Source organism: Euprymna scolopes, chromosome 10 (genome assembly GCF_053919585.1).
Source record: "Euprymna scolopes isolate OS-2025 chromosome 10, ASM5391958v1, whole genome shotgun sequence".
In the NCBI taxonomy this organism is placed as follows: domain Eukaryota; kingdom Metazoa; phylum Mollusca; class Cephalopoda; order Sepiida; family Sepiolidae; genus Euprymna; species Euprymna scolopes.
This window is the reverse complement of record NC_136491.1, coordinates 100,781,527-101,069,884: the sequence shown is the minus strand read 5'-3', so window position 1 is coordinate 101,069,884 and position 288,358 is coordinate 100,781,527. Positions and strand designations below refer to the sequence as shown.

General features: G+C 34.3%; 6 protein-coding genes and 1 pseudogene across 18 annotated transcripts in view; 5 read left to right on the top strand and 2 right to left on the bottom strand.

Moving 5' to 3' along the window:
- LOC145286177 (acireductone dioxygenase-like) overlaps nt 1-40,537 on the top strand; it is a 52,209-nt gene extending 11,672 nt beyond the window's left edge. Inside the window, exons 2-4 of the mRNA XM_080134967.1 lie at nt 30,710-30,829; nt 33,349-33,528; nt 40,296-40,537. Of these exons, the coding sequence (XP_079991093.1) occupies nt 30,710-30,829; nt 33,349-33,528; nt 40,296-40,430 (435 nt within the window). The 3' untranslated portion in view covers nt 40,431-40,537. The remainder of the gene's footprint in view (nt 1-30,709; nt 30,830-33,348; nt 33,529-40,295) is intronic.
- A 6,315-nt stretch (nt 40,538-46,852) lies between these two features.
- Nucleotides 46,853-86,294, bottom strand: LOC145286176 (transcription elongation factor, mitochondrial-like). Of its 4 annotated transcripts, XM_080134965.1 has the most exons (6): nt 86,114-86,293; nt 83,793-83,943; nt 73,704-73,802; nt 64,265-64,621; nt 51,015-51,164; nt 46,853-47,284 (listed from the first exon to the last, which is right to left on the bottom strand). In XM_080134965.1, the coding sequence occupies exons 3-6, from the start codon at nt 73,749-73,751 to the stop codon at nt 46,859-46,861; spliced, it is 981 nt and encodes a 326-aa protein (XP_079991091.1). In that variant the 5' UTR covers nt 73,752-73,802; nt 83,793-83,943; nt 86,114-86,293; the 3' UTR covers nt 46,853-46,858. The 4 variants fall into 4 exon arrangements, with proteins under 4 accessions (XP_079991091.1, XP_079991089.1, XP_079991090.1 ...); XM_080134963.1 differs by lacking the exon at nt 83,793-83,943 and having other exon boundaries at nt 86,114-86,294; XM_080134964.1 differs by lacking the exons at nt 83,793-83,943; nt 86,114-86,293 and adding an exon at nt 85,165-86,059.
- A 27-nt stretch (nt 86,295-86,321) lies between these two features.
- LOC145286173 (UTP--glucose-1-phosphate uridylyltransferase pseudogene) lies at nt 86,322-92,357 on the top strand (annotated as a pseudogene). The gene has a single exon (XR_013869116.1). The product of XR_013869116.1 is annotated as a UTP--glucose-1-phosphate uridylyltransferase pseudogene (transcript).
- Nucleotides 92,358-109,837: 17,480 nt separating this feature from the next.
- LOC145286174 (uncharacterized) lies at nt 109,838-199,297 on the top strand. Of its 6 annotated transcripts, XM_080134962.1 has the most exons (10): nt 109,838-110,024; nt 112,707-112,761; nt 136,903-136,976; nt 156,317-156,528; nt 168,723-168,863; nt 176,344-176,510; nt 180,134-180,479; nt 187,110-187,192; nt 192,807-192,862; nt 199,038-199,297. In XM_080134962.1, coding segments are annotated over exons 4-10 (861 nt in total). In that variant the 5' UTR covers nt 109,838-110,024; nt 112,707-112,761; nt 136,903-136,976; nt 156,317-156,461; the 3' UTR covers nt 199,039-199,297. The 6 variants fall into 6 exon arrangements, 5 of the variants coding, with proteins under 5 accessions (XP_079991088.1, XP_079991085.1, XP_079991087.1 ...); XM_080134961.1 differs by lacking the exons at nt 109,838-110,024; nt 112,707-112,761 and adding an exon at nt 118,639-118,911; XR_013869117.1 differs by lacking the exons at nt 109,838-110,024; nt 112,707-112,761; nt 136,903-136,976 and adding exons at nt 148,361-148,605; nt 197,766-197,910.
- On the bottom strand, nt 199,141-217,486 carry LOC145286178 (protein transport protein Sec61 subunit beta-like). The gene is made up of 4 exons (XM_080134968.1): nt 217,344-217,486; nt 208,582-208,676; nt 205,826-205,927; nt 199,141-199,456 (listed from the first exon to the last, which is right to left on the bottom strand). Exons 1-4 carry the CDS (start codon nt 217,344-217,346, stop codon nt 199,369-199,371), a joined length of 288 nt encoding a protein of 95 aa, XP_079991094.1. The 5' UTR covers nt 217,347-217,486; the 3' UTR covers nt 199,141-199,368.
- A 13,600-nt stretch (nt 217,487-231,086) lies between these two features.
- Nucleotides 231,087-259,175, top strand: LOC145286417 (rho GTPase-activating protein 11A-like). Its single transcript, XM_080135339.1, has 4 exons — nt 231,087-231,361; nt 245,206-245,288; nt 253,647-253,737; nt 258,487-259,175. The coding sequence occupies exons 1-4, from the start codon at nt 231,242-231,244 to the stop codon at nt 259,015-259,017; spliced, it is 825 nt and encodes a 274-aa protein (XP_079991465.1). The 5' UTR covers nt 231,087-231,241; the 3' UTR covers nt 259,018-259,175.
- Nucleotides 259,176-278,806: 19,631 nt separating this feature from the next.
- LOC145286169 (rab GTPase-activating protein 1-like) overlaps nt 278,807-288,358 on the top strand; it is a 261,723-nt gene continuing 252,171 nt past the window's right edge. For 2 of the 4 annotated variants that reach the window (XM_080134953.1, XM_080134951.1), the window contains exon 1: nt 278,807-279,191. The gene's annotated coding sequence lies outside the window, so the exon portion shown is untranslated. The remainder of the gene's footprint in view (nt 279,192-288,358) is intronic. The other 2 variants (XM_080134949.1, XM_080134947.1) reach the window with 1 other exon arrangement.

The window sequence follows — 288,358 nt, the reverse complement described above, 5'->3', positions numbered from 1 at the left end:
TATGCCCCTTCAGGGGCCCTTTAGTTGGAGTGATGGGCCTTGCAAGATACTCGGCGTCTGGTTTGGTCCTGACCTCCAGCTGGAGAAAAATTGGTCGGAGGTTCTGAAAGCGGTACGGTCTGCAGCTTCACGGTGGATCAGTAGAAACCTTTCATTAAAGGGGCGAGCGGAGGTGTGTAATACTCACATCTATCCAATCGCTATTTATCGTCTATCAGTGCTTCCAATCCCGTCAGATACACTGCTATATTTGCAGAGGGCTCTTTTCAACTTCTTATGGCTTGGAAGGGCCCCTAAGGTCTGTCGCGATGTCTGCTACCTACATCCTTCTGAAGGCGGTCTAGGTATGCCAAACGTGGAGATTCGGCTATACACGCTACGGCTCTACTACCTAGATCGAATGTGCACACAAGATAGGGAAAACAGTGGCCTCTGGATGGAGGACACTAAGAAAGCCTTCCCGGCTTTGAGAGGGGTGCACTACTCCGAGGGGGAGGCACACAGGTTGCCCCGAGGTGAATGTCCCTTCTATCGCGAGTGCCGGCGCGCACTGAAGTCCCTCTTAAGAGTGAAGGAAAGCCTCTCTAACACTCTGCTGTTGTCCCGAAAGGCATTATATCGGGTTTTAGTGAGGGGATCCGTAACGGATGTCATCGGTGGGAGGCTCCCTTTGACGAAGGAGCAGCTCCGCTCAATCTGGCCTTGGGCGCCTGGGTCAGGATGCCTCACTAACGACGAGGCTTCCCTGACCTGGCTGGTAATTCGGGATGCTCTCTGGGTCGGTAAGAGACTCCACTCAGCTGGCTTGGTGGATTCGCCTATTTGTAAACGGTGCGGCGATGAGGACGAGACTTTATGTCACGCCTTCGTTTATTGTCGCATCGTGACGCCGCTGATTGAGTTTGTTACAGGTCTCATGGTTCGCATACTAAACACATCCTCATTAACTTTGGTTCCTATTAATGTCTGTAGCAATTGGGCTCCGACAACGGATAGGCTCAGAAAAGATTTGTGTTTGACCTTGCTAGCTGTGATGAGAGGTGTTATCTGGAACACACGTATGAAAGTGGTCTATGGATCTGAGGACTTTGCTCCCCTCGACCTTATACGACTCTTCCGTCATTATTTGAAGGATCGTATCAAGGCCGAGAGAGTTAGACTCTCTCCGTCAGACTTTGTTGAAAGGTGGGTGTCAGTTGCGCGTGTGTGTCGGGTGAGAGAAGCAAGTCTTGACTGGTTCTTGGATGTTCCTTAGGAAAAAGAATTTTGGGTGACAGGAACGAACGTCAGCCCTGACTCGTTTTTAGTCCAGAGTAGGTCACGATATAGGCAAGAGTAGGACCATTATTTAGGCTTCTTTGTTCATAACCTAGCTAGTGTGTGATAGCGATCATTAGGTCCCTTTTAAGTTTGCCCCCCTTTTTTTTTTTTTTTTTTTTTTTTTTTTTTTTTTTTTTTTTAACCCCACTCCCCTCCCCAATTAGGTGACAGGTCACTTGATTCGCCAGAGATGCGGGTTCCCTTTCGAAGTTTTCGTAAGAGGTGTTTTAAATAAAGCGTTCGGACCCGCATCACCCTTTCGACTGGCGAATCGGTGTATCTGCCATAGTTTAACAACAGGGGGGTCTTTTGTTACTAACATTGTAAATATTTCATTTGTATTTTGCATATAAAATTTTTATCTTCCCAAATCCCCCTTTCTTATGGGTTTTAATTAGGTTATCATGGTATGATGTTCTTATGGTGATTGATGAAGGATGTATACGCTGATGGATGTATAGTATGAATGTGGTATTATGGTGTAAGTAGAGTGAAAGTAGGAACTAGTTAGGTTAGATTAGTTAGAACTAGTCAGAGAAGACCGTCCTTTCCCCTCCCCCATCTTCGGCCTTGTGCCAAATTTTTCTGATTTTTTACTTGTAAATTTTCTGGAAATAAATACCTTCTGTTAACGACTTACTGGTGAACGGTTGGCACAAATTAGTTACTCGCTGCTCGCCGTACTACAAAACTTGTTACTCGACCCAGTAGGGGGGGTCGCTTAGGGCATCCTTTGCAACCCCTCGGAGCTTACGCTATCACCGGGTAATCTACTTTACCCTCTAAATAGTTTTTTTTTCCACAATCAACAACAAAAATTGGTGCTAATGCACTTACTGATCCGCGCTATTTTTAAAATCGTATTTCCAAGTTTAATTAAAGTTTTATATATTTCTTTTTTTTATTCAATTGTAAGGTTAAAGTACAGAATAGGTACAAAACATCATCCCCTCCCCATGTTAAGAATGGCTTTTTAAATAATAACGTTATTTCCAGCACGGATCAATAAGTGCACTGCACTGCATGATTACCCAAAAATTAGATAAACTTGTTAATTAACGAAAAAAAATAAATAAATAAAATAAAAATAAGAAATTTGTTTTTCTTTATTTTAGTAAATTAGTCAGCGTCAGGCTTTTTAAAAGAGATTTCGAAGTATTTAAACTGTCAATTTCTGGTTATGATTAAATCTTTTGGTAACACGCTACAACAGAACAACGACCACTTTTTTTTTTTGTTTTTTTTTTTTTGATATAGGGGTATTCGAGATCGTTGACAAAAAATCTGATAATCAAACCTGTCGCAAATTTACCGTTTGCATGGTATTAACCCCCTGAACCGAGTGACTATTTTCCGAATTTTACTGCTTCGGTTTATTCTGCGGCGCTGGCGCGCGGTAGCATAAACGACGGCTGTTAAATGTGCCTTCGCGTAGCAAACTGCCTTCTCACCTGGCGTACGAATCTTCCGTGGACAATTTAAAATTATATGAAAAAGAAATAAAACAAGAAAAGAAAAGCTCTCCAAGTGGGGGGGGGATAATGTCGGAAAGACATTTTGGCGACACCACCCGTCCCCTCACCGCCCTACCCCCCAATGTAAACAGAATTTTTTGTGAAAAATTAAACAGTCTGCTCGGTGTATGTCGGCGCGTTACTTACGGTAAAACGGTAAATTAAACTGTAGAAGCACCTCTTAAATGTTGTACAAGTTCTAAAATTGAACCCCCTGCAAAAATTTTTTTTTTTAAAAAACGAAGGTGAAAGTGCACTGGGGGACCACCCGAAGATTTACCTTTAAAAAGTTGATTACGAGGAGGTTGAAAATGAGAAAATGCCTTTCGGAATAAACACCCCCCAACCTCCCCATGTTAAGAACGGCTTTCGGAATAAACACCCTTTGCAGATTGAACAACCAGTGCGGCAACCGTGCATTGATCGTCTTCGGGTGGTCCCCCAGTGCACTTCTTTCACCAAAACGAAAAATACAAATGTTTTTGTAAATCGCTCATGAAAACTTAATTTGTTTTTAGATCAATTAAAAAGCATCCAAAACTTCGTAACACAAAAATGAACCACATTTTTTTTTGAAAACTTGTTTGTTCAAATGTCTGCTTAAAAATTCTTCCGCGATGTGACAAGTCACCTTACTACGCGCGTCCATGCGCGAACGCATCATGTAAGAATAGCATAAACGATGGCGGTGGGTGAGTTGGCACAAGATAGTGCGAGGGTTCTAGGGTTAATACCATGCAAACAGTAAATTTGCGACGGGTTTGAATATCAGATTCGTTGTCAGCGACCCCGAAAACTTAAATAAAACAAATTCTATTGGTCGGTGTTCTGTTGTAGTTAAAGTAAACATTTACCAAATTAAAGTTTTATGTTTTTTTATTCAATTGTAAGGTAAGGTACAGAATAGGTACAAAACACCCTCCCCATGTTAAGAATGGCTTTTTAAATAATAACGTTATTTCAGCACGGATCAATCAATAAGTGCATGACTCCTGCATGAGTACCAAATAAACAACTGACATTATTTTTTAAATTGTAAATTTTCATTTCTATTATTGGCGCACTAAAAATATTATTTTAAACAATAACTTTCTAAATAAACAAAAACAAACTCGCTTAAGAACTTTGATATATAACAAGTTTGGATGTGCGGCTCGTAGTGCTGACTTCAAATCTCGATGTGTAGATACTCACTTTTATTAGTGGCGCTCCTTGATTTATGAGCGTAGTAATATGACACCAACAGATTATTAAAGAGGAGATATTTCTCTACAAAACTCTGCCATTTTCGGAATCTTTTCAATTGAATTTCTTTCATATTTCATTCACTGAAGTTTTAAAGTTGGATTTTTTTAATTTTTTTTTTTTTTTGTGAAAAACAACTTAAACCCCTTTTTTAAGCTCACCATATTGATAAGTGACCTTTATTTCTTTAAAATGATACTATTTGTTTTTATACGTAGAGACTCACAATATCACGCGCACCAAATTTGAAAAACACCAACATTTTTATTTATTTATTTATTTTTTTTTTTGTAAAATAAATAAATAATAATAATAATGATAATAATAATAAAGCGGCGTTCACCAAAATTAGTTACATAACTTGAAGTAGCCTGGGAAAAACAAAAAAAACTATTAAAGACACAAGAAAAAGAATTATATATCTATAAAGGAAAAAGATTAAATTTTATTTAAATCAAAACTTTATCAAAATAACCCTCCAAAAATAAACGAAATATCGCAAGTTGAAGTTAAGGGAAATTTAACTTTTTTTTTTTTTTCATCCTAAACTAGGCTAGTTTGGGATACCTAATCATACAGATTTCTCTTTTTGTTTTTTGATATAAGGGGGATTTCTAGAGAAAAACAGTTTCGCTTTTCCTAACTTTCTCTATTTTGGTTTCTACTTTAATCATCTTTTCGTTTCATTGCAAATTCATTTGTTGTTTTTACACAAATTCAATATTGCACATGTCTGCATGAATGAGTGTATTTTTAAAAATTACAGAAAATTAAACAAAACAAGATTTTGTTTCTAAATTTTATAGGAAGATTGATTGTTGTGGTTCACAGCGTTCCAACAGATGGAAACCCGATTTCTTCAGGTATCTGTATCGAAATTAGGAGCCTTCGGATTTGTGAACTGAAGGGTAGATTGAGCATTTATGCATTTTAACATCCCAAAGAAAATTATGGGAATTTTTATTTTATTTATTTTTTGACAAAGGAGTCATCACTCATCAAGGCCCACAGGCCACTCGAGGATAAGCGTTAATGAGTGTACGATAGTTAAAGGGGAAATATCATAGAAATCGTTAGTAATGGAAATTTGGTAAATTGGATTACTTAAAGGGATGACTCATAAAAAACTTGTTCGCATTGGACTTGAAAGCAACCATGTTGTAGTCAGTTGTGAAGCAGGAAAATGGAACAGAGTTCCACAAGCGTGCAGTTCTAAGAAAGAAGCTTTGTTCATGGAATCTATGCTTAGGTTTAGGCACAGATAAAGAGTGGGGAAAATTATTGATAGTGGTTTCAGGTGGACTGTTTTTCGTGAAAGTCAGGCAAGGGAGGACCGTAGTGGAGGTCAGATGAGCACTTGCTATGAAAATAACGGTAAAGCAGAAACAGGCATGCAGCATGTCTTTTGTGGGAAAGAGGATGCAGAGAAGAGATAAGGGCATCTCCCACTAGGCTACAGTCTCTTTTGAACTCTGTCAAGGCAGGATAGTTCCTGTCCAGATGTGGCAACAGTCCTCCATCCTTGGATGTAGTTGACTCTTATATAGGTAGAGAATTGTATCAGCAGTGAGATATCATTTTTCCATCAGCCTTGGCAACGAATTTGATGTACGTGTTCTATCTGATCTCAGATCAGACCCAGAAGCTTGTCAAAACATAGCTTTCTCAAGATGAGAGCTATTCATTTCAGTTGATGACAGCTGGGGATCAGAGCATTGATGATGTAGAGATAGAAGCTTGGTTTTAGATGCACTAAATGTAACCAGCCACCTTTTTCCTCATTACACCACATGCTCAAGATAACAGGAGAGAGAACCAGAGAGAACTTTGTCCTTTACGGTCTTTGAAGTGTTGCCATAGATTGTAGTGTTGTCAGCAAAAATGTCTATGAATGATCATAGGATGTGATTTGGGAGAGCATTGATGTAGATCAAGAAGACAGTTGGGCCCACGATGAACCCTTGAGACAATCCAGCAGTAATACTGTGAGCTTCTGATTTCTGCCCATCAACCACTACTCTTATGAACCTATCAGAGAAAAATGATTTAATAATTGAAAAAACCTTTCCAGCTATATCATAGCTGGAGATTTTGTGGAGTAGACCTTTATGCCATACCCTATCAAAGGCCTTTGATATGTCAAGAGTAATTGCCCTAGAAAGGAAGCCTCCATCAAGAGATTCGCTAATCCTATAAAATATAACTGTTAGCACATCTGTAGATTTAGCAGAACGGAAACCATATTGCATGTCACTGAGGAGGTTATTTTTGCTGAGGTGGTTGACTACTTCTCTGTTTAACACAGATACCAACAACTTATTATTGGCGAATAGGAGACTGATTGGTCTATATTGAGAAGATGACCGATCACCTAAATTTTTAAATACGAGACATACTGATGAGGTTTCCCAGGGTGTTGGAAAGCAATTCTCTTTAAGACAATGCTTAAACAGTTTTATAAGTATAGGGAGCTAGTTCTGGTTGAAGTTTTTTCAGCACTATAATTAGAATGCTGCCAGGGCCAGTTGCTTTACTGGAATTGAGGTTTTTGATTAGTTTGGCAACATCACACAGTATGTTGCATAGTGTTTTTAGACAGGAGGAAAGACCATCGCAAAATCTACCTTAAAAAACTTGTTTTCTAGGAGTTTTCGGGTGTGCTGAAAACAAATATGGCATTTAAAATTGGGGTGACAACTAGTTTTCATGGTACTGTAAAGATTCTTTTCCACATGATCCATATAGTAATGTAACGCATCAGCCATATTTTAATGAATTTTCAAGATAATGAAGAGTTAATCCTTTTTTTTTTTTTTTTTCATATAAAAAAATATATGCGTGCGCTTGCGCATACAACAATGGCCACCACTTATAACATATCACATTTAAATTTTCTGCAAATAAGTAGTTTGTGTTGTGCACATGGCAAAAATATGTGTGTGTTTGCACGTACAACAATGGCCACTTATAAAATAACACATAACACGTACAAATATGGCCACTTATCATAAAGAATTGCATTGCTTAATATCTGGAAAACTACTTATTTGCAGAAAATTTAAATGCTAACTTGTAAAATCGTAATTTTAAAGGAAAATTTTAAGGTGGAAACCAAGTAAAATTTTACAAATATGGCCAGTGCATCAGATTACTAGATGAAATATGCGGAAAAGTATCTTTTTAGTAACCTGAAAACTATTTGCCAGCCCCGATTTTAAATGAGGTGTTCGTTTTCAGTACACCCAAAAACCTCTAGACAACAAGTTTTAGTAAGGTAGGTTTTGTGTTGGTCTACTAGGCCACAATTACCAAAATTATTTTTATTTTAAGAGTTCCGTCTGTAGCAAGGACAGAGTTAACAAAGCTCGTCTCATCTCCCTATGTTAAGAATACCTTTCTAAATATTTGGGGATGTTAAAATGCACAAGTGTTGTAGATTGTTCTCATTCTGTCGACCATATCCGAATAGATCTGGATCTATGGCTTAATGGTTAAAAGCATTGGTTAACAATCATTTCTCATTGACAATCTGTTTTGGAGTTTGATGGTTCAATCCTTACAACAGACAATAACTAACTTAACACCTTTTTACTCTTAGTGATTATCCCAATTTCCTGTGTAATGCCCATTTTTGTTGTATGTGTATTTATTTTAGTCAATAACAATAAATTTTCAACTTTGTTAAAAGAACAAAAACTTAGACCTCGTCTGGATGTACTTTTATTTAGAAAAAAATCAGATGTATTGTGTTTGGGAACTATTTATAACGTACATCAGTTGAAAAACTGGTTTCAATCTGCATTGAACCAAGTATAAATTATAGGTATGAACAAAAATGAAAAAAAAAGAAAAAAACATGACTGGTGCTTTTTTTTCTTTCTAGTTTGTTTAAATTTTGATTGTTTGAAAGATACGTTAAAATTTATCTCTAAAAGGAAAAAAAAATGTATTTACGTGTTAAAAATTCAGTGAAAAATGTCACAAGGATTAAAAAAAGAAATCATTAGAATTTTAGGTACCTCCAATGCGAAATACAGATTTACCCCCCTCCCCGCCCATATGTTACATGATGTAACTGTAATTTAATTTGGTATTATCATAAGTTTTGTACCATTCTTCAAATAAACTAGTAACTTTTTTTTACAGTGTACAAAAATAATATAAATGCGAGACTAAAATCTTTTACATTATCGACGCCTTAAAACAACGTTCCTAGTGATCATTTTGAAGACGTAAACACACAAATATCTAGCAAAAATCATCTAATGGTTAGATTTTCATGAAATTTTCGATACTTATTCATTTTTAAATTTACATTTTAAATATGTGAGAGAAATATATATGCATGTAAAATTTAAATGAGAAATTTGAAAACTTTGAAGTGTTGGAAATAATGATTTTGTTGTTGTAAGCCTAATATTTTGCTAAAAATAGCTTCATCAGAGTAGGAAGTCCAATCTGATTTTTTTTTTTTTTCTTTTTTTTTTTTCTTTTTGTACTTGTACAGTTTAATGAAGACATTAAAAAATGAAAATATCGAAAAACGATTATATTGTACGTATCCATTATGGAATGAAGTTCTCCGAAAAAAAATTCACTTAATTTCATCAAGTAGTTTTTTTTTTTTTTTTTTTTTTTACAGCGAAAAAACAATTTGTTATCATACCAAGCAAAAGGTTCGATTTTTAGGAAGAAAAGCTAGAATTAAAGATGGGGAGAGAGTATCGGCACTTTACATGAAGTTATCTCCCCGTGGCGTGTTCAGCAAATTTCACAATGGCTGACTTCAACCCGCTCTCATAAGAACATGTTTTTCCGCTGTAAAAAAAAAAAAAAAAAAAAAAAAAACTACTCGATCAAATGAAATGAAAATTATTTTCTCGGAGATCTTCAGTCCAATACATACAACCTAACCTTTCTTTTTTTTTTTTTTTTTTTTTTATATTTTCATTTTTTAATGTCTTTACTAAACTGTACAAGTACCTTTTTTTTTTTTTTTTTTTTTTTTCCCCTTCATTTTGGTGTTATGGCGGAGGTGATGCCTTGGAGTAGAAGAGAAATATACATGTTGTTCTAGTGGTTTCACATGTGATATACTCCAGTGTCAAGTGCGAGCGGGAAGTTTAAAGTAAAAGATGGTCACACACTTTTAGAAGACACTCATTTTGAATAAAAATTTAAATGAGAAATTTGAAAACTTCGAAGTGTCAGAAATAATAAAATCATTTTTATTTACTTTTTTGTTGTTGTTGTAAGCCCAATTTAATCCAAATTCAATTCAATTCAACACTGGAGCAAAACACATATGGAACCACCGGAACAACACGTATATTTCTCTTCTCTTCTACTCCAAGGCATCACCTCCTCCATAACACTGAAAAGAAGAAAAAAATCATGGACCGGACTTCCTATCCTGATGAAACTATTTTTAGCAAAATATTGAACTTACAACAACACAAAAAAAAGTAAATAAAAATGATTTTATCATTATTTCTGACACTTTTCAAATTTCTCGTTTAAATTTTATTCAAAATAAGTGTCTTGTAAAAGTGTGTGACTATCTTTTACTTTATGTACATATATTGTTGTTATTTCAGATCATTTGAAACCATAACAGCAAGTTTTAGTCTCCCCTTCATCAAGGCCAGAGGCTTTGAAGAAATATCAGATATTTTAGGAAAACAAATGACTATGATTGAAACATTTTATGGCTGTAAAAAAAGTGCCAAAAATAAACTCTGGATGATCCCCTTAATGTGTGGTCTTAAGCCCACTACACAACTCAGGTCATTAGCTTTCCAACGGGCCTTCATTTATTCAATTCTGATCAATAGTTGCTAAGATTTGGAACTTATAAAATTGCCAAAAAAGGTGGTATATCTATCTCTCTCTCTCTCTGTATATATGTATATGTATATATATATATATATATATATATATATATATATATATATATTAGTAATGTGATTGATAATTTAAAAATCAAATTAGAATTAAATTAAAAATCCGTTTCATAAGAAGGAACAACAACAAAATCAATAATTTGTACGATCGTTTCGGAAAACAATGTTTTTATTGTGGTAGACATCAAGCTACGGACAATAATTTTTACATATAGTGTTTTTAACAAACAAAGTTTCCTCATCAGCAAAGTATTGGGAAGGGTTTTTAGTATATGTAAAAGACACCATAAATAAACCTAGCATTAAAAGTAAGGCAGATGTATCTTTTAATTTTTCGCGTTTTGAAATCAGGAACTAAGGTCAAAGCACTCATATGGATGCTTGTTATAGCTTTTCAGCTTATGAAATGATAAATTTTCAAAATTTTGAAAATTTATCATTTCATAAGCTGAAAAGCTATAACAAGCATCCATATGAGTGCTTTGACCTTAGTTTCTGATTTATGATTACTTTTTTCAATGAAAACCTTTAAAAATGAATGTTCTAAAAAATTCTTGACATGTTGAGTTTTATACAAATTCTGGTTGTGAAGTCAAAATAAATTTTTTTATAGAGATCGAACTGTTTTAGAATAACTTTCATACTTATACAACAAAGATTTTGATACAGAGAAACTGATGTAATAAAGAATTCTAAAAGTGTGTTGAGATTTAATTAGGTTATAGTATCAAAAGAATAAACAACATTTGATGCCGATGGTAAACAGTTTCTTTGACATGATGGAGATTCACTATATCCACAAGAAATCAATCTGTGTTCATTGTGATACATTTCAAAATGAAAGATCTGTTTTACTGAAACGTTTTTTATAATCACAAACTTTAAAGTATTGATTTAGATTTTTCTTTCAAAATCTTTCTTTTTAAAATATTTTATGCATTTTTTTCATCTCCATCTATTTTTTTAAGTTTATAAGATTTTCCTATTTCAGTAATCGGATCAACTGAGCTAAGAACATCAGAATATTTCAAAATTGATATATTTGGATGTGATGGATAATAGAAAGATGGAGAGGGTACATTTAGTTGTAAACATGTCAATTTCCCCTCTCCATTATCTGGATATTTTTCAAGTACACATCTTAGCCACCAATTCCTCTCATAAAATGCTGTCAAAAATCCATTAATGTCTTCAAACTCCACATTGTTTAGTTTTGTGATTCGAACTATCCTTCCTTTATTTTTTCTTGACAATGTTTTTACTTGCACTTCTCTCTGAGAGAAAGGAATGAAAGTATGTAATTTCTGTGTTCCTATAATCATGAAGGAATTGCTAATCTGTCTTCTAAGATGTTTACTTCCTTTGCCCATTCTGCAGTTGAGGAATATAAGAAATGTATTCCAGAAATATTATTTCTTGCATAAAAATACAGCTGCCTTGGCGTCATTAATTGTTCATTATATGGTCACTGCAGGCTGACTTTTGCTGCTAACCTTTTACCAATGCCATCTAACCCATCACATGGTCCTTTCCCATGAGAAGTAGCAAAAAAGTGCCACTCTGCATCAATACCAAAATCAGGTTTATGGTTGCATAGATTTATAAAGTTTTAAAAATTTTTATAATGTGAAATAGCTACTGCATCATGCTTAAGACAATCAAATATTATAACAAAATTAATATGCTTAAGGTCAATTCTATTTTTATAGTAGCAGATAAATGGATGCAATGTAGCTTGATCATTATTCCAGTGGAATCCTTGAGCTGCATCTTGCAAAATAAATGAATAATTCTCAGAAAAATCTCCTATTACTAAAACTTCACCAACCTTCAAAGAACCTTTTCTATCAAAACAAAATTTTGATTATGCTTTGGTAATGAAATTCTGCTTCTTCAATATTTGAAGGCCTGCATGGAAAGTTTCAATGGATTCCTCTGTAAATTGTGATATTTTGTAGAATGGTTGTATCAGTTGATAACCACCGTTTGTATATAAAATCATCAACTGAAGTTTTGTGAAAAATTTCCTCCATATACAAAACAAAATCATCTATCAGTTTGTTGCAAGTTGAGCAGTCATCCAAGTAGCAATTTTTCGATGCTTCATTGCATGTAATAGCAAGTATACATTAATGGTAATCTATCAAATGAATTTTCTCCTTCAGTCAGTTTAGCAAGATGAAATCCTGCAATCAACTTCATATTCTGATGGATTGTGCAAATGCAGACAGTATGAGTCCCAGCACCACCTGTTAGCACACATTCTTTTGATCTAAGCTCAGCGAATTTAGAGAAGCCTATTTTCTCTTGGTTCTTTGATTTGAATAATTCAAATGCCTCTTTCAGGTTACAGAGAACCAGATATTTTTGTTCCTGAACCCATTTCCCATCCTTTAAAACAGTCTTGTAATCTTTTTTTTTCAGACATCACTCTGACTTCTTTATTTTTATAAAACTGCTTCACTTTATTAATTGTATCTTGTGGGAATCTAGTTTTTTGTGCATTTGGCAAAGATAAAATTCCTTCCTCGTTCATAAGTTTTTTTGCTTGTCTTGCCATGTGCATTGTAGTGCCAAATCCTGGTTGTATTTTGCTAAGACTTCAGCTTTTTGGAAGTATGGTTAGAATTTTAATTTTTTGTGATCTCTTTTCACTTGCAGCAAACTTCTCTTTCAACTGAGTTATAATTTCTCTTTCAAAGTTTTGTTGTTCTGTACTAGTTGATGCCTCATAAGAAATATTTGAAATTATACCGATTCTATCAGATATGGCTCCTATAATTTTTTCAATTTTTTTTTTCTCATAAATGGTATGTTTTCAAGTTTTGGTCACTTTACTGGCGATTCACCAATAATTGAAAGTGACTTCAGTATCTGTAACTCCGTTTCACTATCCATAAAAATGTCTGAAGATTCGCCTTCAACTGGTTGTGCCTGATCTTCATCTGTTGTTGAAACAACAGCATCAAAAGACTCAGCTGATGTCATTTTTTTTTCTTTTTGGCATTGTGTGCAAATCTTCTAACTAGGGATCAATTTAAAGTGTTCATTTTTATTAGCACATTCCTGTGATTTTCGTTAAACCTTTTTTGACTTCCTTATGAATTTTAAAGGGGTTGCAGCATACATTTTCAAGACTATTCTTACTGACTGAATCCATTTGGATGGAGCACTTGAAAATGTATTCTAAGAAAGGGTAATTATTAAATCTTAGTCCAAGCATATAAGTCTGAAAAAAATATATATATACATATATATAAATAAAATCTGATGAAAATAATTTCATAATATTGACTCTAACATGACAGGGCAGTAATCACTCTTTGAAATAGACATGTCACTCCTGGAATTGTATGTTCTATAAGATTGCAAGAAAATATTTGAAATATCTCTCATTTGAATTTCTGACAGTATTAATAAAATAATGTAGACTGCCACTTTTATTTAGGAGAGAATTTTGGCCAAAGAATTATTTAAAAAATAAATAAAAATAGTAGTTTTCTATAAATATCTACTTGAATTCTACATTTACATGAAAATATAACTTATGGTGCCTAGCAAAATTTCAATCTTTTAGTCTGTACTTGTGTGTCTTATCCATTCCAAAACAAACTCAACTGGTAAAATGGTTTTAATAATATTAATTTATTTTCATCCATTCCCCTGCTATATATTTAGAACTTGTTTTTACAACCAGCAGCCTCCACCGGTAAACAGACTGGCTTCAAAAATCAAAGAAAAGTTGTCCCCAAAGCATGTCTCACTTAGAGGTGAGAAGTTTCTCTCAATCCATTAATTTATTAAAAAACACAAGTATTTTTAATACCTTTTAGCATTTTATTGTCAGATTTGTCAATGCTGAAGGACTGGACAAAAATCAAAAGGTCATGTTTTTTTTTTTTTTTTTTTTTTTTTTTTCATACAGCTAAAATAAATCTACATCATTTTTTTTTTTGTTGTTATTAGGTTTTACTTTTACTGGTAGCATAAAAAGAAATATTCCTTATTTTATCTTTTAGTACCAGCAATGGAAAAGTTTAACATTTTATTTTTTTTTTACCCCAAACAAGGCACATTGCCACTTTGGTGTAGGGGGCTACTATCAGGGGCAACCACTACTGGGGTACTATGTTGGGATTTGGGCAGCAAGATGTCGGTTCACGTTACACTTGAACTTCTGCATGTCAGTACAGTTGGGGAAGCAGGGACCTGGAATGGAATTCAAGAGTCTAGCGGTTCTCAGGAAGAAACTACTGGAGTAGAAAGATCTTTTACATCTAGGGATCTCTACTGTGTGGGTGTGGGATTTAGCTGCCTGTCGGGTTTGTCTTTGACCTTGAAAATAAAATATCCCCGGTTAAAATTGCAGATCTACCTATATTCTTTAGAATGATATATGAATGAACTTTGTAGGCCCATAAACAACAAAGATATTGTCTTTTTAAAGTTGGTCACTTCTTCATAAAAATTTACATTTTTGTAAAAAGGTCAAGATCATATCTCAGGAACCCCCTGATCTTGGGAACAAGTGTTATTCAATTCCTTTCATGGAGATCTATAAGTATAGCAAATTTGAAAAAAGAAAATCCCTGTTGGACATGGTTTTACCTCTTGTTGATTTGACATGGAATGAGTCATTTTTTCAAACCAATAAAATATGCCCAAATTTGCCTGCATTTGTATATATAGTGTCCTGGCAGGCCAGTTTCAGTTTTGCTGCTTCTGTTGTCTCTCCTGTGGCTTTGCCAGGCCATTAATATATGGCAAGTAAGCTCCACAGAAATTTCTGCAATTCATCCTCGTAAGGATTCATCACACTATTGGTATTTATTTGCTTCCCCATGAAAGCAAAATGTGACACAAGGTAGTTTTTAATATGGAGGAGAAACTAGCTCGCCAAAAAGGGACACCCTGGCAGTAAACAAAACTAAAAAGTACCTTAGTATAGAAGGGTCTCCCCTCTATTGACTAAGGACAAATTAACTCGAGTGTAGTATTAGAACAGATACTACACTTGGATCTTAGCCCGAAAGTCAGACTGCAGGTTTTTATATATTACCGTGATGCTGTTTGCTAGTTAGCCAATCAGATTCTTGGTTATTTACACATCCATTTATCACGGCCAATGGTTGCACGTTTATTAGGCAGAGATTTAGTTTATCTGTAATTTACTCCTTTTTTGTTCTTGTTTATAATATATATTTAAAGATTATGACATAATGAGCGTTTGGGAGTCCAAATAAATTTAGTGTTTTAATAGTTGGGGGGGGGGGTAACACTTTTTGGTTATCTTGGGAAATACAAATAAGTAACATGGCGTCATGAACAAAACCAAAAGTTGGAACCTAAAAAATAAATAAGGAAATTAAGTTTTAAAAAAAATAAAAAAAATAAACAAAAAGAACTTAAATATCTCAATTAAAACAAACATTAATGCCTTTTAATCTTACATTTTTATGCTGTTTCAGAAAAAATGTTATATTAACAACTTTTATTTTTTACACTCTGGTATTACTATTGAAATGTATTTTGTTTATTGCAGTAACATTATTATTATTATTATAATACTAGCAGAGAGACTCGACATTGCCCGGGATTGAATGATGATCAACGAATATTTCACACTTTCATATTTTTATTGTCATCGAAATCAGTGAAATTGACCATTTTTCAATTAAATCGACTGATTGCTTGCTCTAGTTGGGGAACGACTGTAGTGCACTGGGAGAAAGCTTCACATGCCTCTCCGCAGTGACTTCGTCCACAATACATTATAGTCTACATTGCACTGTTGAGAACCTACTGTTGATTTTATAAAATTATTTTTTATAAATATAATGACTTTAATTAAAGTTTAAAATGAAAATAAGTATCAGTATGCAATTATGCTTTAAGCAGAAACATGTATTTCGAACACGCCCCTGTCATATCAAAGAACCTACTTTTAATTTTATATGTCCAACCTTTGGGTTTCTGTGGTAATATTGTCAAATTCACTTGTGATATTAGGTTGTGTAAGGTGTTAACTTCAGTCAAAATCGCCTGTTTCTTCTTTCATCGGATTTTTTCAAAAAAATTCTTATGCTGCTCGTCTCCGAAAAACTCACCCCTTTTTTTGCTAGGTAGGAAAGCTGGTCTCTTATTGAATAAATATCGATTAAAAATAAATTTTATGACCGTTCTTAAAGGAGATATTGTTTTTTAAAAGAGACTGTACCCCCACCCCCATAATATTTTTAAAAAACATTTTTACCTGTTTACTGTTGTTTTTAAAAAAGTAAAATAGATTTTCTAAGTATCCGTTTTCTACCTGACTGGCTAAGTTGTTAGTGGTTTCACTTATTTTAAAGTGTTTATTCTGTTCAAAAACGAGACTACAGACCACATATTTTCAGGCTGCAGCATATCAACCAACACCAGAGTGCCTATGAAGTTAGAATTCAACCTCAACATCTGACCTCAAACGGCTAACCAAGAGACCCGTCTGGTAGGATCACAGACCATCTAGCATATTAAAGGAGTTGTCATATGGATTTAAGGTCTTTTTCTTTTCTTTTTTTTTCTTTTTTTCAAAGAAGTCACCACTTATCAAGGCCCAGAGGCCACTGGAGGATAAGGGTTAAAGAGTGTACAGCAGTCAATGGGATAATATCGTAGTAATCGTTAGTAGTGGAAATTTGGATTACTTAAGGGGAACGGCTCATCAAGAACTTGTTTACGTTGGACTTGAAGACGACCATATTCTAGTCAGCAGGAAAACGGAACAGAGTTCCACAAGTGTGCAGTTTTAAGAAAGAAATTTTGTTCATGGAAACTACGTTTAGGTTTAGGCATCAATAAAGAGTGGGAAAAATTATTGATAGTGGTTTCAGCTAGACGAGTGTTTCTCGTGAATGTTTAGCGAGGGGGACCGTAGATTTGAGCTCAGACGAGCACTTACCATGAAAATAATGATAAAGCAGAGACAGGCTCGCAGGTAAAATCCATTGAAAGCGGTCGGTGGTTCTATGAGAAAATAAAGCTGTGTACGCATTATAAATGTTTCTTTTCTGTGCCGTGTGTTATACATTAGTACATTAGGGGTCATTTCGAGTTAAAAGTTTATTTACTGCACTCATCTGGACTGGAGAAAATCATTATTTAAATGTGTATGTCTCGTCTAAATAACTAACGCTAATTCTCTGATATGGCCGACCAGACGGGTGATCAAAAAGTCAGATCGAGCGTACCGGAAAACGAAATGAGATCAAAGTGACAATTGGCCTTTTTTTGGGGGGGGGGGCTTGAACTTTGCGCTTTTCAGATTAATTTGTTATGTTTTATTTTCTTGGTGGATAATTTTTTTTTTGGCCGTGTTTTTTTTTTTTTTTTTTTTTTTTTTGCCCGTTTTTTTAGTCTCATTTCGTTTTCCGGTACACGGTACGCTCGATCTGACTTTTTGATCACCCGTCTGGTCGGCCATATCAGAGAATTATCGTTAGTTATTTAGACGACACATACACATTTAAATCATGATTTTCTCTAGTCCAGATGAGTGCAGTAAATAAACTCGAAATGACCCCTAATGTACTAATGTATAATGTAAGACACAGAAAAGAGAACCACCGACCGCTTTCAATGGATTTTACCGGCTCGCAATGTCTTTGTGCGTTTTGTGCACTTAGGGCATTAGACTTGTAAATTCCAGTGACCAGTGGTTACATTTTGAGGGATCCAGCGCTAGACGAAATTAAGTGTTGCTACCGAGACTTAAATGTTAGTGCATATCTTCTTGCCCGTATGTACAACCGCTTCCATTGGATTAAACGCACGCACACACACACACACACATTGTTTTCAAATAAATATTAACAATTAATTTAATATCTACAGGCACCAATTTCATGTTTATGCCGCAATTAGTGTAGGATGTGATAATTTACTGCAGGTTGGGAGATATGAACTCAGCAAAGAAGATAATAAAGATGTTAGTAGAATTTATCATTAAAATTCTGCAAACCATTCAAAGTTTTTTGAACCACATGACTCGGTTTTGACTACTAAATCTTTCAATATTCAATTAAGTAAAAAAATAAATAAAAAATGACTGAGAGTTTGCATTCATTGCTGAACATGAACTTCTAAATACGTCATGGAAGAGTGCTGACTTTACTGAAATAGGTCATGACCTACTTTTCTTTCTTTTTTTCTAGGGCTTTGGGAGAGAATATTACTAACCAGATAAAATTATTCCTCCTTCAAGCTGGCTTGATTCTTCCCCACCTCCAAACCTTCTGTTACAAGTTCTTGTGTGAAAGGGGTGAATAACTCAAGATAAATACTTTTGTCTTTTTTTTTTTCTTTCTTTTTAAGACATAATAAAAAAAATTCTCATGGTTTAGAGAAAAAAGACGTTTTTCTTTCTTTCAAAATTATCATAAATGTCATGCTGTGTTGTGCATGGATGTGTAAGAATAAGATTGGAGCACGTGTGTTTGGTTGGTTAGAAGGGAACTGAATAATGGCGCCCCGCTTTATTGATTAATTGCTCTGAGCATGCGTGAGTGCATGATCATGAAACCCGGAACGAAAGAGTCTATATAAAAATTACTGAAACAAAAGAGCAGCTCTATCATTACATCTCCCTTTCTCTGAAAACAAAGATGACTTAAGTATGTAAAACAAAACAAAAAAAATGGAAAAGCTGGTTCAGGATAGACTGCCTGAACAGCTACAGTGAAGCAGGGGATTATTCTGCCCCATGAGATGCTTGCTGGGAGGTTATGAGTGTTTGTTCATCATAAGTTCATTTTTTATGGTGGTCATACCACCCTACCATTACGGGTACGTTTTTGAGTGTCATTTGGTATGTTTGGGGATCCACAGATGTCGCACATTTTTGTGGAGCTGTGTTGGGGAGGTCTTGCGACATTTGTGGGGTAGGCATCACTGGAATACTTATGTGTTGTCGGTTTCTTCGCAGCACATGCCCATTGACATTCTCCAGGATATAGGAGTGGTGACCATCTACCTGGGATACTATAGTCGCTGGGTCCCAGCTTCCAGACACAGGATTCTGTACTCTTACCCGTTGACCATAGTATAGGGGTGATAGATCTTCCTTAAGTGCATGTCGGTCAAAATACCTCTTTTGATTCTGCACTGTATATCTGATCATGGTTGTCGTTTCTGATTTTGGTGATCAGTGGAGATTGGATTCGTCTACCTATGAGTAGTTGTGCAGGGCTTGGTATGACACTTGAAATTGGGGTGCAGCGCCAGTGCAGCAGTGCGATCTCAGGAGTTGTTCCTGACTGTTTGGCTTTCTTGAGAATATTCTTGATAGTCCTTATTTGACGTTCTATGAAGCCATTCCCTTGTGGTCTCATGATGGAAGCCCCATTCTTTAGTGAATTCGCGGTAGAGATGACTTGAAAAGTGTGGTCCGTTATCGCTGACTATCTTGGATGGTATGCCAAACTCTGAGAAGATTTGGCGTGTGATGTTCACTATGACATTGCTTGGTGAATGATCAGGTAGGCGTTTGACTATAGGATACTTTGAGTAATAGTCAGCTATGATCAACCATTAACTTCTGTGAAGATCAAACAGGTCTGTGCCAACTACGTCCCATGGCTTTGTTGGGATGTCATGTTGCATTAGCGGCTCTTGCATTTGGGAGGACTGATGCTGTTGACAGATACTGCATGACTTTGTGAACTGTTCAATGTCTTTGTTTATGTTTACCCAATGAACAGTGTACTTGGCAAGGAGTTTTGTTTTCTCTTGTCCTAAATGAGCAGCATGTAGTTGTTCTAATATGTCTTTTAGAAGTGTCTGGGGGATGACGATTTGTTGTCCTTTGAGGATAAGACCATCATCAATTGAGAGCTGATTTCTTAGGTCCCAGAACACCCTAATATCAGTGGGCAGCTGCTTGATTGTTTCTGGCCATCCCGTGATGATGGTCTCTCTCAGCTGGTTAAGCAGAGGATCCACTGTCGTACACTGTCTTAGCTGTTTGATGTAATTAGTGGAAAAACGAACTGTATCAACCCGGATATCAAGTTCGATAGGGTCTGCATTACAAGGTGGTGGTAGGCACGATAATCCATCAGCCATGATGTTGTCAGATCCCTTGTTATATGTGAGCCTGAAGTTGTATCCTTGGAGTTTTATTAGTATTCTTTGCAGATGTGCCGGGGCTGAGGTGAGCGGTTAGTCGATGATCATAGTGAGGGGTTTGTGGTCAGTGACAACTTAGAAATGGTGGCCATAGAGGTATGTGTGAAACCTCTGTGTGCCAAATACGATGGCCAGTAGCTCACGTTCGATACATGCGTATCTTTGTTCTGTCTGTGTGAGGCTCTTGCTAGCATATGTGACAGGCGATAGATTGCCCTCCTCATCTGGTTGTAGTAGAGCTGCACCGATTCCATGTAAACTCGCATCACAGTGCATGTATATCGGTTTTTTAGGGTCAAAATAGTGGAGCAGGGACGTTTCAGATACTTCACTTTTTATCTTTTTGAAAGCTTCCTGATGGTGTGGTTCCCACTGGAAAGCAGAGTCCTTGCGTAATAGGTCACGTAACACTGCTGTCTGGAACTAAAGTCCTTGACAAAACGAGACGGGTATGTCATCATACCCAAGAATTGTTGTAGTTCCGTCTTGTTATGTGGTTCAGGCATTTTCTGTAGGTCACGTACCTTTGCCAGGTCTGGTGTGTGTGTACAGGTTTCCAAAAAGGGATATTTCACGGCATTTGATTTTACACTTCTCCGAGTTCAAGGTAAGGCCTTCTTCGGTAGCGACGTCCATGACACATCTTAGGTTTTCGTCATGTTCCTGCTCTGTCGACTCATATATGGTGATATCGTCAGTATACCACAAGCACCAGTGCATTTCTCGAGTATTCTGTCCATCTCGAGTTGGTAGATGTCCTGACTGACACACAAACCGAACGGCAATCGTTCAAAACAATACCTTCCAAATGGTGTTTGGAAAGTTGTTAGTGGCTGACTTTCAGGGTCGAGCTTTATAGACCAGTACCCAGACTTAGGGTCCAACTTTGGTGACATAAGTGAGAGAGCTTACCCAGTTTGTGGGTTCATTGATGTGACGAATGACTCCTTGCGATTCCATCTTGTTGAGTTCCGATTTGATTTTTCTGCGCATGGCTATAGGTGTCCTTCTCGGTGGGTTTATGTGGCATGGTACATTGGGGTTGACAACAAGCTTGTGAGTGTTCCGAAATTCACCAATACGGTCAAATCTCTCAGGGTATAGATGCATTAGGTCAGCTACACTATTGATGAGTTGGTGCTGGCCTGAGATGGCACAGTTCATTGTCACTACCCTCCTAAGAGCCACTGATGTTGGCATGCCCAATATGGTTGTTCCTGGTACATCAACCACATAGAATTGGATATCCAGCCATGGGGAGTTTTTATACTTGTACCTAAAAGTTGTGGTGCCATAACAGTTTATCCTGGTATTGTTGTAGGTTGTTAACAGACGTTGTGTTGAGGTGAGTGATCCGGGCATTGGGTTTCCAGCTTCATCTATACTGCTAGGGTACATGTTGCAGAATATGTGGATAGGCAATGTATTTGCTTGTGCCCCTGTATTTACTTCCAGGTTGAAGGTATGAGTGCCTGGGTGGTCCTTTATCTTGATGCTTAGATCAACAAATGCCTCATTTCGAGGATCTTTCATGTTTGCTGACTTTCCGCTGTTAGTTGTGATGGAGCTAAAGGTGAGGTTCTCCATTGCCGTGCCTATGTCAGTCATGGCTTGGTCATCGTGTTTGGCGACGCTGTTTATTTTCTTGCCAAAATCCCGTTGTTGGTTATGACTGTTATGCCAGGCCCTTCCTTGTTGTCTCTTGGTTTTGTGCTTCCCTGAGATGAAAACTGTAGCCCAGTGACCTGTTTTGCCACATGTGTGGCATATATCATTTTTGGCAGGGCAGTGTTCTTTGCCAAAACGGTGACTGTGTCCACAATTTTTGCAGGTTTGTCCGCGTTTTCGGTCAATCCCTTGCCACTGGTGTGTACCACGGCTTATTGTGGCTATCTGTGGTGATTCCTGTAACTGGATGATTTACATAAGTCAGAAAGTAGGGTTGAATAGTCAGCACCCTAGAGAAAGGGCATTCTGGCCTGTCAAAAATGCCTGGACAATGGCATTCGCATTCCCACTTGGGGTGACTTTGGCAGTAAGTAATAAACTTGCTCCACTTAAAAGATGGGAGGCAACGGCCTGGGAGGGTGGACTTTCTAGAATTGCATAGGACCAACATCTGTACCTTGGTCAACAGAGAAAAAGCGAATGGGGAGATTAAGCATATATTCTTGCATCCTGTTCCAGGCCTGGCCAATTTTATGTAGACTTTTTACTTTTTCATTGATGGAAAATATTTTGAGTTAACACATTTCTGTGAAAACTAACTTACTTTTGGAAGTAAAAAGGGAAAATCTTAAAAAAACAAAGAGGGTAGCTATTCAAGCCATTTGCTTTTTTTTTTTTTTTTTGCTGTCATCAGAGAACAAGAAAAATATTGATTTCATAATCTATGAATGAAAATTTCATTAAGCTTTTTTTTTCTTTCAATTACAAATGAATATTTACCAATCTGACAAATAATTTTGTTTGTCACTTGTAAATTGACGTGTTTCCTATTATTATTAAATTAAAGCTGGGTTAATAAACGTTTATTGTTCTAAGGCCTTTTTCCTATATGTTTTGATCAAACAAAATGCTTAAAATATTCTTTAGTTTTGGGATTGAGTTATGTTTTAAAATAAAAACTTTTAATTTAATCATTTTAGTTAATTGCAATTAGCAAATAAATTACTCATCCATTACTGCATTTGTCTGCCCCGTCTACTTCTTCTCGCTGTGTTTCACACAAAATTCCTCATTTTAAGATTTGAGTTATATTCTGAAAAATGCTTTCATTTTAATTGAAATTAATTTCCCAAGTGTTTTATTTTGCTGCATTTCTGTCGGTTATTTTAACCTTTCAAATAGAAAGGCAAAATCTCATTCTAAAATTTAAAGCAATTTTATTGAATCATCTTTGTTGACGCGTTAATAAAAAAGGAATAGAAAAGAGAAGTGTGTTAGTATTTGAATTAATGTGCTTTTATTAACAACTAGCCTGGGTGCCTAGCATTGCCTGGATGTTTGGAGGCGTGTGAGCATAAAAAAAAAAAGGGGGTAATAGGCAGATTCAAACACGTACCACGAAGGAGGAAAGAACATGAAAAAAAAAAAAACATGGCGTCTTTGCCGTTGCGTTCATCACCAAACCAGAAGTGGCGAAGATTTAAATTAAGGCTAGTCAATCAAAAAGAGGGGATGACTTTTGAAAATTTCAGCGAAAAAAAGTGATCCCTCCTTGTAGAAAAGTGCCCAGTTGAGGGTGAAGGGATTACTGTTTTTAGCCAATTTGTCGTCCAAAGGGTCAAGCTTCAAAACAATACTGATCTCATGAAAATTCATCGCCTGTCAAGTTTTAGGCAGATATACAAACATACATACATACATTTAAACAGACAGGTGAGATTTGTATGATAGATGTCATGTTTGTAAGAAAAGGAAAAGTGTTCAAATATAAAAAAATGCGTACAATACACCAATGTTGAAGTCTGGGCCATGTAGGTATGTGTGTGCCGCTATAATAGCCATGTTGGGAGTTCAGACTGCTTCTCGGTGAAGTTTCATAGTCCTGTAGGTTTTTGATTGAACCTCAAAAGTGTGAAAAGAGGGTGGGCTCGCTTTGGTCTTCTGTCCTGAAAAGAGAAAGTAAACTATATATTAACTTTTTTATCAATTTCTATCATATACTCGGCTCACTTGGAAGATGACCTCTGATTGCAATGGCAGAAAGGTACCATGTGGATGCCCATGAAGAACTAATGTCCCACCTAAGCCGGGCAATATCCCTTTTGCCCCTACGGAAGAAAACAGACCCTGATTGGAACGATGGATGAAGGAGCATTTTGAGTCCAGTGCATTCAATGTATGCCCACATTAACAGCTGCAGGTAATGAAAGGAAAACCCATGGAAATCACGTTCATCCCGGGGGCCAAACCCTCAGCTGTCCACACCATAATCCCAGTCCCACACCATTGGCAGAAAAGAGTTGAGGAGGACCTCGACCAAGACGTGGCATTGGGCATCATAGAACCTGTACCAGTGGGTACACCTACAACATGGTGCTCCAGAATGGTGGTTGCACCGAAAAAGGACAGGTCACTGAGGCCTATGATATACCTACAAAAGCTCAACGTCGAAACCTGTCATACACCATTTCCTTTCAATCAGGCAGAAAAGAAGTTGAATACTTGCACTAATCAGCACCAAGCTTATAAACCGAATGCAGATTTGAAATCGTAAACTGCAATCTGTTGCTGCTGCTGTTGTTGACTTTGAAACAAATGCATTTTAATTTGCTGGAATATGTTTTTGTTTTCATTTTCGGAACAGTGATACTTGCGAAAAGGAAGAAGACAATCTAAAATTAATGCTTTCTTTTTCTTTTTTTTTTTTTTCTAAATATCCTAAAATCACTCTTAAGACTTTTTATTTTATTTAAAGAAATTTATCTTTTTCAAAAAAAAAAAAAGAAACAAAGTTGTATAAAATATATTCTGTCCAATTAATATTCTAAACAATGTTATATTTGATTTGTGTATTTTGAAAAAAATATTTTTAAAATAATTGTTTTGAAATGTAGAATGTTAAATTTTATTTATAAATTAAAACAATTTTTTTTTAATGATTTTTGCTAATATAAAAAAAAGGAAACTTACCAAAAATATATTAAAAGAAAGAAATGCTAAAAAAAAAAAAAAAATCTATTTTGGTTTGTTTAGGAAAAAAAAAGTATTAATTTTGGATTGTTTTCTCTTTTCACTTCTATAACTCTTCCAAAAATGAAAAAGAATATACTTTTGGTTAGTTAGTCTACTTGTGCCCTGACCTTTTCCTGATTCAAACAATTTAAACAGTTTTCCAGTGTTAATATAAAAACATGTAATAAAAAAAATAAAATTAGTGAGCTGAGTTTCTAAATTTTTCCATTTGACAACACCCAGCTGAGGGGAAAAAATGAAAGGAAAAAATATAATAAATTGTTTTGATATTAGGAACCATTATAAAAGTCATGAGATGACTGACCACATGACTTGGTCTAAACCTTTCAATAAATGAAAAATATTTACAGAAGTTTGATTTCATTGCTTGATATGAGTAGACTGCTGACTTCATTTAAAAAAAAAAAAAAAAATAGGCCATGACCTACTTTTCTATTCTAACTCTTTGTTTTCTGAAGCTTGAAGGGAGGCCTGACATTGTTAGGTTAATATGGCATTGGGTGACCTTTTACAATCTGATCAAATTACTCTGTGTGTGTGAGCACATTAAGATGATTTTTTTAAACTATCATTACTCGGTCAAAAGTCCAATTTTAAAAGTTGTAACACTGCAGTTATATAGAAAAAACAAGAAGCAACAGATTTTAATTTAGACAAACTGGGATGCTGTTTTTTTTTTTTTTCTCCTCCCAAACAAAAAAAAAAGCAATTTTTTTTTTTTTTTTTTTTTTTTTTCAGACTGATGGCTGAAATTTGAGGAATTTATGACTTACGTTTCTTGTATTTATTTATTTTTGTAAATTTTTAATATTAAAAAACCATAAAAGTATTTATGATTAAAAAGGCAAATGTTTTTCTTTTAACTTAAAGGAACTTTTTCTTTCTATATTTGACTAATTTTTTTTTTTTTTAAATATTACCCATCAGTTTGAAAAAAAAAAATATCTTTTTACAAAAATTTTTAGCTGAAAAACATTTGTTGCCTTAGTTTATCATGCCTAAATGTTACAGTAATAGGAAATCAGCAGGAGCAGTTGTACGTTTTTTTTTTGTTTTTTTTTTTTTGTGCCCTTATCCTTAATTTGTCATACATAAATGATAAAACTGTACTGTTGGATGTAAAAACAAGGTGAATACAACAAATGACAATATGGAAGAATTCAATAATTTTCAACAGAATATTTATCAATGTAATGTGTCTAACCAGGGTGATATATATGGTGTTATATTCTTGGAATTTTCAAGGTAAGCCTCTTTTTCAGAAAGGAAATCTTAAGTTGGTGCAAAAACAATACTGTTTTCTCACATATCTTAATTCATAAATCATATATAAAAGTAGCTCATTGATATATATATATAACCATGTTATATATCATTTTGAAGCGTGTTTTTCACTCTATCGAATTATGTTATTCACTACCATTCTCAATCTTTTCATTCGTTTTTTTTTTTTTTTTTTTTTGCTGGCTTTTCGACAGCATGGACAAAATTCAAATCTGCATGATTTTCTTGTTCCAGTTCACACTAGACCGAAAAGCTACATTGCATCTCACAATATCAATAATGCGTTTGGCCCAGGAACCACTAACGAATGTGTGGCACAAAAAAGTTCACAATGGTGACAAGAGCCTGGAAGATGAAGATAGTCGCGGCCGGCCAACTGCAGTTGATGATGAACATTTGAAAACCTTAATTGAAGCTGATCGTCACAAAATCACACAAGATGTTTCTGTTGAACTCAACGTCAACCACTTAACAGTTGTTCGCCATTTAAGGCAAATAGGAAAGTCAAAAAAGTCAGATAAATAGGTGCCGCATGAATTGAACGATAATCAAAAAATCGTCATTTTGAGGTGTCTTCTACACTCCTGCGCAACAAAAATTACCCATTTCTTTAATGGATGTGACGTGTAATGAGAAGTGGATTCTCTACGACAACTGGCAACGTTTGGCACAGTGATTGAATGTCGGAGAAGCTCCACAAACATTTCCTGAAGTCGAAATTGCACCAAAAAAAGGTTACGGTGACTGTTTGGTGGTCTGTGGCTGGTCTCCTCCATCATAGCTTTTGGAATCTGGTCAAAACGATTACGTCAGAAGTACTGCCGACAAATTAACGAAATGCACCAGAAGATTCAATGTATGTGCCTGAGATTGTTGAAAAAATGTGAGAGCACCCTTTTTTTCCTTTTCTTCTAAAATTCCTTTTTTCTTTTTCCCCAAAGAAATTGGTTATCATTGGTTATATTTGTATTTTTACAATTCTCTTCTAGCGTCATTTAAGGGACCAATTCTTCATGACAATGCTCGCCTGCATGTTGCTGAATTGACCCTGCAGAAGCTGAAGAACTGAGCTACAAAACTCTGCCTTATCCACCATATTCACCGGACCTCTCGCCCACCAATTATCACCTTTTTTCAAGCATCTCAACAACTTCCTCCACAAAAAATGCTTCAAAAACCGAGATGATGCCGAATCAGCCTTCAATAACTTCATCGCTTCTAGAACTATGAATTTCTATGCTAATGGGATAAATAAACTTGTTTCTCGTTGGCAAAAATGTGTCGATTCTAATGGTTCTTATTTTGATTAATAAAGTTTATTATGAAAGGAGTTGAAGTTGAACGTCAAAAAAAACATTATTTTTGCACCAACCTAATACTAGCTTCTGAAAGATAGCAACCTCAAAATTAAGAAATTGTAGTTAGTGACAAAGTTTACCATTTGTTATTTAAAATTAAAATGTTTAAAACGGTTTCTGCACATCTATCTCTGTGCATACACCTGCCTGATAAAAAATTAATAAAAACGCTTCAATGCATTTAACCAATAATCAACAAAACATCACGGATCATTTTCTTATCAAAAAATAATTATTTGCATAAAATAATTCAATATATAGTTTGTACAAAGAATTTAAAAAAAAAAAAAGAGTAGATAATTTGGGACTTCTCTGAACTTAAGTAAAACAATTTGTTTTCTGGATGCAGGATTTTAAATGGAATCAATTTTTTCCAAATAACTTTCTCCCACTTAATAATTTTGCGAGTTAGTTTACCTGTATCCTTCAACCAGCCAGAGGGAAAAGACGGGTTTGTATTACTGTACACATAGATTCGAAAAAGTTGTCAAAAAACAAATATAGAACAAATAAATGTTATTAAAGGCAAGATAAGTTACTTTTCTACCTAACTGGATATATTTTTTGTGTTTTTATTCAGTGTAACATGTTTATTCAGCTCGAAAAACATGCAGTGTTTACCGATGTATTGTAAAATTCAAAATGGCAGCCGACTCTCTCTCGGAGAGGGTACGTTTGGGAAAAGGTATTATAAATAATAAACTAGACAAAATACTGTTAGAAAACAACCGAATACATGTCAACTTATGTCACGGTAACATATATTGAGCGAATTTCTAACAGTATTTTGTCTAGTTTATTATTTATAATACCTTTTCCCAAACGTACCCTCTCCGAGAGAGAGTCGGCTGCCATTTTGAATTTTACAATACATCGGTAAACACTGCATGTTTTTCGAGCTGAATAAACATGTTACACTGAATAAAAACACAAAAAATATATCCAGTTAGGTAGAAAAGTAACTTATCTTGCCTTTGATAACATTTATTTGTTTTTTGACAACTTTTTCGAATCTATGTGTACAGTAATACAAACCCGAAAAGACACTATTTTTGCTGGACACCTGGTTTTATTGAAGTTGGCAAATTCTCCCTCCAGCATTATGAGATCACCCTTTTCTTTTTTTCTTTTTTCCTCTTTCTTCTGAAATCCCTTTCTTTTTTTCTTTCCCAAAAAGAAGTTGGTTATCAGCTATTTGTATTTTTACAATCCCCTTCTAGCTTCATTTAAATTATTTCTTATTGTGTCAACTTTCTGGATGGTCTTCCATTGATATGTGTTCACAATGTCCCCATCATTCCAACCTAGTAAAACAAACATGTCATTTTGGCATTTGTCTTTTCTCAAAACCCATTATCAATAACAACAATAAAGTTATTTAATTTTGAATTTTTAAATATAAGACAGATGGTCGGTAGTTGACAGTCTCTGTCAATACCAGCTAGATTTGTCTAATAATTGTCATTTCTATTTATTTTTGAGATATTCATTTTTATGGTATCTTCAAAAAGAAAATGTCTTGTCATTTCTTGGTTCCTCTGGGATTTGGACAGTGTTAACTATTACATGACCATACTTGATTCGTTAAGTTTGCTTAGCAAGGCAATCCAGCACCGCTCAGTACTAGAAATAGCATTACAAAAGCTTACATCTGCCATGTTCCAGCTTCCCTCACCCTGTCAGGCAATGGTTAAGCTAAGTAATACATTTCTTGACTCTTGCATGTGTGCACACACAAGCAGTCATAAGTATACACACTTTCATACTAATGCACACGCACCACATTAACTCTTTTACACTGGCATCTGCTCATCAGAAACAAATGTATAAATTTATTCATTTTAATATTCCTTATATTCTCACCGAGTTTTATACAATGATAACAAACATGGATTCTTGTAATATACTTGTAATTACATGGAGTAGTTTTGATTACGACTTTTTTGGCCTGTGGATAATTCATGGCCTTTAAATTATCAATTCTAGCTTCCTTGATATCTCAACTAATGAATACTCCTGCAAGGACTCTCATGATATGAACAATCAATCTAAATTTTCCTAACCTGGTAAACCTTATCCTCGAGTGGCTTCCGGGCCTTGATAAGTGGTCACATCCATGTAAAAAGAACAAACACAAAGTAAAAATTCCATTTTAAACATATGAAATTTTTATTTTTTTTTTATGAATTCATGCTTTTAAGCTCTTTATTTAGTTTGTGTTTATCATAATATTTCTCTCACTCTCTCGCATTTCAGTATGGCTTAACAGCGATTATCCTTTAAAATATCTCTCTAAAACTGTTTCATTATAAAAATCTCCCCCCCCTCCAAACTAAAATGCAAAAACCGACCCTCCCAAAGAATCGCTATTAATAAGAAAACTGAACCCCAAAATAAATAAGAGCAAAATTCAATTGCCCCTTTGTAATATAATAACTTGCAACAAACACGAATGTACAAGATAAACTGGTTGTCCAGAATTTCCCCTATATTAAAAAACAAAAGTACCAAAAAAAATTTCAACATACCTGTGATGGAACAAAAAGAGCGTATTCCAAAAATCATGTAATTCAAGTTTGTTTTATTTTTCATAAACAAAATCATTTTTAAATGAGGTGAAGCGATTTTGGTTTCAAAAGTTTGAATTATTGTGGAGTTATCTCCCTTTGTTTCCTTAAAATAGTGATGTGGGCAATTCCCTTTCGCTTACTCATAAAATTTGATTTGCTTGATTAAAAATAAAACTACTTCATTAATTTATGTGGTTTTTAGAATCTGTCTCATCATGGGTACATACATCCTACAGGTTTGTTTTTTGTTTTAATATAGAGGGAAATCTGGACAAAAACTGATAAACTAATGAATAGCAATATTTAACATGTGATCTTAGTGGTGTTACCAGATTAGGCTGTCTGAAGATACCAGCTTCCTCATCTAAAATACAATAAACCTTGATTTTTCTTTTTTTCTTTTGCCTTTGCAAAACTTAATCATGTTCTGCAAAGCCAAAAACAAAAAAACAAAAAAATTCTTCTACAAAACAACCAAACCAAAGACCATGAATAAATATTTGAAGATATAAAGAACTTCAAGCATAAAAGCTCTTACTAAAATGACCAGATTCAGTATTAAATAACCCAAAAAGGGTTGATATGCCATAAAAAAACAAAGTACCACTACATGCGATCTTGAAACAAAGAACTTTTTTTATGTTTTGCAGATTGATGCTGACAATATCGAAAAAGAAGGCAAATTAAATGCGATCCGTAACGAACGTGGCTACAATTATGAAGACCAATGTGAATGCCATCCTGATACTCTGCCTGACTACGAAAATAAGGTAAGAAAATTTTGGTAGTATCAGTGCTTTTTCAGTATTCCTTCACCTTACTATCATGAAAAAAAAAACAAACAGACAAAACAAGTCTGTACCACCGTTTTTTGTGGTATACAAAAGTTAATTCGTTTTGGTAATTTTCAAAACCTGCTAGCCTCTCTTGATTGAAAGGTTTTGATAACTTGGCTTTTTATTTCAGAAAAATTTGAAGAAATTTGACCTAATTTAAGTTATTTACTGGAAAATAAAGCCAGCCTCTTCATCGTTTCTTTATCATTTGCTTTCTTTCTACAAAATCAATATTTAACTTTGCTTCTTTTTTTTTTATTGTGGATCATTGCAGCACGTTAAAAGAGAATATCACATTCCAAAAATTGTGCAAATTGATCAAGTAGTTTTATTTTTATAAAGAAAATTTTTAAATGATTGAAGGTATTACAAAATAAATCCAAGTATGAATTATCTCCCTTGTTTCTTTTTTTAAATTTTTTTCAAATCAGTGGGTGAGACAGATACTTATAAAATTTTATTTATGTATCTATACATATAAATTCATATTCCTGTCTGTTTGTTTGTTCACAATTTGATTGATATATGCAAAAGGTCCATTACTTTAATATTTCATTTATTTCAATAAATAGTATAATTCTTCCAAAATATACAATTGAGGTAACCTTATTTGCATATTACATTAAGGAAAATCGATTTTACTAAATAGCTGTATGTTAGTTACTGTTTCTAGCGAAAGAGTTCTTTTAAGTGTTATATATTTAATTTAATTTATTTGGAATTATTATTACCGACATTGATTTTTTTTTTTTTGTTTTTTTCTTTGTTTTTTTTTTTTTGTTTTTTTTTTAGAAGCGAGTCTCGAGTTATTTCCCTGGGAAACTTTGAAACGTAAAAAAAACAAAAACTCTTCACCAAATAACATATGCTCAGAACTTCATGTTGACCTGGGCAATGCTGGGTACTAATGCTAGTTTAAAAATGAAACTACTTAATCAATTTGCATAATTTTTGGTTTATATTTTCTTTTTGTCATAGGTACTTTTTTTTTTGTATTTTGATATAGAATGAATTCTGGATTTAATTCTTTCAGAAAATACTTTTGTCTGGGTCAGAATTATTTTCAAATGGCTGCCTATATTTGTTTTAAGGATCTATCCAAAGTTGCTTCCCTTGTATTGAATAATGTCAGTTCATTGTTTAAAATTCTGTTAAAAATGATGGTGATGAATAAAAGCAAATAAATATCATTTACACCTTATATATGCATGTATTATAGGCATAACACCAGTTCTCATTAGATCACGTAAGTTAAGCAATGTTGAACCTGGCCAGTTCTACATGGGTTACTATTTGAGAATACCAGTTTTTTTATTGTAAGGCAGCTCCTACATCCTACCTGGCCTCCAGAGCGTGCCGCTGAATCAGTCTGGTTGGGATGAGAGAGTGATGCTGGCTCTGCACAAACCAGCTTCATTTTAAACAAACTCCCAGTGCTGCATGTCATTCATCATCCCTAGGATGATCAGATGCTCTCTGTTGTTCTGACAGATGAACTCATGAGTGCAGAATCATAAAGGTGAACAAGTTTTGGTAAGCTCTGTATAATTATCCTGCTCTGAATATACTTTTAGCAAGTAATTGAGCATATTCAGCTAAATCACACGTGATGATACAACACTGTCCACTTCAGTTCTAAAAGACCATGATTGATAGCAGAATTTTGTTCTCAAGTGAGTGGCAAAGGTCTTGCACCTAATATAACATTGACCAAAGCATTGTAAATATAATAAAGATAAGAATATGAGACCACATACTTGCTCACTCAGCAACAACAGATAACTCATATGTTGTGTACCTAGGATTTCTTCTCTTTCTGGCTGTGTTGTTGTCTACATTGGCGGCTGTTGAACAGGGCACACAGTGGTTTACAAGCATATAAAAAGAAAACAAAATACAAATTCTGTAAATATCAATGTGTGTGTGTCTGTCTGTGTGTGTGTGACACCATTGTCGACCCTCTGAACACTAAGGTTCATGTCTCCATCATAGTCTATCGAGGCATCATTGTCAATAGTTGACGGCTCATCTCAATCTACTCTGAGCCATGACCTGCTCTCTTGTTCCAGATAGAAGTTTTAAGTAATTTGCAATTGTATTATTCATATTGCTTGCACCAAGTATTGAACATTCAAAACTGTTTCTAGCTGTCGTAAACTGTCACAAAACTTATTGCAACTCCTAAAACTAATTCTAAAATATATTGACCAATCTTTTTCTTTTTTGATTCCATTAGTGCCACTTGATTAATGATCCTATTTTAGCTTTTTGTATTCCTATATGAACAGTTTCGTATACCTTTGTTTTGCTAATATTTCCTTTTTTTTTTTTTTTTTTTTTTTAATAAATGTTTTTTTCTTTTTAATTCCTAACACTTTGAGGGGGTGGAGGTGGGTCGTCACAAGAAAAGTAAATCGAATAATCTAGATTGGCTCGAAATGTTTTTATTTCAGTTGAAAAGTTTCTTTCGTGAACATCTTCATGAGGATGAAGAGATCCGGTTTATTATGGCTGGTAGTGGATATTTTGATGTCCGGGATAAAGATGACAAGTGGATAAGGATTGAGGTTTTGAAAGGGGACATGATTGTATTGCCTGCAGGAATATACCATAGGTTTACTTTGGATAAAAATGTAAGCAGCCTTTTTTTTTTTTTTTTTTTTCCTTAATTCTTTTTATTTCTCTTTTTTTGTAATTTCTCTTTTTATATTTCTCCTTTTTATTTTTTATTTCTCTTTTTATTTTTCTTTATTTCTCTTTTATTTCTTTATTTCTCTTTTTCTTTCTCTTTTTCTTATTTCTTTCTTAATTTCTCTTTTTCTTATTTCTTTCTTTTTAATTTCTCTTTTTCTTATTTCTTTCTTTTTAATTTCTCTTTTTCTTATTTCTTTCTTTTTAATTTCTCTTTTTCTTATTTCTTTCTTTTTAATTTCTCTTTTTCTTTCTTTTTAATTTCTCTTTTTCTTTCTTTTTAATTTCTCTTTTTCTTTCTTTTTAATTTCTTTTCTTTTTTCTTTCTTTTTAATTTCTTTTTTCTTTCTTTTTAATTTTCTTTTTTCTTTCTTTTTAATTTCTTTTCTTTTTTCTTTCTTTTTAATTTTTCTTTTTTCTTTCTTTTTAATTTCTTTTCTTTTTTCTTTTTTAATTTTTCTTTTTTCTTTCTTTTTAATTTTTCTTTTTAATTTCTTTTCTTTTTTCTTTCTTTTTAATTTCTTTTCTTTTTTCTTTCTTTTTAATTTCTTTTCTTTTTTCTTTTTAATTTCTTTTCTTTTTTCTTTCTTTTTAATTTCTTTTTTCTTTCTTTTTAATTTCTTTTCTTTTTTCTTTCTTTTTAATTTCTTTTCTTTTTTCTTTCTTTTTAATTTCTTTTCTTTTTTCTTTCTTTTTAATTTCTTTTCTTTTTTCTTTCTTTTTTAATTTCTTTTTTCTTTCTTTTTAATTTCTTTTCTTTCTTTCTTTTTAATTTCTTTTCTTTTTTCTTTCTTTTTAATTTCTTTTCTTTTTTCTTTCTTTTTAATTTCTTTTCTTTTTTCTTTCTTTTTAATTTCTTTTCTCTTTTCTTTCTTTTTAATTTCTTTTCTTTTTTCTTTCTTTTTAATTTCTTTTCTTTTTTCTTTTTTAATTTCTTTTCTTTTTTCTTTTTTAATTTCTTTTCTTTTTTCTTTCTTTTTAATTTCTTTTCTTTTTTCTTTCTTTTTAATTTCTTTTCTTTTTTCTTTCTTTTTAATTTCTTTTCTTTTTTCTTTCTTTTTAATTTCTTTTCTTTTTTCTTTTTAATTTCTTTTTTTTCTTTCTTTTTAATTTCTTTTCTTTTTTCTTTCTTTTTAATTTCTTTTCTTTTTTCTTTCTTTTTAATTTCTTTTTTCTTTCTTTTTAATTTCTTTTCTTTTTTCTTTCTTTTTAATTTCTTTTCTTTTTTCTTTCTTTTTAATTTCTTTTCTTTTTTCTTTCTTTTTAATTTCTTTTCTTTTTTCTTTCTTTTTAATTTCTTTTCTTTTTTCTTTCTTTTTAATTTCTTTTCTTTTTTCTTTCTTTTTAATTTCTTTTATTTTTTTTTTCTTATTTCTTTTCTTATTTCTTTTTCTTTATTTCTTTTTTCTCTTTTTATTTGTCTGTTTTTTAAATCTTTGGATTTTTGTATTAAGTGTACCTCTTTTATATAATTCACAAAACTTTTTTCTAATGCTTCAATTGAGAAGAATGGTGTAAAAGGGGAGATCTGCCCAAACAAACAAACAAAAATGTGGCATACAAACGTGAATAGTTTGCAAATCTGTTGGATTATTCCTGTGCTTTATTTTTATGTTCTGACAAGCCACGAATCATATTTTAAAATTGACACGTCTCATTATCACTAATGTTTTTTTTTTTTTTTTTTTTTTTTCTTTAATTTTTGAAATGACCATTATTTGTATTATTTGGACTGTTCTCATCTTAACCTCCAACATTCTTCAGGTGTCTCTTGTCGAAATCTAGGATCTTTCTGTCGAACTAAGGACTCTGCACAATATTTCAAGGGAAACACTTTATTTTATCCACAAGGGCAGCATGCTCTTGTTCCATTAACCATGACCAGGTATAAGTCTTAAGTAATTTGCAATTGTATTCTTAATATTGCTTTTTTTTTTTTTTTTTTTTTTTTTTTTTTTACAAAAGAATCACCACTTATGAAGCCCAGAGGCTACTCAAGGATAAGGGTTAAAGAGTGTACAGTAGTCAAAAGGACAATTGATAGTATTTTCAGCTAAACGAGTGTTTCTTGTGAATGTTTGGCAAGCACTTGCCATGAAAATAACAATAAAGCAGACACTCGCAACATCTCTTCTGTAAGAAAGAGGTTGCAGGGAAGAGAAAAGGGCATTCCCTACAAGGCTTGCATCAAGGATTGAACCTTCAACCTCCAGAAGAATATCACTGACAACTAAATTAACCTAATACTTTATTTGTTATGCCACAGGTCTTTGCAATTGTAGTTGACCCTCTTTTAGAGATTTATGGTTTAATCCTCAGTGTGGTTGAAACAAAGAATACAATTGCGAATTACTTAAGACTTCTACTTGGTCATGACTCACAAAACAAGAGCATGCTGCCCTTGTAGATTAAATAAAGGGTTTCCTTTGAACTTCCATGCAGATTTCAGAGTTTGAAAGATACACTTAAAGAATGTTGGAGGTTATATTGGCTGAAACATTGTGAAAATGACACTCAAGATGACAGTAATCTGAATAATCCAAATAATATGAATTATCAATCCTTATCTAAAAAAATTCAGAAACATCCATAATGTTTGTCAGCATATTTTTCTTAAAAACAGTTTCATCTCATTTTTAAACATTTTTTGAAATCTTGTAAATGCAATTATATTATTTTAAAAGATTAACTTTTAATTTATAAAATAGGATTATTAACTTTTCTTATTAAAACCAATGTTAAAAACAAATAAGGATACAGAAAGTACCCTTATGTATGTAAAGTTTATTTAGTAAACTAGCTGGCAGCCCGATGTTGCCCAGTCGTACAATACGCTTAAACATGATATTTTAATTTATGCAGATTATGTATTAATTATTATAGAATCAGTCCTCTATGGATTATTATATTACAAGGAAGAATTTGCCCGGTGAACTAATCCGGAAAAAAAATAAATAATAATGATAATGTCGTTCATCAAATTCCATCTGTGTTTGTTTACAATATCACGTCAGCTGATATTTGGGCTTGACGATGAATGCCCTGGAAAAGTCACTTCTGATTAATGTTTAGTTTTAAGATATGCAAACGAAGAAATGATTTGCGGCGATTTTAGATGGTACCTCTTCTTCTATCATAAATTGAACTTATTAATAAGAAAAAATGAAAATAAAATGGTGAGGTACACCCAGGCTTGAACAGGGGCTCATTTGATCTGTAACTGAATGCTCTACCACTAAGTTATATCTCCAGATTATAATAAATCTGCTTTTTTTTTTTTTTTTTTTTTAAGAAGTAATGATTTGCTAAGATGTTATTATCTCCCTTGGCTGGTGTAACATAAAATATTTCCTTGTAAAAATTATTCTTTATCTATAAAAAAAACTATTTTTAAGATTGGATTTTTTTTTTTTTTTTTTTTTTTTTTTTTGATTTTTCCATACTTATTAGATGAATTTCTGTACAAAACATTTACGAACACTGCCAGACATAAGTTAGCTTTGTGCGAAATTTGCAAAAGATAGGCTCAGCTGGTTTAGAAACCTATGAGGAAGGAAGGAACACACACACACACAAAGTGACTTTTATATAACAGTATAAAAATAACCAGGTTATTGTAGAGTTTCTTGTCATGTGATCTTAAATAACTTGCAAATCCAACTCTGGATGAGAAAACTTCTCAGATTTTACAATTTCTGGCTTTCAATTAAAACATGCTGTTAATGGAATATCTGACTTTATTTTCATTTTTTTTTTTTTTTTTTTTTTTTTTTAAGATGAGAATTGATATTTGGATTATACAGACTACCATTCTAATCTTGGATGCTGTTATCACATTTTCATTAATCTAATGTCCAACCTTCTTCAGATGTATCTTGTCGAACTCTGCAATATTGAAAATCTGTACAGAATCCCTTATTTAATCCACGGAGGAGGCCGAGATGGATTCAAGTCTTAAAATAATTCATAATTGTATCCATAGTATCGTTTATACTGTGGCTTAAACGTTCAACCTCCATTAAAAAAAACTCTCACTTAGCACTTATATCTGTTACCTACGGCATAACAGATAATCAGTTCTAAATAATAATCAACTCGATTCAAGAGTTTAATAAGATGCAACTGAAGATCAGTTTACATCGGTTGAAATGAAAAAATAACCCCCAAGATGAGAACAGTAATCCTAATAACACCTTTTCTTTTCTTTTTCATTCCCTTTTTCTTCTTCCCAACTTATTTTTAACCCCCCCCCCTCAAGCATTTTTCATCTCAGTCAGTGGCAATGAGTCAACTTTTAATTATATTTATTTCAAAACAAAACAACTCTTTTGTAATGTGATTTAAAATTATTAATTCAAGTTTAATTCCTTTCACTCTGTATCCCAAAATGAGACTGAAGAAAGAAGAAAAAATACAAAAATAAAAATTGAATGAAAAGGTGAAATAAATAATCTTACAGCTGGAAGATTTGAACCCTAGTCAATTAGACTACTACTCTACCAATACAGACTACTAAAAAATGTACTCCCCCCCCTCTCTTAAAATAAGGGTTTAGTGGTCTTCTTTGGCAGTCCTGTTAACAGGCTAACCACTATATCTATTTTTTCACCCTCTTTTCTCTAACATGATTTCTTTAATGTAAAGCCATTCTTGTAATAGAAAAATGTAGTTGTCTGAAGCAAAAAAAATAGCAGCATAAATCCAGTCAGAAAAGTTTTTCAGGTAAAGAATTAACACTGAAGAATTCAAAGACTCACTATAATTTATAAAACGGTTCCTACATCTGTTTACCCCTTTTCATATACTAAAAATATTGCAACAGTTATCAGGATGTTTTTTTTTTAATGTCTGATGTTTTTTAGGCAGCTTGGCCTTGAAATATTGTATTTGACCTTTCAGTTTGATTTTTTTTTTCTTTTTTTTTTTTACATAAAAATCTATTTGATAGCAATTATGAAAGGAAGCATTGCAATTAAATAATTTTGAAATTATCTCTAAATAATTATTTTATGTATTAAATAATTTCAAGTTTTCTTTTGAAACTCTTAAATTTCTAAATAAATGTTTTCCAAGAAATCGTTTAAGTTCTCTTTTTTTTTAATTTTTTTATTCCAATAAATATTCAATAAATAATGTAAAGAAAATTCAATGTACATTTATGAAGGTTATGTCCAACACAGCAGTGTTTAGAACGTTCATGAGAAATTTGATTCATTTTGAGGCCTTTTGAATAGTCAATTCGAAAATTTCTAATTTAGAATCTCATATATTATCTTTATATATTGGTAAGCCATTGAAAATGTACCTGAAGAGCCCCGTCCTATGATGAAATAAGTTATAGTACAAATAGCTTAAAAATGTTGGTTTAAGCTTTCTTTTTGCGTCTTTATTATTGCTCTTCTTTGCATCGAGTTCTCTTAGTCAAGATCGCTTACCAAAAATACTCTATCCTTCAAGGATACACTATACTATAATACACATACACACATTTTTTAAGATGTGACCGAACTCCTATTTAAATTATGCACCAATCATGCAAACAAATCGAATTCAAACTTTGACAACCATCAATAACATTGGATGTATATATTTTGTTCTCTCCACAAGGACCATCCCTTTGAGGTTAATATCACCAGCAAACTAAAGGGAAAAGTCTTTAAAAAAAAGTGTGTAGCATCAAAAGTCTTGGAAAAAAAAACATTTCTTTTAAATTAGCAAGGCTACTGGCATTACCCGGGCAAACGTGTAACATAACTTCTATCCTTCTCTCTTTTACCCCTCCCACTTCATATTTCTTTTTCACTCAGCCCATTTTTCTCTCTCTGGGGGCACACACACACACACACACACACAACTCAAGTCAGTTTATGAGAAACTAGCCTGGGTTCCCGGGTGTTTGGAGGTGTGTGTTAAACAAAAGAAAAAAGTTGTAGTGACATGAAGGCAGAAAAGAAAGTGGAGGTGTGTGTAAGGATGTTGGTTGAGCAAAAAAATAGGGGGGGGGGGGTTGCAGGCGCAAAAAAAACCCCAAAAAAAACAATAAGTGTAGTAAGCAGGCTCAAATCCATAATGTGCCTGCCGTGGTTGTGATGTCACAGGTGGTCGAAAGAACACCTTTTAAGCAACGTCGTGATGGGTTGAATGACTTTCAAAAAATGTCAGCGAAAAAAATCGACACTCCCTGTAGAAAAGTGGCCAGTTGAGGGTGTTTTTGGCCAAATGTTTCGATATTTGTCATCCAAAGGATCGACTTTCAAAATGATACTGATCTCGTGAAAATCCGTCGCCTCTGTCAAAAGTTTTTAAAAGGTATACAAACATACATATACATACATTTAAACAGACAGGTGAGATTTGTATTATAGATAACTCCCTTTATTCTATGGTATTCAAAGATGTGTGTACATCTTTATAACATTAATATAAATAGCCATTTGACCCCCAAATAATGTATCTTTCTTTTGGATATTATACATTGGAAGTTATACTGATATTTTTAAAAAATGAAAAAAATTTTTTAAAGCACTAACTTTGTGGGTGTTTGTGTACTTTTCAAATTTTAGTTGAACAAAGACATTTGCCCTTTATATAATAGTTGATTTTATTCATTTAATAAAAAAAATTATATAACATTTGGTTTTCTAAAACTTTTCAAATTTATATTTTTTGTTAAATTTCTAAATTTTTTAAATGCTTTCTTTTTCGATAGGATTATGTGAAAGCGATGCGTCTCTTCAAAGGGGTGCCTGTTTGGACTCCGCACAATCGTCCTGCTGATGAAAACCCTGCTCGTCAAGAGTATCTTGATCTTTTGAAAAATCTTGATGAGAGAACATCCGGTTGATTCGATCAACAGAATAATCAAATGTTTTATTTTTTTATTTTTAATAGCAAACAATTTTTTGTAGGTGTGATAAATAAATATCGCAATAAACTTGTTTTTTATATTAATTATCTTAAAAGTGTCATTTATTTATCCCCTTTGAAATTAAACGTATTATTTTATTGATCCAGATTTTTACTATATTCTTTGTTACCATTTAGGATACAGTCTTTGAAATAAATGGCTCATGGTTTCCAAGGGTGTTAGTATTTATGAATGTAGTGGATAAACACACGCACACACACAATTTGGCATTTATAAATACTCAATTTCTATAAATTGTTGTGTTAATTTTTGATAGCCTAGAGGTAGAATGCTAGCCTACATAGTCGAGAGTGACTTTGTGACCGAGTTTGAATCTCTGGTCAGCAGTTATTTCCTACACTGATGATTGTATAAGCATGAAACGCTACTGTCTGTAGATATAAAAATAATTGGCAACATTTATTTTTAAAATATTATCGTTCGTGTATATATATATATATATATATATATATTGACAAGATGGCAGCCCATAGTAGATCACAATCAAAAACTCCTACAACTGAATTCTGAAATTACTCCACATAGTTTTTGTTTATTCTGAGATATAATCCCATAGTAAGCATTTCAACACCAATTTCCATATGTGATAAGGCTGACTTCATTGATAATCAACACTTTTAACCATTGCTCCATGAACATGTCAGTTCTAAGTGACAATCTTCCATGGGTGAAGGTTCAATCTTTATGACAGGCAGTAATAACAAAGAATGAGATTAACACTTATATCCAGTCATGGTTGACAGAATGAAAACAATTTTTCCCCATGAGATTAAATAAAAATTGCAGTTTGAAATTTTGTATAGCTTCCATAGTTCAAAAAGATGCACTTTAAGATGATCCAGGGCTACATCAGCCAAAACCTTTTGACAATAACAAAGATGAGAATAGTAGTCCGAATAATACAAAGTATTGATCATCTAAAAATAAATTCTGAGGCAATAAAATTGTTTCTTCAGTTTTTTTTAATTTTTTTACTTTTTTTTTTTAATTATTTTTTTAGGTGACAATTGATAATTTGGATTATTGTTCTCATCTTTATTAATTTCACTTTTCAGTTGATGTAACCTCTGACCTTCTTCAGGTGTATCTTATCAAAGTCAAATCTTTCTCTCAAACTCAATAAGTACAGAATTTGAAATGAAACCCATTATTAAATCCACAGGGCTAGTATGCTCTCATTTAGTCAGCCATGACTGAATAGAAGTCTTAAGTACCTATTTACAATGCCTCCCCACGGGACAGAGTTAGACACCAGGGTCGTTTTTTAACGTGGAGAAAAGGTACAAAAATAAAAATTGTCTCAGTCGTGAAGGATTTCTCCTCCACTGAAAGAGAACGAGAAATGGAAGTGCCGCATCTGAAGAACAGATACTACACTTTGATCTTGGCCAAAAGAAGTCTTAAGTAATTCGCAATTGTATTTTGAGTATCGCAAGCATTGAGGATTGAACAATTACAGATTTTGACTAGGTAATTGTTTATTAAATTTTTTGTGACTTTTTATCTATTATTTATAAATAATGGTTCTAATATTGTGTTAAATTCTATACTAAGTCTGCTTAGTAGGTAATTATCGTCTAGCACATGCACTGCTTTGAGGCATTTTGCTCTATACCAAGTTTGTCAATAACAATGCGAAAATAACATTCACAATGAGAACAGTAGTTCAAATAATCATTTTTTTTTTTTTTGTTCATGATCATCTATGTCTGTTTCGTTCAACAGATTCCCAAGTTGGAAAAGATGCAACAGTTTACATGCACCAAAACGTTATGAAAATAAAAACAAAGATGAGAATAATAAATAGTTCAAATAACACAAATTATCAATCCTCATCTAAAAAAAAATTCTGAAACAATAAAATTTTGTTTAGATATTTTTTATTATCTATCTGACAAATGATCAAATGTAACTATATCGTTTTACTTATGTAACTTTGGATAACTCGGCTCAAGCCCATTGTCTTGTTAAGCAGCTCAAGTACACGTTGAGATAGCGAATTTACATTGCAATGTTGAGATTTAGCTGTTTAATTTACCTTATTGATGAATTTCTGTAACGTATATGTCACCTGCCACAACATTGCCTTCACACTTAGCAACAGAAAGCAACCCCAATAAAATGCATTGTAGTTTCCTCACACCTGTAGACATCTAGTCTTTATCGTCTCATAATCTCATGGGTATTCTTCGGTTAAGCTTTGATTGGTCCCAATGTGATCTTTATTTTATTTTATTTTAAACTTATTCCACTAGAATAGATATTCCCATGTAAAACAATATGGCCGAGGAATGTGCATGTTTGATGTAGGTATTTGTATGGTAATCTAGCGATGTTGTCACAAACAAAATACCTGCTTCCAATTAAGTCAGTACGGAAGTAGTAAGGCTCAGAAAACTGTCATGAATTTTTTTTTTTTTTTTTTAACAAGTCACGACTTGTCCCCGAGTAGCCTTAATTAATGAACATAAGCTAATAGTGCAGCAATTGTTAATGGTGTAAATTGGTTAGAATTTGAGATGGCACAACAAGAACTTGTTTACCTTGGACTTTAAGGCTACCATATTGTAGTCACCTGAGAAGCGTGCCAACAGAAAAGTGCGGACAGTTCTAGGAAAGAAGCTTTGTTCATGCAATTTGCGTTTAGATTTAGGCACAGATAGAGGGTGGGGGAAATTATATAGAGTGGTTGTAGCTAGCTGAGTGTTTTTTTTATTTGTTGTGAAAGTTTGATCCAATCAGAGATAGGAAAACAAAATGTTTCTGTGGAACGAACTGGATTTGAACTTGGAACACCTAGGTTGTCAGTCTGTATTGTTAACCACTTAGTAACCTCCCTGTTGTTGTGATAGCAAGAGTTAGGAGTGGATTGAGTATTTACTCAAACAAGTTTTTTCATTACTAATCAGCAGAGTGTTACCACCGAAAGAGTCTATCAGGCAGGTGTATGCAGTGTGCTGACATATAGAAGTGAAACTTAACACCAGTGAAGGTTGTAAGATACATGTCTTAAAGACTCGCTTACAACAATCACGAGGTTGTCTCCTCAGCAACCGACAAGGCTAACATGCTTGCCAGTCGGTTTGCCTCAAACTCCACACTGGACCCTTCCAACCACCCCCTACCTGACTTTCCTATGCGGACAGACGCCACACTAGACGATCTGAAAACCACCCCTGCTCAGGTGCATGCTATCATAAAAAACCTTGACACCTCAAAAGCATGTGGACCCGATCTTATCCCAGCTGTGCTATTAAAAAAGTGCTCAGCCGAAGTAGCTCCAGTTCTCTCCAAACTCTACAACAAATGTCTTAATGAAGCTTGCTTTCCGGGCTGTTGGAAAACTGCTTCTGTTGTACCAGTATTCAAGAATTCTGGCGAAAGGACAGACCCATCAAATTATCGCCCCATTAGCCTCCTCCTACTTTTTGCCAAAATATTTGAGACCATAATTAACCATGCTGTAGTCCATCATCTTACAGATGCTAAACTACTGACTGACAAACAATATGGATTTAGACAAGCCCGTTCCACAGCAGACATTCTCACTGTGATCTCTGAACGTATATACCATTCACTGGACAAAGCGGGGGAAGGCAGAGCGGTAGCTCTAGATATATCTAAGGCTTTTGACAGGGTATGGCATGAGGGTCTCCTCAGTAAAATCAGATCATACGGTATCACTGGTAGAATACTTAACATAATTAAATCCTTCTTAGATAAGAGAAAAATCCAGGTAGTCCTCGACGGTCGCACATCTAAACAATATCATATAAATGCGGGAGTGCCCCAGGGTTCTATCCTTGGACCTCTATTGTTCCTGATATTCATAAATGACCTCCCCGACAACATTGCCTCTGAGATGGGTATATATGCTGATGACACTACACTCTATGGCAGACACGACAGGAAGACGAATGAACACATTTCTAAAGAAATGGCAGAAACACTAGAGGAAGACCTCCAATCTGTAGTGGAATGGGGACAAAAGTGGTTGGTCGCGTTCAATGCTGCCAAGACTAAACTAGTTTCATTCAATAAAACAATGGCCAACGACTCTTTATCTGAGAGTCCATCTTTCAAACTCCTTGGCCTAACGTTCACAGGAAACATGAGTTGGAACAATTACATTGAAGGCATTGCCAGGGCCGCTGCAAGAAAGGCAGGCTCTCTCTACCGTGCTAGAAAACTACTAACACCCGAAAGTATCCTGTACCTCTATAAGGCCACCATTCGCCCATGTATGGAGTATTGCTGCCACATCTGGGCTGGTGCATCTGCTACTAGTCTCTCGCTCCTTGACAAGGTTCAAAAGAGAGTCGCAAACCTGATAGGCCCTGAACTGGCATCTAAGCTTCAGCCTCTGTCCCATCGACGAAATGTTGCATCCCTCTGCCTTTTCTACAAGTATTTTAGTGGTGAATGCTCTGACGAACTGCAATCACTTGTGCCCCCACGACGTGAGCACCCTCGACAAACCCGACAGGCTACTAGATCCTACCCCCACACTGTAGAGATCCCTAGATGTAAAAGATCTTTTTACTCCAATAGTTTCTTCCCCAGAACCGCAAGACTCTGGAATTCCATTCCAGGTCCCTGCTTCCCCAACAGTACTGACGTGCAGAAGTTCAAGTGTAACGTGAACCGACACCTTGCTGCCCAAATCCCTACATAGTACCCCAGTAGTTGTTTCCCCTGATAGTAGCCCCCTACACCAAAGTGGCAATTTGCCTTGTTTGGGGTGAAAATGTAATAAAAAAAAAAAAAAAAAAAAAAAAATCTGATGACCTCAGAGGAAAATTGAATGTGCAGAACAGGAAATTTTGTTGGCTTAGTTACATTAGAAGAATGGATGAGAGTTGTAGGACAAGTTAGCAGGGTTGGTTTGCAAGGAAAGAATTATTCTTCTATTATTTTTCTCCATGAAACACATATCCTCACTGGTTAGTTTTCACGTCCATATGCCACACTGTGTTCACATACTTGATAGACTTAGTGGTTGCTCTGCTGGTCATTAATGACAGAACTTATTTGAACTTACTCCATCCACTCCTAACTTTTACTTTCACACCATTTTTTTTTTTTTGTAATCGAATGATATCACCATGGTAACTTCTGGATAACCGCAATAGCCTCACCATTCAAATATACTATTTCCGCATCTGAGTTCTCATCTATCTTATGCACAAAGTGGTTGTCTTCTCTCAACTTACCTGCAATTTCGTTGCACTTGTGTGACCTAAAGATTGTGCTACACTAAAACAATGCAAAATGAGTATTTGATGTAAACCAGTTAAGCTCTGCATGTGTGTGATACCGTCATGTAGCATAGAAAAGTGAACCCCAAATGTTGTCCGTCGCTAGCTGTCTGATTGCGTCGAAGTCCGATCTACACTTGCCCAGCTTTGACTGATCTCTCTTGGGGGAACTGAGCAACCAACTGTCCTCAACTGTTGTAAATGGTCTCAAAACTCATTGCCACTTCTAAAACTGCCCATAAACTAACTCCAAATATGTTGGTCTCTATTGTCTTTGTTTTTTAAGTTACTCTTCTACCTAACTGGATATGTTTTTTTTTCTGGTTTAACTTATTTTAAAGCGTTCATTTACTTCAAAACACAAGGAGTGTCAAGTGTTAATTAGAACAAAAAAAAAATGACTGACATGAGATGCTCGTCTGGGAAGTTTCAATAATTGCTCAAAAATCAAAAAAAATTCTTGTAGAAACCCATCCAATACAATCACTGTGATATTTATTGGGTGGGTTTCTACCAGTACTTTAAATTTTTTTTAGTGATTTTTGAGATACCTGTGTAGGACTTATGACAGCCATGATTATTTTCTTTTTTTAACTAAACACATGAATTCATTTGAACCGAAAATCTTTCTAGTAGAGTAAGTTTATTGCTTACTGCTTGAGGTGCCCCTACCAGGGAATGCCAATGGACTGCATAGGCAATTTTTAATAGGTCAGAGTGGTTCTCCTTTAGGAGTGCTGGCTTGACTTTCCCCCACCTTCTGACCTTGTATCACATCTTCCTGCTGTAGGGAAGGAAGTAAATAACACCTTCATGTGGTCCCTCCCATAAGTACTCAACACCTTTCTAGGGAAAATGAATGCCAACAATAATCATTTAATTAATATAAAATGAATGAATAATGCTCAACAACAAACACCAATCACTCGCTTGTCCCTAATTCGCGTAAAGCTCACCAGACATCTCTTGAACCTCTTGTCAAAGGCTTTCTCCAAATTCACAAAAGCAAAATACAGGTTCTTCCTCTTACCAAGATACTTCTCCGACATTTGATTTAAATTAAACAAATTAAGAAATAACAAAAGTTTAATTTTTATTTTCACTTAATATAACCAGTTTGTAAACTGCGAGCGCCTGTAATAGACAGCAAGTAATTTTCTCCTGTTGAATTCCATCGTACTGAAAAAATTGGTTTGAGAGATTGTCGGCCATGGTCACGCCAAGGTCGGGATCAGATCTCTTATTGATGATATCTCGGAATATATGTTGCCCGCTGACACGCTCACCGCCTATTGATAAGTTAAACAGTTTGCTGATTGCCTGCGGTTTGATCGTGTATACACGGTGTGTATGATCTTCCTTAAAGTTTTTGTTCAAGATCGAGACCAACATTGCTTCGATGATGCGGAGATTCAAAACAAACGGAACAACTCGCAGATTTGAGTAACGGTAAAGCATTTTCTCAAGCGTGTAAATGTCAGCAGCCGGAATCTTGTTCACTGCTTCCATGACCTGGAAAGAGAAAAGAAATTTCAAGAAAATGAATAAATTCCATCAATGTAAAAGTTGTAGTCATGTAAGACCACTCGTTATCCCACTCAACAATAACTATCAACCCCAACGTTGTGTGCCGTGGATTTTTTCTCCATCTTCTCTCACGTTGGTGGTTATCAAAGAGGCACGCACAGATTCAGAGTATAAAAATAAAATAAAACAAATTCTGATACATTCTATAAATAATAATTGCACTTTGGGTATGTGTGTGACACCATTATGGGAAACTATCCTCTAAACGCTAACATCCGTACCTTAGGTTTTTTGTTGAAGCCGAGTTTGTCAGTTTTAAGATGTAAGCTCATCTCACTCTCTCAACTAGTCCAAGCCACGATCTAGCTTCCACTGTGTCAGAGTTGCAACTGTCCTTATCTGTCGCAAAACCCATAACTATACCTTAAATTGCCTGAAAATCACTCCCAACTGTCACAAAAACCCATGGCTACACCTCAAATTGCCTGCAAAACGATATGGTTACACCTCAAATTGCCTGCAAACCGTTCCCAAGTGTCTTAAAACTCATTGCCAATCCTAAAATTAAATCTAAAACAAGCCGTGCGTGCATGGTCTCCCTCTTGTGCTGCATGTGAGATGACGCCACAAAAAATAGTGAAGAAATGATAAATGTGAGAAGTGTGAAGGGCCAACGTTACCTTCACACTTTTGCCAAGTTTCAGAAAAATCATAAGTGTCGTAAAACTCATTGTTTTTTATTTGTACATAGGTTGCTATGGTTCAAAATGTAGTGCACATCAGGGAAAAAACTTGTTCAACCCAATTGCTGGCAATGTCGACACAAGTACAAGTACATTTTTTACTTATATTCATCTATATGTCAGGTACGGGACTTACTGAGTGATGTCATATATATATATATTTCAAATATATTTTTTTATAATACAAAGTTTTATCAATTGCTCAATGGTGTAGGACTCAGCTATGAAATTTTTATATCATATTCACTGAACAAAATCAAATATTTTCCATTCAGAGCATAAAATTGTTTCAGTCTACTACCAAATTATTTATAATGTTCACTATGGAGTCTAAGATGGCTTTGTGGCTGAGTTTGAATCTCCCAACCAGCAGAAATTACACTGATGATTGTATAAACATGAAACACTAGCGTCTGTAGATATAAAAGAATTATTATTTAATTGTAATTATACATACATATATATATACACACACACACACACACACACACACACACACACCACTTCAGAAAAAAATACAATTTCAATAATTTATAAGATGAAAATCGAAATTACATTTGAAGGAAGAGGGGGGGGGGCATTGCACATAAGTGTAATAAATACATGTAAACACAAATAATGTTCCTGATGCATATCTCATTTTTTAACAAAAATTAACTCCATCTGCAAGAATTTCTTCTTCACAGAAAGACTCCAAAATTGATGGTTTCAGCGTTTTCCAATAATTCTTCATAAACATTTAATCTTCCTTTTATGGTGGTGGAAATTCTCATTTTTAAGCAAAAAATTTAGATGCTGGCATATCATTAGCTCATTTCATTTATAAATGTTTTTAATATAAATGAGGGTATTGTTTGATTTTTTTTCTTTTCATTTATTTATGGGGGTAAATTATTAATTTACGAGACTAAAATTTAAAATATATATTTTTTTGCCACTGGACTGAAATAATGATCATAAATGATATTAAATGCTTCTAGTTCACATGTACAAAGTGTAATGATAACATTGTTACCGTAGAAAAGACGACATTGTTTCATTTCTGTTTGATAAATATAAGTTTTTTTTTGTTGTTGTTGTTGTTCTAATTAGCCAGATGTGTACAAATCCAAAGAGCAATATCATATCTCAAAGTGACACAATGTTTGAGTTAGATCAAAGATGCGTCACTGTACAACTAATGCTCTCTACCGATCCAAGTTATGACAACAAGACCATTGCCAGCACCCCAAAAATGCAAATCCAAACAGTTCATGGTTATGGTCTTTAGTGTGGTTTCAAGTGAGACCCACATCATGCCACCTCACATCTTCAAAGTCAGCTTAAAAGTCAACACCAAAGTGTACCTGGATGTGCTGAAGAGTGTGGTGATCCTGTGATGCAATCAGGTGGCCACTGGCAGACCCTGGGTGTGGCAGCAGGACTTGGCGCCAGCCCACAAGTCCAAAGTGACCCAGGCTGGGCTTCAGAAGGAGTGCTACAATAACTTTGTACCCTTCTCTCACTAGCCCCCTGCTCCTCCCCGACCTGAACCTGCTGGACTACTTTGTTTGGTCATACATTGAGAACATCACCAACATGACTTCCCACAACACCAAAGCCAGCCTGATCGTCACCATCCAGCAAGTATTTGCCTCGCTCCCGTTGACGCTCGTGGAAAAAGCATGCTTCCAGTTCCAGACCCATATCGAGGTGGTTGCATTTAATAGATGTCAGCTCTACAACATAATCAAGTTACCCGAATTGATTTTTTCAATAAAAGCTTTAAAATATAGCTGTAGTGTTGTTGTTTTTTTAGGGTGACAAATTAATCGTTCCACCCTGTACATGTAAACACAAAACAAAGGTTCTAGATAAATATGCCATATACATGTAAACACAAAAAAATAATTTTTATATAATAAAACCAAACAAGCCTTTGCAATTGCATAGTAATTTTTAATATTGTCTTTTAGCATTTTTTCTCTCACCTCAGTCAATGCCCCAATGCAAAGAAATGGGTCCTGCTAGTTTATTATAAATAACATTTACAATTGAAAAACAATTATTTTGTAATAAAGAAAAACATAACTGTTTTTGTTGAGTGAAACATCCATTACATCTTATTATTGCAATTTCAATGCAAGGGATGTATAAATGTTTTCCAAAATGCTGTTTATCTCACAAGAGATAATAAAGGGTGAAGAGTTACTTTCCTTTTAATTATAAAATGTTTGGTTTTTGTCCAAAAACTCTTCTATATTAACAAAAACTAATAAAGAAAAATCTGTTTGATTTATGTACCAGTGATGAAACAAAAATATCATATTCCAAAAATCATGTAAATTAATCAAGTAATTTTATTTTTAAATACGAAAATCAAAATTTAGGTGAAAATTTGCTACCATCAAACAGGTGGATGTATTGGAAACAAAAGAAAACTACATGAAAAAGATAAAAGATTTTTCAAGAACACAGAATTGCTTTTCTAGATTTTTGAGATAAGGATTGGTTATTCATATTATTTGGATCCTTCGGACGATCGTTCTCATCTTGAGTGTCATTTTCACAACATTTCAGTCGATGTAACTTCCGACCTTCTTCAGATTATCTTGCCAAACTCAGTAATCTGCACATAATTTCAAATGGAACTTATATCATAGGAGTAGTAGGCTCGTGACATTTGAGTACTTGGAAACATTCAATTGTAAAAGTGACTTTCTTCTGGAGTTTGAAGGTTGAATCATCACCGTCGGCGACTGAAAATTCAATTGCAAATTACTTGAGACTTGAGAGCATGCTACTCCTGTGAATTTGATAGTGGGTTCCGTTCAAAATTCTGTGCAGATTCCCAAGTTAGACAGAAAGAGTTCAACAACATACACTTGAAAAAGGTCAGATCACGTCGCCTGAAATGTGAAAATAACACTCAAGATGAGAACAGTAGTCTGAAGGATCAAACACAAACACAGAATTAGCATGAAAGAATTTACCTTTTCAAAGTAGACATTATGTTCATACTTCATGTAAGGTTTGTTGAATATCTTGACTTGTTGCCAATCATCTATGTGAAGATCTCGATTCATCTTCAGCCAGGTGATACGGTCGGCTTGGATATCAATCGACACAAGACTCTCAATTGACTGGTAAAGAAAGAACAAAAAAAAAAAGTGGATTTTACAATTTTTAAAAGATTATATTTTTTTTCTCTTAAATAAGATGAGAATCACAAAAACAAATAAAAACTATTTGTTGGTTCTCGTCTAGAATTCCCTCATATTAAAAAACAAAAATAAAGAAAAAATAGTATGATGTATGTACCTGTGACAAAACTAAAATATCATATTCCAAAAATCATGTATAGCAATCAAGTAGTTTTATTTTTATAAAGAAAATAATTTTTTAACGAATAATGGGAATTCATGGGCATTACAACATAAATCTAGCAAGTTTTTCGTTATTGTTGAGTTATCTCCCTAGGTTTTTCAGATTTATTTTCAAAATGACGGGTGAGATAGTCACTCCTCCAATACTCATAAAATTTGATTTTCTTACCTAAAATTAAAAGTACTTGATTAATTTATGTGATTTTTGGAATATGATATTTTAATTTCGTCATGGCTATGTACATCATACAGATTTTTAAATTTTTTTTCTTTTTAATATAGTGGATATTCTGAACAAAAACCTACTTTTCTTATAGTTTTCAGAATTTCGGAGATTATCTGGATTCTTAGCTTGATTTTTTTGTTAACTAATTATAAGAAATGATTTCTGGGTCAGCAATAAACTTTTTGGGTTACAGTCAGTTAATAGACTTCCTAACTGCCAGTGTAGTGCTACCGGATGTGGTAACAAAGCAAACCAGTTCCTTCTTTTTTTTTGTTCTTTTCTCTGTGCATATACTCTTTTTGTATTACTTTTTTTTTTTTCGGAATTATTAAAATTAGTTTTATTTGTTTTGTTTTTTTAACTATTGAAAACATTTTAAAAATCCTTTTAAAACTATTTTGGGAATATTATGTATTGGATACGTTTTTTTTTTATAACGTTTAAAATTTTGTTATTTTGATTTCAATAATTCTATGTTTATACTTTCATAAACGTATTTATTATATGAATTCAAATAAGTGAAGCAGGCATGATCCCCCATGAGTGCACAGTGAACGAGGCATAAAAAAAATGACTAAGTTCAGTATTTGTGCCCCCCCCCCCTATCTTCAGGAGATGTCAAATCCTGGTGAAAATGAACAAACGGAACAGTTTTAGGCCTTAACATATGTAAATTTGATTTCTGCACTATGCAAAAAAAAGAAATGACTAAGTACATCATTTGCCCCCCCCATTTAGTCACAAAAGTTCCCAAGGCCTTAACATATTTAAATTTGAGTTCAGCACCATGCAAAACTGCTAAATAGATATACACAGAAAATTTTGGACAAATATGATAAAATAGTCCCAAAATTGGAGTGTTTTTATTTATGTAAATGTATATGTATGTGCTTCTTTACTTGTGAACCATTGTGAAAGGTGTGATATGGTTGACACAGCAATATAGCGTCTATGGAGATGAGTTTCTCTGCTCCTCAACTTGTTCTCATTTTCCAATGCTTTTTTCTTTTTTTAACAAAGAGTCACCACTTATCAAGACCCGAGGGCCACTCGAGGATAAGGGTTCATAAGTGTACAGTGGTCAAGGGGAACATGTCAGTCATCGATAGTAGTGGAAATTTGATAAATTGAACTACTTAAGAGGATAGCTCATCAAGAATGTGTTCACGTATGCTGACTGAAAATACACATCCTTCTTAGGTGAGACTTTCTTTGGTAAGGATAAACTGTGTAATGGATAAAGTACTAAATAAAATTCAGTTTTTAGTGACTGTTTTTTTTTCTAGAGGTCAAAAGTTCAATCCTCAGTGTGGGCGATACTAAGAATTACAATTACAAATTAAGACTTCTACATGGTCATGGATGATGAAACAAGAACATACTACCCCCATGAATTAAATAATTTCCATACAGATTTCAGAGTTCAATGAAGTAACTAAAGAAGGTCACAGGTTACATCAGCTGAAACATTGTGAAAATAACGCTTAAGATGAGAACACTAGTCTGACTGTTTCAGATTTTATCAACCCTTATCTAAAAACTCCAGAAACATGATTTTAAAACCTTTTACACAATTTCTGGATTGTTACCAAAATTCGTTCTATTGTGCAACAAATATTTTTAAAAAAAATTAGAAAAAAGCAAAATGTAGAATATTGCAATGGAGCAAATGATCCAAGAACCCAGAAATGTAATTAAGTTCAATTTATTTAAAAGAAAATAAAAGTAGTTGCTTTTGTTTCCAAAGCTCAGAAACTCTAAAAGGTTTCATGATTAACAATCATAAACAATCATATAAAAAAGGAGGCTAAAATAAATCATACAAGAAATATACAGAGGAACAAAATGTACATTCACCACGTTCGTCTAACAAAATGGGAAATTGACAAGCTTATTTTAAAAAGGGGGGGGGGCTGAAAATAATAGAAACATCAAGTAATAAAATCATCTTTTTTTTTTTTTTTTTTAACTCAATTTTCACCCCAATCAAGGCCCAGTGTCACTTTGAAGTAGGGAGCTACTATCGGGGACATTATGAAGGGAGATGAGTAGCAAGACGTTTGTTCACATTAAAATTGAACTTCTGCATATCAGTGCAGTTGGGAAAGAAGAATCCTGGAAAGGACTTTAAAAGACTTGCAGTTCTGGGGAAGAAACTATTGGAGTAAAAGGCTTTCTTACACGTAGGGATCTCTACTGTAAAGGGATGGGACTTAGTTGCTTGTCAGGTTTGTTGGGGGTAGTCACGTCGGAGAGATACAAGTGCTTGTAGTTCATCAGAGCATTCACTATTAAAGTACTTGTAGAACAGGCAGAGGGATGCAACATTTCATTGATGGGACAGAGGCTGAAGCCTAGATGACAGTTCAGGACCTATCAGGTTGGCGACTCTCTATTGAACCCTGTCCACGAGCGAGAGACAAGCAGCAGCAGCAGCATCTTTTTTTGACTTCGTTCACAGTCTGTTTCAGTCCGGTATGAAGATAAATTTTCAAATGTGTAAAAGTCCAAACAGTTAAAAGTTTGCATATATAATATATTTCCAAAGAAAATCTTCTTTTATTCGATTTCTTTAAATAGTATTCACCTTTTTTGGCAGGTTGTCATCGATAAATAAAACACTTTGAGAGGATTCTCTGTCTCTTTCTTCTTTTGGGCTGGATATGTTTTTTAAAGTTTCCTTTACGAGAAAGATTCTTTCTGGAACATTCCTCTAGAAATTAATCTTTTTTCCTTTTCTTTCTCCTTTTAGATCACTTTGCTTTTTACAAAAAAAAGAAATGTGAAATATCGACAAGTCAACAACTACCTCTCTTTTTAAAGATAAGCTTTCAAAGTTGGAGTACAAAAGAACAACTTATGCGTTGTCTCTATTTGCCTCTGAAATTAAAATGTCCGGCAGTAACCCACGAAGAGTCTATAACGATTACTCATTTGGGTGAAGGGGGTCTCTTAGTATAACCTGAATAGCAGCTGACCACAACCCCCCCCCCCCGGCATGAGTAATACAAGACACAGGACTAAAGTTGACTTCCCCATTCCTCCCAGCATTGCTCAATGGTAGAAGAAAATAAAATTTCAAAACCTTTAACCTTTATTTGACGTTACTGTGTTCAGAATTGTACTCAAAGCAGTCAAGGGGGTATAACTCTGCTTCAATAAATTGTGAGAACAACACCTCCGGCGAGCACGAGAATATTTGATATGCTAGGCTATCGTTTGTATGGCGATGCACATGTCACAGACCCTTATTTGAGTAATGGAATGCTCGATACAATACACCTGAAGGAGGTCAAAGGTTACATCAGCAGAAATGTTGTGAGAATAAAACTCAAAATGAGAATAGTAGTTCCAAAAATCTAAATAATACTTGTGTGGCAAAAGATGGATGAAAGTTTCCAAATTACGGAAAATAACTGGAGCTGATTTTTGGACGTTGATTAGGAGTAAAGATTTTAGGTTGACAAAACGAATACAACATTGACTATAGTACACTAGAGTACAATTTTTTTAAATCATTTATTTCCAGCTTTTTGAGTATATAAGGTATCATTAGGTCCCTTCTTATTTTCTCCTCAAGTCTCTCCAGCATTTTTTGTCATCTCTTTTGTCTTATATGTCTCTTCGCTCTTTTTATGTCATGCAGCCTGATTTATCATAGGTACATGGTTTTACTAAATATGTATGACCAAAATTATTCCCGATCATTGTATGACTGACTGCTTCTGCTGTTTATGTAGAAATAACGTGTAAAGTTGCTTGAATCAGCAGGAGCTGAATTCGGCCATTTAATGGTGCCGGATTTTGATTGTACATAAAGGGGTTTACTAAAATTGTACGACTAATTATGTACAATTATTTGCTCCTGCTGCTGTTTTATTATTAAAGCAACTTTTATTTGGACCAGCTACTGGGTTGTCAGCGCAAAATATCGTAAAAATCTGTTGTATTATTAAAATAAACATATACTTTTAGATTCATATAAAAAAAAGTATTTACAAAAAATATTTTGTTTCTTAATATTATTTTTTCCAATTCTGTATGCTGATATTTTTTCCATTAAAAATATTTGTAAAAAAAAAACAAACAAGTTTATGTTTTAGATTAGTCGTGCCTTGGTTTTACTAATTATGCAAAACTAAAAATTAAACACGATTTTATGTACGTCTAATTAAAGCCTGAGACAATTATTTTGCACATTGTATTGAAAAAAATGATTGTCTCAGTCGTTAAGGGTTTAATAAATCAAAGCAACTTTGTCACGGGTAATTTACTCAGTTCATCAGCACAAAAAAATTTTTGTATTTTTAAAATAAACAAAACAAATTTACTTAAGTCTTGATTGAGGTTATTTTTGCCAAATATCTTCTTAGCTTCATACCTAAAGATATTTACAAAAAATAAACTTTTTTTTTTAATATTCCCTCTTAAGCCAGAAAGTAAACAAACTATGTGTTGCGAGATATAAATTTTCATTTTAACATTTTAGAATATGATTTGTGTTAAAAAAATCAAAGTTAAAGAAAAAAGTCACTTCGGTTTCTTTAAGATTTAGTTTAAACCTTTTTACTCCAGTTTAATTAAAAAAACAAAAACAAAAAACTAGCAGCAGTCGAAAAAAAAAAATGCTTGTCCAACCTGCAAAGGGGGTTTATTCCGAAAGCCGTTCTTAACATGGGGGGGGGGGAGTAATAATTCCAAAAGGCATTTTCTTATTTTCAACCTCCCCTCATTAAGAATGACTTTTGGTTAAAAACACCCTTTGCAGGTTGGATAACAGCGCACATTCACCTTGTTTTTTTTTGTTTTTTTAGAGAAATGAACCAGAGTTGCGTTATCATAAAATGGAACTTTGTGCAGTATTATTAAAAAAAAAAAAAGAAAGAAAGAAAAAAAAAACAGAAAATGATTTTAAAAAAAATAATAGTTAATTACTTTCTCCCTACGAGAGCAGTTAGACACTAATGTTTTAAATGTTGGGAAAACTAGTTCTCCTAAAAGAGGCACACAGGATTGGAAACATTGCTTCAGTTTTCAGGGATTTATTCTCCTTTTTAAAAAGATTTTCTAGTGTTACCTTGTTATTCTGTTACAAAATTCAAATTTTAAAAAGGGTCACTTGTAAAATTTAATTTGGAAAAGAACAAAAAAAACTCTCGTCTGAAAGTTGTGACTGACTAAATTCATTTTGTTTTTATTTCAATTATAAATGAACTTATTTATTCATTTTACAAATATTACAAATAAAATAAACTGGCACACTGAGTTGACAAAAGAAGTCTCAGTCTTTAAAAATTTTCCAAAAATAATCGCGACTGTGACTAAAGTTGTTTTATTGTTTATTTTAATATCAACATTTTTGCACTGACGAACTTAGTAGATCGCTTGTGTAAGAGGGAATATTTAATAAAAATTGGGAGTTTTCTTTAGTAAATATCTTTTTAGGTATGAACTTTAAAAGATATTTGCCAAAAATAACCTCTTGAAACTTCTGAGTAAAATTCGTTTTATTGTTTATTACAAGATTGTTTTACAATATTTTATGCTGACGAACCCAGTGGATTGCCTGTATTGAAGTTGCTTCAATCAGCAGCAGTGGCAATTAGTTGTACAATAATCATACATCATTTTTAGTCGTACATATTTAGTAAAAGCCATAGGTACAGGTTTTTATTTGCAATTCTCTTCTTTTCTGCAGCTTTTTTGTTCATTTTTTTTTTTCACTTGATTAGACAAAAAATCGAAAATATCCGTAATACATATGGAATGTATATTACTCTGTTTTTATTTTAACAAAAAAAAAAAAAAAGATAAGATAAAAAAATAAAGAGAGGTAGAATTAAGCATAAGATTTGTTATTTTTAACAATATTTGCTTAACTGAAGAAAAAAAATGCTGCTTATATACACAGAATATTATATTTATACTAGCAAGCCGCCTGGCATTGCCTGGTCATAAAATATGCTTAAATATAATATTTTAATTTATGCAGATTTTGTATTTATTATCATTATAGACCCAATTCTCTATTGATGATTATATTGTAACCAATATATAGTAGTGATTGTAAAAGTTAAAGTTTAAAAAAAAAGGACTTGGGTGCCATCAGCTAAAATCAAAACAAAAACATGTAGCTCTCCAGTGGTATTCACTATCATATGGCTATCAAAGACAAATAGATGGATATCAAAACTTTAAAAATTAACACAGTTTAAAGTATAAATGTATATTTTCACCTAGGTAGAGGAGCACTTTTTAAGTTGACTTAGGCTTGCCAAGTTCCAATTTTTACCCCTTAGCAGCTTTTTTTCCAGCTAAAAATCAAATCTAATTTGTTCCACGGGTTTGAATAGCCTATATATCAAGTTTCAAGTATGTAGACCAAAACTTGACAGAGTAGTTTGGTAGAGACTGTTTCAAACATACAAGGTCACTTTTATATATGTTATTTATGTATCATTCTACTTTTCTTTTGACCTGTTTCTATTTTCTCTCTTCAATTGCTTTTAGTTGAGTCATGTAATGACGTAAATAACATTAAAATCACTTTATTAATGTTAAATGAATTCTGACAAAATGAAAGCAGAGAAACAGGAAGAACAAACTAAAGATAAAGAAAATAAAAAAGAGTAAAAATGAAAGGAATACATGAAAAGAAAGAGATTTGATGAGTTAATATCACTTCCCCTTGTCCCAACAGGCAGAAGTTGTGTATATATGTGTATGTATGTCCTGTTAAAAGTAGAAGACTATAAAACAAACGCCCACAAAGTATTTTCAGGGAGGAGCAGATTTTCAGCCATTTTCTGTATTATCTTTTTGTCTTAAGGTTTTGTTTTCAGGGTTTTGAATTAATCATCTGGCAATGTTTGTTTCAGCCTTTTCCAGCTGCTTACCATAAACTGTCAGGAGAAGTCGACGTGATCTTGGGTCAGGTTTTGGATCAATACCAAAAATAAAAAGTAAAAAATTAGCTTCTTTCCCTCTCTCCAACTATGTGTGAATTAGTATTACTGTTTGGTGATATTCCATTTTGTATCATTATAACGTTTTTATTTTTTCTCTTTCTTTATTATGTTTAACTGTAAAGAGAAAGTATAGATAACATAGAATAAGAGTTGAAGGAAGAGTCATGCAGAAAAGCTGAAAGTGGTGGAAAATTATAAAGAGATGATTCATTCAAAAGTGTGCTGACCTTTTTTCTTATAAAACATTGTTCCGTTATTAATTTAACCTAATTAACAAACTAATATTGTACCAGTAAGATACTTCATTGTGTCACAGATGTGCTGAAACAATTCCGAGCTTTTTCTAAGATTGAATCAATTGATTATTCAAACTGCGAGCATTTTTTTCTCCTTCGTTATTTTTAGTTTGCTTAATCGATCTTTCAGAACAAGATCTATCTTTTTTTGATTTTAGCTATAGTTTATAACAATTTAGTGCAATTAATAATTTAATAACCAAACAAGTTAAGTTAATTAAGTTTCACTTTTGAAATCATTTTAAAAAATAATTGTGTAAAAAAAAAAAAAAGAAAAGAAAACAACAGTATAGTTAAAATAAGATATTTATAAAAGTTACTTATGCCTGAAAGTATCGTGTACCTCTACAAGGCTACCATTCGACCATGTATGGAGTATTGTTGTTACATTTGGGCTGGTGCATCTGCTACTAGTCTCTCATTCCCGGACAGGGTTCAAAAGAGAGTCACCAATCTGATAGATCTTGAATTGTCATCTAAGCTTCAACCTCTGTCCCATCAACGAAACGTTGCATCTCTCTGTCTATTTTACAAGTATATTAATGGTGAATGCTCCAACAAACTACGCCCTCGACATAAATACTCCCAACAATCAGCAAAATCCCAACACAGTAGAGATCCCTAGATGTAAGAAAGCCTTTTACTTTCCCAGAACTGCTAGACTTTGGAATTCCCTTTCGGGTTCCTGCTTCCCCGACATGTAGATGCAGAAGTTCAAGTGTAATGTGAACAGACATCTTGTTGCTCAACTCCCTACATAGTATCCCTGCAACTTATGTCCCTGATAGTAGCCTCCTACATCAAAGTGACACTGCGCCATGTTTGGGGTGAAAATGTAATAAAAAAAAATTTTTTTTTTAAAGATTCAAAAACATCCAATTAAAATAAAATTTCCTTTGTTGAATTATCTTCCAGAAACATTTAAATAATTTTTTTTACACGAAATTAATTAATAGAAAAGACAAAATAAGAGAGTTCGATGTGTGAAACAAAAATGAATGTAAAAAAAAACAATGTCAGGGAGGGTGAGCTAAGTAATAATATAATTATTGAGGTTTAAAGATTTCATACATGATTTTGATGGTAACATTTTGCACACATCCCAATGTTTTTTTTTTAATGTATGTGGGTGTAAAGTCTAACTATTCTATTAAGAAGTATCTCATCTAAAATGGTGACTATAGTTAGCAAGTTTACAGAACTCCAAATCAAGGAAGATATTGAAATATTAAATTTCAAGTGAAACCAATGGTATCTATTGAATTGTCATGTCACAATAATGAAAATATCCAAAAATTATGAAAAACGATAAGGTAGAAAATTAATTAGTAATGAAAACAGTTTTCGAAGACAATTAGTGAAAATTAAGTTTTGCTAAATTGGTCAAAGATTTTCACTTTTCAGAAAAGATTTACCTATCTTTCGTTACAATTGGAACTCTCGGGTTTCTTTTTTGCAAGAACCAATAAATCATCTTGTCTTCCAGGCTCTTTTATCTTTTCGTTTTGTTCAAATTTTCTTATTATTTTGTTATAGCTAGGGGTGGGGTGTCCTACCAGATGCCAGACATTCATCCACTATATCAGACATTCACACCAAGTAGGTATCTGTAGGCATTGTGTAGTCATAGTGGATGGTGTACAACTTATTTCCAACTGTTCTTTCTGATATATATGTTCTCAGGACTTGCTGCTATTTTCAATATTCCACTTTTTACAGATGGTTCAACTTTAAAATATATTGATCAATTTTTTGTTTTCGTTACTGCCCCACCTTGATTAATAATCCTATTTTAGCTTTCTTTTGTGCTTCTTGGTGAACAACTTCTTATAACTTTGTTCTGCTGACAAACTTATTTCCTCTTTTTTTTTTGTTAAATTATATACATATATATATATATACATATATATATATACATATACATATATACATTATACATATATATATATATATATATATATATATATATATATATATATGAATCGTTTAAGATAAACCAGACTATATTAATAAAGGAAATCCAAAACTATATTAGCAATGTATAAAATGTATTTATAATTACATATAATAAATTTATATATAGAAAAAAAAAAAAAAAAAAAAAAAATGTATATATGTAAAAATAAAATATTTTTAACCTTTATATATCTAATTTTAAATAAATAAGAATGTAAATATAAAAACTACTAATTATAGTGGGGGTGATAAGTAGTTAAATGGATTAATCCAAAGCTTATAAATACAAGATTGATAAATTAAAAAATGTATCCATTTTAAATGTGGAAATTGATGAATCGCACAGGTAAGAAATTAATTTTTATACTATGAAAAGGTTAGTAATTGCAATTAAGAATAGGAAATTGGGAAAAAAATTTTTTTTGTAACATGTCTTCTTCATAAGATTAAGGGTGGTGGTGTTTGATCAACACTGCTGGGGAGCCATGAAGTAATATACTGTTTTGTTTTTAAATCCCCGAAACAGTGTTTCATGGTAAACAACTGATGATCCCTTAAAAAATAAAAAAATTGGTATTATAGTAAATTCGAGAGAGTTGATGCAGAGATTGCAGGTGATTAAATGACTTACTGACTAAGTGTTTTTTTTTTTTTTTTTTTTTTTTTTTTTAACGAATGATAAAAAGTAATTTTTTGTGTAGTTTCAAATGTTAAAAAAACTTCAAAGACTATATATATATATATGTGTATATATATATTACTTCCTAAATTGTCTTAACTAATGAAATGACTTCCAAAGAAAATCTGTTACATTCAGGTCACATAGCATACTTTGGATAATGATCTAGCTGATCTATGCAATTATAATACCTCACGGAGGCAGGAGAGGAAAAATTCAACTCAACCTGACTAGAATGAATGTCATTGCAACAACATGATGGTATTAGTTGAGGTCTTTTTTTGTTCTTTTTTTTTTTCTTAAACTATTGTTATTGTTGATCTGGTTGTCTTTTTGTAAGTCTAATGGGTTGAACCAACTCAAAATGAGTTGACCATCAGGTTAGCTGGTCCATCCATATCTATCGGCAGATAAGTTTTTGGCCTACTTTGGCCATTTTGTTGAATCCCTGACAAGACTACAACTACATTAATTTGAACTTATTTAATTTATATATATATATATATATATATATATACACACACACACACACAACTGATGTTATGAATTTCTTTAAAAATAAAAACAAACATTTTAATTCAAACAATTGTTTCTGTTCATTTTGAAACACAAATTCTCTTTATAACAAAATACATTTACATAATTATTATATTTTGAACTCTAATAATGTATATACTCTTAAGCTAGTACCCCAACTTTTGTATAAATTTAAAGGAATTTATATTATATATCTTTATAACTCGTTACCTAGCACCATAGAGTTTATGCAGTTTACAGATTGTAAATGTTTCAAAGCTAGAACACTTAGAAAGGAAGTTCATTTGATTATATAATTACAAGTCTTTCACACAATAAAAATTCACTTAATCACATTGAAAATTTGGCAATTGTCCTCCTATGACCTTGTAACAAGTAGTAATGACTAAAGTGAAGAAAAAAATCAAAACAATGTGGGACAATGCAAGGTCAAAAGTTGATCTGACAAAAACGTCTGAATTAAACTTTGATATGTCTATTGCATAGGGTTTGCCGCAAGTAAAATATATTCTATGAACATTTGTGAAAAGCAAATTTTTATCAGTTATGGATGCACCAAATAACTTATATTTTTTTTCTCCATCTCTCCTCAACACAGGCCCAGTCTAATAATGTTAAACCAGAATTTGGATATAGGCCTATAAATTATTATTTTATCAACTTGGAAGAATAGAGTTGTGTAAAAGAAGCTCAAAACCATTTGAATTATTTAAATACCTGCAAGATACGCTCCCTTCAACAATTTCTCCTTGCCAGACGCCTTCGCTGGTTTGGCCATGCGCTTCGCCGAAATCCAGGTGACCTTATTCGTGAAGCCATCGACTCAGCACTACTACCAGACTGAAAGAAACGTTGTGGTGGCCAACTCAAGACCTGGCTCAGAACGGGGAAATGATCCTTGGTACCCGTCTCTACGGGCTCCGCCGATGGAACCATGAATGGCGTACGCTTGCAGCAGAAACAGCCTCTGACCCCCATGCCTGGTCAGCCACTATACAGGATGCGATGAATTTGTTGGATGAAGATGGCCCAATCGATCCAGTGTGAATGCCGCAACAACCAACCAGCAGTGGTTCAAAAGTTATAAGAATTTAAATGTGCCAAAATTCAAACATCATCATTTCAAGAAATTCAGTAATTTCCCCACCATTTATTTATTTTTTTAACTATTCTTATGAAGTTGATTATGCAGTCAGATTGTATGCATTTCTTTACCCTAATCCAATGAATTATAAATTACTATGTATAAACTTCAGTTTTTAAAATTAGCACATTATATCATACAGATTGTGAAGCTATTCATAACTATATTAATTCATATTATTTTGATTCTTCGGACTAGTGTTCTCATCTTGAGTTACTTGCACAATGTTTTGATCTTCTTCAGGTATAACTTGCAGCAAATTGAGGAGTCAAACGAGCTGAAACAAAAGAAGCAGGGAATAGATCAGACAATTCTGAAGAACACCTGCCATAATAGTATTTATAAATTTACCCCCCCCCCATCTTTCTCCACGCACAAAACACAAAGAAACCTTCCGCTAATTACTTACTTTACACATGTCTTTCGAAAGGTTTGGCTGAACTTTCACATCTTCCGTCGTCATTTTCTCAGCATCCTCCCTAAGCTTTTCGTAGTTGACATTTTTGAGAATGTTGCACAATTTCTGGAGACCAATCATTCCCATTCCTGGAACTTTGGAAATGTCCGTGATGCTAGTGAACTCACCAAACTTCTCACGGTGGACGATGAGCGAAGAACTCTTCTGTTTATTGAGATTTTTGGTGGCCATCAACTCCGTGATGGAAGATTTGTTAAAACAATCAAGAATGTTTTGCTTTTCTTTTGTTTATGTTCTCTTAAAAATAAAAAGCTGTTTTTTTCTGCTTTCGTTTTGAAAGCAGAAAAATCAGTTTCATTTTTTATTCTGAATTTTAAAAAAATTATTTTCAAGGTTTTCAAATTTGATTTCCAAACAATACTACTTTGTTGTTTTTAATGCTCTTAGGTACAACATTAAAAAACAACAAAATGTACTAAGTACATGCGTTTGTTATCATGCTATTTATAACTTCTTACTTGTACTTAAGGTAAAATTGTGTTTTTTAGTGGTCAAAATAGTATTTATAAATTTACCCCCCCCCCATCTTTCTCCACGCACAAAACACATAGAAACCTTCCGCTAATTACTTACTTTACACATGTCTTTCGAAAGGTTCGGCTGAACTTTCACATCTTCCGTCGTCATTTTCTCAGCATCCTCCCTAAGCTTTTCGTAGTTGACATTTTTGAGAATGTTGCACAATTTCTGGAGACCAATCATTCCCATTCCTGGAACTTTGGAAATGTCCGTGATGCTAGTGAACTCACCAAACTTCTCACGGTGGACGATGAGCGAGGAACTCTTCTGTTTATTCAGATTTTTGGTGGCCATCAACTCCGTGATGGAAGATTTGTTAAAACAATCAAGAATGTTTTGCTTTTCTTTGTCCGTAAAAAGCGAGTCCAGCATCATATCTTTATCCTTTGGCATGCTACCGTTATTGCGAGCCTAAAAAAAAACAAAACATAATCACTTTAAAAAAAAAAAAAAATCACTTTCACTCCAAACAAGGCATATTGCTACTTGGAACATAAGGGGCAACTATTTGAGATTGTATCTAACAGGGAATTGTGGGAAGTTGAGCAGGGAGATGTCTATTCGCATTACATTTTAAAATAGAATGATACTATTGATCTGTAATGTGAGTGCTTAAGATGGGCTTAAATCTGGTGACCTCAGAGGACGATTAAATCTAAACAGTATAAGGAGATGTGTGCAAAACAGGAGACTTTGTTGGTATGGTCATGCTGAAAGAATGGATGAGAGTTTTTGAGTTAGTACATGTAGAACAGTTGAGGTAACAAGATCCGTTGGCAGGGGAAAACCAAAAACTAACATGGGAGGAAGTGATAAAGATGGATTTAAGAGAAAGAGAGAAAAATAAACATTTGGCCACAGATAGGTTAGTTATGAAGTCAACGTTTTAAAGCCATCTAACACCTGACAGCATGTTTTCTTTAAACTTTTTCACCCCAAACAAGACATATTGCCACTTGGAATGTAAGGAGCTATTATTTGGGATCATATCTAACATGGGACTACGGGGAACTGAGCAGCAATATGTTTGATTATATTTCATTTTGCTACTTGCCCGGTTAGTCGGGAGTATGTACTAACATTACAAGTGTATGCTGTATTTTCATGAACATCGCCAATATTACATACCTAATGTGTTTCAACAAGTCATATATTTTTTATTTGTGGGTCAATTTTTAAAAGAATTACATTTATGGAAAGAGAATAGAATGATGTTAATTTATTTTGCTTTTATGCGTTCAATGTTTTTATGCTCCAAGTTTAAAATGAAAAAATGATGACAACACAATGGGAAACTGTTTTTTCAATGTTTACATTTTATACGTTACATTTGGATACACATACGCAGGGTCAAATTTGATTGGATATGGCTGAAATCTTACAGGCTAGATAAGCATAGAAGTCCATCTCTACTGGACTTTGATTTATATTTTTATGACAACAGGAAGCAAAGTTACGATCGAGCAAAGTTGATGAAGAATATTTCAAAATTGATGCAATAAATCGGTAAATATCATCCATTCTCATATAGATAATAGTTTCAGAATTATTTTCATGTATAATATGTAAATATTTGATAATTATTAATTATGCAGAAATTTCTTTAAAATGTTATCTTTTATAGAAATTCAAATCCACTTAACGGGGAAAACGGCTCGCTATGCGCTGACCAGCGCTCAGTTGACTAAAGTCAGTGCATTAACGAATTTTGTTTATGTTCTCTTAAAAATAAAAAGCTGTTTTTTTCTTCTTTCAAAACGAAAGCAGAAAAATCAGTTTCATTTTTTATTCTGAATTTAAAAAAAATTATTTTCAAGGTTTTCAAATTTGATTTCCAAACAATACTACTTTGTTGTTTTTAATGCTCTTAGGTACAACGTTAAAAAACAACAAAATGTACTAAGTACATGCGTTTGTTATCATGCTATTTATAACTTCTTACTTGTACTTAAGGTAAAATTGTGTTTTTTAGTGGTCAAAAAAAAATATATATATATAACAAATAAAAGGTACTTGTGCACTTATGCTACCATGCTGAAATAATAACGTTATTATTTAGAAACCCATTCTTAACATGGGGAAGGAAAGCTGTTCTGTACTTTCACCTATCAATTGAATAAAAAAGATATTGTGAAACTTGAATTTATTTTTAACTCATTGTCAAGATCATTTTTTTCAAATCTGTACAACAAACCCGTTTTTTATTAATTGAGGATATCTAGATAATAATAATAATAATAATAATAATAATAATAATAATGATAATAATAATAATAATGATAATGATAATAATAATGATAATAATAATAATAATCATGATGATAATAATAATAATAATGATAATAATAATAATGATAATAATAATAATAATAATAATAATAATAATGCTAAGGTAGAAACAAAGTAAAAAATTACCATTTTATTTCTTTGTTTACATAATTGAATTTTCAGTAAAACAACAGAATAGAAATCACAAAAATTACCATCAACTGGTGAATATATAGTTGTTGCTTATCAGGATTCCTGGTATTCTGGTACTGTGAAAGTTACATCGAGGATTCATGTAAAGTACGATTTATGGTTGCATCTTAGAAAATAAGGGAATATTTTGGGCCAGATAGAGAGGATTTACAAAATTGATAATTAGACTGGTCCTAAAATGCATAAGTTCTGGTTGACTATAGGAATTTCTATCTTTTACAGAAATCCAAAATCTCTATGAAAAATTTTCTTCGATTTATTTCTGAGATTAATTCATTCAATTTTTTTGAAGTAATAAATATTCAATTTTTTGGGGAGTAGTAAATACGGGCCATGAATGCTCTTTAGGTATTCAATGGCTACACCCAAGATTAAGCTCTCCTTTGGTGAGGAGGCAGGAAAATGCCTTTTCTCAATAAAGCTATATTTAAATACGTCTATAATACTTAGTTTTGTTCATAAATAGACATCCACTGTATGATACCATGCGCCAGTTTAAAAAAAATTGAAATGTGTACATTTGAATTTATAATTCATGGCTTATGGTAAAGATACATCAGATTTGATTGCATAATCAGAAAGAGCATACAATTGTACATAAGAGTGCCAAGTTTCATGAGAATAGCTTGAAAAATAAATAAATGGTGGCGAAATTATCGAATTTCTTGAAATGTTGAGGTCCATAATTTAACCCACTTTTTCTAAAGAAAAATGTCCACGAAAAAGCCGAAATTTTGGCACTTAAAATTCTCATAACTTTTGAATTACTGATGGTATTTGCATAATTCAAATGGTTTGAAGCATCTTTTACATAACTCTTTTCATGCAAGTTGTTAAAATAACAATTATCTAAAAAGAAAAAATCAACTTGTAATGCTATATGTATATTAAGGGGGCACATGTGCTAGGAGTTCATCAGAAAGTACTTGTAAAACCGTCACAGGAAGGCAACATTGCAGCGATGGGATAGAGGTTGGAGATTGGCAGATAGTGTGGGATCTATCAGATTTGAGACTCTTTTTTGGACCCTGTCTAATAGTTAGAGACTAGTGGTAGATGCATCAACCGATATGTGGCAACAATATTCCATGCAGGGGCGAATTGTGGTTTTGTAGAGATGTATAGGATAATATAAAGGTACTTCAGTGGGAATACATTAAAATCCTAATACAACTGAGAAAGAACACAAGTTACTGATGTTGGAGATAGACAATAAATGTAAAAAAATGTATGGGTAAATCTGATTTACATTTGTGATGTTTTCGGAGTCAAGGCACCTGCTACCAGAAGAGAATAATGTAAAACATTATCAGGAAGGAGATAGGCTCTGTCTATTGCTGGCTTTCACACTCTTTGTCTATTAGCCAGGTGCGGAGGTACAATACCAGGGATTCACCAGAGCCACCCTATACTTAACCTTGTTCTCTGACTTGGACATTGAACGCCATCTCCCGATCTCCAATTTCCTTCTTCTTCTCACAAACTGAGCAAATTGGGCTTACTTGCATGCCACTTCTGCTCACTCAGTTGGTCTAGAACACGCTTTTTTAAGAGATTGAGAGTACCTGATTGCGTTTGTCTGGCTGTTGTTTCCAACTGACAATACAGGAGCCCTAACTCTTTGGTAGCACTTAGAGCGGCTACTCTATCATCAGTTGTATAATATTAGGATAGTTGTAGCACAACTCTCTTGTCAGGACTCAGCTAATGAACTACTTGTATATGCATACTTGGCATCAAAGCTGCTCCCCCAACCTGAAATTAAATGTAATGTAACCCAACATCTAGTCTATCTTTCCATATAATAACCTACATACATACAAATGGTGATATACCATGTTTGGGGTGAACATGAGTTAAAAAAAAAAGGGAGAAGGAGTCGTAAAAGTGCCAAGAAAGAAGTGTGTTATAGTTATTGACAATTGTGTACATTGTATGCAAGTAATAAAATCAAAAACATGGTTAGTTGATTGATTGGTTGGTTGGTTGGTTGGTTGGTTGGTTGGTTTTATGGCATAACTCTTTTTTGTGTTATTTAATAACGAATCCAGTAATTTTGAAAAAAGATTTTGCCTTTTAAGTTCTTTATATCTTGAAATATTTATTCGTGGTATTTGGTTTCATTGTTTTGTAGAAAAAAATAATCATTGTTATTAACTTTACAGAACATGGAGTTTCGCAAATGGATAGAAAAAAAATCATTAATGTTTGATGCATTTTTTATCAGGAAGGCAATATCTTCAGACAGCCTGAACTGTGGTGATAAAGTTCTGATCACCAACCAAGGAGAAAGATTTTACTTTATTTGGTATGTCTTACTCAAAACTTCTTGAAAATGTCAGCTCTAATTCTAATCTTAAATTCTACGGCAAAATTCATCTTTTTCTAATCTAGTTCCCATAGTGGAATTTTCCTTTCTTACATCATTCTAACACACCCAGGTTCAAATATTGCTACAGCTTTATGCATTGTGTGAATTCAGATGTTTTTAGAAAATTCACTGATAGGTTAAATGTTATTTTATTATTGAAAGCATTAAAAAATAACAATGGCTTCCATTTTTAAAAAATATTTTTTCTTGTTACAGTCAATAAATACTTTTTAAGTAGTTAAAAAGGATAAATAAAAACATTTTTATTTACTATCATATAAAAGACAGTTTTCAGTTTTTGTATTTTTGTACAGCTAAAAGTCACCAGAACCAAAAATGAATTGGGAGAGGAGGGAAGGGGGGGGCAGTGTTATTATTTAAAGAGATTTTTTTCATCAACGTTTGGTGTGAATTAAAACTAAAATACACTTTCTTAGCTTTAGGATTCGAATCAAAAGGTAGTATCTGTTCTTTTATAGGTCAGAGGATGAGAAATCCTGCATGAATATGGATAGAGGCTATAGATGAATAAATGAAAACGTTTTAAAAGAAATATGTTGCACATATTTTTAACTCTTCTGTTTTGCTGTCTACCCCCCACCCCAGCAATGCCGGGTAACCATGCTAATCATTCATTCTTCCTTGTTACTCTCAATAAATATTTTTTCATAAATTCAAAGATTAAAAAGAAAGCAACATTTCATCTGCCTCTCTCTTTCTCTTGTTTTTTTGCTATTGTTGCTAACATTCGTAGCAATTAAGATTCTTTTTCCTGTAACAAATCAGTTGTTATAAGTGTAACCAGTTAACAACGGAGAGCTAGTTTTTACTGTCAACATGCAGTAGTAGTAAGCTCAATCAGTTGTGATGTCCCTCAGTAGTAAGCAGAAATAAGCATGGCAGTGTGTAGATTTGACCTACCTCTCACTTTTTGTTGCAACTGCCTGTACATCCATCGTGTTGGTTTTAGCAACAGTTGTTTTCTTTTTATCAGCACCAGTTGTAAATGTTATTAATAATAAAATTATTAAGAATATTTGGGATTACAGTAGAACCTCGAGATACGGCATTAAAAATTAGTAACAAAATACAGTACAGTATATAATACACATGTATATAATAAATAACATTATAAATAACACCATAAGGTGGGGCAAATACCATAACCAGGAGCCGGATAAAAAATTGTATTCCACATCGTAACCTGAAAAAAATGTATCCTAGGGCCATCGTATCCCGGGGTTCTACTGTACTAAATCAAATAAACACCAAATGGGAGGATGACCTCCAATCTATAGTGGAATGGGGTCAAAAATGGATGGTCACATTCAATGCTGCCAAGACTAACCTGGTTTCCTTCAATAATTACAAGAAACCTTTTCTGCCACCAATAGCAATGGCCAGTGACTCTTTATCTGAGAGTACATCTTTCAAACTGCTTGGCCTAATGTTCACAGAAAACATGAGTTGGAACAATTACATTGAAAGCATTGCCAGGGCCACTGCGAAGAAGGTAGGCTCTCTCTACCGTGCTAGAAAACTACTAACACCCAAAAGTATCCTGTACCTCTTTAAGGCCACCATTCGCCCATGTATGGAGTATTGCTGTCACATTTGGGCTGGTGCATCTGCTACTAGTCTCTGTCTCCTAGACAAGGTTCAAAAGAGAGTCGCCAATCTGATAGGCCCTGAACTGTCATCTAAGCTTCAGCCTCTGTCCCATCGATGAAATGTTGCATTCCTCTGCCTGTTCTAAAAGTATTTTAATGGTGAAAACTCTGGCGAACTGCAGACACTTGTGCCCCCACGACATAGACATCCTCGACAAACTAAATCCCACCCCCACACTGTAGAGATCCCTAGATGTAAAAGACCTTTCTACTCCAGTAGTTTCTTCCCCAGAACCGCTAGACTCTGGAATTTCATTCCAGGTCCCTGCTTCACCAACTGTACTGACATGCAGAAGTTCAAGTGTAACTGGGGTGAAAATGTAAAAAAAAAAAAAAAAAAAACATACAATTTTACAAAAAAAATGCCAAATTCTTTCAAAATTTCTCCCCAACTAAAGAAACATTGAAAAAATTAATGAATTTCTTGTGAATTCGTCCGTGATTTCAAATATTTTTCCCATATAATGATGTCAATTTTAAACCTCAAATTTCTTTATTTAATTTTGAAACACCTGGGATATTTGCATAATTCAAGCATTTTTGAACTTCATCTACTGAGCACTTTATAACTATTGCAATTGGATAACAATAATCTAAAATAAAATATCAACTAGGAAATGCTACCCATAGTTGCTTTCATCTTGTTAGAAGAAAGGCAGTATTTTCTGTCTGCAATTCTGCTTTGTGAAACAGCCTACCAAAGAAGTTAGTGGTGATGCCTACCATATCCAGGTTTAAAGTTGCCTTAGAGAAAATTATCAGATGGTGTATTATCATATACATCTTCTAATTGTCCTTTTACATGGCTTGTTGCTATTTTTTCAAATAAATTTGAAATCTTTTTCAATAATCAACTAAAAATAAAACCCAGCAAGGAAAATAACTCATTTTAAATTGAAGAATATAACAGGAGCTGCCTATCTTCAGTCAAAAAATGTGCAAACAGGTAATAATTAAAACTAAAATGGCTACTTATGCAAAATAAGGACTGTGCTGAAATAATATCATTTAGAAACCCATTTTTAACATAGGGAGGGAAAGGTGTTTTTTTAACTATTCTGTACTTTCATCTAACAATTTAATAAACAAAAGATACCATAAAAATTTCATTTAATTTAAAAATCCTATCTGAAAAACAGCCCAGTCTTTATTCTGTATAAGTGTCCTAAAATGTTTTCACTGTATCCGGGGCAATACCGAATTAAGTACAAGTAGTGATTAAATAAATTCAAGGATCACAAAAGTTTTTCTTTCCCAGGGACATCTCTGTCATCTTTTCAATTGAAAATAGAAACAAATTTATAAATGGTCAATTTTATGTAATTATGGGAAAACTTGATGAATGCGATGGAGAAAGGGGTGAGGTAGGATGCGATGGAGAAAGAGTGGGGTAGGATGATGACTTTATATTTATAGAAAACCACAAACTGGAATTGAGCGGAAATCAGTTCTAACTCACCAACCCATATAAACTGATTTCAGTTCACTCTGACGGTGTTGTTCTATTCAAACATAAAAGGTCAAACTCATTACATGAATAGAAACTAGAATAGAATGTGACCCGTTCGGTCACCCACTGAGCTCAAGTTAACTTGTTTGAATTAGATAAAAAAAAGTAAGTTTGAAAAGTTGGTTAAACATGAAAAAAGTAAAAACACAAAATCCCAACTCACTCTCTCTCTCTCTCTCTCTCCACTATATCTTTCTCTGTACACTTATGGGTTAAATAATATTATTACTGGTGTTGGGACAATTAATCAGAATCTTAATGCCTATGAATTCCAGTTAATCACTTAAAATGCCTATGAATTCCAGTTAATCACTTAAAAATGCCTATGAATTCCAGTTAATCACTTAAAAATGAATTTATTTCAGGGTTCTACTGACAAATTTATCTTTAGTTGACCTTTGACAACTAAATATTTTCGTTTACTAGCCAAAGAGGAAAGTTGTTAGACAAACCCACATGATTTTGGAATATGACATATTCGTTCCGTGACGAGTAGATACATCAAGATTTTTTGTATTTTTTTTATGAATGTAATTCTAAATATTCACTGAATGTTGTGTTTAAACTTGAAGGTATAAATATCTGAATTTCTTCAGATGTTTTTTTTTTAACAGCCTCCATTAAAAAAAGAGTATATTGTTCTATTAAACTTTTATTAAACTTGAAGCACTAGTATCCCCTCAACTTACGTTGACAACAAGACAAGCAGTAAAATCTCACCCCTACACTGTAGAGATCTCAAGTTCACAATACATTGCACTGTAGAGAACCTACTGCTGATTTTATAAAATTATTTTTAAATATAATGGCTTGCATTAAAGTTTAAAATGCAAAAGTCAAGTATCATGCTTTAATTATGTGCTAAACAGAAACATTCATTTCGACTGCATCCCTGTCATATCAAAGAACCTACTGTTGATTTTATGTTAGGCCTTTCGTCCTGTGTGGTAATAAAACTCCTCAAATGCACTTGTAATGTTAGATTGTGCAAGGTGTTAACTTTGGTCGAAATCGCCTGTTCATCAAATTATTTTGATTATCGATACTTATCGAAGACATTCCGATAAACAAAACATATCTAAGGACACTGCCAGATACATAAAGTATCTTAGTGTGAAATTTCATAAAAATCGGTCCAGACATTTTCAAGTCCATAGGGAACAAACTTACACACACACAAAGTCCCATTTATATATATATATATATATAGTAATTTATAAAATATATATGGCGATTAAACTACACTGAATTCAGTGTAGCTTAATCACCATATATATTTTATAAATTACTAACTAGCTCTACCTACGTATTGAGCACTTTTGAAGTAAATACTTAAAGTTTACACATAAATCTATACTTTCGTATATTAATTTTATGTGAGTAAATTAAGTGTATATATATATATTACACAGAAAATTGCTCCAAAATTGAGACGGTGTACCTCAAAGGAATTTTACTTACCAAAAAGAATCTGTAGCAGCAAGTCCTCACATTATTCCAACGATACATTTTGTTTTGGGCTTTTTCCTTTTTTGAAATAAGCAAATTAAAACTGTTAATCTGTAAATATAAATAAATAAAAATAAAAAAGTACATAAGTTTGCTTTCTACGATTTTACATATTCTAATTTTATATTTAAAGTAACAATCAGTAATAATAGTTTCATGACTCATGCAATGTTATTAGAAAGATGATATGCAGTTATTCAAAAATTGTATTTTTTAAAAAAGATTATGACATGCTGAACGTATTCAGAAAGACGATATGCAGTTGCTCAAAAATTGTATTTTGTTTAAAGATTATGACATGCTGAACGTATTGGCATTAAAATTAATTTAGTATCACATTGGAAATAGGAAAACATTTTAATTACTCTACACACAGTTTTTATTGGCAAAATACAAGATGAATTTCCAAGTTAATCTAATATATAAAAGGCTATATGTCTGTCTGTCTGTCTGTTTCTATATTTTCAAACTCTATCTCTTCTGAAACTAAAAGTCACAGAGCGGCGTTAGGGGCCCTCAAATGATTGGATGTTTTTATAGACCGTTCTTTTATGGATCTTTAGCTGGTTAAAATAGTTTTAAGGGGTCAAAATTGAAAAAATCGTTATACATTTTGTACATTCATCCTAGTTTATTTTTAATCAATACATATGCATGTCACGCTGGTACAGTGATAACGTCATCAGCTTTGAATGTTAGTTTTGCTTTCAGTTTCGATTCTAGCTGATGGCACCCAAATACTACTAAACATGGGAATAACACTGAAAGTAAGAGTAATCCAAAGAAACCAAATAATACTCATCAATTCTCATCTAAAAAAAAAAATCCAGAAATACAAGTCTCCAATTAATTAAAAAAATTGGAGTGGAAAATGATTAAGACTAAGTGAAAAAAAGAAAAACCTTTTAGTGATTTATTTAAAACAAATTAAAATATAAAAAACATGGTAAACGTTTGGATTTCTAACTCTTGTAATTTTATCAGAAAGACGATATGGCAAATATTTATGAACAAGAAAATAAGTACAGGGCTCTACATTGAGAGAGAGAAAAAATTGTTTTTTTTTTATTTTTTTAAAGTTATGCCATGCTCGCATTAAAATCCTTTATGAAATAGAAAAATACACTTTTTACATGACTATATTAACCGACACACTGGCACATTTCTTATGTGAATGCCTGGAGAGCTAGTCAATACAAAATTTGGAATGAGGATTACATAGCACGAAAAGAAGTAAAATCTTTTAGTGGGTTATATAAAAAATAAATTATTTCAAACAAAAGAATTTATTCTGTGGAACAAATATTTTTATAAATATTTTAATTGTTTTAAATAAATTATTTTTATAAAATGCCTAACACGATTCGACTTCTTTTTGTGTCATGCATTCTTCCTTTCAAATTTTACAGTGACTAGCTTTCCAGGCATCTATTTTAGAAATATACAAACTTTTCAGCTTATATACTAATTTAAAAAGCGTTTTTTCCCCCCTAATTCATACGTAATACTAAATCGATTTTACTGTCAATATATTTGGCATGTATAATTAAAAAAATATATATATATACAATTTTTGACCAGCTACATATCGTTATTTTGATAAAATAACATATCAGGGGAACTATGTGATAACTCAAAAATGCCCGACAGAAAATGTAAGAAGTGCTGGTAATATAAGTGACCTTGTCTGTTTGAATGCAGAATGGTCTCTACCAAACTACTCTGTCAATTTTTGCTCTACAGACTTAAAACTTGATATACAGGGTCTCCCAGAAGTTACACACCATACACTCACCTCCATGAAGTGGCCACCTTGATCACAAGATCTATCCTCCTTAACTTTTTTCTTTGGGAACATCCCAAATCTATTGTGTATTAGAATCGTCCATTTGTTTATTTAATGAACAAGAAAATAAGTACAGGGCTCTACATTGAGAGTGAAACAGTCACATTTGCGATTGATTTTTGCAAGTGTCGACTAGAAATAATAAAACACTTATCTCTCGACGATTGTTTTTTTCACTGACAATCTTAAAAAAATTTTTCAACTTTTTTTAATAAATCAAGCAAAGTAAAATTATTTAAACAATAAAAGGGTTACTAGAACAATATACAGTCTTTTTTTTTTTTAATGAAGGCTGTTCAAAAAACGTCTGAAGAAATATAAAAAGTTTATACCTTCCAATCTCAACATAAAATTCGGTGCATATTTAGAATTAAACTTAGTAAAAAAATACAGAAAACTCTTTATGATGCATGTACTCGTCATGGAACGAAGATGTCATATTCCAAAATTCACATGGATTTGGCTAGTAACTTTTCTATTTGGCTAGTAAACAAAAATATTTAGTTGTCAAAGGTTAACTTGATATAAATTTATCTATAGAACCTTGAAATATTATCAATTTGATTTTTAGCCATTAAAAATATCTGCTAAGAGGTCAAAATTTAAAAAAAATGAAACTTGGCAGGCGTAAGTTGATTAAATATGTTATTTTTACACATGCACAAACATACATTTATATCTTTAACAAGGTAATTTTTTAAGTTTTTGTATGTGTACGGATTTAGGTCAGACGATAATGAATAAGGCTGGAGAGCTATATGTTTTGGTTCTAACCCAAGTCCTATTTCTTTTTAAACTTTTGAGATCAATATTATATATTGGGTACAATATAATAATCAATAGAGCATTGACTCTATAATAAAACATACAAACTCTGCATGAATTAAAATATCATATTTCAGCATATTTTTACAACCAGGCAACACGGGTGGCCTTTTTTTCTTTTTTTTTTTTTTTTTTACATAGGCATCACCACTTATCAAGGTCTATTCTTTCAAATGATTATTTTATCATCTTACTCAATAAATAAATTGAGTAATTGTTATGTTTGACGTTCATCTTCGTCGCCAACTGTTATGTTTGCAGGTTGAACCAAATAACGTATAAGGCAATACAAATGAAGACTCAACAAACAAAGGTAGATCAATAAGTGTATTAGGAAAAGTATATTTACAGTATATTTACATAATGGTTGTCAAGTAAGAGAGTCTTGGCTGGAGAACATATCTGCTCTCGGCTCGGCCTTCGGTGGCTTCTGGTTAACACACACTCAGACTAACTGAGTCTTGCTATTTATAGGTAATATTATCCACATATGTAAATGAGTGGGTGCCACCACAACACCCTCCTCCCAAGATTTGAAGTCACACAGATTTCAATATCTTTTTCTCTTGGGATTTAACATTAATGGTTCATTAAACTTTCTTTTTCTACCTGATCTTCGAGGCTCAGGAGTATATTGAGGCGGTTCCAAATTAAAGGATTTGTATATGATGTCCATGGTTTCCTCCTCTTCGACTGCTGTTGTATAATCGCCATCTTGAATGTGGCATTTTTTTTATTTGGTTCAGGTGCCTTTTATGTATATTTTGTGGACCTTTAATCATGTATGTACAATCACCAATGCGTTTATCCACTACTCCACATTCCCAGTAAGAGGTGTTATTTCTGCAGCACATTATTATGTTTATCCACTACTCCACATTCCCAGTAAGAGGTGTTATTTCTGCAGGCCATTTTGTATAACTATCTACTACAATTAAGTAGTAATTTTCTCCTACTGGACCAGCGAAGTCCATGTGGATTCTTGACCATGAGTGGTCGGTTTTCGGCCAAGGTTTGTGTACTATAGGTGGGGATTTTGCCGCTAACTGGCATCCTTTACATCTATTTATTGTTGTAGCTATGTCGATGTCCATGTTACGCTAGTATACGTAGATTCTCATTAGAGACTTCATCTGATTTATCCCCGGATGGTCTGTATGGAAGTCTCTTAAAATCCTCTTCTGCAATGTTTTAGGTATTACTAATCTCTCGCTGTATAATAACACATTGTTACATATGGAAAAAATTTCCTGAACCTTTTTGTCATTTATAATTTTTTCTTTTATATCATTTATGTATTCATCTTTATCGGCTTCTCTTCTAATGTCCGAAAATGTTACCGGTAGTTCTTTAATGATGTTTGCTACCATATTTTTCACTTCGACATTTGTTCGAATTGCTGCCATCACTGATTCTTCCAAGTTATGTTTCTGTGGTATCAGTCTTAAAAGTCCATCCGCATGGCAAATCTTTTTCGATGCTAGATGTTGTATCTGGAAATCGTAATTCAGTAGGATCGTACCCCAGCGCAGCAATCTATTTGCGGTGTATACAGGCAATCCTTTTTTTGATCCGTAGATTGTGACTAATGGCTTATGGTCGGTTTCAAGTATGAAATGTCTACCATATAAATATCGGTGGAACTTAGTCACTGCAAAGATTATACTCAATGCTTCTTTTTCAATCTGTGAATATGCCTTCTCTGCTGGAAGCAGCGTTCTCGAAGCGTGAGCTTTCGGCTTTCTAGATCCATTAGGCATGATATGTTGAATGCATGCTCCTATGCTGTAGGAACTAGCGTCACTAGCGACGACTATATTTAATTTTGTGTCATAGTGAGTTAGAAATAATTCAGATGTTAGTGTGCTCTTTATTTTGTCAAAAGCAGTTTGACATTCTTGCGTCCAGTTCCAAGGTGTGTCCTTTTTTAGCAGCTCATTTAAGAGAGCTCGCAAATTATGCATCCCTTCAATAAAAGATTGGTAATAATTTGCGAGTCCTAAGAAACTCTGCAAAGTTGTTACGTTATTAGGTGCTAGCATGTTTTTTATTGCCACAGATCTTTCTGGGTCTGGACGTCGTTCATGTTTATTTATTATATGTCCAAGATACTTAATTTCACTCATACAAGTCGCATTTATTCTCTTTTACTTTAAACCCGAATTCTTATATTCGAGTGAATACTTGTTTTAAATGCTCCTTATGTTCTTCTAGGGATTTGCTCCTGATAACAATGTTGTCCAGGTATGCACATGCGCACTCAATACCACTTAGCATGGTGTCCATCGCTTGCTGAAAGATGGCAGGCGCTACTTTGATGCCAAAGGCAACCGGTTGTATTTGTACAATCCCTTATGCGTGTTGATGCACAGTATTTTTGAGCAATTCTCCTCGACCGGTATTTGTAAATATGCGTCGCTCAAGTCTGTCTTGGAGAAGATATTACCTCCATTCAACTTTGTGAATATTTCCTCTGGGCTTGGTAGAGGATAATGGTAATCTTGTAATATGGAGTTTAGACCTGTCGAAAAGTCTGTGCACACTCTGATTCCATCATTCTTTTTCTTTACATATACGGTGGGGGCTGCCCAGTCGCTGTGTTCTTTTCTCAATCAAATCTATTCCAAACAGATTTTCGCTATTTTTCAATACAAACATTTTTAATTTCTTCGTAATCCGTTTTAATTTTATCGGAAGGATAACTTCTCCTTCAAATTTTATCTCACCATCAGTTACCGTCCGAGCTGATTTACTTGTTTTCATCATGGTTGGTTTACCCAACTTTTTCCATGTATTCAAGTTTATTATAGAAATATCTGATCCTGAATCCAGTTGTAATTTTATTGGCGTTTTAAATATTTCCACTTTTATGTATTTTCGCCGATTTTTGTCTAATTTTTCATTTGATTTTGTTTGCTGTACTCTCTTTCTGGTGAAATCTTTATATCTTCAACAATTGCTTTTATGTCCGACTTTCTTGCAAATGTAGCATTTTTTCTTCTTATAAGGGCAATCTGATTCCCAATGTCTTTCTGCACATCTCTTACAGTTATATCTAGGGAGAGACTTGTTATATTCTTTACTATAATTATAATTATAATATTTGGAATATCTTGTTCCATTTTGACTGCTTTTATTTGTATAGTTCTTGGTTGGTGTGTATGGTTTTCTAAGCTTTCTTACATATGCCACTCCGGATTCTTCTATCTTTTTTTAATCCTTTTTTAGTGTAATGGCCCTTTCACAATCCTCTGCTAATTTCTGAAGTGTTAAATCTTGCTCAGATTCCAGCTTAGACAACACTCGTCTGCGTATTTCTGCATTTTTCATGGAAACTAACCCTTGTGCGAAGATTAGGCATTTGAAATCTTCTACTGTTAGTTCCGCTAGCTTAAAATTATCACAGTTTTTATTGACAACTGATGTGTATGTCAAATAATCTTGGTTGTCCATCTTCCTTAGATTCATACACAACCATCTTTTATGAAAAAGAAATATATTCGGATTAAATAATTCTTTTAGTAATTTTACAGCTTCCATGAAATCTAATTCCATAGTTTTTTTAGGTAATATGTAATCTATGAATTTACTGTGTTCTGCTACATCCAACTTCCTGAGTAAGAGGCTGGCTACTTGGCCAACTTTTGCAGTCCAGTTGAAAGACACCTTTGTATCTTGTATAGTATGCTTCAAAATTCTTTTCTTCCTCCGGCACATAATTAAATGTGTCCATGCTATTAAAAATAGTTGTATAGGAGAAATTAGCACTGTCGACATTTTCTCAATTATTCTTTAGTAGTTCCAGTGTTTTAACAAAACGTTCATTTTGCCTTTCTTCATGTTCAAATTGTAATTTCTTCTGCCTTTCTTCTTGTTCAAATTGTAATTTCTTCTGCCTTTCTTCTTGTTCCAGTTGCCATTTCAATAATTTCTTATCTCTTCGTTCATCTCGCTCAGCTTGTGCCTGTTGTTGCGTCTGCAAAAATTGCATTAACATTCTAGATAAATCTTCCATTTTTTTTTTTTAGTGTATTCTAAAATATAAAATGGCATGTGTTACAACAAAAATTGTTCAGAGTTCCTGTTTTCAATAATAATAATATCGCTGCTTAAATAATACTTTCTCACTTCGCTAGCGAGTCAAGCTCATCCAACCCCAAAATAAAAAAAAACTGAGGCTTTTACTGAAACCAAATATGATTGACTTTTCCGTTTTAGGCACTTCCTAATAAGTAACAGCAGAACTTAAGTACAACTCTTTCCATAAACAAAAATTTGTTCAACTCGAGTCACAATTGAAAAAAAATAAAATGTATCGACTACATTTAATTCTTTCTTTTGTTTTTTTTTTCTTACGTGACGTTTTACTGTCTCATATCAGTTATCCAGTGACAACTTCAGTTTTAAAAAAAATTCTTTCCTTGATTTTAGTTTAACTGTGGTATTTTTTAACACCGAAGAGAAAAAAAAATTTGGTTTACTAAAAAGTATTTAGTTGATGTTTTGCTAATGGAGAACAGCAATTAGGAAATCCACCGGTGAACTTTTTTTTCCGTATGTTACTTTCTTGTACGTTTGCTCTTCGTAATTTAGTAATACGAATCTTTTTGTCATTTTAAACAAAACAAAAATTCACTTTTACAGTTTTTTTTTTTTTTTTTTCAAGATGGATTCCAAGAGAAACTGCGTAAACTGTCGCTTTTGCCACGTTCGAGTTTATTTTTTCTTTGAGACTGCAATTAGCAGTTTTGGTTTGTCTTTTTTTCCCCCGACTAGTATTTTAGGAAATAAAATACTATTAATCGAGGTTACTTTTTTTTTTTTTTTTTTTTTTTTAAACCTGAACGCAGTTTTAGTACTTGGAACTTGGGAAACAACTGTTTCTTTCTTTTAGTGTTGTACTTCTGCAAGGAAAATATTTTACTGCTTTCCAATGTTCGCTGAATTACTAATTTTTTCCGCTCGAGTCGAACTTCTCTTTAGTGTGAAATCCGTTTTTATGACTATTTTGTTCGTCAAAACTTGTATTCCTTAGAAAGGTCAACCATTGCATTGTACTCTTTATTTTTTTCGTGAGTTGTTTCCATTTCTTCGTCAAACTGTTATATTTAACGTTCATCCTCGTCGCCAACTGTTATGTTTGCAGGTTGAACCAAATAACGTATAAGGCAATACAAATGAAGACCCAACAAACAAAGGTAGATCAATAAGAAGTGTATTAGGAAAAGTATATTTACAGTATATTTACATAATGATTGTCAAGTAAGAGAGTCTTGGCTGGAGAACATATCTGCTCTCGGCTCGGCCTTCAGTGGCTTCTGGTTAACACACACTCAGACTGAGTCTTGCTATTTATGGGTAATATTATCCACATATGTAAATGAGTGGGTGCCACCACAACAGTAATCATTATTACTATTCGCGGCATAAATTATTTTAAAGGAAATACAGTCAAAAACATTTTGGTTTGTTACTAGTTTGTGATCTATTTGTGTTAAAAAATAATTAAGCATTTTAAGTTGACGTTAATATGGGTTCTGAACAAAGAAGTCATTTTCTTCAGCCACAGGAACTATTTTATTTATTTATTTTTTTTTCTGATTTTCTTATTGTTTTGTTCAAGCTAGAAAGGGTGGATGCGAGAAATTCACCTGCTATTTCATACATTCTAACAGATCTTTTTAAGATTCTAACTGTCCTTTTTTAATGCAATAATTTGAATCTCTCCTGCACTTGGTTCACTTAATATATTTGCCAGAGAGTTTTTTTTTAAATTCTCTTTCATGAGTTCAGTTGCTCCTCTAATTACAGTCTTGGTCTTACTGGATTCCAGGACAAGAATTTGTCTTGTTTGGTAGAGTATCCAGCTTTATGCTGTTACTTGAAGTAACTTCACTTGGAAAAGGTGCACTAGTTCTTATAAAACTAGTGTTGGTTAGCAATACCAAAGAGATTTTATTTGGGCCATGAATATTATGTGATTTGAAATATTTTGTCAGGGTTTAGGGAAAAATATCCTTATGCCAGGTTGTCCTAACAAACCTCTGTACAGAGACGTTAGATATTCGAGAATAGTGTCTAGTAGGCATTAAGTTCTCTCCAGTGAGCATTCAAGTTCTCTCCAGTAGGCACTCGAACAAAAGTGACTGAAGAAAATGGTGCCTTTATTCAGAACCGATATTTATGATAAAATGTTTATATCTTGTATTAAATTTTTTTACCCTCATGAGTCACAAGGGAGTAGGTAACGCAAAATAAATTGTTTTTGATTAATTTTGTTACTGTATTTCCATTAAATAAATTTATGTTGATAATAGTAATGATAACCTATGTATTCTATATCTTCACCAAAATCTTAAATAAAATAAAAGTGAAAGTGTCTGTCCGTCTGTGTACATTTCCCTACACAATATCTCTGTCAATTTTCAGTCTACAGACTCGAAATTTGATATACAGGGTACTGAGATTTGGGAAAATCTTTGTAATCTGTTTTCGGCCCGAAATTTGACCTTTGAGAACTCTACCAAACTCCTTTGCCAATTTTGGGTATAAACACTTGAAATTTTAGATATAGGTTCCTTGGACATGGATCTAACTTAACTTAATTTGAGCCCAAAACAATAAATGTTAATGGGTCATAATAGGGGTCAAAGTTTTAAAAAATTGACTTCTGCGGTCTACCAAATTACTCAGACAATTTCTGGTCTCAACATTTGACATTTTACATAAAGGGAATTCAGAGATAGGGCAAGCTTTTTAATCGGTTTGGGTAGAAAATTTGAATTACCAATATATAAATGTATGTATGTATGTTTTCATGTCTGCCTAAAACTTTCAACAGAGGCGACGGATTTTCACAAGATCAGTATCGTTTTTAAGCTCGACCTTTCAGACGACAAATATCGAAAAATTGGCTAAAAACATTCATTTCTTCACCTTCAACTGGGCACTTTTCTACAGGGAGGGGGTCGCTTTTTTCACCGATATTTTCGAAAGCCATCCCCTCTTTTCGATTATCTAGCCTTAATTTAAACTTACGTCACTTCTGATTTGGCAGTGATCGTAACAGATAGGTAGAAGAGTAACATCTATTTTTTCTACCCCCCCCTTTTTTTTTTGGGGGGGGGGGTCGGCTATTGTAGAAAAATGACCCATGATTATTGGAGGATTTAGCCGAAAAGCGAAGAAACGAAGGAAAAAAAAAAAAATAAAAGATTTTTTAAAAATTAGATATTACCAAAGGCAAGATAGGTTACTCCTCTACCTACCTGGATAAGTTTTGTGTGTTTTAATGTATTTCAAAGTTTTTATTCGGTTCGAAAAACAAGTAGCGGCAGTAGCGCCGAGTTGGTTTCATGAAAAAAACTGACCTTTGGTTGATTTTTGCTGTACGTTGGTTTTTAAGGCGTCGATAATGTAAATATGATTTTAACCTTGCATTTTTATTACTTTCGTACGCTGAAAATTTTGGTACTTCTACAGTTTATCGCCGAAAATGGTGATGCCATTTTTTTCGGCCACCTGTCATTAGAATCAGAGGGAGAAATCAGTAATTTAAACTATGGCCAAAGTAGGAAATAACAAAAAAAAAACAAAAAAAAACTAATTAATTACTTCGTAAAGAACTATGAAAAAAAGTAAATAAAGAAAGTGAAAGAGAACATATATCCGTAATTGTTTAATTAGAAATGTTTCGATTTAATTAATGAAAACGGGAAAGTTTTTCATGAAACGTATATATACTTTTTAATAAAAAGTTTTTATTATTAAAAACAGAAAATGAAAAAGACATTAAAAACAGGACATGAAAATGACATATTCAGAATTGTTTAAACTGGGCGAGCCTTAAGAACAACGAAAACATTTGCATAAAAATGTATCAAAATATAATTGTAAAGAAATTTATTGAAAAGTCTGTGTATAACAATTTTGTAATTTTTTGTTATCTATTTCTCACTTCGGTCGTAGTTTAAAATATTAGTAGTTTATATTAAGCTCCTTTTATGGTACAAAAGTTGCATCTTGTTACACATAAGGGGGGGGGGTCTGTGGCGCGCATTGGAGTTCCCTAAATCAACATGACTGACAAGAACATGCCGCTTCGCTTCGGAGTGTGAATAATGGGTTAAAAGTTCAAAAATAAACAAAATCTTGATAGAAATCCACCCGATAAGTGTCACGATGACACTTATCGGGTGGATTTCAAACGCGCATTTTCCGATGTTTTTTTTTAATAATATTAAAATAAAAACAAAGGAACAAAAAACGCGCCTCAAATTTTTATGTTTACACTGTCCATCGAACTACTCTTCTTTTTTCGGTCGATGTAACCTCTGACCTTCTTCAGGTGCAGCTTTTAGAACTTGATGACCTTCATGTCGAATTAAAGCATCGTGTTTGAGATGACGGTTCCTAAATTCGACAAAAGTTCTCAAGTTTAAAAAATTGCGCTTAAAAAACGTCAGCGACTACATCGGCCAAACAATTATGAATTATTTATAATCAGATATTCAAGATAACACCCAGGATGAGAATTGTAGTTCGAATAATAAGAGTTTGAGTCAATAACTTATTGACTATGTTTTCGTTCACTTTCAGTTTATGTTCGTTTACTTTAGTGCAAGCTGTAAACATTAATCTGGCTTCTTTTTTTTTTACTGTCACAAACCGAAAAAATGGTCTAGAAACAACTGTATAACAAGTGAATTTTACAAAGGCAAGATAAGTTACTTTCCTTCCTACCTGAATATGGCTTTTGGTGTTTTAACTTATTTTAAAGCGTTTATTAAGTTTAAGACGCAAGCAGTGGCAGATTTGCCGTTTAGTTGTACAAATATCCTCGGAGCCTATTATCACAAAAAAGAGACACCTTGGGTCGACACCGGTATATAACGATTAATGTAAACAAACGTTTGTTTATATTTACGTGATTATTGAAAATGCAATCCTATGATTAAAATTTAATTTAAATTAATTACGTTGTTTAACAAATAAAAAAAAAGGAATAATGAAAGATGAAGTTTTAAACTTCATCTTTCATTATTTCTTTTTTGTTTATTTATTAATCAACGTATTATTTGTATTGTTCAATGTTTTAAATTTTAAATGATAAAATAAAAAAAATTAATTATAAAATAAAACACATTTAATCATTTTAAAACTTTATCTTTCATTATTTCTTTTTTTTTATTTGTTAACCAACGTATTATTTGTATTGTTCAATGTTTTAAATGATAAAATAAAAATTTAAATTATAAAATAAAACACATTTAATTATTTTAAAACTTAAGCTTTCATTATTTCTTCTTCTTCTTTTTTTTTTTTTTTTTTTTATTTGTTAAAGAACGTGGTTCACATTAATCGCTATATACTGGTGTCGGTCCAACGTGTCCCTTTTTGTGATAATTAGCTTCGGGGCTATTTGTACAACTAAACGGCAAATCTGCCCAAGTAGTGCCGAGCGATTAAGTTTAAACGGCAAAATGGCCGACATAAGACAGTCGTCGGGTGGGGGGGGGTCGATAATCGTTCAAAACTCGAAAATAAAACAAAATACTAACAGAACTCCACCCAATAAATGCCACGGTGACATTTATTGGGTAGCTTTCTGTCAGTATCACTTTTTCTGTTTGTTGTCTAATAAATGCCCTTGTTAAATTCATTATAATCAAATATGGCTAGATTTCTTTACCTGGCTCCCTCAAAGCTTAGACACAGGGTCAGTTTATAATGAAAATTCAGCCACACACTGGAGAATTATTATCATTATTAGAAAATTCAGTTTGAAAGTTGCATGGGACTTTCCGTGATTATTATCAAAATAACAGAGTTGTCAACTGTCTACCCTCTGCACGTGTTGAATATCATTCTCCAAAGGGAAGTAATTCTTAAATTGAAACACCCTTCACCTTAAAAAGGACAAAATAACCTTGACATTGACCCTGCTCTTTCTCCTCCTGCTCGTAGCAACGAACGTCGTCGTCGTCGTCGTTCCTTCCTAGCAGTTTTCCTTGGAAGGCTGTTGATAACGTGGATCTTTAGGATTACAAAAAGCAGACAACAAAAAGGCACCAAAAGATAATTTAATCAAGTTCGGATTCCTGAAAAGAAAAGGATTAAAAAGAATCTATACATATAAGTTAAATTAGAAATAATTTAAAAAGAAAGGAAAAACAAGACGACGCCTTCCCATATCTTCGCTCCTGTTTTTCATTTTTTTTTTCTTCGTCAGATTCGCACACATATTGTTCAAACTTAAAATAATACCTTTCAGCGACTGAGACTCCAAGAGTTTGCTATTTTAATAGTGGCAATTGTTGGTCAAATAGAAACAGTCACATATCGAGTTTATTAATTGAAAAAAAATAAATAAATAAATAATAATAATAAACATGGCAAATACAGCATTTGTCAAGGGACATCGACGCACTTCGAGTGACATTGAATTCAAGGAACTAACTCGTCGAGATGCCCAACTGGCTATGCATAAAGAACTAGGAAAACTTGTACAGACGGCCCCGAAGGATTCTCAGGATAAAGTTAAGGATGAACTCGACCGATTCAAATCTTTATTCGAGCGATATCTTCAAGAGACTGGTCCCTCTATCAACTGGGACAAGATTAAGGTTCTACCCGACGATGCTATAAAAAGTTACAACGAAATCCAACGTGTCGAGCTCGGCAATGTCCAATCGATGCTCAACAAACTCGTTGTGCTAAAACTCAACGGAGGCCTGGGCACGAGCATGGGTTGCAAAGGCCCTAAAAGCGCCATCTCCGTCCGAAACGACCTTACCTTTTTGGACATGACCGTGCAGCAGATCGAGTACTTGAACAAATCGTACGATGCCGACGTCCCCCTGGTGTTGATGAACTCCTTCAACACGGATGAAGACACTGAAAAGATCTTAGGAAAATACAACCAGATCAAAGTGCGCATCTACACGTTTAACCAGAGCAGGTTCCCCCGTATCAATCGGGAATCGCTGTTGCCAATGCCGAAGAGCATGTCAACAACCAGTCCCGATGGAACCCACGGGTGGTATCCTCCCGGACACGGTGATATCTACGAGAGTTTTCACGCATCTGGACTCCTCGACGAATTCATCAACGCCGGCCGGGAGTACATGTTTGTGTCCAATATCGATAATTTAGGCGCCACTGTCGATCTGCACATCTTAAACCTCCTTTTAAACCCCACTACGGCGGGGCTTGGATCCCACGAATTTGTCATGGAGGTCACAGACAAGACCCGGGCTGACGTAAAGGGTGGCACACTTGTCGAATACGACAGTAAACTTAGATTGCTGGAGATCGCCCAGGTTCCGAAAGAGCATGTGGACGAATTCAAAAGCGTTAGCAAATTCAAGATCTTCAACACGAATAATCTCTGGCTTAAGTTGCCGGCGCTCCAACGCGTCATCAATGAGAAAACACTACACATGGAAATTATCGTGAACCCTAAAACCTTAGATAATGGTATTAATGTTATTCAGTTAGAAACGGCTTCTGGGGCCGCTATCAAAAGCTTTGAGGGAGCCATTGGTATCAATGTGCCAAGAAAAAGGTTTTTGCCCGTGAAAACGACGTCGGATCTACTGCTAGTCATGAGCAACCTCTACAAAATGAGAACCGGTGCTCTCGAGATGAGCCCTCAACGTTGCTTCCCGGCTGTACCCCTGGTCAAGCTTGGAACGCATTTCCAAAAGGTGAAAGACTTTCTGGCGAGGTTCTCCGACATCCCGGACATGCTGGAACTTGATCATCTTACTGTCTCCGGTGACGTTACACTGGGAAAACATGTCAGTTTGAAAGGGACCGTGATCATCATTGCAAATCACGGCGATCGAATAGATATTCCGACCGGGGCCATTCTAGAAAATAAGATAGTGTCTGGTAATCTTCGAATACTTGACCACTAGTTAAAACCAATTATTTCTTGAGCCAAACAAGGTTTAACGTGTTATATTTGATCCTTTTATTTTGTGATGTGATTTGAAAATATATATATATATATATATATATATATATATATATATATATATATATAGGTACTAGCACAACCCAAAAAGTGTGAGGTGATTATTGCAGTTCAATTTCGATATTTGAATTTAAGAATGTGATATACAGTTAAGCACAAATTTTCTATTTCTAAAATTATTTAGAAATAAATATAGCTGGATACCTCACGGCGAACGTGGACACTGCGTTAACGATTTTTTTTTTTTTTTAATGACTGCTCCTTGAAAGCGCATGCACAAAAGGTTTTCTTTCACTGGTTTATTTAATCACGAAAACTTTTATGAAGATATTAAAAAAACATTATTTGAATATGTATGAAAAAATTAATGTAACAAAAATTAAAAATATTTAGTAGAGAAAATATAAAAATAAAAATGAAATAAAATCAAGCACGAAATAAAAGTATGAATCACAAATAAAAATAAAAAAAATTAATAAAAATAAATACACGCTCGATTAAAAAAAATGTATGAGATACATACACGAAGAACGTGAAATAAAACCTTTTGCGCACTTCAGGGAGCAGTCATTAAAAAAAAAAAAAAACGTTTACGCAGGGTCCACGTTCCCCGAGAAGTACCTCTGTTAGTAACTTTTAAAGAAATAATGTCGATTTGAATTAGTTAATTTTGGATCTTTTATTTTGTTTTGAATTTTTATGTTTGTACTTTAAGAATTCCTTTGTTTAAACGGATTTTTGGTTTTAATTTTATAACAATTTTTTTAGAAGAAAAGTTTAAAATATCAGGCCTTCATTGAATGACAACTAAAAATATAAAGGGATAGAAATTTGACATATCGCAGTTTTTTTGTTTTTTTTCAAGTCAGACTATTATTATGAACCATTTAATTCTAGGAAATTATGGTGAAATCCATCTTTAACGGTCCTATTTTATTTAAGTCGTATATTTATTTCCTATTGTTTGGGTTTTTTTTTTTTTTTTTTTTCGTATTGCCAACCGAACTTGGAGTTAGTTTTAAGGGCATGCACATTAAGACTTTTAGGTTTAAATTAACTTTTCTTTTTGTTTCAACATCAGATTTTAACCCACTTCCACCATGTTAGTGACAAATTCAATGTTTAATGTTCCTGATCAAACTTTAGGTATTTTTTTAGATTAGGTCCACCTCCACCTCCACAATTTTCTTTTAAATGACACCTTAAAAGTTTTCGATTATGCTGAATACGAAAATCGCATTGAAATTTTGCAGGAATAAGTAGTTATCGAGATATAAAAAGTTGTATTATGCATTGGCAGCCATCTTTTTTGCGCGCGTGCAGTGTCAGTCATAGATGAATATATTTGCTTATGGAACGCGCACGCGCGTAAAAAAGATGGCCGCTAAAGAATACAATGCATAATACAACTTGTTCAAAAATCTATAAAAGTCGTCATTTACAAGAAAATTGTGGAATTGGACCTAATATGAAAATTTAACAAACTTTATTATGGCGATATTGAGTTTTAAAAACATGCGCACTTTTAAAAAGTTACCACTAACCCTAAGTTCGGGTGCCAATATGAAAAATAAACGTTTGGCTTTTTTTCTTTTCTTTTAATCGGTCGTGCATTTTGTTTGAGAACCGTTAGATGTTAAGGGATCGTTAAAACCGAATTTCATTATTATAACCAGGTTTTTAAACTAAGTTTAACAATAATAATTTGAATGTACATTGCGCGACTTTTTCGAGACCCTCACACCCACGGAAATGTTTTATCTACTAAAGGAAAGCATGACTTAAAATAATTTGTTGCTTACCAAGCTTAAAGAAAAAGTTTTCACATCCAGCTCAAGAATCGCCGCTGTTTAACTTTATAAAATAATCGAACTGTTTTGAAAACATTTAGATAAAACCATAAATAACTGTTCTTGCGGGTGCCAAAGATTGTTTGGAGTTACTGCGCAACGAATACATATTTAAAAAAGAAAAATGAATGAACACATTTACGCTCTTAGATACGAAAATGCATGCGATTTCAGTGTACAATTTCTGAATATTGTATATATACATCTATATTTTGTATGGTTACAATAACGAAACGTTTATTATTATAATAAATATTATAATTATTGGCATTTTGCAGTATAGACAACAAACTGAAAAGTGTTAAAAAAAAAAAAAATTATATAGCAAACAAACATTACCAAAGGCAAGATAAATTACTTTTCCGTCTGTCTGGATATTTTGTGTGTGCGTGTGTGTGTGTTTTAACTTATTTTAAAGCGTTTATTCTGTTCGAAAAACAAGTAGTGTTTACTGTTGAGTTGTTGGCACGAGCTGGTTATCTGGTGAGTCCCGAAAATCGCTTAAAATCGAAAATTAAACAAAATACTGGTAGAATCCCACCCAATAATGTCACGGACACTTTGTCTATACTACAAAATGTCCATTTTTTTTTTTTTTTTTTTTTTGTTATTTGTACTGCTGCTCTAAAAAGTAAATATATTTTGAAAAAAAAATCATGTATTGTCAACATCTTTGGTTGCTCTGATTAAATATTCTTTACGACTTTTTGTTCTGTAAATACACATTGGTAAAAGTTTATAATCACGGTCTATGGTCTCACGCAGTTTGCTTCAATTTTTATAAACAGGAATTCTTTTCCTTTTCATAACTATTGAAGTCAAAATGTTGCCGTATGATGTTAAAAAAAGAAGTGTTAACATGTCTAAATATTTTTTTAAAAATCTTCTTTAAAATTAAAATAAAACATTCACGCTTCACAAAATAACAAAACAATAACTTTGGTTCTTATTTAGAAAAGTTAAAAAAAAAAAAAAAAAGAAAAGGCTTTTGCGTATTATGGGGTAGGCGGGGTTAATAAGAGATGGTGAGTAAAAGGGTTAAATATTTTTTAAAATCCGAATAAAATTAATGTATAGGAGATATAAATTATGATATTAAGAACGTTTTGGTGTTAAAATCGATTTAGCATTAGGTCCTAAGAGCGTTTTAATTTATTTCTATTTTGAGCGATACAAAAAAAAAAAAAGTTGCATCTCTCAAGATACCATTTTTTGAAAATCACGCTTTGTAGCTTTTTTTTTTTTTTCAGATTATATGCTAGATAGATTTTAAGTTTAAATGGTGGCTAGTTGAATATTATTTGTTAAAAATACATTTTTATTGTCTATATACATTTTTTTTATCGCATTATGGAACAAAAAAATATTTGATGTTTTGTTTTTCTTTTTTAAAAAATAAACGAAAATAAAATAAAATGTAAAATTGGCAAATATTTCACACGTAAGAAGATTTGAAATTACAAGTTAATGAAAAATACGTTAAAATATTCTGACGAGACTTTACGTTCTCCATCTTTAAATAGTTCCTATAAGTTACACGAGAACAAAATCGAATTGTGATTAGTGGTGAGCGTTAAAGTACTACTTTCTCCATTAGTCTGAATGGCAGTTATAGAAAAAAAAAATCAAAGAACATTCTATTTATTTTTTTGTACCTTTGACTTAGGGTTAGTGTTGGGCTGTTGGGGTGTAATGAAGGGCAATTGTTTTTTTTTTATTTATTTTGTGTGTTTTCTTTTAAGCTAAATAAGAAAACTGCGTGCAGATTAGACTCTGACAATAGTGTTATTTTCAATACTTTTTGTCAATTTTTTTTTTTTTTTTTCTGAATAAAGTCAAACGTATAAAACCGTTGCCGGGAGCTGTGGCCTTCATACGCAGGCCACGTACCAAGGCCACGTCATAGAGCTACGTGTGTAGCGTGTTTGTGTATGGGAGGGAGAAAGGTGTGGGGATGCATTGTCATCATTTTTGTTTTGGAAGCTTACATTGTGAAAAGGTTGCCAAGAATCTTAATGTCGGCCTTGAACTAGTATCCCTCCCCCCACTTAAGAAAAGAAGAAAAAAAAGCAATATTTCTTTTGAATAAACCTTTTTTTATATTATTCTTTTAAGCTTGTTTGTTTTCTGGTTGCTTGTTTTTTTTTTTTTTTTTGTTTTTTTTTCTTCAAAAAAAGGGTGAAAAAATGGAACTGCTTGGTAAAATTCGTTTAATAACGAGTTAGAGCTACCTCAGGATTTTTCATTAGGTACGGGCAAAATGAATGCCGATGCTCAAAATGTATAAACATTTTGACCCCTCCCTTTACTTAAAAATTCACCAAAAATCAGGAAATTCACCAATTTTAATGAAATTTTCAGTATTTATCAAATAATGATCACGAAATATAATGAACTAATTATTTTTATTTAAATCTTAATGGAAATGTATTATTTTGTTTAAACAAAAAATACCTTTACTAAAGTTATGGTTTTCAGTAGTAAATAAAAAACGCAAGAATTTAGTTTTGTTTTTTTTATATAAATAAAGCATCGTAATTTGTAATAATAAAAATGAAATGAAATAATTTTTATAGGAACATTACGAAAAAAGCCCCTAAATCCGTATTAATGAATTTCTCGAACTACCGATATCTCTATTGAATTAAGCATTGCTTATTTAATATTTTTACTACCGATATCACGATTGAATTAAGCATTGCTTATTTAATATTTTCACACAAAAAAATTATTATCGCAAAAAAATATTTTTACTTTTTTCTTTTTTTAATTATGGGTTTCGCATAATTTTTATAAGTAAAATTTTAATAATTTCCTTGCTCGCAAGAATGTTAAACTTTCGGCGTAACATATTTTTTATATAATATTGAACAATAATTAAAAAAAAAAAGAATTAATTTAAAAACAGGAACATAGAAAAATAATTAAATTAAAAAGTGCAAAAATTAATACAAATGTTCAGAAAAGAAATGTACGGATGCGCGACTAGGGGGAAAAAAAAGAACTTCCTTTCTTTTAATTACATGACGTCATTTTCACAGTCTTTTGACTGCCTGAAATTTTGGGTCTTCATAATTTTCGTGTTTACAAAATTTTAGTTTGTTGTGTTTTGCGAACGCCAGAATCACTCGTTTTTTTGGGCTAATTAATTTGTTTTGTACAAACAAGGTGGTTTTATTTATTTATTTATTTATTTATTTTTTAATTTAATTCAATATCTTAGGACTTTACTAATTATCTTTGAAATAGACCCAGAAAACTAATATTTATCTTTTAAAGGATTTTTACAATGAATTTATTTAACTTCAAAATTTAGCTGAAATGGTTAGTTCGCCGTGAAAACATTTTTCATAACTTTTTTTTTTTTTTTTTTTTTTCACGTGTACAAATATTTTTTTCCTTTTGGAAAATAAGTTTAGTCCTTAATCTTTCAAATACAATCAAAAAGTAGTTGGAAACTTACAAAAAAATTATGATAAATCGGCTTTCAAAACTAGGTCCCCCCATTTTTGTCTGCCCATTTTTGCCCGTACCTAGTTTTCATTAATTATTAATTTTCTACCTTATCGTTTCTCGTAAGTTTTAGATATGTTCATTGCCGTGACATGACAAATTCAGTAGATTCCATACTTTCACTTGATATTCAATATTTCATTTTTTTTTTTAATTTCTCTACAATAACAAAGAAGAACCAAACACTTTGGGGTTTATTTATATTAAATTTTATTTTGGAGTACTTGTTTAGTTTAATCAAGACATTAAAAAATGAAAATATTGAAAAAAAAAAAAAAAACTTATGTACTCATTATGGAATTAAGTTCTCATAAAAAAATTCACTTAATTTGATCAATAGGCATCTCCAAAACAATGTGAAAAAAAATATGCATGATTCCGTGACGTCAGACTTGTGTTAACTATGGAAAAGCAGAAGCGACTTAATCATTTTTTTTAAACCTTTCTTTATTTTTTTTAAACTGCAATTAATAATTAATCTTTGCTATAATTTTGTTGGGTTTTAAGATTTACACAGTTTAATGATTAATAATATTATAAACATTTGTATATTAAATATGAAATACGGTTTTACTGAATGTTCATGTTCGGCTTCCATACTTTTGTTTGGTAAAAAGAGACAAACAAAATATGAGCGAGGGGGGGCTACAAAATACTTAATATTTGTGCAATAATATTTTCAAATCGGTTTTAATCTGGAGATAAAATAGCTGACAAGAGCCATATGTTTATATAAAAACTTAATATTTAAAAAAGAATTTAAAACAATTAAAAATCTATGTTGTAACGGAACATTTCCAAATAATGGAATTTTAATCGTTTTAATCTTTTTAAAATTAATGTTTACGAAGTTTCTTTTTCTTGGCAATTCCACTGATTATAGTATATATTAATTCGAAAACATGCTATTTAAAAAAAACTATTAAATTTATATCATTTTTTTTTATTGCAACTTCAAGGTAAATTTTTGTTCAATACGTGTATTTAAATTTAAAAAAAATCAATATGTTTTACTTATTTGAACTCTTATGTTTCATAATAAATAGAAATTTCGATAGATTTAAATATATTTTGTTCAAATTTCAAAAAAATAAAACCGGGGGAGGGGGACACTAGGTGTATCAGAATTTTTGTAGGAATTTTTGACACCCCTAACACGAAACTGCGAATAAAATATAAAAATCTTGTAATTTCTCTGTTAAAAGTGGGTTATTTATTTTCTTTATGGATTATACTTCCAAAATAAACTATTAAAGTTGTTTTAGAAGTAATAGAAATATATATATATTTTTTAAAACAGTAATGAATTTTCCGAACTCAATATATTTCAATTTTTAAACTTTAAAAATCTATCAAAATTTTTCTATTGATTCTATTTTTACGATATTTTCAGGGTCAGTGTGAAATTTTATGTTCTTTCCAATAAACCGAATATAATATTTTAGACAAACGTTTTTTTTTTTAATTCACGCCCCCCCCCCCCCCCATTTTCAAGTTTCTATTAAGAAGTAAATAATTAATTTACTCACCGAAAAGTAAATAATTAGTTTACTCACAAATTGGAGAGAAAAGTTCAATAAATAATATATTCAAATTTAAAACAAAAAACAAGTAGTGTTTTTTAGAATTTTACCTGTAAAGTTTGAAGTTTAAAACCTTTTTTTTTTAAACCACGTTATTTTTTTTATTTTTATTTTTTTTGGATGGAACCTTCGTCCTTGCTCCTTTAATTGAAAAAAAAAATTAGGGCTTGAATTACATTTTTCGAGGAGTTATAAGCTTGGAAAGACAGGGGGTCGAATAATTCATGCCTCCCATTTTGAAATGTCTATTAAAAAGTAAATAATTAATTTATGTACCAAAGTCTTATATATCACAAATTGAAGAGAAAAGGTCAATAAATAATATATTCAAATTTAAAACAAAAAAAAAAGAACTGTTTTTTAGAAATTTACCTGTAAAGTCCGAAGTTTAAAACCTTTTTTTAAAAAAAACGCAGTTTTTTGTTTGTTTTTTTGTTTTGTTTTTGTTTTGTTTTAATGAAACCTTGGTCCTTGCTACTTTAATTGAAAAAAAAAATTAGGGCTTGAATTACATTTTTCGAGGAGTTATAAGCTTGGAAAGATGGGGTGGAATTATTCACTATTTTCACGAAATTTCTGACACACCTAGGGGGACACGTACTAAAAAAAAATATTTCCCCTCATATATTTTATGGAAACTGCATTTTATATGTAATTTCATTCAAAAATGGATAAGTATCGAAAATTTCACGAAAATCTGATCATTAGTTGATTTTTGCTAGATTTATTAAACACGGGTATGTTGTTACGTTCGAAATGCTTACTACATGGGAACGTTATTTTAAAGCACCAATTATGTAAATACGATTTTCGTCTCGCAATTTCATTATTTTCATACGATGAAAAAAATTATTACTAGTTTATTTTGCCCTTCTTTTAAATGGTACAAAAGTTATATTGATAATATTAATTTATAATAAAGTTACATCGTTTGACATATGGGGGGGGTAATTCTGTGGTGAATTTTAGAGATGCCTATTGATCAAGTAGTTTGTTTTTTTTACAGAGGAAAATCAAATTTTAATGAGATCGATCGTCTGTTTTTGCTAGTATATTTGCATTTGTTTTTTTTTTTTTGTAAATGTTTTATTGGTGCAAGTGTACGAAAAGGGACCCAAATTTCTAGCCTTGTTTTGATCTAGGAAAAGTTAGGTCATGTGGTACTAGCTGTCTGATGTCACATCAAATAACATATTGAATTAACATGTTCATAACTAGCATGAGTCAGTTTTGTGTTTTTGGTCATATAAGACCTCAGTGAAAAAAAAATCCACAAAAGAAAACATTTTCCACTTTTTCGACTTTTTTTTTTAATTTTTTTTTATTTTTGTAGTTTTGTTCTGTTCGACTTTGAACATAAATAAAAGGTAACGACTTAGAAAAAAAAACTTGTTTTGGTTTTAAAAAGGGGAGAGGCTGATTTTCTTTGTACGTTTTTTTTTTTTTAGTTTATTTCTGTTCGACTTTTAAAAGAATCAAAAAAGAGGAGGCTATGTTATTTTGATGTAACACCGGTCAGCTAATACCACGTGAACTAAATTTTCCGAGATCAAAATAATGCTAGAAATTTGGGTCTCCTCTTTCATACACTTGCATCTCTCTCTCTCTCTGTATATGATGATGATTGCAACGTCTTGTCAGACGATAGCCAGTCACTAAAAGTCCATGTGCCCGAAGATGACTTTTTAGCCCTACCAGTGACTTGCACATCCTTAAGCAGACATGACACTGAAAACGTTCACTGGTTTGGATGAAACTAACAGCAGCGGAACCTGTATTTTTTAATTTTTTTATTTTTCTTCCTTTGAAGATTGTAATGCTGGGTATGGGGCAGCCAAACCAGCTGCCAACATTACCCCGCTTTTTTATTGAAACCAACCGAGAGCTCTTTTTAGTATCCTCGCTGTTCCCTTAAGTGCAATTGTCTGAATCTCTTTTGCACTTGGCGTGCGCTTTCATGTGATTAACAAAACCTGCCTTAGACAACAGCGCCCGATCACACACACACCTTACAGATTCAAAGATCTCTATGATTGGGCGGCAGGGTTTGGCATTTCCTACATGCTCTCTTGAGCTTTGCTCGGTCTATTTTTGTTGCTTCAAAGTGTTCTGCGCCCCTGTATATCAGTATCCTCCACTGCTTGCGATCATACGCTAGGGACTCCCAACTGTCAACAGGAATGTAAAAGCTCACCAGACTCTCCTTGATGCTATCACGAAAACGTTTTTTGGGCTTGTGCTGGAGTCTTTTTCCAAGAAAGAGCTCACCATAAAACAACTGTTTTGGGAGTCGATATATATATGTATGTATATATCGTCATTCTCTTTCTTATATATATATATATATATATATCTCCTGGCTTGAGGTAGTTGCTTGTCTAGCCTAACTGATGAGCAAAACAGTACTGTATGTGTATGAGATATATATATAACTACTTAATTTACTCACATAAAATTAATATACGAAAGTATAGATTTATGCGTAAACTTTAAGTATTTACTTCAAAAGTGCTCAATACGTAGGTAGAGCTAGTTAGTAAGTTATAAAATATATATGGCGATTAAGCTACAGTGTAGCTTAATCGCCATATATATTTTATAACTTACTATATATATGTATGTATCTATATACATACATATATATATATTCATTTATTCAATAAGGGTATACATCAATATGTAGGGTAAATGAGAACTCTTTATACCATATCTTTATTGATTTCCATATAAGCTCCAAAACAATTTGTTGAGCTTTGCATTATTCTGATACGTCTCCTCTTAAAGAATTGACCTTATTCTCTTTCTTTTAACTCTCCCATTTATAAAAAGTTCCTTTCAGGTAGAGCTACATTTGACTTATCTAGATATGTTAAATAAGGAATGCACCCCCTTTCGTCTAAGAGCATCCTCACAAATTCTACATATCTAAACTAATAGCAGCAGTTAATAAATTTATAATTAATGTAAGATAGAAAGCCTACCACCATGATCTTAACCTTAGTCTAAAGCAACCCCAAGTTATTACCCCCTCTACTAAGCCCAACCCACCCCTCAGAAACCCAACACATTCTCCCCTTTCGAAAAAGCAGGAGAGATGGCAACCCAACATAACGATTTAAAATCAACCTATTTTCCTAAAACTAATGAGCACTTAGAGGAATTCAAAAGCAATTCAATCAACTTAAAAAAAAAAATAAAATTCAATAAATCTAACAAGCACCCTAACCCAATAGTTAAAACAAAATAAATGGCTTCACACATAAGGTTAAAACTAAAACAGAACTCTTTGTGCCTGCTGATAAAGCTAAAACCTATTACAAACTGAATTATCAAACATATAAAGACTTAATATACAATGAACTAAAAAAATCCTATAAAGTAGTACACTTTAACTCAGTACACACCATCAATGAACAAGCAAAAAGTCTGCTAATCACCTTGCATTTAAATATAACCACCAACGCAGGGTCGCAGAAATACCTGGATTAGAACCCAGGTGCGGGGCAAACCCTCTCGGTGCTGATGGACCCATAGATCTTCCCAGGTCATCCGTCTAGGAGAAGGAAAACTCTGAAGCTAAACCTAAGGGGAGGAAGGTCTCTCCAGTCTTGGATGACAACCTTCCTAGAGCTGGTGACTCAAACAAATTACCAGTCTGCAAACCTAAACTGCTTAAGGAGTAGATTGGCACTGTCTATCGCCCGGCTTCCATACTCCTTCTTTGCCTATTAGCCAGGCGTAGAGGTCGAATCACGGAGTCGACAGACCTTCAGTGGTCGATCTTGTTTTCTGAATAGGGCAATGAACGCCGTTTTCCCCCAATCCCGACACATCCGATCCCTTAAACTGGGCTTGAATGCCATAATGCCAGTACAAGTAGATTGAGTTGACCATCGTCTGATGGGTTGAGGGTACCAGATAGACAGTTCCTGGCTGCTGTTCCCAACTGGTAGTACAGGAGCCCTAACTCTTTGGTAGCGCTTAGAGCGGCTGCTCCATCAACAGTTGTATAATATCCCGTTGTTTGTAGTGCCATGTCGCGCATGAAAAGGGACCCTGCACTCATTCCCGGTGGGCTATCCCGAGGCCACAATCCTAGTAGATGGAAAGACAACTGATGGTCTGATTTTGTTGCATGTCTCGTATTCTGCATAACCACTTGTTCAGGACCCCTTACCTAAAATGAAACTCTTAAAAAAAATGATAACAGTACAATAAAAAATTACACTAAAACCAGGCCCAAACTCAAACAAAACCAACCTGCCTTCTCTCTTGAGGCTTGCATTTACGAACATCCGTGGGCTTAGAACTAATTTAAATGATGTTGAAGAATTTCTCCTAACAAACACTCCAGATATCTTAGCACTAAGTGAGACTAACCCACACTCCTCCATCCCCTCTAACTACTTTAACATGCCTGGATATCTCCCACTCTGCCATAAGGACTCTGACAGACATATGCATGGGCTTGGAGTATATATTCGGAACACCCTCCCCTTGACTAGAGAAACTAAACTAGAATCGGACGATCAAGCCTTCATGTGCTTTAAACTTAACATGCAACATAACATTAGCTACTTTTATTTTCTCTACCGCTCTCCCTCGACCCAGGACTGCACCCTAATAAAGAAAGTCTCTGACAGCATAGATACAGCGTTTTCCTTCGACACTAGCGCACAAGTGCATGTATTTGGTGACTTCAATGTCCATCACAGCAACTGGCTTGGATTTTCTACTCACACAGACGCAGCTGGTACCACAGCACATAACTTCTCTATATCTCATTCCCTATCACAGATGGTTATAAGGTCCTGGATATGACCTTAAACTATATCCGATGGTGAGGCTCCACCTTGCGGGCCTTGGGGAGTGTGGGGCCACCCTTTAATTGCCATTGCTCCCCAGGTCCACTCTAACCCGGAGTGGTAGTACCTGTTAGGGTTCTAACTATGGGTCTAATAGAATCTGACTTAAAAAAATATATATATACTCCATTAAAAATCGTTCCTCAAAATAACTAGATTCGGCATTAAATAACCTGAAAAAGGTTGATATGCCGTAAAACAAAAATAACCAACCAACAGATGGTTATGTTTCCAACCCGTTTCCTAGACTAGCAAGAACAACACGCATCACTTGTAGATCTGTTTCTGACCACAGCTCCCGATAACTGTGTAACTAATGCCCACAACCCACTTGAGAACGCCAATCATGCAGTGGTAATGGTTGAAATAGCCCTAAACTTTAGAGCCAAAACTGAAAAGCCACTGCTCAAAACAACGGGATATTATAAAAAGGCTAATTGGGAAGCTATCAGGGATCTCATCAGGGACACGCCATGGCAAAATATCTTTTCACTTCCTGCTGAACATTGTGCAAATGAGACCACTGAATGGTTCAAAACGGCAATTGAAGCACATGTTCCCATGCGCAAATTTTATAGCAAGCCCCACTCTCCCCAATGGTTTACTTCTACTTGTGCAGCTGCAATAGCGCAAAGGCAGCATGCATACCACAAATTTAACCAACATAAGTCCAGCTCAAACAGACAGAAGTATATAGAAGCCAGAAGAAACTGTAAGAAAGAAATAGCAACAGTTAAAAGGGAATTTACTGAAATCACCAAAAAACGCATCGAAGCACAGAAATTAGGAACCCGCGACTTCTGGAAAATCTGCAACAGTGTAGTAAATAATGGGCAATCAACAATTCCCCCACTATCCAACAATCATGAGGTTGTTTGCTCTGCAACTGAGAAGGCTAACATGCTTGCCAGTCGGTTTGCCTCCAACTCTACACTGGACCCTGCCAACCACCCCCTCCCTGAATTTCCTTTGCGGACAAACGCCACACTAGATGATTGAAAATCACCTCTTCTCAGGTGCATGCTATCATAAGAAATCTTGACATTGCAAAAGCCTGTGGACCTGATCTCATCCCGGCTGTGCTGTTAAAAAAGTGCTCCGCCAAAGTAGCTTCAGTTCTCTCCAAACTTTACAACAAATGCCTTAATGAATCTTGCTTTCCTGCCTGTTGGAAAACTGCTTCTGTAGTACCAGTTTTCAAGAATTTTGGCAAAAGAACTAACCCAGTAAATTATTGCCCCATTAGCCTCCTCCCACTTTTCTCTAAAATATTTGAGATCATAATTAACCAAGCTCTAGTCCATCACCTTACAGATGCTAAACTGACTGACCAAAAATATGGATTTAGGCAAGCCCGTTCCACAGCAGACATCCTAACTGTAATCTCAGAACATTTATACCATTCACTGGACAAAGCGAGGGGAGGGTAGAGCAGTAGCTCTAGATATATCTAAGGCTTTTGACAGGTATGGCATGAAGGTCTTCTCAGGAAAATCAGATCATATGGTATCACTGGAAGAATACATAATATAATTAAATCCTTCTTAGATAAGAGAAAATCCAGGTTGTCCTCGACGGTCGTACATCTAAACAATATGATATAAATGCAGGAGAGCCTCAGGGGTCTATCCTAGGACCTCTGTTATTCCTAATATTCATAAATGACCTCCCTGACAAAATTGCCTGTGAGATGGGTATATATGCTGACGACCCCACGCTCTATAGCAGACACAACAGGAAAACAAATGAACACATATCTAAAGAAATGACAGGAAAACTAGAGGATGACCTCCAATCTGTAGTGGAATGAGGACAAAAATGGATGGTCACATTCAATGCTGCCAAGACTAAACTCATTTCCTTCAATAATTACAAGAAACCTTCTCTACCACCAATAGCAATGGCCAAGGACTCTTTATCTAAAAGCACATCTTTTAAACTCCTTGGCCTAACGCTCTCAGGAAACATGAGTTGGAACAATTACATTGAGAGTATCGTCAGGACCGCTGCGAAGAAGGTAGGTTCTCTCTACCGTGCTAGAAAGATACTAACGCCCGAAAGTATCATATACCTCTATAAGGCCACTATTCGCCCATGTATGGAGTATTGTTGCCATATTTGGGCTGGTGCATCTGCTACTAGTTTCTCGCTCCTAGACAAGGTACAAAAGAGAGTCGCCAATTTGATAAGTCCTGAACTGTCATCTAAACTTTAGCCTCTGTCCCATCAACCAAATGTTGCATCCCTCTGCCCGTTCTACAAGTACTTTAACGGTGAATGCTCTGACGAACTGCAAGCACCCGTGCCCCCTCAATGTAAATACCCCCGACAAACCCGACAAGCAGCTAAATCCCACCCCTTCACAGTAGAGATCCCTAGATGTAAGAGAGCCTTCTACTCCAGTAGTTTCTTCCCCAGGACACCTAGACTGTGGAATTCCCTTCCGGGTCCATGCTTCCCCAACTGTACTGACATGCAGAAGTTCAAGTGCAATATGAACCAGCATCTTGCTGCCCTACACAGTACCCCTGATGCCTATGTCTCTGATAGTAGCCCCCTACAGCAAAGTGGCAATGTGCCTTGTTTGGGGTGAAAATGTAATAAAAAAAATAAAATAAAAAAAATAACCACACAGAAATTCTAATCCCAGCTACTCCAAGATTTTCTTTAAAAGTTCATAAACCTAACTTTAGAAGTAACCCATCTATCAGACTAATCTGCCCTTCCAAATCAGACTTGGCCAAAATAAGAAAAATATCCTACACAGAATCATCCCCACAATAAAAAAGAAAATAAGCTTCTCTCTCTGGCAGTCTTCAGACAATGTTATAGAATGGTTCCTAAATCTAAAAACAAACCTGAGTTAAACTTCATAACATTTGATATAGATGACTATTACCAATCTATCTCCCCAATCTTATTAAACAAGGCACTCATCCTAGCAAAAAAAAAACAAAAAAAAACAAAACAATTCAGACCTCTCCGAACCAGAAATTAGGCTAATAGTACTAGCTAGATAAACACTAATATAATTTGATAATAAACTTTGGACACGAAAAGAAACCTCAAACTACTTTGACATAGTGATGGGTTCATCAGACGTTCCTTGGTGACTGATCTGGGACTTTTCCTAAGAATAAGCCTAAATGAAGAATCACACTGCCCTTACCATAAGCTCAATCTGTCAGTAAACTATGTCCATAAATTCTCTCACCACTCTAGATCTGTCATTAAAGCAATCCCAGAATCAGTTTCAAACATAATCTCCAACCTATGTACCAACTATAGCATATTCAAAGAAAAGTCTAACTTTTACAACACTACACTAGCTAACTCAGGATAGACTGATAAAATAAAGTACAATACAAATAATAGTAAAAAACATCCCAACACCCTAAGCATAATTACCTATAACATGACCAAATACAAATATAGACAAAAAAATGCAATAATACCAAATCATGATAACCATAAGCAAAATAAACATGTAAACAATAACTTAGAAAAAGAGCAAATTACCCCCTCCCCCCAAAAAAAGAATTAGAAGAAAGAACAATATTTGGTTCAACCCACCCTACAATAATAGAGTAAAAAACCAATATCCTAGAAGAATTCTTCAAAATAATAGAAAACTCAATTTAAACACTCTCACAAATACAGAACTATCCTAAATAAAAATTCCATCAAGATCTCATTCTCCACTATGCCTAACCTAGCACAAACAATTATAAACTCTAATAATAAAAAATAAAATCTGCATCGCAAAATATTAAGAACACCTCAAACCCAACATACCCTAACTGCAATGACCCCAAAAACTGTCCACTGGAGAATGACTGTATGCATTCAGATGCCATATACAGTGACATAATTGCTCCTTACCACAGCAGACAACTCCATGATCAGTCAAACCCAAATACCTAGAACTACCCACACTGATACTCATAACTTAACAAATAATAACACATTTACTGAACAACCAGTCCCGCAGCCAGTAGGCATAGACATAACTAAATCACGCAATAAACAATCTTCAGAGCATCTGGACTCAACTAATCCCCCCATAGAGAGTGGACCCCCGAATATATCACACTCCAAAAAATAAAAAAATTTCTCCTTAAAATGGAAAATATTCAGAAAGTTCAGATCGTACAACCCAGGTTCAAAATACTACCTCCTCTGCAACACAGAGACCACAGCAATTATAACAGCACTAGAAAAATTAAAAATTGTCAATTCTAAATCAGAAATAATATCCATTTGCAGGCACAAAAGAAAATTTAACTATAGAAACACCCTTAACTCTTCTGATAAACCCCCTCTAAACCAGGACTAATATCTGTAACCCCTTAGATTAACCCTCTGACATAAACCCTACCTGTCTCCCTAATTACAATTTTCTTATTGCTATAAACGGTTGACTAATCTCTGTCACATACCCAGTCTAGCACCCAGTATCTGATAATGGAACCCCCACTTTTTGTTTTTAAGGTAATTCTGCCTGATTACTCCTGCACATCTATACAAAATCTACTTTACCTAACATCCGACTAGACCTCACCATAGGCATTCTCTCTCATTCACTCGTTCCATCACAACATTTTTTTAACAGCATAATAGAAATATCACCAGAACATTCTCTTACCACCCCTGAATACACTTGTACCCCCCCTGTTTTGTCCTATTGAACCTATCCAGCAACCAACCTATCCATATTTATGTTGATATGAAATAGTAACGAAAAATCCTTATATATCCTCTTTATATACTCATCATCACTTACCAAATTCTTCCCAATATGCCTCCCAGACAGCTTTGACTCATAACCTCTTTATTCTTCTTTACTTAAAGCTTAAATTTAAATTTATCAGTATTCACTGCCCGCTCCCCCCTCAGTTCAATCCTAATATCTGAAAACATCATTCTGGTCCCTCCCTCCAGAATTTAACCTTCCTCTACAAATAGACCTCTATAATTGCCATCTCTTTATACAAATTCAACATTAATTCTTAATAGATTTGGTCCCTTCTAACCTCAAATATTTTTAATTACAGTAGAGAATCCTCACAGTTACTACTCATGACATATAGCCTCAACATAAGTGGCATCACCAAAATAGAGAAAAACTATAATCTTGACAACTGAACCCCCTTTAAACTTTAAGATCCATCTACTCCTCCCTCCGTCTCTTTGTTCCTATCCTTCAGCTACTGAATTTCTAATTTGTCTTTTAGCATAGATCCTACCACCAAATTTCATTTGCTTCAGGCCCGAATTGTGTTACATTTTGGGTTTGTCTATAATCAAAAACTACTCCTAGAAGTTATTGAAACATTACTTGTATCTTTTTGGGATATGCAAACTGATATCAGGAATATCTACATCATCAATCGAGGACCAACATATTTTCACTCTGGACATGAGAATCTTGGAACAAAAAACGACATTCTGTAATTAATTGCCATTTCAAACTCTTTTCTCCTGAAAAGTGAGGTAATTTCCATTAATTATATTCTTGTCCTAGCTCTAATATCCTAAAAAATTGCAAATTCTCCACCATCAACAGCAACATGTTTCCTTGAATTACCATCTAAATCTGGACGGAGACTATTCATCACAGAGGAACTTCTATTTATTTGTTTTTTATAAGATATTTCGATACTGCTTAGCACTCAACAAAGGCCTAAAAAATTTTGCAAACATCTCCATTCCTTGCCTCCAAGAACTTTCTCCTACTGCATATGTTGTCGCATTTTAATTTTATTTTATTTGTTTTCTTGGTGCCGCTTGGCTACTTAGATCTTTTTATTTTTGTACTTATTTTTTATGTCCATGTTTTTATATCCATTATTTATATCCATTTCATTTCCCTATTTTTATTTATTTTATTCTCCTATATTCAATAACTTTGTATCTCTTATAACTTTTATTATCTATTATTACTCTATAATCCTTATATTTTTATATCTATTCATTCCATACTCCTTTGTCTTTTTATCCCCTTATTCCACCAGTTGTTTATCCTCTATCTTTTCCAATTTAAATCTTTCTACATTGTATCCTTTATAATTTATTCCCTCGCATTTATTATCTTACTATTAGTCCTAATAATTTATATTTCTTTTATGCACTGTTATAAATTCAGATATTCCCTCTAATATATACCAACATAGCATAAACCTTATATTTTATGTAAACCATAGCTATAACCATTTAACACATATAATTAAATAAGCATCTTCCTTTAATTAACGTACCCTATATTCTCCCCGATAGTTTAATCACACATTTTATCCATATATATTAAAACCACTATGACAGATATGCCATATACCTACCTGAATTATATAATAAAAACTATACTCCTCCCTATATCACAGAGATCAATTTAGTTTCTTCAAACAGCCTCAATATTTTATTTTGCTCCTAATGTAACTATTGCTAGACGTTGCATCCCTATTATGTTACCTAGCATCTTTTCTCTTCTGATGATGAGAAGCATTAGGCTTCGAAATATCATGGTATAAAGAGTTCTTACTTACCCTACACCCCGATTGATGTATAAATGAATAAATCTATATATATTTTTATGTCATTTTCTTTCTTTATTGATTTCTATATAAAAACTCCAAAACAATTTGTGGAGTTTTGCATTATCCCGATAAGTCTCCTCTTAAAAAATTGATCTTATTCTCTTCCTTTAACTCCCCCATTTATATATATATATATATATATATATATATATATATATATATATATATATATACTAGATGGATGCCCGGCATTACCCGGTCATACGATATGCTTAAACATGCTATTTTAACTTATCTAGATTGTATATGTATTATTATAAAATCAATCCTTATTGATTATTATATATTACGAGGAATAACTTGCTCGGGTGATTAATTTGCAAAAAAATAAAAGAAATAATAATAATGATATTGTCATTCATCAAATTCCGTCTGTGTATTTTTACAATATCACGTCAGCTGATATTTGGGCTTGACAATTAATGCCTTGGAAAGTCACTTTTGATTAATGTTTAACTTTAAAATATGCAAACGACGAAATGATTTGCAGCGATTTTAAATGATTCCTTTTTTTTTATCATAAATTGAACTCATTAATAAAAAAAAGTATTATGAAATGGTGAGATTGAACAGGGGACCATTCGATCTACTGTCGAATACGCTACCACTGAGTTATATCTCCAGATGACAATAGTTCCGTTTTCTTTTAGGATAAATCATTTACTGAGAATTGAATCCTCCTTGAATTGCTGAGAATTATCACTTTTTACCGGTGTAACTGAAATATTTCCCCTGTAAAAATTCATTTTTATCTATAAGAAAGGAAGACTATTTTTAGTATCAAATGTTTTTGATTTTCGATAATTTATTAGATGAATTTCTGTACAAAACGTATCTAGGAACACTGTCAGACATATAACTTACCTTTGTGTGAAATTCGCAAAAGATAGGCTCAGACGTTTTGAAAGCTATGAGGAATGAATTCACACACACACACACACACACACACACACACACACACACACGTTTATGTACTTGCTGCAAATTACTCTAAGAAGTCAATGCAAACCTCGGAGCAAGTAATGGAGTTATTTGTTGTTTTTTAAACTATATTTTCCATCCATAATGCGAAGGAAGCAGAAGGGTTCAACATCTCTATAACTGCCACATCACCAACTACTTCAAAGAGACAAACAGCTGTTTCTGTCGATGGAGAAGATGACAACAATCCAGCTATCTAATGCTATAACTTCTTTCTTTATTTATTTATTCCTTTTTTAATTTCCTCATTTTATTATTTCCTTCTTCTTTTACTTATTTCGCTCTATTATTCTTTTTTTCTTTCATTCATTCCATCTTCTTTCATTATTCCTTTTTTTTCTTTTCCTTTTTTCCTTCTTATTTTCCCTAATTTTTACATTGTCCTTCCATCTCTTCTACTTTCTTTTTTTTCTCTCTTTTCTTAATCCTACCTTTTGTTCCTCCTTTCTTTCTTAATCGTATACAGTATTAAATAATAAGATAAGTTTGATATTTCGTAAAACAGACAAAAAATAGAAATTAAAAGTTTAAAATTAGGATTATTTGCCGGGATATGACATCATAGGAGGAAGTATGTTTCATAAAAGCTAAAGAGTTTGATGTCAAAATGATCAGACATGAGTTTCAGGCATTCCTCCATCCTACTGGGCTTGGAAAGGAAAATTCATTTCATCCTGCTACAAATTATTGTAAGAAGTTTATAAAACCTCAGAGCAAATAATGGAGTCCTTTGTTGTTCGTTTTAATTGCCTCCATTTTTCCATCTACAAAAAGAAAGAAGATGAATAATTCAATATCTCTATGACAACCACATCATCACTATGACCCTCATCATAACTAGACATCACCAACTATTACAGATAGATGACAAGCTGTTTTTGTTGTGAAAAAAGGCTACAATAAAGCAGAGATTGAAACCTGCCATTTAAAAATTAAAAGCGTAGAATTTGGAAAACGCGGTAGGAAATTACATTATGGAAGGAAGCATGTGTCAGAAAAACTAGAGAGTTCCTGCCTCTAGGAAAGTAATCAAACATGAGTCTCAGATCTTCCTTCACCTTACAGTGGGTGGAAGAGGAAGATACAGTTCATCCTGATATACTTACTTTAAGGAATAAATAACACCTCAGATCAAGTGATGGAGTTGTTTATTGTTCATTTTAATTGCCTCTATTATTTGATCTACAAAATGACAGGTGAAGAAAGGCTCATCTGTCCAGCTATTACATCACTGCTATGATTTACATATGGTATGATCACGTTGGCACACCAGTTTTCATCAGATGAATATGTACTCACTATCGAAAAGTCTCTTGGATGTGTGGAATTGTTTTGATGCTTAAGCAATGATGACCCTGGATGGGTGACATTTTGGAAATTCTAGCCACTGTATGTGCTCTTTGCTTATCTTGGCATTGATTCCATCGCCCTGAACCTCCACTTGCCACTGGTATTTAACAATGCTAACTCAGAAGAGATGTCGTTGGAGATTGTGCAACTCTTTTCACAAAAAATTCCATATGCAGGCACCCTTACAGTCGGTATCCATAGTCTGTCAAGACTGAAGGAAGTTACAATGATTTGATCTTCTTTGCAACTAGATGTCAACAACTATTACAGAGAGACAATGCAATTCATTAATCTTTATCCTCAAGTGACTTTTAGCCTTGATAAGTGGTAGCTCATTAATAAGATATAAAAAAAACCAACAAAAAACACTCATTTGAATTTATTAATTTTTGGCAAAGATCTAATGAGAGCACCAATTGACAACAAAAATAATGTACACCTGCGATTACATTTGAACAGGATTTAAAAGCCAGAATGTCAAAACTGTGTTTCAGTCCTACATAAGCATCGAAGCAATTCCACACATCCAAGAGACTTTTCGATAGTGAGTACATATTTATCTACGATGATGCTGTAAAACAAACATTACAACTTTTCTACCAAGGTCCTTACAAAGTAGCTGAAAGGTCATAAAAATTTTTTTACTATCACAAATAAGTATGTTGTTTCCATTATTGTTCCAGGTGAGCATTGTCTGAAGATAATGGTTTTAATCCTACTCAAAGCAGGTCAGAGAGTTCAATCCTACCCAAAGCAGACCAGAGGATTAATTGGCCAAAACGTGGTGAGACAACAACCATAGAAGGCAGTAATTACTGGGGATACAGTTATGAGACTCCGCATTCCTATCCTTAAAATTTCCTTCTGCATTCATTTCAGATTATAAGGTAAGTATGAGGTAGTTGTCTGCCTTAAAATGATTTCATCTAGAGAACTAGAAAAAACGTGTTTTACTCGCTAACCTTTGCATTGACAAGGTGGAAATAGATATATAAATATACAAACATTTTATTTTATTTATTTATTTTTTTTGAATCATTTGAAGGCGAAGTTTCATAATTTGTACATTCATTCTTTTTGCAGACAGTTATTCTCATCTTTATAGTTGTTCTGAGCCTGTGACCTAGTGGATAGAGGCATTCCAGGTGAGCATTGTCTGAAGACAGCGGTTTTAATTCTACCCAATCAGGTCAGAGGATTAGGTTGGCCAAAACGTGGTGAGACAACAACTATAGAAGGCAGTAATTACTGGGGATACAGTTACGAGACTCTGCATTCCTATCCTGTTGTGGCTAATTACCTGAAGAAGGCCAAAGGATGAGTTGGCCGACATGTGATGAAACAACAACTATGAAGATGAGGATAAGAGTCTGCAAAAAGAATGAATACACATTGGTTTATTTGTTGCATAATGTCTATGTGGATAAAGTGTTGATAAACAATAAGTTCTAAAAGAGTTGCTTGAGAATGGGACAATCAAAAGTTGCTATGGTTAAACGAGGCCACAAAATCGACACAACCATTTGCAAATGTGGAGAGAAGAGGGCCGTATGATGCAACATTGTCCAATCAGTGCAGTTTGAAAGATATTGTAAAATACAATAATAATGCAAATGACTGCATAAAACGTAACAAAGTGTCATATGACCAAATGCTTGAAAGAAATGCTAAGAAGTGAAAGTCTTTTGGAGGTTGAAAGTTCAATCTTTACTAGAAGCAATAACTTTTACTTTTATAACACTTCTACCGGTTGTGGCTGACAAAATGTAAACAATCTGCCTCTGTAAATTAAATGAAGGGTTCATTTGGAAATTCTGTATAGGTTCCTGAGTTCGGCAAAGATTCCCAAGTCTCAGCATTCCTATTTCGTTGCAGTTAACCCAGAGGATGAGTTGGCTAAAATATGGTTAGACAACAACAACTATGGAAGGCAGTAATCACTGAGAATACAGTTACAAGACTCAGCATTCCTATCCCGTCATGCTTAACCACCCTCAGAAGGCAAGAGGATGAGTTGGTTGAAACGTGGCGAAACGAAAACAACATTGACGATAAGGATAAAAAAATGAATACATTCCCACACAACTTTAAAACCCGCATTTATTATTAAATGCATGAAAACATATTTCAAAAATACCCTTTCTCAAGTGAGGACGTACTTGTAGCATTACGTGCCTTTCTAAATGTATTTGTATAAACTAGAGCGTGACAGGCCCAAATTATCTCATCTTTTTGTGATGGTAGATGACACGATGATCTTCTTTATAAAAAAAGAATGCACAGACTTTCTCCCTCTTCTTCATCCATGTTATAAAACAAAGCAGGACATTATCAACAGAAACAACATGCACAAAAGAACTAAAAGTGGATGTTGACGGAACAAACTAGAAATGTCATATGAACATGGATTTCAAGCAAGAGTTCCATTTGAAAAATAAAGATCACACCCAAATTTTCCTCAAGTCATCTTGAGCTGACCAGAAGCCATCTCAGGGTTATAAAAATTCCTGAACAGAGCCCACACCACCTCCATTCACAGAAGCCCATCTACATAGAAACACTGTTAACTAATACACTAAACAACTATCATGACAGACGACCCAACAGCACAGCTAACAGGAAGGGAGTACTAATGTTTTGATACCAAACTGAGAATAAAAGTATATAAATTTAATCCCTTTGTTTGTATTTTTATTTATAACATTCATGGTAGGACTGGCTACGAACAATATCAGTCAGAGCATCTATCTCTTTCTTTGGTTTAGCTGCTATGAAGCTATTTTGCCAACATGTGTGCTTATGTCACCCACAAACTCACTATTCAGTATGTAAGAATTTCCTCTGCTTACACACACACATATAATGTTAATTTTCAGAATCTCTTTGTACACAATTTCATAGAAAACCCAGTCAGTTTCGTGAATAATAAAGGTTTTCTTGTATACGTTTTCTATTTTTTATTTTTACCTTTTTCACCCAAAGAAAGCATACCACCACTTGGATGTAAGGGGCTACTATTTGGATCCATGTATAATAGGGGACAGTGGGGAGTTGAGCAGCGAGATGCCTGTTCACATCACATTTAAACTTCTGCATCTTAGTACAGTTCTAACAGATTGGGGCCCTACGGTAACGAGAATCGAGTAAGTTAACTAGTTAAATATGCAATTTATACAGCAAACTTGAGGGATTTTAGAATAATACAGTTTTGAAATAAATAGATACAAATTAAATATTGGACAGATAACTAATTTACCCACACTATAACAATCAACGACAATAACAATAGCCTCATTTTAAATATCCAAGATGATACAGTTGTAGTTTCAGAAGAGGTTAAAATTTTAAGGATAAAGTAAACAGCTTCTTATGTAGTAACGAGAATCGAGGAGTTAGTCAGTCAGAGTTGGGAAGCAGAGTCGACGGTTTCCAAAAATATAAATGCTAATGTTGCGTCTGTAATCATGATGGCGTTTGAAGAATAAAATAAAGCTACATTTTAAACTATAAAAAAATTTATGCTTGTTTATGATTTGGTTGATTTGATGTGGGAAAAATTTTTATTCCAGCATTTTCAAGTCAAGTGCAAACCGCCAGCGAATTAAGGAACCAGTTGAACATAAGGTATGTCTATTTAATCAGGAACATCTGAAGTTATTACTATTATGATCGTGTTTTTGGACTGGAAACAGTAGTCCATTAAGATTAACATGTTAAACAACTGTCTCAAGTAATGTTTATCCGTCCCATTTATTGAACTATTTATTCTATATGTTTACACCCACACCCATGCATGCAGTGATACAATGTATATATACGGTATGCAATATGTCATTGTTTGGTGCCATCAAAAGAAAATATGTACATTTATACATATACTAGCCCGGGTATATATGGCATAAACATGTTGATACACCGGATCCATCAGATCATCAAAGTTAAGCAACGTTGAGCCTGGTCAGTAATAAAATAGGTAACCATTTATGAATTCCGGGTTCTTTATGCTTTCCGTTTATCCTGGCATGGTTTCCAGTCATCTCGCACTTCTCCTTGTCACTGGACTCAAGCAGTGCCGATTCAGAAGTGTGGTTGGAGATTGCACAACCCTTGTCTCACAAGTATTAGCACAGCTACACTTACAGGGGTTATCCATTATCTCTTGAGACTGAACAGTGACATCGATTGACTAAGACTACTTACGATTGCCACCTAAAATAGGCATTGTTCATTGGAGACGTCTTACTATTTTTTCTTACTCTATCTATAAATTTTACTATTTTATGATTATTATTATTATTATTATTATCATTATTATTATTATTATATAATTATATTTTATACTCTATCTATAAATTTTACTATTTTATGATTATTATTATTATCATTATTATTATTATTATTATTATTATTATTATTATTATTATATAATTATATTTTATACCCTATCTATAAATTTTACTATTTTATAATTATTATACTTTTTATAATTAGTATTATTGTATAATTATAATTATATTTTATACTCTATCTATAAATTTTACTATTTTATAATTATTATACATTTTATAATTATTATTATTATTATTATCATTATTATTATTATTATTATTATTATTATTATTATTATATAATTATAATTATATTTTATACTCTATCTATAAATTTTACTATTTTATGATTATTAGATATTTTATTTTACTATTTTATTATTATTATTATTATTATTATTATTATTATTATTATTGTTATTATTATTATTATTATATAATTATATTTTATACTCTATCTATAAATTTTACTATTTTATAATTATTATACTTTTTATAATTAGTATTATTATATAATTATAATTATATTTTATACTCTATCTATAAATTTTACTATTTTATAATTATTATACTTTTTATAATTAGTATTATTATATAATTATAATTATATTTTATACTCTATCTATAAATTTTACTATTTTATAATTATTATACTTTTTATAATTATTATTATTATATAATTATAATTATATTTTATACTCTATCTATAAATTTTTACTATTTTATAATTATTATACTTTATATAATTATAATTATATTTTATACTCTATCTATAAATTTTTACTATTTTATAATTATTATACTTTTTATAATTATTATAATTATTATTATTATATAATTATAATTATATTTTATACTCTATCTATAAATTTTTACTATTTTATTCTTACTCCATCTATAAATTTATTTCGTCATATAAGATGAGAACAGTAGTGCAATTAAATTTAACCAATACAGATTATGAATCACCATCTTACAAATTACAAAACATTAATTTCTGGTTTTAAATGTAAGTTAACATTTAGAACCGTGGGAACAAGAATCTCTTGGCAATATAAAACCTTTTCTATCAGCTCTTTGCTGGTTGTAAATATTTGGCAAATATTCAGAAACGTCATTTATTTACGAACTTGTATTTACTCATGAAGGAAAATGTAGTAGGCAAAAAAAAACAAAAAAACAAAATCAAGAACACAGATAGGAAATAGTCAGTATCGCCCACCTCTAGAAGAGAGGAAATTTCTTGGCTGTAATAGCCGTTGAGAAAAAAGGAGCAGAAAAAAAGAACAAGCAAAAAAAACTCGCTTCTCGCAGACACGTTGTTCGTCACAAAGAAGAATCCAATCGCCAGAACCACCTACACAAAATCTGCCGGACACACCTCATTGCTTTCCAGCATCCTGCCTTTATAGTAGCCGGGAATTGTCCATTTGCATAATTGCGTGAGAGTAGACTCAATTCTACAAGAATTGCATGAGGTCAACACTAATAAAAACCCATGGACGCCATCTTGGAACTCTCTCTTCCACTCAGCCTGAAACACAACAGACGTATCCGAAGTAAGCTCTCTATTTCCCCTCATTTCGGTTATTGCTAATTCTGCTACACTCCCACCTGATCTCATGATCATAAATAGGGCAGGGTGCAGTCATCTTTGTTGGGTACTTCTTTGAAGAACTGAAGACAGCACTTCCTCCTTGCCATCTTCCTCATTACCACCGTTATTGCCACCAGTCTGTTCCATAGACAGTGTTTCACAATCAGGACAGGGGGGCAGTATCCGTATTTGTCGGGTACTCCTTCGTAAAGGCAAGACAGGTGGTCCCTCTTCTACCTCCTTGGTATGTGCATTATATGGCTCAAAATCCTCTCCGTCGTCCTGCATCATTTCAGAAGACATCATACTGTCTGAGTCTTCCTCTTCCTCCGATGTAACAACATAATGGCGAGAGCATCATCTACCAAAATCGCTGAACCTTGTGGTACATCGATTTTGCGGTCTTTTGACCCACACACAATCTCCAACCTGGTAAGAGCTGTTCTTGGGATCTGGGGACGCAGTTGCGAGATTGGTCTCCTATACTCAAACTTCGTATCGATAAATCCTGCTCGCAGGTGCAGTGAAGGGAGATGTGTCATCTCTTGGTGTGATGTTATACCAGTAAACAGCCTCCTGTATGGGACAGCGCATTCTAGCCGCTATTCATTTCACTGTACAGTGACATCGCTCCGCTATGCCATTCCTGGCTGGAGTGTATGCACAACAGAATCGCAAGTGAACTCCCCATTTATGTGCAAATGCTTGGAACGTGTTGCTGCAGAAAGCCGTGTCATTGTCTAAAAGGATTTCATGTGGCGAGCCACACTTGAGGAATACTGCCTCCAACTGATGAATCACGCTTGCCGAGTCCTGCCTCACCAATTTCCTCCAAATGGAGACACGCGATGGACCACAGTCTGTTAAAGTTAAAAAATGGAAGGTGCCATAATGCGTGATATCCATTCCAATTCTCGTTAACTTCCAGCTTTCCCTTTTTCCACCTGACTGGCGCTGGGTCAATGGACTGACATTTCTCACATTTCTGTATGACCGTTTTTATGGTTGCTTTTGTTGTGGTTGGGCAACTTCTCCTGACAAAGTAGGTAGTTCGTCGCACCCCCGGATGTCCACTACCTTTGTGAATAGCCATGATTTGACTCTCATCCAGATTGTCTGTGTGAACCACGCCGATCACTGGGTCAAGCCCGTTTTTCTTTTTCATTACCTCCTTGCTGTGGTATTCATGTCAATCGGCCAGCAATGTTTTGTGCTGATGGAACCAGTGTCACGTCCACTGTCAGCCCGTACTCTTTCACAAGCTTCTTGAGAGTGCTTAGTCACCTCCTAATAAGCATCTCGCTTGCTGCTTTGGTGTGTACTTGCGCCTTTCCAGTTAGCATGTCCGAGAACCAATGGTATACGCAGACAGAATCTGTCTTTATGTGTAGCACCTTGCTCTGCCACTGAAGAGCCAAATTGATGCCTTTCAATACGGTGTCCAGTTTGGCTAAGTTGATATGTTGAGAGTCAGCTTCAGGTCGCAGCCAACATGCATCTCCAAACACAGTTTCACGCATCTCCAAGACTGCACCAATTGCTAGGAAGCTAGCATCGACCCATACATTCAGCTCTTTGCTGTGCACACACCAATTTCCCCAGGCCGGATCGTTCTGCTGCACAGATTCTAAGGTTTCAAACATCATACGATGCAGTACGGCGTCCCTTGCTTCATCATCCCAGCCCTTCGTTACCGAACTTACTCTCCTTCTGAGTATTCCACAAGCCACACGAAGCCAACCGCACACCAGAAAGATGCCTGACAAGTCGACCACTCAGGGAAAACATTGTTCATCGCGTAACAATGTTGGGAGCCTCTGGAATTGCATTTCCTTGCTTCCACCGCAGTTCACTGCATTCCATCCTGACCGCCAATCCCAGCACCCGTGCACCGTCCTTCAACCGCTCTGGGTTCTTGCACTCCAACCCGAACTGCGCGAGGTGTTCTCTTACACGGGTCGTGGGCACCACGTCTTCATTGACAAAAATATCATCAATGTAAGCAGATGCTGCGTGGCTTACAACTTAGCTGCACAAACATCTGCGTTGGCCGTAAACGCATCTACGTAATGATTTAGTTCCCAGTAGTCCATCATTGGGCACACTTTGGTTTTGTTCTGCTGTATCACAGCCATCAGGGGAATTAGGCCTTTGGGGGGTCCCAATTTATCCTCTGGGTATGGCACGAGCCAACCATTATCTATCCAGGTGCGGAGCTTCTGCGTGTATTCTTCATGGATTTCTGCCGGCACTGAGTATTCTGACACTCGATTGTGTAGCCTTTCAGGGGGGAGGGGGTCCTCAGACCACTTCCACGATGCGGTTCACGTTTGGTTTTGATGGTCAAAGGTGGCGGTGATATCCGGTTCATTAATAGAAATGGCTGCACATTTAATATCTTTCCTGACGCCCAGCTGCACTGGTCCTGTAACAATGACACCTCCCAGAGCTTTTATGGTGTCGATCCCTAGAAGTAAGTCAAACCCCAGCGGTTTGCCACGCACCACCAACACATTGATTCTGGCAGACGCACCTTCATCAGTGGATAGAGAGACCTCTCCAACACCGCAGCATGCATGGGATATTCCACCAATCGTTTTGACACTCATGTTCATTTTTCTCCAAGACCGGCACCGGTCTGCATGTAGAATCGTCCTAGAGCATCCGGTATCAATAAGTGCCAAACATCGCGTCCTGTCAACATGAATGCTTATCACCGGGAGTGTTGTGTTCGCATCTTGGTGGGGAAAGAGACTGGCGCTTATGCGTCATCCCCTTGCTCGTTTCCCGAGCAGTTCCAAGCCCACTCTCACCGCACCGGTAACACCGTGTTCCGCGTTTTCGACAGTCCTTTACAAGGTGGCCTTTAACGTTGCATTTGAAACAGGTCACACTAACAGGAATCTTCTGGGCCCTGTTGTTGGGTGAGCGTGTGGCCGCAACCACGTCCTGATTTTGTTCCCCAATTGTCGTCAAAATTCTCGCTCTAGACATTACCTCCCCCATGGACAGAGCTTCGATGTTCAGCACCTGTTGAAGAGCAACTGAGATGGCGTCAGGGAACCCAGTGACGAAAATCAATTTTGTGAGTCCCTCTAAGCTATCTCCTGTGAATCCAGCCAATCAACCAATTGCCTGATTTTGTTGGCATAAACATCCACACGTTCGCTAGCCCATCTAACCATAGTTATTTTTCTGTATGCTGCAAATGCGTCGTCGGTAAATGCCTCCTTTAATCGCGCCTCAATCTGGTCTATCTTGTTTTGATCGTCCTCCTCCATTTCCATGTAGAGGGCCAGTGCATCACTTTCCAGATATAAAGGTGGCAGACTCGCTACATCATCCACCTGCTGAAGTTGTGCAACAAGTCTCACTTTTTTCAACCACACTACAACGTCTCCCTCGCCAGAGAACGGCTTCATAATATCACTGCTTATCCGCACCTTCACCATAGTCGGGCCGAAATAGAAACAATCAGGAACACAGATAGGAAATAGTCAGTATCGCCCACCTCTAGAAGAGAGGAAATTTCTTGGCTGTAATAGCCGTAGAGAAAAAAAGGAGCAGAAAAAAAGAACAAGCAAAAAAAACTCGCTTCTCGCAGACACGTGGTTCGTCACAAAGAAGAATCCAATCGCCAGAACCACCTACACAAAATCTGCCAGACACACCTCATTGCTTTCCAGCGTCCTGCCTTTATAGCGGCCGGGAATTGTCCATTTGCATAATCGTGTGAGAGTAGACCCGATTCTACGAGAATTGCATGAGGTCAACACTAATAAAAACCCATGGACGCCATCTTGGAACTCTCTCTTCCACTCAGCCTGAAACACAACAGACGTATCCGAGGTAAGCTCTCTATTTCCCCTCATTTCGGTTATTGCTAATTCTGCTACAACTCACTTCTTCAAAACATCGCTATTGTGACCTTTCATAAATTATTATTGGTTCACATGGAGCTTTCACACAAGTCATCATAGATCTGATTGAAAAGCCTGTGGTGTTCCCTGGAAGCTGAGTGACAACAAGTCTCCCCAGACGTCCAGCACTCTCCACCTCCTTCGATAGTATTTGCAAATAAATTTGCATTATTGCAACAGCCTCTCACCACCGATTTCTCGCTGGCAGCGGCCATTAGTCTATACTGGAATTTGAGTGGCACTAAGCCTCCCCAAGGTCCCAGTTCTCTTTGCGCTTGTTCAGCAGAGGTCTGGTCAGCGCTCTGTCCTCTGTCTTTCTATCCTTCTTGAATCTTCTCGGCTATTTGGTATCACTTTTTTTTGGGGGGGGCAGTGATGGTACAATGGGAGGGGATGCGTGATGAGGATGTAGAACTTGTTGATATGCAGCTTCATTGTTCTTCATTCCCTGTAACGCTTCTTCCTGTTCAGCCTCTGCAACAGTTTGTCTTGCTCACGCATGTGGTTCATGTGTATTATTCTCCGCATTCAAGAGTTTTCCTTAATATTTCAGCCGTTTTCATTATCGCTAGTCATTGTATCTTTGCAGCCATTCCTCTGATTCCAATTTCTCCCATTCTTTTTTCAAATTTTTTTTCGGAATTGTTCCTAGTGCTCCTACTATTATAGGTATTATTTTGGTTTTCTTCATCATCCAAATCTCTTTTAGCTCTCTGGCTTGCTCTGTGTATTTGCTTCATTTCTCCTTTTTTTTCATACTCACCCTGTGGTCAGCTGGGACAGAAAAATCTATGATTTAACAGGATTTTTCTTTCTTGTTAATTATTACGATATCTGGTCTTCTTGCTTGGATGGATTTGTCCGTCTGTATGTCCATGTCCCATAGGATTTTGTGGTTCTCATTTTCAAGTATTGTTGCAGACTTATGTTTGTACTATTTGTTTGTACGTTCAAAATGCAGTTGTTTGCATAATTCCCAGTGTACTGCCCCCCCCCCCACTTGGTTGTGTCTGTTTTTGTATTCCTTTTGGGCCAGTTTGCCGCATTCACTTACTATAAGGTTTATCGTTTCGTCTCTTAGTCCACAGAGTCTGCATTTGCTGTTTTCTTGTGTTTTATCGGTCTTTGCTTTGATATGGTTGGTTCTCATCGAGTTATCTTCTGCTGCGGTTATCAGGGATTCAGTTTCTTGGTTTACATGTCCTTTTTGCATCCATGTCCAAGTGTTTTCGTTATTCTCATCTTTTGTCATTCTTATGAATCTTCCGTGCAGTTGTTTCTCTTCCCATTTTTCTTTTCTTGTTTTGTCATTTGTCTCACTATTTTCTGTTTTTTTTTAATTTTTTTAGTGTCTCTCGCTGCTATAATTATCCTTTCAGAATTTTGTATTACATATTTTTCTAGTTCTTATTTTGTGTCATTCACACAGTGTTCTATGCAGACCAGTCCCCTCCCGCCGCCTTTCCTTTTCACATAGAGTCTGTCAATATCACCTTTGGGTGTAGTGCATTGTGCATGGCCATGAGTTTCCTGGTTTTCTGATTGAGCTGTCTCAGTTCTTTTGTCCACCCCACAAACGGCCCAGAGTATCTTACTAGTGATATTGCCCATGTATTTATACCTTTTATTAGGTTTCTGCTATATAATTTCGTTTCCAGGCGTTTTCTTGTTCACCTGAGGTATTTGTTGCGGACCAGGATATAATAATACCCTAACTCGCTACAAGAAAATAATGAAACGAATGGAATTGAAGGAAACAAAAACTCAATTGATGGATAAGATAAACGTCGTTTATTTACTGTTGAAAGAATGAATGTTTTAGATATAACATGTGTTCATGTCCACGCGGGTGTAACCATCGTTTGTTGCGGGATTGGTATTATAGAAGGAAAAAGGAAATGTGTTCGGGTCACTATCGTTTGTTCGCACGTGGGAAGAGAAGTGAGTAATATAGTAGAAATGAGAATGATAGTCGAGCGTGTAGACAAAGACAAAGGATAGAGGGTTGACATCAGTTAAACTGAGCGCCATGTTAGCCGTCAGCTATGCGGTGGTGTTCTCTGGCACAAGTAGTAGATAGAGAGAGAAAGAGTGTACGTACTGTCTGTTGGCCTTTTGTCCCACATAGTAGTAAATGGCATGAGGTACGCGCGCGCACACGCGCCTGCCAAAACAGCGGCGACTGGTGCGCTGACCAACCACCCCGGAAAGGCAAGTCGGAAAAGGAAGAAGCCGCTTGTTGCTCTTTCTTTTATAGGTGTTTCCGGTGGTCTTTTGCGCATGTGTGGATTTCCATTGAAAGGAAGTGACGTCGTCCATCTGTGTGCGTACGTGTGCGCATGTGTGAGTACATGTGCGTACGTTAGCGTGTGTGTATATACACGTGAATGTGAGTGTATGTACGCGAACGTGAATATATGTACGTGTGTGGACGTGGGCGCGTATGTTTGTGTGTGCGTATGTATATGACAAGTAATATAGCTTGAGATGTGAACTCATGTTTTTGTGTGAGACTAGAAAAGGCTCGCGCATATTCCTTTCCAATTCTCTCTTTCATTTCTGTTGCTTTGATGGTGTCTGCTTCCAGAATCCCCAAGTATTTATAGTCGTCTTGTTCCCCTAGAGCCCTCATCTCCGTTTGGTTTGGTAGTTCCATGCCTTCTGTCGTTTCCAGTTTTCCCTTTCTTATAACTAGTAGTATGCACTTTTCCATTCCAAATTCCATTTGGATATCCTAACTGAAGATCCTGGTAGTATTAATTAGTGTCTCTAGCTCCTTTTCGGTCCTTGCAAAAAGTTTCAAATCGTCCATGTACATCAGGTGGTTCAATTTTTCCTCTGTATTAGAAAACTTGTATCCAGCTTGGCACTTTCTCAGAATACTGTTCAGGGGATCGTGGCTATGATGAACAGTAATGGTGATAATGAGTCTCCTTGGAAGATGCCTCTTTGTATGTTAATTTCTGTTATATGTTGTCCATCAGCTGTCAGTTCCAGTCTCCATGTTCTCATTGCATTTTCTATTACGTTGATTATCCCGCTTGGTATTTTATACATTATTATTGTTATAATAATAATAATAATAATAATAATAATAATAATAATAATAATAATAATAATAATAATTATCATTATTATTATCATTATTATTATTATTATTATTAGTTGTTGTTTTAGTGGTTTGTTTTACTCTTCTGGGCTTATTTAATGTCAAAAACGTTTTCATGTTTGAAGTTCGTTTTTATCTTCAAACATTTATTCATGGTGTTTCGTTTGGCTGTTTTGTTTTATGGCATATCAATCCTTTTTGAGTTATTTCATGCCGAATCTGGTAATTCTGAAAAAAGTTTTATGCTTCAAGTTCTTTATATTTTCGCTTGGTTTGGTTGTTTTGTAGAGAAAAATTGCTTTTATTTTTGGCTTTGTAGAACATGATTGAATTTTACAAAGAGAAAGAAAAGAAATAATAACATCAATGTTTGCTGCATTTTAGGTTAGGAAGTCAGTATCTTCATACAGCCTGATCTGGTAGCACTATTATTATTATTATTATTATTATTATTATTATTATTATTAAAGCCTCACCAGGAGTTCTCACACAGGTCATAATCAATGAATGCTCACTAGTAATAACCGGTGGTGTTCCCTGAAATCTGAATGACAAGTTTTTCCAGATTTCCTATACTCTCCACTGCTTTCAATAACCATTGCAAATGTTTTTGCATTATTACAACAGCTGCTCACCATTGATTTCTCACTAGCAACAACCATTGGTCTGCTCTTCGATTTAGGTGGCAACAAGCCCCTCCCCAGCATCAAAGTACTCTTCACGTCCTGAGTATTGTTCTGTTTACGCTTCAACTCAACCAGAAGTTAAAAAATCTAGGGTTATTGAAAAAAGTATCCTTTATGTCATTGCTTATTTTAGGATTTTTGAAATCTTTATGATCCCAAAATTTTACTTCAAGGACTCCATTTTGTTGACCACCAAATCCATGTTGTTAAAAGAAACATACCCCCAGACAGTCCAAAATCACTTTAAGTAGAAAGTACATTTTAAAGTTTTTTTTCCACAAATGCAACATTATAAGTTTTACTCAAAATAATTATTTTTATAAAAAAAGAACAACTGTCAAATTGTTATTTTTCATGTTTGGAAGTGATCTTTGCTCTTCAGCAGTACAGAGTGGAACAATAAAATTGTTGCCCTAGAAAAGACGACATGATTCCATTTCCATTTGATGAAAACCTGTTTTCTTTTTTGTTGCAGACCATCTACTAGTTGGCCAGTTGTGTTCAAATCCCAAGAGTGATAGGAGCCTTCTATCATGTCTGAAAGTGACACAATGTTCAACGAACGAGATCGGAGATGCTCTGTTGTACAACTCATGCTCTCTACCGATCCAAGTTATGACAACAGGACCATTGCCAGCATCCTCAAAATACAAAACAGGGACATGCCCAAGGTGATGAAAACAAAGTTTCCGACTACGTTATGGTCTTTGGTGTGGTTTCAAGTGAGGGCCACATCATGCCACCTCACATCTTCAAAATCGACTTGAAAATCAACACCAAAATGTACCTGTGTCAAAGAGTGTGATGACCCCCTGATGCAATTAGGTGGTCACTGGCAGACCCTGTTGGTGGCAGTAAGACTCGTTCAAAGAGACCTAGGCTTGGCTTTAGAAGGAGTGCTACGACTTTGTACCCTTATCTCACTGACCACCTCCCCTTCTCTCTCGACCTGAACTTGCTGGACTACTTCATTTACTCATATGTCGCGAACATCACCAACATGACCTCTCACAAGACCAACGCCAGCCTGATCGCCACCATCTGCAAAGTATTCGCTGAGCTCCCACCAATGTTGTGGAAAAGATGTGCTCCCAGTTCTGGACCTGTATCGAGGTGGCGATTGCGGCTGAAGGAGGTTACATTGAATAGATGTCAGCTCTATTACATAATTAAGTTACCTGAATTGATGATTTCAATAAAGAATTTTAAATAAAGGTGTAGTGTTGTATTCTTTAGGGCAACAATTTTATCGTTCTACCCTGTACAACTTTAATGATCAACACTAGACGATTGTCCTGTTGATCTTTGACAACATGGGTAGAGTGATTATTCCACATCTACAGTCTTACTCAGAGCAGCAACCTTTCTGCAAACAGAAACCAAGTGACCAACCAGAACTCAGTAATGGACAACTTTGCTGACGTCACCAGGAGTAGGAGTATATCTTTTACAAAGTTTTTTTTTTTTCATACTTCTTGCCATCCACCTGTAATGGTTTGCCAATGTGGAGGAAGCAGACAAAAACCCACCTTAAAATAAAAAAACAGGTAAAAGTCTAACAGCATAGAATAAATGAATTAAAAACAAAATTAAGAACATTTTTTTATATTTTACTTTCAATTTAATTATCAATGATGTTTGTTAGTATTTTTCTTGACAAAAATGTTTACTTAATTTTAAAACCTTTTTTTTAGAAATTTGTAAATCAACTACATTCTTTTAAAGATTACATATATTTTTGAAAACGTAAAAACACACTTATTGTGGAAGGGTGTGATCTATAGATTTTAGTTCTACTGGTAGTTTAAAATCAATAAATATTTATTATTTTATTATTACTACAAGCAGTGGAAGATTTTGACTTAAAGAAAATCAAATAAAAAAGAGAATTTATGCATACATGCGCGATTATTGGTTTTTCATTCTCTTGATTGTTGCTTTTTCATGTATGTGCTGTGATCGTCTTGTGGCTGTTGACAGCCTCGTCTGTTTAGCTAAACAAACAAAACTACTCATGCAGGAAAACACAAAGGTTTCAAAGGTTTTATTTAGAGAGAGAGTTTACCCATTGAGGGAGAGACTACATAGTTAGAATTAATTCCTTCTTACTTATTTTTCTAACTTGGAATTGTAAGACACAAACGGACCGTCATGTATCACTTCCCAAAAGAGACTGACTAGAAACTCTCTGTTCTCTCGCCTAAACATCTGACGCCATTTCAATCGTCATATTGTTCGACACCTGCATTTCCAGCGCGTTTTTGTCTTAGGAGTTGAACTTTGGTTTCACTTCAATCATATCGTCTATCACTTGGTACACTTCCGTTTGCCACCAGGTTATCATGAAATGTACTAATGCGATCCTTGCCAAAATTCATACTAGTTAACGTAATTGCTACCTACTGGCATAGGGTCCCAATATGTAACATAGATAGATAGATAGATAGATAGATAGATAGATAGATAGATAGATAGATAGATAGGGTAGTGATAGATAGATAGATAGAGAGAGAGAGAGAGAGAGAGAAAGAGTGAGAGAGAGAGAAAGAATAAAAAAAATTTTCAACTCTTCAACACCAAGTCGCCGTTCTTGTATAGAATAATAATTTAAAAAAAGAAATGAAGAAATAAACGAAATATATATTATTTTATTTTTATTTTTTGGAATCCTTTGAGATGAGGCTTCATAATTTGTGTATTGATTTTTTGCAGATTGTTATCTTCATCTTCATAGTTGTTTTTGTTTCACCACGTTTCGGCCAACTCATCCTCTGGCCTTTTTCAGGTAGTTTATAGTCTTAAAAATCCAATTTTATGTTCTTATCTGGTCTTCCCTTGTCGGATACACACTGAATGGTATTGTATTTTTTAAAAAATCTTTTAAGATGAGGCTTCATAATTTGTGCACTCATTCTTTTTGCAGACTGTTGTCCTCATCATAGTTGTTATTTCACCACGTTTCGGCCAACTCATCCTCTGGCCTTCTTCAAGTAATTAACTACGACGGGATAGGAATGTTGAGTCTTGTGACTGTATCCCCAGTCATTACTGCCTTCCATAGTTGTTGTTGTCTCACCACGTTTTGGCCAAATAATCCTTTGACCTGCTTTGCGTGAGATTGAAACATTTGGGGGGCCCGAGGCATTGAGTCTTTACGGTTCTAGGTGAGCATTGTCTGAAGATAGTGGTTTCAATCCTACTCAAAGTTGGCCAGAGAATTAGTTGGCTAAAAACATGGTGAGATAACAGCAACTATGGAAGGCAGTAATTACTGGGATAAGTTACAGGATTCAGCATTCCTATCCCGTCACAGTTAACCACCTGAAGAAGGCCAGAGGATGAGTTGGCCGAAATGTGGTCAAACAACAACTATGAAGATGAAGATAACAGTCTTCCAAAAAATAGACACATAACCCAAATATATTTCTTTAACATTTTTATATACAGGTAAAAAAAAAAGAAGGGAGACACCAGTTGACAGTTGCTTTTGATTTTTATGTAGTGCTTCATAAAACTAGCCTTATGCTGAAACTAAATCAGTCAATAAAAACAAAAGAAATGTACAAGGGCGACAGGAGTGGAGAAAAAATGTGTTCACATGTTAAAATTGTATCTAAGTAGCCTCACAAGCTGTTACTAGTAAGTTTCTGCCTTCTGCAGTGTATAATTACTGTGGTTCTACAAATCTCAATGAGCATCCAACAGGTGGCGCCTGATATAGAGAAATTGTTGGCAGGTTAATTGCACAGGACACTTGCGGTGGCGAGTTAATATCTTTTAAGATTTACAAAACAAAAGAAAAAAGAGAAAGAGAGAGAGAAAGAGAGAGAGAGAGGGGGGAGGAGAGAGAGAGTAATAAGCCAGTCTAACGGTGTGCAAATGAATCTCACAGGTCATAGTGACCCTATTCAAAATATAATCACTGTCTATAGCTGTTCTAACTCGAGTCTCACATTTAACAGAGATTACAATAGAGAAAGATTCCAACAGATATAGGGTGACCCATAAAAAATGCCACTCATCATTAATAAACATTATAATCATTTCTGCAATCTTACCACATGCAACACAAATAAACTTCAGCCTATATCTAACTTACTCACCGAGTTTCACTAATGAGTCTCCAACACTCCTTATTTTGTTGCCGTTCAGTGATACGGGGGGGAGCACTTTGGTGATCGTCTCATCAGTATAAAGTGTGATCCTGAATGGGCTACACACTCATCGAACCTTAATCACCAACCCCGATCCAGCTATTTTTATCGGTGGCATGATGCCAAATAATATTTATCAAAACAATCCCAATACTATTTCTGAACTGAAGAGGGCTTATCCAGTACAAATCATAGCAGTATTAGAGTTGTTAACAATACTGCATGCTATATTCAGGTGTGCTTATCCTTGAATATTTCTATTGTTAATTGATGCATTTCTTATTTTACATAATGCCCGCATAGGGAATTATGTGCAACTTTAAATGCACTTCCTCTTGAAGAATTTTTGGTGCTTATACACTTTTGCCACTGTGCTGAAATAATAACGTTATTATTTCGAAAGCCATTCTTAACATGGGGACGGGAGTGTGTTTTGTAACTATTCTATGCTTCCACCTAACAATTATATAAAAAAAAAAAAAGATATCGTGAAGCTTGAATTTAACCTAAAAATAAATGTGTAAAAAAAAAAAAGTACACAAGCACCAAATTTTTTTATGTAAAACTAAATTTTAGATTTTAAATGAGATCATTTTTTTAATTTTTCGTTTTATCCTACACTCCTCACTTTCATTTTACTTCGCCGGTTATGCGAGAATGACAAATTTCTGATGTACAGTTCTTTAAAATATTGTTCATTAGTCAGTAGTTTGTTTTGATAAAAAAAATGTTCGTATGTTTCTGAATTTTTGAGATGAGGATTGATAATTTGTATTATTTGGACTATTCAGACTACTGCTCTCATCGTGGGTGTTGTTCTCACATTTTGGCTAATGTACCTTTTTAACGTTCTTCAGGTCTATATTGTTAAACTCAAGAATCTTTCTGTTGAACTCGGGAATCTGTACAGAATTTTGAATGAAACTCTTTATTTAATCACACTGAGACTTGAACTTTCACCCGCCAAAAGAGTGTCACTTAGAACTGAATTTTACCTAATACTTTATCTGTTATGCTACGTGCCTGCAAACACTTTGATAAGATACACCTGAAGAAGATCGGAGGTTACAGCAGCCAAAACGTAGTGTCAATAACACTCAAGATAAGAACAGTAGTCTGAATAATTCAAATAATACAAGCTATTTCTTGTTTGATTACTATATTCAAATTTCGTAAATTTTACATTTAAAGGAAATCCTTTCTTAGTGAAGTATTGTTAAATATTAGGCAAGCATAATTCTGTTAATTGAGAATAACAGGAAATAGGGGTTATTTGGGGTTATTCAAGGTCAGCTTAGTTTACTCAAAGGTTTATTTTCATGTGCAGCACTTGCATGATTGGGATCTACTTCCTTTTTCTATGCATACGCAATCTTCTGTATAATGATTAGTTTGTGCTTCAGTCAGCTGAAACAGAAATTCCCAAACTTGCGTAGAAATACATCAGATGATAGACCATTCTGTAGCTGTTCGCCTTTCCTCATTTCCACTTAGCTTTGTTCTAAAAAGATGCCGACCTAACAAGACTTGAAATTCCTGGCCTATCCCTCATCATGACTTAGACGGTTATATCTCATAGGATTAGCGAATGTCTCGACAAAGGCTTCATTTCTAGAGCAATTGCTCTCGACATATCAAAGGTCTTCGATAAGGTTTGGCATAAAGGCCTACTACACAAGATTTCCAGCTACGGTATAACTGGAAATGTTTTCTCTATCATTAAGTCATTTCTCTCAGATAGGCTCATAAGAGTAGTGGTTGATGGGCAGAAATCAGAGGCCCACAGTATTAATGCTGGAGTCCCTCAGGGGTCCATACTGGGCCCAACTCTCTTCCTGATCTACATCAATGATCTCCCAAAACACATACTAAAATCTTTCATTGACATCTATGCTGATGACACGACCATCTATGGCAACACATCAAAGGCTGTAAATGATGATGTTCTCTCTGATTCACTCACCTCTGATCTTGAGCGCGTGGTACAGTGGGGAAAGAGGTGGCTGGTTACCTTTAATGCATCTAAGACCAAGCTCCTATCTCTACATCATAAACGCTCTGATCCCCATCTGGCATCAATTGAAATGGATGGCTTTCGTCTAAGGGAGGCCCCAGGCTTTGATAAGCTCCTGGGTTTGATCTTTACACCTGATCTTAAATGGAACACATACATCAAGTCTGTGGCCAAGGTCGCTGGGAAAATAGTGGGATCTTTCTACCGCTCCAGAAGATATCTCACTAATGATGCAATTCTCTATCTATATAAGAGCCAAGTACGTCCAAAGATGGAGTACTGCTGCCACATCTGGGCGGGAGCTGCTAAAAACAGCCTATCCTGCCTTGACAGAGTACAAAATAGACTCCGTGGCTTGGTGGGGGATTCCCTTTTTTCTACCCAGCAACCTCTTTCCCACAGAAGAGACATAGCGAGCCTGTCATTGTTCTATCGTTATTTCCATGGCAGGTGCTCGTCTTTGCTCCATTCTCTGGTCCCCCCTTGCCAATCTTTTTCAAAAAACACCCGACTAGCTGAAACCACCGTCAATAATTTTCCCCACTCCCTATCTGTGCCTAAAGCAAAACGTAGATACCATGAACAAAGCTTCTTTCTTAGAACTGCACGCCTGTGGAACTCTATTCCGCTTGCTTGTTTCCCTCCCGACTTCAACCTTGATGTCTTCAAGTCCAACACAAACAAATTCCTGATGAACCGCCCCCCCTAAGTAATGACACCTTACAAATTCTCCAATACTATTGCTACACTATCCCTTTGATTACTGTACACACCATAACCCTTATCCCTGAGTGGCAATTGAGCCTTGATAAGTGGTGAACTCCATGTAAAAAAAAAAAAAAAAAAAAAAAAAGACAGAAGGCGATCCTCAAAGACGAGGCCAACAGATCTGGACTCAATTGTTTTTCTTATTCCAACCGACCAAATCAAACCTGTCTTCTATTCTTGTGTTACTAACTCTTTCTGTTAAATAAAGTTGATTTAATTGTACAGAATGATGTTGGTATTTTTAGATAGAATTGTAGTGACCTTTTTCTTCATCATTATTTCTAATACGGCCCAGTCAGATGCATGCGGATGCTGGTAACGTATTAGGAAGTTGTGTCTCGATAAAACATACAGATTTATAATAGCATTTGTAGCACCATCAAATATGTTCACAAAGAAAAAAAAGTTTTGCTGTGTGTCATCTATTGGGGAGAGACTCGGGATTGTATCCCTAGTGAACCGTATACAAGAAAGAATTTATTTTGATAAGAGTTTGCTTATGCAAATAATCATCGTTTTGCATAATATGATTGACGAGGGGCGAGAATAAAGCTAAGATCTACAGGCCTGAATCCAATTACATTTCTGCAATATATACCAGCCAAACCAACCTATTTCTTGTGTCTCTTGCACAGTGATTAGTAGTGGTTTGATTGACTAACACAGGCATATCGAAACTCGCATATAAATAAATCAGATAATTTGAACACTTCTGCATTGTTTCTACCTACCTATTTGGCAAGCAAATATTTGGTTTCTGTCGAAAATCAATGTCCACTCTTATCAAATTTCCTCTCACCTAACGTCATGTCTAACAAAAGGTGGTGATAAACTCAAGGTGCATTAAATGATCTGGCTTCAATTTCCATTCATAAAATATGTGCCTGTTGAACCAACTTGCCTTGTTGTCTTATATTTCGATGTTCTGTTTAATGAAGCGGTTAAATAAAGTTGATTTACTTGGAGAGAAAATGTTGCAACCATGGTGATGCTTTTCTTCATCATCTCAAGCACGGTCTAATCAGATGCTATTAAAAAAATCTACAATCTCCAAGCATCTCCACTCACATCAATCACTTACAGAATCATTGTTCAGTTGACCACCACCACCACCACCACCATCATCATCATCATCATCATCATCATCATCACATTGAATTGCTTTTAGAAACTGCTTTCCAAACTAATCTATCTCTGGCCACGTCTTTATTTACCCTTCTTTCTTTCAAATCCACCTTTATCATTTTCTCCCACATTTTCCTTGGCTTTCCCCCCGCCACCTCAACTATTCTAGTCCGACTACTTCAAACATTCTCATCCATTCTTTCACTGTGAACAAATCAAAAAAGTTTCCTTTTCTATAATATAAATTTTAGAGAAGAAACTTGTCAGTTTAACCGAAGCCTGGCGACACTTTTTTCACCCTTCTTCTTCTTCTTCTTCTTCTTCTTCTTCTTCTTCTCAAGGTCTAATCAGATGAAAGCAAACACTACTAAAAAATGGTGACGTCTGACGATCATTTCAACTCGAATCTAGGAGAGCAGAAACTAAATCTTAGGCATACCTTTTGCCAGCCGCATAACTCTCACTTACCTTACTTTGTCATTTAGTCCTCACATTTCATAAGTGATGTTTCTGTAAAAAGGGGGAGAATTTTTGTTTTCTCGGTAGGAACCGATTAATCTAACCCTTAACTTTGGCTAGTTTTGACTTTGAAGTAATATTTTTTTATGTGTTGTCTGGAGCGATTTCCATAAAAAAAAACTTATACTAACTATGTTAATGTAGACATTGGTTACCTCCCTTGCTTCAGTTACATGGTTACCTCCCTTGCTTGTGGTGATATAAATAGGAGTCGGCCATCTTGGTTTAGTGAGTTCGTTCGTACAGTTTAGACAGACTACAAGTGTCTCAACAAATGGTAGCAGAGATATCCCTCTGTGTGCGACAAAACGAAAAAAAAAAAAAAAAAAAAATTTTTTTTTTTTTTTTGTACAGCTTGTCTGTAGCACTAGACAGATCGGATATCGGATATGGCAACTTCGAACAAACAACCTCCATTGTTGGAGGGGGAGGATGTTTACGAGAACTGGAAACAAGACGTTGAAATGTGGTCGTTGTTCACGGATCTTTCTGAGGAAAAAAAAGGGCCAGCAGTGTTTTTGACGCTACCACCGAATATTAGAGAATGTGTCCGTGAATTACCAACAAGTGACATCGGCGGACGAGATGGCTTGAAGATCTTAATAAAGAAACTGGATGACATATATTTAAAGGATGAACACACGCGCGTTTACATGACTTTTAAGGAATTTTACACTTATAAAAGATCGTCAGGTACCAGTATAAATGACTTTCTTGTTCGTTATGAGTTTTTGTACCAAAGATTAAAAAAATTCTACATTATTCTACCGGAAGGAGTGCAAGCTTTTCTTGTTTTGAACGCGGTTAACATATCGGAAGAGAACGAAAAATTAGCGCGGACAACGTGTTCTGTTTTGACGTATCAAAACATGAAGGAATCGATAAAGAAAGTATTTGGTGGCATTTATCGTGATGAAAATGTACCGGCAGTGAAATCAGAGCCCGAAATCGTCAACTATAATTATTCTAAACCGGGTAACAACAAAAGGCGTTTTCGTCGAGGACAATCTAATCCATGTGACCGAAGTGGAAACGTGTTGTTGTGTTACAAATGTCAGTCTCCGAACCATCTAATTAGAGAGTGTCCTAGAAATACGCCCAGGTTTACGGAAGCGACAGAACAAATACACATTACGTTGTTCAATATTTATTTGAACAGTACAAATGAAAAAATCTCAAATCTTGTAAAGGAAACATTTGGAATGGCAGTCTTGGATTCTGCTTGTACTCGCACACTGGCTGGCGAAGTGTGGCTTGATGTTTATTTAGATACTTTAAATGAAAGTGACCTGCAACTAGTGAAGTATACGAACTCAGACCGGAGTTTTTGTTTTGGTGATGGAGTGGCTGTCACAGCAATTAAAGTTGCTAAATTTCCGGTTACACTCGGAGGTATAAGAGTTTATATCGAAGCAGATATTGTGAAAAACGACTTGCCTCTTCTATTAAGTCACAAATCAATGAAGACAGCAGGAATAGTGCTAGATTTCCGGAAAGATATGTGCTGGATTTTTGATAAATGTATTGAACTAAAGACCACAACTTCAGGGCACTATTGTCTCCCCTTAACAAATAAGTTGTTGGATCATAGTGGTACTAAGAACATTGTATTACATGTTCAGAATTTTGGTCAGTGTTCTTTCACAGAAAAAAAAAAAAGCAGAAAAACTTCATCGACAGTTTGCTCATGCCTCGAAGGAAAAACTTGTTTCCTTGGTTAAAAAAAGTGGCAAATTCAATGACAAGGAATTTATAAAGGCGATTGAGGAGGTTTGTGAAAACTGTCAAATTTGCCTTAGATTTAAAAAAGCTCCACTGCGACCGGTTGTGGGATTGCCTCTTGGCAATAGATTTAATCACACAGTTTGCATGGATTTGAAAGAGTTCATCCACAATGAGGCGTGGATACTACATCTCATTGATGCCGCTACCAGGTATTCAGCGGCAACATTGATCAAAACAAAGAAGAAGGAGGAGATCATCAAAAACATCTTTATAATGTGGATTACCTATTTCGGATCTCCTGTTCGTTTTCTGAGTGATAATGGGGGTGAATTCAACAACGAACACTATAGACAGATGAATGAAAAACTCAACATAGAGACCTGTACTACTGCCGCAGAAAGTCCATTCAGCAACGGTACTGTAGAACGTCATAATTTGATAGTTGCTGAGGCAATGAAAAAAACAATTGACGATGAGAAGTGTGAACCTGAAATTGCCTTGGCATGGGCTATTTGTGCAAAAAATGCCCTCCTCAATTACTCTGGACACAGTCCAAATGAACTTGTATTCGGTTTCAATGTAAATACACCCTCAATTCTGACAGACCAGTTACCTGCTATGGAGTCCTCTACTACAAGTGACATGGTGAGAAAAAATTTAAATGCTCTCCATAGTGCAAGGAGAAACTTTTTGGAAGCTGAGTCCAGTGAGAGAATTAGGAGAGCTCTCAGGTCTAATGTCAGAACTTATGCTGATGAAGATTATGCTACCGGAGACCAAATCTATTATCGGAGGCAGGGTTTTAAAGGATGGCGTGGTCCAGCAAAAGTGTTAGGCAGAGAAGGCCAGTTTGTCTTAATCAGACATGGCGGAGCATTTTATAGGATGCATCCGTGCCAATTGATGAAAGTGAATAAAAACAACGAAAAAAGAACAAAAAAAACTGAAATGCTGGGAAACACTACAGAAGGGAAGAATGAATACCTTTCAGTTGAGGAGGAGGAGTTGCAGAATCAAGTGGTAGAAAGTGAAGATATAGACAGAGAAGAAGTTGTTGATAGTTCTACCAGTTTAAGAGATAAGACTGAAAAACCTGGCCGAAATAAGACCATAACTTATAAAATAAATGGAAGTGGGGAGTGGAAGAAAGGAAAGGTTATGTCAGTACAGCCTAAATCAACTGGCAAATATAGTCATTGGATCAATATAGAACCTGAGGATGAAAACGAGGATCAAGTTTGTATCAACTGGAATCATATTGATCATTGGAGAGAAGTGCCCCAATATACTGAACAGGAAAATGTAGTCCTGCTCACCGCTGAACAAGAGCAGTCGAAAGCTGTAATGGATGCCAAGCATAAAGAAATAAAAAACATGAACACCTATGAAGTATTTGAATGTGTGCCATACACAGGTCAAAAAACAATATCCACAAGATGGGTGATTACTGAAAAATTCAAGGATAATCAGAAAACAATGAAAGCTCGCCTTGTAGCACGAGGCTATGAAGAAAATAGTAATCTGAAAACGGACTCCCCAACATGTAGCCGTGAAGCTATGCGAATGGTCATGCTAACCGCATCAATAAAGAATTGGATGCTGCAGACCATAGATTTTACCTCAGCCTTTTTGCAAGGTGGTATTTTAGAGAGAGATGTGTACCTGAGGCCACCATCTGATGTTTGTCCTAAATCTCAAGTGTGGAAATTAAAAAGATGCATCTATGGATTGAATGATGCTCCACGGGCATGGTACAAGAGAGTTACTCAGGCTTTGATTGAATTAAAAGGAGTAGCAAGTGCTTATGATAATGCATTGTTTTTGTGGCATGATATTAAAGGAAATTTGACTGGAATTCTTGCTATGCACGTGGATGATTTTGTTTTCTGTGGAAACACAGAGTTTGAAAGGGATGTGATTGCAACATTGAAAGAAAAATTTAAGGTGGGATCTCATGAAAGTGGAACATTCAAATATGTTGGACTGAATGTTAATCAACAGGAAAATGGGATCACTGTAGAACAAGATCTATATGTATCTTCCATATCTCCAATAGAAATAAGCAAAGGGAGGATACTGAGGAAAAATGATGAACTGAATGAAGAAGAAAAGCATGAGTTGAAGAGACTTGCAGGTCAGATGATGTGGGTTTCAAGTCAAACACGCCCTGATATAGCTTTTGATGTGTGTAAAATGAGCAACACTGGAAAGCATCCCAAAGTAAAAGCCTTATTTGAGGCGAATAAAGCCTTATCAAAATTGAAATCCAAGAAGGGTTCTATAACATTTCCAAAATTGGGAAAGCCCTCAGATTTACACATTTTGTGTTATACTGATGCCTCTTATGCCAGTCTGGAAGATGGATCTTCACAGGGTGGTTTTGTTGTCTTTATTGGAGGAAGTACTGACAAAATGGCCCCCATGTGTTGGGCGTCAAAGAAATTGGACAGAGTGACAAAAAGCCCATTGGCCTCAGAGACTCTTGCTCTGAATGAGGGAGCTGATGCTGGTGTTTTGACTGCGGTTATGATACAAGAGGTATTTCAGTTATCTAAATGTTCAGACGTTCTCTGCAAGACAGATAATGCATCACTTGTGGAGACATTGAATTCCAACAATCTGGTAAGCGATCGACGATTGAGAATAGATGTAGCAAGACTGAAGGAAATGAAGAGTAGAGGAGAGATACAGATAGAATGGATCAAGGGTTGTGATCAGGTCTCTGATTGTTTGACCAAGGCAGGAGCTTCGTCTGAGCTTCTAAGGGACTTGTTAAATCAGAAATAAATTATTCACTTGAGGACAGCAGCAATGTTAATGTAGACATTGGTTACCTCCCTTGCTTCAGTTACATGGTTACCTCCCTTGCTTGTGGTGATATAAATAGGAGTCGGCCATCTTGGTTTAGTGAGTTCGTTCGTACAGTTTAGACAGACTACAAGTGTCTCAACAAACTACTCTACATATATATTGAACTGATAAACTTTTAAGGGTAAATTATCCAATTAAAAATCAGACTAAAAGAAATAATGTATATATATATATATATATATATATATATATATATATATATAATGAAAACAAAGGGATATAGTGTTTACCTGATATATGCAATGGTAAATTCAAACTAATATAAATAACAGTATTTATATATAGAAAATGTAATCCTAACTAAATTAAAAAAGCTCAATACGCAATAGAGAGTAGAGCTTGTAGGGGACTAAAAATTAGAGGACACCGGGGAGGAGTAATCTGCCCCTGCTCTAAGGCTGGTTGGTTTTTCCCTTTGGTCACGGGCAGACGCGTTGCTTTTCCCTCTCAAGAAGAGGAGAACCTTCGTTCCACTACGAGGTGGGCTCTGAAAACTTTTTCCACCAGTCGGTGAGTCTTATCGAACTGTCGCTATTGTATTGTGTTTTATTGTTGTTTAAATGTTTGTCAGTGTATAATAAATGTGTAAACGTAATTGGGAAATTGTGTTTATTCATATATTTTTTGTTTAGTTAAAACTAACAAATTGGTGACTCTGAGAAAATATATATGTACACGCACATACATAATAATAAGTTCTGTTAAAAAAACGTAAAATAATATTTTCATGAACAATAAGAAAAAGTAAGGATGTAAATTTTATTTCTAGAATTCTAATTATTATTCCCTAAATAAAAATTTGTAGGGTAGCGTAATTAAGATAGCAACACGATTTTTCTTCTATTCTGTACATATTTTTGTCGATAGAATAAGGATAGAACTAGGGTTTTGTTTTAATCATGCACAACAAATGTAACAAGTTTTCTTCGAAACTAAATTATCCTTATAGGAAAATTTCGTTCCTGAAACGGCTGTCGGTATTCCTGTCAAATTCGGCGCCTGATACAGGATTGGCTGATATGGGTGAGTACAATGCGTTCTGTCTTTGTGCCCCCTTACCCTCCGTGTTGAATTATTACTATTCCTTTCTTTCCATGCCCTGCTGCTAGACTGTTGTAGTTTCCAGTGCGGTAAAATAAATAAATAAATATATATTTTTTTTAAATGGCGACAACTTGTAACGTTAATGCCTCGTTAGTTCGCGACGACCCTGCTTTGTTTTTTGCTCAACTCGATTTATTTTTCAAACAAAAATCGATTGACAACCAGGCAGAGAAATTCTGTTATGTCGCATCCATTTTACCTCAGGATACAATTACTGAGGTAAGAGAGTTAATAATCTCTCCACCTACAGAAAAGCCGTACGATGTACTTAAGGAGAGAGTCACAACTGCTGTGCCTGTTTCCCCACATAAGCGTATTTCACAGTTGTTGGAACAAGAAACCCTGGGAGATAGCAAGCCGTCCCAATTTCTAAAACGGTTACAAAAATTAGCTGAAGGTGCGATGGATAAAAGCATCATTAAGCATATTTTCCTCCAACGGATCCCGACGGAGTATAAGGTGGCTATCACTGCTCAGGACGAATCCACGCCGGTGGAACTACTCGCCGTCATAGCAGATCACATTGCAGACATATTATCCACACAATCGTCTGCAGTATCCAGCGTGAAGACCTCTGGAAAAATTAATGGAGGGCCAAAAACGGTTGGAAGCCCATATTGACAGAATGGCGGAAGACATTGCCAGACTATCATTAAAACAGAAGCAGGGACATGGCAGCAGAGAAGGTCGCAGCCAGTCCCGGGAACGCAAGCAAGAAGCTATTTGTTGGAAGCACAAGAGATTTGGCGAAAATGCCAACTCTTGTATTCCACCTTGCAACTATAAGGGGCAGGGAAAAGCCTAAACCAACGGACGAGAGTGGCATCAACTGTCGGTGCATCCTGCTCTGGCCGCCTACTTTATGTTGTAGATAAAAATATAGGCATCTCGTTTTTGGTGGACAGTGGGGCACAAGTTTCCCTTATCTCGGCAACATCAGTGGACAAAAGGTCTCCTCCCTGTAAATTTACACTGCGGGCTGTAAACGGTTCGATAATACGGACTTATGGGGAGAGGTGCATGGACCTTAACTTGGGTTTATGCAGATCGTTTATCCACGTTTTCATTGTGGCTGACGTAAGCAGTGCTATACTGGGTACTTACTTTCTGCAAGCATTTGGCATGGTAGTAGATATGTCAGGCCAGTGTCTCCGAGATCCAAGCACACAACTTGCAGCATGTGATGTGGTGGGGACTGGCACACCATTAGGTCCACAGGTAGCACATGCAGACCAGGACGAAGCCTTCCTGAGTCTGTTGAAGGAATATCCTTCAATATCGGTCCCCTCCTTTCACAAGGAAGTGTTATCACACACTGTAACTTATTACATTGAGACAAAAGGTCCACCCGTCCATTGTAAAGCCAGATGTTTAACATCTGAAAATAAAGGCTGTGAAAGCAGAATTTCAGCAGATGATGCAGCTTGGCATAGTTCGTCCTTCAAATAGCGAATGGGCCTCGCCTCTTCATCTTGTTAGTAAGGGTCCAAATGCATGGCGGGCATGTGGGGACTACCGAGCTTTAAATGCCACTACAAAACCGGATAGGTACCCAGTACCACATATCCAAGATATAACAGCAGTGGCCCAGAATAATATGGTCTTTACTAAATTAGACCTTATTCGGGCATACCACCAGATCCCTGTGGAGCCCAAACATATTCCCAAAACGGTAATTACCACACCGTTTGGAATGTTTGAATTTTTTGCGTGTTCCATTTGATTTACGCAACGCAGCTCAAACGTTCCAACGTTTTATAGACCAGGTTCTGCGAAACTTTTATTTGGTGTATCACAAAAGTATTGAGACTTGCTATTTGTGTGTGCATACATAGATGACTTGCTATTTGTGTGTGCATACATAGATGACTTGCTATTTGTGTGTGCATACATAGATGACGTCCTCATTGCTAGCAGGAATAGGCAGGAACACATAGATCATGTGCACCAAGTATTCGATCGCCCGAACCAATATGGTGTTGTTTTAAATCCATCAAAATGTACTTTTGGTCAATCCGAGGTTATATTTTTGGGGCACCATATTTCAGAGAAGGGAATTTCCCCATCCCCAGAGACAGTCAAGTCCATCCGAGATTTCCCTATCCCTGCTACAATGAGACAGTTGCGGCAATTTTTAGGATTAGTTAACTTCTATCGTAGGTTTCTCCCTTATGTTGCCCAAGTACTTTTGCCATTGACAGGTATGCTGACAAATGTGAAGAACTGCAACATTACACTATCATAGGAAGCAATAGCAGCATTCAACAAAGTAAAGGCCAGACACCGCAAAGCTGTCCCACATTCAACCCGATAGTGAACTTTGCCTGACAGTAGATGCATCTGCAACTGGAATTGGAGCGGTCCTGCAGCAAAAATGTAATGGGAACTGGCGACCTATTTCTTTCTTCTCCAGGAAATTGACTGACGCAGAAACACGCTATAGCATATTTTCCAGAGAGTTGTTGGCCTCGTTTTCTGCAATAAGACATTATCAGCAGCTCCTAGAGGGACAGTCATTCTACTTGGTGACTGACCACAAGCCTCTATTAGGCGCTCTGCAGTCCTCCTCAGACAAATATTCTCCCCGAGAGGTTCGTCAGTTGGACTATATCCTACAGTTTACGTCGGATGTCAGACACGTGAAGGGAGCTGACAATATACCAGCAGATAAACTGTCACGAGGAATAAACTCCTTCACATTGGGACCTTCCGTAGAAGCCAACACCTTAGCTATGGAGCAAGAAAAAGACGAGCACCTGCAGAAGCTTCTGCAGAATAATGGAACATCACTGCAGCTGGTGAAAATGGCACACCCCAACAGCCCTAGAAAAATAGTGTGTGATATCATCACTAACAAACTGCGCCCATATGTTCCAGCATCCTTAAGAAAAGACATATTCAACGCGGTACGCGGGTTATCACACCCAGGGGCCAATGCGTCGATACGTTTGATGACAGACAGGTATGTCTGGCCGAGGATGAAAGCAGACGTGCGAGAATGGACAAAGAAGTGCGTGCAGTGTCAAAAGGCCAAGGTCGGTCGACATACACGTGCGCCACTAGGCACATTTCCAGTACCTGATGAGAGGTTCAAGCACATACACCTCGACATCACCGGTCCATTTCCGACATGTGAAGGCCAATGCTATCTTTTGACATGTGTCGACAGATTTTCAAGGTGGTTTGAAGCCTTACCAATGCCAGATATGACAGCATACACAACAGCCAGAACTTTCCTCGCTGGATGGGTAGCAAGATTCGGTGTCCCAGAAAATGTGACAACTTACAGAGGTAGACAGTTCGAGTCCGAACTGTTTCATAAACTCTCAGGACTTTTGGGCACCAGAAGTATACACACCATCCACAAGCAAACGGAGCAGTCGAACGTCTACATCGCAGCCTAAAGGCCTCTTTACGCGCAGTGCTTACCAGTACTACAAAGTGGTTAGAACACCTTCTTCTAATTTTGCTGGGTTTGCGCACAGCAGTGAAGAAGGATATGAATTGCTCAGCAGCAGAAGCGCTGTATAGTACCACACTATGCCTGCCAGCACAATACTTTTGTGATACACCAAATAAAGTTTGGGACCCTGCATCATTTGTTGATAGACTGACAAGAACCATAGCCAAAATGGCATATTCTCTATCAGGAATAAACAAGTGCGCTAACACATATGTGCCAAAGGCACTAGAGACATGCACACATGTGTTTGTTCGCGATACAGCTAGGTCGCATACCCTGCAACCACCGTACCGCAGACCTTTTAAAGTCAACAAGAAAAACAAGAAGTATTTCAGTGTCCTCATTAAGGACGAAGAACAAAATATCTCAATTGACAGGTTGAAACCCGCAACACTCGAGGACGCATATTTAGAAGTAGATCCCTCACAAAGGATGCCAGTCAAAGTGACATTGGAAAAACGCCCTTATAAAAAAACACGTTCGGGCAGACAGGTAAAATGGCCTGCCCATTTTAAGAGACTTTGTCTCTACAAAAAAAAACCAAAAAAAAACAATCCTCTCACAACATTCAATTAAAAGTACTCCGTATTTGGGGGGGGGGGTTGTAAGGGACTAAAAATTAGAGGACACTGGGGAGGAGTAATCTGCCCCTGCTCTAAGGCTGGTTGGTTTTTCCCTTTGGTCATGGGCAGATGCGTTGCTTTTCCCTCTCAAGAAGAGGAGAACCTTCTTTCCACTATGAGGTGAGCTCTGAGAACTTTTTCCACCAGTCGGTGAGTCTTATCGAACTGTCGCTATTATAGTGTTTTATTGTTGTTTAAATGTTTGTCAGTGTATAATAAATGTGTAAACGTAATTGGGCAATTGTATTTATTCATATATTTTTTGTTTAGTTAAAACTAACAAGCTAATTATAAGAGAAAGAAAATTAAAACTGTAAGTTGAACTTACAATCAAAATTTATTGTTCAACTGAATACTCAAAAAAGCAATTTACAAAGTCCTTATTCCACTGATTTCTTTATGTCCTCTGATGAGAATAATAAGAATAGCATTCTTTGAAACTCCACGGAATAAGGACTTTGTAAATTGGTTTTTGGAGTATTCAGTCGAACAATAAATTTTGATTGTAAAGTTCAACTTACAGTTTTAATTTTTTTTCTCTTATATATATATATATATATATATATATATATATATATATATATATATATATATATATATATAATTATTTCCACAGCCAAACATCGTCGCAGCTCACAAGAGCCATGACAGCTAACAAATCGGAAATCTAAGACCCGAGTTTTGCCCACCTTTGGGCTCATCAGTTAGACATATCCGGGATTCAAAACTCAAGCCTTTTGCATACGAGGCAAGCACTATGCCAACTGAGCAAACGCCCCACACACAAGAAAGTTTATTAACTAACACGGATCAAGCAAGCCAGGTTCGGATATGTCTAATAACAAATGAAAATTGTTTCAAGCTCCAAATATAACAAGTCCATGTAAGAATAATAAGCCAATGCGAACTTAGAAAAACCGTGACCAAATGAGATTTTCTCCAGATAACACTTGCTGACTGCACCTCGAACAAGACCCCAGACCGTATGCTCTACAACTCTCCTCCATGCATCGAAGGAGGCAAGTTGAAAAGAAATCTTCAACGACTTCACTTACAAGTCTTCTTCATCTCACATTCACAGTCAGATGAACAGAAACGAACTCACAGCTACGCACTCACTAACAAGAACAAGGAAAACCAACACACATGCACAATGCCACATTGCCAAATATTCACAAAAGTATTATACTTACATATGTATATTATTCACACTATGAACGTTTCGACTTGTTGAGTGGAAGCTGTTGAGTTACTATAGAGCTCTAGGATATGGAACCCTGATGGAAGAGGAAAGACTATTAATAGTTGTATCAGTGCCCCTATTAGATCGGAATAGCCAGTACAAAGTGTATCAAATAATAATTCTACCTGTCCCATATCCATGGGCTAAGCTGAGCCTTGGGATGATTGTCCATTACAGAATCAGAATACCTGACAATTAGTATTGGGCAAAAAGAAGCAGGGAAATGTCACAACATGAAGCGGGGGGGGGGGGGGATATCACCTTAGTACCCTGTGAACCTGTTTGTCAAGAAGTCCCATTTATATAGCAAATAATCATCGACAATGCGTCCTACAATTGATCTAAGGAAACGAAAAGGAAATCAAAATGTTATGGCAAATCAAAGCAGTCACGAATCAGTTATTGATGGCCATAAATGTAACGAATGGCGCCTGGGTGGTAACCAGGAGGAGTTGCATTGTGTAAGGTGTACAGAGGTAAACTAGCAGGCGACAGCATAATAAAACCACCGTTGACCGTAGTTGATCTAACCAAGGGGTGTGGAGCATATGGAGAAACCATTGTTCTGCCCCCTGTTACTAATCAGAAGAGACGTTTGTTGAGAATAGACTTCTCTAGAGTTGGTGAATGCTGAGTTGAGTAACTTTGTTTTTTATAGTCCGATAGTATGGGATCTCTTGGTAGAATCAGCATGGAAACTACCAGTGTTATTGAAAAGGATAAGGGCAATAGACCTAGGAGAATTACAAGCCTGACTAAAGGAAGCTGCTGAGAAAAAATAACAAACTCCCTTCGGTCAACCTGTGATATTGGAAACCCTAGCCAGAATGGTGATAGTCATGCTGGTTATATTGGTGATGGTGTTGGCGAGTGGAAGGAAGAATCTGGAAGGTACGTCTTAAGTAAAAGGTAGACCAACGAATCAAGACGGTCATTAGTGGGCCACAATTGGCGTCTGGAGAAGTGTGTGGAGGAGGAAGGGTCTAAATTGATGCCAAGAGGAAATAGATCAGAGGTGACCGGACCGATCAATAAGTTAAAAGAGATATATTTCTTTTTTTCTCTTTTTATTTCTTTATTTTTTTTCCTTCCTTCTTTTGGATTGACAAGTAAAGACAAGACACAAACTTTGGACCAGAAATAATTGAACCAAGTAAAATTGTTATTTTTTTAATGTTGAAAAAAAAAAATACTGGCTCAAGAGAGACTATTCTGAAACTCAAAAACAAGTTGTTCCTCTTACAAAAAATGAATTGTGAATTATCTTTGTTTTAGCAATAGACTTTGCATGTAGTAGCTGTAATCACCAGACATTTTTTTTTTTTTTGCTTTCATTTAGACAAAAAAATTCAAGATATTTTAGAGCTATTATATTTATAGCTAGTCCTAGAAGATTCACCTTCTAAGTCAAGTGAGGTAGGACTGAAGCCGTCCGCCCATTGCTATAATACCTATGAGCACTGATTCCATTAGTTACACCCACTTATAGATATAAAACAGGTGTGTGTGTGTGTGTGTGTTTGGCTGAGTAAGAGATTGTGCATACCAACCAGGCGAGAATGAGAAATAACTGTTTTGATTTAGATTGATTTCTGAATAAAACGCGAAATGTCAATTCGCTTTACGATTTCGATTGATGACAAAAAAATTGTCAACTCAAGAGCATTAACCTGCTGACCCTGACTAATTTTCGAGATATGAAATCATATCTGTCCTTGGAAAAGCCTGAGTCATGTCAGTTGGTCTAGCATAAATGATTGATCAATCATCTTTCAGCGAGAATCGATGTGGCATGAGTTAATTGATAAATGGAAAGGAAATTGCACTCCAAACCGACCATACCCTGCATATAAATTGGAGTGCACAGCTGTTTCTCATCAGTTCGTCTATGTGATCGGTTGTGTTCAGTTTGAGAATTTGAGAGATAAACTCGATTTAGAGTTTGGTCTCGCATAACAGTTTAGTTCTGCTAAAGATGTACAGATGCAAAATCTTTCAAAAATTCAGAGATTCGTGAAAACTCTCCAGAAAAATAGCAATTCAGAACCTCACAACGAAAACCATTGTATTAACTCGATACAATAAAGATATTTCCATAAAATATTGTAAAAAAGAACGTTAGAAAGCTTGAATGCATCGATCTGGCCAATATCACCCCCACCCCCACCCAAAGAGGTGAAAAAAGATTAAATTGGAACTTGATTTTCCTAAAAACATATTAAAACATTGACAGAGATTAAAAACCGAAAAACGAGAGCAGAAAAAAAAAATGAGACGGAGAGAAACTAACAGCGCCATTACTAAGCGTGCTGCGTTAAAACGCTGGTACATTCATTCTGTCTCTTTTTTCTTTTCGTGACTACTAGCGGGGGTACCCAGTATTGTCCGGGTGTGTTGAGGTGGTGTAGTAAGACCTCCCCCCCCCCAAAAAAAGTGGTAGTAGGGGGGGGGATCAAAACAACAGTAGGCATCCTGGGTGGAGAAAAGTGTTAAAACCCGGAACTTCGAAAGAGAAAAAGAAGGTGAAAAAAACAATGTCTTAGTCGATGCATCCATGGTAAAACTGGAAGTGGCGAGCATTGAAATTAATGGTAGTCAATTGAAAGAAGACGATGACTTGCGAAAATGTTGATGAAAAAACTGACCCCTCCTTGTAGAAAAATGCCCAGTTGAGGGTGAAGGAATGAATATTTTGGCGCAATTTTTCGATATTTGTCGCCTGAAAGATCAAGGTTTAAAACGATACCAATTTTGTCACGTTCCGACATATCTGTTGGAAGTTTTTGCAAGATATACAAACACACACACACACACACACACACACACACACACACACACACACAGGCACATACAATCACATTCACACATTTTTCCTTTTATATATTAGACTAGTGAGGGGTACCCGGCGTTGCCCGAGTGTTTGGGGGGGGGGTTAAAAAAAGTATGAGGATCGAACCCGAACCCTTGAGGCAAAGTTGTAAATTAAAATGTGGAAAAAAAAAGTGCGATGTTAACCATTGCCCCACCGCGAGATGCTAACGGAAACACGTTTGAATTTATTTAATTAGTTGGATTTAGCAGGTGCCCGTTTTAATGAATTAATGAGGTCAAGTTTGACTGCTGGATAGTATTCATTTACTGCTGAACGCTTTTTTTTCCCCACCCCCAAGATGTTATAGGAAAAAGACTAATCCACATGTGGCGAGCGACAAATATTGAATATTTATCTTCCCGAAATCGAGCAAATTAAATAGACAGGCGAGCTTCGTTGTTAACTGTGAAATATTACGATTTATATGTGATATAAAAAATTTTAAAAAGTTGTGAACCGACTGACCGCTTCTCTGAAAGAAGCCTTTTGTAGACACACAGAAAAAGCGAACACACATACATACATACATTTTCGCTTTTATATTTATAGATGTTTCTTTCTTGTTTATTATAATGTTTTGCTGACCTGAACTGTGACTGTTTAAAATATATGTGTGAAAGATCAAAAGAACAGCCCATGTCATTATTTTACACATAACACCATTAGCAGCGAGTGTCACTTCTGTTTTGTTTTGCTTTTTTCTCTTTGTCTTCTCATTGGGAATAGTGGCACATCCACCTGTTGGTCGAGAACCTTCCGCGGACAATGACACATCGACTGATTGAGTGAAGAACTTTTTTATAACATGGTGCATACAGCAGTTCTATCACATTTACACATTGTGGAATTCAAAAGATAAGAACTTTTCTCGCCTTTATATTTGTACGGGGCTGGATAATGGTGACATCTATTGATAAGGGCCCCATACAATGTTATTTTGTGATTATTTACTAAACTTCACCAAACATGTATTTGCATGAACATTTATTGATTGGAAATAACTGTTATATTTTTTAAAAATTTTAGGTATAAAATGTTTTGTTATAAAATTTCGCTTTTTCTCAATTTTTCACCTGCAAAACTCTGTTTATGTTTTTAGTTAGCATTTGCTAACTGGTGACCCTTTCTATTCTCTCAATGTTTCATTTGTTTCCATTTTATATGCTTGTCTGTACATATATCTTTCATTTTCTCCCTTTGCTAAAACATAAACTTTATACCCAATTTACAGTGTGACCCGGATATAAGAGACTTACTATCTGGGGGGGGGGCACAGCGCTCTTATATCTGGGTTATTTCATATCCGGGGTTTTTATATCCGGGTTACACTGTATATTAAATATCCGTCTGGTTCCTGGCAATATCCGAAGATACTATCGTCGTCCAAAATTGTGTTATATAATGAATAAAGTATAAGGTGGCGAAGAAAAAAATAGACAAAAACCACGATTGTTCTTTTGACTGATTGGAATACTGCTGCCATATCTGAGCAGGAACTGCTAAAAACAGCTTATCCTGCCTTGACAGAGTACAAAATAGACTTCGTGGCTTAGTGGGGGATGCCCTTTTCTCTACCCTGCAGCCTCTCTCCCACAGAAGAGACGTTGCAAGCCTATCCTTGTTTTATCGTTATTTCCATGGCAGGTGCTCGTCTGAACTCCAATCTCTGGTCCCCCCTCGCCAATCTTTCACGAAAAACACCCGTCTAGCTGAATCCACTGTGAAAAATTTCACCCACTCTTTGTTTGTGCCTAAATCGGAGCGTGGATTCCATGAACAAAGCTTCTTTCTTAGAACTGCACGCCTGTGGAACTCTGTTCCGTCTGCCTGCTTCCCACCTGACTACAACTTGGATGGCTTCAAGTCCAACGTTAACAAATTCCTAATGAACCACCCCCTTAAGTAAACACTTCATCAAATCTCCACACTAACGTAATGTACTTGCAATAACCCTTATCCCTGAGTGGCTTCCGGGCCTTGATAAGTGGTGACCACTGTGTAAAAAAAAAAGTTATTGAACTTTAAAGGAAGTTGTTGTTAGTAAGAAAAGATTGTCAGAGAGAGGGTTATTGGAGAGTGAGACATGCGCCCCTTGTGAAGATAATTGGAGTGAAGTTGTCCACATAGACATCATCGTGTGAAATGATATTAGGACGAGATTGGCCGTATGGAAGTTATCATTTCTAATGATATCGTCAGAGGGAGGGTTATAGAAGAGCTAGGCATAATTCCCTTGTGAAAATAATTGAAGTGAAGTTGTACACATAGATATCATCGTGTGAGATGATTTCAGGGCAGTGTTGACTGCGTTGAAGTTATCATTTGTGATGATAATTAGAATATGACTGCAACGGTGTTGCTGATGCTTATTGAGAAGATGGAGACGATGGTACTGCTGTGTGGAAATTATTGTGTGAGTTGATGAGAACCCTTGGCCCAGCGGCCTCGGTCAAATTGGTAGTTCCCTTATGACAGTTGTGGCTCTTACCGACAAGGGTTTGTTTGACAACGTTGCTGCTCCTCCGAGTCTCTCTACTGGCTTGCGTTCTGCCTTATATTAAGAAATTTTACAGGTGCCCGGCTCCTACGGCGAGTGTGTTCTGATTGGTTGAAGTTAGATCACGACAACTTATCAAACTCTAGGTTTCTAACCAATCAGAACTGATTATTTTTGCAAAAATCGTTCTTTCTGCTCCTGCTAATTTTCGTTGCTACTCCTGATGCCAACTTTTTTTACTACTTCTGCTACTGTTATTTTGATAACGTTGAAAGGGCTCCGTCAATTTTGTTTTATGTCAGGTTAGGATAATAACTTAATAAATCGGAATGAGATCTTAGCAATGACTATATAACTATTCCCTTTACCAACGCCAGGGACCATGCTAAACCGATACTACACTTGATCTGTTATTGCTTGATAATTATGATTGTTTCTTCTTTTTTATCGACTCTTCCTCCTCCTTTCTCTCCTTCCCTCTCACTCCTTTCTGCCCTTTCGTCTATATTTCAATTATTTAAGTTATTTCTCCTCCCACTACTTCTCTAATCATTTTTCCTTTATTTACGTTATTCGCCTTTTGTGACGTCATCCAGAGAACAAATAGATATATTGTTATTTTTTTCTTTTAAATCTCAGTCGAGTGTCTTTTTTACTGCGCCTCCCCATGAGATTTGAATCACAGGGTCGGTTAAATGTGGAGAATATCCAACTCCCAAGAAAAGGGCAATTTGGATTGGGAAAAAATAAAAATTGATCAAGTAGAGAAGAGTTGCTTCTCTCCCGACATAGAACAAAACAAATACTACGCTTCAATCCCAGCCCAAAGACCATCCAGCTTGCGCGCTTTGTATGTATATATATATATATTTTTTTAGTTTTTGCTTGTTTTATATCGTTTTGTATTTCTGTACTTTTTTCTTCTTTCTTCTTTTTCAATTTCTCTTCTTTTTTTTTTTTTACAATGTGCACCCTCTTGTATATTTTTTGGTCAATTTTTACGACGTGCCCCAGCGTATTATAAGCACCCCAACCTCTCCATGTTAAGAACGGCTTTCGAAATAAACACCTCCAACCTCGAAAGCCGATCTTAACATGGGGAGGTGGGGGGGGTAATCCGAAAGTCGTTCTTAACATTAGGAAGTTGGGGTGTTTATAATACACTGGGGCAGTGGGTGGGGCACTGGGGCACGTCGTAAAAATTGACCATTTTTTTTCTATTCTCAAAAATAAACACTCGATTTTTGGTATTTTTTTAGTTTACCGACTCCTCGGCATTCACCTTTAATTTGTCTACTCGTACCGGTTTTCGGGTACGTTGAGAACAAATATCGCATTCATTTTTTGTGCAAACAAGTAGTTATCCATATTTGAAGACATTCAGTATCCAACGTAATCACTATTGTTTTTGCTGGCGGCCATCTTGTTTTACATTTAAGTAAAAACGCCAAAAAAGAACCAAACGGAGCCAAAAGGGCCAAAACATGACCCAAAAAACATTTTTCGGCTTCAAGGCCGAAATGATCCCCCCCCCCACTCCCACTCATCCTTCCGGATATTTTTCCGCTTCCCGATATCGAAACAGGCAATCTTTTTTTCACTTTCTTATAATTACATTAATTTTTTTCACTTAATTATATTCATTTTTCTCACTTTCTTACTAAACTGCGCGCAAGCGCGTAGTCACTTGACGTTTCACAAGGTGCATGAATACATGGCGGACATTTTAAATGACAAATATTTTTAATAAAATAAAGTTTTCACCTCATTTAATAGTAAAAATATTGCTGTCAGTAAGTTTTCACGAGTGGTTTACAAAAGCATATTTTATGTTTTTCGTTCTTTTTTTGGGGGGGGGGTATTCAATTATAGAACTTGTGTAGTTTAACAAGTGCTTCTGCAGTTTAATTAACCGTTTTTCCATAAATAACGCGCCGACATTTACCAAGTAGAATACTGTTTAACATTTCACAGAAATTCCGAGTTGACATTTGGGAGAGGTGGTGGAGAGGCGGGTGCATTGTGTCGGCGCGTTACTTATGGAAAAACGGTTAATTAAACTGCAGAAGCACCTGTTAAACTACACAAGTTCTATAATTGAATACCCCCCCCCAAAAAAAAAAATAACGAAAAACATAAAATATGCTTTTGTAAACCGCTCGTGGAAACTTAATTTTTCTTAGATCAATTAAAAGGGGTTAATACCATGCAAAATGTAAATTTGCGATGGATTTGATCATCAGATTTGTGGCCAGCAACATCGAATACCCCTAAAAAAAGAAATTAGTGGTCAGTGTTCTAGGTGTATCAGAAATTTGGAGGAATTTTTGACACCCCTAACAGAAAACTGCAAATAAAATATAAAAAAAACTCATAATTTCTCTTTTTAAAGTGGATTGTTTATTTTCTGTATGGAATATACTTCCAAAATAAACTATTAAAGTTGTTTAAAAAATAATAGAAATATTATTTTTTATTTTTTAAAAACAGTGTTTACAAAATGCTGGCGTGCCTTCATGTAGCCATTTTTTTTACGTAATGAAATCGACTGAATTTTACGAGTTAAATATTTTTCAATTTTTAAACTTTAAAAATCTATCAAAATTTTTCTATTGGTTCAATGTTACGATATTTTCAGGGTCAATGTAAAATTTTATGCTCTTTCCAATAAATCAAATATAATATTTTAGACAAACGTTTTTTTTTTAATTCACCCCCCCCCCATTTTGAAATGTCTATTAAAATTTTAATAATTAGTGTACCAAAGTTTTATATATCACAAACTGAAGATAAAAGATCAATAAAGAGAATATTCTAATTTAAAACAAAAAAAAGAATAGTTTTTTTGGAAATTTACCTGTAAAGTCCAAAGTGTAAAACCTATTTTTTTTAAAAACACGTTGATTTTTTTTTTTTTATGAAAGCTCATGTTATGCTTATATCGTCAAGTAAATACCGGACGCTGACAGTAAATTTTTCTATTTCATTCAATGTTTTCTTTTTTTAGATATTAAAAAAAAAATTCAGTTGATAAAGAAGTATTAAAATATATCAATCAAAAACTCGTGTATTTCATTAAAAGAATTAAGAAAAAAAACAATCGGTGAACTGGATTTATTGTTTTAGGGGAAAAACTTATAAGTGAATATGCTTTTCTTTTTAACTACGGAAGACGAAAAATACTAATTTTGGTTAACACATGCAATGAAAAAGAGACGTTATTTATGTCCCTTTGACGAATCCATATTTGATAAATTTCATATTAGCAAGAGGAGCTCTTTTAAGCTTTGCGCAAAATACGTTACGAAAATGCGATTTTCTACGACCCTCACTTTAAAAAATCCTTTTATTTAAAAAATAAATGGAAGTTAAAATATAAATATGGATAAATTCTTAACAATAAAGAATGGAACTACCCATTTAATAATATTTTTTTAGGTAAGTGATTTTTTGGCATTTATATATATATACATATATTTATAAGCAAGTCAAAATATGTTGATTTTCTTTATATTTGTTTTAAAGAAAACCTCTTTAAAAAAACAAATATTGTATAATTTGCTATTAAACCTGTTATTTTTTTTTTTTTAATTTGGTCTTTGCTCCTTTAATTGAAAAAGAAATTAGGGTTTGAATTACATTTTTCAAATAGTTATAAGCTTCGAAAAATAGTAAGTTGAATTATTAAAGTTCTGATCATCATTTTTAATAATACCTATTTTATATACCTACCGGTGTTCGGTTGTAGCGAAAGCTAATATTTACCTTTTAATTCATTTTAATAAATACTGCTTTTAATTTGTGATCTTGTCTTTACGTTCTTTCCTTTTGCTCAAGATTTCTTGGAATTTGCCCCTACCCCCATCAATAAACCTTTTTTTTGGGGAAGAGGGGATTCCAGTTACATGTGGTATATTTAGCCTTTTTTGACGTTTTTTCGTTATTGGAAAACAAGATGGCCGCCATTAAAATTGGATACTGAATATCTTCAAATATGGATAACTGTGTGTTTGCACAAAAAATAAATGCGATATTCGTCCGCAGCATACCCGAAAACTTAAACAAGTCGACAAATTAAAGGTGAATGCTGAGGAGTCGGTAAACTAAAAATTTGCCAATTTTTTTTAAGTCTTAAAAACAAGAAGCAATCAATTTTAATTTAGATACGTTACCATAATGTTTTTATTTTTGTTCAAAATCTGTGTAGAAAAATATAATTTAATTGGGGATGGGGCACGAAGGAGTAGAGTGGCTAGTCCTTTTGTTAAAACTGTATCGCCTCCACTTTTACTAAAATAATAAATTTGATATATTGCCTGGGCTGATTATTTCATTACAAACACAATAATCAATTAACTCACATTTCATGATTTATCATAATTCTTGGATATATTATTAATTTTTACAATCATTTTTCATAATTTTAACCCACCTTATAGTTTCCCCCTTACTAAAATAATAATTTTTATTTATTGCCTGGGCTGATTTTTTCATTACAAACACACCAATCAATTAACTCACATTCCATCATTTTTGACAATTCTTGGATATGTTACTAATTTCGACAAGTATTTTTGATAATTTTAACCCATATTATCCCACCCTTACTAAAATAAGAACTTTAAAATATTGTCTCGGCTGATTATTTCATTACAAACACACCAATCAACTAAAAACTCACATTTCATCATTTTTCATAATTCTTGGATGTGTTACTAATTTTGACAATCATTTTTCATATTTTTATAACCCACATTATCGCTCCTTCTTACTAAAATAAGAACTTTGATATATTGACTGGGCTGATTATTTCATTACAAGCACATCAGCACATTATCTCACATTTCAAGATTTTTCATAATTCTTGGATATGTTACTAATTTCAACAATAATTTTTCCTATTTTTAACGCATATTATCGCCCCATCTTACAAAAATAATAACTTTTATATATTGTCTGGGCTGGTTATTTTATTACAAGCACACCAATCAATTAACTCACATTTCATGATTTTTCATAATTCTTAGATATGTTAATAACTTTGACAATCATTTTTCATAATTAAAACCCATATTATCCCATCCTTACTAAAACAAGAACTTTAAAATATTGTCTCGGCTGAATATTTAATTCTTGGACGTGTTACTAATTTTAACAATCATTTTTCATATTTTTATAATCCACATTATCGCTCCTTCTTACTAAAATAAGAACTTTGATGTATTGCCTGGGCTGATTATATCATTACAAACTCATCAGTCATTTAACTAACATTTCATGATTTTTCATAATTCTTGGATATCTAACTAATTTCGACAATCATTTTTCATAATTTTAACCCACTTATCGCCCCCCTCCCCATATATTTTAGTTAAAAAATAATTTTGATATATTGCCTGGGCTGATTATATCATTACAAACACACCAATTAATTCACATTTCATCATTTTTCATCATTCTTGGATATGTTACTCATTTCAACAATCAGTTTTCATAATTTTAATCCTTATTATTGCCCCCCCCCTTACTAAAATAATAACTTTGACATATTGCCTGGGCTGATTATTTCATTACAAACATACCAATCAATTAATTCACCTTTCATCAATTTTCATAATTCTTTGATATGTTACTAATTTCGACAAGTATTTTTCATAATTTTGATCCACATTATCGCCCCCATTACTAAAATAATAACTTTTATATATTGCCTGCACTGATTATTTAATTAGAAACACACCAATCAATTAACTCACATTTCATCATTTTTTATAATTCTTGGATATGTTACTAATTTCGACAATCATTTTTCATAATTTTGACCCACATTATCGCCTTCTCTAACTAATATTAGACCTTTGATATATTGTCTTGGCTGATTATTTCATTACAAACACACCAATCAATTAACTTGCATGTCATCAGTTTTCATAATTCTTGGATATGTTACTAATTTCAACAATTATTGTTCATAATTTTAACCCACATTATTTCTCCCCCCTTACTAAAATAATAACTTTGATATATTGTCTTGGCTTATTATTTCATTACAAACACATCAATCAGTTCTGGGTATTCTTATACTATATATGTTCCACTTATCTTATCCAATCCTAGGTGATGCTGCATATTCTGCTAGTATATATCTTCCACCTATGTCATTCGATCCCGGGCAACACTTGGTATTCTGCTCCTATATGTTTTCCATCTATCTCATTCAATCCTGGGCGATGCTGAGTATTCTGCTAGTATATATTTGCATTTATCTCATCCAACCCCGGGACTGACTTCTTGTCCGCCACTCCACTGTTAAAAAATATATGTGAAATAAAATAATGTTTAAATCGCAAACTGTTTCAGCCATTTCCGGGACTGATTTTATATCCCTAGCCCACTATTAATAATATACATGAAATAATGTAATGTCTAAATCATAAACTGTTTAAGCTATTTCTGGGACTAACTTCTTATCCCCCATCCCCATTGTTAAAAATATACATGAAATAAAGTAATGTTTAAATCATAGACTGTTTCAGCAGCTTTTCGAAATTAACACATAAAAACATTAACACGGTTAAGGATTAGGCAACCATTACTTCAACATGAATTTCTGAGCGTAGTATCAGTTTCAGCATTCCAGTAACTTTATTTCCCTCCCTCCTTAAGAAGAGTTTTTGCAATCACTGCCATGAGGACATTTAGGATGAAAATATAGACTCAGGATTATTTTTTTTTTTTATTTTTTTTTTTTTTTTACACAATGGTCACCACTTATCAAGGCCCGGAAGCCACTCAGGGATAAGGGTTATTGCAAGTACATTACGTTAGTGTGGAGATTTGATGAAGTGTTTACTTAAGGGGCGGTTCATTAGGAATTTGTTAACATTGGACTTGAACACATCCAAGTTGTAGTCAAGTGGGAAGCAGGCAGACGGAACAGAGTTCCACAGGCGTGCAGTTCTAAGAAAGAAGCTTTGTTCATGGAATCCACACTCCGATTTAGGCACAGATAAAGAGTGGGGGAAATTTTTCACAGTGGATTCAGCTAGACGGGTGTTTTTCGTGAAAGATTGGCGAGGGGGGACCAGAGATTGGAGTTCAGACGAGCACCTGCCATGGAAATAATGATAAAACAAGGATAGGCTCAAACGTCTCTTCTGTGGTAGAGAGGCTGCAGGGTAGCGAAAAGGGCATTCCCCACTAAGCCACGAAGTCTGTTTTGTACTCTGTCAAGGCAGGATAGGCTGTTTTTAGCAGCTCCTGCCCAGATATGGCAGCAGTATTCCATCCTTGGACGTACTTGGCTTTTATATAGATAGAGAATTGCATCAGTAGTGAGATATCTTCTGGAGCGGTAGAAGGATCCCACTATCTTTCCAGTGACCTTGGTAAGAGACTTGATGTACGTGTTCCATTTCACATCAGGAGTAAAGGTCAAACCCAGAAGCTTACTTAATATATTTGCCTGATTTTTGGAGTGTTACAGATAAGCCCTTGGCGTGCACTGATCCATTTAACTGATTTTTGGCATCAGCAGTACATCCATTTGATTTTTTGAATATAACATCTTATGTCAATGTAGTACATCATAAATATATTATATGCATCTTTTTTAACAGAAGATAATGACGTCATCACCGGAAGTAAACATGTCAGACTATCACCCCCCCCCTACTCGAAAAGAAGGAGGAGATTATGCCTGGGATCTCATTAAACACTCACCAAATTAATTAACTCACATTTAGTATAATTTATATATTAATACAATATCATGTGGGTTCATAAATCTCAACTAATGAAATTTGCCGGAAAGCGTGACACACAAAAGAACACACATGCTGTCGTATTAATATAAAGATGAGTGTTCACACAAGTCTTTTTCAATAATTATTCACTGATAATAATCAGTGGTGTTCCTTGGAGTCTGAATGATAACAAACCTCCCCTAGATTTTCCGCATGCTCTGCATTTTTCGACAACTGTTGCAAATAATTTGGTATTATTGCAAAGCCATTTACCAATGATTCTTTATTGGCAACGGTTATTAATCTTCTCCAAAGTTTGAGTGACAATTAAGGCTCCTCAAGGTTTCAGTACTCTCCTCACCGTTCCAGTGGAGGTCTGCTTGGTGCTCTCTACTTTATCAGTCTTTCCAACCTCCTTCATTTAAACTTTATTATTGGCTCACAAAGAAATTTCACACAGGTCATCAGAGATCTCTCCATGAAAACAGCCTGTGGTGTTCCCTGGAAGCTGAGTGACAATAAATCTTCCCAGATTCCCAGTACTCTCCACCTCTTTCAATAGTATTTGCAAATAAATTTGCATTATCGCAACAGCTGCTTGCCATTGATTTCTCATTAGCAGTTGCTATTATTATTATTATTATTATTATTATTATTATTATTATTATTATTATTTTATAGAAGTAAAGATTCTTATTATTTTTCAATCCAATTTACATATTTGTTTGTAGTGTGTAGAGACACTTTTATGTAAATTAGATTACGATGCTATGAAAAATTAGTCGTGCATGCAAATTTGTTTTTTATTATAAACAGATCACCTAAGGAAAATGACACTACACCGAGTGTCTGTTCAGGCCCAAATGATGGCAGCTGGAATATCCAAAAAGAAAGGCCGACTGCACGTGAGCTTATCAAAGAACGAGCTCTCAAAAAACTGGCGCAGAGATATGATTCGGAGATGCGAATAGCAGAAAAGATGAAAAAATTACCTCCCTCGAAAATAAGTCCTCATTTCCTTCTCAGAGGTGAGTAATAAAATTTTCTTATAAAATGCAGGGATCTCTTGATATTCCGGGCTTTCACTTTTTACAGCGTTTAACATCTACAAAAACATAACTGTCTTCCCTTCGATTTAAGACAAATCATAGTTAATTAAATACACTAAAATGATGCGTTCCAAAATCAATTTAAAAATTTTTTAAATACTTTAAGCTATCTATATCAAAACTCAACAACCTACAATTATTAATATTGCCTGTGAGACCAGTAATAACATTTTAAAATACTTAATGTAATTGAATTTTAGTCTGTGACATTAATTCTGGCACACAGAATGGAGGTTGTCTGTTTTGGCATCTGTCTACAAACGTCTGTTTTGCAGCTACTTTTTGAGATTCTCTTCATTTCTCCAGCATTTTTTTTTCATTTACTTTTTCACACAATGATGCTTCAATGAAGAATCGAAAACGTTTATGATACATATGGAACTTTTTAAAAGTTTTAACTCTATAAAGATCATAAGAAAAGTAAAAAAAAGTAAAAATAGGTATAATTAAACAGAAACTGTTATTTTTAACAATGTTTGCTTATATATATATATATATATATATATATATATATATATATATATATATATATACACGAGGGGCGTGCAATAAGTAATGCCCCTGACTCACTTCCAGTTGTCTGATCTAGTTGAAATTTTGCATGTGCAATGATTTATATCTCTATGGGTTATGTGACAAATTACGTCTCTGAACTAATTGTGGTTTCTGTTTTACAGGTGTTTGAACTGAGTAAGGTGTGAAATGGAGTCTGTTGAATGTCGAGCAGTGATCCGATTTTTGTATTTGAAAAGACGCACACCACAGGAGACTTTTGATGAAATGAAAGAAACTTATGGTGATAATGCCCCATCATATGACCTTCTAAAACGTTGGCATCGTGAATTCAAACATAGCCGGAAGTCTGTGGAAACAGCTCCCAGACCTGGTCGCCCCCCCCCCTTCCGCCATTGATGAGGCATCTGTCTGTCAAGTTGAAGCTGCCATTTTGGAAGATCGGCGCATTACTATTCGCCAAATAGCCCAAGATGTCAAGATTAGTACAGGGTCTGTGGAAACTATCATTCATGACCATTTGCATATGCATAAGGTGTTTGCCAGATGGATTCCCAGGTTGCTCACACCATTCCAGAAGGGAGAACGCATCGAGTGTTCAAGGATGAATTTGGAGATGTGCCATGAAAATGAGTCAAAGTTTTCAAAAGACTAATTACACAGGATGAAACCTGGGTCCATCACTATGATCCAGAGACCAAAGCCCAGTCAATGCAGTGTAAGCACTGGACTCACTACCTCCAAAGAAGGCAAGGGTGCAGCCTTCCGCTGGCAAGGTCATGCTCACAGTCTTCTGGGACCAGGACGGAGTAGTGATGACAGATTTCCTGGCAAAAGGTACCACAATTACAGGAGCCTATTATGCTTCACTTTTGAGGAAATTAAGGGAAGCTATCAAAATCAAGAGGCAGGGCAAGATCAGCAAAGGTACCCTCCTCCTGCAGGACAACGCTCCGGTCCACAACTCGTATGTCGCCAGATCAGAAGCACGGGTGTGTGGTTATGAAATCCTACCCCATTCTCCCTACTCTCCTGACCTTGCACCCTCTGACTTTCACCTCTTCCCAGCCATGTAGTTGTTTTTGAAAGGAAAGCGTTTCCCAGATGATGCAGACTTGATTTCTGAAGTCATGTCGTGGCTAGGGGACCAACCTGAGGTGTTCTACAAAAACTGTCTCCAGAGCTGCATCAAACGATGGGAGAAATGCATAACTCTGGGTGGTTCCTATGTAGAGAAAGACTAATAACTGTGGCAAGTTTCGTTGCTCTACTGCTATGGGAAGTGGATCAGGGGCATTACTTATTGCACCCACCCTCGTATATATATATATATATATATATATATATATATATATATATATATATATATCAGTGGCGACTCTAGCCTATTATTGCTACTCGTGCCCCTCCCCCCGTCCTCTGTCAACTTCAGTTCCCAACCCGTGGTCCGTAGACCCAAAGTAAGTCATCATAGTTGCTATTGCGTGTTCTCCATTGTATAGCACAGATTGACTAACGTACCTTGCATGGTGTTTTTTTTTTAAACAATCAAGATACTATATAATTTGTAGTCTTGTTAATAGAGTAGATAAGATAATTTTTTTCTTCCTTTCAAAAGTATAGAAGAAAAGAGAAGATGTTCATTACTATGACGAGGAAAATATGTTTATTAGAATAAAGAAATTGATAACAATGAAAACTTACCAGGTTAGCAATTAAGTCCACAACTCTCCAGGTCATTTGTCTCATGGAATTATAAAATAATTAAATGATTGATTTTTTATTAGCACTTCACAATCGTTTTTTTTATTTATTAAGGAATGGTTTATTCGTGAATTTTGAATCATAGAAATCTATGAAAAATACGGGTTCTATGCCATTTTATATTAATAGTAAGAAAAGCCCTCAAACCTCGGAACCTTTGTAGAATTCTGTAGTAGTACGTAAATACTTTTGTAATTTCTTTTCATAAAGATTCTGTATGTAACTTTTTTTACTGCATCATTTCACAACTAGTGTTCGTCTATAAATGCCTTTGAATGGGCGTGTCTGCAGGTCAAGCGCATTTTTGGGAAGGTCATCTCATTTGAGCATAAACTCCAGGCATCTTGATTTGGCCGCAAATTTTTCTATTACCTTATTGTGCAATTCATTTCTTTGCTCTAAGTCTTTAAGCATTTGCTTCTCAATTGAAATTCAGGCTAAAGAGGAAAGTCGATCCTCAGCCATAGTGCATCTCACAAATGATTGTATTCTGTCCAAGGTTGAGGAACTTCTTTCATTTGAAACTGAAGTAGCGGAAATGGTAAGGAAAAGTTGTATCAGTCTCACAGTTTCAGACATTGCAGACAAAAAAAAACAAGTTCATGAAGCATCTCCAAAATAGCTTTACTTGAAGTACATTTTTTTAAAACCATTGTCAAAATACAAATACCTAAGCTCACTATTCAAGGATTTTAGGTAAAAAATACCAGAGTATTTTTTCTGCAATGCATCTATATGTTGCTTAGGGAATGTACAGGAAAAAACTTCAAACTTCTTCACATCGAGCAATTCAAAATATGAAAAGTCTCCTATGTTGGCAAATCGTTCCTTTAGTGACGAAATGATATTTTGAATTATTTCAAAATATACACTTTTGTAGTTGATTCGATTTTCCCTATTTCTTTTTGTGGGTGGAGCGTGTGATTCGTCGGATATCTCCATGTCTGTCATCGTTTGTTGGATCATATTTTCATAATGTTCATTGTCACAATTATTTGATATTTATTAAATGAAATCATGTATTATATCTTGAACATATTTCACATCGAGTTTTCTTCAGTGTAAAATTTCAAACAGTTTCTCTGCTTGAGAAAGAATGTCATAAAAACAGTTAATAAAAAACATGAAAGTGAAATCATTCAATTTTGACAATAAATTGTCGGTTTCACTTAATGTTGCTTCATCCCATATTTCGCCATGATCAAGAATATCTTCGAGTGCGTTCATTATTTTTTGACAATCGTCTTTTATAGCGGATACAGTTCTTGATTTATAAAACAATCTGGTAGCACACAAAGATGGGATGCTGATTTCAAATTTTCGAAACACACTCTTCCGTTTCATACTAGAGTATGTGAATTTACTGAAGTTATGTAAATGTGAAAAAAATATTTTAACGCCATCAACTTTTTCAGTATTTCACTCAAAACTAAATTAAGTTTATGGGCATAACAATGGATGAAATCGGCATATTTAAATCCCCTCTCTCTCAATTTAATCTGCACTCCGTTCCATTCACCTGCCATCACGGCTGCTCCATCATAAGTTTGGCAAACCAATTTTGATTTTGCATCATCGAAGGAATTTAAAGAATTCTCGATTACATCAGCTAATCTTGTGTCATCGCTCACGTCATGAAATCCAAGGAATCGTTCAATAATTTTGCATCCATTCGAATACCTAACAATGATCGAAAGATGTGCATGCATTGCACAGTTAGTTGTTTCATCAGCCTGCACTAAAATAAATGGGCCACTTTGAATTTCAGCATAAATAACATCAGCAATCACGTTATCAATTGCAGATATAATTTCATTCTGTATTGTTCTGGAAACACGTAAAAATTGCCTAGAGCCTTCTTCGGCAGAAAGTTTTGATGCAAACACACTGCCAATTTTAGAGAAACACTGCAATAATTCCCGATAATTACCTTTGTTAAGATTATCTTCCTCTTCATCGTGTCGGCACAATGGTAGTTCTTGTTTGCAAAGATATAATATAGCGTTTATCAGGTGTTTCAGATATTGTCTATTTTCATTAACCAATTTGTTGTGCCTTTCTCTTTCAAGTTTAACTGATTCACTAATAGCAGTGACTATGTCATACATGCCAATGTTTTTAAACGCTTATAATTATTCAAATGAGTCATTGATTCCAAATGAATTTTGCAGTCAGCCAAAATATGCCTAGCCAGTATCAGTCCATGATTGTCCTGATTTAGGCACGAAAAGCAAGCAAGGTCAACAATAGAGTTTTTCCTCAGATTTACTCACACATAATCAGTCAATGTCATTAAACCATTTGGATTGGAACGAACGAGTTCTAACCTTATTCACCAATAAAGGAGTTGGGCACCCAACTTTGATAATTTCTCACTTCTCGGCTACATTTCTCTGGCCAAACAATCTATTTTTGAGGTCTAACACAATATCCATTTCCATTATATCTAATTTTAAATCCAGATCATTAACAGCAAATGCAATACAACTTTTTTTTAATGTTTTAGATAATAACCTACTTACCCGTGAAACACAGGAAAATTAACCCAAGTGACGTTATATGCAAAATACAGGGAACTTCCAAAATGTAAATTCCATCTGATGAATCTTGAAACATATGATATCTTGACCAGTTGAAGTTATCTTTAGAAACATTGAAAATCTTAATTTTATCCAAAAATTCTAAGATACAAAGAATTCGTAAATAAAGTCTGTCGTAAAATTGAATGTAGTAAAGTGACTGAAATATTTTCGGCAACTGAAGTAATGTTCACTAAAAACGTCGATTAAATTTTCCCATAGAATAAAAGGTAATATTGATGAATAAAGTTGGGTTTAAATAGCTGTGAAATGATGGATGCGGCAAAAAAAACTTACATACAGGACCTTTATGAAAAAAAATTACAAACGTATTTACGTACCACTACGGAATTCTACAAAGGTTCATTAGTTTGAGGGTTTTTTCTTAGTATTAATATAAAATGACTTAAAACCCATATTTTTCCTAGATTTCTATGATTCAAAATTCACGGGAAAAAATTCCTCAATAAAAAAACAAACAAATTCACTCTCATTTAAAACCTGTTCTTTATTAATTAATGAAACAATAACTTCATCACTGATATTTACAATCTGATATATACGCGTGCTTATGTTTACAAACACCTATTCATACTACTACATATACATTTGCTTGCAGTAGTAGTAATCGTTCTTCATGTGTTTATGCGTATGTATGTGTCTATAGATCCACGATATACACAGACACAGCTAGTAGTTTCAATTTCGCTTAAAATTAAGATTATTTGTTGAAAATGTATTTCATTAAACAAATTTTAGTTACAAAATGTAATATATGCAACATTCATTAAAGAAATAGAGATCTGTTAGTGAAAAAACGAATTAAAACACGCCGTTTAACCAACATTTACCATAGGGATGATTATGACGACGGCGGCGGTTATAATCTACACTATGTATGCTATCCCCCCTCTCTCTCTCTCTCTCTCTCTCTCTCTCTCTCTCTCTCTCTCTCTCCCTCTTCCAAAGACAGGCGTCAGCAGTCACATTGTGCTCAATTTTTTGCGCACGGTACTTTGACTTGATTTTGCCATTGGCTACAGCCAAAAGTGAGATTTCTCTAACATTACTGTTATTATGAGGGTTCCTGTGCTTGGCATGGATTATGCGTGTTCAACATTATAGCCGCTTTTATGGGATGTTCAATGGATCTGATGGTGGCCGGACAAAGATCATCCATTCAAAACAGTATCGTTGTATTATTGCCAGATACATTTATGAACTTTTGGCTACTTAGTTATCGAAACTTGAATAGATATGTAATTTAATTGAGATCAGACTAAGTATGTTTGCTTGAAATTAATGGATGATTTTTAATCCATTTTGAATAACAGTTATTGGTCATGCCGGGCACAAGTGGCACTAGTCCCATCTCCGCCCCTGATATATATATATATAAAAGTGGTGGACAGATGTTTGTTTAAATAGACATTCAGACGGGTTATTTGCAGGCATCACTTCCGTGGTCGAATGGGAGAACTGCTGACTGTCAACACGGCGGTTCTAGGTTCAATCATTGGCTTGGAAGAGGTGCTAGTCTAGCAGCACTGATGAGTTGTATTCAACGAAATAGGACTGTATGTCGATGACTACAAATATATTTTATGTCCCCCCTCTTTGGGTAGGGCACTGTCGTAAATAATCTCACCCACTACTTAATTGGCTGAAAAATGCGAAGCTCGCTATTTGTTTGTTTACAAACAGGCGGTTTGAGCACTCTAAAAGTTGTGGACGGATGTTTGTTTAAATAGACATTTGGACAGGTTATTTGTGGGCATCGCTTCCGTGGTCGAGTGGGAGAACTGCCGACTGTCAACACGATGGTTCTAGGTTCAATCCTTGGCTTGGAAGAGGTGCTAGTCTAGTGGCACTGATGAGTTGTGATACAACAAAACAGGACTGTATGTCGATAACTACAAATATATATATATATATATATATATATATATATATATATATATATATATATATATATATACTTACACAGATGCAGCAGGCAGCGCAACTCATAGCTTCTCTGTATCTCACTCCCTATCGCAAATTGTTACTTTTCCAACCTGTTTCCCTGATCAGGAAGAACAACACGCATCACTATTAGATCTGTTTTTGACCACAGTTCCTGATGATTGTGTAACAAAAGCCGACAGCCCACTTGGGAACGCTGATCATGCGGTGATAATGGTTGAAATCGCCCTAAACTCTAGACCCAAAACTGAAAAGCCAGTGCTCAAAACAACGAGATATTATAAAAAGGCTGACTGGGAAGCCATCAGAGATCTTATCAGAGACGCCCCATGGGGAAATATTTTTTCTCTTCCTGCTGAACAGTGTGCAACCGAGACCACTGAATGGTTCAAAACTGCAATCGAAGCGCATGTTCCCATGTGGAAATTCTATAGCAAGCCCCACTCTCCCCAATGGTTTACTTCGACTTGCGCAACTGCCATTGCCCAAAGGTAGCATGCATTCCGCAGGTTTAACCGACATAAGTCCAGTTCAAACAGACAGAAGTACATAGAAGCTAGAAGTAACGTTAAGAAAGAAATAGCGACAGCTAAGAGGGAATTTACGGAAACCACTAAAAAACGCATCGAAGCACAAAAACTAGGAACTCGTGACTTCTGGAAAATCTACAACAGTGTAGTAAATAATGGGCAATCAACAATTCCCCCACTAACCAACAATCACGAGGTTCTTTGCTCAGTAACCGAGAAGGCTAACATGCTTGCCAGTCGGTTTGCCTCAAACTCCACACTGGACCCTCTAAACCACCCCCTACCTCAGTTTCCTATGCGGACAGACGCCACGCTAGACGATCTAATAATCACCCCTGCTCAGGTGCATGCTATCATAAAAAACCTTGACACTTCAAAAGCATGTGGACCCGACCTCATCCCAGCTGTGCTATTAAAAAAGTGCTCAGCCAAAGTAGCTCCAGTTCTCTCCAAACTCTACAACAAATGCCTTAAGGAATCTTGCTTTCCGGGCTGTTGGAAAACTGCTTCTGTGGTACCAGTATTCAAGAATTCTGGCGAAAGAACTGACCCATTAAATTATCGCCCTATTAGCCTCCTCCCACTTTTTGCCAAAATATTTGAGACCTTAATTAACCATGCTCTAGTCCAGCACCTTACAGATGCTAAACTTCTGACCGACCAACAATATGGATTTAGACAAGCCCGTTCCACGGCAGACATCCTCACTGTAATCTCTGAACGCATATACCATTCACTGGACAAAGCGGGAGAGGGTAGAGCGGTAGCTCTAGATATATCTAAGGCTTTTGACAGGGTATGGCATGAAGGTCTCCTCAGGAAGATTAGATCATACGGTATCACTGGTAGAATACTTAACATAATTAAATCCTTCTTAGATAAGAGAAAGATCCAGGTTGTCCTCGACGGTCGTACATCTAAACAATATGATATAAATGTGGGAGTGCCCCAGGGATCTATCCTTGGACCTCTGCTGTTCCTGATATTCATAAATGACCTCCCCGACAAAATTGCCTCTGAGATGGGTATATATGCTGATGACACCACACTCTATAGCAGGCACGACAGGAAAACAAATGAACATATATCTAAAGTAATGGCAGAAGCACTAGAAGATGACCTCCAATCAGTAGTGGAATGGGGACAAAAATGGATGGTCACGTTCAATGCCGCCAAGACAAAACTGGTTTCATTCAATAATTACAAGAAACCTTCTCTACCACCTATAGCAATGGCCAACGACTCTTTATCTGAGAGTACGTCTCTCAAGCTCCTTGGCCTAATGTTCACAGGAAACATGAGTTGGAACAATTACATCGAGAGCATTGCCAGGGCCGCTGCGAGGAAGGTGGGCTCTCTCTACCGTGCTAGAAAACTTCTAACACCCGAAAGTATCCTGTACCTCTATAAGGCCACTATTCACCCATGTATGGAGTATTGCTGTCATATTTGGGTTGGTGCATCGGCTACTAGTCTCGCTCCTTGACAGGGTTCAAAAGAGAGTTGTAAATCTAATAGGCCCTAAACTGGCATCTAAGCTTCAGCCTCTGTCCCATCTTCGAAACGTTGCATCCCTCTGCCTGTTTTACAAGTATTATAATGGTGAATGCTCTGATGAACTGCAAGCACTTGTGCCCCCACGACGTGAACACCCTCGACAGACCCGACAAGCTGCAAAATCCCACCCCCACACTGTAGAGATCCCTAGATGTAAAAGATCTTTCTACTCCAGTAGTTTCTTCCCCAGAACTGCTAGACTTTGGAATTCCATTCCAGGTCACTGCTTCCCCAACTGTACTGACATGCATAAGTTCAAGTGCAACGTGAACCAACATCTCGCTGCCCTAATCCCTACATAGTACCCTAGTAGATGTTTCCCCTGATAGTAGCCCCCTACACCAAAGTGGTAATGTGCCTTGTTTGGGGTGAAAATGTAATTAAAAAAAAAAATATATATATATATATATATATACAGAGAGAGAGAGAGAGAGAGAGAGAGAGAGAGAGAGAGAGAGAGAGAGAGAGAGAAAAGAACAAACCAAATCATACGTTCATCAATGTTTCATCTTCATCATAAATTTCTGGATGAATGAATTCTCTTACAATAACGATGAAACATTGATGGACGTGTGACTTGGTTTGTTCCTTTGTTATCTCTCTATCTCATCATAATACTATTTCCATTATTCTTATAATATATATATATATATATATATATATATATATATGTAAGAACTTTAATTTTGTTTCACGCCAGTCATGGTATTTTTTGTCTCCTCAAAATTTGAAAAGGTCTAATACCTTTTTAATTATTGTATTTTAATTTTTATTGCCTGATGAAATCAAATATGATTAAAACGGTCTGCACATCATAGCAAGATATGACTTATGATTGTATTTACATAAAGAATAATATATATATATATATATATATATATATATATATATATATATATATATATATATATATATATATATATATATATAAAATGTGAGTCATTCAATAAATTTAAAAACTGATGACGTGAAATGGTTAAATTTAAAAAAGTGTTTTAGAAGAAATACGAGAAAAAAAGGGGGTAGGATATAATAAGGGGGAGGGAGGTGAGTATCGACAATATTTCAGTTTTGAAGGTTAAAATACATTAGATTGTATTGTGTGTGGGGAGGCGGTAGCAGATCCAGGTAGGCGTGGGTGGAGATATATGGACATAGGGAAGGAGAGATGGAGAGAGGATGGTAAAGAAAAAAGAGAGGGGGTAAGGAGAGGAGGGGGGAGGAGTTTCAATTTTTAGGTTTTAAATTTTGACTGCTTTTTGCTTGTTCAGCCATGTATATGAAGTAGATGTGTGAGAGAGAGAGAGAGAGAGAGGGAGAGAGATAGAAAGAGAGGGAGAGAGAGAGAAAGGGTTTTTATAGGTGTCATGTGTTTGACAGGTACAAGGTTCCTTTTAAGATTTTCGTAGTGTTATAAGTTGACTTGTTCATTTCAGTTGACAATGAGTTGTTTTAGGTAGTTAAGAATTACACATACATACACATACATATGTACGTTTTTACACATCCATATACAGATACATACGCACATACACATATATATAAACAATTATATGCAGACATACCTGCATCTATATGCAGACATACACGCACATACACACAAGTCCTATATACACATATGATGATTGCAACGTCTCTTGTCAGACGAGTGCCACTCCCTCAGACATTTAAAATCCATGAGCCCAAATGCCTGAGGGAGTAGCTATACAAATATGACTTTTTTTTTAGTCCTACCGGTGAATGTACACACTCAATTATTACATGCTTCCAGCATTTCAAGCCTCCACACGTCACAACTTTTCCATCGCCACAGGACCACTTTTATAGACAAATGCCTGAGGGAGTATCTATATACAGATGATGTTACAGTCTTAGCTTTGTACGGCAGCTAAGTCTCTCTCTCGGTTCAAAATGTTGAGATCCAGCAACAAGCAAGAGCAAGATAGCCAGCAACAAGTTAAACTGCAGACCAGCTTAATGCAGGTACTGGTCTCCCGCTTTATGGTTTTTTAAATCAAAGATTTGCTTCTCCTAGAAAGGTTGCCTTCACCACGGCTTACAGGAGTCCTCTCCACTCCAACACACACGCAAACACACACGGTGCTAGCTGGCCGTTGACCCCGAAAAAGGGTTCATTCGCCATGTATATATATACATATATACATATATACATACATACATACACACACAAGTACTCACATACACATATACACAATTGCATATATATATATATATATATATGTGTGTGTGTGTGTGTGTCTATGTACGTCTGTAGATTTATATTTTTATAAATATGTATATTTATGCAATTGTGTATACGTGTATGTGAGTACATGTGTGTGTGTGTATGTATGTATGTATGTATGTATAAATATACACTTGTCTGTATATATATATATATATATATATATATATAGATATATATACATATATACAGACAAGTGTATATTTATACCAAGTAAATAAAGTAAAGTTAGGATAAATAAATAATAATAAATAAATAAGTAAATACATGGGTGTAGTTAATAATGCAAGGTTAGGTAGATGCGTCGTTACTTTCATATATATATTGGGTGGGCTCCCAACATAGTGCTTTGGGCAGTGGTTATGTTTAAGCCTATTTTCAGTTTTAAATGTATTGTGGATACAGGCATATACCTACATACAAATATATGCATATAAACTCAGATATAGCTATACCTGTATACATACGCTCAGGCATGCATACCCATAGATACACACATATATGCAGACATTGACACCCAGATGTATACAAACGCATACATGTGCACATAGATATATATATACCAATATACATTCATATATATATATATATATATATATATATATATATATATATATATATATATATATATACACACACACACGTGCAAATGAGAATTTTCAACAATCAAAGGGAGGGAACTCACAATTTTTGCTTAATTGGAAGCTTTTTTTCATACTTCTCTTAACGGTGTTCATACGTAAAGGGTGCTTTTAATAATTATTTTGATAATAAATATTTTAATATCCTCATACATATATGTTCATCTTTACCAACAATCATCGGTGTGGCTAGATATACATATTTTAGTGTTATGGATAAAGTAATTGCTATCTAGAAATAAATATATTGAAACGTTAGTCGACATAAACGTTCTCTCTCTTTTAGGATTCCGAGTGAAAAATGATTTTTGTCTTTCAGATTATATGAAAGGCCCTCTCGGGAGAAAGCATCTCAGAAAACCAGCTCCGTTTTTCATGGAGAATGACACAATGACTATTAATAAACCAGAGGCGGCTACACTCCAACATCTGCAAGCCGACTTAATACCACATAGAATAGGTGAGTCGAAATCCAAACCATATGAAATGCAGAGTTTGCTTATCCCACTTTTTTATTTTTCAATTTTCTTATCATTTTGTTCTTGCTGGGGATGAGGCATCCTATCGGATGCCAGACATTCACCCACTATCTTATGCATTCTAACTGAGAGATCTTTTTAAGATTGTAACTGTCCCTTTAAGTGCAAGTGTTTGTATCTTTCTTGCACTTGGTTCACCGAGTATATTTGATAGGTGGTTTTTCAAAATTCTTTTTCATAAGGCTGGTTGCTCGTATAATTACTGGAATGATGGAAATCTTCCAAAGATTCCAGTTTCTTTTCATGTCATAAGACCTTGTTATTTTATTATCTCTCAGCTCTGTTTAACACAGCATCATTGGGGAGACTAACTTCTACTAAGGTTGCTTCTTTCTTTTTTTAGCATATCACTATGTCAAGTTTAATAGCTCCATTTTCTAGATACATGACTGTAGGAATTGTTTAATCATAGTGGACGGTGTATGACTTATTTCCAACTGTTCTTTCTGGTAAACATGTTCCCAGGACTTGTTGCACTGCCCCAGCCGTATCCCAGCAAAATCTTATGAAATTTTTTTGACTCGGCACTGTACATAGAGTGCCTAGCTTTTGCAAATGGTCACCCATCTGGTACTGGTCAGGCTTAACTTTGTTGATCTGGCAAGAATGTGTCAATGTGATTGTGCTGTATTCCACTGAAGTACTTGTAAAACAATCACAGGGAAGCAAAATTGTGGCGATGCAACATACGTTGGAACTTGGTAGACAATGTGGGACATATTAGATTAGCTTTTGACGGGGGGGGGGAATTGTCTAAGAGGGAGAGACGAGAGGTTGATACACAATCCTACATGTGTCAGCAATACTGTTGTACGAGCCTTTTTCAAGTCTCACACAAAACACACATTCATATTTCAAGCTGTCATATACATACGTGCACACAAACATACGCGCCAACGTCCACACATGTACACTTATTCACGGTCGCGTACATACACTCACATTCACGTATATATACACACACACTTACGTATACACATGTACTCACACAAGCGAACAGGAACACAGCACATGGCCGACGTCACTTCCGCTTTCTAAGGAAATACACATGCGCAAGATACACTCTGGAAGCGAGTATAAAAAAAGGCGATAAACTGTTTCTAACTCTTTTTAGAACCAACTCTCAACGAGAGAGGTTGGGCGAACAAGCCGCCGCCGTTTCGGCACGCGCACACGCGCACCTCACGCCCACTTCCTACTATGTATGGGGCACGAGCTAAAGACTGTATGTATACATTCTCACTCTTTCTCTCTACATCTACTACTGGCCACTAAGAACACCTTCGCGTCGCTGACTACTAACTGATGACAACTCTAATATCCTCTTCCTTGTCTACACGCTGGACTACCATACTCAATTTTCCTACAACATTTATTTCTCTTCCCACGCGCGAACAAACAATAGTGACCCGAACTTGAGATGCAAACACATTTCCTATTCTCGCTACAACACCAGTCCTGTAACGAACATGGGTTACATACGCGCGGACATGTTATAACTAAAACGTTCATTTCTTTCAACAGCAAATAAACGACATTTATCTTATCCATTAATTGAGTCTTTGTTTCCTTCAATTCCCATTCGTTTCATTATTCTTTTATAACGGGATTGGGGTATTTATATATCCTAGTCCCCTACAAATTTGGTGACCCCGTTATTTAAATGAAATGGATGAGGTTGAACGAGGCACTCATACACACACAGACTCTTTTCTACAAAGATAAACTTTTCCTCTTCACCACTTAACGAGAGACGCACGCCAAGCTATAAACTTTTCCTTTTCACCATTTAATGAGAGACGCACGCAAAACTAACCACGTGTGGTACCCTTTTCTTTCACTTGTTTCTTTCACCAAAGAAATTCCTGTTAGTTTAATTCAATTTAACACGTCGTTTGTTTCTTCCTTGAGACAATTCATTTTCCCTCGGAACGTGAGAGGAGCACGCATTTCCTCCTATGCCACAAGTCCACAACAAACTGGCGCCCGACTGACTTGGAACGAACAAGCATGGCGACCCTACCGTTTTGAGATTAATTGTTTTGAGCGGAACGTGCGTTTTATTTGATAAAGAAAAAAACGAACTTCTCAACAAAGAAAACCAAGCAAACCACTACCCACAGGAATAACTACTACCAACTACAATGACGAACCCTCGTCAGACTCAAAAAAAAAAAAAAAAAACGAACACGGAACTGTCGACTTTCATATCGAATTTAAAAACAAATTCGAGCTTGACAAACATTTTCACGGTTTCCTGACATTACCCTGCAACAGACGCGAGGAGCAAAATCACAAAGGCCTATGCAATTCCCTCCCACACAGCAGACGCAGAAACAAAGAAACAGGACATCCCTATCAACACATAGGAAGAAGTTGAATCAACAATACGAGTTGAGATGCACGACGCACGTGGATAAACTCAAAACTTGGAAGTTTCGTTGACAGCCGGCAACCATGAATGACTACACAACAAACGCCCGTACAGACAATGTACACACACTACCACAGATGCACATGCGAAGACAACGGCAACCAAATTCCGTTCAACAAGAACAAACGCGCAACTAGCGCCCGTCCAAACGATGCACACATTACCGCAGAAACATGCGAAGATACCGTCAACTGGACACACACACGACACCGTCAACACGAAACAAAAATTTTCCTTCGAAACGGAACAATTCACTTCTCTGTCCAAGCAACGCTTTGCACATGTCAACACACAACAGAAACCAAACCAACAAATGTCAGCCAAAAAAAAGAGTAAACGCATTTTCCACGTGTAAGTAAATACTTTTTTTTTACGAACACACTCCGTTTTTGACATTCCGTTCCTTTTTGACGTTTTTTTTCAAACAACCACACCCACAAAAAAAAAAAAAACAGGACAAAAAAATCAACTGCTGAAAACCTTACTCACAAAAAAAAATATATATATATACATAAATATATATACATTGCATGTATTTTTTGTTTTCCTAGGAAGGGGAATATTTGTACGAGCCTTTTTCAAGTCTCACACAAAACACACATTCATATTTCAAGCTGTCATATACATACGCGCACACAAACATACACGCCCACGTCCACACATGTAAACTTATTCACGTTCGCATTAATACACTCACATTCACGTATATATACACACACACTTACGTATACACATGTACTCACACACGCGACCACGAACACAGCACATGGACGATGTCACTTCCGCTTTCTAAGGAAATACACATGCGCAAGATACACTCTGGAAGCGAGTATAAAAAAAGGCGATAAACTGTTTCTAACTCTCTTTAGAACCAACTCTCAATGAGAGAGGTTGGGCGAACAAGCCGCCGCCGTTTCGGCGCGCGCACACGCGCACCTCACGCCCACTTCCTACTATGTATGGGGCACGAGCTAAAGACTCTATGTATACATTCTCACTCTTTCTCTCTACATCTACTACTGGCCACTAAGAACACCTTCGTGTCGCTGACTACTAACTGATGACAACTCTAATATCCTCTTCCTTGTCTACACGCTGGACTACCATACTCAATTTTCCTACAACATTTATTTCTCTTCCCACGCGCGAACAAACAATAGTGACCCGAACTTGAGATGCAAACACATTTCCTATTCTCGCTACAACACCAGTCCTGTAACGAACATGGGTTACATACGCGCGGACAGGTTATAACTAAAACGTTCATTTCTTTCAACAGCAAATAAACGACATTTATCTTATCCATTAATTGAGTCTTTGTTTCCTTCAATTCCCATTCGTTTCATTATTCTTTTATAACGGGATTGGGGTATTTATATATCCTAGTCCCCTACACTGTATGCACGAGTGAATGATGGATTTGTTGAGATATGAGATACTGTCAGATATGAAAAGTTTTCTAGGACAGTAGAAGGAGTTCACCTAACTTGCAGCAGCTTTGACAATAACCTCTGCTGATATCCAATTTAAAAACGAAAAACTTCACCAGAAACAAATGCAATAATGATTCAGGATAAATCAATAGATAAAAAAAAAAAATCTTACAGTAATCGTTGCCAGTGAAAAGGTTATAACAGGCAGGTTTTGCAATAATGCAAAGACATTTGCGAAGGTTATCGAAAGAGGTGGAGAGTATTGGAAATTTTGGGAGATTTATTGTTACTCAGACTCTAGGGAACACCACCGATTATTGTCAGTGAGTACTCCCTGATGCTGACCTGTGTGAGAACTCTCCTAGTGAGAACAAATAATAATGATGCATTTGACATTCCAAAATTGCATATAACAAAAGGTAAAAATAATAGGAATAATAAACCTATACAACAGAGATAAAATCCATTCCATTTAACACTTATCATTGGCAAGTTTTTAACCTTGAAGTAGTATTTTTTTAATTAACATTAAGTGGCTTCGTGCTTTGTCCAGAGTGATTTCCGTTAAAAAAAAAAAAAAGATTTTACTCACATGGAAGGATTGGAATGAACTGAAAAGGAAATGGCAAGGAAATATTTTACTAATAATTTACATGAACATAAATTTACTGTAAAATGGAATGGCAATTAAAGCACAATTGGTATATTTTTTTTACCAAATGAATTGAATTGAAATAGCATTAAAATCAATTTAGTATTATAAAATTAAAAAATGAAACACTTTTCAACTTAGTAAATTAGAGGACATCCAATTTTCGTATTGATTAGTTTTATAGATCGACCATATTAGAAATATGCCAGTATGCCTGATAATTTATTAATTTCAAATGTTTTTTTTATTCTATTTAATATTACATATGCAATGATTTCATATTTATTATTATAATATATTGGACCCAATATATAGTAATGATTTAAAAAATTAAAAAAAACTGACTTGTGCGCCACCACTGAAAAACCAAAACGTTTAGCTTATGATTTACTTTTTCTTTTGACATAAATGTCTGAGCTATGAAAGTATATTTGCTGCAAAGCTAAAAATTTAAACATGAATCAATAGCTATTATGTTACGCATACATATTCGTAATACCGTCATTCGCCCTTCACCTAGCAAATTCCACTTCTTTTTCACACTTTTGCACCAATTTTCCCCAGCTAAAACCCAAATATAAAGTTTTGCATGGGTTCGAATATCCTATATATTAAGTTTCATGTCTGTAGACCAAAAACTGACAAAGGAGTTTAGTTGGCAAAATGTTAGTCTTAAAACAGTTATGTTATAGTCAGTTGGGAAGCAGTCTCGTGGCATTGCATTCCACAGTTGGGCAGTTCTAGAAATGTAAAAGTTTGAAAAGATGCATCTGAAACGTTCTGAAATTAAGATGCGAATAGTCAACTGAATAAAACAAAAAGCACAATTTATAAGTGTCCATATAGAAATTAGACAGATATATTAGTAGTATGTAAGGAAAATCGGTGTATGAAGAGAAAAGTGAAACCTATTTTACATCAGCAATGAAAGGATTTATTTAATTACCTACATAGTTTGGTATAGATGGAAGAAAATTGGACAGTGTCCAAGTGAAGAAAGGAGAGATAGAAAATTCGAAGGTCTGTCAGCTATTATCTATTGGCCAAAATAGTCAGTGCTTGAGTGTTCAGTGGACAGGAGAAAGAGAAAGATATAGGACGTCTTTCCTAGTTGCTTTCAGGGTTATCTCTGCTGATCTACTGTGATTCTCAAAGGGACTGAAGTAATTCTTCAGGGGACATATCAAATTAAAATACTCTTATTGGGGAGGTCAATCTAAGAAAATAGTTATTTCCCTTGGACGGAATAAGAATGATCGCCTTTGGTTTGAGAGCTTAATGGAGAGTCTGCCATAACACTTTGAAAGACACACATGCGCCTTCAACTCGAGAGACTATATCATTGCACATTCAATGGCTGAAGTATCGTAATTTCCATCGTACTTTATTAAATAAACCTGTAAAACATTTCACTTTGTTGTTGCGCCAATTTTACGTGGTTGGCACACCCATTTTAAAACTCATAAGAGCTCTGCAAGCTGATGAGTCAGTATGTAATCAAATCGCCTAGCAGAAACGTAGGTACGAGCAATTTTAATGACTGCTTAGGTATGGGACCTGGTTTTGAACGCCGGCTAATCATAATATTTTTTAAATTTTCGGTTACTTTTTGATTATGTTTAAAAGATTACAGCTTAAAGTTAATTTCTCAAAGAAAAAATAGCGTGTGAAATAAAAAAATACATGGAATAATTTTATCTCAAATCTGAAAAACCATACATTTCACGTAAAAATTCATTATGACAAAGATCGTGTTTACATTTTCCTGGCAAGAGAAATATAAGTTTTCTGGAATTATTTCCAAGTGAAGTATTAAGTTATAGTCTTAAAATAATGAATTAATACAATAAATGTATTTAACTTTTGTTAAAATGGGTAATAATTATCCAAAAATGTGGCCATGGTAGCAACAAGATTAGTTTTGTGTAAAAAAAAAGACATGGCAACGAAATTCAAAGAAGTACGGAAGCACATTAATGACATAATGTCATTATTATTTAACAATGTTCCGGCATATCAAGCATTTTTTTTTTCCTTTTCTTTTTAAGAATGTGCATCCGTACTTTCCAACATGGAACATTTGTATAAGTCTTTCCATTTTTTAATTTAATTATTTTTGTATGTTCCTGTTTTTCAATTTAATTTTTTCTACTTTATTTTCCGAGATTATATGAAAATTATCTTACGTTGATGATTATACGTTCTTGCATGCAATATAAATATTAGAATCTTACATATAAAGATTATGTTAAAAATGTAACCATAAAAAAATAATTTTTACAATTAAATTTTTTTGCAGGAAAATATTAAATAACCGATGCTTAATTTAATGATAATATCGGTAGTTCGAGAAACTAATTTTTCTTCGAGTTATATCGATTTGGTTAATACGAATTTTAGGTGCGTTTTCCTTATGCTCCCGTAAAAATTAATTAATTTTTGTTTTAATTGTTATAATTTACGATGCTTTATTTTCATGAAAAAAGCCGAAATAAATTCTTGCATTTGTTTTTTACTACAGAAAACCATAACTTTAGTAAAGGTGTTTTTTGTTATAAAAACATAGTACATTTCCGCTCGGATTCAAATAAAAATAATGCATTCATTATATTCTGCGATTATTATTTGATAAATACTGAAAATTTCATTAAAATTGGTTAATTTCCTGATTTTTGGTGGATTTTTAAGTAAAAGCAAAGGTCAAAATATTATACATTTTGAGCATCGGCATTCATTTTCCCGTACCTACAGAAACGTAATGTCCATATAAGAAAATAAGTATTTATTTATGACTGCTCTATCCATCAAAAAAAGATCATTAAAGTTTATGTAATGAAAACTTTGAAAGTGTTTTATATTTGAATTTTTTGCTTTTTTTTCAGAAGAAGAGTTTCAAAAATCATTAAGCAAAATCCAGAAACTTCCGCAGAAGACGACAATTTATGTGCCCGACAGACCTTCCATTTTAGAACTTTCTGATAAGATTCCTATACTTGATTTACAAGCTAAAATGCGGGCACAAAAACACATGGAAGAAGTTGATTCTCAAGTAAGATGCTGATATAATTATGTTATCAAAGAGTAAATTTTTAACAAATCAAAACTTATCAAAATAAGAAGAGCTCAACACTATTAATACAAGCAAACAATAATATTAAATGAAATTGAAAAAAGGGTTCTTGGCCTTCGGGCCAGGATTAAAGTGTAGTAACTGTCCTGATGCTGCACTTCACTTTTTTTCACTTCTCCTTTTTGGTTTCGGTTAGTGGAGGAGAAATCCTTCATGACTGATACATTTTTTTATTTTTGTTACTAAGCAGAGTGCCCCTTTTTGAAGAGTTGGTTTCCCCCCACATTAAAAAACTGACCTTGTGTCTAACTCTGCCCTCGTGGGGAGGCAAGTAAACAAAAAATAAAATGAAATTAAATAAATAATATTAAACGAAATATGAAGAATAAAAATAAAAGTTATATATAACTTTATAAGGAAAAGAAAAGGGGAAAATTAAGAAAAGAAAACTCTTTAGGCCATGGCATTTTGAAGCTAAATGCTTCTCATCAGAAGAGGAAAAGGGCCAGAATTATAAAAATGCAAATATAGAAAAACTGGCTTAATAACATTTAGATATTAATAAGAATGAAGGAATATGATATTATTGTAAAAAGTAATTAAAAATAGGTACTGTTACATTAAAATTGTGTAACAATTAAAAATATGGACGATATGAAATATGATTTTTGGAAAATGATATTTTCCTTTATTTTCAACAATAACAAAATAAAAAAATAAGGTTATTCACAAATATTTACAACAATAACAAAACAAACAAAAAAAAGGTCAGTTAATAAAGATATAGTTATTTAGGATTACTACTATCTATCACAAATTAAAATACGGCTTTCCAGATACTTCTAAAACCTTCTACTCTTTCTATTACTATAACCTGGCCTTTAAACTATCTCGTGAATTAAAACTTTTGAGGTTTGATCATTAGGGGTGCTTAGAATACGATAGCACACATTTTAAACGGTTTTATTGATTTTTTTTATTATTATTTTATAGAAATGCTCCCTCGTAACAGTACAGCATGTAAGGATAAATCAGAAGAGTAGAATATATGTAGGTAATAGTAAAAAAGAATATATAGGCCACTGTGAAATAATGGGGATCATTAAAGAAGATAATAATGAAAGAAGAAATGATAGGGAAGATAGATGAGAAAGTGGAAAAAGGAGAGGAGATAGAAACAGTAAATAGGGAATATGGAAATGCATAAATAAAACCATCTGAAAATGAATAAAATGGGATTAGAAAAATATTCAAAACAAGTTTAAAAATAAAATAATATAAAATAAAATCCAGGGCTTAAAGAGGTTTTTTTCTTAATTTTTCCCTTTACTTTTCCTTATTGCTCTTATCAAATGATAAAGTTATATATAACTTTTATTCCTCATCTTTCATTTAATATTATTGCCAATTATATATATATATATATATATATATATATATATATGATGATGATTGCAACGTCTTGTCAGACGAGTGCCACTCCCTCAGACATTTAAAATCCATGAGCCCAAATGCCTGAGGGAGTATCTATACAAAGAGGATGTTACAGAGTCTTAGCTTTGTACGACAGCTAAATCTCTCTCTCGGTTCAAAATGTTGAGATTCAGCAACAAGCAAGAGCAAGATAGCCAGCAACAAATTAAACTGCAGACCAGCTTAATGCGGGTACTGGTCTCCCGCTTTATGTTTTTTGAGATCAGAGATTTGCTTCTCCTAGAAAGGTTGCTATCACCACGGCTTACGGGAGCCCTCTCCACCCACATACACATATACACACACACAAATATACACGGTACTAGTTGGCCGTTGACCCAGAAAAAGAGTTTATTCACCCTATATATATATACAGGCGGCAAAAAGAAAGTCCGCACTTGTAATCTTTTCAAAAACTGCAAATTTAAGCTAAATTTAATATATCTGTTTAAGCAAACTATACCTCATTTGATTGGCTTTTTATCCTTCTATAATTTTACCTATTTATATTTGACTTTTTATTGAAATATTCTAGTGTTCACGCCAATTTAAAAAAAATAACTAAAATATATTTCCTTAACCGATGAGTTTTCGATGTTTATTATTGCCAATTATATATATATATATATATATATATATATATATATATATATATATATATATATATATATATATATATATATAAAATAAGAATTACAGTTAAGTTTACCAAAATGATCCAAGGTGGCAAAACTAAAGTAAATTATAAATATTAAAGAATTAATAGTTATAAAGTAATCTAAGCCAGATGTAAAAGTTCGATAAAACCAAATAGGCGATAGAGCTTATAATAAGAACAAGTTGTTTTATTAACTACTTGTTCTTATATATGTGTGTGTGTGTGTGTGTGTGTGTGTGTGTGTGATTGTTGTTTTGGTAAAATATGTTTTTTTTCAGTTATATTCCACTCTTTGTGTATATCAATCCTTTTTATTTGGAAGCTCAATATCTGTTAAATATAACAACAGAGCATATATATATAAAAAAAAAAATAACAATATAGTTACATTCCAAGATCCAAATATTTCTTTTCTATGCAAAATAGCTCCTCCAGCATGTTAACATTTCGGTACATTTTTTTTTACTTTTACTTTCGTTATGCAGAAACAAAGTTTTATGTTGTGTCAGTATCATCTCTTTTCGTGCATATACTCTTCAGAAAAATTAGAAATTCTTTGCTTAGATAGAAAAAAATGCATGACAATATAATGCTATAAGAAGAAAAAAGTTCATAGAAAATTCAACATTGTATGCTTGTTTTGAAAAAAGATTTTTTTAATTCTACAAAGAAATTACTTACTATTATTATTATTATTATTATTATTACTATTACTTTATTTATCTAATATATATTTCCTGTAATTTGTTAACTAGGATTATATCTAAAAAGGGTTTGGATTGCTTGAAAATACAAAGCTTATTCTTTATATTCTTTACATTATTTTTATTGTTTTTGCTGGAACAAACATGATGTTGAGTCTTCTATGAACTGTTTTTTTCTTTTTGCAGCATTATACTATTATTATACATACTATTTTGAAATTTTGAAAATTTAGAAACCTGAATTATGTTACAAAATCTTTTATTAAATGATTTAAATCATTTTTTTTTCTTAAACTTTTGCTGTTAAGACAACTTTTTCAAAGAAAATTTTGTATTGTTCCCCCCCCCCCGGATTTCTAAATTTTCAAATTGACCTTACGAAATAATGTTTTCAAAGTTATGACCAAGTTTCTCAATTCAAAAAATGGTGTGCCAACCACGCAACACACGTCAATTTAGACTTTACAATAACCATCAGTAACATCGGATATATAGCTTTTCTCTTTCCACGGGGTGTATAGCCCTTGAGGGTTAATACCACCAACAAAATAAAGAAAAAATGAACAAAGAAAACACAAAGTCCTTTTTCTAAAAGTTGTCTTAACAACGAGTCTCAGAAAAAATATGTTTTAATCATTTAATAAAAATTATATACAATATTATTTGGAGGTTTTCTAAATTTTCAAAATAACTTATGAAATAATATTTTCAAACGTGATCAAGTTTCTAGTAAGTTTTAATGTTATTTGAATTTCTAATTATGATAGGTTGAAACAAGTCCTTGGCCTGAAAAGATCCTGCATGATATTCTCCCTCCTCCTCCTCCTCTTGCACATGTCAATCCTTTTCTTCCAACTATTCCCCTCGACATTCCTCCAGCTGATGCTATTACCTCCCCTTCAGCTTCTGATGCAAACTTTCCTCCAGTTACTGATCCTAACTTTGCTCCAGCTGCTGTTGCCGCTGCCGATGCTTTTCTTTCAAGTAGTCGCGTTGATATACCCCCAGCTGCTGCTACTGCGACCTTTCCTCCAGCTGTTGCTCCGCTTCCTCCAATTGTTCCTGAACTTCACCTTGCTGTTCCTGTCACAAAATATCAGAACATATTTTCAGGTATCATTATTATTTTTTTTTTTAAACAGAATTTATGGTACTTATGCAGAATAAGGATTGTGCTATTATCAGAATTTTCCGGGCAATTTATGTAAAACACTGGAAGATGTCAAACGAATGTTTTGTGATATTTTTTTTTTTTTTTGTGCACATGCAAACGTTGGCCAAATTTTGTCAATAAAAAATATATCATTTCTGTTATCACAAAGATAATTCAATGAAAAATTAATTGAGAAAATGAAAACAATTTCCTTTTTTGCTATGAAGAAAATACAATTAATATTTATTGAACAAATTTTTATGGAATTTTGAGAAAATTAAAAGTATAAAGCAAGAAAAAACACTCATTGTAAGTTTCATGAAAAGATATTTATTTTTTGAATAACAAACAATTGATAGCAAAAAAGTTTTTTCTCTTTTTGTTTTTTTGATCAAATCAAGATAAAGATTTATAGGTACCTCCAATGCACGCCACATTTTAAACCACCCCCCTGCATGTAACACGATGTAACTGTAATTTAATTTACCGTTATTTTACCATTTAAAAGTAGCTTCAAATAAACTGCTAATATTCAAAAAAAAATTTTACAGCATACAAAAATAATGAAAATGCGAGAAAAAAATTGTGTTTACATTATCGACGCTTTAAAACAATGTTCCTATGTAGTGACGTTTTTTAAGCTGTTGACACACCCATGTTTAAAAATCTAACAAAAATCAAATAATAGTCATATTTTCCCAAAATTTTCGATATTTATTATTAAATAAACTTGCATAATAAAAGTAGGTTTCATTAAATATATTAGAGGAAAGTTTTTTTAGGTGTTCTACCCCCCCCCATATTTCATGTTACAAAAACAATAAAAAAATAAATATAGGTTGATAAAAACTTCAATATTTTTTAAATCTGAAAAGATCAAATAATTTAAAAATAGTTATTTATATATATATAAAATCTCGTCATTTTTTTTTCACTTACCTTATGTTGTAAATAAAATTGGACATAAAATCAATATTATTGTTAAAAATAAAATAAAATAAACAATTTTTCTTGATTTTTTTTTCTCAGTAATATAATTATTTGAATTACAACAAAAAAAAAAAAAAACAGGTTTCCAATAAAAAAATATATTCATATAATAGAATATATAACTTTTGAGATAATAAAAATTACAACAGCAGAATCGACTAAAAAAAATTCGTTTGGATTTGATTATTTAAAATGCAGAGCTGATAATCAAAATTTGCGCCTTTTTTTCCAAAAATGTACGGACGCCCATAAGCAGCAATATCTTTAGATACATGTATCAACAGAACGGGTTAAAATTAATTTATCGTCTGTGTAGTTCGTTATTAAAAATGTATTTGTTATACAAAAGGTAAGTCTTATATTGTTTTTCATCCATTTTTTTATTGTACATTTTATTTATTCATACATTTCTGCATAAATGGTCTTCCATAAAAATTGACCCAAACACACGAAATGATGACGTCACTACTTATTGTCTATAATGATGACGTTTTACACAACGGTTTGAAGGTACCTAAAGATTTGATTTTTTTAATACTAATAATAAACCATAAATAAATGTTTTTTTTTAAATAACTTTAGTTACTGCAATTTTATTGGCGCACAATTTTGGCATGTATTGCTGTCGCATAGTTAAATTAATTAGCCTGAAACAGAAAATACTTCACAAGCAGAAATTACATATAATGAATAACTAGATGGAACCCAAGTACAAATATAGACATTTATTAACACATTGGCAAATGCATTACGGACAATAACACAACATAACAGAGCAATACCAATGTTCATAACTCACTCGCTGGGTGAAGACACCTATCAATGGTAAGATGGATATGTTCTGCCAATGTAAGGCTTGAACCTAACATAGAGGATAAGTGTGTTCTACCCTTTGAAGTTGCATGCTTTCTCTCACATGTGTTTTGATCTACCATATAAGAGAAGGTGTTTTCTCGAATTGTCAGCTATCTGCTTGTCAAGCCACTTGTGAAGCTTGTCAGCTATCTGCTTACTGAGGCACTCACCGCTGCTCTCTGCAACCGGTGTTGTTTCCCTAATTCGTCTACAATAATGCTCCCCCCCCCACAACGCAGAGTATCTGAAAATTAACCTTTATTTCTTTCTCCCACATGTGTTTTGACCCATCATACAGGAGAAGGTGCATTCTCAAATCCCTCGTCAGCTATCGGCTTACCAAGCCAAGGGAAACCACTCACCAGTGTATCTACAACCGGTATTGTTTCCCTAATTCTTCAACAGCACCTTTCAGCATGTTACACAAAAAAAATCCAACAATAGCATGGTCCTTATTCTGCATAAGTACCTAATTTATTAATAATTAGCAGAGCTATCTGTTCGTTTTTTTTTTTTTTTACTTTTCTTGAATTTTAGAGCCAAGTTATAAACATCAATTAAATATTTTTTTCATCCATTTTTTTTTATTTAAACAATAATATTAAGGTGTATGATGACGATTAATATTAGCCATGAAAAAACTGGAATGCTATTTAGAAAAAAGTTGTCTTGGCGTAAGATTTGAATCCTGAAAGATGGCATAAAATATTGGAACACTTTATCCACACGACCACCAATCAAGCAAAGACATTTTATCTTTTAAACTTATTTAAATAATGTTTCTGAATTTTTGAGATGAGGATTAATTATTTGAATTACTGTTTTCATCTTTGATGTTATTCTCACAATGTTTCAGGCGGTGTAACCTCCGACCATTAATATCTCTTCTTAGTAAATGGTAGATAGAATTTTTTTTTTCTTTCATTTGAAAAATCATAGTTGTCAGAATTCAAAGATGTGTTTCTATCAGTATTTTGTTTATATTTTCTATTTTTGAGTGATTATCGAGACTTCAAAGATGCGACCCTATCGTGTTGACCATTTTTTTCTTGTTCTTATGTAACACTTGACACTACTTGATTTTTTTAAACTAAAATCTAAACTAAAAACTAAAAAAAAAAAAAAAATCCAAGACAAAACTTATCCAGTTAGGTAGAAGAGTAACTTATCTTGCATTTGATAACATTTATTTGTTGTATATTTGTTTTTTTTTACTACTTTTTCATTCTATTTGTTCATCTATTGTAAACGCTTTCTCCTTCCCATGTTGATAATGAAACAATAATGCTATTATTCCAGTAGGGTTCTTATTCTGCATAAGTACCAAAAACAGTACTTTACTACAAATCCCAAGTCCTAGTGACACCCTTGAACTTAGGTTTAGTGGTAAGGTAAGACTTGTTCTTTTTTGTTCTTTCTTTAACTATCTTTTAAGCCTGAAATTAATACCCATCTCCACACAAAATCGACTGTCATCTTTTATTTACTTGTGTTTGGCTAAGTAAAAATGACAATAGCAAAATTAAAGATAAGGCACTTCTTCATGTCAATGACATGAGGCATCCGAGATGAGTTATTGATCTTTGTTCTTTGAATGCCCTTATCGGCCGTTTTGTGAACCTCAAATATAAACAAGTGTCTCTGAGAGCACAAAAATATATATTCACGAAATAAAGAACAAGAAAATATATGAAAATCAAAACATATTGTATAAAAAAATATATCATTTTATATAATATAATATATCATTTTATATAATTTTACAGTTTTAATAGTATTTCTTTTCATGAGTGACTTATAACTGAAAATTAAAAGTAAATATGTAAAAAAAACATTAAACATTTATAGATTGTTTTTAGAATTATTTGTTTTTTTTTTAGTGTATAAAAATATATCAAAATATAATTTTAGAAAAATGTAGCAAAAATATAATTTTAAAAACATGAAACATTTATAGAGGTTTGAGAATATTTCTTTCTTTTTTTCCTGTTAATATCATCGCTTGCAGACTTAAGCTTCAGGTTATAAAAAAAAATTGAAAAAAGAAAATATTTTATATAACTTTTCATGTGGGGGGGGGTTCAGTTATTAATGTTTTTTTTTTCAGACATATTTACGTTTTTCTTTTTCGTGTTTTTGCAAACATATTTAAGTTTTATTTTTCCAAACATTTACGTTTTGTTGCTTGTTTATTTTCAAACATTACGTTTTTTTTTTGTTTTTACGTTTTTTTTGTTTTTTTGCAAGCATCAACTAAATATTTTTTTAATATTTTTCTTTTTGAAAAGTTTTCTTATGCACTTATTGTACCGCGCTATTTTTTAATAGTAGTTTCAAGTAAGATTCAGGTTTTACAATATTCTTTTTCAAATATATATATAAATACTCGTGGAAAAGGTAAAATAAGTGCAGAAAAATTAAGAAAAAAAAAGGGAGGTCCATAAAAAAAAAGATAAAAGAAAAAACATTGATTTTTTTTTATTATAAGAGCGTAAAAAATACTCGCGGAAAAACGGCTGTACCCATAAATATGTTTAAAAGAAAAATATAGCAAAAACATTTAGTTTATGCTTGCAAAAAAAAAAAAAAAAACGTAAATGTTTGGAAAAATAAAACTTAAATATGTTTGCAAAAACAAAAAAAAACGTAAATATGTTTGAAAAAAAAACAAACTTAAATATGTTTGCAAAAAAACAAAAAAAAACATGTTTAAAATTAAAATATAACAAAAACATTTATTTTTATTTCAAGGATGCCATTATATACATTTTGTGCTTCCGTAACTGGGTGGACAGACAGTAACGCCACCTATAGTCAAACGGAGGAAACAGGCTCTCTCTTTCTTCACGATTACCATATTGAACAATAATTAAGAAACAAAAATTAATTTAAAAATAGAAACATAGAAAACATAATTTTTATATAATATTGGCCAATAATAATTAAAAAATTAATTTAAAAACAGGAACATAAAAAAATAATTAAATTAAAAAATGGTAAAATTTATACAACCATTTACAAAAGAAATGTACAGATGCCCGTCTGGGGTGGGGCGGAGAAACCCAGCACCCTTCCTTCCTTTTAATTACATGACGTCATTCTCAGACAGCTTTTCGACTGTCTCAGATTTTGGGCCTCCGTATATTTCGTATTTCCAAAAGTATGGTTTGTTGTGGTTTTGTGAACGGCAAAAACACTCGGTTTTGGGTCTAATTCAGCTATTTTTTGTGCAAACAAGGTGTTTATTTTATTTAATTCAATATCTTAGGGTTTTACTTTACTAATTATCTTTGAAATGGACCCAGAAAACTAATATTTATCTCTAAAAGGATTTTTACAATGAATTTATTTAATTTCAAAATTTAGCTGAATTGGCTAGCTCGCCGTGAAAACATTTTTCATAACTTTTTTTTTCACGTGTACAAATATTTGTTTTCTTTGAGAAATTAAGTTTAGTCTTTAATCTTTCAAATACAATCAAAAAGTATTTGGAAACCTAAAAAAAAAAATTATGATAAATCGGCTTTCAAAACTAGGTCCTCCTATCCTTATTCGTTTATTTTTGCCCATACCTATAAAATGAAATAAACATATTTTCATTTTTCAGGGTAGATGTTTTTTTATGACTAGCAAAGCCACCCGGCGTTGCTCGGGACCGTATAAGACAATGAGAAAAATTTTGAACATACCTGTTATTCAATTCACGAGAATTCGGATCAAATTATGCAAGAGTACCAAAAAATTATTGATTTTGTTGGCGTCGTTTTCCAAATAACTTTTTTCGACTGGTAAATTAAAAAAATTATCCCAAACAAATAAAATGAAGATCTATCCAAGGGAAATAATTCAAGCCAAAATAAAAATGAGTTACCCCCCTTTATAACCTTAAACTAATAATTAAAAAAAAATTAGTTAATATAATATAATGTTATCCACTGAAATGCTAATAAAATTTACAATTACTTCTGTAATTTAACGATATTTGATATAAATGCATTTTAGTCTATGCCGGAATTGTCTACCAAGTTAATCAATGTTTAATAGTTTTATTTTATTGTTGTTCAATGATATAGACGATGATCGTTCACGATATAGACTTGAGACGATGATTATTCAATGATACGTGATCCGTGATCGTCACGACGTGATGATCACTAACGTGATCGTCGTATCATTGAACAATTACCTTTTTCGTCGTGCTATGATAAAACAATACAAGACGAGTAATTGATTTAACTCAGTTGAGCTGCGTGTGCGCACGCGCGTATGTGTGCATGTGTGTGTGTGTGTGATATTGTCATAACAAGAGGACACCGCCATTTTTACTATCAGTAGCAAATGCTTACTGTTCCATAATCGTGATACTGCTGCATTCTTTCGTTTTTTAATACCAAATATCTATTGAAAAATTTCATATTTTCATTCAGATAGGAAAGCTTCGGAAATAAATAGTTTAAATTTTGATGTTGTAAGGCGAAGGCGGTATATGACACATTTTATAAACGGTTTCTTCAATTCTATGCATAATTCAAATAATGTAAGGGCGATAATTCATATTCAATTCAAGAGTATAATAGGAGTTTTCTACCTTACAACTAAAATTTTATTATTATTTTTTTTTAATAACTTTTAAAATGTGTAAATAACTAACAATTAAGAACTAAAATAACTTTACTACAGCCTGAGCAACGTTAAGTAGGTACAACTAGTTGCTTCTCAGAAAACTTGTTTTATTTTTCTTTCAGACCCAAAGCTTTACCAGAAGTCTTATGATATTGCACCAATGGAGTCAAAGTTATTGAATCACGAATCATTTTACCTTGCTGACGTAAGAAACTCTTTATATATATATATATATATTTGTACAATCAATCATGATGTAAAGCTAACTAAAGTTAACGAATAATTTATAATCTTGCTTTTACGTTTTTAGGTACATGTTTGGATATCTTTCTTAGACATACAGACGCTATTTTGTGTTTTATTATCGTGGATTTTGGTTAGAAATAAAACATGTTTCTGAATTTTTTTTAGATAAGAATTGATAATTTAAATTATTTGGACTACTGTTCTCATCTTGAGTGTTATTTTCGCAACGTTATAGCCGATGAAATACTTTTATAAAGTTCAGTTGTAAGCTACATTCTTCTGGAAGTTGAAGGTTCAATCCTCAGTGTAGGTGACACTCAAAAATGCAATTGCAAATTACTTAGAACTTCTACCCACTCGTGACTAAAGGAATGAGAGCATGCTTCCACCATGGATTAAAGGATTCCATTCAAAATTCCCACATTCGACAGGATACACCTGAAAAAGTTTGTAAGTTAGATCGACCAAAATGTTAAAATAATACCCAAGATGAGAACAGTAGTTTGAATATAAATAATGCAAGAAATAAAACTGTACATAAACTTGTGTCCTTAAATAAATAAATAAATAAATAAATAAAAATCCTGGTCACGGTATCAAAGATTAAGTTTTTGGTGGGCTCATTTTTTGTCTACAGCAGAAAAAACAAGTATAAAAGAAATTATGAGTTTACCGGGTATTTTCTGGGTTAAGAAATTTGTAAAAGCCTCTTAGACATTGAAATTCAAACTAATTTTTTTTTACCTCAAATCTACAAGTTTGAAGGAATGATCATATTAACAAAATGCTATTCCCCTTATACTTATATAGAAAATAGCAGGAATTCTTGCAAGAAAGGAGTAAGAAAGTTTTGCTAGGTCTTAAGTATGCCGGCTGTTTGTACACACTGACCAGAAAGATTCTAGGGATAATGGTACTTGATACTGCAAGTTCTTTTTCGTCTACTAGAGATGTTGGCACCGATCCATAATACCAACCATTAAATATTTTATATTCTTGCCTTTATGTCCTTATATGTGGATATCTTTCCCGGACATATGGCTGCCATCCTATGCATTGCTGTGATGTTATGATGGTCAGGAAAAGATGAAGAAGACAATGATGAAGAAACAATTTATGTTTACAGATACGTTTATTCTTACATGAACAGTTTGTAGAAGACAAACTTAAAAACGTTTTGCAAACATGCAAGATGGTACTCATTATGAATATGATACACAAAAGAAAAAACAATAAATACTAAATAAAATATAAAACAGGTCCCATATACAATTCAAAAGTACCATGCTATAAAGATTGGAGATAGAAGAATATACTTAAACCAGATTTTTTAGCTCTTTTTAAATGGGCAAAAGTTATAGGCCGTTGACTTAAAATGAGTGCTTTATGCCAAATTGATGACTGAATATGGTTAAATTTGGACTCATTTTTGCACTAAATACTAATCCCTAATATGCACCAAATGGATACCATAATACTTAGTTCGCCTGATCTTATAACAAATCGGCCCAGTAGTTTCTGAGAAAAAGTGAAACAGACAAACAGATTAAATGAAACATAATATAGATGCTGCCAAATTTCCAATCTCTTAGAAAATGCTTATTATGTTAGATTTTAAATTTATCCATCAGCTTGACAAGAAAGTTCTTGCAGTTTTTAACTTTTAAATTCAAATGACCATGTCTCGGTTCAAACAAAAATTTATTGATCGAAATAAGCACCATCAGAATCAATGCACTTTTGCCAGCACAAAACAAGTGTATTTATGCCAGTAACAAAAATCTTGTGTTCTGGTGGCGATGAAGTCACTGAAGGCGTTTTTAATATCGCTTAGGTTTTTGAAACATTTCTCATGCAGAAAGTTGTTGAGATGCTTGAAAAAGTGGTAGTCGGTAGGTGAGAAGTCTGGAGAGTATGCCAGGTGAAGCAGAGTTTTGTAGCCCAACTCGTTCAACTTCTGCAGGGTCAGTTTAGCAACATGCGGCCGGGAATTGTCGTGGAGGAGAATTGAGCCTTTTCTGTTAACTAATGCTGGGTGTTGTTGTCGAAGTTTCTGATGCATTTCATCCATTTGTTGTCAGTACTTTTCCGCCATAATGGTTTTACCTGCATTCAAAAAACTGGAATGGATAAGACCAGTGACAGACCACCAAACAGTCAGCATGACCTTCTTTTGGTGCATATGATATATATTTTTAAAATATATAGTTTTTTTTTTTAATACTTATGACATGCCAAACATATTTGCGTTAAAATCAATTTAGTATGAAATAAGGAAAAAAAAAAACTTCAAATTAGTATGTTAGCTGACACACTAGTATACAAGATGCCTTCCAGTTTCCAGACATTTTTTGTATGGCACTTTTATTGATAGTACACATATGAAACTAGTTATCTTCAAAGTAATCTCCTCTGGCTGCAATGCATTTGTTATACCATTCCAACAACTTCTGGAAGGCCCCATGGAAGTCCTCTTGTGTGAGCGTGTCAATGACCCTCGTCGCAGCCTTTTTCATCTCAGTTGTCCCCTAATGACAGCCTCTAAGGTTTTCCTTGAGCTTAGGGAATAATCAAAAGTCACAAGGAGCAATTAAATAGTCTGTGACAAAGATGAAGTTGTGGACTGGTGCATTCACGCAAATCTTTTGCATCTTCAGTTCCTTGTGAATAATGTATGTACAGTTCCCACACTGACATCAAACTGTGCACTTATTGACTCTATAGACTCACAACGGTCCTTATCCATGAAATTTGTTATTTTGCCAATCAACTCTGGTGTTCTAACTTCCTTACTCCTCCCAAACCTTTCATCATGCTGCACAGACTCCCTGCCTTCCTGGTCCTGAATATGACCTAAAACTATATCCGATGGTGAGGCCCCACCTTGCGGGCCTTGGGGAGTGTGGAGCCACCCTTTAATTGCCATTGCTCCCAGTCCACTCTGACCCAGAGTGGTAGTACCTGTTAGGGTCCCAACTATGGGTTAAATAGAATCTGACTTAAATATACTCCATTAAAAATCGTTCCTCAAAATAACTAGATTCGGCATTAAATAACCTGAAAAGGTTGATATGCTGTAAAACAAAACCAACCAACCAACCCTGCCTTCCTTGAATCTCTTATGCCACTCAAAAACTTATGCTCAATTCATGTAAGATGGTTTAAAAGCAGTCTGAAGCATTCCATAGTTTCTGTGGCAGTTTTTACCAAGTTTAAAGCAGAATTTTATTGCATTTTGTTCTTCTAAAGTGTCCTCACGTCCAGATTGCATTTTTGAAATTAACCAGCTGTGACAATCAGGCTTTAGTAGGGTGTATTTCAATTCCTACTGAAATCATAAAAATTGGTCAATCATCTCATAAGATATATAGCAATAACATACTGAAATTTCAAGAGTCTGCGACAATTTTAAATGCCTGTACAAAAAGGTTTGGAAACTTATTGAAGTCACCTTGTATTTCTAAGATGTACACTAGGTGATATAAAACTTGGAATGCAGAATAGATAAAACAAAAAGAAGTTAAGTCTTTTAGAGAGTTATATAAAAATAATTTATATAAAGCAAAAGTTATATAAAAATGATTTATATAAAGCAAAAGTTATATAAAAATGATTTATATAAAGCAAAAGTTATATAAAAATAATTTATATAAAGCAAAAGAAATTATTCTGTGAATCTTTATAGATGTTTGTTTTAAAATTATTTTTATACAGTAGAACACCGGGATACGGCTTTAAACCAATTCTGGGGTTGAAGAAATCGGCGTATGATGGCCCCATAACAAAATTTTATACAGTACAGTATATAATACATATGTATATAATCTAATAACATTATAAATAACATTGTAAGGCGGGGCAAATACTGGGGCCAGAAAAACATTGTATTTCACATCATAACCTGAAAAAAACATTGTATCCTGGGGTTTTACTGTATAATTCTAGAAAAGACTTAACTTTTTTGTCATTTGACTACTTCTCCATTCCCATTTTTACGTTTACTACCAGCTGACATACTAGCATAGATAGATGATGCTCTATCTATGCTAGTATTTCAACTAATTAAAAAACAATTTTCTATTTCATGTGATATGAAATTGATTTCATTCAGCATGTCAAATCTTTAAAAAAAATTTATCTAATGCATATCATTTTTCTGATAAAATTACACGTGTTAGAAAATGACATAATTACCCTAATCTAATATATAAAAGGTTATATGTCTGTTTGTCTGTCTGTCTCTTTGTCTCCATATTTTAAAACTATCTCTTTCAAAACTAAAAGTCGCAGAGTGGCGCTAAGGGTCTCAAATGACTGGATTTTTTATGGGCCGTTCTTTTATGGGTCTTTAGCCAGTTAAAATAGAGGTAAAAAACGGGTCAAAATTGAAAAAAATCATTATGAATTTTGTACATTCATCTTAGTTAATTTTTAACCAGTTCACATGAGTGTCACGTTGGTACAGTAGTAACATCATCGGCTTTGAATGTGTTGCGGACCAGGATATAAATACCCTAACTCACTACAAGAAAAAATAATGAAACGAATTGAATGAAGGAAACAAAGAACTCAAATGCTGGAATAAAATAAACATGTCATTTATTTTCTGTTGAGAAATGAAAGTCTTGGGTGTACACGTGTTCATTCGGCTGTTGATGACTACGCGCATGGAAGGAAAGAGGAATGCAATAGAGAAACGCGAAGTGGCAAGCCGGCCTGTAGAAAGAGAGGGTTAAGCTCAGTAGAGAGTCGCGCACATGTCTGTGTTGATGGACCAAAGCCGAAGGGGAGATGGATTGACTTTCTCACTCTAGGTTATGGAGACAGAAAGCGTATAAAGTGTACGTACGGTCTGATAGCTTTTTGTCCCACATAGTAGCAAGTGGTGTGAGGTGCGCGCGTGCCGAAAAGGCACGCTGTCGGTCCGTAGACCGCCCAGCTAGGAAGCTGGTCTGAAAAAGGGAGAAACCGCTTATTGCTCTTTCTTTTATAGGTGTTTCCGGTGGTCTTTTGCGCATGTGTGGATTTCCTTTGAAAGGGGAAGTGACGTCGTCCATGTGTGCGTTCGTGTGCGTACGTTGCGTGTGTGTGTGTGTATACACGTGAATGTGAGTATGTACACGAACGTGAATATGTGTACGTGTGTACGTGGGCATGTATGTTTGTGTGTGCCTATGTATATGACAAGTAACATAGCTCCAAATATAAACGTGTGTTTTTCTGTGAGACTAGAAAAGGATCACGCAAATGTCACAGTTTTGATTTTGATTCGAGCTGATAGCACCCAAGTACTTTTTTTTTTTTTTACTTTTGAAATCACGACTCTAATAGTATATACGAAATATGGACAAATAAATATCATATTTAAGCATATTTTACAACCGGCCAAAGCCAGCCCCCCCCCCCTTTCTAATAAAAATTTATTGGATAATTTTGATTGTTGATCATTAAAAATGAACACACTGATATCTTTACAAAGAGTTGTCTCCCCTAATATACTAATACTAGTTTATATTTTTGTGTAATAATTCTTTCAAAAGTTTAATTTTAGTTGATACCAACTTCATTTTCAGAAACCTCCGTTCTGTAGAAAATATCGCCGTCAATACAGGCCTGAAATAATAGAATAGTAAGTAGAAAAATTTTTCTTTTTTTTTTTTAAATGTATTTTATTTATTTAAAAAAAAAAAAAAGAAAAAAAAGAAAATTACTACTTATCAAAATTAATAGCCACTGAATAAGAGTTAATCCAGAGTTACAGTGGGATCCATAATGATATATTTTTGTCAATCAAGTCTAAAGATCGTGTTTAGGAAAGAAGATGGCCGTCTGCTTACAAATCTTATGTAAAAACTAAAAAAGGAGTGAGACTGAAACGAAATATGAAACCAACACACTAAAAGATTTAAATATTGAAAAAAAAAAAAAAAAAAGTTTTGTAAATAATCATCCAAACCTGTTAAAGAATTACATTTTCAAAATATTTTTATTCTTCAACTAGCAGGCCGCCCAGCATTGCCTGATCGTAAAACATGCTTTAATATATTTTAATCTATGTAGATTTCATATTTATTATTATAGAACAAATTCTCTATTGATCATTATATTGTACCTAATATGTAGTAGTGACTGCCCCGGTGATAAAATATGTATAAATATGATATTAATTTATGCAGATTTCATATTATTATAGAGCTAATACTCTATTGATTATTATATTGTACCCGATATATGGTAGCGATTTCAAAAGTAAAAAAAAAAAAAAAAAAAAAAGACTTTGCTGCCATCAGCTAGAATAGAAACCAAAACATGTAGCTCTCCAGCTTTATTTGTTACTATAAAAGCCACCACTTAAAGGATATCAAAACTATAAAAAGAAAACATCTCTATCTCTACTATTATAAAAAAAAAGAACTTTATCTGTGTGTAAGTCCGTTCCCTATGAGCTCTAAAACAGTTGGGTTGATTTTTATGAAAGTTAACATAAAGGTACTTTATGCACCTGGCAATGTTCTTAAATAGGGTTTGTTTCGGAATGTCTTCGATAAGTATTGATAATTGAAATAATCTGATGAAAGAAGGAACAGGCAATTTTGACCAAAGTTAACATCTGACCCAGCCTAACATCACACGTCCATTTGAGAAATTTTATTACTACACAAGCCGAAAGGCCAGACATATAAAATCAAAAATAGGTTCTTTGATATGATAGGGATGTGTTCAGAATGAATGTGTCTATTTAAATCACAATTACACCACGATACTTGACTTTTTCATTTTAATTCAAACCATTATCACCACACAAGCAGTAAGGCCAGACATATAAAATCAACAGTAGGTTTTTTGATATGACAGAAGCCTGTTCAAAGTGAAAGTTTTTGAGCACAGTTAAAGTATAATACTTGACTTCTGCATTTTAAACTTTAATTCAAGCCATTATATATAAAATTTTTTTAATAAAATCAACAGTAGGTTCTCTACAAAACAATGTAGACTACAATGTATTGTTGACTAAGTCACTGTGGGAGGCATGAGAAGTTTTCTCCCAGTGCATCGCGATGGGTCCCTAACTAGAACAGGCAATCAAATTTGATTGAAAAATGGGCTATTTCATCCATTTCAATGACAATAAAATGAGTGATCCTCATTCAATCTCGAGCAATGTTGGACTCCCTGCTAGTTAATGTATATTTGTGCATGCGTAGAGAAGCATTTTAAATCAACTCATGCCTGCAAGGTTCTAATTTTATCAATTTTGACTCCTTAGCAGCTATTTTTACCAGCAAAAGTAAATCAAATTTTGTGCAAATTCTCTATGTATCAAGTTCTAAATCTGTAGACCAAAAATTGATATTTTAGTTTGGTAGACACACAGACAATTTCACTTTTATATACATATATATAGATTAAATTTTTTGTAACCTCTGAAAGACTTAAATTTTGAAATAAAATAATTACACACCACTTTAATTTGTTTCATTACTCAGTTCAGTTTTCATTTCGTTTTCGCTTTTACATAAAAAAAAAAAAAAAAACAACTTGAAATCAGGCAACCATCTTGTTACTTCAACACAATCTTTAGATGTTACCTTTTTGATTTTATTTGATACAATCACAGGCTTGGTCCGAGTGAAGGCCAGTTTTAGAGATCTTTGTGCAAAGTGTCTGCCCATCTCATTATTTGTCTATCAGTCACTTTCCAGTGTCTTCTATATATATAAAAGCGAAAATATGTGTATGTATGTATGTATATGTTTGTATGTCTTGCAAAAACTTTTGATACGGGTCATGGATTTTCGCCAGATCGTTATCATTTTAAAGTTTCAACCTTCGCCCGAGAAATATAGAAAAATTGGCCAAAAACATTAATTTCTTCACCCTGAAATCAGCAGTTTTCGGGGGGGGGGGGGGGGTTTAGCAAAAACCGTCCTCTCATAAAGCAACAGAATTATGTGGATGTTGTCTTAGCTCAGTTGCTCAGTGCGGCCTCATTATATAAACGTTTTGGGTTCGAATCGTTGTGTGAGATGTCTTTTTTTTTTTCGATTTTTTAAATTTTAATATTGAAGCAGGGTTATTTAAGCCATTTTTCATGTGTTTTCAGATTTTTTAACATTCGTTTTTGTTTTTTTTTTTACTTCGCTTATTCTTAGGTTTTCATGTTCTTTTCCTCCTTTGCGGTACGGGTTTGAACCTACCTGCCTACTACCACTTTTTTTTTTTTTTTTTGGCTCAATACACACCTCTAAACACCCGGGCAATCAAGTTTCTTGTCAGTATCATTTTGGCCTTCAGCAAATATTCAAATCATTTAAACCACCATTCCATCAATCAGTGCGATACTGTAACGTCTTCAGATATCTTTATTGCAGATGTGGTTGAGCAGTGTAATTTATTGTTAATAAGCACTTGGAGTTGTACAAAGTGCAAGGTTTTATAATAGAACGATAGATCTTTAAAACTGCTGATCTTGCGGTCACAGTGGAAATGCACCACTTGAGCCATGCTGCATCGTTGCACACAGTAACTTTACTGGTGATGTTATCGTTATTGCCGATTACTGAACAAAGATATTGCAAGGCAATGCATTCGTGGAATATCCTGTCAACTTTTTTTTTTTTCTTTTTTTTTTTAGTGGTTAATTATTCCATCTTTTTTACATTTAGCCATAGAACAAACTGTACCAACATGTTTTTTTTTTTCAGAAAACTTATGGTGCAGGTTGGTATTTATAGTCTTTGAGGTGAGCAGAACATTATCTGCATACAAGTGTGTCCATGACAAGAATGAGACCATAATTAATGGAATGAACAGAATTCGATTTCTCAAAAAGAATGGTTTATGACATTTGTTGACATTCAATTTGAAGCGGCGAACATGGCTATCTTTAAATCCATTATCAACAAATAATTATAATAAATTATCCCCCCTGAACTAACCAAATTTTGTTTATGCTATTTATTGTTCTAAAAAAAAAATTAAAAAAAAAAAAAAAAAAATATTATAGAAATGTCTTCAGACCAGGCATGAAGCCACTTGATGCAAGGAGCTAACAAAAAACAAAAGATTCTTGCAAAGATTAGAGATGTCTATCAATGAAGGCTATAGGTAGGAAATCAATAGCAAGAAAGTTCCACAAGCCTGCGGTTCTTGGAAAGAAGCTACTGGAATACAAAACTATTATGAGGTATCAAAACTGAATTGATGAAGACCACTAGACCAACAAATCAAATGAGCTGGAACAAATGAAGCAATGAATAGAGTACACAATTTTGAAGAATACATGCCATAATAGTACTTAAAGAATAAAAAAAATTACATAACATTATTGGTTCCCTGACAAAGGGAGGGTGGACCAGTAAATTTACCTATGTTCATTCATCTGTACGCAACTTTCTCATAAATATGCCTTCAATTTTTTTTCAATTTTGCACAAATATTAAACATGATATGAGTAAAAAAGTAACAGAACAGATTTTCTGGGAAAACTCTGGCTGCCCCCCTAGAGGTGGCTTTCGGGTTAAAATGGCTAAAATTGACACTTTTGTGCTTGTTAAAAAAAATTGATGCCTTGGATTTCTGAAAACTTGTAACTAACTAATTTCTATATAATTTTGTTTGTCTATACTTCACAATAATTTTTGGCTGTTCCCCAGGGACTGTTTTAGGGCTAATAAAAACACTCCATTTCTGGGACTATTTTACCATATTTGTCCAAAATTTTCCGTGTATGTCTATTTAGCTGAACTCAAATTTAAATATGTTAAGGCCTTGGGGACTTTTGGGGCTTAATGAGGGAGGGGCAAATGATGGACTTGGTCATTTCTTTTTTTTGCATATTTACATATGTTAAGGCCTAAAATTGCACTGTTTGTTCATTTTCACCAGGATTTGACATCCCATGGGGACTTTTGGGGCTAAATGGGGGTGGGGCAGGGGGGGGGATACTGAACTTAGTCATTTTTTTATGCCTCATTCACTGTGCACTGACGGGGGCCCATGCATGCTTGACTTGTTCGGTTATAAGTTAAAGTGACGAATCATGGCTATCTTTAAATCCAATATTAACAAATACTTATCATAAATCATCTCCCTAAAGTAATCAAATTTTGTTTATGCTATTCATTGTTTAAAACATATTTTGGCTCTTGTCCAGAAGTTACTCAACATTAAAAAAAAACAAACAGAAAAATCTATGGGATTGTCACACCCGTGATGAAACGAAAATCTCAGTCCAAAAATTATGTAAATTTATCAAGTTGTTTTATTTTTATACAGAAAATTATAAAGCGATTAATGAGAAATTATAGGAATTACAACATAAATCTCACAAATTTGAATTTAGTTATCTCCCCTTTTCTTTTTAGATTGTTTTCAAATTGGCAGACAAAACAGTTGCTCCTCTGTTATTCATACAATTTGATATTTAAAAATAAAACTACATGATCAATTTACTTAATTTTTGGAATATGATATTTTCGTTTCAGGACAGGTACATATATGATACAGATTTTTTTTTCTTTTAATATTAGGAGAAATTTTGGGCAAGAACCAAATTTTTTATGGAAATCGCTTGAGACAAGGCATGAAGTCACTTGATGTAAGGAGCTAACAAGAACGAAAGATGATTATCACAAAGACTGGAGATGTCTATTGACCTGTCTTGAAAAGTCCAAGGTAGGAGGAAAACAATCAGCAGAAAAAGTTCCACTTGTGTGCAGCTCTTCAAAGGAAAGTGTATTACAATGATGTATCTGAAGAGCAAATTGATGAAGACCATTAGACCAACAAGTCAAATAAGCTGGAACAAAAGAAGCAGGAAATAAATCAGACAATTTTGAACATATGCCATTATAATACTTATGGAAGAGATTGAGATTAGCAACATCATGTCTGTAAAAGAGAGGTTGCAGAGAAGAAAGGATGAATTACAAAATCTCTTAAACAGGGTAGATTTATCAGCTCAAATATGACAATATTCCATATAAGGCCTGACAGATTTGTAGATACAGAGTATGGCCTCTCAGGTATCAGGAGCAATAGAGAAACAGAAAGAGCAACTGAATTAACAATCTATCCATTTTGTTAACATTTATTGTCAAGTTACTTTTTTCAAATAAGTAGTGAATAATTTAAAAAAAAAGTTGTTGTCAAGAACTTATCCTATATTGAAAAAAAAAAAAAAAACCTAATGTATGTACCTATTTACAATGCCTCCCCACGGGACAGAGTTAGACACCAGGGTCGTTTTTTAACGTGGAGGACAAAAAAAAAATCATGTAAAAAGTAGTTTTATTTTCATAAAGGAAACCATTTTTAAGCAATGGGAAGCTGTAAGCATTACAAAAATCTTGCAAATTTGAATTACTGCTGAATTATCTCCCTTATATATTCAGATGAATTTTCAAGATGGCAATGTGAGACGATCAGTCTTTTACTCATAAAATTTGATTCTCTCAGTTAAAAATGAAACTACTTGATCAATTTACGTGATTTTTGGAATATGATATTTTCGTTTCATCACGGTAATGTACACCATAAAGATTTTTATTTTTTAATATAGGAGAAATTTCTGGACAAAAACCAAAAGAAAGAAAAATTCTGAATTCATTTGTTTTTTATACTTGATCATATAACTTGTACAAATATTTTTTTTTTTTTTTTTTTTACTACTACAGAAGATATTTCTTTGGAATCTTGCAATTTGAAATTTCCAGTATGATAAGAAATAATCAAACAGAATTATGTTTGTTTTAAAAATGAAAGATACAAAAATGAGCGTTTTCATTTTTGTTGCATTTCAGGGCCTATGAAACGAGAAAGATGTCCAAGTGACTATAGATGTACAAGAATCAGCTTCCAAAAATAGAATAAAATCTTTTGAAAAATTAAAGAATTAAATAGATATAATTTCGTTGGAGTCTTTATTTCCATATTTGGTTTGCTTATCAATACAAAATGTCTCTCCACAGGTTAAAAAAAAAAAAAAAAAAAAAAAAAAAAAGAAACTTTGTATAAGCTTTTTTCTTTTTTTCTGTCACTGGAATGCAACATCAAAAGGTCATTCAAGTGTGGACGAATCCAAGGTGAGATGAAGATGGTTAACGTTAGAAAAGAGTCTTTTTGTTGTTTTTTTTATCCACGAGTATATTTACCCCAGATGTGTAGCATAAACACAGAGGCAATGAAGAGTAAACTCATCACAAGAACTGGTACTGGACCACTGAAAAACAAAAATGAAAAGCATTTTTTAAAACGACAACTTCTAAAGGAAAAGAAAAAAAAAACAAAACAAAACCATTACTTTTTTGTATTTCTTTAGAAATACAAAATTTTAAAAGATAACGAGTATCTCCATATAAACATGACCGATCATAAACAGATAAATTTGACAGAATTTTTAATTTCAATAATCAAACTTTTTTTTCTAAAAATCATTCTGGAAAAAAAAAAAAAAAAAAAAAAAAATCAAACCAAATCTGTTCCAATTATAAAAGAAAAAAACGTTTGATTTAGTTATACTAAAATAAAATTTTCACTTATAAAAACCAGTCGTTTGGGGTTATTTAATGCCAAATTCGGTCATTTTGGTAAAATAAAAGTTTTTGTGTTTCAAGTTCTTTGTATCTTCAATTATTAATGGAGTTTAGTTTGGTTGTTTTATAGAGGAAAATTGTTTCTGTTTTGGGCTTCGCAGAACATGATTGAGTTTTTCAAAAGGAAATTAAAAAAGTCTATAAATAACAATAACATCACTGTGCCATGTCAGGAAGCCGGTATCTTCAGAGAGCCTGGTCTGTTAGCATCAAGCATTAATATAGGCACAAATATTGAATGGGTGATGCTTATACAGAAACAGCATGCATTTATGAAGTATAAGAAAAAATTTTGTTAAATTACAATGAGGTGGGGGGGGGGGAAATAACCAAGGCAACATTGTGTGTACGCTGGTGATAAGTAGTAAAAACACATTTAAAATGTTTCTGAATTTCTAAGATGAGGATTAATTATTTGGATTATTTGCATTCTGACTTAAGATGAGAACAGTAATCAAAAGAATCCAAATAATATGAATATTCAAAAAAAAAAATATGTGGTTGGTTTTTAATGTAGGTGAAAATCTACCTCCCTAAGAAGAGGCACTCCAGATAAGCACATAAATATTCAAATCTATAAAAATTACTTCAGTCTAGAAAGATCTCCCCCTCACAAACCGGACAAAATAGATGAAGTGTAGTATCAGAACAGATACTAGACTTAGCTCCTAGCCAGTTTAAAATGCAAAATTAAGAGTCTGTGAGAGGGAAGGAGACACAAAGTCAAAAAGTGGAAAATTCACATCCCTAATGATTTTAACAAAATCTATAATTTCATTTTCCAATGAAGTTATCCATTTTAAACACAAGATAGTATTTAAGGAACACTTTTAGACTATCAAGTCACCTGAAAATTTCATGCTTAATTAAAAAATGACGTTTCTGGCATTGTGTGTATGTGTATGTATATATATATATATATATATATATATATACATACACACACACAGGGTGTCCGTAAAGTTACTATACAGTCTTACAAGTTACTATGCTTGATTAAATAAACCTGTAAAAAAAAATAAATATTAACTATTAATAACAAATATAATACAATAAAACAATAAGACTGTATAGTAACTTTACGGACACCCTGTATATATATATATATATATATATATATATATATATATATATATATATATATAGAGAGAGAGAGAGAGAGAGAGAGCGCAATCAAGGTAAAATTTGTAAATCTGTAGAATCTTTATTATCTATTATATTTCTCTTTGGTTATTCCAGAAACTATTAGTCTGATCTGACTGAAATTGTACATGGACCTTTGCTATGATAAGGTGCAACGAACCAAGTATGCATCTGATGCACATTTAGAGGTAGGTTGTGATTAGTATTTAATGTAAAAATGAGCACAAACTTAACCATATTCAACCATCAATTTGCCATAAAGCACTCATTCTAGATAAATCTATAACTTTTGCCTGTTATTAACAGGTAAAAAGTATAGTTGATTAGTGCTCAATCAGCACTAGAATTAGAGCTGTTTAGCTATAAAAAAAGGTTTTATTTAAAAAAAAAAGAAAAGAAAAACATAGCATGGCTACATATCCAGAATATGTTTCAATCGTAGCTTTGATAAGTTTGATTTCCTCAGGCTAAAAAAACAAACTCCAGTTGTTTCCAATTGAAACATGGAGCAAATTTCAATCCGTAAGGGTCACATGGCTAAATCCAAATATCACCCCTGTGCGATTTTATTAGAGATATATTTTTTTACTAGATACACCCCACTCCACAAACATAAAACATGTCATAGGCAGAGATATAACCCCGTCTCATACACAGCATTTCATCTGTTAGCCGGTTGATGATTAACTCACTTAAGATCTAGCAATATAGATGGTTTGAACTCTAATGTAAAATAATTTGCTCGACTGATGTCCCAATTTTGAATATAAAAAGATTGAAAGAAGTGATATTGAAAATTGACAAAACATTAACTTTTGTGTGCTGCAAAAGAGATGGTACATATTTGTTAAATTTTTGGTTCTGATCCAGAATTCCCCTTGTGTTAAAAAAAATAAATAAATAAATAAAATATCTGTATGGCATATGTACTTGTGACAAAACGAAAATATAATTACAAAAATCACACAAATTGATAAAGTAGTTTTATTTTTAGAAAGAAAATCATTTTTAAGCGGTTAATGAGAATTCGTAGGCATTTCAACATAAATCTAGCAAATCTGAATTATTGTGTAGTCATTTCCCTTTGTTTATTCAAAATGGAAGGCGAACGTCACTCTTCGGATATTCCCGAAATTTGATTTTCTTATCCCTTATATAAAATGAACTCATTTTTTCCCCTCTGATTATGACCTTAATAGGATTGAAAATCAAGACATTTCATGCAAATGTAATATGCACAAACTGCAGCACATTATCTGAGGTGTGTTATTACCTCTACACTTCCTCGATAATCGTGGATTCCTATATGTTTTCTGGTGAGAGTTCACGACCAAAATCGGTTAGAATCAATGGAAGTTGTAAAATCTTTTCTCTCTATTAAATTCCTCCTACCCCCACTACCACTTACATCATTGCGGATTTGTTCACAAGGGACAGTACGAAGAAACACTAGTTTGGATTCGTAGTTGCTTAAAAAAGAATGGAATGGCATTTTAATGTTCTTTTTCATTCTATGATTTCTACTGGGTGAAATGCACCATTGAATTTAAGCGAATCGAAGGTTTTATTTATACTAGTTTGTATTTCGCTTTATTTCATTTTGTAGTTGACTACAAAAACTCGAAGGAAATTTCACTTTATTTAGTTTTGTGGTGGATTAAAAAAACTGGAATGGACTGGGTGAAACGCACCATTGAATTAAAGCGAATCGAAGGGTTATTTATGCCATTTTTTTTTTTTTTTTTGCTTTTCGCTGTGTTTTTTGTTTTCCCAAACACGTCCATCTTTTTCCCTGATTTATGCTTTCTGTTTTTCTGATTTCTTTTTTAAAGAAATCTTACGTTTGTTCGCTGTTTTTTTTTTTTTGTTTTGCCGATTTTGTACAGAAGTTTAACATCGTTTTTATTTTTATTTTGATATTTAAACATGGTTATTTCTTCGCTTATTCTTTACTTTACCCCTCCCCCCTTATGCACACACTTCCAAACAACCGGCCAACGCCGGGTACCCCCACTAATTTAAAAATAAGACTACATGATCAATTTATGTGATTTTTTAAAAATAATTTTGTTTCGTCATGACATCTAGATATATAGATCATGCACGTTTTTCTTTATTCATTTATTTTTTTTAATATGGTGAGAATTCTGGACAAAAACCAACTAACATACAGTGAGTAAAGGTAGTTTGTAGTTAATGTTACTTTACAGAATGTTCGGAGACTGTCTCTCTTTACATCGTTGAGCTGGCTATCACATAAATTGGTACTTTTTGAAAAGCAATTAAGGTTTTCTAAATGGAAAACTGTAAATCTGAAATAATTCTAACTGCTTGCCTGTCAGCCTATCCTCTGCCTTACCAATCTTCACTTAAAGAAACCTTCCCATTCTCTTGCAATAATGACAAAATTCCTTTTATTTTTTCACTGACATCAGTAAAGATTAACTCATGTTTAGAAAAACTTTTTTTTAATTACCACATAACCAAATGGATTTATTATTTTCCTCGATTCAAAACGATCTCTTTTTGTTTTTAGAAAGCAGTTCAAACACACTTGTTATTTTATCGCTAATAACCACATAGCATTTCTAGACAAATCTCACTTGAGATATCAACTCCAAGGGTCTTCATGTTGGTTTCCACGGTCCAATCAAATGTCCAGGTTTGGAAAGATGTAGCAAGTGAAGAGTAAAAAGGAAACAACCCAATTTAAAGAAATTCTTCTTTGATTTTAATATTTTACTAGTGAGTAGAATTAAATTTATTTTGTATAATTCTTTTATAACTAATGTACACCCTCTGTCAAAAATAATGGAGAAAAAAAAAAAAACTGGTTCGTTAATGTTCATATTAATTTTCATACAAAATTACAACAGTAATTAAATGTTTCATTAAGTCATTTCTGATGAAAAAATTCATCCACTGTTGATTGTTTTTATCATAGAGTAGAGGATTTCTTTCCTAACTCATTCCAGGCGGTCACCTATTTGCTTTCTTACTTCTCTTCTCCACGTGAAATCGTTTCACCCAAGTTTTTCTAATATTAACTTTTGTGTGATGAGACATTAATATTCATATACAAATAAATACACACTAATATTTAGATCCACACAAAGTGAAGCATTTCCTATCCTATTTCTTAGTTCTATTTTTGGTACATGTACAGTTTAATTAAAAAAATGAAAATATCGAAAAAAAAAAAAAAGGTTATATTGCACGTATCCGTTATGGAACGAAGTTCTCCGAAAAAGAATTTCACTTAATTTTATCAAGCAGTTTTTTTTTTTTTTACAGCGAAAAAACAATTTATTATGATACCAAGCAAAAGGTTCAATTTTTACGAAGAAAAGCTAGTATTAAAGATGGGGAAGGAGTGTCGGCGCTTTAACTGGAGTTATCTCCCCATGGCGTGTTTAACAAATTCCATAATGCGCTCTCATAAGAACATGTTTTTCCGCTGTAAAAAAAAAAAAAACTACTTGATCAAATTAAACGAAATTTTTTTTCGGAGATCTTCAGTCCAAAATGGATACGTACAATATAACCTTTTTCGATATTTTCATTTTTTAATGTCTTGATTAAACTGTAAAAGTACCCTATTTTTACATTAGACTTAACCCCAATTTGCCATTCAATCTACTCGTGCAATTAAATGTCAATTCTGGGCAATTGGCCAATTATTACTGATTATTAATAGTGGATTTAAAATGAGATGATTGTGCAGTTTTCAGACCATGCTCTTCTGTTTTAAATATAATTTTCAAGTTAATTCAATTTTTATATCTTACTAGACTACCCGTGACCCGTTAGGTCAGTATGTTATATTAGCTATGGAATTCATGTATGAGCGTGACACTTGTTACGTAAAGAAAAGTTGTTTTTTTTTACATAACAGAAACATTTCTATGAAAGTATATTAAAATGAAAAATCAGACGGATCACTCAAACATGAAAAAAATAAGCTTCCCTATTCATGTAAAGTTACCTATTTTTCTGAATAATCGCTCAAAAATCGAAAATTAAACATGATTTTCCTACGAATTGAACACTGATGAAAGTCATTTAGCAGCAAAAACGCACATGAACCTACCAATGAAAAATATAAGAATGAAAAACCCATATTGGAATCCTTCAACCAAGTTATAGAAACTTAAAATCTAAAAAAAAAAAAAAAATTAATAAAACCTGAAGCAAAAAAATAAAACCTAAATAATTAAAATAAAACTAATATGTAAACAGATTAGTAAATGTGTCAACAAATTCATCGTTCTCACACAACTATTTTGTATCTAGAAATGTAAACAAAAAATAAAAAAGAAGAGCAAGGAAAGAAAAGGGATGGATGGAGAGTAGTAGTAGTAGCAGTAGTAGTAGTAGTAGTCTTGGCTTTACTACAATTGTTCTTATGTTTGTCAACGGGTTAAAGTTGTTGTAAGAAAACAGCGACAGTATAGTTGTAATAAAGAATAGTTGCAAAACACCACACTCTTCCCATGTTAAATAATTATTTCGAAATAATAACGTTAATATTTCAGTGCACAGGTCAAAATCTGCAAAAGAAGCAGATTGTGTTTATTTGTTTACGTTGTTATGGGTTAATGTTTATGCGCGCATTTGCAACCGGATGTCGTAAACCGGAAAGTGGGTTACATCACTCATTAGGTCATTTGAGTTTTATAATTATATAGATTTAATTGTTAGATGAAAGTACAGAATAGTTAAAAAAAAAAAAAAATTCCCCTCTCACAATCCATGTTAAAAAGAGCTTTTTAAATATTAACATTATTGTTTCAGCAGAGTCTGTAAACTGTATAAGTAGCAAAAACGGAAACAACAATAAAAAATAAACTCACACTTTAATGCCAGGTGAATCTTCTGTGTAAAACCGCCACATTCCAGCACCGCCACCTCCAGTGGTTGCAGTGGTGGTGGTGCGTTTGGCTGTTGTTGTTTTCCTGCAAATAAAAAATTGGTTCAATAAAATTCAAAACAGAAATAACTGGAGATTTAAACACAATGTTTTTTTTTCACATTTCAAATTATATTAATACACAACCTAACATATATACATATATATATATATATATATTGTTCTAGCTGGGGATGGGGCATTCTACTGGATGCTAGACACTCACTCACTATCTCAAGCATTCTGAGAGATCTTTTTTAAGAGTCGAATTGTCTCTAAGTGCAATTGTATCTTTCTTGCATTTGATTTACTAGGTATATTTGTCTGCTAGTTTCTTAAATTCTTTTTTTACGATTATAGTTACTTCTATAATTACTGGAATAGTATATATATATATACTAGCAGGGCTACCTGGGGCATAAAAATAAACAAAAAAGTGTTTATTTGTATATGAAGCAATTGGATAATATGGGAAATATTATCCTAAATCTAGATCATGATACTAAAGAAAGTAATTATAGATCATAATTAGATGTCCCCACCCTGTGCCTAGCAGCTGTACTGCAGAATTGATAATGATTGGTCGATTAGTTTTGGTTGTGAATTTTATTCAAACAAATATAAAATATTTAATGCTGAAATTTTACTTTGGCTTTATTTAAGATTGCATTCAATTGCCCGTCGACAGATCATGCTGAAATAATATCGTTATTTGGGAGGGAGGCTTTGTTAACTATCCTGTACTTACACATGTAACGGAGATTTATGCAGAAGATGGACCATGATATTTTTTTAAATCCAATGCTTATAGCAGGATTTGTTTAATAAAATGTTAGGTGAAAATACAGATTAATTAGAAAACACCTTTCCCTTGCAATGAGTATCTACATATGTTTGCGTGTGCACACATACATTGCAGATTATGTTTATAAAGCGAAGAACTCGATTCTGGAATATGAGAGAATTTTCAGAGCTCAGCCACTTAGAATGGACGAACTTTGGTGAGGGAGCCTTTGAAATTCGAAAGATTATGTTAGGCCTATGTATGAGCCAGTTACGGTAGGTGTAATCAATGAGCCAGTTACGGTAGGTGTAATCACAGAAACTGTGCAACGTGGAGAATTCATCCCAGTGACAACTGGTAGCAGTGGTAGGACTAAATATTTAGAAAGAAAAGTAAGGACTTCTTGCTCTAACGATGTTGCGATCGTGATGTGTTTATCATAGGATGCAATGTAGTATTTTATTATCACAACTGAATGTATCTAAAATGGTGTTCGAAAACTACATAAGGTAGTGACTGTTAGCCTAGATGTATTAAATTTGCACGCGGCATCTGTTGTTGCAAACCTACGATACTTTTGTCCGGAGGGGAATTCCTGCAGGTACTTTATTAATATGGAGATGTGTGTGTGTGTGTACACATGTAGATAGGTTTGTTTTTTTTACTTTACTTATTCACTCCAAAGTACATTGCCACTAAAACAGGGGTTACTGTGAATTAGAGTCCATATCTACAGGGCCACCCTAAGTGAGGTGTTGTTACATTTAAATTTCTGCATGTTGGTACTGTCAGTGAAACAGTAAGCAGGAAGGGAATTCCAAAGGCAAGCACTTTCATGAATAAAAGCTATTGCAGTAGAAAACCTTTTAACGTTGTGGAGCCTGCATGGTAAAAGGGTGAGATTTTGTTGATTGACGCGTACGTCAAAGAGGAGGTGTATTGCAGCAGGTTTGAAGCACATTCCATTGAAGTACTTGTAAAACAATTACAGGAAAGCAACATTGCAGTGATGGGACAGGGGATGAAGTTAAGTAGACAGTGTGGAACCTATTAGATTAGAAGCAATTTTCTTGTTGAACCCTGTCGAAGAGGGAAAGACCAGTGATTGATAGACAAGCTCAGGCGTGTCAACAATACTGTATGCATAGTGGATTTGCAGAGATAGAGTATATTGGCAAGTCTGACAAGTTTTCTAGCATAGTAGGAGTTCATCTTTGCAGCAGTCTTGGCAGTGTCTTCTATGTATTTGTTCCAATTCATGTTACCTGTTAATGTTAGGCCGAGGAGTTTGAAAGATGGACTCGTAGCTAGAGTGCTAAGAGTCAACTTCCAAACTTTGTGGGTTGAGCACTCTGGTAAGTGAGATTACCAATGCAAAGAAACATTGTCAGCTGCATCACCTGTGAAATAATAAAAGGGAAGCAAGACGTCTTCGTCCTCACATTTCATTTTTTTGACAAAGGGTGAAGAATTGTTCCTTTCTGAGTCAGTTATTTTGAATAGGTGTTATGTGAAGATTTTCAATCCTCTCATAGTATTCATCATCATTCTATTACTAATCTACTCATTTCATTAATTATCTTAGAGTTGATTTTAGCAGTGACTCCCAGGTGATTTTAAAAGCTAGTGATGAATGCTAGCACCCATATCTTCACTGAAAATTTAATTTTTGCACAGAAACTGTTGCTGTGATTGAATAAAATTTGAGAAATTACAAAAATATTTTGTAAATTGGAACTGAATGAAAAAGATATATCAAAAATAAATGTTGATTTCTTGAATTTTAAGCAAGATTTTTTTTTTTTACTGAAATAAAATTTTAAATATATTTAGATTATAAATAATTTTTTTTAATGGAAACATAATTAGGGAAGGTTGGGCTGTGAAGGACAGAAAATAGAAAACTTTGCACCTACCTCTGTTTGACATTGCTTCCGCCAACACGCTGTGCTACCGATTTTGAAGTAGGGCCCCGTCCGGCACCAACATTAGTAGAACTTGGAGGAACTGGCTACAAAAAAAAAAAATTTGTAAAATTTTGCAATATTTTTTGTCTGTGAAGGAAAATGTCATAGATAAAACGCAAGAATAAATGTATTTGCAGTACTTGGCCTCCACCCACTATTTTTTTTTTTTTTTTATAAGGTGGTCGGTCACCACTTATCAAGGCCCGGAAGCCACTCAGGGATAAGGGTTATTACGTGTACAGTACGTTAGTGTTGAGATTTGATAAAGTGTCTACTCAAGGGGGCGGGTCATCAGGAATTTGTTTATGTTGGACTTGAAGACATCCAGGTTGTAGTCAAGTGGGAAACAGGCAGACGAAACAGAGTTCCACAGGCGTGCACTTCTAAGAAAGAAGCTTTATTCATGGAATCTACGTTTTGGTCTCAGCTAGAAAGGTGTTTTTTGAGAGGGGACCAGGGATTGGAGCTCAGACGAGCACCTGCCATGGAAGTAACAATAAAACAAAGACAGGCTCGCAACGTCTCTTCTGTGGAAGAGAGGCTGCAGGGAAGAGAAAAGCTCATCACCCACTAAGCCAATTTTGTACTCTGTCAAGGCAGGATAGTGTTTTTAACAGCTCCTGCCCAGATGTGGCAACAGTACTCCATCCTTGGACGTACTTGGCTTTTATAGGAGTAGAGCATTGCGTCAGCAGTGAGATATCTTCTGGAGCGGTAGAAGGATCCTACCATTTTTCCAGCAACCTTGGCAATAGACTTGATGTACGTGTTCCATTTCAGGTAAAGAGTAAAGGTCAAGCCCAGAAGCTTATCAAAGCATGGAGCTTCCCCTAGTCGAGAACCGTCCATTTCAATTGATACCAGATGGGGATCAGAGCACTGATGATGTAAGGATAGGAGCTTGGTTTTAGATGCATTAAAAGTAACCAGCCACGTCTTCCCCCACTGTACCACGCGCTCAAGATCAGAGAAGAGAGAATTAGAGAGAACTTTGTCATTTATGGTCTTTGATGTATTGCCATAGATGGTCATGTCATCAGCACAGATGTCAACAAATGATTTAAGTATGTGTTTTAGGAGATCATTGATGTAGATCAGGAAGAGAGTTGGGCCCAAGATGGAACTCTGAGGACTCCGGCATTAATACTGAGGGCCTCTGATTTCTGCCCATCAACCACTACTCTTATGAGCCTATCAGAGAGAAATGATTTAATGATCGAGAAAACATTTCCAGTTATACCGTAGCTGGAAATCTTGTGAAGTAGGCCCTTATGCCATACTTTATTGAAGGCTTTTGATATGTCAAGAGCAGTTGCCATAGAGAGGAAGCTTTTGTCAAGAGATTCACTAATCCTATGCGATATAACCATTAGCACATCTGCTGTAGATCTAGCAGAACGGAAACCATATTGCATGTCACTAAGGATGTTATTTCTGCTGAGGTGGTTGACTACTACTTTATTTAATATGGATTCCAGCAACTTACTCATGATACACAGGAGACTTATTGGTCTGTACTGAGAGGGAGACGACTTATCACCTGAATTCTTAAATATAGGGCATACTGATGAGGTTTCCCAGGGTGTTGGGAACCACTTCTCTTTAAGGCAATGCTTAAACAGTTTTGTAAGTATGGGGGCAAGTTCTAGTTGAATCATTTTCATCACTATAATTGAAATGCCGTCAGGGCCAATTGCTTTACTGGAATCAAGGTTCTTGATTAGCTTAGTGACCTCACACACATATTTGTATGTTGCATAGCGTGTTGTCTGTTATAGGAGGAAATACAGGGAGTTGATGGCCTTAATACTGTAGGGTAGAATTAGCTGCAAAGTTCTTTGCAAATAGTTTGGCCTTGTCTGATGCTGACGAGATGACCTCAGGATCCTGTTTGCTATTTGCCAGAACTGGTGGGAACCAAGCCGCTGCTCAGCAACTTTGGATTTAACAGACTGAGCATATAGCTCTATTGCATTTTTTATTACTCTTTTACAGTGGTTGCTGGCGTTCCTGAAAGCAGCTCTAGTCACAGTGCATCTATTACGCTGGTAGTTATGGAAAAAGTGATTTCTGTGCGCAATGGTAGCAGCACATTCTGGAGAGAACCATGGCTGGCTGTTAGGTTTTTGTTGGAATTTTTTGGATGGTATGAATCGGTCTATGCCTACAATTAACCATTCAGTCAGGTCTGATACTATGGAGGACATCCTTTTTAAACATGGAATGTAGGGGTAAGTCAGATATAAATGTACGGAAGCTATCCCAGTCAGCCGTAGAGTATCGATATACTGTACGGTCGAGAGGTACGTCTGAAGACTTATTGCATTTCGTTTTTATCTTAACTGATACAACTGAGTGGTCGGAAGACCCCAGAGGGGACAGAACGGAACATGAACATAGCTCAGGGGAAGTTGTGAGAAAAAGGTCTAGAAGTCTAGCGTACTGACAGAAAGTATCGGGCATACGGGTGGGTTCGTGCATTTAATTGCTGTTGAATATATGGGGTGCCTCCACCCACAAAATGCTAGTCTCTAACTTTATAAACAATCTAGTAATTCAGTGCTTATTCAGATTGGAACTTCTGGTGACAATTAAAATTAAAGAAAATACTGAAAAGTCTGTACGATGTAGATATTAGTCACAGAACAAAGATAAAATATTCCAAAAATCATGTAATTTGATCAAGTAGTTTTGTTTTTTTTTTAATTTAAGAAAATCACATTTTATTCCGTATCACCATGGGGAAATAAGCAGAGTCCATGATGAAATCACAGGCAGACAACTGACTTTCATTTCAGTGCCCCAACCAACGGAGCTTGTACCTCATGATGGTGGCCTCAATACTGCAGCTGTTTGCTCTCTTAAGGACACTGTTGTTTATGTGGCTATACCATTTGATGTTTAGTATATCTCACACTTTTTGCTGGTGGAATTTTTCTAGTTTGAGATTGCGTCAGTACAAAGTCCAGGTCTCACACTCATACAAAAGCGTAGGGATAACAATTGCATGGTATACCTTAAATTTAGTTTTTATGGAGAGATTTTTATTTTTGAAGATGCACTTTATTAGTTTTCTGTCAGCAGTGAGATATCTTCTGGAGCAGTAGAAGGATCCTACCATTTTTCCAGCAACCTTGGCAATAGACTTGATGTACGTGTTCCATTTCAGGTCAGGAGTAAAGGTCAAGCCCAGAAGCTTATCAAAGCATGGAGCTTCCCCTAGTCGAGAGCTGTCCATTTCAATTGATGCCAAATGAGGATCAGAGCATTGATGATGTAAGGATAGGAGCTTGGTTTTAGATGCATTAAAAGTAACCAGTCACCTCTTCCCCCACTGTACCACGCGCTCAAGATCAGAGAAGAGAGAATTCTATGCTAGGTGCAGCCAATTCAGCTTTCAATTTCTTTCTCAATTGAACTTTCTTCACTTTTATGATATTATACTTCCAAGATATTGAAAATTATCTACTTGCTCAAGAGGAGTGTTATTTACGTGAATATTTACGTCTTGTAAGATGGTGTTGGGTGCTGGCTGTACTAGCATTTTTGTTTTCCCCCGATATTAACAGCGAGTTCAAAGCAGTAGTAGGCTGCTGTAAAGTTGTTTACGCATAGTGGATGCCTTCTTTCAAGTGGCAAACAGCTGCGTAGTCATCTGTGTATTGGAACTCTGTGATATGTTAGAAGTTCACCAAACTTTGGGATTTTCGTCTGGCAGACTTTGAAGTTCATGCAACATCACAGCAAAATATAACGAAAAAGAAAGAGTAGGTGCAAGGATAAAGCCTTGTTTTAGTCCATAGGTGAGTGGAAACTCGATTATTTGCCCTGGTGTGACATAACCTGACATGCCATCACACAGCGCCTGGATGAACTCTACAAAATGATTTTGCCATCCAAATTGCTTGAGAACTTTCCACATTGCATCCCTTAGAATGCTATCGAATGCGTTTTGTAGATCATAAAATACAAGGAGACGTTTTTGTTGTTCCCTGCTTTTCTTGTCTATTTTTGTGCTCCGAGAGGCACAGAAACTGCACTGAGATTCTGGAGGAACCGCTTCAGTAACATGCAAGCGATTTGTAGGCAAACATTTTTCCTATGATGAACAAAAGGGGAAATCCACTGTGGTTTACTGCTTGATCTTCAGTAATAAAACACATTTTATCTGAACATTTTGATACTAAACAGATAATCAGGGAACCATTTTATGATGCAAGTCCAGATTTTAGCCTAATTAAAAAGAAAAATTTTTATGTAGTACCCATTATGGAACAAAAATATCATTCCATAAATCATAAATTAATCAAGTACTTTTTTAAGCTCAGAAAATCAAAATTTATGAGGAAGTAAGAACGTGGCTTTAATTGGCCATATTTAATAGATAAGAGACATCTTTTGAGCTCACAAAATCAAAATCAGCCTTGTAATGACTATGATTTACTATAAAATCGCAATAAAATGATTTTCTATATTATAAAAAAAAAAAAAAGGTACTCATGCAGAGAGTGATCCGTGCTGAAATAATAACGTTATTTAAAAAGCCATTCTTAACATGGGCAAGGGAGGGTGTTTTGTACCAATTCTGTACTTTAATCTTACAATTGAATAAAAAAACATATCATAAAACTTTAATTAAACGTGGGAATACAATTTTTAAAAAAATAGTGCGGATCACTCTCTGCATTAGCACCAAAAAATAACAAAAAATAAAAGTTAATCAATTTACGTAATTTTTGGCATTTTCATTCCGTGACGGGTACATAACATCATAAAGATTTTTCTTTATCGTTTTTTTTTTTTTTGGGGGGGGGGGGGGATAATTAGGTTCAATTCTGAACTTACACCCATTTTATAAATAGATTTATATAGAAAACAGATTGTTAGTGCACTTACTGATCCACGCTATTTTTTAAAAATTGTATTTCAAGTTTAATTAAAGTTTTATATGTTTGTTTTTTTTAATATTTTTTTTAGATTAGGTCCACCTCCACGATTTTCTTTTAAATGACGACTTGGGGGGGGGGGTCGACTATGCTGAATATGGAAATCGCATTGAAATTTCGCAGAAAAAAGTAGTTATCGAGATATAAAAAGTTGTTTTACGCATTGTATTCTTTAGCGGCCATCTTTGTTATGCGCGTAGATTTGTTTATGGCGCGCACGCGCGTAATAAAAACAGCCACCAAAGAATACAATGCATAATACAACTTTTTTATATCTCGATAACTACTTATTTCTGCAAAATTTCAATGCGATTTCCGTATTCAGCATAGTCGAAAACCTAGAAGAGTCGTCATTTAAAAGAAAATTGTGGAGGTGTACCTAATCTAAAAATTTACTTTTTATTTTATTCAATTGTAAGGTTAAAGTATAGAATAGGTAAAAAACACCCTCCCCATGTTAAGAATGACTTTTTAAATAATAACGTTATTATTTCAGCATGGATTAATAAGTGCACTAGTACCGAAAACAGAAACCTCTTCGGCGTAAGAATGAAAATAAGTATTTTTTATCTTCTAGCTTACTGCTTAATTTTTGGTAATCAAAAAACACATTAAATTTTAATCTAGAATTTATTGGTATGGGGTAGACATTTTTAAATTAAAATCATTTAAAAACAACCTTTACGCGTGTTTGCGTCTCTTACCTATACGTACCCGATAAAGATTAAACTATATGGTTATTAATCGAATATTTAATGAAGTCAATGAAAGGTACTCATGGCAGAGAGTGATCCGTGCTGAAATAATAACGCTATTATTTAAAAAGCCATTCTTAATATGGGGAGGGGAGGCTGTTTTGTACCTATTCTGTACCTTACAATTGAATAAAAAAAACATCATAAAACTTTAATTAAACTTGGAAATACGATTTTAAAAAAATAGCGCGAATCACTCTGCATTAGCACTCAATGAAATAAAGGAAAAAAACTTAATTTTTTTAAAATCTTATTTTTAAAAAGATATTGTACGGTACTTGTACAGTTTAGTCAAGACATTAAAAAATGAAAATATCGAAAAAAGTTTCAATTGTATGTATCCGTTATGGAACGAAGTTCTCCGAAAAAAAAAATTTCACTTAATTTCATCAAGTAGTTTTTATTTTACAGCAAAAAAACAATTTGTGGTACTGGTAGCGGTTTTAGTTCCATGCCGAACACCATAAAAAAAAAAAAAAAAAAAAAAAAACAGTTCTTCCTCTCCCTACGCATGAGCAAAGAACATGTTTTAGTTGCAATAGTAACTAAACGATCATGAATTTTTATCGACTTTTTTAAAAAGTTTTAGTGTTTATGAATATTGAAATAAATGAAATTACTACACATTTATTAGTAATAATTTTTTTTTTTTATATTTACATTTTATATTTAAATTTTTGGGTTTGTATTACTGTACACAGATTCGAAAAAGTTGTCAAAAAAAATATATAACAAATAAATGTTATCAAAGGCAATATAAGTTACTTTTCTACCAAACTGGATATATTTTTCGTGTTTTTATTCAATTTAATATGTTTATTCAGCTTGAAAAACATGCAGTGTTTACCGATGTATTGGAAAATTCAAAATGGCGACCGACTCTCTCTTAAACACGGTAAGTTCGGGAAAAGGTGTTATAAATAATAAACTAGACAAAATACTGTTAGAAATTCGCTCAATATATATTACCGTGACATAGGTTGACATATATTCGGTGTTTTTTTAATAGTATTTTGTCTAGTTTATTATTTATAACACCTTTTCCCGAACTTACCGTGTTTAAGAGAGAGTCGGCCGCCATTTTGAATTTTCCAATACATCGGTAAACACTGCATGTTTTTCGAGCTGAATAAATATGTTACATTGAATAAAAACACAAAAAATATATCCAGTTTGGTAGAAAAGTAACTTATCTTGCCTTTGATAACATTTATTTGTTATACATTTGTTTTTTGACAACTTTTTCGAATCTATGTGTACAGTAATACAACCCCCCCCCCCAAAAAAAAAGATTATTACTAATAAATGAGTAGTAATTTCATTTATTTCAATATTCATAAACAGTAAAACTTATTAAAAAAAAGTCGATAAAAATTCATGATCGTTTAGTTACTATGGCAACTAAAACATGTTCTTCGCGCATGCGTAGGGAGAGGGAGAACTCTTTTTTTTTATGGTGTTCGGCATGGAACTAAAACCGCTACCAGTACCCAATTTGTTATGATACCGAGTAAAATGTTCCAGTTTTAGGAAGAAAAGCTAGTATTAAAGATGGGAAGGGGTGTCAGCGCTTTAACTGGAGTTATCTCCCTTTGGCATTTCTAAAATTCAAACAAAGTTGAAGGCAGCCATCTTGGTAATCCAAGATGGCTGCCTTCAACGCGCTCTCATAAAAACGTGTTTTTCCGCTGTAAAAAAAAAAAAAAAAAAAAAAAAAAAAAGAAAACTACTTGATGAAATTAAGTGAAATGTTTTTTCGGAGAACTTCGTTCTATAACGGATACATACAATTTAAACTTTTTTCGGTATTTTCATTTTTTAATGTCTTGACTAAACTGTACAAGCACCCTTTTGTTTAAATTGGTAGGTAAAAGTTCAGAATAGTTAAAACAAATAAAAAACAAACAAACAAAAAACACCCTCCCTATGTTAAGGATAGGTTTCTAACGTTATTATTTCAGCACGATCCGTATTCGGTATAAGTATATCTTTTTTTCTCTACGCTTTCCACCGGAGGCGGCGGGGGCCTTCAGGCCAAGATCAAAGTGTAGTATCTGTTCTTCAGATGATATACTTCAATTTCTTGTTCTCTCTCAGTGATGGAAAAATTCTTCACGACCGAGACAATTTTTATTCCTTTTCTCCACGTAAAAAAAAAAACGACCCTGGTGTCTAACTCATTCCCGTGGGGAAGCAATGTAAAAAGAAAATACAGTAAATTAATGTAATCAAGTAAAAAAATAATTTTTGAAAAAAAATTAATATTTAAATATTTTTTGTAAATACAAACATATGGGAAATGAAAAAGTAGCCATCGTCAGCTGAGTTTGTAGTTAAGTTAGATACATGGAATTTATATTTAAATAATCTATTTAAGTGTATTATTTAATTTCGTAAAAAGATTTAATGTATCGTTAAATATTTTCATTTTAAAACGTTTAAAACTAATTTAAAAGAAACAGAAAAGAGAAATCGGTTAAATCTTAATATGTAATAAAAGGGAGAGTTTGTTTTATTATTATTATTATTATTATTATTAAATACGAAACCTACACACACATAGAATCTTATTTAATTAATAGAAAAAAATGTTAATATAAACAGGAATTAATTTTAAAATTTTGTTTAAGTTTTAAGTCATATTTTCTCGAGTTATTTTTACAAATCATATGCCACGTCTAACTTTTTTCAACATTGTTTTAGTTGTGACACTATTGAATCTTGACAAACAACAACAAAAATAAAAGTAAGAATAATAAAGGCATTTCTTTAGATTAGAACAGTTTTTGTTGGATTCTGTTTTTAATTTTGTGATAATTTAAAGACGATTGTAAAAATAAATTTGAAATCAGAAATCTTAACTTCATTTCTGCTACGAGACCTCGCCTTCTTTTAACATAACTAGTGTATATCGACTAATAAAAACAAAATGCTCATTCAGTAATTAAAAGAAAGGGATATGAATTAATATTAATAATAACTCTTATTTTACGATCAATGTTAACCTTACCATGTTTTTGTGACCTGCGACACGTTTCAACACAGGAATCTGGTATGGCTGCTTGACAGCGACAAATGCAACGTTGCAAAAGATCGAAACGCCCTCTCGTGGTCAAAACAAGGGGGGATAACTCTAAGTAAACTGTACATAACTTTTTTCAATGATGATGCTGGTGATGACGAAATAATAATTTTACTACACTTTTTTAAATCAACATCGTGAAAATAATATGATTTCAAGATAGATTTGGATTTTTAATTTTATTTGGAAAAAGAAACTAGGTTTTTTTTTTCAATTATTTGTAAACATTACTTATCCCCCACAATTAACTTTACAAATAGAAGTACATTTTAAGCAGTACTTTTTCATTGCATTTTTCACCCCAAGCAAGGCACAGTGCCACTTTAATGTAGAGGGCTACTATCTGGGACATAATTGCAAGGATACTATGTAGGGAGTTGAGCATCAAGATTTCTGTTTGCATTACACTTGAACTTCTGCATGTCAATACAGTAAATGAAGAAGGAACTCGGAAGAGAATTTCAAAGTCTAGCAGATCTGGGAAAGAAACTATTAGAGTAGAAAGCTTTCTGGCATCTAGGGATCTCTACTGTGTAGGGGTGGGATTTTGCTACTTGTCAGGTTTGTCGGGGGTATTTACGTTGAGAAGGACCAAAGAGCATATACCATTAAAATACTTGTAAAACACGCAGGGAGATGCAACATTTCGTCAATGGGAGAGAGTCTGAAGCCTAGCTGACAGTTTGGCATCTATTAGGTTGGTGATTCTCTTTTGAACTCTGTCTAGAAGTGAGAGACTAGTAGTAGATGCACCAACCCTTATGTGACAACAATACTCCATACATGGGAGAATTGTGGCCTTGTAGAGATACAGGATACTTTCAGGCGTAAGTAACTTTCTAGCACGGTAGATAGAGCCCACATTCCCCGCAGTTGCCACAGCAATGCCCTCGATGTATCTGTTCCAACTTATGTTCCTTGTGAACGTTAAGCCGAGGAGTTTGAAAGAAGTACTTTCAGGTACTGTATCATTAACCATAGCTATTAGTGGTTGAGAAGGTTTCTTGTAATTATTAAAGGAAAAAAACTTAGTCTTGGCAGCATTGAATGTTACCATCCATTCCACTACATACTGGAGATTTTCTTCTAGAGTTTCCGCAATTGCCTTCGATATGTGTTCATCTGTTTTCCCCATGTGTCTGTTACAGAACCTGGTGTCGTCAGCAAATATACTCATCTCAGAGATAATTTTATCAGGGAGTCATTTGTGGATGTCAGGAATAATAAAGGTCCAAGGACCGACCCCTGAGGTGCACCCACATTTATATCATATTGTTTTTATGTACGACCATCGAGGACAACCTGGATTTTTCTCTTACTTAAGAAGGATTTAATTATGTTAAGTATTCGTCCAGTAATACCATATAATCTGATTTTCCTGAAAAGACCTTCGTGTCATAGCCTGTCAAAAGCCTTAGATATATCTAGGGCTAATGCCCTACCTTCCCATGCTTTATCCAGTGCATGGTGTCTACACTCAGAAATTAGTTAGGATATCTGCAATAGAACGAGCTTTCCTAAATCCATACTGTTGGTTGAACAGATGTTTAGAAGCTGTGAGATGGTGAACTAAAGCTTGATTAATTAGGGACTCAAATAGTTTGGTGGAAAAACGGAGGAGGCTAATAGAGCGATAATTTAATGGGTCAGTTCTTTCACCAGAATTCTTGTAAACTAGTACCATAGAGCAGTTTTTCACAGTCAGGAACACAAGATTTGTTAAGGCATTTGCTGAAAAGTTTGGAGAGAACTAGAACAGCTCAGGGGAGCATTTTTTAGTAGTACAGACGGGATGAGATCAGGTCCATATGCTTTTGAGGTATCTAGGTTTTTTATGATATCATGTACTTGAGAAGGGGTGATTTTCAGATCATCTTGTGTGGTTTCTGTCCACAAAGGAAAATTTGGGAGGAAGTTGTTTGCTAGAGTAGTTAAAGTAGTGTAGTAGGCAAACTAATGGGCAAGCATGCTAGTTTTCTCGATTACCATGCAAACAATTTCAAAATTGTTGGATAGTGGGGGAATTGTTGATTGCCCATTATTTGCTACACTGTTATAGATTTTCCAGAAATCCAGAGTTCCTAATTTTTGCACTTCAATGTGTTTTCTGGTGGTTTTGGTATATTCTCTATTATCTGTCACTATTCCTTTCTTACAATTACTTCTAGATTCTATAAACTTTTGTCTATTTGTACTGGACTTATGTAAAATAAATCTGCAGTATGCATGCTGCCTTTGAGCAATGGCAGCTGCGCAAGTAGAAGTATACCAATGGGGAGAGTGGGGTTTGCTATAGAACTTCCGTGTGGGAACAATTGCTGCTTTGAACTATTCAGTGGTCTCATTTGCACACTGTTCCACAGGAAGAGAAAAGATATTTCCCACTGGAGCATCTCTGATGTGATCTCTGATGCCATCCCAATCAGCCGTATTGAAGAACCTTGTCATTTTGAGCAATGAATCTTCAACTTGAGATTAAGAGTTTGGGTGTATTATTATCACAGCATGATCATCATTTCCTACAAGACAATGGACATTTGTTACACAATCCTAAGGAATTGTGGTCAGAAATAGGTCGGGAAGTGAGGCTTGCTGGTCCTGACGATCTGGGTGATGAGTCACGAACATTACTGTCTGTGTCAAGAATGGGATATAGAAAAGTTGTGTGATGCTACCAGCTGTGTCTGTGTAGTTAGAGAAGCCAAATACATGTACTTGGGCGTTAGTGTCTAAGAAAAGTCCATTCTGTTAGAGACGTGATTGATTAGAGTACAGTCCTAGATCGAGGGACCGTGGTAGAGAAAATATAAGTAACTAATGCTATGTTGTCAAATTAATCTAAAGCACATGAAAGCCTGGTTGTTGGATTCTAGTTTAGATTCCATAGTCATGGGGAAGGTGTTTAGAATGTAGACTCCAAGTCCGTGCATGTGTCTGTCAGGGTTCTTACAACAAAGTGGAAGATAATCAGACATGTTAAAGTGGTCAGAGGGGATGGAGGAGTGCAAATTAGTTTCACTTAGCATTAACTATTTGGGGAGTTCATTAAGAGAAATGATTCTTTCTTTTTTACATGGAGTTCACCACTTATCAAGGCCCAAGGGCTACTCGGGGATAAGGGTTATTGTGTGTACAGTAATCAATGGGATTGGAGAATTGATAAAGTGTCATTATTTAAGGGGGCAGTTCATCAGGAATTTGTTTGTGTTGGACTTGAAGACATCCAGGTTGAAGTCGGGAGGGCAACAGGCAAGCGGAACAGAGTTCCACAGGCATGCAGTTCTAAGAAAGAAGCTTTGTTCATGGAATCTACGTTTTGATTTAGGCACAGATAAGGAGTGGGGGAAATTATTGATGGTGGTTTCAGCTAGTCGGGTGTTTTTTGAAAAAGATTGGCGAGGGGAGGGGCCAGAGAATGGAGCTCAGACGAGAACTTGCCATGGAAGTAACGATAGAACAAAGATAGGCTTGCTACGTCTCTTCTGTGGGAAAGAGGTTGCAGGGAAGAGAAGAGGGCATCCCCCACCAAGCCACAAAGTCTATTTTGTACTCTGTCAAGGCAGGATAGAGTGTTTTTAGCAGCTCCTGCCCAGATGTGGCAGCAGTACTCCATCCTTGGACGTACTTGGTTTTTATATAGATAGAGAATTGCGTCAGCAGCGAGATATCTTCTGGAGCGGTAGAAGTATCCTACCATTTTTCCAGCGACCTTGGCAATAGACTTGATGTACATGCTCCATTTCAGGTCAGGAGTAAAGGTCAAGCCCAGAAGCTTATCAAAACATGGGGCCTCCCCTAGACGAGAACCATCCATTTCAATTGATGCCAGATGGGGATCAAAGCGTTTATGATGTAGAAATAGGAGCTTGGTTTTAGATGCATTAAAAGTAACCAGCAATCTCTTCCCCCACTGAACCACGCACTCAAGATCAGAGGAGAGAGAATCAGAGAGAACATCATCATTTATGGCCTTTGATGTGTTGCCATAGATAGTCGTGTCATCAGCATAGATGTCAACGAAAAATTTTAGTATGTGTTTTGGAAGATCATTGATGTAGATCAGGAAGACAGTTGGGCCCAGTATGGACTCCAGCATTAATACTGTGGGCCTCTGATTTCTGCCCATCAACCACTACTCTTAGTTAGTTCTAAGCCCATGGATATTTGTAAATGCGATCCTCAACGGAGGAGGTGAATTGTTGTTTGAATGTGCGTCTGGTTCGATCATTATTTTGGACTGAGCTGTCATTTCATTTCATAGTTTCTCTCTTTTTTTTTTCATTTTTCTTAAACTTTTTCTTCTAGGGGATGGGACATCCAACCAGATGTCTGACATTTAACCCTATTTTAGTGAGTCCAACCAAGAGATCTTTTCAGAATTCTAGCCGTCCCTTTCAGTGCAATCGTTTGTATTTCACTTGCACTTGGTTCACCGGGTATGCTTGCTATGTACTTTTTAAAGTTCTTTTTCATAAGCCCAGTTGCTCCTATGATGACTGGTATAATTGAAACGTCTTTTAATTCAGTTTAGGGTGAGAGGTGCTAGACAAAGTGAATGTGCATAGCCTTTATCATTCAACACGACCGACTCCTCATTCACAGGAATGTGGCCTCGAAAATTTCCACCAGAGATGAGTGCAGGGTCCCTTTCCATGTGCAACATGGCACAACAATCATCCCAATATTATACAACTGATGATAGAGCAGCAACTCTGTGCTAGCAAAGAGTTAGCGCTCATGTACTGTCACTTGGAATACTGCAGCCAAACAAACTGTCAACCCGGTACCCTCAAACGTGTCAGACAAGAGTAGCATACATGGTAAACAAGCACCCCCAAGATGCCCAGTTTTAAGGGAAGGTAATGAGGCACATATGAGGACGATATTCATTACCCTAGTCAGGAAACAAGACCAAGCACTGGGCGTCTTTAATGAGTCCCTGTGATTGCACCTCTGCTCCTGACTAATAGGCAAATGAGTATTAGCGACAGGCAGAGCCTTAAGCTCTGTCAGAGTTCTTAAGACACCTTAAGCAGGTTAGGTTTGTAAACTGATGATTCGATCGGGTCACCAGCTCTAGGAAGGTTGTTGACTAGGACTAAGGAGGCCTCCCTCTCCCCTGCCCCATTTGATGCCAAGACATATGCAGTCAGTGGCACAGGTTTAACATCAGATTTTAGTTCTTGTCCAGAATTCAACCTAATTAAAAAAACAAAAAATATAGGAAAATCGGCAAAGTCACTAAATCACGTCATGAATTTATTACTAAAAAAAAATTCTGTGTAGCCATTAAAATTGTTTTTGTTTGTTTTGTTAAATATTATTTTACTAGCGGGGGTACCCGGCGTTGCCCGAGTGTTTTTTTCCGGGACGGAGGGGGGGGAGTTTTAAAAAATGTTATGGTAGGTAAGTAGGAAGGATCAAACCCGGAGTCATGAGTAAAAGTAGGAAAATAAAGTGTGAAAAAAAACAAAACAAAAAAACATCTGCAACGTTAACAGTTCGGCCACTAAGAAAAGTCCATTCCAATTGTTTAGAAAAAAAAAAAAAAAAACGACTACGGTAGGTCGGCGCGAACGTGAAAATATAATGTGAATTGTCCAGCACGCTAACCACTACGCCACAGAGCACTGCAGCTTAGTTTAGTGATTTTAAATAACTTCACATGAAAGAACTACGAAGCCAAACCGGTGTTCTCTTCTCAACTGTTCCTTGTGAACGATCCCCAAACGGTGTTAAGTGGTGGCAGGGGGAGGAGGAATTTATTAGAGAGAAAATATTTTACCACTTCCATTGATCTTAACCGATTTTGGCCGTGACTTCTCAGCAGAAGAAGTATAGAAATCTAAGATTATCGAGGAATTTGAGAAATAATAAGCCTATAACACACCTCAGATATTGTTCTGCCGTTTGTGCATATTATATTTGCATGAAATATCTTGATTTTTAATCCTATTAATGTCAAAATCAGACGGGAAAAAATGAGTTCATTTTATTTATATAGAGATGAGGAATTTTTTTCAAGATAAAATTTATTGAGAAATGCACACTTTGAATATGTAAACACTAGATAAAGTTATCCATTATGACCCAAATGAACGACCAGTTCAGATAACTTGTTATTCTAATGTTTACAGATTTAAAGCGTGTATTTCTGAAAAGATTTTAATCAGAAAAATACCTGCCTATGCTCAAAACGATTCTTTTTATCGTTTTTATTCCTTTATTTTTGTTTAAAACTTATTTTTCCACAGCTTGTATTAATGATGAAATGATAAATATTTATTGACTTTAAACTAACAGTAAACTAAAATCTATATAAATCACACCCATAAATATATTTTTACATTTGAGAAAATATATGTACATGTTTACATGGGTTTTTCGATAAATCCGACCACCAACTTCCAACAAAAACAACTCTATATTTAGACATTTAAATAGAATCAGAATCGATAATTGTATTAGAATTGGGAGTTTATAACAGAACCAGTAATTGCATCAGAATCAGGAAAAATATTGGAATCATCCCATAACTAATATATATATATATATATATATATATATTAGTGATGGGATGATTTCAATATTTTTCCTGATTCTGATGCATATATATATATATATTTCCTCTGAGGAGATGAGCCTACATCGAAAATCCTCAGATTAAAGAAATTAATATAAATATTGTATCCTTTGTCCTAACAATAAATTTTTGTTTGGAAAATGTTGTGAGGGAATCACCCTCTGAATGGACTCAATCACCGTCCATATATACTGGAACTCTTAACAATCCCAGCTAGGCCTATAGTTCCGGAGTTAACCTCGTTTGCTCGGTAGAATGCAAAACACTCTTTCCATTCTGTAACCCTTTGTTTGTCTTTTATTAATACAAGTCTTGACTTACACCGTTGTTCTGTTTTTATTGTGGCTAATTCAGAGCCATAACAGAAAATTATATTTTCTGAATGAAATTTAAATATAAAAACTGTAAATTTTCATTTGCTCTATATAGTATATTGAGCCATTTTATTTGGCAGGGAATGTCTGATATAAAATTACTGCCTCCCGAAAGTATTTTGTAAGACTTGAAACCACAAGATACATTAATCTATGATCTAATTATTCTCATTATTTTTATATATATATATATATATATATATATATATATATATATTTTTTTTTTTTCGTATTGAATTTCTGGAATGAAAGATACATCTGCCTTACTTTTAATGCTAGGTTTATTTATGGTGTCTTTTACATATAATAAAAACCCTTCCCAATATTTGCTGATGAGGAAACTTTGTTTGTTAAAAGCACTATATGTAAAAATTATTGTCCATAACTTGATGTCTACCACAATAAAAACACTGTTTTCCGAAACGATCGTACAAATTATTGATTTTGTTGTTGTTCCTTCTTATGAAACGGATTTTTAATTTAATTATAATTTGATTTTTAAATTATCAATCACATTACTAAATATTAAATTAGCTCTGGGATATTTACCCATCGAGCTTATTATATATCTAAATTACAACGAACATTTTTTCTTTCCCTGTATTTTAATTAAACTAGTAATTTTACTATTAAATTAAAATACACTCTGCTCTTTAGACTATTGTTCTAATCTCCTTTAAATTTATATATATATATATGTATATATATATATATATATATATATATATATATATATATATATATATATATACCACATACTAATTCATTAGGTCTAGGCTATTAGCCACTATCTTATGTAATTTTTTAACACAATTATAAACACATTAAGTCGTTATAATAAAATGCTACATTCCATTCTAGGAGCAACACCATCACAATCACGACATCTATAGAGGATACAGTCCCTATTTTTCTCTATAAATATTTAGTCCTCCCACTGTTACCAGTTGATACCGGGACGTATTCTTCATTTTTCTATGATACTTATATTGCACCCATTGTAACTGGTTATTAGCTACATACACATAACATAATCTTTCCATTACCTAATTCAAACAATAATAAATTCTCCCTTCTCAAAATCCGGAGCGAATTTTGAGAAGGGAGAATTTATTGGCTGATTGGCTGAGACAGGCTAATTCTATTATTCAAGAATCCACTTCTTCATACATAAACGAAAGCATGAGTACCATTATTTATTTTTCGATTTTGAAACACTTTTTTATTTTATATGGACAATCTTTGTATCATGACGGTATGGAATACTATAAGCGTAAGAATGTTTGCAGTAGTTTGTTATCTTTTTCTATGTGAGTGGTTTTGCAATAGCTGAAAGAAAAGAAGTAATTATGAATGGTCTGTTTAATGCAAAAATTTATTATGTAATGGAGTTGTTATAATAGTCTCATGAAAACTGACGTTTATTGTACCTACGTTTATAGAAAATTTGAACCACCAGACATTTGAGAAGTGGGACTGTATAAATAATTATACTTGTTAAAAATCCGATGATGGCATGAGGTGAGTGAGAGGACTTAATAGATAGAAGGTGATAGTGTTTGCTACCCTCTTTGTGAGAAGGTGCATTTGAGAGGTATTTTATTTGGAACTAGCGGGGGTACCCGGCGTTGCCCGAGTGTTTGTTTCCGGGACGGGGGGGGGGGAGTTTTAAAAAATGTTATGGTAGGTAAGTAGGAAGGATCAAACCCGGAGTCATGAGTAAAAGTAGGAAAATAAAGTGTGAAAAAAAAAACAAAAAAAACATCTGCAAAGTTAACAGTTCGGCCACCAAGAAAAGTCCATTCCAGTTGTTGAGGAAAAAAAACAAAACAAAAAAAAACGACTACGGTAGGTCGGCGCGAACATGAAAATATAATGTGAATTGTCCAGCACGCTAACCACTACGCCACAGAGCACTGCAGCTTAGTTTAGTGATTTTAAATAACTTCACATGAAAGAACTACGAAGCCAAACCGGTGTTCTCTTCTCAACTGTTCCTTGTGAACGATCCCCAAACGGTGTTAAGTGGTGGCAGGGGGAGGAGGAATTTATAAGAGAGAAAATATTTTACCACTTCCATTGATCTTAACCGATTTTGGCCGTGACTTCGCAGCAGAAAAAGTATAGAAATCTAAGATTATCGAGGAATTTGAGAAATAATAAGCCTATAACACACCTCAGATATTGTTCTGCCGTTTGTGCATATTATATTTGCATGAAATATCTTGATTTTTAATCCTATTAATGTCAAAATCAGACGGGAAAAAATGAGTTCATTTTATTTATATAGAGATAAATGTAATAATTTTTAAACAGGGATGAAATGTTTGTATAGTTTCACAAAACATGTATAAGAAAAGTGAGGATGAAAGCTTTGTTTTGGAAGTGTTTGGGTAATTACCTATCGAAACTGTAGTGACAACAGGAAAAATGGAGATCATTTTAAATGTAAGAAAAAGAAGATAATGATAAGATAAAAAAAAAAGGAGATAACCAAAAACCAACCACAAAAGAAACAAAATGCAACAATACACTTAAACACAAGACAAAAATCCACGCTTTTTCATTAAATAAATTCTCATCCTTCTCCCCAGAAAATATGTCTCCTCCTAAATGGGAGTCCATTTAATGCACCATCTCACATTTTTTGGCCTGGACTCATCCCCCATACAAACACAAAAATATGTCACTTAGTTCACTCCATCTCACACAAATTCTTCTTTCTCTTCTAAAAAAAGTTTTAAAAAAAGGTTATGAGTTTCTATTTACCATTAACGGTTATCAGTTTCTATTTACCATTAACTAGTCAGAAAATGAGAGCTCATTTTATGTTAAATTTATATAAGAAAGTGATCCCCATTCTAAAATCTAAAAAATATATTTCTTCTTGGCATATATTTTTTCAGGCTGTTTCATAATCGCCTAAAACAGTAAAATCTCATTTTTAAGGATGAGGGAGGACAAAATACGATGTATGTGATAGTAAAATTTATCAATAAATTTTGCAATCAGTTTCCACGCTTTAAAATTATACAGGTCAGTAGAAAATATAATAAAAGGCAAACAAGAGTTTTACAGTTGGTAAATTACTATTCTCAAAGGATTAACGAAAGAAACCACCGTGTTTTGAGGAGTTCTTTTCTGTAAAGAACAAAAATTAATTTCGCTCACGAGATGAGCAGAATATCGGCCCTAGAAAGAAAACCCAAGGAACTTGAAAGATTATTCAACCAAAGTTTCCTTCAGAAAGGAAATCTTCCATAATACAAGAATTTACCCCGTATTTGTACACATAAAGCCTACCAAAGCGGCTTTATGGTCTTCTGTTTTTTCCTTTGAATTAAAAGGTACCTGAGCCTTCACAAAGGAAAATTATTTTAATTCTTTCTCCCATTTAAGGTCAAAGAAACTTTTTGTTTGTGATTCCTTTCGGAAAAGAAAAAAAAAACATTTTATGGAAAGACTGAACATTTTTTCTGAGAAGGACTGAATTTAAAACAAGGACTGTTTTCCGTTTTTTATGTGTTCTTTTCTTTCAGCCTTTCTTACAAGTAAGGATTGTAGTCTTTTTTGTATTATTTTTTTATATATTTTAAATGTTTCTTAAGGGTTCTTTTTTTAACCCCAGCCTTGGGAAATAAAGGCAATTGATTACTTTTTGTTTTAATAAACTTGGATTATTTTAAACACATTCGGGTCTGTATTTCTTTTGCTCATTTCCATTAGTTTCCATTCTCCAACAAATTTGGTTTAAATGCCTTTTTTTCCTTTTTTTTTTCTCTCATTTTTGTTACCATGAAAAACGGATTTTGGTGACGAACCCAAAATTCTGTCACCTGACATCTGTGAAGATATCGTCAGTAGACCACAAGTTTTATGTTAAAGTGACAAGATCACCTTTTAGCTAAGAATTAACTTGAAAGATGGAAAGGCTAGCTGATAATAAAATTTGTTTGGAGCAAAAGAGTTTGAGAGAGAGAGAAAGGAAAAAAAAAACGAAAAAGAGAATTAAAGAGAGATATGGTTTAAGAAAGAGAGAGAAAGAGGGAGAGAGAGAGAAAGAGAGAGAAAGAAAAGAGATTCAGAAGAGGAAAGAAAAGAGAAGAGAAAGACAATAGGAGAGAAAGAGTAATCTCCAAACGATAGATGAGGAAATGCTAATCTCAAAGAGATAGTGGTCGGAATTGGAGTTCCATAAAAAACCATTGTGTATTGCAACAAAGGAGAGATTTGCTTGCTGGGCATTAAAGAGTACACACCTCAGTTTTGGGCTCTCGGCCAGGGCTAGATAACCTCCTCAAAAGTTGAAAAGCTCTTGCTCCTCTTACTGGGAAGCTGTCTGAACAAACCTAAGTTGAAAATATCCTGCATCTTTAAACCATTAATAACACGAAAAATTTAAGTTTCTTTTGCACAAAGTGTACCCTGATATATCTTGTGAATAATTATTCTAGTTTATAAGATGATCTCTGAGTTATTATTGAATTGCTTTGATTTGAAAACCCAGTTATTTACAGCACTGACACCACAATTAGCCATTCATCAAAGCATCTACAAGAACTCCAACCACAGATTCTAATGATGAACGGCCAGCCAGTATGCTAATGGTATTGTCACATGGACTTAGGATCATGCACGTTTTGTGCACTCTGAGCACAAGAGCGGTAGTTCCAGTGACAAGTAAGTGTCTGGTTACATTTTGAAGGGACAATCACTAGACGAAGATAAAGTGTAGCCACAAGGACAGCGTTAGCCACAAGGACAGCGTTAGCCACTGCATTTAGAGATTGAAAACAGCCTTGTTACACTAATTGGTCCTGTGAAGCAGGATTGGGTAAACAGACCACCCCGCCAGAGTATGTGTCCATGTGTTTATGGGCGACCCTGGGAACTGTGGTATAGACCTCTTAAATAAACAAATACTACCCAAGTTCCATCATTACCAGTAATCATGGTGTTATCTCACTGGCCAACTGGCACACATTAGTACTTATTCTTGAATGGCTTTCAGGCCTTAATAAGCCATAACACCTGCCCCTAGAAAAAAAACGGACCCTTCCCTCGAATCTTTTCTAAAAAGTAAACAGTCTGTGGGGGAAGGATTGAGTATATACAAGATAAAATAAAAAAGATTTAAAAAAAAAACAAACTATATTTGAAATATTTATTTTCAGAAAATATAAAAATGTTACATTTTAAACTAATTAGGCACAAGGCCATTCAAAACTGTGGGAAACTGGAGATGTTGTTAGTCATCCTTTGTCATGATAACTAGAAAATGTCTGTCCTACTTTTAACTAGAATCATTAATCACCATAATACCACATTTACTCTAGGGGTCGTCTTACTTAAAATTTCCCAAATGGTTGAAATAAAAAATTTAAAATAAATGTCTATACACAATCATTGGGTATTAAGCAGAGAAGCCAGCAAACGAAAACTTCAGAAATTTATATATATAACAAATAAATGTTACCAAAGGCAAGATAAGTTACTCTTTACCCACCTGGATAAGTTTTGCGTGTGTAAATATTTTTTAAAGCTTCTATTCGGTTCGTAAAAAAAGAAAAAAACTATTGCCGAATTAAACTGACAATAACATGGCTGACGACCCCGAACATGCTCTCTTTGAAAAGTCAGTAATGGCTCATCGTGACACTTTTATTGAGTTGATTTTTATCAGTATTTTGTTTATTTGAGAATTTTTGAGACATTATTGGGTGCTTGTTAAAATAGAGTTGACAGATCGGTTCTTTTTGTTTTTCTTTAGTGTGTGATTTTAAGCAAAAACAGCAGTACTTACTTGTCATGTCAAAAATAATATATCCAAAAATTATAAAAATTCATCAAGTAACTGTAATTGTGTTTTTTGTAAAAAAAAAAAAATCTATCACTATGGTTTAAAAAAAAGTATGGCAGTCATTAAAGTGCCGAAAAGGGAGATAAGTATGTCCCCTGTATTCGCAATCTTCAATGTGCTTTATATCTACGGAAAATGCAGTTTTCCCCAGTTTTCCATTAAAATTACTTTTAACTATAAATAATTTTCTATTCGATGAATTTTCGTAATTTTGGGCTATATTACCATTTTCTACATGACAAGTAAGTAGTGCTCTGTTTTAACTTAAAACTACATATTAAAAAAAAAAAAAAAAAATCTGTCCATCGACTCTATCTTAACAAGCACCCATTATTGATTTTCCAAATATGGCATGTTCAGGGTCGGTCATTGTCAATTTAACTTGCCAACGCGGCACTACTTTTTTTAACAGAATAAAAACTGTAAAATACGTTATCTTGCCTTTGGTAACATTTTGTTTTATTGGCCTTTTGTAGTATCTGTTCTGATGCTATTGCTACAGTGCTCTACACTGCACCTTTTTTGTTCTCGATCAGGGGAGGAGAAATCCTTTTAGACTGAGCCAATTTTATCTTGTTCCTGTCCAGAGTGCCTCTTTTTGGGGAGATGGTTTTTTCCCTCACATTAAAAACTGACTTTGTGTCTAATTTTGCCCTCGTGGGGAGGCAAGTAAATAGGAATATTTATATTTAAAATATTGACCCTTCTTTTCGTTTGTTGGCTTCTCTGCTAAATCCCCCAATAATTCACTTTGATCCCAGCCAAAAAAGCCGCCTTTCGCTTGTTCTCAAAATTACGTCGAGGTAAAATAAAAAAAAGACGCTTCATAAAACGGTTTTATTTGAACTGGATTATTAAGACTCCGAATGCACAAAAACTGCGTTCGGATTCGTATCCAAAAAAAAATTCTGATTTCTCTCATAACTGGTGTTTATTGTTTCCTCTCCATCTCCACGAAAAAAGTAAAGAAAAAACGGTATTTCTTTCGGCTTCTACAATTCTTCTACAAATGGAATTCTTTGATCTAAGCTTTGAAAACATGCAGAGGCTTCGCGCTTTCATTGTGAATTATTTGCGCCGTAATCGGATTAAAGTTCCGCAAAAGTCTTGGACTGCCATGCAACCAAAAGTAAGCACAAACACAAAAACAAATTATGGTTATAAGATAGAATCACTCCTGTTTTCAATCGGATGGTTTTTATTTATTTATTTATTTTATTTTATTTTATTTTTTAGGGGAGGGGTTGTTTTCGATTTCCCTTAGAACGGTTTTGGTGTTTATGCAATTAGGTTACCGTGCTATTTTTTTTTTTTTTTTTTAAATAGCAATGTCTAGATTCGTTCCAACTAAAAAAATATTATAATGACAACTTTTGTTGGTTTTCGGGTGGGTGGGTACTGAAACATAACATTTAAAAGTGGCACAGAGAAATAGTTTTCATGATATGAAGAAATTACTTTTTCAAAAAGTGGGGATCACTTTTTTATATAAATTTAACGTAAAATGAGCACATACTTTCTGGCAACCTAGTGATAATTTTTTAGTTTTTTGTTTTTTGGGCTGCCTGAAAACCGTTTTGGTAAATTTTTACTTACTTTCCACCTCAACAATCACCTTTAACATGATGACTTAAACAGTTTTTCGGGTATGCTGAAAACGAATATCGCATTTAAATTTGTCTCAAACAAGTAGTTTTCCGGATATTAAACAATGTAATTCTTTATGTTATCAGTGGTGGCCATTTCTGTGCACACGTTTGCGCATACAGAAATGACCATCACTGATAACATAAGGAATTACACGTACAGATTTTTCTTTATTTTTGTTCTTTAATGCCATCGTGTCTTTATTGAAAGATGAAAGCAAAAACAAAGAATAAACAAAAAATCTTTTAGCCAAAAAACAAAAATTGCCCCTCCCATCCTCACTAGATGGCCAGAAAATGGGTGCTCATTTTATGTTAAATTTATATAGAAAAGTGATTCCCATTTTTTGGAAAAAGGAATTCTTCATATGAAAACTATTTCTCATCGCAACCTGTAAAGTATGAAGGGGATTGGTCGATATTCACTGATGCCTGGTATCACAGCCGTGGTGTGAGCATTGACCCTTAACAAAAAAGAAAAAAAAAAAAAAGTGTCAGTAATTAACAATATGAAGACCAGTTTCAACATTTAATATAGAAATTTATCGAAGAAAACATCACTTTTTTATATGCATGCATTTGTGCTCTGTCATCGCACAATAGAAAACATTTTAGATTTAGATTTTAGAATTAAATGAGAAAGTTTTTTCTGGACAGGGAAAATAATGCCCTTTAAAGAAACAGGAGCAAAAAGGAATTCAATTTCTTCTTAGAATAATCAGATCCAATTAAGGGTAAATCCTTTCCATGCAAATATGTTTGAGTCGATTGTCCAAGTAGTAATTCTGAAAGACGAGTAATGTTGGTTGAGCGGCAAAAACATATTCCTTTTAGATGAGTCCTGTGTTTTTGTGCCATGTTGTTAGCCTGGGGCCAAAGCCCCCAGGCGGTTTGCTGCCAGCCAACGGGGAGAAAAGAGACCAAGAGGAAAAGACGCGCAAAGTCATATTGGTGATTTTAGTCGACGAGATGGAGTCATGCAGCGAGTTGCTTACTGTCGGAATTTTATTTTTTTTATGAACCTCGTCATTAACAGTGGAAAAGGGAAGGGTGGGGGTGTCAGTATTTTAGCCAACCTGTAAAATTCACTTAACCCCTATCCCATCCTCGTCTTGACCTCGACTAGCAGTCGTTGGAGCCTGAAGGCTCCCTTTCAGCTGACGAATGTGGGTGCGTCTCTGTCACTCACTCACTCACTCACTCACTCACTCACACACTCTCTCTCTCTCACTCACTCACTCATTCTCTCTCTCACTCACTCTCTCTCTCTCCCTTTTATGTCATTTTCATTTAAGTCCTCGCGGACATTTTTCTCTCCCCCTCTCTCTGTTAATGCCTTTCTTTTTTCTTGGTAGCCATCAGCATTGCTTAACGCTGATTGGCTGTACTGTGAAGACAATCCCAATCAACTTTGTGAGACCCTTTTCAGATCAGTTTCAAAGAAGACATTGGACAGTGAAGTCTTGTTTCTGGAATTCCGTCATGGAGGCCCCCCCCCGACACCGTCATTAAGGGTGGAACGCCTTTATTGAGAGGTTGAAATTGTTGTTGCAAAAAATACCATTTATTGAAGGAGTCAACCACTTTCGGAGAAAGGAGAACGTAAGATTGGCTGAGCCGGTCACTATATTTATTTCTAGCTGTCGACAAGAGACTCGTCAACAAGGATTTATCTCTTTGTCCTCCCCCACTTCGAACAGGAGAGAAAAAAGAAGAAACCAACCCTTTCAGAGAAAGGGAAAAGAAAAAGAAAGAAAAGGGAACCAACCCTTCCAGAGAAAGGAAAATTTTATTTTTGGGGTAGCTAAAGAAAAGATAACCCCTTTCAGAGAGCTATACTTTTAAACCTTTTGAAGGTTTTGTTTGTTTGAAAAAAAGAGACAGAGAAGAGAGAAAAAGATATGAACTTTACAAAAACCCTTGCAACCTGCATGATTTTTTTTCAGGAAAGAAAGAACTTTTTGTTGAAAGACTGAATTTAAAGACTTGAAAGAATATTTTCTATTTTGTATGTGCTTTTCATTTCAGCCTTTCTTTCAAGTAAGAATTGTGTTTTGTATTTGTTGTTTATTTTTTATTTCATGTCACCTTACAGGCTTTTAAAACCTGAGCTTAGGAAAATATAAGCAACCGTAACATTTTGTTTTCTTTAAATAAATTCGGATCATTTTAAACTCATTTCGGGTCGGTATTTCATTTGCTCATTTCTCTTTGCTTGCTTGTTTAATTTTTCCCTTTTTTTCCTTTAATTTGATACCTTAAAAAGCGGATTTTGGTGACAACCCCAAAATTCCGTCATTACTCGTGGTACTGCATCCTGAACTGAATTGAACAGAACTCTGACTCAACTGATTTGGATTTGGTGCGTAGTGTCTTTTATATGCTTCTGGGTGGCTCCCAGCGAAGGCTGCTAGAAAAAGATTTTGGAAAAGTGTTTTTTTTTTTTGAGCATTGATTGGACTGTCACGTGGTATGCTTTGTCTTACGTCCGCACAAAAAAGACACAGTTTTACTTTTTATTTCCACAGAATTTGCGTGGATGGATACGACAAATGTGTGCATAACTGAAATGTTATTTATTTTAATGTACAGCAAATGCGTGCATAACTGGAATGTTATTAATTATTTTAATGTCTTTGGCGTATCGCTACAAGTATATATTCGTATTCAGCACCCCAAAAAACCTAGAAAAGTCGTTATTGTAAAGGTAAAAATACAGAATAGTTACAAAACACTCCCTATTACCCATGTTAAGAATGGCTTTCAAAATAATAATGTTATTATTTCAGCACGGTAACATAAGTGCAAGAGTTCCATGATTTTTAACCCTAATTTGAAACTTTAATTTAAAAAATAAAAACACAAGTAAAAAATAAAAGTGGGCTTTTGCGGTTTACGGACCGTGCTGCTACAGGATTTTCAAATTTATGACATCTTTTTCGTTTAATTAATTGTTATGCAAATATACAGGATAGTTTTAAAAAGCAAACAAACCTCCCAATGGCTTTCTAAAATAATAGTGTTATTATTTTGGCACGTAAACTACACCAGTCAAAAAAGTAAATAAATAAAAAAGAAAGAAAAACGATTGGAGACGAGAGTGATTCCATAGAATTACACAAAATATGATTCTCTGCCCTGTTTTGTTATTTTGAACTTTTCAGCTTTAAGATGGTTGCCATTGAAACACCATAATCATAACCAAATTAGTCCCGGTTTTATAACAATGTGGTTCAATTACAAGTTTTTAAATTTTAATTAATCTTTTGATTTTTTGGTGGTAGTGGTGGTGGTGGTGTGTGTGTGTGGGTGGGGGAGGTCTTGTACAGATCAGTCTTCATAGATGCCAATATTGGCTCGGTTAAAGCCAACAGGCGACCATATAAAATTTTTGCAGTTTATCAGGATTTCCTCTTCTAATTGAAGCTAACATTTTGATCTGGTTCCAGTGGGGGGGGGGAAGTTGCTGTACACCCTCTTAATCATCATCATCACCATCATCATCATCATTTGTACTCACTAAGAATTCTCACATAACACAGGTCACCATCAGAGATTATTTACTGACAACAACCGGTTGTGTCCCCTGGAGTCTGGGTGACAACAAGTCTTCTCAGGTTTCCAGTACTCTCCACCTTTTTCGATAACCTTTGTAATGAATTAGTCCTTATAAAGTGACAGTTTTCTGAAAGGATAGAAATAGAAGGAGAGCGAGAGTTCATTTATTAGATGGCAAATATTCAGAGTTCAAATTAAATCCTTTTTTTTTAGAAAAGATCTTTGTGTTCATAATAGTATCCTCCTATGAAGGCATTATTATAGTATTCCTTTTTAAGGTAATCCCGTTTTCTTTTTAAAACATGTTTTAGCACCTCGTGCGTTTTCTTTTTTAACTTCCTTCCATGAATTCTCTCGTGCTTGAGAAAAGTACACTCACCAAAACAAACAAGTCCTTATTCCTCTACTAAAGAAGAAAATTAACCGAATTAACCCAAACATTCCTTGCACTTATAGTATTAACATCAAATGAACAATTCTTCATGTGTTTCCAATAGTCTTCCTTTCAAATGGATTAGAAAGGATAAATTTCCAGGTTCTGGCAGAATTTCATCATCGTTTTTTCATGTAACTTAGAAAACTTCTTGAGACAAATTTTCAATTCTTTGTTCCATAATTATCCTTTTTGAGAAAATTATAATATTCACATCTCTCTGCCATAATTGAAATTTACAACTAATTTGTATATCTTAGTTAAGACAGAGTTGTTGAGTGTCCACGATAAACTTTCTCTTTTTCCTTGCCTGAGACTTTGACAAAATATATCAGATCACTTAAACATATTTAACCTGCCTTAACACTAAGATGACCTGTTAACAACTGATTTTTTAAAATTCGAATTCTACACCGTTGGGAAAATAAGTGGCGGTATTTATTTGCTTCCCCACTGAACAAATTAGGCACAAGGCCGTTTTTTTCTAATGTGAGAGATTGGGGAAAGGGGGACCAGCTTCCCGAGGAGCAGGGGAGCTGGATAGTGACAATTGGTATGAAGGTTTTCCTCTACATTGACCAATAACTGATTGCTACAAGAGCAATGGTCTTATATGTGGGGTTGCCCTCACATATGGTCTTTGATTGCAGCATCTGCCGGAACAGATGGTATTTATTTGCTCCCCCACCGAGCAAATTAGGAACAAGGCCGATTTTTAATGTGAGGAGTGAAGGGAGGGGGAAGGGGAAAAGGGGATCAGCTCCCGAGAGGTGGGAAATGGGAGCTGGTTAAAGGTCAGACATGTGGGGTTGCCCCCACATCTGGTCTTTGCTAGTCATAGCTTGCAGTATCTGCCGGAACAGATGGTATTTATTTTCTCCCCCACCGAGCAAATTAGGCACAAGGCCGATTTTTAATGTGAGGAGTGAAGGGAGGGGGAAGGGAAAAAGGGGACCAGCTCCCGAGAGGTGGGAAATGGGAGCTGGTTAAAGGTCAGGCATGTGGGGTTGCCCCCACATCTGGTCTTTGCTAGTCATAGCTAGTCATAGCTTGCAGCATCTGCCGGAACAGATGGTATTTATTTGCTCCCCCACCGAGCAAATTAGGCACAAGGCCAATTTTTAATGTGAGGAGTGAAGGGAGAGGGAAGGGAAAAAGGGGACCAGCTCCCGAGAGGTGGGAAATGGGAGCTGGTTAAAGGTCAGGCATGTGGGGTTGCCCCCACATCTGGTCTTTGCTAGTCATAGCTAGTCATAGCTAGTCATAGCTTGCAGTATCTGCTGGAACAGATAGTATTTATTTGCTCCCCCACCGAGCAAATTAGGCACAAGGCCAATTTTTAATGTGAGGAGTGAAGGGGAGGGGGAAGGGAAAAAAGGGGACCAGCCCCCGAGAGGTGGGAAATGGGAGCTGGTTAATGGTCAGGCATGTGGGGTTGCCCCCACATCTGGTCTTTGCTAGTCATAGCTAGTCCTAGCTAGTCATAGCTTGCAGTATCTGTCGGAACAGATACTACACTTTGATCTTGACCCGAAGGCCCTTATCTGCCGGAACAGATGGTGTTTATTTGCTCCCCCACCGAGCAAATTAGGCACAAGGCCGATTTTTAATGTGAGGAGTGAAGGGAGGGGGAAGGAAAAAAGGGGACCAGCTCCCGAGAGGTGGGAAATGGGAGCTGGTTAATGGTCAGGCATGTGGGGTTGCCCCCACATCTGGTCTTTGCTAGTCATAGCTAGTCCTAGCTAGTCATAGCTTGCAGCATCTGCCGGAACAGATACTACACTTTGATCTTGGCCTGAAGACCAGAAAAGACGGGGAAAATAAGTGGCTTGTCGAATCAGCGAGCTGAATTGGATCACATGTTGTAAAAGAAGAGGAAATAGAATAAATCAGAGAGAAGGGGAAAGGCAGAAGGAAGAATAAGTGAAAGAAGAAGAAAATGGCGAAAATAAAATTTCCGTAGTTTTTACTAAAGAAAACTTTCACAACTTTTTTCAATTGTTTTTATTTAAAAAAAAAAATGTTAAGATTTTTAACTTAAAACAACTATTAAAATGTTAATACATTCAATTTATTCAGCATAGGTTAAAGCATTACATGTTTTATCACCGTTGAGAAGGACGTGGGAATAGAAAAAAAAAAAAAGGAAAGCAAACAAAAAGGGAGGGAGAGACAGCAGGCACTGCGAATTTAGACAGTCTGAAATACAGTTGACCAGCACCTGTCCAACTTCATCTTGAATTGATCCGTTGTTGGTGTAGTGAATATCTCAAGCAGCAGTCTATTCCATATGCGGATGGAAAACTCAGCTTTGCATCAGTTTAGCCAAAATCTCTGATGAAACAGCTTTAGGCTGTGTCCTCTCACTCCACGTTCGAGTGCCAGGGTGGAGATAAGATCCCGAAAGAGGTCATAATGGTCATGAAGGAGATTAAAGGCCAAAATTAAGTCGTCCCTTAGTCTTCGGCATTCCATCGAGAAAAGGTTCTGCAACCGTAATTCATTGGCCGCCATGTTTGTATGCGCGTGCAATAAACATATACGTCCACCCCCACAATTTTCTTTAAAAATGTTAAGAACGGCTTTAGGAATAAACACCCTGAACCTCCCCATGTTAAGAACAACTTTTAGAATAAACACCCCATGGGGTGGGGGATATTTGCCCCAAATTTACTGTAATATTCGTTGTCAGCATACCCATCCGCAAATACTATAAAAAAAAAATGGGGTGGGGACAGTGTCAGTTACAGAAAAGTGTATTCATCACGTGCATACAAACATGGCGGCCAGTGAATTACAGTGCATAATACAGGTCTTTATATCTCAAAAACTATTTGTCTCTGCAATGATATATTCAGCATAGTCGAAAAGCTATAAAAGTCATCATTTTCAAGAAAATTGTGGAGATGGACCTAATGTAAAAATTTACCAAGTTTTAGGATGATGCAAAAGTATTAGAATATTAATACCTGAATTTCAAATAATTCCATTTTTTATTATGAGTCGATAATTTAATTGAGAGATGCCATCTTAAATTGTAAGCTTTTTAAAACTAGTGAAACCTACACCGATTACAAAAAAAAATAAAATAAAATAAATAAAAACTGTTTTGTTTTCTGATATATATATATATATATATATATATATATATATATATATATATATATATATATATATATATATATATATATATATATATTACATTAGCTATAAATTGGTGGTATTATATAGTTCAGTTTTAATATCATTTTTAGTCTGCTTTTATAATTTCCAAATTTTTACTTATATTTTCCTCTGAATTAATTTTTTATTTCTTATTTATTTAGAATAAATTCTATTATTTTCATAAACCAAATTTATTTTTAATTTAATTAAATCATTTTCCACGTCTTATTTTCTAATTAATAACAAGCAAACCACATTATTTTCCCATAAACCAGATTATACTGTATTTTCTCTCGATTTTGTAAAAAGATTGTAAAATTTACTGTTGTAGGGAACTTGGTCGGCATTCATCGATGCCTGGTATCACAGCCATGATGTGAGCATAGGTAAATGTTTCCCAACCCCTAACAAAAAATAAAAATAAAAAGGTAGTCAAAATCAGTATTAAGGTGAAGGCGATTATAAAAATTAAAAACATAGTTTTTATTTTAACAATAGAAAGAAATAATGAATCATGTTTTATTGTTGACGTATTTTTTGTGTGTGCCAAGTCAAGAAAGTGGTAATGAATAAATCGTCCAAAGTTTGTGAGAATGTAAAAACGTTCTGGAAAGAAATATTTTGGCATAAAAGTAATGTTTGTAACTGTTTGTATGGTCGCTAGGACTTAATATGTTTTTCTCTTAATTAGAGTCTGATGGAATTTGAATTGAAATATGTAATGAAAAGCAAGAGAGAGAAATCTTTCTCTGACTGAGGCAAAATGTTTTTGTTTTTTTAGGTATAAAATATTTCTTCTTTATCTTTTTAAAACGGTATTAAAATCCTTAGATTAGTTAGTTCGATATTGTTAATCCAGTGAGATTCGGATGTTAATATGTGAAACAAGATGGGATAATATTAATTCTCGCTGATCTGGTACTTCCATGTGGAGAATTTAGATGAGTGATGCACGTGAAGTTATGTTGGTTGTTTTATGTCGAACCACAATGGAGTCCATTAGTCACAGTATGCTGACTGGCTCGACTGACTGGTTTTAGCGCGCAGTGCCTTTTTTATAGGTTTCAAACCGGCTCCAGCGATTGTTGTCAGAAAAATATTTTTGAAATTCGCTTTCTTTGAATGCCGATTGGATGAAAAGTCAACACCTTTGTCACGTGGGGGGGCTTTCCATGCTGTCTGCGACAATTACCAAGTTTTTTCTATTTATAATGTAATGTTTGCGTGGGTGTAGATAACAGATGTATACGCAAATGGAACGCTCCTTGTTCAGCCATCATTAATGTTCATGGCGAGTTGCTACACTGTTTTTTAACGAATTCAATATTTTATTGAATTTCGTTTGAAATAATGGTCAGACGATCACTTTTGGTTCATTTTGAATGCTTGCCTTCGTATCATCATTTCATTGGTTGGCTTGAGTCACATGACGTCAATAAACAGGTAGATGACAATCGTATGATTTTGAGCGTTTTTTTATAATGAAATTTGGGTGTTGATGAGAAAATTGTTGCATTTATCTGACACCATACTAAAGGGGATCTCACGTAAGCAACAAATTGCAGAAACAATTATTGTAATATTTAAACTTTTACAATTGTATATATATATATATATATATATATATATATATATATATATATATATATATATATATATATATATAGTCTTTGAAGTTTTTAACCTTTAAAACTATACAAAAAAAATATTTTGTATCACTCGTTAGAAAACCATCTAGTCAGTAAGTCATTTAATCACCTGCAATCATTGCATCAACTCAACTCGCTCTTGAATTTACTATAGTACCAATAATTTATTTTTCAAGGGATCATCAGTTGTTTACCATGAAACACTGTTTCGGGGATTTAAAAACAAAACAGTATATTACATCATGGCTCCCCAGCAGTGTTGATCAAACACCACCACCCTTAATCTTAGGAAGAAGACATGTTACAAACATTTGATCCAATTTCCTATTCTTAATTGCAATTACTAACCTTTTCATACTATAAAAAATGAAGTTCTTACCTGTGTGATTCATCAATTTCCACATTTAAAATGGATATATTTTTTAATTTATCAGTCTTGTATTTATAAGATTAGGATTAATTCATTTAACTACTTATCACCCCCACTATGATTAGTATTTAGTATATTTACATTCTTATTTATTTAAAATTAGATATATAAAGGTTAAAAATATTTTTACATATATACATTTTTTTTTTATATATATATATATAAATTTATTATATGTAATTATAAATACATTTTATACATTGCTAATATAGTTTTGGATTTCCTTTATTAATATAGCCTGGTTAATCTTAAACGATTCAAAAGCATCAGGATAACGAACAAATGCTTTATTTAACTGTTTAAATATTTTATTTTTATCCCCACCTTGTTTTATCATCCTTATTACTAAGCTAGAAACTGGTGGTATAAAATCTGTTAATTTTAAAGTAACACGAGCTATTCTCAAAAACTCTGACATAATGGTTCCACAAAACATAAAAACATATATATATATTCTTTTTGGTATCAATTTATCAAAGTATTCTCTTTCGAAAAGAAAATTATAAAATGTACTTTAAAAAAATTTTAAGTTGTGTTTTTCATAAAAATATTGAAAAATTATAAATTTTTACTTATTTTCCACCTTAACAATTGTAATGTTTGGAAGAGAGGTAATCGATATTGGAACTTCCAGAGTGATTCAGAATCCAGATGTCCCAGGGGCCATAATTCCTGTGACCTTTGGTTATCTCTCTTTTATTAATATAATGTTTACACGAAGGAAATTACAACGATCACCTTTAAAATGACGACTTTTAAAGGTTTTCTGGTATGCTGAAAACGAATATCACATTTAAATTTTCCGCAAACAACTAATTTTCTGGATATTAAGCAATGCAATTCCTTTTTGTTATCACTTGTAGCCATTGTTGTATTTGCAAGCGCACACATATTTTTGACACTAGGGATTTTTATCCTGAGTCCTCAAAATAAAGAGAGATTAGACCTTTCCTATAATGATCCGGTTCCTGTTGATTTTGCGGTGGGAGTTTAGTTCTGTGCACTTCTAGGAGGTCCACCTTCCCAGGCCTTGCCTTCTCTCTTTGAGAAGGGGTTAGGTTATTGCCAATCGCCTGAAGAGCCCTTATCAGGGAATGCCCAGGCACTTTTTGTAGGCCAGAGTGCTCTTCCTTTGGGGCGCTGATTTCTCAATCCCTTTATCTGACTCTGGTGTCTAAGTTCTTGCAGTGGAAGAAAACTTAGCAAAACTCTCATCACGACTCTTGTCAAGTCGGCATTCCAAGTCCCCGTAGGGACCAGGGGCGGCAGAATGCAATGCATACTCCATGCTCTACTGCAGCCTTCTTCCTGGGACTTCCCCTCATAGTCTACCACTTCAGTTCCTGAGCTTGCTTCAACCCCAGCTCATTTCCAGCAACATGAGCTCATTCTTGTAGCACCTCCAGCTCACTCCTGCACCTTCCAGTGACTCCAACTTACTTCTGCAGTGGCTTCCCAGCACACTCCAACCACCAGGTCCTGTGGCCCACTGATGTTCAACTACCTGTACCAGTACCCACTGACATCAAGCTACCCACACCAGCACCTACTGATGTTTGGCTATCTGTACCAGTACCCACTAATGTCAAACTACCCATACCAGTGCTCACCAACATTCAGCTACCTGTACATACTCAGTTACTTCTTCCAGTACCCACTGACTTCTGACTATCAGTTCCTACACCAAGGACCCAAGAATCTCAACCTTGCGAGACGCCCATTCTCACTCCAGATGATCTTGAATCCATTGCCGTACATTTTGTCTTTTTCTTGGTAAACAATAATCACAATATCCTATTCTCTTAAACTGAACATCTGTGTTTGTCATCCTTCTTTGCTATTGCCATTACCTCTTCGTCCTGTGTCTACTTTATTAGTTGTATCATCGATTGACATCTTCACGATTCTTGCCCCTCTGCAACTGATGTATTGTGTATATGTAAATATTTAACCAATAAACTCTTAAATTACTGGTCACATAACACTGAAATTAACAGGAAATAGTAATCATACACCAAGGATGGTTTATAACAAGTAAAATCTTTGTTTGGATGAACAAATAATGCATACAGACATGTGTCAGAAAGTTTTAAATGTAAAATGTTTATTTCACCATGTTTCTATTCCGCATGCACAAATTCATTCGTAACTTGAAGTTGTTTAATTTTAAATATTTTTAATCTATCTGTTAATAGCTCAAACGATAGGTAATGCAGCTGGAATGTTGAATGTTTCGGTTTTGATTCTAGCTGGCACCATTTTGTCTCCAATACATAAATTTGGATGTGATGCGAAATCATCTCCTTTAATCAAGCACTTTTAAAGAAAAGACTGTATTGGTTTGGTCACACTGTGCACTGCAACATAGGAAAGTATATCCACAAAGCAGTAACTCCAAAATCACTCCAAAATTAGCGAAGATGCTTGGGAGGCCAGCTGGTAACATAGTTATACACCATCAAAGCCAATGTTGAAGCTACCTCTGGTTTATGGTGTTCACCACTGGTTGCTCATAACTATCTTGACTGCTATGGACCATCGTATGTGGTTTGCATTCATTCATGATGTTGTGTTCTATGTAAGGAGCTAGCTCAACCCATTCTGGCTGAATGCTGCTAAAGTCAAGTCAAATCAATGTCTGTTGTGGGATCATATTATCAAACCAATATGTTCAATGTAGCTTGGTGGGTGCAGTGTTGAAAATAGCCTTATGCTAAATAAAAATTAAGATTGGTTAAGTAAGATCATGTGTTAAGAGAAAGAGGGGGAGATTTTTCACAAAGTCAGAAGTGAAGTTAATCATTTCATTTTGAGAAACAGTGGCATCTAGAAGCTCACCTATGATTTCTATTTTAAGTTTTGTCTAGATATAAAGAAAATAGTAATCCAAACTTCCTAGGAATTCTTAGGGTTTCAGCCAACAACTCTATCAAGAGCTGATGTTTTTAAAAATGAGATCATTTTAATATGAATATTTAGTGTTTTCTATGTTGATCCATTCATCCCTAGTCGGCTTCTGACCACTATGAGTGGCAAAAGACAAAATGTTAACCATGTGAAGTCTAGATATAAGACAATACGACTAGAACAACCATCGAAAGTGAAAATATAACAATAGGTTTAATTGGTGCTGTGACCAGAATATAATCTTATAATTTGTTTTCTGTAAGTTACTAGTGCTTGAATACTTGGAACTTACCAGATGTGGAATTATTTATTCTACTGTAACATTTGCAGACATCTAATATATAAAGTGAAGTGAAATATAATACTAGTATTATTTGATGCTGTGACCAGGATAAAGCATTTTTATAATTTGTATTTGATGTTTGAAAATTTGGAAGCAGTATTTCTTATTCGGGATTTACCATATTTTAGATTATGTATTCTACTATAATACCCACAAACATGTACTAAATAAACTTTTTGCCCGTTAAAAATGGACAAAAGTTATAGTCTCTTGACTTTTTATGACAAATTAATGGTTGAATATGGTTACATTTGTGCTCATTTTTGCGTTAAATACCAATCCTTATTAATCTCATTAATTCCTAATTGTACATCGAACGGATACCATAATGCTTAGTTTACTGCAGCTTATAACAAAGGTCCATACAAAATTTCAGCCAAATCGATTCAGTAGTTCCTGAGAAAACTTCTAGAATATATGTGTTATTGTGGTGACTAATTCCTATTAATCCCTATTTATTCCTAATTGTGCATTAAAAAAATACCATAATACTTAGTTTGCTTCATCTTATCATAACAAAGGTCCATACAAAATTTCAACTAGATCAATCCATTAGTTTCCAAGAAAAAGTGGAATGAACAGATAGACTAAGAGAAATATACTATAGATATACTAATATGTTCCTTTTTTTTCTTGCTTGGAGACATTGTTTTCTAAACAATTAATACAGCCATGTCTATACTTTTGTCTCTTCTCGTCTTCCATTATTTTTTCTTTGAGATATTATCCTCTGAACTTATATTATTGTTGTTTTCTTCTAAGCATGAATTTAAACATGAAACAATTGAATGCTGAAATGATCTTTCGCAAATGTATGGTTTTTCTTATTTCCAATTTTTCAGTACGAGCAACCAGTTCGAACATTTGGTAATTATTTGCTTTATGTTCCATTTTGTTGGACGGAAAATTTTGGTCATGTTCCAACGTAAGTGTAAATCTCCCATTTTTGCATATTTCTTCTGTTTAAAAGTCTGTCAGAAATAGTTATTTGTTTAGAATGGTAAAAATAAGCTACTTGATAAAATAAGGTTTATTTGGAAGATTAATTTGTAATTAATTTCTATAAAGTACATACATTACATTATCCAGATGATTTCATCTACAAATTCATTGAGCCAGTTCCTCCTCAGTGTTGTAAAAAATGATGCAAAGGTCAGCTGAATACCTGACTCAAAACAATGAAACATGATACCAAGCTGATCCTAGACCCTTGCCTTAATGGGGTTCATCGCTGGAACCATGATAGGTTAACACTTGTACCTGCTGGATGGATGGATGGAACTGGCCCTAGCACTCCAGAGTGAATGCTGAATCAAGTAACAATAGTATATTATAGAAAAACTTAAAAAACAAAAAACAAAAAAACACTCTGTGTAATATTGTCATTTGAAATGTTCAAGTTCATTTTCAGACAACAATCAGAGGAAAAATAGCCATTAAGTCCTGAGGTTTGAACTCATAATCTCTGCTTCTAAATATGGCATGCTAGCCGATTGAGGCATGAATCAATTCTTTTTCTCTCACAGTCGAATGTTGGCTGAAACCACACCAAACGATTTCCTTTCTGTTTTCCTTACCTCTCTCTTTGCTCTCTCTTTTTTTCTTCCCCTCGACCAAAAAGGAATGACAGATGAGGAAGAAAATGAAAAGGGCAAATCAAAACTTCCTTTCCCTCTTTTTCATCAGGGTATCTGTTAAGATTTGTCTTGTTAATTTTTCCCCAGTGTACATGGCTAGAGTAGGAGTACTGCAGGCTGTATTTGAGTTTGGTGTGATTCTGTAAAATGTCAAAAATTTCTGAATACTCCTTTTATTTGTGTCCACGCTTTGATTCTTCTTCAGAACTCATTTAAATGTGTCAATAAATTTTTTGCTTGCCCGTTTGATCTTGGGTGATACACTGGTCTTATCACATGATCAATGAACAATTATTTACAGAATTTCTTAAATTCTCTTTCTGTGAATGGGTTCCATTGTTACTGACTAAAGTTTTCAGGAGTCCAAAACGGCTAAACTTTCATGAGGTGTGTTTATTAGATTTGTTACAGTCAGATATCACAATTTCTAGCCACTTTGTGAAACTGTCTACAATGATCAATAAGATCTATTTACAGGCCATGCATAGTAGATATGCAATAGAATCCATGGGACATCTGTCTTTGGCCATAGTTGAATCTTTATTGGTGGACTCCTTGCTGCCAGTTAGCATCCTCTGCATTGTTTCACCACATTTTCTATGTCCTGGTTCATCCTAGGCCAATAAGTGTAACTTCTCATTAAAAATTTCATTTGTGAAATCCCTGAATAGCTTGTATAAAACTACTTAAGAATTTTCTTTTGCAGAGTAGCTGGTATTACTACTCTATCTGTAATACCTATTCACATATTGAAATATGTGCCACACTATTTCCTTTTTTAATTTTCTCAATTTTCTAATGAAATCATTCTTTTCCATGGCTTCTTTCACATCTTCTAGCATAATTGGAAGTTTTATTTAACTGGAACTCATTATTGTAAGTAATCTCTATCGTTCCAGATGAGAATTGTCTGAAGATAGCGGTTTCAATCCTACTCAAAGCCAGCCAGAGGCTTACATTACCAAAACATGGTGAGACGACAACAACTATCGATGGCAGTAATTGCTGAGAATGCAGTTAGGAGACTTGGAGTTCCTAATCTGTCACAGTTACCACCTGACGAAGGCCAGAGGAATAGATGGCCAAAACGTTTTGAAACAACAACTAAGATGAGGATAATAGTCTGCAATAAATAAATTAATAATTGGAAGTTCTCTAATAGTATTGCAAAACAGACCCACCAATTCACTTTCGTCTTTTAGCGTCACTATTATTGTTTCTTTGAATGTCTCTGTCTATTTAGATATCAATCTAGATAACCCATCGTCGTGACCTATCTTCTTTGAAAGTACATATTCTATTTTAAAATTATAATTCAACAGAATTCCACACCAACACTGTAGTCGATTTGAATTGGTATACCTTTTTTCAAGCCAGATATTGTTATCAGTGCCAATTTTTTTCTAACCTGTTTTTACAAAGGAGTCACCATTTATCAAGGCCACTCGAGGATAAGGGTTAATGAGTGTATTAGATAATGGGAAAATGTCATAGTAATCATTAGTTAATGAGAAAATTTCGTAGTAATCATTAGTAGTGGAAATTTAGTAAATTGGATTAATTCCTCATTTATTGTGTTTTGTGTTGAAAATGGTACTTTTCTTTTGGATTTAAAAATCGGTTTAACATTTTCTATTAATTCAAAGTCAAGCTCTATTTTTATGCTCCGGCCAAGTCCTTCTGAAAAAACACAAGAGAATTTACTTTTCAAACCTGTAATAAATTGTTGTTTGTTTTGTTTTATTGTTCTCAATGACATTAGCTTTGTTATAAAAAGAATTAATTGGTGATTTCCATAAGTTAAAAAGTACAATCCAGTCTAGACCAAAAAAATTTTGTAAACCAAGGAGCAGACACATTTTCAATTTATGCGTTTTTCCCATGAACGAAATGTCACATTTTAATTCTACTTTGAACTTTAATCTTTTTACCTGATACCCCTATTGCAATTTCTTCTTTGTTTACTGTGGAAAACTTTTTTTTTCACAAATTTGTTCATTTATTACCAAGATATCACTCCATGAATTGAGTAATAATTTTACAGTTCATTGATTTTTATATTGAGTTATTTTCTTGTTTGATCTTCCTTTATTTCGTTTTCGGCACTACTATATTCACCTTGGATTGCGACTTTGTTTTTACTTGTTTCTGTTTTGCCAGATAATAGGAACTTTTATGGTCTACATGCCCACGATTAAAGCATATTTTATCTTTAAAGAAACAGTCCTTTTTTATATACTTTTCACCACATGCATTGCATATAACATTTTTTCTTTATTTGGTTCTGACTTGTGTCTTACAATCTGTATTCGTGATTTATTTTTTCTTCAATCAGATTATTATCTCTTTAATATTTACTAGCAGTTCAGCCCGGCTTTGCTCGGGCCCTATGTACTGTTCATAACTTGCTCTACATCTGAATACACTTTATCTTAGATTTCAAATGTTTAGACCAAAATTTGTCTGAGTAATTTCATAGAAACCGCAGAGGTCAATTTTTTTAACTTTGACCCTAATTTTGACCCTTTAACATTTATTATTTTGGTCTCAAATCAAAACAAAAAGTTTTATCCATGTCCAAGTTACCTACATCTAAAATTTCAAGTCTTTAGACGCAAACTTGATGGAGGAATTTGGTAGAATCTGCAAAGGTCAACTCTTTCAACTTTGACCTTTTAAGCGGCCAAACTTTCAACTTTGACCTTTTAGCAACCAAAACCCCAAAACTGATTAAAATGCTTGCCACATGTTTGAATATCCGTTATGCATAAACTTCAAATGTTTAGGCACAAAATTGCCTGAGTAGTTTGCTAGACACCGCAAAGGTAAAATATTTTAAACTTTGGCCCCTTGGCAGCTCAAATTTTCGACCCAACCTGATTAAAAAGCTTGCTCTATCTTTGAATATCCTTTATGTAAAATTTCAAATATTTAGACCAGTAATTGACTGAGTAATTTTGTAGAGACCGCAGAGGTCAATTTTTTTTAACTTTGACTCCAATGTTTGATCCATGTCTAAGTAACCTACATTTAAAATAAGCGTTTAGACCCAAAATTAGCAGAGGAGTTTGGTAGAGTCCTCAAAAGTCAAATCGTTGAACTTTGACCCCTTGACAGCCAGATTTCTGGCTGAAAACCGATTAAAAAGATTTTCCCAAATTTCAATACCCCTTATGTCAAATCTTCAGACTGTAGACCGAACATTGACAGAGTTATTTGGTAGGAAAGTATACACACACACACACGTTTTCACTTTTATAGGTGTAAAGATAGATTAGACACTGACATTCCTTGGTTACTTTTTGCAGCTTAACATTTGGGCCCTGTTTTATAATACTAGAAATTCTTGATCTAATTGCTTTGTCCTTCGATATTGTTAGACCTTGCACAAAAATTAGACATCTGAACATGCCGTTTGATAATTCCTTTAATTTAAATGCTTCACACTGTGTGTTAACCATATCTGCATATGTGATAAAATCATTGTCTTCTTGTTTTATGATATTTAAACACTTTTATCGAAGATTTTTGACTAAATTTCTATTCTTTCCCGAAATGGCACATCCTTTGTATTTTTTTTAAGGATTAAATTCACGTATTTGTAACAATAGAGTGATATTTTTTCTTTGTCAGGCAATTGTTTGCATCTTTTCATCAAAAATTTTTCAAACCTACAAAAATAAGCTGGAAATGTTGAATTATTATCCAGGTTCTAGAAGTGTAAGCCATTTTGAGTTTCAGAAACAGTTTCAGATGGTTTGCTGTTACACACAAGTCCTGGGAGGTGACTTGTTTGTAGTAGACAGTTCCACAGAACAAAATATTCTTAACGTGTCGAAACCCGGGAAAAGAACATGTGAAATTGCTCCAGAAAAGGTTTAATATTTATGAAGCAATTCTGGTTTCTGATTGGTTGGTAGCAGAACGTGAATTAATTTGATTCGTCAGTTCTTAGCAGCATCGTTTATAAATAGAATCGTCCGACTGTGTGGGATCATATCGCATTAAAACACTCTTTTGATGGGATGTGTCTCCTAGCGGCTTCGGCTGCAGGGAGACAGGGTAGTACCAGTCAAGGATTCGTCACTTGACACTCAGCCCGACAGGTGAGGGGCCGGGAACCGGCCCAGCACCTGTTGGACTGAGGTACACCGCCTGGGTAATACCTAGGAGGTCCACCCTCCCAGGCCTTGCCACCGGGCTTTCCGGTGGGGCAAGTTTATTGCTTGCTGCCTGAGGCGCCCCGACCGGGGAATGCCGACGAGGTTACTCAGGCAATTTTTAAAATTGCAGGAGTGCCCCTCCTTTAGGGGAGCCTGCGGGTATCCCACTTTCCAGGCCTTGTGCCAAATATTGCCGATGTGGGCGGCAATTAAATATATACCCCATTAAAAGGTCCAAAATATTGCAACACAGGTCATATTTAAATTCTGAGAGTGAATTTGAAATTCCTTGAGCCGAAAAAATTCTCAAATCTAGTGATTTTGTGGTCCTAGATAATATGTCTTTTAAAAGTGGTTTATTGCTTTTTTGCATGTTGTTTGAATAACTTTTGAAACCTCTATTTTTGTTGTTGTTGTTGTTGGAATTTTGTTGTTGTTCCAATTGTTGTTGTTGGAATTGCTCTTGTAACGTGGCTTGTAGCATTTTGGTTAATTCCAAAATCTGTTCCATTATCCACACATAAAAAAATCACTCCATTTTGTGTAAACAATAACTTTTCTATGTACCAACAAGGGGAAGGGACAAGTAAAAGAAAGAAAAAAAAAAATGGTAAGAAAGAAAAAATCACTCACTTTCTGTAAGGAATGGTAAGTCTTCCTAACGTTCTTTATTTTTTTTTTTTACATGTGAAGTCGTTTCGAATCGTTTGTCATTAGACTTTATTTTTAAGTTGTGAGTTTGTTTCGAATCTAATGTCATCACTGATATTTCACAAAAGGGATATATATCGTTTGAAATAGCTGGGCAGATCTTGCTACAGTTTGAATAATAATTCCTAGCATAAGGCTTGTGTACTTTTCAATATTTCTTGTTAGGTGGTTCTACCAGTCGGTATTTATGGCTTAGTCAGCCAATCATAATTTTGTAAGGAGGAAAGACCCAGATTCATTCATATTATATCAAAAATATTTTTTTTTTGACAATACGGGCCAATATTTACTTAAACTGGCTGAACAGTTTTAAGTATGTACCTTTTGCTAACAAAACTATCAAGATCAAAGAAATAGGGGAAAATAGATTTTATATATAAGAATATTCGTCTAAATAAATAGAATTAACTAATGGAAACTATTAAATTCTTTTTTCAATCCATTATCATCAGCTAGTGCCTAGTCGGCACAGGTCACAACAAATGATCTATACATTTCTACTACACATATTCTCTCAGTGACTCATGCCATGTTGTTGCTATTTAGCTAAGCAAGTAGCTGATGTCAACCAGTAAAACTTGGCCAGTGTCCACATCTATTAATCATGCATCCTATCAACCATCAGCTCATCTCTTCTTACACTTGTTAGTGCAATCTATGGCCTCTACGATCCTAGTCATCATCTGCAGCTCTTCATTTGTGACCTGGTTGGCTCATTGGACGTCAGCCATACTGCACTTGATTGTGGCAAGCTTCTGTCAGTTGTCAATGATAGTCATCCAGGTATCTGATCCATAAAACAAAGTCAGAAATACTTATTTTATTTTATTTATGAATTTAATATGAACTAGTAATATTAATAAACCCGTGAACCATAAAAAGATGTTGCCTCTTTAATAAAATTTTGTTCCTGGTTGGTGCATTTGTCTAAGGTCAACATACACATTTTTTTTTTTTACATAGGTATCATCACTTATCAAGGCCAAGAGGTCACTCGAGGATAAGGGTTAAAGAGTGTACAGTAGAAATTAGACAATATAGTAATCGTTAGTAATGGAAATTCAGTAAATTTGTAAACTTATATGGAATGGCTCATCAAAAACTTGTTTACGTTAGGCTTGAAGACAACCATGTTGTAGTCAGTTGGAAAGCAGGAAAACGGAAGACAATCTCATAGGCGTGCAGTTCTAAGAAAGAAGCTTTGTTCATGGAATCTACATTTAGGTTTAGGCACAGATAAAGAGTGGCGGAAATTATTGATAGTGTCTTCTGCTAGACGGGTGTTTCTTGTGAAAGTTTGGTGAGGAAGGACCATAGATTGGAGCCCAGTCGAGCACCTGCCATGAAAATAATGATAAAACAGAGACAAACTCGCAACATCTCTTCTGTAAGAAAGAGGTTGCAGGGAAGAGAGTAGGACATCCCCTACGAGGCTACGAAGTCTATTTTTAACTATATCAAGGCAGGATAAGTCCTTTCTAGCAGCTCCTGCCCAGATGTGGCAACAGTATTCCATCCTTGGACGTACCTGGCTCTTATATAGACAGAGAATTGCATCAACAGTGAAATATCTACTGGATAGATAGAAGGATCTAACCATTTTTCCAGCGGCCTTGGCAACGGATTTAATGTATGTGTTCCATTTAAGATCAGGAGTAAAGGTCAAGCTTAGAAGCTTGTCAAAACATGAGGCCGCCATGTGGTTCTATGAGAGAGATGAAACTTTTTTTTACTGTTAATTCACCCCAAACAAGTCACAATCCCACTAAGTCGTAAGGGTTAATATTTGGGACATTGTGTACAGTGACTCTGATAAAATACAGACCACTACAATCAGACACAAATGGATAAAGGCAGCAACAAAACACAAAGAATTACTGGATGACAAGAGAGTCGTCGTCATCGGCGTCGTCGTCGTCGTCATCATCATCATCATCATCATCAGCAGCAGCAGCAGCAGCAGCAGCTAAAAAGAATTGATTTAAAAGTTTAGATTTTTTTAATGAAAATGCAACACACAACACATTGTTTTGATTTGTTTTGTTTTTTGTTTTTTTTCTGGATATTTTTATACAAGTTATAAAGGAACAGATGTCAATTCACTTAAACATTTTTTTTTTAATTTTAAAAAGAAACTATAATAAATAAAAAAAAATCTTATAATCACCTCTTAACATTTCTTATTTTTAAATCATAAAATAAAATAGCCAATTTGAAATCGTAAACAGATAGCAATGTTTTTTGGGTTTTTTTTTTCATTTTTGGAAAGGAAATGATTTTAATGATTTTTAACTGATAATGAGCAACTATAAATGGAGGAAATTCATTTCTTATTAATTAATGTTTGCGAGGATTATGGTTTTTTTTTTTTTTTTGTGACACTAGATGTATGGACAAGTAAATTAATATTTACATTAAATGAAAAATCATTTTTTTAAATTATTATTTTGTTTTTCTAAGACGTTTGGTGTCATCTACCCTTATCAAAGAAGAAAACTTTGTTTGTTTGTTTGTTTTTTGTTGGTATTGTTAAGTCTGGATGTAGTGACCCTTAGAACAGAAAAATTGTACATCCAATTTCGTTGACAGCACTCCCCCCACCCCCTGAACTTATCAACAAAATAAGGAAGAAAAAATAAGAAAAAACTAACAGTCTTTTCCTTTGATAAAGGTGGATACCACCGGAAGTCTCAGAAAAAAAAAATTAAAATTAAAAAAATAATTTGGGTTTCTGGTTTTATTTTTTGTTTTGTTTTGTTTTGTTTTATTTAGATTTTTGCTTCGAGCTTTTGAATATTTCGAAAAGAATAAACTCTTCAAAGTTGAAGGCATTTTTAGACGAGCAGGTTCTAACCAGATTTTGGTAAGTTATTCTTTCAAATGATTCCAAAATAAAATGATGATCTTTGAAAATACAACCTCTAGTCAGAAACATTTGGTTTGCATAAATTAGAATTTCAATTTTTTTATCATGACACATTTCATGTATGTGACAAAAATTAATCTACAATCTTTTGAAACTAAAATATTCATTGCTTTTAAAATTATTTGTATTATTCAATCTACTGTTCTCATCTTGAGTGTTATTCTCACACCGTTTCAGTCGATGTAACCTCCGACCTTCTTCGAATGTACCTTGTCAAACTCAGGAATCTTTTTGTTGAATTCAGGAATTGGTATAGAATTTCGGACAGCAAAAGTTAAAAGAAGCATAAAAATTTCAGTATTATTCACTATAAAATGCAGTAATTTGAGAAAAATGGGAAGTGATGGGGAAATATATCACAATTAGTATCCTCCTCAAAAATACAACATATAAAACACAATAAAAGCAAATATCAAAAGTACAATATTTCTTTCATTGCAGTTAGTCTGAAAAAATAAATTAAATGAAAAAAATAAAGGAAAAGAAAATGGAGGTGTGTGTAAGGATGTTGGTTGAGCCAACAAAAAAAAAAAATGGAAAATTGCAAGCGCAGAAAAATAAAATAAAATAAAATAAAGTGGTAGTAGGCAGGCAAGCTTGAACCCGTACTACAAAGGACGAAAAGAAAGTAAAAAAAAAATAAGTGATGCGTTAGCCATTGCGCCCGCCACCAAACCGTAAGTGACGTAGGTTTAAATTAAGGCTAGACAATCGAAGAGAGGGAATAACTTTCGAAAATATCAGCGAAAAAAGCGACCCCTCCTTTGATTAACAATTCTATTTCAGCTGTCTTTCATGTGTTCGGTGAACAACTTCCTTCCTATTATCTTTTAACTAACTCTTTTTCATATACGTTTGTTCGACTGATAAACTTATTTCCTCTTTTTTGTTATAGTTTTATTTTTTACTCCCTAACACTTTGAGGGATACGTCGATAGTACCACATATGTATAGATTGGAAATATGGAAATTGGAGAAAATGTAAAAAGGACAAATTCATATGAACAAGACAAAATTAACACAGGACCATGCTTTGATTCAGTATTTCACTCTAAGTCAGGACTTTATCAAGAATAAACATGACATAACAGAGTCAGTATTTATACATTGAATGCTGTGATGGGAGTAATAAGTCCTCAGTATGCATATTAACACGGTAAAACAGGGTTTTAGAGTGAGGAAAGGGCGTGGATAGTGAGGAGGCAGTATATCTTTCAACATGAAACAGTTAGTTGTACATTATGAGATATAATACTTTCCTATAACGTTAAAATTATATGCTGGAGTTCAAGTTTAAATTTTGCCATTACACCTAACGGTTATGTTTATACCTTGCACAATGGCAAAAGTTGTATGCCCCAACTTACAAATTACCAATTTACCAAATTATCAAACAAAACTTGTATGCCCCAACTGTCTTCAACCAAAGGTAGTAATTGAATTACTAAAGAAACCCCTGACAAATCTAAAATAATATTTTTATAGAATTTTTTTTAGTAAGTAATAGGTTTTAATGAAACAAACACAACTGTATTAAGTATTTTGAATTATTCCAGAAAAAGAATTAATTTAACAAAACTATATATATATGCACCTTGTAAATGTTAACATTTACAAAAAAAATACTGTATCCATGTATCCATATTTCTCATCAAATTTTTTTAGAATATATATTTATTTCCAAATTCATAATGATCTGTTTATTAGTTCAAGACATTACACACACACACACACACACACACACACACACACACACACACACACACACACACACACACACACATATATATATATATATATATATATATATATATATATATATATATATATATATATATATATATATATATATAATGGTTGTATAGATTGGTTTCCTAGATGTCGATCCACTGAAACCCCTGTGTCTATTAAAGAATGTTCAATAGAGACAGAACAGGTATATAGTATGTTTATATTACAAACATTATTGGTTACATATGTGCATACATGTTTCAATAAAATCTCAATTTGGAGAAGCCCACCTCATCAGACCGAAAAGAAATGTTGCTCCTTTTTGTGGTCTGATGAGGTAGGTCTCTCTAAATTGAGATTTCACTAAAACATGTATGCATATATGTAATCAATAATGTTTGTATACTAAATATATTATATATATATATATATATATATATATATATATATATATATATATATATATATATACATACATATATATATATATATATATATATATATATATATATATATATACATACATATATATATATATATATATATATATATATATATATATATATATATATATATATATATATATATACATGTTACATCCCTCTACCTTTTCTACAAGTATTTTAGTGGTGAATGCTCCAACGAACTGCAAGCACTTGTGCCCCCACAACGTGAGCACCCTCGACAAACCCGACAGGCTGCTAAATCCCACCCCCACACTGTAGAGATCCCTATATGTAAAAGATCTTTTTACTCCAATAGTTTCTTCCCCAGAACCGCTAAACTCTGGAATTCCATTCCAGGTCCCTGCTTCTCCAACAGTACTGATGTGCAGAAGTTCAAGTGTAACGTGAACCGACATCTTGCTGCTCAAATCCCTACATAGTACCCCAGTAGTTGTTGCCCCTGATAGTAGCCCCCTACACCAAAGTGGCAATTTGCCTTGTTTGGGGTGAAAATGTAAAAAAAAAAAAAAAAAAATATATATATATATATATATATATATATATATATATATATATATATATATATATATATATAAAAGTAAATGGTAGTTTGCTTGAAACATTGCTGGCAAAGGAATATATGGAAGTTTTAAAAGCCAAAAGCAATGCGGAAAGGACCAGAATTACAAGAGTAAAGAAAAGAAAAACAAACAAACAAATAGACGGGTATGTTCAAGTAGAGAAATGTCTAACTGTTTAATCATCTGTCATTCCTCACCTCATTATATAATTAATTTGTAACGAAGTTGTTGGTATGTCCGGTGTATAAAGTCCGTTGGTGGTATGGAACTTTGATTAATTTTGGGAGAAATACCTCCCTTTTTCAAAAAGAAAACAAAAGTATATTCAAGATGGCGGAAGAGAACAGGGCTGTTCTCTTCTGCCATCTTCCAACATACGATTCAGTAACCGAAACATGTGTAACTAAGCAGATAAAACAGTAATAAAAAAAATATATATTTGCTCTGTAATAGTATTGAGCACTTTCTTCAGGTTTTTACTAATTACCATTTTTGCTATATATATATATATTTTATACAACAACTAAGTTGTCTGAAATCCATACAGATGATTTGTTTATCGTGGTAAAGGCTTTCTGTAGAACCATCTACACTTTTTGGAATTATTGCTACACTCAGTCGGTACAAATTATTGCCACAAGACGGGGCAGACAGTAAACTTCAGCTTTTACATCAGAGTTTTCCTTCTCCTAGATGTTATCTTAATGAAGACTGAGAATGCATCTCTCCCACTGGTTTTAAATGTGCTCTCCAGATACTTGCCTGAAAATTTCTACATTCTGGTGCAACACATATGCCACCTAGTATTCCCAAATGGTCATTGGTCACCCGTCTGGTACTGGCCAGGTTAATTGTTGTTTAACGTTGGTGGTCTAGCAAGAATTTTTTGACAAGGAGTACAAAAAATAATAATTTTTTTGTTTTCCTTATTCCATGGGGTTTCAATAAATGGAAATCCATGACATAAGGAAATAATTTTATTTTCTTTGTATTTCTTGTAGAAAAATAAATTGTTGTAAAATTTAATTTACCGAATTTAAATCCAATTGTTCTTATATGATTGCTCTATCTTGAATATTGAGCTTTTTCATCCTGTTGGGATTTTCATATAAATTGTCATACTAATATTTATGTGCTTTAAATCTTACAAATCTATTTAATTTGTAAATTGAAATTAAAAAATTTTCTTCTTGAATATATATATAATTTTGGAATTTTAAAATATTAAATAATATATATGACAAATACTGATCCAACGGGATATGGATGGCGTAGAAGTCTATTGTTATTTCTGTTAATAAAATTTTCAAGATACAGTATATTCAGTGTTACCTCCCTTGAACCATATTCAAGTTATCTCCCCTGGTAGCAAGTGCATGAACTTTTCTATATATTTCGCCCCCCTCAGTCAAAGGCATGAAAGAGGGTGAGTATACGTTCTTCAGTCCTTCCACATGGTCTATAGGTGAAGTTTCTTTCTCTAGCTTTTAGCTGTTTGTTTCTTCGTTTATAGTTCTATGTTCGCATTGTTAATACTTGTTAATTTGTGGCTTTAAAACGATTTTCATTAGTTGAAAATACTTTGAGTTAATATGTTCCTGTGAAAACTTATTTCCTTTGGCAGTGAATTAGAGAATGAATCCAAACGAAATGGAGAAAGAAAGAGGATAGCAATACGAGTCATTTTATGTTTAATTCAACCGTTTCTTTATCATTACTGTTTCTGTTTCTTTGTTTTGTTTTTGCCCTTTTTATTCCAATCTAGTATTATCCACGATAACACAACATATTTGATAATTTTGCTGTGTGTTGGAAAACGAACTCGCTATAAAAACAATAAAATCGAAATAATATTTTTAGTTTATACTAGCATTGAAGCATTTTAATTTCAATTTATTGATTTTGTGATTTTCTGTGATTTTTTTCAGGCTGATATCGAAGCTAATATGGATTTTTCTGCTGTCACCATCTATGATGTCACTGACCTTGTGAAGACTTTCTTCCGCCTCTTAAAGGAACCCCTTTTAACCACTGTCTATTACGACAGCTTTTTGTGCGCTATTCAACACAAAGACCCTGAATTTGCTGTTGCCTCAATTTTACTGTTGTGCCTTCTCCTCCCACCAGAACATCTCTACACTCTGCGCTATCTGACCCTGTTCCTAGCCAAAGTCGCTTTCTATTCTGATAAGAATGGAATGACGGCCAGAAACCTGGCCCTTGTCCTCACACCCTGCATTATCCATCAGGGATCACGCTATCATCCTTCAGATATAACAAACGTAGCTAAAAATTTAATGGCTGAAATAACAATCATGGAAAAGCTTATTTGCAATGCCAAACATGTCGGATTTATTCCACAGGTTCTGCTTGATGCATTTCATAATGAGCTCATTGTTCACAAAAAGAAAACGAGTTTAGCCGGGGAAATCATCAAACACTTTCCATGCATTTCCTAAATAGAAAATCTATTTTATGGACCAAGTAGAGTATAAAGACCCTAGTTGACGATGAATCAAGAGGAACAGCTTTCTGTCTACATCAGTTTTACCTTGACCATTGCACACAGCATTCTGTAAACAAACATAAATAGAGTCGTTTGTATTTTTTCCAGCAAGATTTATATATATATATATATATATATATATATATATATATATATATATATATATATATATATATATATATATTTGCACACAAACTGTTTTAATAAAACTTTTTAAACTAAAGTTTTAATAAACAAACGAGGGATAATTATTTTATATTTTAGTAGTTATATTATTTTTTTGGTAGGCATTTTAATTTTTAAATAAGAAAAATACAGGTTGTTTTCATCAGCGGATCGATATAGGAAAAATTATATTTTAAGAAAAGGGGTGAACAATGAAAAAAAAAATTTATTTATTTATTGATATAGGGTACAAAGTTTTTTTTTGGGGGGGGGGAGGGGGGCATATTTTCTTAATTCATAGCAATGAATGGAAAGCACATAGTATGATAGAGACTGATTTGGGATTTTCCCATTCCATTATTAAACATTCACATTATTTTGTGAACTCAAATAACCAAGCCCATACATAGGCAATAGAAAGTTATTGAATTCGCCATAAAAATAAAACTTATAAAAAGATTTGTATGTTGTGATACTACATTTCATCTTTATAAAAATAAAAGTTATAAAAAAGTCATTTATTTTTCAAATCACTTTATACTTGTTGCTTATATTTGTGATTTTATTATGCACAAAAATTGCCTCAGTCTAGAAAGATTTCTCCTTCACTGACCGCCAACAGGAGAGATCAGCATCCTAAATTTTCAATTATTATGTCAGTTTTTATTATTATTATTATTATTATTATTATTATTATTATTATTATTATTATTACTTTAATAAAAATATCACTCCAGAAAGCCTCATTTTGGGGAGCTTGGGTCTTGAATAAATAATATAATTCATTTTTTTATTAGTATTGTTTTTGTTTTTAATAAAAAATATCAATCCAAAATTTGGTTTAAACAGTTTTAAAAAGTTTTGTAAATATATAAACCCACTCTACATAACAATTAATTTTGGTCGTGAATAAATGTTGCCAACGAGAAATCAATGGTAAGCGGCTGTTGTGGTAACACAGTTTTTTTTGCAAAGATTGTCAAAAGAGATGGAGAGTACTGGAAATCTGGAGAGATTTATTGTCACTCAGACTCCAGAAAACATCACAAGTTGTTCTCAAAGAAAAATCTTTGATGATAGCATGTGTGACTACTCCTAGCAAGTTTTTTTTTATTTTTTTTTTATTATTATTATTATTATTATTATTATTATTATTATTATTATTATTATAATAATAATAATAATAATAATAATAATAATAATAATAATAATAATAATATCATCATCATCATCATCATCATCATCATCAAACTAAAGTGTAATTAAAGTTGTGTAAATATATTAAAAATGCACTCTTGGCCGTGAAAATTCGCTTGAATGCATGAAGGTCAAGGTCGAACCAATGTTGAACAAAATCTTTCCTTTTGTTTCTTGTTTTCATAATGAAGTCGGCTGGGGTCCTTATTCTCAACTTCATCCTATTTTATTTATTCATGGTGATAAATGCACAGTTTTGCAGATCACCGACGTCATCATTTTCTGTTTATTTAAAATAATGCTTACTGTAGATCACCCTATCGGCTGGGACCGTAGAATACACTGACTGCACCTCTGGGTAAGCCCCCACCCCATCCTTCACCATTGAGGTCACCCAATTGTTGTGTAGAAGGTGACCCAATGATGTTTGAGGTCAAGATCTTGGTAGTTAAGCATTTGACTTATAACACTCTACTTTGGCCCTTATTTGGACAAGACAGGTAGTCAGAGAGGCCCTATCATATCATTCAACAGATAGTGTAATGCCTCATATCATCTATAGCATTAAATTTACATCTAATGTCACACATCTTCCCCAATTCCCAACTAATAAATGATTAATTAATTCCCAAATAATAAAAAGAAATGGCTAAGGATCAATGGTTCTGAAATAAAAGGAATTTAAAATGACTGTTTTATCCTTGACATTCTGAATTTTTTTTTTTTTTTAAACCTTCAGCATGTATTTTTTTTTTTTTTTTTTTGCTTTTGTAAAGGTTTACACTAAGTTTCGACTATGGATATAATAAGATGTATTTTATCCTTGTAATTGAAGTAACCTAACAAAAGGAAAGTACTTTATAAAAATCATATGGATTTTATTACTGGCACTATCTATATGTTTGACTCTGAAATATTCAGTGATATGTTAGATAGAGAGATAGATAGAGTGATAGCAGTGTTGGGACGATTAATCAGAATCGGGAATCAGAAAAATCAGAATTTTTGGGGTGTCAGAAGTGGAAGAAATTATGCCTATTTTTTAATAACAAAAATGATTCTTTTAATTCTTTTTGTATTTTTAACTTAATTTATCATTGCTGGTACCAATGATAAAATGTTAAATATTTATTAATTTTGAACTACCAGTAAAAGTAACAAGTTAACTTCTATAGATCACCCTCCTCCCACATTTGCAAAAGTATACATTACAAGGGTTTTTATGGTAATCCAAGATTTAAAAAAAATTATGTAACTAAATATTTAAAGATATAAAAAGAATTAGAATCAGAATTGGTCGTTATATCGAAATCAGGAATTTAAAACAATCTGTAATTGTATCGGAATCAGGAAAAATATTGGAATCATCCCATCACTAATAGATAGACAGTATGAAAATATAATTATGGCAAGTAAGCTATACGGAAACGTTCATGCTTCATTCCAGAAGGAAATTATCAGGCTTTATAATATATATAAGGATACATTATGTAAGATGTGATAGATAGATAGATAGAGTTTTTTTGGTTTTACTCTTGTTCACTCCAAACAAGGCATATTGCCAGTTGGAACATAAGGGGCTATTATTTGGGATCATCTCTGCAGGGAACTATATGAAAAGATGAGCAAGATGTTTGTTCACATTGCATTAAAACTTATGCATGTTAGTACAAATAGGGAAGCAGGAAACAGGGAGGGAATTCCAAAGCCTATTCAAGATCACAGTTCCTACTGATGAGGCGTTCACCAAAATGTCCCCCACATATTGAATGGCAATAAAACAAAGACTGTTGGGCTTCATGACTGAAACTTGGTTTAAACTGATGCCTACTGGTATGGTTGGATGATAGAAAAAGGTCTGAATGTTATTATCAGTTTTATGTGTGGTATTTTTAGGGAGTCTGTGGTAGGTTAAACATCGAAATGTGATTCAAACGAATGCTAAAAAGCAAGTGGTTCTAATTGCTTAAACTCTTTCTTTCTCTAGTTCACTTTGATATGCTCTCTTCGTCACTTCCCAAAGCTAGTAAGTTTTTTACATGAAGACATTAAATCAAAGAATTTTCAGCCAATGGACATTTTCGAAGTCTCAAAAAGTAACACCAATATATGAATGTAGTAAGCCAGTGTGAACTTAAAAATTCTCATAAGATCTGGTCAAAAAAATCAGTTTAAGAGAGACTCCACCAGGCAACCAAATGAAATAGAACACTAGGAGGTCTACTCAACACCCAAACCCATGCTGCACGTTAGGGTGGCAAGGCAAAATAATTCAATGACTCACATATCCAGCCTTTGTCAGCTTGCACACTTCTATATACACACTAACAAGAACAAAGGTAAACGCACACACATACACAATGTCATGCTGCCCAATACACTATGAACGTATTAACTTGTAACTAATAGTCACTCAACTTCTTTACACAAACACGGGTTGAACTATGAACATTTATTAACATGAAAGTAACCATTATATTGTTATTTCTTATATAAAAATGTTTTCCTATAAACTTTCGTATTTCTATATTTTTATTTATAAAACTCTGTTTATGTTTTAGGTAGCTGTTGTTATCCGGTGACCCTTCTATTATTTCAATGCTTCATTCGATTATGCATGCATGTTCCATATACTGGGTAGAATGATAAATTTGTCACCCTAAAAATAAAACAATACTACAGCTTTATTTTAAAACTTTTATTGAAAAAATCAATTCAGGTAAATTGATTATGTAGTAGAGCTGACATCTATTCAATGTAGCCGCGTTCAGCCTCAATCACAGCTTTGATGAAGGTCCAGAATTGGATGCATGCCTTTTCCACAAACACCGGCGGGAGCTCAGCAAATACTTGGCAGATGGTGCCGATCAGGCTGGCTTTGGTGTTGTGAGAGGTAATTTTGGTTATGTTCTCGATGTATGACCAAACGAAGTAGTCCAGTAGATTCAGATCACGGGAGGAGAGGGGACAGTAAGAGAAAGGAACAAAGTCGTAGCACTCATTCTGAAACCAAGCCTGGGTCTCTTTGGACTTGTGGGCTGGTGCCGAGTCCTGCCGCCACACCCAGTGTCTAATTGCACCAGGGGATCACCACACTCTTCAGCACATCCAGGTACACTTTAATGTTGACTTTCAGGCCGACTTCGGAGATGTGAGGTGGCATGATGTGGCCCTCACTTGAAACCACACCAAAGACCATAATCATGTCCGGAAACTTCATTGAGCTGTGCTATCAAGCGTTGAACAGTCCAGATTTGCATTTTGAGGGTGCTGGTAATGGTCCTGTTGTCATAACTTGGATCGATAGAGAGCATGAGTTGTACAGTGGCATATCACTGATCTCGCTCATTAAACATTGTGTCACTTTCAGACATGATAGAAGGGTCCTATCACTTTTGGGATTTGTACACAACTGGCCAACTAGTAGATGGTTTGCAACAAAAAAAAAGAAAACCAGTTTTCATCAAATGGAAATGGAATCATGTTGTCTTTTCTAGGGCGACAATTTTATCATTCCTCCCTGTAAATATCCTTCATTTTATTCCTTTGCTAAAACCTACTTTTTACAACCCAATTTATACTTAACATCAGTGCGGTTCTTGACTAAACACAAAGACGTTCCAAGATGGACTTTACCAAAGCCAAAAACCATACCACAGGTTGCTCTTTAATTAAATTGAAAAGGAACAATGCTAGTTTAAAAGGGTATCCATTGCCTCTTGAGATAAACATGCCTGCCAACTGTTACAAGAAATGGTCATAACTTATATGTGTTGTTTGGGTTGTGACATATTGATGCATTTTTAGTTTCAGCACAAAATTTATTGTTTAGTTTCATGAGAAAGTGAATGGAAGAAGAGACAAAATGGTTGGAGAGGGAGGGAAGCAGTGACAGGGAAGAGGATTATACTTTATGATAAGCCAGTCTTAAAAATTTGTCTTTCCAAAAAGTAAATAATTAATGTTTGTTTTTGTTTGTATACTAGTTGTACTGTAGTGCTACTCCTGGCTTTGGATTGGGGATTTTTTTTTTTATCGATAGTTAACTTTTAAGAACAGCGCTAACATAGTTAAGTAGTTAAACTGGCGAAAGAAAAAGATAGATAAAAATGTGAATGTTATGAATGGGTCACCAGTTAGCAAGTGTTAACTCAACAACAGATTTGATATAGTTGATACGACAAAACAGTCTGTCTATGGATAACTATGTATGTACGTGTTTGCGTGTGTATTCCCAGGCATTATTTACTGTAACTAATAGAATGAAGAAGGGGTAAAAAATAAAACAAATATATAACAAATAAATACAAAGGCAAGGTAAGTTACTCTTCCACCTACCTGGACAAGTTTAGTCATGTTTTAACATCTTGTAAAGTGTTGCTTGGTTCAAAACAAAGCGAGTATCCACTCTGTTCAATTAGAATGACAAAAAAAAAAAAATAATAAGCATTGCACGAGGCCCCTCAGTAATCGCTCAAAAATAGAAAATTAAACAAAATACTGATATAACATTACATTTTCTCGTGATTGGTGACATTTATTGGGTGTGTTTCTACTACTGTTCACATCTTTGATGTTATTCTTACAAAGTTTTGACTAATGTAACCTTCGACTTTCTTCAGGTGCATCTTGTTGAACTCGGGAATATGTATGGAATTTCGAATGGAACTTTTTATTTAATCAATACAAGAAGCTTGCTCTTGTTCCATTAGCCATAAATTGGTAGAAAACTTCAGTAATTAGTAAGTGTAGATAATACTAAAGATACAGTTATAAATTACTCAAGACTTCTACCTAGTCATGGCTGATGGAATGAGAGCAAGCCACCCACATGGATTAAATAAAGGGTTCTACTTGGAATTCCATACAATATACAGAATCAAACATAATTTATTTAATCGACAGGAGTAACTTGGTCTCTTGTTCCATTAGTCAAGAACAGATAAAAATAAGTGCGGAAAACTCAAGTATGAATTGAAATCGCCATCTGCCACAAACTGATAATAAATTGCTCATTGTGTAAACAGTTGGAATTCTCAGCTATTTGACAATGTGTATATTGGGATTTCGCTTACTTGTGACAGATAACAACTAAAAAAAGAAAAATGCCGACTAGATAGTTGTGTTTCGATCTCGGCTTGAGACATTTATTTGTCTAGCTACACTGAAAATCTGTGATACAGCCGAACAGCCCATCTGTAGATGACTATTATTTTACCTATCTTTATTTATAAGTTGTATTTTATTATATATTTCATCATTACTCTCATTATAATATTCTATTATTTTTATTGTTATTATTGTTATTGTTTTTTAAAAAATTTTTCAATATTTTACTTTTGATATTTATTTGCTTCTTTTGTGTTCTTATATGTGTTTTTTTATGTGTTGTGTTTTTGAGGATACTAATTGCGATACATTTCTCCATCATTTCCCATTTTTCTTAAATTACTGGGTATTTTATGGTGAATAATACTGAAATTTTTATACTTCTGTTAACTTCTGTTGATTAAAATCTGTGCTAACGAAAAGACTTGGTATCAATAAAGACCTTTCATCTCAGGAACGATCATATGCCTAAACTGTTGTTGATGTTGAATTCTTGGAACCAATGTAAATGAATATGTCATAAAGTGTTCATTTTGAAACTATATAATAACATAGATGTATATATATATATATACCTATGGTATTTTGGTCCAGAGGGGAATTTCTGCAATCAAATTATTATATATAGGATAATTAGTCTATATTTATTTCTTAGATTATATTGATGACGGTCAAATCCAGAATGTATGTACTCATGTTTATTTTATATGAAACTAATTATCAAATGCATTGATTAGTGTACTATAATTACCATTGATTAGTTAATTTTAATCTTTGTTTAACTATAACCTTCTTTTATTACATGAACAAATATCTTTATGTATATTTTTACATTTAAACAGATTTCTATTATTGCCATTTAGTTAGTTTTAATCAACCATTTATTTATATTAATATGAGAGATTTCTTAATTATTTTTCTAATATATGTGCTCATTTTCTCCATCCAAGGGAGTTAAGGGCAGAACAAATTAAAAAATTGACATAATTACATTTATTTATATATGCACTGCAGTTACATTACCTCCAGTTACTTCCCCTTTTGTCAGAAACATCGCTCATGTTAGACGATGACTACTTTCTAGTGCTTTCTGAATATCAGGTTAAAAGTAAAAAAATAACTAAAGGTAATAAATCGTTTACAGTCTTGTTTTTTATCTGTTTAACTGCCGTAGGACTGCTTCTCAACTGACCATAACAGTATCTTTTTAAAAGTCTAATCTAATGGAATATACATATTGTTATATACAGGCCAAATTATTTATTTTTAAATATGATAAATGAAAAAAATAAAAAAACATAAAAGGTAGCTAACTGATTTCAAACCTGACTAAACAGAGCTAAATTGAGGTCAGGAATTATGATTAAAAAAATAACATGTAATGGAGATTATAGCAAGGGATTATTTTCTCCTTCGCTATCACTATAATCTCCATTTCATATTAATATATTTAGTCTGTTTATAGCCACAATTAAATTTTGTAATCCACCATATATATATATATATATATATATATATATATATATATATATATATATATATATATATATATATATATATATATATATATATTGGAAAAAATATGGAAAGTGAGATAAAAAAAAGATAATAAGACCCTGTGAGTATTTTTCTAGCACAGTAGAGGGAAACCACCTTCTTTGCAACACTCTTGTCAATGTTCTCAATGTATTTGTTCCAATTTATATTGTCTGTGAATAGATTGTGAACGATGAACTTTCAGGTAGATTGTTATTAGCCATGGCAAGCGGTGGTTAAGAAGATTTCTTGTAATTGTTAAAGGAAAGAATCTTAGGGTCAATAAAGTAATGTTTACACTTTATTTTTAAATAGATTTTGTAAAAGTTTTTCTTGCTTTTATTTTTAATTTCAATAAATATTTAATTAAAAAATAATTCAATGTATATTTATCAAAGTTACGAATAGGCAAGAAACACACACATTTGTCTTTTCTGGTAGACTTATGATAGTGTCTCCAAATCAGATATTCATGAAAAAACACAATTGTCAATTTAAAAAAAGAAAAGATAGAGTTGTCTCCCATGGATTGCATCTTATATTTTTTGACAAACGTAAACTTATGAAATCTTTCCTTCTTAATGATCAAGGCGGGAAAATTAGTAGAGTTCTGCATGAGCCCTATTTATTTTTTTCATTAGATTTAAATTTATATTTATTTTCAAAGTGCTTAGTAATACACTCTTAATAATCAGTACAAGCCTCTTCAAAAACATTAGTAAGCAAATTACTATTGCATTTTATTTATATCACACATTTTTACTTGACTCTATCACTTTCATATTTAAGGACTTGGGTGGATTGAAGCGCAAGAAGACTAGTAGAATCTTGTGTAAAATCCCGTCTTCACATATTTGTTCAGAGGGTTCTTGAAGTTGTTGATTGATTCTGCATCTGTTGCCTCCTCAGATAATCTTGTTACAATTTGGAACCGGATCAATGTTGGGTGTCATCACTGCTACTATGGTGAACATTTAAAACGGCAGTTGTCGCCAGTGTTACAATGTTAATGAAACTAAGTTTTTCTAATCCCTCAACATAAATAAAATATTAAAAAATGTGCCAAAATCCGCATCAAGACGAAGTCGAATATAAACATTAACAATATTGGTTTTTATTTAACATAGCCAGGAAAAATGAGTCATGCTTTTATTGTTGACGTATTTTAATGTGTGTGCCGATGCACCACATAAGCAAGGAAATAATAAATGGATTAAAAGTCCGCTGAAAATGTGGAAATGTTTTTAAAAGGGAGAGTCCTGGCATAAAAGCAATATTTGTAACTGGTGTATATAGATGCTGGGACTATATATATATATATATATATATATATATATATATATATATATATATATATATATATATATATACGTTTTATTTTTTATTACTGTATCTTTCTGTTAAGTTACATTATTGTTTCAGCTACCTGGCCGTTTTTTGGCCGTCTGTAGCTCCCTCAGACTTTTACAGAAATGTTCGTTATGATGGGATGAAAGAGTGAATGATGATTTCATCCCATCATAACGAACATTTCTATAAAAGTCTGAGGGAGCTACAGACGGCCAAAATAACGGCCGGGTAGCTGAAACAATAATGTAACTTAACAGAAAGATACAGTAATAAAAAATAAAACGCATATTTGCTCCTCAACAGTATTGAGCATTCTCTTCAGGTTTTTATTAATTACCATTTCTACTATATATATATATATATATATATATATATATATATATATATATATATATATATATATATATATATATATCTGATAAGTCTGATAAGGCTTGGATTAAAATGTGCAATAAAGAGCAAGAGAGAAAAATCTTTCTCTGACTGAGGCAGGATGTCATTTTTGCAGAATACATGTTTCTTTCTTTTTTTAGGTAAAGGAAAAGAAAGTTTATTATTTTAATCAGTTCCATGAATATATCCTGATGCAATACAAAGTTATATATTTTCTTTTGGTAATTAATCCAGAGAGATTTACGAGTTCCAGGTACAAGGCGTGCAAAATCATATTAATTGTTTTAACATCGGGAGATGGAGCGAGAGTTGTGTGCTTGTTAACACGTCAAGGGAAATCTAACTCGACTGATTGGGTTTCGCACGCAGTGCCTTTTTTATAGGTGCAGACCGGCTCCAGTGTAAACTGTTAGAAAAAATATTTTGAAATTCGCTTTCTCTGAATGATGATGGATGAAAAGTCAACATCTTTGTCAAGTGGGGTGCTTTTCATGCCGTCCACGACAATTACCAAGTTTTGCTATTTATAATGTAATATTTGTGCAGGTCTACATAACAGATGTACGCACAACTGGAACGCTCCTTGTCAAACCACTTTAATGTCTCTGACGAGTCACTACAATCTGTTCTAATAACTTATGTCATATACACTAAAAAACTGTTTTTATACTTCCCGTCTAGCATGCAGAGTAAACAGTATGAACCTGTTAACCCTTGTTTGATTATAACAAGAGTTGATTAAATATTCCTTCGGATCTACTCCTTCATGAGTGGGGGTTTTCTTTTAACCTTTTTTTTTTTTTTTAAAGTTATCCCTTTAAGCTTCTTTTTCCAAAATTAATTCTTGTTTCTTTTTTTTAAGACATCATTTTAAGCTTCTTTTTTTAAAACTCATCCATTTTATTTTATTTTTCCCCCAAAATAATTCATCCTTGCCATATACACACTTTTCTTTTTTTTAGTTTTAGTACCTATCTACTACAGGAGTAGAAATAGAAATTAAAGAAATAGAAAGAGTATCACTCACAAGGTTACTTCCCCTTTTTGTCAGAAACATTGCTCATGTTAGACATGGACTATTTTTAGTGTTTTCTGAATATCAGGTGTGGTATAATAAATTATGGGGTTTATCTATTTTATTTTTACTTTCATCATATTTTGCTTTGGTTTTGATACCCCCGAATTCGAAGCTATCTCTTTACAACCCTTCCTTTTGTTAACCTATCATACTTTAATAAATCAGAGTCCATTTTCTGTAGGCTGTTTTTGAACCCAGTCAACGACGGGTACTTTTGCTAGTATATATATATATATATATATATATATATATATATATATATATATGACAGTAAAGAGAGTTCCTTTTAACCTGAGACATCTTTCTCCATTTTCATTAGGGGTGATCATTGGCATTTTGATTTTAAAAACGAAAGGAAAGGAACGAAGTTAAAAATAAGATGAAAATGAGAACATATTTACAATTATCATAAAAAATATGTACAAAAGAGAAGGAAGGGAGAGAAAAAAAGGGAGGAAATATATATATATATATATATATATATATAAGACAGATATTAAAGGAGAAAAAAAAAACTTGCAAAAGAGTACGAGTAAGGAAAATAGATCTTGCATAAGATTATATGAGAGAAAAAAAGGGAAACATTTGTATATTTCACATAGAAAATACATACGAGAAGGAGTGGGCAGGAAACTTATACACATATGTATATATATAAGTTTCCTTCCCACTCTCTCTTTCTCTCTCTCTCTAAACAGCTGGCGAGATGGTCCAGGGGTAAGGGTTTAGGCTCATTACCGTTGGGTCCCGATTTCGAATCTCACTAGATACAGCCATTCTGATGAGTGGTAGGTGACGAAACACGTGTCAGTGGATAATTACATTTTATATTATTATAATTACATTTTTATATTATTATAATTTATATTATTTTTAAAATGTAATTATCCACTGACACGTGTTTCGTCACCTACCACTCATCAGAATGGCTGTATCTAGTGAGATTCGAAATCGGGACCCAACGGTAATGAGCCTAAACCCTTACCCCTGGACCATCTCGCCAGCTGTTTGGATATATCGCGATTTACTTAGATGTTGTTTTGTTTTGGTTTTAGCGATATGTTTTGAATGAATTCAATCATTTACGAAAGTGCATTTTTACCTAAATGCGAGTTGGGAATAATTTTCCCTTATAACAAATTTGGTACCCCCACATGGGGAGCGGTATATATATTATTTTTAAAATGTAATTATCCACTGACACGTGTTTCGTCGTCTACGACTCATCAGAGTGGCTGTATCTAGCAAGATTCAAAATCGGGACCCAATGGTAATGAGCCTAAACCCTTATTTAAAAACGCATACATATATACATATATAATTATGGTATCTTCTCATAAGTCGCCTAAAAGATCCAATGTATTAATGAACCTTTTTTGCTGGCAGAAAGAGGGATTGGGATGTGCAATAGAGACAGACTCGAGAATTTTCAAATGGTAACTTGATCAGCCTCAGAACAAAATTTAAAAAAAAATCGTCCTTATATGCCAACCCACATTCTGGATTATCCAATAAATGTTGGCCAATCGCATAATCTAGATTAGTGTGGGTAGGGTTGAGGAGAATTTTATTTGTATTTTTATATTTGTTTGTATTACAAAAACCTGACGGTACATGTTGCCCGATTCTTGTTTCAAAGTGGACACTGGTTCACCTCACATAGACAGCATCACACTGGCATTGGAATTTATATATAATATTACTAAGTTTTGCGCAAAGCAAACTGTCCTTTTTAAAAAAAGAAAATGCAGAATATGTAAGGAATTCAGATGACCAAAAATTCCAAGGCAAGGTCCCGAGAAGGGAAAGCCATAAATATATCATCAAGGCCGCCAACCCCCAATATTTCCTCCTGTATCTGAAAACACACTATCTGATATACATATATCTGTACGTGATGTTGCCAAGCTAATCAAAAACCTTGATTCCAGTAAAGCAACTGGCCCGGACGGTATTCCAATTATAGTACTCAAAATACTTCAACCTGAACTAGCGCCCATACTTACAAAACTATTTAAACGTTGTCTTAAGGAGAATAGTTTCCCATCTCCCTGGAAAATCTCATCAGTATGCCCTGTATTTAAGAATTCAGGTGATCGCTCATCCCCCTCTCAGTACAGGCCAATAAGTCTCCTGTGCGTCATGAGTAAGTTGCTGGAATCTGTGTTAAATACAGAAGTAATCAACCATTTCAACAAAAATAACCTTCTTAGTGACACTCAATATGGTTTCCGTTCTGCTAGATCTACAGCAGATGTGCTTACAGTTATATCTCATAGGATTAGCAAATCTCTCGACGGAGGAAACCTTTCTAGGGCAATTGCTCTTGACATATCTAAGGCCTTTGATAGAGTATGGCATAAAGGTTTACTTCATAAGATCTCTAGCTATGGTATAGCTGGAAATGTCTTCTCAATTATTAAATCATTTCTTTCTGATAGGTTCATAAGAGTAGTAGTTGAGGGGCAAAAATCAGAAGCTCACAGTATTAATGCCGGTGTCCCAACTCTTTTCCTGATCTACATTAATGATCTTCCAAATCACATCCTTACATCATTTGTAGACATTTATGCTGACGACACTACCATTTATGGTAGCACATCTAAGACAGTAAACGACCAAGTTCTCTCCAATTATCTCTCCTCTGATCTTGAGCATGTAGTACAATGGGGAAAGGAGTGGCTGGTTACTTTTAATGCATCTAAAAACAAGCTTCTCTCTTTACATCATCAACATTCTGATCCCCATCTGGCATCAATTGAAATGAATGGCTCTCGTCTTCAGGAGGCCTCAAGTTTTGACAAGCTTCTGGGCTTGACCATTACTCCTGATCTTAAATGGAACACGTACATCAAATCTGTTGCCAAGGCCGCTGGAAAAATGGTGGGATCTTTCTATCGATCCAGTAGATATCTCACTGCTGATGCAATTCTCTATCTATATAAGAGCCAGGTACGTCCAAGGATGGAATACTGTTGCCACATCTGGGCAGGAGCTGCTAGAAAGGACTTGTCCTGCCTTGATAGAGTTCAAAATAGACTTCGTAGCCTCGTAGGAGATGTCTTTTTCTCTTCCTTGCAACCTCTATCTCACAGAAGAGATGTTGCGAGTTTGTCTCTGATGTATTGTTATTTTCATGGAAAGTGTTCGACTGAGCTTCAATCTATGGTCCCCCCTCGCAAAACTTTCACAAGAAACACTTGTCTAGCTGTAAACACTATCAAAAATTCCCCCCACTCTTTATCTGTTCCTAAACCTAAACGTAGATTCCATGAACAAAGTTTTTTTATTAGAACTGCACGCCTGTGGAATTGTCTTCCGTTTTCCTGCTTTCCGGCTGACTACAGTATGGTTGTCTTCAAGTCTAACGTAAATAAGTTCTTGATGAGCCGTTCCATATAAGTTATCAAATTTAACAAATTTTCATTACTAATGATTATTATATTGTCCAATTTCTACTGTACACTCTTTAACCCTTATACTTGAGTGGCCCCTTGGCCTTGATAATGTGTTGATACCTATGAAAAAAAAAAAAAAGTCCAATGTGAACAAGTTCTAATTGAATCGTCCCCCTAAGTAATCCAAGTTACAAAATTCCCACTGTTTACTATGCTAAAATCACAATGACTAATATATACCTATTAACCCTTATCCTCGAGTGGCCTCTGGGCCTTGATAAGTGGTGACACCCATGTAACAAAAAAAAAAAAAAAAAAAACATAACAGGAATATAAATCAGGAGTGTTACTTTATAAAATCCAACAAAAATGTCGGCAAGGATAGGGCCCAAGGAGCTACCCATGGAAACCCCATCAATTTGGTTATCGAAACTGAACTCAACAGACTTTGTACAGAGAGAAAGGAGTTCAGTAAAATATTTTTTCTGGTAATGATGGAGGAGTAAGTTCATTATGATAAAGTGTGTTGCAACAGATACCAATGGTCTCATCAAGAGGGACATTAGTAAATAGACTGGAAATATCAAATGAGCGAAAGAAAGAATTATTTTGGTCAAGGGTAGTGTCGCTAATAATTTTGGAAAAGATAAAGGAATCAGAGACAGTGTAAGTGGAAAAGAATGTATGGACAGGTAAAAGTAACTCAGTGAGCCATTGGGCGAGGACATGCAGAGCGGAACCAACCATGGATAAAATAGGTCTACAGGAAACATTATAGTTGTGAATAAGGGTTATTGTAAGTACAGTACGTTAGTGTGGATATTTAAAGTGTCTACTTAAGAGGGCAGTTCATCAGGAATTTGTTTACGTTGGACTTGAAGACATCCAAGTTGTAGTCAGGAGGGAAGCAGGCAGACGGAACAGAGTTCCACAGGCGTGCAGTTCTAAGAAAGAAGCTTTGTTCATGGAATCTACGTTTTGATTTAGGCATAGATAAAGAGTGGGGAAAGTTTTTGACAGTGGATTCAGCTAGACGGGTGTTTTCTGTAAAAGATTGGCGAGGGGGAACCAGAGATTGGAGTTCAGACGAGCACCTGCCATGGAAATAACGATAAAACAAGGATAGGCTTGCAACGTCTCTTTTGTGGGAGAGAGGTTGCAGGGAAGAGAAAAGGGCACCCCCCACTAAGCCACGAAGTCTATTTTGTACTCTGTCATGGCAGGATAGGCTGTTTTTAGCAGCTCCTGCCCAGATATGGCAGCAGTATTCCATCCTTGGACGTACTTGGCTTTTATATAGATAGAGAATTGCATCAGTAGTGAGATATCTTCTGGAGCGATAGAAAGATCCCACCATCTTTCCAGCGACCTTGGCAACAGACTTGATGTACGTGTTCCATTTCAGATCAGGAGTGAAGGTCAAGCCCAGAAGCTTGTCAAAACATGGGGCTTCTCTTAGATGAGAGCCATCCATTTCAATTGATGCCAGATGGGGATCAGAGCGTTGATGATGTAAAGATAGGAGTTTGGTCTTAGATGCATTAAAAGTAACCAGCCATGTCTTCCCCCACTGAACCACTCGTTCAAGATCGGAGGAGAGAGAATCAGAAAGAGCTTTGTCATTTACAGCCTTTGATGTGTTGCTGTAGATGGTCGTGTCATCAGCATAGATGTCAACGAATGATTTAAGTATGTGTTTAGGGAGATCATTGATGTAGATCAGGAAGAGAGTTGGGCCCAGGATGGACCCTTGAGGGACTCCAGCATTAATACTGCAGGCCTCTGATTTTTGTCCATCAACCACTACTCTTATGAGCCTATCAGAGAGAAATGATTTAATGATATAGAGAATATTTCCAGTAATACTGTAGCTGGAGATCTTGTGAAGTAGGCCTTTATGCCATACCTTGTCAAAGGCCTTTGATATGTCAAGAGCAATTGCCCTGGGAAGGAAGCCTTTGTCAAGAGATTCACTAATCCTATGAGATATAACTGTTAGCACATCTGCGGTAGATCTTGCAGAATGGAAATCATATTGTATGTCACTAAGAAGGTTATTTCTGCTGAGGTGGTTGACTATTTCTCCATTTAATATGGATTCCAGCAACTTACTCATGACACACAGGAGACTTATTGGTCTGTACTGAGAGGGAGTTGACTTATCACCTGAGTTCTTAAATACAGGGCATACTGATGAGATTTTCCAAGGTGTTGGAAAGCACTTCTCCTTAAGGCAACGTTTAAACAGTTTCGTAAGTATGGGAACAAGTTCTGGTTGAAGCTTTTTTAACACTATAATTGGGATGCCGTCGAGGCCAGTAGCTTTACTGGAATCAAGGTTCTTGATTAGCTTGGCGACCTCATGCACAGATATTTGTATGTTACCTAGCGTGTTCTGTGTTATAGGAGGAAATATGGGGAGTTGATGGTCTTCGTCGCATAGGGTAGAATTAGCTGCAAAGTTCTTGGCAAATAGTTTGGCCTTGTCTGAAGCTAAGGAGATGACCTCTGGTCCATTGATAATGGTTTGGATAGAACACACACTTCTGCTCAGGATCCTATTTGTTATTTGCCAAAACTGGTGGGAACCAAGCTGCTGATCAGCTACTTTGGATTTAACAGACTGGGCATATAGCTCTCTTACATTTTTTATTACTCTTTTACAGTGGTTGCTGGCGTTCCTGAAAGCAGCTTTAGTCTCAGTGCATCTATTACATTGGTAGCTATGGAAAAAGTGATTTCTATGCGCAATGGCAGCAGTACATTCTGGGGAGAACCATGGCTGCCTGTTAGGTTTTTGTTGGAATTTTTTAGATGGTATGAATCGGTCTATGCCTACAATTATCCATTCGGTCAGGTCTGATACTATAGAGGACACATCATTTTTAAACATGGAATGCAGAGGTAGATTAGATATAAATGTACGGAAGCTATCCCAGTCAGCCATGGAGTATCGGTATAGAGTACGGTGGAGAGGTATGTCTGGGGACTTAATACATTTCATTAATAACCCGTTTCTATCTTCTACCAAAGCTACTAACAAGGATAACAAATAAAGTTGTTTATTAAATGTTAAAATGAGACTTCCTTTCGTTGTCTTCATTTTTAACTAAACTTCCATCTCAGGAGTCAATTGTGTAGCTCTGGTGTCTATCTGTTATACCGAGATATACAGACTAAGAGAAACATAATATAGACTCATCACTAAATTCATTCTAAAAAATTTTTTTTAAATACACAAATGCAAATGTATGTCGGTTTATAGAAGAAAATTTTACAGAGAGGGTTGGGACATTATCTCTGAAAACAAAACAACTGCAAGAAGAAAAACTACTTTGAGAAAACATTTCTCTTAGAAAACTTTTCCTCTAGAAAAATATTACTAGAAAGAAATTCTGCAGAGAGGGAGCTGACAATACTCTCAAAAAACATTACTCTTTTAAAATATTACTCCTTGACATTGGTAACTTTCTTTGTTCTCAACACGATTGACCCTCAGCCATTGCCTTCTATTGTCTATTTGGGTAGAAAAATAAAAAGGAGAAATAAAATTTTTATTTTTTAAAGGAATTTGGATGAACTGAGGGTATGATCAAGCAGCATAACATTAATGTGGGAGTGCTTCAGGGGTCGATCCTTGGATCACTATTATTTCTTATATTCATAAACGACTTCCCTGATAATATTGTGTCCAAGATGGGTATATTTACTGATGATACAATGCTCTGTAACATACACGAGGGAAGAACGAATGTACATAAATCTAAGACAGTGGCAGAATCGTAAGAAAATGACCTCCGGACTGTATTGGAATGGGACCACAAATGGATGGTAACATTTAATGCTAGTAAGACTAAGTTGCTCTCCTTTAACAATTACAAGACTCCTCTCCAACCACTGATATCCATGACAAATAACACCCTATCTGAGAGTTCTTCCTTCAAACTCCACAGGGCAATATGAACTGGAACAAATACATTGTGAAGGCTGCTGCAAAGAAGGGGAGTTCCTGCTATTGAACTCGAAGAGGACTCACACCTGAGAGTATCTTGTACCTCTATAAGGCCACCATTCACCCATGCATTGTTGCCACATCTGGCCTGCTGCATCTACCACTAGTCTCTCCCTCTTGGGTAGGGCCCAAAAAAGAGTTTTCAATCTAATAAGCCCCACTTTGTCAACTAAGCTCCAACCCCTGTCCCATCACCACAATATTACATCTCTGTGCCTGTTTTACAAATATTTTAATGGGATGTGCTCTGATGAACTTGTTGCACTTGCGCCCCCTCGACACCCCAAACAAATCTGCTTAGCAACAAAATCTCATCTCTTCACTGTTGAGGTCCCTAAATGCCAAAACACCTTTCTACTCTGATAGTTTCTTCCCTCCAACAGCTAGACTTTGGAATTCCCTTCCTGTTACCGGCTTTTCTGACTGCACTGATATGCAGAAGATTAAATGTAATGTAAATCAACATCTTGTTAATCTTTCCTAGGCATGGTCCCGAATAGTGGCCCCTTACGTTCAAGTGGCAATATACCTTGTTAGTAGTGAACGTGAGTAAAAAAGAAAAAATATATATTTACGGAAAATTAGGGGAAATTGCATTTTTCCTTTATGTGAACACTTTGAGGATTGCGAATACAAGAGACATATTTATCTCCCTTTTGCACAGGTTAATTGCCACACTATAACCAATAACAATAGACTGATTAAAAACACAATAGCAGTTGTTCAACTCGATGAATTTTCGAAATTTTTGAATGCATTACTATTTTTGACATGGCAATTAAATACGTAATATTGTTTTTGCTTTAAACGATATATTAAAAAAAAATGTGATATTCGTTCAAAACAGATCCGAATATCCTCTAAGAATCAACGATGGTTCGAATATGGGGGATCGATTTACTAGAACGTTGTATAGAACTGAGCAATCCCTGAAAATCGTTAAGTGTTGAATTTGTTGCACTTTTGTTTGGATTTAGATACGGCCAAAACATCGAGGAAAATCAAGTTGATGTTTTTTTTGTTGTTTTTTTTTTAAAACTAATATTAACATTTTTTAAAATCCGATATTTCTGAACAAATATTGATTTATCCAGAAAGATAAAACCTTGAATTTTATCATATTAAAACGGAATAATATAATACTTTTTCTATATTTTTTGATAGAAGTTTAAATTTTAAAATTTTCAAAACAAACAAAACACTTATTGATCCGCGCTATTTTTTTAAATAGTACTTTCAAGTTTAATTACAGTTTTATAATATCTGTTTTTATCAAATTGTAAGATTAAAGTACAGAACATGTACAAGACACCCTCTCCTCCCCATGTTAAGAATGGCTTTCTAAATAATAACGTTATTATTTCAGCACGGATCAATAAGTGCACTGCACTAGTACCCAATACTCAAAACGGTTACCATTGCTACTATTAATTAAGTAACCGAAGAGCGTTCTTCCCTTCTTTGTTGTTGATTATATTATACTACCACTACTACTACTACTACTACTCCGAGTCTATTACTACTACTACTACTACTACTACAGACACTGCCGTCTGGTACTACTTACTCATAAAGAATTACTATTAATTATCTTAATATCTTTTTACGGTTAATATATTTTTCAACCGTTGTAATGTAATACCTTCAAACGCTATTTTTTTTTTAAAAAAAAAGAAAGATCTCGAACGTTTAACGCACGGCTACTATATTATTGTTTATGATTGCTTGATGGGTACTGGTAGTACGAGTGAGGACGAAGGAGGTGTTGCTGTTGTCGGTGCAGTGCTTACAACCACACACCATCTGTGCTTTTGCAACAATAAGGGCCTTATTTTTACGAAGGAAACCATTTTGTAGTCATTGAAAACAACAATTGTTTAATTCACCTGGTAAGTGTTGCTTCTTTTTTTTTTTTTTTTATTATTATTCATTATCCTCTAATGTATTTTTATGTCCCTTTGAATCTGTGTGTGTATGTATATATATATATATATATATATATATATATATATATATATATATATCGTCTGCATTTCATCGTTTAAAATTTTTTTCGATGCACTAGTATAGTTTAGCATCCCCAATCAAATTAATTGTTTTCATTTTAGAAGAGTTCCGTCTGTTAACAAATTCCCCTCCCCATGTTAAGAATGGATTTCTAAATTCGCCAGAGGAGGGATGTTAAACTGGGGTGAGGTTGGGGGGTGTTTATTCCGACAACTGTTCTTAACATGGGGGGGGGGTATTCCGAAAGCCGTTCTTAACATGGGAAGGTTGGGGTGTTTATTCCAAAAGTCCTTAATATGGGAAGGTTGGGGTAGGGGTGCTATTCCGAAAGCCGTTTTTAACATTTTTAATGGACTTATTTGTTTATCGCGCGTGCATACAAACATGGCGGTCATTGAATTAAAGTGCATAATGCAGATTGCAGGTCTTTATATCTCGAAAACTACTTGTTTTTTAAATGAGATTTTCTGATTAAGGAGTGCCGAAAAGAAAATTGTGGAGGTGGACCTAATGTAAAAAAAATATCAAAAACAATTTTTGAAAAAAAAAAAAAATTTTATTGCTTTTATCGTCGGTCATCAGTTTTCATGCAATTCTATTAAATTGAACACCCACTTTGTGACCATAATCAAGAAAAATAGTAACTGTGAATATTCTCGTTTAAAAAGGGGGTTACAAAGGGAACTTTTTAAACTCCCCTCTCTCTGTCTTTTCTTTAATCAATTATTTCTTGCCTTTGGTAACAATTATTTGTTGTGAATTGAAAACAAATCAGAAAACAAATTTTATTTATATCAAGTTCAAAAATTGTTTTATTGAAATGTTTTTACTTATAACCAAAACAACGTGCTTTCTATTTATTTTTATGCAAATAAACTTTCTATTCAATTTTTTGTTTGAATTGAATATTTTGGGAATTTTTTTTCCGACGTTAAAATAAGACATTACTGTGATATTCGTTTCAACATATCCGAAAACCTGTAAAAGACGTCATTTTAAGTCTTTGGAAAGGATAGATATAGTTAAATCTAGAGGGGGGGGGTAAGAAAGGTCCCTTCATACCCCCCCCTCTTTTTTTTTTAGATGAGAATATTTAACCGGTCACATGAGAGTCGCTATCGTTTCTCGATTATGGTCACAAAATAGGTGTTCAATTTAGTAGAACGTTATAATTGAAAACTGATCACCGACAATAAAAGTCATAAAAATATTCTTTTCAAAATTGTTTTTTTAATCTGAAAGTTAAGTCTGTAATTGATGAGATTAACCGAAAAAAAAAAATGAAAATTATGGAATTTAGAGTGGGGTGGGGGTGAGGGTTAATCTCATAGACGTCCGTCCGCCTTTAATATGTGAGAATTTTCTTTCTATTCAACAGCTTAAATGCTTTCAAATTGATTTCAAATTTCGAAGGGTCACGAAGTAATTCATTCATTCCTTCATCTCCCTCCCTCCCCCATTGTTAACAAAATATTAAAATGGCTGACTTGTTTATGAATTGCATTGTGGTGGATTTAATTCCGTACTTTTTTATATAGAATTTTCTAAATGTTTTTATTTCATTCTATTGCATTTTTTTTTTATTTCGATAAATATTCAATCAACAGTAAAAAATAAAATAATAATTGAAATCTCGTAATGGCGAGAGAAGAAACAAAATACACACAGTGTCGCACACGTAATGTTCATAATAATGTAAACAAAATAATCTTTCACAAGAAGACGACATTTATCTGAAAAATAAATTAAATGCCATTCTTAAAACGTGTTTGATACATCCAATTTGCATAATGAAAATTAAAAATAGCTCTATCATAAATAACTCCTATTAAAAAATTTTTTAGTGTTAATTATATTGTAGTATAAAAGAAACCCACATCGCAGTAGCAGTCGATGGCAACATCGCAAAATTACTTAAAAACAATCACAAACAAACAAACAAACAAACAAACAACCCTAATTAATATATCTCAAATCAATGTATCGACATTCACAAACAAATTTGCCAGCTTATTTATTTGCCACGGCTAAAATAATAAATGTTATTGTTGAGGCTTGAACTATTTTTCTAGTTTTGTGACTCTACGAATGATTTTTCTCTCAGTCAATTTGATATGTAAAGCTTATTTTTCTGAACTTTTTAAGAGAATGATTGATAAAATGGTCCAAATAATGCAAAATATTGTTATTGTATGACTGGGTAGCCAGAGAATTTCGGTACATTTGGAACAGGTCCCAAGTATTGGCAGATAATCCCGAATCGGTCTTGGAAATGACAGAAGAAGCACTAAGCAGTTTACGATTTAAAAGCCACGTTTATTTTTGTTTTTTATCAAGTTTTTTTTTTTTTTTTGGCATTTATATTGGTAAATAAAATTGCTTGTTCACTAATTATTCTAGCATAATTTTACAGTTTTATTTTTTTAATTCTTTATTTTAGTAAAGACTTCCTCCCAAAAATGTCTTTCAAATTTCATGTATCATGGCAATAAAAACAAATTTCACATTTGAATATATAATTAATCGATTATAAAAATGATGACTGGTGTTCTGTTATGAAATTTCGACATTAAAAAGTAACGTGTTTTCACCATCGCCCATTCACTTGATTTAAAGACTATATTTTGCTTCTACACGAAAAGATTCTAGAACATGCAACGGCCTAAAGTCTTATCTGTGCGTTATTTCTCAATATTGTATAAAGTATTCTCAAAGTTATGCTATGGAAACCTTCATAACTTAAAAACGATTTATCTGATCAGACTTTAATTTCGCTAGCATCAGATCCATGCATAAAATCTGGAAAAATCAAAAGTTGGAATTCCATTAAGATTTCGATTATGATCAAACTTTATCAAGTCAAAGTCATATAAGATGCAGGACTTCATTGTCTACAATATGGACCAAATAGCGAGTTTCTATGATGAATAGAAAGGAAGTTATTGGCGAAAGTGTAAATTTCACATTTTTCGTGACCCTTGCTCTTTAACTTAATACTAAGTTAATTTTATGATGCTTCTGGAGACCATAACTACCACAAATTGCAGTATTTGCTTCCTTTCCGTCATAGATGTGACACAACGTCAAAAGGTAAGAAGAGTCAAGCCAGCACTCCTAAAGGAGAACCACTCAGTCTTTTAAAAATTGCTTGGGCAGCTTCATCGACATTCCCTGCTCAGGGTGCTTCAGCAATAATATTACACCATTCAAAAGAGGGGAGACAAGGCCGGGGCGGGTGAACCTCCCAGGACTACTTGGAACAAATGCCTCAACTTGATGAATAAAAGATGATCAAAATGACCCCGTTTTTGCAGAACTTATTGAGATTGGAAGCTTGACTGGGATGTGTCTGCGATCATGGCCAAGTAATAAATATACGGCATGAAATGCTACTCTAATGTTTAAATGTAAATATATTTGTCTCTGGGTAAATCCATTCTTGGAATAATGAGATCAACTTACCCCATCAGATTTTTTTTTTTTTTTACATAGTTGGAGTCTCATAGCTGACAAGTCTTCAAATTTCTGTTGTTCCGAAAGCATACACACCTTACAACTTATCAAGATTGCTTTCATAATTCAACCAAAGTTATTTAGAATTTTGAAGATGTCCTGTCTATATGTCATTTCTATGCAAACAACATAATCTTTGACGATCTCCTAAACAAAACTGATGTATCAAAATTCATCAGTTTAAAATACTAACACTGAAAATAAAATTTTTCTATACTTCCCAACCAAAAGTGCTAACCCTACTTTCCTTAATATATTAATAATTAATTTAGGCTAAATTTAATTAAGTTAACACTGCTAGTCAATATTTGACACCAATATTTGTTGTAATAGTATTTCCAAGAACATGGCTGGTAACCAAGATTATAAAGTCAGAATGTATAAAATCAAAGGGTGCCCTCAATCTACATAGATCACCAGAAAACTTCAACACCACACCAACCCAATCAGATGATCAGTCTCTGATCCACCATTTTTTTTTTTTTTTTTTTTTAGCACATTTTCAGATACTGAACATTTATAACATTAAGACTCTGTGTAAGCTCTTCTGTCTCACTCCTGATTGGTGACTGCCAAATCCAATTTACATCCAAATGCCTAGAATTCTAAAATATCTGATTTCTTATTCTTAAAGTCTTCTGATACTGTTGATTGTTTGGCGCTAAATAAAAATCTGATTTTTAGCATTTTTACCAGTTCAATTCTGACTCCATCCAAAACCTCTGTCTCTGCTATCCTGGCTGATAACCAAATATTTGCAAATGCTTATTAGTCTTCCCAAACAAAATTAAAAAATAGTTATTTGTAATATTATATGTGCTTAATATAACATTATGCAATTGCTTTTGATAACAATCATTTTTATCTGCTCAGAAACGTATCTATTTTAATACCATCATCATCAAACATACTTTTTAAAGAATAGACATAATTAGTACATTTTACTTAATAAATAGAATACTTTTATTTCAAAATAAAAATATTGTTTTGCTGGGTAATAGACTTCAAAATAATTATGTCAGTGTTAAAAATACATGAGGTCCCTTCAATAAGTTTCAGATTTTTTTTTGTACAGGCATTTAAAATTACCTTAGACTCTTGAAAATTCAGTATGTTATTGCTATACATCTTATGAGATAACTCCAATTTTTATGATTTCAGGTTCAAACAGCTACAGTAGGAATTGGAATATACCATATTAAAGCCTGATTGTCACAGCTGATGAATTTCAAAAATGCTATCTGGACGTGAGGACACTTGAGGAGAACGATATGCAATAAAATTTGGTTTTAAACTTGGAAAAATGCCACAGAAACGTATAGAATGCTTCAGATTGTTTTTGGGCTATATTGAATGAATCGAACATCAGTTTTTGAGTGGCATAAGAGATTCAAGAAAGGCAGGGAGTCTGTGAGGGATGCTGAAATGTGTGGGAAGGGTAAGGAAGTCAGAACAGGAATCATAAGTTTCTGAGTGAATTGGCTCTGTCTGGCCTTCTTGGGTCTGAGAGAGCCGGCATGCTTCCACTGGGAACTCTGCCTCTTGGTCTCTGGGTCATAGCAGTGGATCTAGCTTTCATCGCAGGTCATCAGAGCATCAAGAACTGCAAGATCTGAATTGATTAGCATGATTATTTCCCTGCTGTCATAACAATGTCTTTCTTTCTGATCTTCTCTGAGCACCCTTGGGACAAACTTTGCACAAATTTTTAGTTCCTTATAAATAATTGTATGTACAATTTCCACATGACATCAAACTGTGCACTTATTGTCTATAGACACACGACGGTCCTTATCTCTAAAATTCTTTATTTGGCCAATCAATTATGATGTTCTAACTTTACTCTTCCCACACTGCTCATCATCCCTCACAGACTCCCTGGCTTCCTTAAATCTCTTATGCCTTTCAAAAGCTGATGCTCAATTCATGCAAGATGGCCCAAAAGCAGTCTGAAGCATTCCATACGTTCTGTGGCATTTTTTTCCAAATTTAAAACAGGATTTTATTGTATATCCTTCTTCTAAAATGTTCTCATGCCCAGATTTCATTCTTGAAATTCATCAGTTGTGACAATCAGGCTTTAGTAAAGTGTATTCCAATTCCTGCTGTAGCTGTTCATTTGAACCTGAAATCTTAAAATTGCTCAGTCATCTCATAAGATGTATAGCAATAACATACTGAATTTTCAAGAGTCTAAGGTAATTTTAAATGTCTGTACAAAAAAAATCTGGAAACTTATTTAAGGCACCTCGTGTTTGTAAATAAAATGAATTTGAACTTTTAAGTCCTTTGATGGAGAGATTATGTGATTGGTTGATTAGGAAGAATAAGCACTGAAATTGATGAGGATCAGACCATCTCAAGCATCAACTGCTCATTCCAAAAGCAGAAAATTATCTGAAACAGAATGGCAAAGGACCCAACCATGAATCTCGTTAAGATCATATACCAGGGGTGGCCAGATAATATTCATGAATTACCTGCTGAGATCTGATCATATTCGTCTTTCCATAATGAAATTGCCATCGAATCTGGAATCCTGTCCAAGGGAAAACAAGTGCTTATCCTGGACTCCATGCATCCTATACCAGCTCTGTCTAGCCCATCAAGGCATAGAGAAAACACTTCAAGAGAAAGTGTGTACTAGATAAATATCAAAAAAGATATTCAAAGAATATGCAGTCATGCACACTTTACCAGGAACACCAAGGTGTGCACAGGCAAAAACCATTGCATTCACACGAAATTTCATAGCCTTGGAAGTTTGTTGCATCAGACTTATTCAAGATTTTAACAATTCTTGCTCATTGTTAACAGGTACTCAAAGTATCCAATCATTGATGAAAATGGTAACACCTGTAATCAGCAAAGCAGTGGCAGATAAAATTAAATATATTTCGCTTTTTAGTCGTCCAGATGAAATCATGACGGACTGTGACCCACAGTACTCTGGAAAGGCTTTAAAGCTTCATTAATTTCTGGGGCATCAAGCACATCACAAGGTCATCTCGCTATACAAGAAGCAATGGCTTCATAGAGAAACATGTGACATATTAAATGGACAAAAAACAATGCAAAAAGGAGAGCAGTGCATTCAGCTTGCTCTGCTACAGGGTAGGGGCAACACCAATGGATATCAAACGACCATCACCAGCTGAAATACTTTTTGGAAGACCTATACCAACCACCAACTAATCAGAATCAGGAACATTGCGAACAGTTACATGAGAAACTAGCAAGCATGACAAGCCATCATGACCCTTATTGCGGAACCAGAAATCTACCACTATTATTCCCAGGTCAGTATGTACAGGTCCATAGCACCTTGGAACCATCGTCAGGAGTGACAAAGCACCTAGAAGCTTCATAGTCGCCAAATGGCAATATTAGATTGAAAAAAATTTCTTGCAGAATTTTTAATTTTGATTTCAAATGACTTATTTAAAAATAAGTTGTTTTTTTTTATAATACCTTTACTTTATATATTATTTTAAAGAGTGTTTTTCGCTCTGTCTAATTGTTTAAATTACAATCGTTTTAAAACAATTATGCCTTCTTTTCAGAACATTGAATACAAGATGGAAAAAAAAGCAAATTTGCACAATTTTCTTATTTCAATTCAAATTATGCTAAAAAGCTGCTGGAACATCTTGCAATATCAACAAAGCATTTGGCACAGGAACTACTGAATGCACAACACAATAGTGGTTTAAGAAATTTTGTGGCAGCAACAAGTCTTGAAGATGATGAGCATGGTGATTGGCCATCGGATGTTGAAAACAATCAATGAAGAGCCTTAGTCAAAGCCAATCCACACAACTGGTTGAAAGCTTACTTCTGAATTAGATGTAATATATACAATGATTTCCAACCACTTGACAGAGATTGGAAAGACAAAAAACTTGATAAATGGGTGCCTCACAAATTGAACCATAACCAAAATGAACACTTTTATGAAGTGTCATCTTCCCTTTTATCCAACAAAAACGACTTGTTTCTCAACCAGGTTGTGACTTGCAATGAAAAGTAGGTTCTTTATGACAACAGGTGATGCTCAGCTCGGTGGTTAAATACCAACAAAGCTCTACGAAACTTCCTGAAGCCAGAGTTGCACCAAAAGAAGGTCCTGCTGACTGGTGGTCTGCAACTGGTCTCATCCATTAGTTTTTTAATGCAGGCGAAACTATTATGTCAGAAAAGTACTGTCAACAAATGGATGAAATGCATCAAAAACTTCAACAACAACCAGCATTGGTCAACAGAAAAGGTCCAATTCTTCTCCACGACAATGTCCGACTGCACATTGCTAAACTGAGCCTGCAGAAGTTGAATGAATTAGGTTACGAAACTCTGCCTCATCTGCCATACTCTCTAAACCTCTCACCTACCGACTACCACTTTTTTAAGCATCTCGACAACTTTCTGTGTGAGAAATGCTTCAAAAACCTAAGCGATATCAGCTCCGCCAGAACACAAGATTTTTACATTACTAGCATAAATACTTATTTTGCATTGGCAAAAATGCATTGATTCTGATGATGATTATTTTGATCAATAAATTTTTGTTTGAGCTGAGATATGTTCATCTGAACTTTCTTGTCAACCTGATAGACTCCATTACAATCACACTAATTCCAGTAACAAAAAAGGTTCATTGATATCCCTGAACCTGACATCATACAGAACACGATAAGACCAAGGGAGATTGATGTTGGAGACAAAATCACCAAACTCAACATCACCAGAACTACACTAGACAAAAACAAATGTGACCCACTTCAAACTAAATCGGGTAGAACTATAAAGTCACCCTTGTGGTACAAAGATTAATCTTATCCCATAGATCATAGTATCGGCACATGCCAAAGGCAGAGCAGACAACAAATACTTGTAGAACTAAACAGGTGATGGGATGTTATAGTATACCGCAGATACTATTTGCCTCTGATTGCCTAAGACTGGATGTAACTCCTACCGGTCTAGTTCACTTTTGTAAATAAATTTGTTATCATGTTTGCTCTATCGTTCGTTTCTGATTTATTAACCAAATACCAATAACTATTACTGTATCATAACACCCAACAGGCAAGGTGTGTGTGCACAGCCAAATCACGACTCCACCTAGTGCATGATACTGCATGTACATTTACACAAAATAGGTCCCTCATTTCTCCCCGCACTTTAAGAACATGATGCCTAATTTATAATTTTCACTTTGCGAATAAATATCGGTGTCCTGTGTTTAGAGTAGGACAAATCCTTGACTGAAGTAATGTTTGTTCTATACAAAGTGGCCCTTAATGGGTGATTGGATATTTGTCCCATTCCAAACCAACCTTGTGTCTATGCTCTCGTGTACAGGCAGGTAAATAGACTTGCTAATGTGCAGAACAGTTGTGTTAAAGAAATGCCGTTAGTTTTAATGTGTGGAAAATATTTCTATCTGGGTTTGAAAGACAATTTCATTCTAATGCGTTTTATATCATTTTTTTTTTTTTTTTAATGAGTTCTCAATTAACTTTTCTGTACTTTTACT

What these genes read in the sequence shown, in the direction of transcription:
- LOC145286176 (XM_080134963.1), bottom strand. Translation starts at nt 73,751, where the DNA reads ATGTATCGTTGGAATAATGTGAGGACTTGCTGCTACAGATTCTTTTTG. An exon ending in TTTCGAAAGACATGTGTAAA is followed by an intron (nt 51,165 to 64,264) that starts GTAAGTAATTAG and finishes TTTCTTTACCAG; the next exon opens with TCAATTGAGAGTCTTGTGTC. An exon ending in ATAATGTCTACTTTGAAAAG is followed by an intron (nt 47,285 to 51,014) that starts GTAAATTCTTTC and finishes TTCTCTTTCCAG; the next exon opens with GTCATGGAAGCAGTGAACAA.
- LOC145286174 (XM_080134958.1), top strand. Translation starts at nt 148,451, where the DNA reads ATGTGGAGAATATCCAACTCCCAAGAAAAGGGCAATTTGGATTGGGAA. An exon ending in CCATCCAGCTTGCGCGCTTT is followed by an intron (nt 148,606 to 156,316) that starts GTATGTATATAT and finishes TATTATAAACAG; the next exon opens with ATCACCTAAGGAAAATGACA. An exon ending in CTTAATACCACATAGAATAG is followed by an intron (nt 168,864 to 176,343) that starts GTGAGTCGAAAT and finishes CTTTTTTTTCAG; the next exon opens with AAGAAGAGTTTCAAAAATCA.
- LOC145286178 (XM_080134968.1), bottom strand. An exon ending in GGAAGCAATGTCAAACAGAG is followed by an intron (nt 205,928 to 208,581) that starts GTAGGTGCAAAG and finishes TTTTATTTGCAG; the next exon opens with GAAAACAACAACAGCCAAAC. An exon ending in GATTCACCTGGCATTAAAGT is followed by an intron (nt 199,457 to 205,825) that starts GTGAGTTTATTT and finishes TTTGTTTTTCAG; the next exon opens with TGGTCCAGTACCAGTTCTTG.
- LOC145286417 (XM_080135339.1), top strand. Translation starts at nt 231,242, where the DNA reads ATGGAATTCTTTGATCTAAGCTTTGAAAACATGCAGAGGCTTCGCGCT. An exon ending in GGACTGCCATGCAACCAAAA is followed by an intron (nt 231,362 to 245,205) that starts GTAAGCACAAAC and finishes CCAATTTTTCAG; the next exon opens with TACGAGCAACCAGTTCGAAC. An exon ending in CAGGTTCTAACCAGATTTTG is followed by an intron (nt 253,738 to 258,486) that starts GTAAGTTATTCT and finishes GATTTTTTTCAG; the next exon opens with GCTGATATCGAAGCTAATAT.